The sequence below is a fragment of the Hyperolius riggenbachi genome, chromosome 3, assembly GCF_040937935.1.
Source record: "Hyperolius riggenbachi isolate aHypRig1 chromosome 3, aHypRig1.pri, whole genome shotgun sequence".
NCBI classification, from domain to species: Eukaryota; Metazoa; Chordata; class Amphibia; order Anura; family Hyperoliidae; genus Hyperolius; species Hyperolius riggenbachi.
The window spans coordinates 207738150-208026507 of record NC_090648.1 but is presented as its reverse complement, the minus strand read 5'-3'; the positions used below and the strand labels follow the sequence as shown (position 1 = coordinate 208026507).

Genomic DNA, 288358 nt, shown 5'->3' with positions numbered 1-288358 from the left:
CATGCCTGGAGATGGTTCTGGTCCCTAAAAGCCCTGATCTTGATGTTTGTCCTTGTGACCCTGACTCTGGAGTTGCCATGGGTTCCATAGGGGTTCTTGATAGTTCTCCATGTGAGCCTAAGGGGCGTTCTGACCTGTGGGGATCTCTTTGGAGCTTCCAAGTGTTCTGGGAGATCTCTGAGGAAACTTGTCCTGGTACCTTGGACTGGTTCAACAGTGGGTTTTGTGTTGGTAAGGACAGTTCCGGTGGGCATTGCAAAGGCTTTGGCGTTTTTGGACAGTCCTTGGAAGGCGGTGGGTATCGCGCAGAGAGTTTCTTGGGGTTGTTTTCTGGAAGTCGTGGTTCTGATGGGTGTCACACTGAGGCTTGTAGTGCTGACGGGCATGGTTCGGTAGGTTCTGGTTCCAATTGGTCTAGTTTTGGTGAGACTGATTCGGGAATTTGGTTTTGTCGGACGGATCCGACCTTCATGAATTTTCAGTCAGATCAGTTTGCTGGATTTCCCACTTCTGATTTTTTGGTTTGGGTGGTTCAGGAGAAATATGTCAGTTTTCATAGGCGTCCAGAGGCCGCGTTTAAGGGAGGGGGTACTGTTATGATCGCTTCTGCAGCGTTTACTGCTGACTGCAGTGGTATTGCAAACCAAGCAGTTCTAATGTCATTACATGCATTTGCTTGCATAGTTTGGTTTGCACTTAAACTAGTTGCTGATTCCATCTGCAGTCAATCTGAAGTTAATGACAGTTTAATATGCTTTTGTGTAAACAAACATTGTCTGCTGCAGTGGAGGGGCGGTCCCTTTCCTGCAGGCTGCATATCATTGTCTGCCTTTTCCTGCTATCAGCCTGTGATTAATTACCATTCACTTGTGTGGGAATCTGCAGGTCTGCTCCCATTGGATGACCTCAGTATAAAGAACTGCTTCCTGCAATGCCTCATGGGCTACCATAGTCTCAGATTCTATCTGTTACTCTGCTCGTGCCCCACCTCGTTCCTGGTCCGTGTGGACTGCGCTGACTCCTGCGAAGGGGTCAGCGAGTCCTCCTAGTTCTGCTCTTGTTCTAGAAGTTGTTACTTACTTGTCTTGTGTCATATATTGGTTCATCGCCAATATATACGCATACTTGCGCATTTTGTTATTTTCCTTGTATTCGTGTTACGTTGATACATCAGTGTCGCTGATATATACGTACACGAACTGTTTATATCCTGTGTTCCGTTAGTCAGCGTTCCAGCACGCTGAGCTAGTTATCCTGTTCCTGGTCCTGTTTGTGGATTGCGTTCATCTCTGCGAAGAGATAGCGAATCCTTCTGAGTCCTGTTCCCTGTATTACTCCAGTCTTAGTCAGAGTTCCTGCTTATGTCATATGTCGGTTCATTGCCGATATATACATATGTTAGTCAGACGTTACGAATAGTTTCATTGATAGCTGTAATTGTAATACGCTAGGAAATCATACTTATTGTATATTTATCTGTGTTACGTTCATCTATCTTGATCCTGCTATTTTCTTACTATCCTGTCCTGTCTTTGTGAGGCACGCCATCGCCGCAACGCATTGGCTGCCTCATTCCAGTCTGTCTGGTTTTGGACGCTTGCTGTCGCTAAGTAGCCGCTAGCTAGCAAGCGTTCATTCTGTCTACTTGTTCTGATCTCCTCAGTCCTGGTTTATGCGCTCAGCGCTACTTTGCGCTGAGACGTTATTACGAAAGTGTTGTTTGTGGCTGTTCGGATCTGCACCGACTCTGTGCACCACAATCTCCTATTGGAGTCAGTCCTCTCCTCCACTAAACTGGGGATATCCTGATCCCTTGTGCTGGTGTGTGTACCTCCTTCACGTCAGCTTATTTGTTGTATGCTGACTGTGGAGATTACACCTCCAAGTTTAACACTTAAGCAGATTCACTTTCCTCTCAATTTCACTATCTCTTAGTCTCAGGCCTAGTATATGGGTAATATGCAGTTTCTGTCTTCCATAACACAACTGTTTTCCCTTTACAGCAACCATTCAGGCCACTTACAAAAAATCAAAACAAAATACAAGTGAGATTATATTCATCACAGTAGGGAGGATAATTCTGAATTCTCAGCCTCCTAACACTACGCTTCAGAAGTGGGGGATTTTACCAGAGCCAAATTTACTGTAATTAAAAATGTTTAAAAATCTTTCTTGTGGCATGCTGATTTATCAACACATTGATCACATTTCATACGTGTCATCTTGAACGATTTCTTTTCCAACACTTCAGTGTCAAGAATCACTGGCTATCATCTGTCTGGCTCTCTTTCCTGGCTTTCCCACTCCTTGTCAGCTTTACAGGACTGATGGCTGGCTTATTTTATGGAGGATTGAAGAATCATCATGGCTCAGTAATTTTCTCCCAAAATGTCAGCTATCGCATCGTCTGGCCTGCTTCTTTTCAGCTGTGCCTGCTGCATCTTTCCCCTTCTCCTGTCTGCTCCAACTGCCAACTCAACCCCTCAGAAAGCTGTTATATCTTCCCTAACGGCTCCCCTGCTTGTGTGTCTGGTTGCTTAGCAACCTTCCCTCAGCCATCAGCTCTGCCTACCCACACATTACACATTACAACTAAGGGAAAAATGCCCTTACTTAACAAACCTGTGTCAGCAGCGCCTCTATTTAAAGCTGCTGACCAGGTAATAATATGAAAATAAAAATAAATAGATCCCCCCTCTTTCTACCTGCTACAATTCCCCCCTTCTTTAAATATTGTAGTCCTCTACAATTATACACTAAAATCATACATCAATACCAAAGGAATTCCTCTTGCATATACCTATCAGGTAATTTTCCTTGGTTAGTTCGAGTAGATTTTCTAATACATTCTAAATTTTCCACCCCCACCTCAGCGAGGTCTATGGAATTCTCCCCAGTCAAAGCAGCGTTTACCTCTTCTTGTTCAAAATTTGGGATTCTCCCTGGAGAATCATAATCGGCATTGGGCCAGGAGACGAAGCTACAGTCAACAGGCCCACCCTCTGGGGTGGAACACTCAGCACTCTTTTGCGTCGCAGTAGAACTTCATCACCCACTTGAATAAGAGGGCACTTATCTAACGTTTCCTTTCTGTTAGAACACCAAACTGCAATTCCGCAAACTTGGTAAAGCGATATATTATCGCTAAAAGACAACCATATCCATCTTGAAGGATGGTTTGTTTGCTAAAGCATCAGACAATTGCATCTTCAAATAAGCTTCCTGTAACTGCTCATTCATCACCTGAAGCGTTTCCAACACTGTCCTTTCTTTTTCCTCCTGTATCGTTGAGGCTGTGGATCTAAACTTTCAGATTTTTCTTTATTAAATGTCAGAGCTTTTTCACTCAATTCAGAACTACTATCCCCATTTTGAATTTGAACTGCAGTTTTCCGTGGTATTAACACCTTTTCTTCTTTACGGCTAATATCAGACTCAGGCCACTTTACTTCATAATGGATCTCACTTGGAGAAACAATGGTAGGCTCCAATTCAGGCCCTGTTTCTACTCTACTTATTTGGTCATCTGGAGAGGTCCTGACCAGGTAATTGAGATCTTCCTCCTTGATAGATTGTTCAGAGTACTCAGCATCTATGAGTTCTTTGATAAGCCGAGGGGTTTCGGATAAACCATATCTTTTTCGACTACGTCTGTGTCGTTGAGGTTTAGGCACTGGATTCCAGTAATCTTCCCAGTCCTTTCTTGAAGAAGTGTCTGTTTCTTTTCTCGGTTCACATATTTCAATTTTCTGTGTACTTAAGTCTTTTACAGTTTCCTTTGGTACATAGATAATTGGCTTATCCTGAATTTGCTTATCTTTTTTGTCTCCGGTATCTCTAGGTTCCCTCACCTTACCGGATTGAGTATCAGATGAAACTGAATCACACCTCCGTTTAAACTCTTTGTGCAGTGCGGATGGTTCAGGATACCTTGCTTCTCCCAGTTTCTGATACAACAGAGACTTCTTCTGATAGTAATCAAGATCTATCGCACAATGCCTGCGGGGTCTCAAATGCTTCACATACTTGCTGCCTTGAACTGGAGTACAATTCAAACCAGTTACATTGGCAGCCTCCATACCTTTATTTCCTTTTACAAGATCAAATTCGACCGTCTCCCCATTTCTCAAACTGCGAAACTGGTGCCTGGAGTTTTTTCTTCCCTATGGCCGTCCAGTGTACAAACACATCTCTTTCTTTGTGTCCAGGAGATATAAAACCATAGCCTTTTTTATCGTTGAACCACTTCACTACACCTATCATTTTCTTAACCACTTCACCACTGAGGGGTTTTACCCCCTGAGCACCAGAGCAATTTTCACCTTTCAGCGCTCCTTCCATTCATTCGTCTATAACTTTATTATTACTTATCGCAATGAAATGAACTATATCTTGTTTTTTTCGCCACCAATTAGGCTTTCTTTAGGTGGGACATTATGCCAAGAATTATTTTTTTCTAAATGTGTTTTAATGGGAAAATAGGAAAAATGTGGGGAAAAAAATAATTATTTTTCAGTTTTCGGCCATTATAGTTTTTAAATAATGCATGCTACTGTAATTAAAACCCATGAAACGTATTTGCCCTTTTGTCCCGGTTATAAAACCATTTAAATTATGTCCCTATCACAATGTTTGGCGCCAATATTTTATTTGGAAATAAAGGTGCATTTTTTTCAGTTTTGCGTCCATCCCTAATTACAAGCCCATAGTTTATACAGTAACAGTGTTATACCCTCTTGACATAAATATTTAAAAAGTTCAGTCCCTAAGGTAACTATTTATGTATTTTTTTTAATTGTAAATTTTTTAATTTTTTTTTAATTACAAAAAAAAAATAATTGGGGAGTGTGGGAGGTAATGAGTTAATTTTATGTGTAAAAGTCATTTATTTGTATGTGAAAAATGTGTAGGGTGTAGTTTACTATTTGGCCACAAGATGGCCACAGTAACTTTTTGTTTTAATGCGACCTCCAAGCTTCCTTCCGGAAGCTTGGAGGAAGAATAAGGAGGCTGGACACGTGAGTTTTTTCTCACAATGATCGCGCTGCCCATAGGAGAGCAGCTGATCATTGCGGGGCTTAGATCAACGAACGGGAATGGATTTTCCCGTTCATTGATCTCTGGGCGAGCGGGCGGCGGCGTGTTTACTAGCGGCGGGCGGCGTGTTTACGAGCGGGAGCGCGGGCAGCGTCGGGAACGCGGAAAGTACGTGTTTCTCCGTCCCTGGTTTTTAAAGGATGGAAAAAGGGGCGGAGAAATACGTACGCGCGGGGGTAAAGTGGTTAAATACAATTATGTTCTTTTTCTTAAAGGAGCCATTACTCCAATTTTTTCCGAAATTCCTATGGGTCTGTGTCTTTATACTTTTCATCAAGGGTGATTTACTTCTATCTGGGGTCTGTTGGATATATCCTGCAGTCTGACCCTCGGCTGCAGGATCATTCAGTTTAAATATGGTCTTCTCTCCATCCGCCTATGGTCAGTACAGTTTCTAGCCATGTGTCCTTCTCTTCTGCAATTCCAGTAGACAAATGCTGGTTCTCGTTCGTTTTCTACTCTGGAAGGAAAGTTTTTACTAGACAAGGATCATTTTTCTTCTTTCAACTTCTTTATCTCCCTTGTCAGTTGTTGGACTACCTCAGTCAAAGTCTCTATCTCACTTTTGTAGGGTTCTTTCTGTTCTTTGTTTTGAAGGTTAGGTACTTGTACATTCATCTGGAAGTGATTAACCTGCATAGCCTCCTCTTCCTGCTGGTATTTCACAGCTAAACTTTGCAATTTATGAAATCCAATTTTTCGATCTCTTTCTAATTTCACCTTAAGATGTTGTCGAGTGGTTCCACTCCTCAAACCCAACAAAAACTGATGTACCAACCAAGCCTCGGCATCTACAGTAGAAATCTCATCATCTTCCATTTCTTTCTGAGTCAGGGCATTCATTAGTTCTTTGAGGGCATTTGCAAATTGAGGAATGGTCTCCTCTTGTTTCTGAATACGGTCAATAAATCTCTTACGCAATATGTGTAGATCAGCTGGGTCTCCATATATTTCTTCCAAAATTTCAATAATTGCCTCTACTGGAGCAGGTTCAGGGAGTTCAGAGGTGACGATAGTCTTACGTGCATCTCCCTCCAAAGCTAGGATGGCTATTTCTCGTTGAATTTCCACAGGGACTTTATAAGCCTTAACAGCACTCTGGATTCGTTCAATCCAATCTCTTAGCAACATATTATAGCCATTAAATTTAGGTAAATAGGTGGCCAGGAGCCCAACAGGTGTCATCTGATAAGCAGAGGGTGTTAAGTGGGATCTTTCCCCCGCAGCGGCACTGGTTCCTGGAGTGGGGCCTTGGCCCTCTGACTGTAACTCCGCCTCCATCCTGCCGAGTACGCCAAAATTATGTAAACTGTTTCAAACCGCCAACTGCAGGAGAACTCCACAAACACCAATGCAGGTTGTAAAATTCAAAAAGTTTATTAAAAAAAATAAAAATACAGATTCTACTCCATATAACCAATGAGAATTACACACAACACAATCTAATATCACAGTCTTCTTATTATCTTCTGGTCTTCTTTCTATAGAACACTTCCGGAAGCTAGGAGGAAAACAACTGGTTAACAATAACACATAACCTTCCCACCCGGTAAGTATTTTCTCAGCGTTCCCACCCACTTTAATGAAAAATGGACCTTATTTGGATTTCCTAAACCCTGAGTACTAAAGTAATTTCAGTTTAATGCTTCACTGACAAAACCATTATATAGTACTTTAACCTTTAAGTTGGCTGATCAGCAAAATCTTTCATAACTCAATAGTAAATAGAGTACTCTTGTTTTTTTTTTTTTGTTCTCAGTCTGATCAATTATTCTGGCTATTTTTCTTGTTCAATAGTTCAGCCGTTTCTTAGGAAAAGCCAGAATAATAAATGTATAAGTTAGATGGTTAGGAGTTAATAAATTGGTTGGTTAATAAGTTAATAATAAATAATAAAATAAATAAAATTGGTTAGTGAATTACTAAATTCTTAGTAAATTAATAAGGTTACTAGAATTAAATAAGAAGAAGAAAATAACTCTGTCACTTGTTCCTATGAGCAAAACTACTCAATATGCTTGCCCAAAAAACAGCAGAAAAATAAAAGCACAACAGTTTCGTTATAAATCTCAGCTTCTGCCGCTCCTGTGTGTAATCTCTTCTGTTCTTTTGCAGGACCAGTCTATTGCCAGAAAAATAGTCTATTAACAGGTACTTCTTCTAAATCTTTCAACACTACTGGTAAATGGACATATTAATCATTTTCCTTTCTTTAACAGGAATCCAGTCGGACCACTCTTCCCATAGGTAAGTATTTCTTCCAATATAACTTCGCACTATCTTGTGCACCACACATAAAATAACCAAAACAAAATGGTTTCTTGCATTTATTACTTTGGTAAAGTCAGTAAGCTATAAGAGGTTAAGATAGACCTCTAGCGGACAGGACAGTAGCTCATTTCCTTAAAGAGAAACTCCAACCAAGAATTGAACTTTATCCCAATCAGTAGCTGATACCCCCTTTTACATGAGAAATAGAATGATTTTCACAAACAGACCATCAGGGGGCGCTGTGTGACTAATTTTGTGCTGAAACCCCTCCCACAAGAGGCTCTGAATACCGCGGTACTCTGGGCAAACTGCCACAATGTAACAATGTTCACAGACAGGAAATGGCTGTTTAAAGCTGTCTGTAACAGCCAGAGCAGCTAGAAACAGCTACATAACTTGCCCACAGTAACAATGTCACCATGTAATACATGTCAGAATGTGAATCTGGGAGAGGAAAGATTTTACAATGAGCAAACACTGACTAAATCATTTATACATAATTATTGTAAAAATGAAGCACTTTTATTATTAAATTATTTTCACTGGAGTTCCTCTTTAAGCAGATTCACTTTCCTCTCAATTTCACTATCTCTTAGTCTCAGGCCTAGTATATGGGTAATATGCAGTTTCTATCTTCCATAACACAACTGTTTTCCCTTTACAGCAACCATTCAGGCCACTTACAAAAAATCAAAACAAAATACAAGTGAGATTATATTCATCACAGTAGGGAGGATAATTCTGAATTCTCAGCCTCCTAACACTACGCTTCAGAAGTGGGGGATTTTACCAGAGCCAAATTTACTGTAATTAAAAATGTTTAAAAATCTTTCTTGTGGCATGCTGATTTATCAACACATTGATCACATTTCATACGTGTCATCTTGAACCATTTCTTTTCCAACACTTCAGTGTCAAGAATCACTGGCTATCATCTGTCTGGCTCTCTTTCCTGGCTTTCCCACTCCTTGTCAGCTTTACAGGACTGATGGCTGGCTTATCTTATGGAGGATTGAAGAATCATCATGGCTCAGTAATTTTCTCCCAAAATGTCAGCTATCGCATCGTCTGGCCTGCTGCATCTTTCCCCTTCTCCTGTCTGCTCCAACTGCCAACTCAACCCCTCAGAGAGCTGTTATATCTTCCCTAACGGCTCCCCTGCTTGTGTGTCTGGTTGCTTAGCAACCTTCCCTCAGCCATCAGCCATCAGCTCTGCCTACCCACACATTACACATTACAACTAAGGGAAAAATGCCCTTACTTAACAAACCTGTGTCAGCAGCGCCTCTATTTAAAGCTGCTGACCAGGTAATAATATGAAAATAAAAATAAATAGATCCCCCCTCTTTCTACCTGCTACAGGGGCATTGGCAGCACCACCACAGATTGTGATCGGTTTCATGCTGAAATCGATTCACAATCTGTTTGCAGTAAAGGCAGCCATACGATCCCTCTCTGATCAGATTCAAACAGAGAGGGTTCTATCTATTGGTCGATCTGATGGCAAATCGACCAGTGTATGGCTACTTTTAGGATATACTTGCCCTATAAGACTACCGCTTTTGACTCTTGGACATTTGTATACTGTACTGTATGTACTGGTGCTATACTGTATAACCAGGTACAGATACTGTTGCTGCTGTACTGTATGTGTTACCCAGTATACAGCAACCAGCCAATCACGGCAAGCGATGTACCTTAACGGCAATTGGCTGGTTGTTGAATACACAGCCTGCTTGGATTAGTTAGCTATCAGAGCGGTAACGGAAACATGCCTCTTTCACCCGTCTGGCTCGCCCTTGTATACTATTACCTTCTTTTTTGCCTCTCAGGTCTTGCACGTGCTTCACTGCAGTCCTCAGGAGTGAGATCTGAGGGGCAGAGAAGGAGGTATGGCAATAGGATACAAGGGCAGGCCAGACGGTAAAAGAGGCATGTTTTTCTGGGCAAAGCGCCGCTCTATCTCTTTTTTCCATACCCCGGGCGTCCCGGACTCCTGCAGCTTGCTCTGCTCTTCACTTACACCTTCCCAGTGAGGTGCCCCCTGTTAGGCTTGGTGGTGTATTCTCCACAGTCAGCATGCAACGCATGAGCTGGCGTGGAGGAGGTACACACACTAGCACAAGGAAACAGGCTATCCCCAGTATAGTGGAGGGGAGGACTGACTCCAAAAGGAGATTGTGGCGCACAGAGCCGGTGCAGATCCGACAGCCACAAACAATGCTTTCGCTATAACGTCTCAGCGCAAAGTAGCGCTGAGCGCATAAACCAGAACTGAGGAGATCAGGACAGGTAGACAGAATGAACGCTTGCTAGCTAGCCACTACTTAGTGACAGCAAGCGTCCACAACAAGACAGACTGGAATGAGGCAGCCAATGCGTTGCAGCGATGGCGTGCCTCACAAAGACAGGACAGGATAGTCAGGAAATAGCAGGATCAAGATAGATGAACGTAACACAGACAAATATACAATAAGTATGTTTTCCTAGCGTATTACAATTACAGCTATCAATGAAACTATTTGTAATGTCTGACTAACATATGTATATATCGGCAATGAACCGATATATAACATAAGCAGGAACGCTGACTAGGACTGGAGTAATACAGGGAACAGGACTCAGAAGGATTCGCTATCTCTTCGCAGAGATGAACGCAATCCACAAACGGTAACAGGACAGGATTCAGAAGGATTCGTTATCTCCTTGCAGAGATGAACGCAATCCACAAACAGGACCAGGAACAGGATAACTAGCTCAGCACGGGTGATCAACGTGCTAGAACTGGCTAACTGAACACAGGATATAAACAGTTCGTGTACGTATATATCAGCGTCACTGATGTATCAACGTAACACGAATACAAGGAAAATAATAAACGTGCTGGTATGCATATATATGGGCAATGAACCAATAAATGATGCAAAACCAGCAAAGTATCTTTAGAACAAGAAACACGATCGGGGGATGAAGCGACAGCAAGACAGGCTTAAACTGAAGCTATGAAAACCCGAGTCCTGCAGGAAGCAGATCTTTATACTGAGGTCATCCAATGGGAGCAGACATGCAGATTCCCACACAGGTGAATGATAATCAGTCACAAGCTGACAGCAGGGAAAGACAGACAAAGCTATGCAGCTTGCATGGAAAGATATCAGAACTGCCTGAGCTGCAGCACTACTATTTCCAGCAATACCTGCTGCAGCAGCGATCATGACACCCCCTCACCTCGTCATCAGGGCCACGTTAAAGAGGAACTGTAAACAGAAAAAAAAATCCTCTCAGCGATGTCCAGTAAAAATGCCTAGGACGAACCATTTTTACTCCTGGCAGAGTAACCGTTTTTTTTTCCTTTATTCCAGTAGTTTTAACTGTTATACAGTGAAGGTTGTAACCACCATTTTTTTACTGACTGATGTCATCTGAAGGCGCCCAATCCATGTGTGGAGAGAAGTGCAGTTAGAGAACTAGCTGAAGGAGGCTAAAAGTAGTTTATATATACAAACAAAATTGAATGGTTGTTGTAAAGCAGTTTTAGTAAAGTAATTGTAGCAGGGTAAATGAATGGAGAATAGTAATGAGCGTAATGACCTAATTACGTTTACGCGAAATGTCGCATAATTCGCGAAATTAAGATTATGGCCATAATCAAAATTTAGCAAATTTCACAAAATTACATGAAATTTCGCGTTTATGGGGAATTTTGTAATTACAATAGATTTTTCATAAGTAGGATCATTTACGTAACACAAGCAAATAAGAATTTTGTGTTTAACACGAAAATCCTTCAGTTCTCAAAATTGTGTTCCAGTCCAGAGCCTCCTGGTAAATTTAAAGCGACAGCACTTGCAGGGACCTTTGCATTATCAGATATTGCAAGGCCCAAAACCAAGTGTCATGATCACTAAATGCACCTTGACAAAGGGCTGGTGCACACCAGAGCGGTTCATGAGCGTTTTTAAAAATACTTGGGGATAGAAAACCGCTTGGGTAATGTATTTCAATGGTATGGTGCACACCAGAGCGGCTCGTTTTTTCCACAAACGCAAACTCAGGTCCTGCAGCATTTTGTAGATTTCTGAGGCGTTTCTGCCTCAATGTTAAAGTATAGGAGAGTGGAAAACCGCTCTGAAAAACGCTAGATCAGAGCGGTTTTCCAGGCGTTTTTGTTACAGAAGCTGTTTAGTAACAGCTTTACTGTAACAATATTTGTAATCTGCTACACAAAAACCCTCCAAAAAACGCTAGGCATGTTTAGAAAACCTCTAAACATGCCTAGAATCGCTCTGAAATCTGCTTCAAAAACATCTAGCGCGTTGCGGATCTGCTAGCGGTTTTTGGTGTGCATTGGGCCAAAGAGCACGTCTTAGAAGTGGCTGCAGATAGAGCCTCCTGATACATTTAAAGTGACAGCACATGTAGGGTCCTTTGCATTATCATTAATTGCAATCGATGAGTGACTTTCCTGAGTTTAGTATTACCTAAATGTGCATAATTACTATTAGGGCTGGGGCACACCGAGCGGCTTTTTGAGTGTTTGCGGATACGCTAGGGTAATGCATTTCAATGGGGGTTTGCACACCACAGCGGGAGGAGTTTTGCAGAAACTAATACTCCCGGGGTGAGGCATTTTTTGGATTGCGGAGACGTTTCTGCCTCAATGTTAAGTATAGGAAAAACGCAAACCTCTCTGAAAAATGGCAGATCAGTGCGGTTTGCCGGTCGGTTTTGTTACAGAAGCTGTTCAGTAACAGCTTTACTGTAACAATATATGAAATGTACTAATGTACTACACTGAAATCCGCAGCAGCTATCCGCAAAACGCCTCAGAAAAATAAAAAAAGTGTTTGAAAATCTGCTAACATTTTGCGGATCTGCTAGCGGGTTTTGGTGTGCACCGGGCCTGAGAAATGAAATTATGTCCATTTTGTTAATTCAAATAACTTTGTTTCTGTAGAAAACATGAAATTATGAAATTTTGCAAGAGCGACAAATGCGATGAAACCCCTGCGCTGTACCCACAATGTGTATGTACGTAATAAGTATGCGTTTACACATTACCTGTCCTGTGTCGCGGTTGCCCGTCTGTCTTCTGCTGCTCTTCTATTAGCTGCGTAAACCACGCTGGCGTGCTATGCGGCAAGCAGAAGAGTGTTGGAAAACGCACGGGCACTGCAACACAGGACAGGTAATGTATAAATGCACATTTACACATTACACACACATACATATGTACACAGTGGAGAGGCGGTGGACAAGGTGGGCTCGGCCGATTCCCAAGATTTCATGCTGAAATCGATCAGAAATCGGTCTGTGGTGTATAGGCAGCTGACAGATGTGTACCTAGCATTAAAATAGCCATATCGCTAGCAATGATGGGCAGATTCGACCAAGAGACAAAACCCTCTCTAAGCGATATGGCTACCTTAAAGAGGATCTGTAACATAAAAAGATCCCCTGGGGGGTACTCACCTCGGGTGGGGGAAGCCTCCGGATCCTAATGAGGCTTCCCACGCCGTCCTCCATCCGTCAGGGGTCTCGCTGCAGCCCTCCGTGGAGTCCGGGCAGCGGTGACGTCATTATTTACCTTCCTGGCTCCAGCGCAGGCGCTCTGACGGCTGTCGGCTCCGAACTACACGGAAATACCCGATCGCCGTCGGGTCTGCTCTACTGCGCAGGCGCAAGTTTCCGGTGCCTGCGCAGTAGAGCGGACCCGACTGAGATCGGGTATTTCCGTGTAGTTCGGAACGGAAAGCCTCCACAGCGCCCCCCGCTGGAGCCAGCAAAGGTAAATATTAAACTAACAGTCGGCACAGTCGCCGGCTGTTCGGAGGGCTGCGGAGAGACCCCCGTGGGACAGAGGACGGCGTGGGAAGCCTCATTAGGATCCGGAGGCTTCCCCCACCCGAGGTGAGTACCCCCCAGGGGATCTTTTTAATGTTACAGAGTCTCTTTAATGCTAGGTACACACGTTGCAATTTTCTGACAGATTTTTCTGTCGGATCGATTATTTCCAACATGTCCAATCTGATTTCTGATCAATTTCCCATTCACTTCTATGGAAAAGTCATCAGAAATCCGATCAGACATGTCAGAAATAATCGATGACTGTAAATCTGGCAGATAATTGCATCATGTGTACCTAGCATTAGTTGTCAGTCTTTCAAGACTGAAAAAAAAAACTTTTTTTCTGGACAGAAAATTTACAGTGCTGAGTAGACCCCCTGTAGTGTAACACCTTGTCCTACCTAGTGATAAGAGGTTAAGATTTTTATTGGTAGCCACCAATGGAAATTCAACGCATTTCACATGATTTGTCTTGTTCTCAGGTCAATACGAGACAATGTGTGAGCTATATAACTCTGTTTCAGAGTGGAGATACATAGTTCAGACACTGTCTCGTATTAAACATGTCAGAACAGGCAAAAAAATGTCCATTCTCAGCTCAAGTGGGAACAAAGCCTCAGGGCTCGTTTCCACTATCGCGAATCCGCATGCGGATTCGCACATGTGATGCAAGTGGATGGGCCTGTTTCCACTGTAGCGTTGTTGAGGTGCGTTTTTTTCAGTGGTAAAAAAACGCACAAAAGAGCCAACGAATTCGCCTGCGAGTGGAATGCATGCGAATCGCCGCTAATGTATTTTAGGCTGCATTTCCACTTGTGCGGTGCGAATCGCCGCGGAAAAATTTGCATGCGGATGCGAAATTCGCATGCGGGTCCATGTGAATTTTCATGCGAATTCGCACACGAATTCGCATGGATGATGATGCATGCGAATTTAACCATGGCAGTGCTGGTGTGCTTTTCCATTGTTTCTATGCGAATTCGCTTGAAAATTCGCATACCCAAACCTCATGCGAATTTCCTATTAAATGCATTGTATGCGATTCGCATAGCGGTATGCGGCATGCGAATTCTGATGGCTCTGCCATGCGAATTTTTTCTGCACAGAAAAACGCAAAGGAATCCTGACAAGTGGAAACAGTCCCATTCACTTGTATTGCTATGCGAATTTGCATGCGAAAAACGCATGCGAATTCGCGATAGTGGAAATGAGCCCTTATAGGAAATTCGCATGCGGCTATGGTATGCGAATTTTCATGCGAATTCGCATGCGAATTCGCATAGGTACCAATGTAACTTCAAACAGGCAGTGACATGGTTAAATTCGCATATACCCTCACCTATGCGAATTCGCATGCGAATTCGCGGCAAAAATCACCCAAAAATTTGCATCCGCATGCTATTTCATGCAATTTCAACAGCGGTGGAATCCAGGCGATTCTGCACCGCAATAGTGGAAACGAGCCCTCAAACATCCTCTCCCAATCAGCCTGATTCTCTTCAGTTTGGAGATCAATGGCTAATACTAATGGCGAGCAGGTGAGTTATTAACCCTATCACCTGCCAATGCTGACAGCACAGACACAGATGTGAATTTTATTGTTTTAATTTTTTAACTCTTGATACTCTTTAAGGCTGGATAAATACAAACTAAGACTTTATTGAAGTCTGACATTGCAAATATCTTCATTAATTTAGACAAATTTGTCATTAAACAAACTGGTTAAATAACATTCCAAAAAGTCAATACTTAAGGATAACAGGAAACTGTTTGGGGAATATGATATACAGAAGGTAGTTATAAGGAATAGATTTATACAAAAAAACGTATTGAAAGTGTAAGCCTAGGTTCACAATGGGTCTCAAATCAACAGAAGATCAGCACACTCAGAGTGATAATCTTCTGTTGATTTAAGATATATTGAATGTCACCTTGTGCTCTGGTGACTTGATCTTTGCACCTCAATTACGAAGTGGGGAATGCGGCTGGAAACTACTTCTTTACTAGGTTCACAGTGGGACGTTATTGACCTGCGTTAATAAAGTGCTATAATACAGATTACCACAATGCAATGTTAAGCATATGCGATGTTCACAGCGCAAAGTTAACGTCGCGTTGTAAATGTTGCATTATGGTAACGCACTGCTGCAGTGAGTTACCTCTAAATGCAGGCGTTCACAGATACAGGGACGCATACTTTTCACTGCCTGTATATTTCACTGTATCTACTATATGCGATGGTAATGCAGCGTTAAGGTGCGTTGCGACTTTTTTGTTGCTTTGCATTGTAATTTTGCATTGCAACTTTAATTTTGCATTGCAATACAACGTCCCACTGTACACCTAGCCTTAGAGTTGAAGAGGAGGTGAGAGTCTGTAATAGAGAAGAGCTGTTGATTCCAAAGGTAAAATAAACTGTTACTCAGCTGTTGTGTATTAATAAGCAGTACACCACAATCCTGTTTGGTCAAGAGGATTGTGGGTAAGTACTAAATAGAGCAACTGCGGTTTGTATTCAATAAAACTCCAAATCTGTAGAGTTTAGTAGCACTGACTGTGTGTGGGTAACAGGGGCTCCAGAGTAAAAAGTGAAGTCTTTAAGACATGTGAGGTATGTGTATCTTGTAAAATATTAGATACAGGGAACTAGTAATAAAATTTGAGTCCCTATACACTTATGAATAATTTGATTTTTAGGGAGATTTAATCTGCACTACGGTTGGGGTCATTTCTATAATGGAATGTGGCTGTAATAAGCATGTTGGAAGGACAAAAAGTAAACTTGCAGAACATATTAGTGTTATGAAACAAGGTGATACTCGGTATCCATTGTGCAAGCACTTTAAAGAAAGTAATAGAGGTTGGCTACACTTCAAATTTATGCCATCCAGCAGGTGGAAAAATGCTGGAGAGGTGGAGACTTCATAAAAGCAATGCCTTGCCTTTTAACATATTCATATTGGATCCGCAGTACACTTTGAACCAAGATAAAGAACTTTTCTCCTTTCTTGATCAATGGAAAGGAGATTGGATTTAGTTTAGACGGAAAGCGGTGTGGGGAGATAAATTGGAAGTGTTAGTACATCACAGTAGCCCTGATGAAGAAAGGTGGATCCCCTTGAAAGTCTTTGGAAGGTACTGGCTCGCAAAAGGTGACGTCACTACCGGACTTCCAATTTCTTGCCAGATACAGAACTTGGTGTATAGTACTATGCTCCTGACTGCGAGAGCCACTGACTGGGGCTGAGAGTCAATAGAGCTAGTTCCCAAAGAGGACTTCACTCCTCTCTTCTGGTCTGTAAGTTAATGAATGTCCATTGTGATGACTTTGCACATAAACCTGACATTGTGCTGGCGTTTTGAGCCTACAAACATTCATTCTGATGGTTTTGTGTATGAACTTGGAACTGTGCTGACCGTTCGAAGTTATGCTGGATGAAACTTTTTTAATCCTCATTTGTCCCTTTTCCAAGGGACTAGTATAGAATGGAGACTGTATTCTTTCAAATGTAATTATTTTATCCTTCAATCTTTCAAAACAACATTTAGTAGTTTGTTTCTTTAAAGCTGCATATTGTTTGGAAATGTCAACGGTAAACTGTGATGATGTATTTTTGGATCACATCTTCGGTTTCTGCTGCCCAGGTGACAATTTTACTTTAACCTCCTAAGCGGTATGCCCGACACTGTGTCGGGCATACCACTCGCTAGCCTCAGGAGTCCCCATGATGGCCAGCACCCCCCGATCCAGCCGTTTATACATTACCCAGCCTGGTTCCAGCGATCGCCGTAGCCTCCCTGCACTGCTCCGGTCATCTCTATGGGGAGGATCGTGACTGCGCATGACGTCGGAGACGTCACAACGTCATGTACGATCCTCCCCATAGAGAAGACTGGAGCTGTGCGGGGAGGCTGCGGCAATCGCTGGAACCAGGCTGGGTAATGTATAAGCGGGGATGAATCGGGGGGGGGGGGGGTGCTGGTCACCTATGCTAGCTAGCCTAGTGTTAGCTTAAGCTTTTGCAGCCATTGGATCTAATAAATTAACCATGAGGACTCAGGCTAGCAAAACCTCCTGAGCGGCGTAACGCTCAGGAGGCTAAAGGAAATAACGATAAGCTTCCAAATGATTGCCATATCCTGCTATAGCTCCTTCCTGGAGTAACCCATGTATTGTATCTGCTGAACATTCTCTTTATTAGTAAATACAGCGTATGCCCCCCAAAGCCGTATATCATTTTTTCGTGTTCAGCAATCCTTTAAAATTACATTTTTTTTGTATCAAAGTGAGTTTCCACCCTCAATTTCCTAGCCCTTCTTTTTTACAAGCAAATATACTGTATGACCTAATAGTTAGATCCTATATTATATATTATCTTTGGCATGTACCTGTAGTACTATCAGATATGGACCTTATCTTTACCAGTTCCAAGCTGTGCCTGTATATCAAGACAATAAGTACAGGAGTGAGAGAAAAAATGACATCATTAAATTATCTTCACTTTGAGTTAGTTTTTTATCAGTACCACTCAGGAATTTAGACTGATAAAAATTGTTAGGGTTATTGCACATAACCAGACAGCTATATGACAGAAAACAAAAGTAAGAAGCTTTTTTTATTTTCCTTAAACATTTCCTTTTTCAAACAGAGGTTGTATAATATATTTGTGATTAAGCACATACATACACATTTTTTCTCTGGTTATATTTCACACTAAGGGAAACAATATCTGTGCAGGCCCCAGCACCATAGTGAAAGCAGCTGTTTTTCAGCCTATTGTTTTAAGACATATTAGAATATTCACAGAAGTAAGATCACAGTTCCTTGCTTTGGTCAAAAAATATTTTATGGTTGGTGCAGACCAACTAGGCAGAGGAGTAGGTAGGAGAACCACCTGCAGGGTAGGACAGTGAAATTGGATAAAAGCATCATGATGTCACCTTCGTATGCACAGTGCATGAGTGTACGTCACTCGTCTACTCTGCCAACCACAACCTTGGATCATGGATGAGTTGGGATGGTTATTGAGATGCAAATGATTCTGAGTTGATACACAATTTTAGACTCATTTAGTTTCAAAAACGTTTTTATTAGGTAGCAACAAGATTGTGTACAAACATTAATAAAGTGCAAAAAGGTACAAAAAGGGTAATAGCAATAAATGCAGTATCCATAGTTGGAATAGACAAGCAAGGTAAGTAAGGACTGAAGTGTCATTCTAGCAAGAATAATTGTAGACAGTACAATTCCTTTGTGCTTCTTGTCAGCTTAAGACTAAATTGTAGCATAATGATGATACCTAATGACTTTAAGGATTATACTAACGTTTCATCTCCTATGGGTACGGAACCAGAAATAATAAATTAACTTTGGGCATAGTCTGCTCGTAATCATTAGTAATTAGAACGTTTGAAGGGCACTCTGGACACCTGGAGTTGAGGCTGCTTGGACCCAAGGAAGCCAAATTCTGTCAAAATGTTGGTTCCTGTCCCACAAATTGGCTTTGATTTTTTTCATTCAACATAGTGACGTGAATATGAGTGAGCACACATTTAAAAGATAGAATATACCTATTCAATGGAGCAATAGTTTAACTACAGGTGTTTTGCATGAATAAATTAGAAAACCTCAAAAAGTATATAAAACGGGGGGCGCATGCGCGCTGGGCAAGATGGCGGCTTTCTGCTGAGCTCCGAGACAGCCTCTGAGAACTTTCTCTAAACAGACGAGCTACCGGTAGAAAAAATCCCCGGAAAGTGTCAGCAGAGACCCCCGGAACACTGATGCCTCCCAAAACGAGCAAAAAAACTGGCGGAGACGCCGCATCGCCGGAGAGCATGGACAAATTTCTAACCACGCCGGCCAAGCAAGATGGCGACAAGGCCGCAAAGACCAATGCGCGTGGATCGCAACAAGAAACTTCCCAGCCGGCGGTGACTTTCCAACAGATGGAGCTTCTATTAGAACGCAATAAGCGGGAGGTGGTGGATAGCTTCCATAAGCTGCTGGACTCGGCCACGAAGGAACTAAAAGCGGATATCGCCGCTATTGGAGGGAGGACGGACGCCTTAGAGACTAAGACGGACGACATCATACGCCGCCAGAACACCCTAGAAGATGAGCACTCACAAACGCAGTCCGACATTCGCTTTTTGAGACTCGCACAAGAGGACACAGAGAACCGAGATAGGAGACAGAACGTGCGGATCAAAGGAATCCCCACCTCGGTTTCCCCAGATCAACTGCGTGAGTACCTAATGAGACTTTTTCAATATCTTATGCCCGATTGGGAGATGGCTCTCTGGCGGATGGACAGGGCACATCGAGCCCTGGGGACCCCACTACGTAACTCACAAGCCCCAAAAGATGTTATACTCCGCTTCCATTACTTTGAAACTAAAGAGGCGCTTCTTAATGTCACACGCAACATGCAAAAAGTGGAATTTGAGGGAGAGACTTTGTCACTATATAATGATCTGTCCCCAGTCACACTGGAAAAGAGGAGACAACTTAAACCAGTTACCCAAGCTCTGAGAGAAGCGGGGTTGCGGTATAAATGGGGGTTCCCCTTCAAATTAATTGCCACCAAGAACTCAAGGGTTTATACACTACAGGACCCAGATGATTCTGGAGACTTTTTGAAACGTCTGAACCTCACCCTTCCGAATTCAGGGCGGACTTCCTCCGAGAAATCCCCAATGGCGGTTAGAGACTCAGAAACAAGAAGTCAACAACGACTAACTCCTGACTGGTCAGTACAGAAACCACGCCGACAAGGATCTAAAGACTCCTCTCCCCTCCCTATGTCGCCGGCTCTTATGGCAGGAGATACGGAAAATGAGGACTAACTACGGTCATATAGGGGAGGACAGAGTAATGAAGGGAGATACTTATGCGAAACGGGACAAACTTTAAGAAGATTAGAGATATAACAGCTATTAACAAAAAGGGGAGGCCGCTGTTCCTGGTCCCCGCATGCTTCTTCCAATGCTGCCTGCTACCTCACTGTATCCCAGGAGGGTACAGGGGGAAGGAGAGGCAGAATCATGCCATGTAAATGGCAAGGTGATTTCACTAAGTACTTTATGTGTTATTCGTTTCTTTGTTTTTCTTTGGTTGTTATTTTTTTTCTTCTTTTCTTTCCAGTTTTTATATAGTTTGTTGAATCAGGCCTACATCAAAGATCTAGGTTCCTCTCAAGTGGCAAAGACTTTGCAAGATGTTCGGTGTCTGCGATATAGGGAGGGTCTCTGTTTCTCTACCCCACTCTCCCCGTCCCTGATGCGATTACATAAGAAGGATACCAACCTAGTTGGATAATAATGGTAAGAGTCCTATCATTAAATGTTAAAGGTTTAAATTCCCCCCTAAAGCGCCAACTTTTAGCTAAAGAGGTGGAGAGACAGAGACCAGATATTTTGATGATACAGGAGACCCACTTTAAAGGTACCCAGCATCCCAAGCTAATGATTAAGAACTTCCCTATAGTATATTATGCATGTGGACAGGCCAAGAGAGGAGGAGTAGCAATCCTAATGAGGCAAGATGTCCCCTTTAAGATTCATAGCTCACATAGCGACCCCCAAGGTCATTATGTTTTGCTCCAGGGACGGCTGGGTCAGGTCGATATGGTCTTGGGTAATGTGTATGTCCCTCATACTGGACAAATTCAGTTCCTGAACAGGCTACAAAAACGTTTACTATCTATGTCCTGTGATTGCTGGTTTATAGGTGGAGACTTCAATATGACTTTCTCTACAATAATGGATAGATCGTCCCCGGTGCCTGAAACATCCAAGGGTAGAGTGAATTCACTATCAAAGGCTTTTAGAAAATGGGTAAGAGAACATCACTTAGTGGATCTCTGGCGATTGACCTATCCTACCTCTAGACAATTTACATTTTACTCAAATCCACATGATAGATTTAGTAGAATCGATTATTACTTTGCATCAAAACTTCTTATCAATAAAGTCACTCGACCAGAGATCCATGAAATCACATGGTCAGACCATGCCCCAATTACAATCGAAATAGCATGTAATGTTAAGCCACGGGGACCATACCACTGGAGGTTGAACGAATCATTGCTTAAAGAGGAGGTTATATATAACGTAGTCAAAAGAGAGATTGAGGATTATTTTGAGCTGAACTTGGGCTCTGTCACTGACCCGGCCGTCCTGTGGGAAGCACACAAAACGGTTATTAGGGGGGCTTTAATTAAAGAAGCAGTACAAAAAAAAAGAAATGATGCTGCCCTTCTGCAATGGAAGCTGACAGCTCTGAGAGAGACTGAGTCTAAATACAAACTACTTCCCTCTAGGACTAATTACCGTCTATGGCAGGAAGCCAAATTTAAAGTACATGAACTGCAAGTTCGTAGAGCAGAAAGAGCTATCGCATGGACTAAACAGCTATACTATGACCGAGGAAATAAGCCTCACACCTTATTAGCGAGAAAATTGAGAGAATTCAAAAGGAAAAGGGAGATTTATGCGATAACTAATAGAAAAGGAACTACTTCAGCAGATCCTAACCATATAGCTCAGGCCTTTGAAAGATATTACACAGATTTATATAACCTGCAGCCATTAGATACACTGGAATCAACCAATCATAAGATGAAGAACTTTTTAGACAGTCTAGCGATCCCGAAGTTAACGGAAGAGCAGTTGGAAGACTTAAATGCCCCGATTCAGGAGGGTGAGATCCGAGAGGTAATTAAGGCATTACCCTCAAGAAAGGCACCAGGGCCCGATGGGTTTTCATATATATACTATAAGAAATATAGAAATTTACTGGCCCCACATATGGAAAGGATGTATAACACTTTCCTGGAAGGAGGAAGGATACCAGATACCATGAAAATATCTAATATCATAATGATACATAAAGAGGGTAAGGATCCCCAGGATGTTCGTAGCTACCGACCAATCTCCTTGATAGACTCAGATTTGAAGATTTACACCAAACTATTGGCGAATAGACTGACCCCTATATTACCTACAATTATAGATGAGGACCAGGTGGGGTTTATAACAAAAAGACAAGCAGGAGATAATACACGCCGGGCTATTGATATAGTAGATTGGGTAGAGAGAACACAGAGGCCTTCTCTGCTCCTGAGTCTGGACGCAGAGAAGGCCTTTGATAGGGTAGCCTGGCCATATCTCTTTGAGGTACTTCAAAGATTTGGTTTCTCGGATCTCATCCTCAGGGCCATTCAGGGACTGTACTGTAATCTTCAGGCTAGGGTATGTGTGCCATTGGCTGGCTCTTCCTTGTTCAGGCTATCGAACGGCACACGGCAGGGGTGCCCATTGTCGCCCCTGCTGTTTGCCATTTGTATAGAACCACTTGCTATTGCGATCAGGCAATCTGGGGATATAGCAGGGATAGACATAGGGGGAAGGGAGTATAAATTAACCCTATTTGCTGATGACGTGCTACTATCGTTGTCCTCCCCTCTTATATCACTCCCAAATGTTCTTAAATTAATAGATAAATTCGAAGGATTTTCAGGATTTAAGATTAATCCGGATAAGACGGAGGCTCTCCCTCTTGGCTTGCCACAGAGCTTATACACAACATTGCGAGATGAGTTCCCTTTTAGGTGGAAGTCAGATAGCATCAAATATCTGGGGGTTCAGATAGCAACCTCATATAGGAAGCTTTATGATCTCAATTTCGTACCCTTTTTTGAACAAGCATATAGAGATCTAGATAAATGGAACCATTACCAAATATCGTGGATAGGTAGAATCTACTCTGTCAAGATGAATCTGCTCCCTAGATTCTTATATCTATGTGAAACACTCCCAATAACGGTCCCTAGTAAGGCCTTATATAAATTCCAAAAAGCTGTGTTTCGATTTATTTGGGCTAAAGGGAGACCCAGAGTCTCTAGCAAAATCTTAACATCAGATAGATCTAGAGGGGGACTTTCGGTCCCACAGTTTAAATTATATTACCTAGCTACCCACCTGCGTCAGATTGCGGAATGGCTGGCGCCTCCCCTAAGAACTAAATGGGCAGAACTAGAAGAGGCTTCAATCTTACCATATGCTATAGGCGCTTTGCCAGGGATTCTAACAAAATTACCAAACCAGATGACACCAGTTCTCAACACAATCACCTTTACTTGGCAAATCTGGCGGAGGGCATGCAAAAAATATAATATATCAAACTTTCCATCTCAATTGATGTACCTGAAGGGAAACCCATTATTACCCCAGAACTCACTGACTAAACTTAAGAGAGGGCCCATTGAAACAATGCCATATAGGTTCAGCGATTTATATGATAATCTAGGCTCAGGGATGTTATCGTTCTCCCAGATCAAGGAAAAATTTAGAATCCCTCAGACTAAATTCTATGAATTTCTACAAATACGGTCATATGCTTATAAGGAATGGGGGTCTAGAAGATTGCTACCCCTCACACCATGTGAAAGAATATTATTGGAGACAGAACGAGAACCAGGTCTTATCTCAAAACTGTATTCCATTTTGTCTATACCAGAGGCTGCTGCTTTCCCTAAGCATAAATATATGTTATTTTGGGAATCTAAATTGGGTACATCTCAAGACATATATGCTTGGGAGGACATTTGGATGAATGCACGTAGAACGTCAATTTGCACCCAAACCAAAGAAAACATCTACAAAATTATGTTCCAGTGGTATCTGACCCCTGATCGCCTGAGTAGAATATACCCTAACACCTCTAACCTATGCTGGAGATGCAGTGAAATGGAGGGGACTATTGATCATATATTTTGGTTCTGTCCAAAGGTGCAGATTCTATGGAAAGCAGTTCAATCTCTGGTGTATAAAGTTATAAGAAAACATATCGCGTTAGATCCCTGGTTCTACCTAATAGGGAAACCTTATCCAGGCTTAAAGTCTTATACACAACGTATGCTCAATCATATTCTTACAGCAGCTCGAATGTCTATTGCAGCTTTTTGGAAAAGGAACGTATGCCCTAGAATAGAAGACATGGTAAACAAAATTAGATGGGTGAGATCAATGGAGTATTTAACATCCATGGTACATGAGACAGAAGCACACTTTAAGAAGGTATGGGATTATTGGGACATAAACTACTTGGGAGAGGAGAGAGCTTCAACTTAATGGGAGGTAGTCTGGCAGTACCACTAGAGAAGAGGGAGGCAAGAACTGGGTTATACACAGTATAAGAAGCAATTTTCATTATCGACACCTGGGCAGATACACTATTAAAGGAACCAGGTCTTTTTGCCATAAGAGAGGAATGATATATAAAGAAGAGAACCGAACCTATTTATATTGGCGCAATGTTTTACTATACGTTATGGAAAAAAGAATGCGTAGACAGTTATGTTAGTTACAGATGATTTTATTGTGTTCCTCTATAGAGCAAGCTTGTCTATGTATTTAATGGAAACAACCTCAACATTGTTTGTAACTTTCTCTTTCAGAAAATAAAAGAGTTATAAAAAAAAAAAAAGTATATAAAACGGTAATCATTTATTGAAAAACTCACATAAATTACTTAAAAAATAATTAAAAATCCCATGAGATGGCCATCCTCTCACGCTGACACATATCACACATACCAACAAACATGCTCCTGGCCAAAAAAGCTCAAAAAATGAGATGTAGTGAGATGATAGCAGGCAGTTCTCACTCTGGCCCACTCCAAGTCCATATATTGAAGGCCAAATACAATTCAATCCAGCAGCCACAGTTAGTATAGGATAGAGGGCAAAGCAGCACAAGCAGAGCTCAGGTTAGATGCAGCAGATAGCGTAAGCAACAGTTCACATCAATAGATGGATAGAAATCAGTAGTATCTCACCACTCCACCATCTTAGGAAAGGAGCTTGAGTCGTCCACTGCTGATGAAGGGGACCTCCTGGATCCGCTGGGTTGCAAACCACTCACAGAAGTGGCCGGTCCAAACAAAGATCTCCAGATCGTCTGTTCGCTATCTGGATGAAAGATGACAGCTAGTGTCAAACAGTGGTCAGACTGCTGGAGGAGGCATGGATATCCTGGAGGAGCAGGCATCGATGGGTAGCCAGATGGCAAGAAGAGAGCGTGCAAGTCCTAGACAGGAAGGCAGCGGAAGGTGCCGCGGGAGTGGACGGCGTCTCATGCAAGCACGTCCTTAAAAGTTAAAAATTTAAAAGATACAGTTTGTTTGAACCATTGTGAGGCTATGGCGCTTTGAGTCCGCAAGGAGAAAAGCGCAATATAAATGTTATTTGTCTTGTCTTGTCTTGTCTATGTAAGTTTTGGTCGCATTCATAATGAATTGGATAAGTTTGTGTTGGGAGTGGGGTAGTTTTTCAGGTTGGAGGCCTAGTAGGCACATAGCAGGGTCTACCCTTAAGTGAAGTGAAAGGACAGCGTTCATTTTGCCAACCTATTTTCTCCATAACTTAGCCACTAAGGGGCAGGACCACCAGATATCACAGAATGAACCCGAGTACAGGCAACCCCTAAAGCATAGTTCGGTTCTGTCAGGGTAGATTATGTGTAATCTTTTAGGGACCAAATATGACCTGTGCAGTGCTCTCAAGGCAACCTCCATATCTGTTACACATAAACTGCCTTTAGAGAGGGTGTCAAAGCATTGTGTCCATTGCTCATCTGTTAAGGATAAATTAATATCTCTTTCCCATTCCAGTTGAAAGTGAAACTTTTTTCTTTGAGTGCTAGTATTCAGTATGGAGTAAAGTAGGGATAAGGTTCCCTTGCGCAGTGGATCTGCTAGACATAAAAGTTGAAAGGAGGTTGCCTTGATTTTCTGACCCGGTCTGGCAATTGATGAGATGAAATGATATATCTGGTGAACCCTGAAGAGCTCAGATATGGGAATATTGTGATTTTCACAAAGAGATCGCTTAGAAGGGGTTATACCGTTCATGAAAATGCGATGGAGGCTAGTTAGATTACTCTGGGTCCACCAGTGAAAGGATTATATATCAACCCAGCCGGAAAGTCTGTGTTTCCAAGTAATTCCACCAATCGGGAGAGTTGTGATTGAAGGTTATATTTATACCGAGCTCTTTTTTCCAAACTCGTAGAGAATGATAAGTGAATGGGGATAGTAATTTAATTCCTTTATAACCCATGTAATCAGACCACAAGATCCCTCTCCAGTTCATAGGATATATTAGATTATTTTTCAAATCCACCCAGCGTGGAGTGTGGAATCATATAGCGATGGTGGTACAGCAAGTTGTGCAGCTATGTAGTATTTATGTAAATTTGAAACAGAAAGACGCCCCTCTTTTTTGTGAAGCATCATAGTGGTACTTTTGATTCTGGGCTTCTTTTGGGCCCATATGAATTTGAAGATCTGAGACTGGAGAGGGGCCAGTGAGCTCTTTGGGACAGTAACAGGAAGAGTACGGAAGTAGTACATAATCTTGGGCAGGAGGGTCATCTTAATAGCAGTGACCCTTCCTGCCCAAGAAATGATATAATGCATCCAGGAATGTAGTAGGTTTTGGTGGGATTTAATTAGAAGAGATTAGTTTCATTTATATAGCTGTGAGGGGTCATTGAGGATGTGTACCCCTAGGTATTTAATGAAATGTGGCTGAGATTTAAATTTAAATAGACTGCTTATATTGTCTTGGATGCAGGGCATGCATTTTTCAGTCCAACAGAGGCGGTGTATGCCTGTGCGATTAGCCATTCAATTGCAACATATGTTTAGGGACGTGCAGCCTTTCCCCCCACCTTTTTTTAACTTTGTAACTATGTAACTGTCAGGTTAGCTGCTCCCAGCCCCTCCTCCTGAGTTTCCTGTTTGCATAATAAGTAGTAGCAGATTTGCATATGATTTGCATCTGAATTGAATGCAAAGTGTGCAGAAAATCTATTTAGGTGCTGCACACTGAGCTGGTGGTCATTTCAGATGCAGCCTTAGTGGTATGCGCTGGCGTTCTCCTCGCTGCTTATATAACTGCCCCTGCCTCGTGAAAAGTTGCTAAACATCGCCTCAGACTTATCGTAATTTAATTTGAGGCCCGACATTGTCTCAAAATGTTTAAGGAGCTTTAATAGGTTTGGAATTGAAATAACTGAGTTGGTCAGGGTCAGGAGGACATAGTCTGCAAATAGACTTAGTTTGTATTCGGATTTTGCTATTTTGTAGCCTTGGATATCAGGTTTGAGGCGTATTGCAGCCGCTAGTGGCTCCATGACCATGGCAAAGATGATAGGTGAAAGAGGGTACCCCTGCCGGGTGCCCCTCTGAATTAATATTGGGGTGGAGGAAGTGCTTGGGAGCTTGAGACGTGCGTGAGGGAAGGAGTAAAGTTGTTTAAGTAGGTGGGCAAATGGACCAGTGATACCAGCTTTGTTTAGGACACTTGACATGAAGAACCAGGAGATGGTGTCTAAGGCCTTTTCTACGTCTAGTGCCAGGGTGACCACCTGTTGTCCAGATTGAGAAGCATGGTTTAGGACCCCAAGTGTATTACAGATATTTTCTGAAGCTTGTCTATGTGGTATGAAGCCCACATGGTCTCTATACATTAAGGCCGTTAGTAAATTATTAAGGTGGGAAGCTAGTATGCTGGTTAAAATTTTCTAGTCCTGGTTGAGGAGGTCTGTAATTTTTGGTGTTTAAGGGGTCACGTCCTTATTTGGGTACAATGGAAATGTCCAGGAATTCAGTATGATTTAGTGGTTTAGTTCTAAGTGTGTTGAAGCATTTGGTCAGGTATGGGATTAGGATAGAGGAGTATTTTTTGTAATAGATAGCGCTAAGTCCATCCAGGCCTGGCGATTTATGAAGCTTCCTCTTCGGAGAAGGCTTTGTTAAAGAGGAGCTGTCAGCCATAAGGCCCATACACACGTCGGATTTTTCTGAACGACGGGTCGTTTGAACGTCCCGTCGTTCAGTCGTTCGCACGCGGAATCAGACGTGTGTACGGACTATCGTTCGCGTGATAAGACTGGTTTCCAGCGATCCGCCCGGCGGATCGCTGGAAACCAGTCTTATCACCCGAACGATAGTCTGTACACACGTCGGATTTGACGTGCGAACGACTGAACGACGGAACGTTCAAACGACGGGTCGTTCAGAAAAATCCGACGTGTGTATGGGCCTATACTATCTCAGGAAAAAAAACAAATATATAAGTAAATAAATAGTTGTTCTACTTACATAACATATGTGTTGCACTGTCCACGTTATGATTCCTGTGAATTGTATAAAGGAAAAGTATAGAATCCTATTCTAGACAGTTTCCATATTTACTGTGGCTAATTTGAAGCCAGTCCTGATGTAATATCCACCCTTAGTCTCCTCTGCCTGATTTGCCCGCCCTTCACTATAGAAAGTGCATTGTTTCAGCCTGAGAAATTTGGGCCAATCAAAGAGGAACAGAGGTGTGGGAGGGGAAAACAGGAGGGAAAGAGGCTTCAGCCAATCAGGCTGCATTAGTTAAGTCTGAGGGGAAGTAGAGAAGCAAAAAAAGACAACCCAACATGCCCTGCAACTTCTCTTTTGTGTACCAAATTTTCTGCGTACCAAATAAGAGTCATGTAAACTGGGGAATAATAATTTATCAACAAGAAAAGTAATAGTGATTTTAACTTTTGGATTGCCTGATTAGCATCCTTATTACTTGTTTACTAGATAAAAATAAAGAATTGATTTTTAATTTGATGCCCGACAGTTACTCTTTAAGGGATTTAGAGGCGTCCGTGGTGAGTGTTGGCAGGTTTAAAGAGGCTAGAAACTCCTGTATATCTCCTTGTGGAGTTTTAATTTTGTCGCTATAGAGATTCGAGTAGTATTTATGAAATGCTTCATAGATCATGTCCGGGTTACTATTTTAGTCAAATGCGTCTGGTCTATTTTCAAGCTGGGTGTGTTATGGAGCAGGCTGGTCATCAAAAGGGTCTTTAATCAAGATAGAAGACTGACCGATAAAGATACACACTTTGCAGAGTCTTTTATAGATTATAATTTGGCAGACTTATGAGGTTTGCATTCAATGCCTGGGCCACTCATTTTGACCTGTTTTGTGTCAATTTATTAGTTATAGTCAGAATTATTTGCATCTCATTGATCATCGCTACATTTTCTTTTTTTTTTTATAGATTCTTAATTTATTATTTCAAAAGCCATGTACCAAATTACAGAGGAATTCTGCCACATATTAATCAGTAATTTTACAATGTGTTAAAAAGCAGAAACATCAAATATAATAACTTATTCGTGCTAGCTTTTCCTATTTTTCGTTAATAACACTTCTACATCCAAATACAAATATCCCTCCCCCTCCTTTCCATCCACCTCTATAATCATCATATTAAAGAGACTCCGTAACAAAAAAATTGCATCCTGTTTTTTATCATCCTACAAGTTCAAAAAGCTATTCTAATGTGTTCTGGCTTACTGCAGCACGTTCTACTATCACCATCTCTGTAATAAATCAACTTATCTCTCTTTTGTCAGACTTGTCAGGCCTGTGTCTGGAAGGCTGCCAAGTTGTTCAGTGTTGTGGTTCTGCTATGAACTCCCCCATCCAGGCCCCTCTCTGCACACTGCCTGTGTGATATTTAGATTAGTGCAGCTTCTCTCTGTTCTATTATCTTTTACAAGCTGGATAAATCCTCCTCTGAGCTGGCTGGGCTTTCACATACTGAGGAATTACATACAGGCACAGCTGTCTGCACTCTGCAGGAAGAAATAGCCTGACACTTCAGTGGAAGATAGCTGCAGGGGGAAAGAAACACACAAATGATCTCTTGAGATTCAAAAGGAAGGGTGTATACAGCCTGCTTGTGTATGGATGTATTTTCTATGTGTGGACATATTGTACATCAACCTACTTCCTGTTTTGGTGGCCATTTTGTTTGTTTATAAACAAACTTTTTAAAACTGTTTTTAACCACTTTTAATTCGGCGAGGAGCGGCGAAATTGTGACAGAGGGTAATAGGAGATGTCCCCTAATGCACTGGTATGTTTACTTTTGTGCGATTTTAACAATACAGATTCTCTTTAAGAAAGAGAGAAATACAAAGACATTTTAATTTCACATATAATTTTAAACAAACTTTTTCAAACTTCCTTTCTATACTAAGGGGCAATCCTCCTAGACTCAACAGGTGTCATACTAAACTCGAATGCCCGCTTCTCCCGACCCGGTTCCCATACCCTGCCAGTATATCTCCTCTAATTTCAGTTAAATCCACCTCCATCAAAAGAAAAAGATAAAAAAAGGGATAGCAGTAAAGAAGAAGAAGAAAAAGAAAGTGAATTTCCCATTCTCTCCCTCCCCATCTCTGCACCACAGAGGGTTTGGAGCACTCTAGGGGTACCGTCTCATATTACCACCTTGACTTCTCAACCTCAGTCCCCTCTTTACGCCCGTGACAATAGCCCATAAAGTTATTAACTTCCTCTGATTATGGCCCTATATTCCTCTGTTTCCATAAAACGTATCTATTCCTTCCATGTCAATAGGGACAAGGGTGCCCTATCGTTTATTAGGTCTGTTAACTCTTCCAGACGCTCTATATTTGCCACTTCCAACATCCATTCTTTTATGGAGGGTGGTTTTACCTTCTTCCAATATCTACCTATGAGGATCCTTGCTGCATTTATGAGATGTTTTATCAAACTTCGTCTGTGTACCTTACAACTCCAATCACTAGAGTGCAACTGGTAAAAACTTGGCTTCTCTGGTAGTGTCTATCATATTACTTCCCAAGCCAACGTGACCAAGTACTGTATATACAGTATAAAGGTCCAATCCACACTGTCAAATGCCTTCTCAGCATCTGTCGAAAGACACATGACAGGGGAACCGGACACCTTTGTATATTGCAACACAATCCGTGCTCTATTCGTACTGTCCTAAGCTTCCCGCCCAGGGACAAATCCCACCTGGTCCCAATGAACCAGTCCCGGGAGACAATCTGCCAGCTAGCACCTTTACCAATCATTTTAAATCTACGTTGAGCAATGAAATCGGCCTGTAGCTCAAACCAGGACCGGCGCTACCATAGAGGCAAAGAAGGCAGCTGCCCCAGGGCCACAGAGCTTGTAGGGGCCCCCAGTGGCTACAAGAGGAAAAAAAAATTCAAATCGGATTTATAGTTTTTGAGAAAATCGATTTTAAAGTTTCAAAGGAAAAAAATACACATTTAAAAACCTGCCGACTTTAATGGTTAATAGCAAATCCACCTTAAATGCTAGAAACCATAAATTTGCAGGATATGTTAAGAAGATCATTAGGAATAAGAGGAAAAAACAATTTTTGAAAAAGACCTTATAGTTTTTGAGAAAATCGATTTTAAAGTTTCGAAGGAAAAAAGTATACTTTTAAATGCGGTAAATGTCACTTTTAGTAGCAAACCTAACGGTAGTGTAATTTTACATGCATCAAACTTCCTAAATTTCCTGACGGGGCTTCCAGGGGTCTATACGCAGCCGCAGCGCTTTGGCCAGGGATCGCTATACAGCCGCAATATGGCTGTATGAAGATCCCTGGCATTTTTTCCTATTTTCCCAATTGTTTTTTTATGTTTAGAGTGTGGGAATTTTTTTTTTCTTAAATTATGTGGGGTCCCCCCTCCTGAAACTTTTTAACCCCTTGTCCCCCATGCAGTCTGGGATAGCCAGAATGTGGAGCTCCGACCGATTGGGACTTCACACCCTGACTATACCAGCTGCAAAAAAGGTCCCCTAATGCCGATTTTTGTTCCGGGGTATATGTTGGGGGGGGGGGCAGGTTTATGTTGCCCTGGGGCCCCATTGTTGCTTAAACCGGCCCTGGCTCAAACGCTCCGCCGGGTACTTACCTTTCTTGTATATTACTGATATATGTGACTCTGTACTAAATTTGCCACATCTACTCTCTCTCGCCATCAGTGAGTTCATTGCATCCACTACGCGGGGTGCCAGTATATTCTTAAAGTGTCTATAGTAGCTAATATCAAACTCGTCGGGCCCTGGGGATTTCCCCAAGGGAGACTGTGCAATGGCGCAGTTCACCTCTTCCAGGATAATAGGTCTTTCCACTTCCTTTTTTTTTCCTATGAGATTGCTGGCATCCCTGATACTGCTATATAATCTTCCATTTTCTTTCTCCTCCGCTATCCTTGTATTCTCTCACTATGGCCTGGGAGATTGTATAATTCCCCTTAGAATGTCTTAAATATACGGGCAATTGACTCACTCCTATGATGTGTCCGTGCATTATTATTGATACAAGGTATATAATTAGCACTTTGTTGGCCTTTGAGTGCCCTTGCTAGCATTTTCCACCCTTTCTTTCCATACTTATAGAACTGTTTTCTTACATCTCAGGGCTATATACTTCACCTTATCAAATAACACATTTTTTATTTTTTCCCTCTCTAGGGTCAACTTTTCCAGAGTTTCAATATCTAGGGTCACTTTATGTTGTTTCTCAAGCCTGGCAATATTATACAATAATTCATTCCTTACTTTTTCCCGTTCTTTTTTAATCCTGCTCCCCTATTGTATCAAGATTCCTCTGACCACACAATTATGTGACTCTCCATGGACCATCAGAATGGACCATCAGTGTGATCTCTTCCGTTTCATTTATCTCAAAATAATGTTGGTCAGGTATAGTTGCAACCTGTAATGATTGGTGTCAGCACACAGAGAGAATCTGATCATTGATGATCTGCAGAATCATCAACAATACAGATGTATACCTGATTATGGATGATCTGCAGAATCACCAATAATACAAGTATGACTAACCTCTGGACACCTAATGAAGTGTAAGTGATTGGTGCAACTGTAGGCTATCTCCCGTGGGGCGGGAGACACAGATAACTTTGGCCAGAGACCACCTGAGGAGCAGGTGGCCCTCAGCTGTGCAGGGGCTATCTCCTTAAGAGAGGGGATAGAGATAATCTTGCAGCCAGTGATTCCCTAAACCTAAACCCTAAAGCTAAACTTTTAATCACACTGTACTGCAGCCAGGGATAGAGGCCACTGGCTGCACTGCAGGAAGGACTCTCTGAGGAGCAAGAGGTCCTTGCAGCTAACTGACACTTGGTGGAATAGTGTCACGGGTAGTAAAGACAGACTGAACACTCAAGGGATGAGTGACAGCCAGAAGGGTCGGGCAGGCCAGGTCGGCAACACACAAGCAGATAAGGTACAAAGACAGGAGGCTGATTCGGTAACCGGGTACAGGCAAGGTTGGCAACTGGTAGGCAGATAGGCTGAGGTACCGAATCACAAAGCAAGAGAGAGGTCAACAGAGCAAATGGTCATAACAGATATAAAGCACAATCCTAGTCTGAGGTGTGAGGTCCGTGGTCTCGACACCCAGGAACTAGTCTAAGGAATAACACAGTATCCTATGCTTGGGTGTGAGGTCCTTGGTCTCAACACCCCGGAACTGGTCTAAGGTATAACACAGCAATGCCACAGTAATCCTAAGCTTGGGTGTGAGGCCCTTGGTCTCAACACCCTGGAACTGGTCTAAAGAATAACACAGTAAATAACAAGTGTGTAATCTGGCTAAGTGTGAATTCCCAGGTCCACCTGGTTCTAACACACTGTATGATCTGACTGAGGTCTGAGTGCTCACACGTAAGTATTTGCAACGGCAGACAACCAGCAACTGACCAGCAAGTTCTATATATACTACAGCGCTCCTCAGCGCCACCCCCCAGCCATTCAGCCAATCAGGAGTTCCGCTGGAATCAGCTGATCATCCTGATCAGCTGATACCTCTCCTGCTGGCATAAAGGTCCTGTCTTCTAGCGCGCGTAGCTCTCCATCTGTGTGCACTAGATGGCCCAGGCAAACCAGACGCATGCTGCTGTGCGGAAACCGCCGGTCTGAACGTGGAGACAGCCGCCCCGCCGCCAGACCGTGCGGCGGCATCTCCGCTATTCATTACACAACCCCTATCTTCGCCTCCACTCTCTCTGACAGGAGAATATGCAAGATCATAAAATAATCTATCCATGAATATGTCCTGTGTGGTGGGGAATAACATCTGTAATCTTTTTTTCCTTGGGTGGCATAGGCGCCAGATATCCACAAGTTGCCTTTTCGCTAGTAGACTCTTACCCTTCTTAAGAGCCCTGTACGTCAAGAATGACTTCCCAGATGAGGTATCCATTGCAGGGTCTTGCACAAAATTCCAGTTCTGTTAGTATAATGGAGCCTTCCACAAAGTCATCTAGTACTTTTAAAAAATGTTCCAGGAATGATATTTGCTTTACATTGGGTGCATAAATTGCACCAATTGTAATCTTATGTGAATTAAAGAAACCTTTCACTATGAGGTATCTCCCTTCTGAGTCTATTTTACTCTAGAAATTACTCACACTTCTTTAGATATGATAATATCTACCCCCTTTTTCTTAGCTTCAGTACCACTACTATAAAAAGCCTGTGGAAAGTACCTATTGCTTATTTTTGGATGCGCTGGTCCCTTAAAATGTGTCTCCTGTATTAAAGCTATGTGGACTTTTAATTTTTGCATTTCCCTTAGCAATGAGACCCTCTTTTGCGGGACATTCAGGCCATGGGCATTTTGGGACATGAGGTTTAAGCGGTTCAAAGATCCCATTTATTTCTCTACGTTTTCCCTTCCCCCTATGTTCCTCCCCCTCCATACTGTAGAGAGCAGAGAGCAAGAAAATTCCCCAAAAAATAAACAGAAAAACACAACAAAACAAGAAAAGAAGTGGTTGTCCTAGCAAGGTATATCCTACACTCATAGGTGAGCAGAGCTCACCTGTCCCATTTCCAAGGGACTTTGGAGAAAATCTCTGTTTCAGAGAGAAATCTATTTTATCTCTAATCATTATGACTATTGTCTTGTAGGAAGCAGCCCATCATAGTGCAAGCCACATCGCCAGCTCTCCGAGTCGGGTCCCAAGCATGCCACCCATTGAGTCCAGAGAGCCCCTTATTCCCCATCTCAATATCTCTGCTTCATCTCCCCCCCCCCCCCAGCCACCCCCAGAAAAAAAAGAGCGTAGGAAGAGGGGGGAGGGAAACCAAGCCTCTAGTCCAGTGTTTCTCAACATTTTATTGGTATGTACCCCTTTTAAAACCCTGTACTCCCCAAGTACCCCCTAGCATAGTAAACATTATCACAAGTACCCCTTGATAAATATATATTTAATTGTAGTACATAATAATTAGTCAAATTAATCAAATTACTACTTTATTTCACATCTGTTCCCCTTCTATTGATCACCCAAAGTAAATGTGCAGCTAGTCAAAATGATCAGGGGTGTCACAGCAGGTTCATTTCCCCGCTCCTTCAGGCCCATCTCCCACCAAATCACCTCTGTCAAGAGCTAAAAAAAGACCAGGGCCCATATACAACCAACCCCCTCAGTTCCCTCCTACATAAATTGTCATTCAAGCCACTAGCAAACCAAACAATACCCAGAATAGACCCAGCAGGGTTCTTTCACCAATTTTTTGCATCTTCCCAGCTGCAAAGGGCCAAGAGTCTATTTCAGACAGAAGATGAAAGGCCATCTTCCATGAAAAAAATCTAGGTGAGGAGGTGGATTGCACACGGGCCCAAGTGCGACATAGAGCTTCAAGAACATTCAGCTCTACATAAGATCATTTGCATATATATTCCTGCATCTACCGCGGCTTTCGTAAGCTGTGCGCTTAGCACATCACCCCTTATTGTCATTCCCCAATTGCAAGCTCTTTCACGGAAGGGCTACGACGTCTCCGCCCCGGCACCGGCCAGACTTTCTCAACATCGTCACCTCTGTAACAAGTCTACTGGTATGTGGTGTAGTAATGATATGATACCTTTGTCCACACCGTCACACCACCACACAGTTCCTCCACTCCATCTCCAAGACAACTTTCACCGGTGGGAGGTCGGCTCCAGACATCTATACTTATCTTTCTGATGGTGGGGAACAGGGTTCTATTAATGTATGCCACTGTCATCGTTTGTAAATGACTATATTCCCGCCCCTCAAAGTTCCCTTTATATGTCCATCTCAGTTCTCTGTCCCCCCTCCTGCCCCCTCCCCCGGTATACTCTCTCCCCACCGGGTGCACCCAAGGGCTATGGCTTCTGTTAAATATGAGCCCCAATGCCAATTAAAACCCAAAGGAGAGAAGCAATAAGCAGTCAACAAGATGCTCATATCCAATCTGGCAAGCAGACAGAAATAAGAGGGGGGGGGGGGGAGGGGGGGATGAAGAGACGGAGCAAAACAAAAAGAAAAAAAAAGAATTTCTATTAAACAGAAAGAATGTCAAAAACATACACCCCTCCATCAATACTCTTTAGAAACAATTCTCCTTTTAGACATGTAATCTTATCAAATATTGTGCAAATCTCTTCTTAGATGTTACAATCTAAAAAATATCAAAAACATACACCCCTCCATCATAACTCTTTAGAGACAATTACTTCACCTTTTAAGGTGCACAATCACTTCTGGCCCCACGCCCGACTGTTGCCCAAACCGACTGTCCGAATGACCCATCGCTCAAACTGCAAGTCACTCAGACACCATGCACACACCAACCAACGAGTCGTCCAACACGCCAATCTACCCAATCCACGCGTTGTTCAATAGACCCAACAATGCACAATAGACTGAACAGAACAACGGACCGGACCAAATAACCAATCAAACAACCAGCTGCCTGTACATCTACCAGTGCCCAACCAATAGACCCCCAAACAACAAGCCATCCATACACGCTCATGCCACCCAAACGACAGCCAGCCCACGGAACTGCCAACCGTCACCACTAGACCAACGATCGAATGCACACACGTCCACCTGCCTTCCAAACTACCGGCCCAAACGACAAGCCACTTGGAGAAATCAGACGAGTGCACGCACCTTTACACACGCAATCTTATCAAGTATTGTGCAAATAATATTCTCTTATCAAATGTTACAATCTATTCAAAATGTCAAACAACATCCATCCCTCCGTCAAAACTCTTTAGAGACAATTAATTCTACTTTTAAACATGTAATCTTATCAAGTATTGTACAAATAGTATGATTTTATCAAATGTTACAATCTATTCAAAATGTCAAACATACACCCCTCCGTCAAAACTCTTTAGAGACAATTACTTCTCCTTCTAAACATGTAATCTTATCAAGTATTGTACAAATAGTATTCTCTTATCAAATGTTACAAACCATAAACACACATTATTACAATATTTAGTGGTTCTACAAAGCTCTATACATCGCTGAAAGTCCATCTAGTGTATCCGTATAACCGTTTGCATTTGCTATAAAATTCTACATTATACAGTCCTGTGTTCTTATACAAACCCTCCCAATACCTTACAGTGTAAATATCATAGCCCATGTACTATATTGCTTTACCCTCCTCAAATATATGTCCCAATACCATAGGCCTCAACTCACATTGCTCGCGCCACCATCAACATCTTGGTAATGCACTTAAAGGGCAGATGCACATGACCATCTTGAACATGAGAGTCGCACCGTCAAATGCCAACCCCGCCCGCACACTGTCCCAACTCGGCGCTCGAGCGCATGTCGCATGCATTCCTTCCCAGAGAGCACGGCGGTACACCCACATCAGCGAACGGGGTTAGCCACGTAGCAAATGAGAACTCCCATGGCGCAAGACCACACGTGCCACTGTCCGATCACATGACCACCCGCACCTGACATTATGGGCAAGGCCCATGCCTTAGATACAAATATTTTTTTATATGCACCTCTTCCCCCCCCTCCAAATCCAACCAACATCCCATAAAACGTATAACATTTTCTTATCAAGTGTTGTAAACAATAGACACCCAAAGTTACGTTACCTGGTGCTTCTGCGATATTCAATATATCTAGAAAGATTCATCTAATACATTATCGTGCAATCTTAAATGATATAATCCTATATTATTGTACCAATCTTCTCTAAATTCCTTATCTTTGTGCAGTCATCAAAACCCATATACCCTTCTATCCCCCTACTCTCCATACGCTCATGTATATACACACACACACACACATACACACACACACACACACACCCACGTATAGTAATTTCCACTTATGTCCAATGGCATTTTAGGATTAACCATTCAAAAAAAAGGGGGGGGGGCTTCATCCAGCAGCGTATGCAAGGAAAAATACAGTCACATAGCTTTACAGGATGAGTTAAAAAAATGCCCAAAAAATTAAAAAAAAAGAAAAAAAAGGGTACAGGAGGGAGAAAAATCAGCCAGAAGAGGGACAAGAAAAAGCACAGTGGGTAAGTAAGTCATCTTAAAGTTTCCATTACTACTTACGATACCGTGGTTCAGTTTTCGTCCAGTCCGGGGCCCACTCCGGCACCTCCACTGGTGGGCTTCCTAAAAACTGAAGCTCTCGAGGGTGTCGAAGCTCAAAAAACTGCTGATCATTCTTTACGGAAAGGCTGAACAGGAATCCCCATCGGTAGCTGAAACCTTTTTCCTGGAGTATACATAGAACCGGTCTCAAGGCTCTTCCTTGGAACAGGGTGCTCGATGCGAGATCCTGATAGAGCTGTACCTCTGCGCCATCATAGGTAATTAGTTCCTGCTTTCTGGCCGCCGCCATTATCGCCTCCTTCTCCGGGCAATGGTGAATTCAACAGATCACATCTCTAGATCGTTCTGCACCTTTTGGGGCTGCTTTCAATGCTCAATGTGCTCTCTTTATCCGGATTTGATATTCTGGTGATTTATTAAGGATTTTATTATATATCTGCATTAAAGTTTGTTGCAGGTTATCCGCACTCACAGTCTCTGCTGACTGATGACGGATCGTATATTATTTTGCCTGGACCTATTTTGTAAGTCCTCTAGTTGGTATCTCAAGAATCTGTTTATCCAGTTTTGCCTCTCATTTGCTATTTTTAACACCTCCACTACCCCTTGTATTTCGGTTGAACTGTTTTCCAGAATCGTTACTTTACCCGCCATCACTTTTACTTTCATATGTAAGGATTCAATCTCTGCTTTTGTGGTTGTAAGGATCTTCTCCGTAGTTTAAGTGCAAAGTGCTCCTTCCTACAGGGAGGCAGCCATTTTTTTTGTAGTATGGGGGTAGTAGCATGGCAAACATTGGTCAGAGGGTACAACACACAGAACTTCTAGCAGAGCTGGTATCACAATGAGGTTCTAGATAAGTAAATGTGAAAATGAATAAGAGCATTGCAGGCTCACCTGCAAAGCAGCAACAGGTGTGTGACATCCGTAATCTGTGCATGCGACGGCCGCGTATTTACAGAAGGGGGGGTGGAGAGAGAGCTTGCAATGAGGTGAGAGCTTCCAAAGGTGAAGTCCGCGGGAGCATATTTTACACAGGTAAGTACTTAGGATAGTACTTAGGTAGGGGAGAGAGGTTTAACTCCAATCTACCAAAAAGAGTAAACAGAGTTCATGAGAACCATAAAGCAAAGAGATCAATTACGGTATATATTGATCAATTTAAAGTGTACAGAGTACAAGCCGCAGGGCGAATCCCAAATCATTCATAAGAATTGATTTGTTTGTATTTCGATTTCAGGAGTTTGGCAATATGGACTCGAGACAGCTGCAGTGCCGGCAGCAAAGATGGAGATGTCAGTCGGATAAGCGAAAGGTTCCAGATGCCAATCTGAGTTTGGAGAACAGCGAGATTCTGTCTCTGAAGAGACTAAAAAACGAGATTCCTGAGATCGGAAAGAGACTAAAAAAACTGACTGAGCAAAGCATAATGCAAAGTGCTAATGTTTTTCTTTCCCAAGGAGGTGCTTTTATAATGAAGAGTACCGTGCTGATGGTGATCCTAGGCTGCCATTTCGTCCTAGGAGAACGAAGAGAGGACATTCTCATGAATAATAAGGGGTTAATGAGAATACAAGGCCAAAGCATATTAATGTTTGGTGACAAAGGTACTAATCCTTTCACACCTCCCTCTGATTGGCACAGATGGACCAAGCAGGGATGGAGGAAAAGAGCACAAGTGCCAGGTGCAGACAAATTTCATGGCACAATGCGGGTGAAAGGTCTGAAAGGTCAGGTATGCTGGCAGGGTGACTGGAATGGCAGTGTAAATCTGCTATTGAATGTCACACTCCCAGAATCGATGCACCTATCCAAAGTTTTGTTAAAGGGTACATTGCAGTACAATGGGTACATGCAACAGGTGGAGTGTGTGATTCAGGGGTACCTTGTCTTGGTTATACAGAGTGAGATGGTTCCAGATTGGAGAGGAACGAGCAGGAGGCGTCAATTTTCCTACATGAGAGACGCAGGGGACAACATCACACTCTGGAACTACCAACAGAGAGTGCCTCTGAAACAACTATACACACGTAAAGGCTGGAAAGCCGAGGGTTTGTGGTTCTCGAAACAAGAAGTAAAAATCGAGATCCAGCCACAGTCTCAGGGGACCAAGAGGGTGGGGAGAGCAATCCCTAGCAAGGGAGGGTCCACACAGGTAACATCCTCACTACAGGGGTCACAACATGAGACAATACCACACAGTCCATATTCAAGCACTTATCCTCATGCTAGATGGGTAAGTGAGGGGGTACTATTAATCGAAAGGTGGCAGAGAGTACATTCTTCCCGACCTAAGGTATGCATTTTGCCTCAGGACATAAGGGGGGCCAAGGTCCAAGCAGGACAGTTGGGAACATCTTTTGTCATTGATATGCTAATCAATTTCCCAGAAGAACGAGTAGCTACCGTATTCTTCTGGGGAGGGCCACAAGGGTTAGCATGGGACGTGAGTTTAATGGATCTGGGGACTTTTTGGAGTAGAGAGGTAGAATCCTGGGATGCATCAGGTAGCATCCCGGGGACTCTCTATGACGGAAGGGTGATGGGACTAAAACGGGGGAGTTTAAAAATAGCGTCTTTACTCCGGGAGGATGAAGGACCATGGACATACGGTTATTGCATCCCACAGTCCCTAGAGTTTAAGGGTCCAAATAGATCTTGCATAATAAGAAGGGGAACTGTGACAGTAAAAGTGGGGGTTCCCACGACTCCTAAAGTTCAGGTAGTCACCCTGCCAGTGACTACCCAGGAACCCCACCTACCGTCATGTAATACACATCAAGTTGTAAAAAGTGGCCCTTTCCAGTTAAATCAACTGAGGGCGACTCCAGTTATCATGGAGGCCCAGCTTCAATTGATCACTTGGCAGATTAACTTAGAAGAGTGGGTAATATCCAATATATACCCTAACTGCAGCACTGTCACTGCCACCCTGGTACAGGCTTTTATATCATGGGCACATTCCACGGGGAATAGCGTAGCCAGAAGAAGGTCCCGAGATTTAACAGATACACTCTTGGGAGGCATGGGCACTGGAATGGGGGTAGCAAACAGTGTAGACATAGAAGGGATGACAGAGGTCATTCAACAATTAGGCACATTGGGACAACAGAATGTGGGTACCCAACACCATCTGAACTTGGTTGTGGAACAGTTAACGCACAACACCTATAGAGTTCAGGGGTACACTTAAAGGCACATTCAAATAATTCTTCAGAAGATGATTGCACATGCTAGGGGTACTGCATGGGAGACAGCATGCCTGTCAATGCAGACCGAGTTAACAGCAGATTTTAAGATAATGGCTCAAGCCTTATCAGAAGGTAAAACTCCTTTACAGCTGAGACTTGACACGGAGCGATTTGTCGATTTTCCGGGGGAAGGATCTTTTGCATGGAGGCACCGAGAGGTGTGGATAAACAAATGGATGGGGTGCGACAATTTTTTATGCACCGCTACTTCCTTAGTTCCTACCGGTGGAGAAACCCAGGTAGTTTTTCCAGTAGAATCCCTGGGTACACCTGTTTCCTCAACACATGTCTTACACCATGACCTGAGAGGTCAACGGTTTTTGGTGCTAGACGGGGAGGTGAAACAAGTAGATTTGTCATCATGCTGGCAATTCTCAGAGAGGTACCTGTGTTTGCCGGAGCAAGTCAGATTTAGTGAAGACGCCTGCTGGCTCAATAACACAGAGTGTGCAGCTGCCATCCAAAAGATCCCTCCTAATGCCAAACCAATATCTCCGGTGGCTGAAGGAAAAGTGTGTTTTTTAAACATGAGGTCTAATGACACATTCATTGTACATTTTCATAATTGTTCCGATAGGGTTGATCTTTCAAGGGGAACATATTGTGTGAGCGGAGATCCCATACGGATCAAGTCATCCAGGTTTGACTACGTTATCCCTCAAATTGTAAGGAGAACTCTAAAGTTCAAAGCTCCACAGGAAGTGCCCATCCTGAGGGATAACACGCCATGGGAAAAATGGGTACAGGTTTTGACACAAGATCACACTTTGTTAAAACGGTTAAACAAACAGAACACTAAATTAGAGGTGATATTTCATCATGATCAAGGTGATCTTAAAGAGGTTGAACACAAATATAATCAGGTGAGTTCCAGTCTGACCTGGTGGAAACGGTTTCTGGCGATATTCCAGGGACATTCGGACTGGGCCTCTGCAATTCAGAATTTTTTCCTACATCCACTGGTCGTAGTGATGGGGGTGGCAATCTTGGGAATCATTATACAGGTGAGTTTGTGTGTAAAATTACGCAAACAAATTATCATGGTCAAGAGATTGGTGCCTCATAAACAATCTCATGAACCAATATTTCCAAATTAAGGGATATACAGGGTTACGGGTATAGGTGTAGCAGTACCGGTGATGGAGCTGATTGTATAAAGGCGCTCTTTTAGAAGGCACCTGGCACTGCTCCGTTGTGTAACAAACAAACGAGTTTCACTTTTCTGTGGTTTGTGAGTGATACGCAAGTGACGCAAATGCTGACCATGTGGTATAGAGGGACTTAGAAGTAGGGCCTCCCCAGAGAGCCTGGTTACAGGAAGACCAAGAGGTCTTGCCCTCTCTCTCAGGGATAACTGCCTAGAGCAGAGAAGTTGTGTGAGCACGAACATCGAAAAGTGAAACATAAAGAAAAGAAACCAGGTACTGTGGGGTTCAGAAGCAGGGATCTGCGGATCAAGCCTTTTTAGGGGGGATTGTTATAATTTAAGTAGGCCTCAGTTATTTGGACTGAGTGAGTCAAAATGGCTTGGGGTGCAGACCTTCCCTTTAAGGGGATTTTCTCTTTAGAGAGAAAATCTACAGTTCTGTCAGCAGAACTAGAACATACCAAGAAGCTGTTCCTGAAAGAAGGCCACAGGCCTACACTGACCTCAACATGTACACCACAAGAACAGTAAACATAGGCCATGTTTTCTAAATACCAAATTCTTGTAAGTAAGGCAAAAGCATCATTAAATATTAATCGAGTAGGTGGGTATCGTGACACCACGAGGGGGCTAAGCCAATAGTCCGGTCTGGGGGATGGCGAAGATGAGGTCACATTTAACTCTTTCCTAGTCGGTATTAAAGAGCTGGACGAGCTGAAGGAGTGCATTCTGATTCCTGCTCTGCTTCCTACTTTCATGTTATCTAGATGCTGACTGGGACCTCTAAGTATTTCCATTCTATATGTAATCTGATCTAATGTATGCTGTACATAGGTAGTCTAGAGTAACGTAGTATAGAAGGAAGGTAACTGACTAACCTTCAGGAGGAAGGTTAGTCAAGAGCTGTAACGCCAATACCTTAAACATGAGGATCTGCTTTGCCAGGATATGATGAACTGTATCTGTATATTTGTGTAGTGAATAAACTCCTTAAAGAAGAAGCCTGAGAAAAGTCTATCTCCTGCTTGCTGTGTTGAGAGTCAAGTTATCTCACAGTCTGTGAGACGCAACTATAAGAAGTTGCTGGTGTCGAAACAGTTAAGGCGATTTATAACAGTTTCCATTACTACTTACGATACCGTGGTTCAGTTTTCGTCCAGTCCGGGGCCCACTCCGGCACCTCCACTGGTGGGCTTTCTAAAAACTGAAATAGTTCTGGTAGCTCTCGAGGGTGTCGAAGCTCAAAAAACTGCTGATCATTCTTTACGGAAAGGCTGAACAGGAATCCCCATCGGTAGCTGAAACCTTTTTCCTGGAGTATACGTAGAACCGGTCTCAAGGCTCTTCTTTGGAACAGGGTGCTCGATGCGAGATCCTGATAGAGCTGTACCTCTGCGCCATCATAGGTAATTAGTTCCTGCTTTCTGGCCGCCACCATTATCGACTCCTTCTCCGGGCAATGGTGAATTCGACAGATCACATCTCTAGATCGTTCTGTACCTTTTGGGGCTGCTTTCAATGCTCAATGTGCTCTCTTTATCCGGATTTGATATTCTGGTGATTTATTAAGGATTTTATTAAATATCAGCATTAAAGTTTGTTGCAGGTTATCCGCACTCACAGTCTCTGCTGACTGATGACGGATCGTATATTATTTTGCCTGGACCTATTTTGTAAGTCCTGTAGTTGGTATCTCAAGAATCAGTTTATCCAGTTTTGCCTCTCATTTGCTATTTTTAACACCTCCACTACCCCTTGTATTTTGGTTGAACTGTTTTCCAGTATCGTTACTTTACCCGCCGTCGCTTTTACTTTCATATGCAAGGATTCAATCTCTGCTTTTGTGGTGGTAAGGATCTTCTCCGTTTGATCCGCCATATCCTGTTTCGTCGGTAAGCTTTTAAGATGCTTCCAAATATCTTCCAGGCTGCCAGATTTACCCGTCTGGGATGGTGTTGACGTAGCAGCATTCCTCTCTGCCATTTTCTCTGTCTGGTTTTTAGGCGGTGTGAAGAATTCTGCAACTGGACGCTGAGGGCTCGATGGTTGTGTGTTCTCTGCTGCCTTTGCCCTTCTTCTTGTCTCGTCCTGTCATTACTACTAAGGGTCTCCGTTGCCTGTGCTAGCTTCCACCGACCACTCGTGACCTTTTTTCCAGTGAGTATCGGCTCTCAGACTCTCTGCTCCATTTCCTGCATTGGTGGAGACCCAGCTTGGGAGCCCAAGTCTCCTTTCTTGCATCTGAGTCTGATAAGGGTTTTCTTTATTTTCAAAAGCACTTACTGAATGGCAGTTTTTCAGTCCAACTGTCAGAAAAGTGTGCAGGGAATAAAGAAGCCAGACAGCATCTTTGTATAGACCCTTTCCAGGAAGTGATTCCAGGAAGGAAAATACTAAGAAACCTCCATAAGTAGATGGACTATTTGAATACCTTTCAGAACTGTCAAATGTTTACTACCTACTGTAAAAGACAGTAACATAGGATAAAAGTAATATATAGTGATTTTGTTTTTATCTTGGAGAAGTCGACTCATTTGAAGTATGTGTACACGTGTATTTATTTTTTTTTTAACATTTTTTGCAATAGTGGACTTTACCCTATTGCTGACCTCGTCACGCCGATGGGCGTGGCTGCAGCGGCAGCCCCAGGGACGCCTAACACCGATCGTCGTAAAGTCCTGGGGCTTGCTTTTGCAGGAGATTGCGCGCATGCTGCACTTGCGTCTCTGCTTGGTAGGTGGAGCTCCGCTTCGCCTTTAGTCTCCCAGCGGCGATCGCCGCTTGGAGACTGTTAGACGGCAAAATAGCTGTCTAATATGCATGTACAGCACTGCGATCTAAGGCAGCGCTGTACTGGGGACAGCAATGTGACACGGCTGTCCCCCTGGGGGACACAGAAGCAATCCACTGTGATAGGCTGAAGCCTATTACAGCCGATCACTGTGACAGGCAGAAAGGCGGAGGGAGGGAGGGGAATTAGCATATCTTAAAAAATAGGAAAATGTAATTAAGAAAATCACAAAAATATTTATAAAAAATAAACAATTAAACCTGGGGGCGATCTGGCCCCACCAACAGAGGGGGAAGGGGGGGGGGGGGTTAAAGCCTGTGGACCTAAAGAGGTTAAATTAGCTATTCTGTCTGTGCAACAGGAAATGAAAGTAGCAGTGTCCAGTTTGATTTCAGAGTCTGAGACGAGATGCAATACCTAGAAAACTCATTCAATTCATTAGATGTAAAAGTCACTGCCCCTATTCAATTTATTTTTTATTCTGGGGTTTTCTCCTAGGTGATAATTTTTCAATCTTCTCTTTAAAATAGATTCAGAACTCTGCAATTTAGAAAGTACCAACATTATGTAGAAAAGTTAGGCAGAAACCAAAGTTATTTTGAGTATGTTTTCTATGTGATGGTCGTTTAAAGGGCACTTTAACATTTTATCACTTAGGAGAAAACTAAGGAGAAAAAGTGAATTGCATATGAGCCACTAGGGGTTTTGTATATATATATATATATATATATGTATTTGATATAAACACACACACACTTTTTAACCGGTTCAGCACCACAGTCCGAAAATCTCATGCATCCGAGCAACGTTCACCTCCCATTCATTCGCCTATAACTTTATTGCTACTTATCACAATGAATTGATCTATATCTTGTTTTTTCCGCCACTAATTAGGCTTTCTTTGGGTAGTACATTTTGCTAAGAATTATTTTTTCTAAATCTATTTTAACAGGAAGATTAAGAAAGAAATGAAAAAAATTCATTATTTCTAAGTTTTTGGCCATTATAGTAATTAAAACTCATGTATTTTATTTGCCCATCTGTCCCGGTTATTACACCATTTAAACGATGTCCCTATCACAATTTATGGTGCCGATATTTCATTTAGAAATAAAGGTGCATTTTTTCAATTTGCGTCCATCACTATTTATAAGCTTATAATTTTAAATAATATAATAACATATTCTAAACATCTATAACATCATGACATGCATATTTAAAAAGTTCAGACCCTTGGGTAACTATTTATGTTGATTTTGTTTTTTTTTTAGTTGTATTTTTTTTTTTTTTATAAAAAAGTTGTATTTTTTTTTTTTTTTATAAAAAAAGTGTATGTGGGTAATTTTTGGTGTGGGAGGGAAACTGCTAATTTTAAATGTAAAATAATATTTCTTTTTATTAAAAATGTATGTGGGTGCAGTTTACTATTTGGCCACAAGATGGCCACAGTGAAAAAAGTCCTGGATGCGAATGATCTTGCATCCAGGAACCAAAATGCTGGGGAGAAGTTTCCTGGGGGCAGAAATACCGCGCTCTCTGGAGAGAAAGCGTCGGTATTTCTGCGGGGAAGTTAGATCGGTGAATGGGAATTATATTCCCATTCACTGATCGGGGGGCTAGCGGCGGGCAGCGGGAGCACGCCCGATCGCGCGCACCAGCCGGCAGCAGCAGCAGTGCCTATCTGGACGAGGAAGCTCGTCCAGATAGGCCGAACTGGTTAATTTTTTGTTCGTTTTTTTGTTTACAACTGGGGATGCTTTTGACTTAGACAATAAGGGCTCTCTGGCCTGAAAATGTTTGCTGGCAACACAAAAATTTCTCAACTTTATGAAATTAGGAAGAGGGATACGGTGTATATGTAGTCAACAGATCTCTCTCCAATCAGATTCGATTAGAGAGAGATTTGTGTCTTGGGGAGATCTGCCCATCATCACTAGATGTATGGCTACCTAAAAGTGAACCTCCGGACTAAACATCTACTCAGCAGAACTGAAAAGGCTTGCTGTTTCTTTAACAGTTTCACAGCATCAGAACTTTGTTTTTCTTACCAAAACATCATTTTAGCTGCATTTTTAGCTAAGCTCCACCCATCAAAAAAAAAGCCCAGGCTTTTTTTCCCTGATGCTGTGCAGAGCATGATGGTATTTCCTATGTTGTTGTTCACGTTGCCTAGCAACTGGGAGAGGTGCTCAGGACACAGGACAGTTGGAACTGTGTCTCATGCTCCCTGTCACCTCCTTTCAACCAAAAAGATGGCTGCCATCATGAAATCAAACATTTGCCTGTTCTTTTAAAACAGTGTGGGTAAGAGATTATATTACCCATCTATTTTAATTAACATAACTAATGTAACTTAATGACAGTATGTTTGTTTAGGCTGGAGTTCCTCTTTAAGAGGGACTGAGGGATTTGCTTTATGCTACTGGTTTTTCTAGGGTAGAGACAAAAGGTATTGTCTGCACGCCTATTCAAAGAGCGGCAGCATGCCAAGCCACTACTTAAGAAGCAGTTTGAAAGATTAATTACAGCTGTAGCATCTGAAGAGGAAATCAATGTCCTTTAAAAGCAAATTATTGCTTAAATATTTTGTCTATAAAGCTCTACTGTTATTGCTGAATTCAGAACTTATCATGCGTGGGTTACATTCACGACTGTAAAACATCAAATAAGTATTTGTCTGCATGTTCCTGTTCTCAGAGTAAAGTTAATAGTGGTTACACTATGTGATAATGTTACTGCTGTAATGTAAAACACCAGCATTATCTATTAAAGAGGAACTTTAACCTCCTTGGCGGTAATCCCCAGCTGAGCTTGGGCTATGCCGCCGCAGAGGATTGCTCAGGCCCTGGTGGGCCGATTTGCATATTTTTTTTTTCAAACACGCAGCTAGCACTTTGCTAGCTGCGTGTTTGTTCTGATCGTCGGCACTCGCTGCCGATCCGCAGCTACCCGCCGCGAAAGAGGGCCCCCCCGCACACCCCTTCCGCAGCCTGGCCAATCACAGCCAGGCTGCGCTATGGGGTGGATCGGGACTCCCCCTGACGTCACGACGTCAATGACGTCAAAGACGTCTTCACGACAGTTGCCATGACAACGGGAAAAGCCCATACAGGAAATCCCGTTCAGAACGGGATTTCCTGTTGGGATTATGCTCCGGTGGCGATCGGAGGAGCTGGGCGGACGCCAAAGGGAGGGGGGAAGCATGTAGCTAGCGCTAGGCTAGCTACATGTTAAAAAAAAATTAGGCAAAAAACCCTCATGTGGCCGTGCGCCGCAAATAATCATAATGCCAGGGAGGTTAACCAAGGATTGAACTTCATTCCAATAAGTGCCCCCTTTCCCACAAGAAATCTTTACCTTTCCTTGAATAGATCATCAAGGGGGCCTTTATGGCTAATATTGTGGTAAAACCCCTCCTACATTGTGATGTGATGACCATGGTCCTGACAGTTTTCTTTTGCAAGTTACAATATCGGAAGAAAAAAGATCAAGTATACCGGGCACCTTCCATTTTGGTTCTTTATTGCAGTGGGTGGGTATATCACAGGTTGCTTGACAACGATGTGTCCATCATTTAAATCATGAGGTGGTGGTGTGATGGAGGTGGGGGGGTGCCGGGCACCAGATGGGGCTTGCGACGGCCGTTTCGCGTCTCACCGGACGCTTGGTCACGCTGCGCTCCAATTTTTTCCAATCCAGATTGGAGCGCAGCGTGACCAAGCGTCCGGTGAGACGCGAAACGGCCGTCGCAAGCCCCATCTGGTGCCCGGCACCCCCCCACCTTCATCACACCACCACCTCATGATTTAAATGATGGACACATCGTTGTCAAGCAACCTGTGATATACCCACCCACTGCAATAAAGAACCAGAACGGAAGGTGCCCGGTATACTTGATCTTTCTTCTTCCGATATTGGCATTTACAGTCTTTCTTCATTCAAGCCGATATGCACACGTTCCAGCAGGTGGTTCCAGGAAACGACGGTGAATTGCTGAGAGTAATTTGTCCTAACACTCACACTGTTTCCACCTTTGCTAAGGGGAGTGCCACTTGAACTTTATCTATTGATTATCCCTTCTTTTGCAAGTTAGCCAATAAAATGGTATCATCCTGATTCAAAACTTCTTGCTTTTACTGGTGGCTAACACGTTACAAATCCCCTACTGCTACTACTTGTTGCATTGAGAAATGACTACTTTTTCCAGCTGCCAAGCAAGCAGAATCTTTCTCTGTGCCTAGATTTATAAGTAAGGAACATTCCATTATGTTATTTTCACAACAGTTCCTCTTTAGTACACGTCATGCAAGAGATATGGAGGCTGCCATCTTGACCTCCTTAAAAAATGCTGTTTTTCTGGCTGCATTGTTGCTCATCCAGCAAAATGCTTTCCAAACAGTTATTATCCACTTCAGGATGAAAGCAATTTCCACATATCAGCGCTGCTCCCATTCTTTCTCCAATGACTTTATTAATGTCACGATAGGTGTCGCAACACAGATGTCTGATTATGTGTGATCTGCAGTATCACCGATAATACAGACGCTATACCTGATTATGTGGTGATCTGCAGAATCACCAATAATGCAAGTATAGCTAGTAGAATAGCAAGGTGTATAGTGCTTGGTGTAACAGTAACTGGATAGTATAACAGGGGCGTTTCTAGGGTCCTTGGAGATTGGGGGCACCTGTGGGCACTAGGTGGGGAGGTATATGCGCGCGCCGCGGCAAAAAATGGGTGTGGCCATGTGGTGAGTGGCCGTGGCCATGGGTGGAGCCAAATGTACATGAACTTAGCAGCGGTGTAAGCTACAGATAACGGGCCTGCCCATCTAAATATTGGATGGAGCCCCCTGTCCTTTATTTAATTTACAATCAGTATAGGCATAGATCAAAGATGTATACGCACATACAATTTTGAGTGGTCAATCACTGACCAATTTTACCACCCCCGTGCAGTAAGTGGGCCAACAGACAATGAATTTGATGAACAGAGCTAAAATTGGCTAATCAAAATTGTATGTGTGTACCAGGCTTTACAGCTAATACTGTACATACTGAAAGTAGCAGGGATCAGCATACAATACAGCTGGTTTACAATCAGTAAAGGCACAGAGTAACACCTTACACTGTACACACTGGAGGTAGATCAGCACACAGTGCAGGCACTAGAGAACAGCGTATACTGTACATACTGTAGGCAGCAGAATTCAGCACATTGCAGCTAGCGTGCCGAAAAATATGAGGATCACGTTGTGTGGCTTATCCCCGCCGCCCGAAAAATGGGTGGGCCATGGACCAGAATGTAGGTGTGGTAACAGGTGGAGACAAATGTACATTAACCTAGCAATGGTGGGACATTAGATTAGGACAGTGATGGCGAACCTTTTGGAGGCCGAGTGCCCAAACTGCAACCCAAAAGTCACTTATCGCAATGGTCAGTATAGAGAGAAGAAAAGAAAAAAACCGCAGGGGTACCAGGAGCCCTTATGGTGTATTATCTTCAGATAAAGGAATTACATTTAAGAGTAAATATACTCACAAGTGTAGGTTGCTTTAACCACTTCCCGACCGCCGTATATACAATTGGCGGCCGGGAAGTGGACCCCGCAAGGACCGCCGTATTGACAAATGGCGGCGGTCCTTGTAGGGGCATGGGCGGAGCGATCGCGTCATCAGTGACGCGATCCTCCGCCGGGAGTCGGAAGCCCGGCATTTTGCCTCTGCTCGCCGGCCACTTAGCAGAGCCGGCGAGCAGAGGAATCCGCCAAATCAGCCAATCAGGTAGTATAAGGCACTTTGTTAGGTAAACAAAGTGCCTTATACGTGCTTCCTCCTCGCCTCGTGGTCTCATTGTTGCTGAGACCAATAGCGAGGAGGAACCACTTTGTGAGTATACACTGCACAGCGTGTTTTTGCCTAACAGCCCCCCTGATCACCCACCCCAGGCCTCATACCCCCCCTGATCACCCCAGCAGACCCCTGCCCAGCACCCTAGCACCCCTGCAAAACCCCCACCCCCCCACCTGCCACTAACTAGCGACGCTGCCCCTTAGTTTAGGTCCCTAACTGCCTCCTAGTCACCCCTGATCCCCCCCTCTACCTTTAGATCACCCCCAGACCCCATCCCAGACTACCCCCCTGTATACTGTATACATCTGTATACAGCTACCTTACCTCCTGATCCCCCTCTGATCCCCCTCTGATCACCTGTCTATCACCTGTCCATCACCCCTCAGGACCCCCACCCATCAGAGCAGACCCTAACTTCCCCGCGGGGGTAACCGATCACCTGCCCAGGCCCTCGATTGCCCTCATACCCCCCTCCTGATTACATCCCCTGCTCTTTGTTTACATCTGTCCTCCCCAGTGATCACTAACTGATCTGCGATCAGTAACCCCCTGTGTCTGCCTCTCATCAGATCAGGACTCAGTCTGCCCCGTGCGGGCTCCTGATCAACCCCCCACCCCCTCAAATCGCCCTCAGACCCCCCCCCCCCCCCCTAATTACTGTCCAAGTGCATTGTATTTGACTGTGCTGCGCTTGTATTCGATTGTGCTGCGCTTGTATTCGATTGTGCTGCGATTGTATTTGATTGTCCCGTGATCTGCTTCGATTGTCCCGTGATTGTTTGATTGCCTCTGAGACCCCACTTCCCACCACCACCCCCACCCCCCATCACCTTCCGAGTGCATCAGATTTGATTGTCCCGTGATCGGCTTCGATTGTCCCGTGATCGGCTTTGATTGTCCCGTGATCGGCTTCGATTGTCCCGTGATTGTTTGATTGCCTCTGAGACCCCACTTCCCACCAACCCCCACCCCACCACCCCCCATCACCTTCCGAGTGCATCAGATTTGATTGTGCTGCGCTTGTATTCGATTGTGCTGCGATTGTATTTGATTGTCCCGTGATCGGCTTCGATTGTCCTGTGATTGTTTGATTGCCTCTGAGACCCCACTTCCCACCACACCCAAGCCCACCCTCCCCCCCCACCACACCCAAGCCCACCCTCCCCCCACCACACCCAAGCCCACCCTCCCCCCACCACACCCAACCCTCCCCTCCCCCCCACCACACCCAGCCCTACTCTCCCCCCCACCACACCCAACCCTCCCCCACCACACCAACCCTACCCTCCCCCCCCACCACACCCAACCACCACCTTCCGAGTGCATCAGATTTGCTTGTGCTGTGATTGGAGTCGATTGTGCTGTAATTGTATTTGATTGTCCCATGATTGTTTGATTGCCTCTGAAACCCCACTTCCCACCAACACCAATACCTCTCAAATACTCCCTTTTTGCTAGGTAGGTGCTCTTTTTTTCTGGGTAGTCTTGGAGGAAAACCCCATAAATTTAGCAATCCACAATGGCAAGAAGGGGGCTTTCCGATGACGAGGTATACAGGTACATGGACCAGTCGGATGAGTTCTTTTGGGAAGAATCATCCGTCGAATCTTCCGGGTCCGAATTTGAACCTGTAGAAAGCAGTGGTTCCCTGACCGAAAGTGATGACGAGGCTATGGTCCCGGCTAGAGCCAGGCGTACCAGACCCCAAGTCGTTAGACCGCAGGTGGCGCAGGATCCGCCTCAAGGGCAGCAGGCTGGTGCTAGCGCTGTTGATAGTTTTCTTGGTGAGGCAGGCACCAGCAGCGCAGCATCTCCTGGACTTGGTACCAGTACTTCTGTAGACCCTGGCGAAGTGGTGAGCGTCAGCATGGAAGTTGAAACTGGTACGGTGGCAAGTGCAGTAGTACCCCCGTCGCAGCCACCAAGAAGAAGACGGGCCCGTAGTACCCATATACTCCCAGAGGTGCTGGCACAACCAGATTGGCAATCCCCTGATTCCGCCGCACCCGTAGTGCCCCCTTTCACTGCCCAGTCTGGAGTCCAGGTGGCGACAGCTCATCTAGGAACGGCCCTAGACTTTTTGCAGCTGTTCATCACCCAGGTTCTCTTGGACTTAATTGTGGTTGAGACCAACCGTAAAGCCACACAATTCATCACCGAGCACCCGGAGAGCATGTATGCCCAGCCTTTCGGGTGGAAACCAGTCCAAGTTTCCGACATTAAAATCTTTTTGGCCCTTATCCTGCACTTGGGACTAATGAAACAGAATGTATTGCGGGCGTATTGGTCTACGAACCCAGTACATCATGTTCCCTTGTACCCTGCTGCCATGTCCAGGACACGATTTGAGTTCATCCTGCGCTTCCTGCACTTCAACGACGACGAAACCTGTCATGAAAGGGGAGACCCTGCTTATGACCGGCTCCACAAAATTCGGCCCCTCATAGACCACCTGTCCTCAACATTTGCAGATGCTTATATCCCTGAACAGAACATCTGCGTAGACGAGTCCCTCTTACGCTTTACCGGGCGCCTTGGCATCAAACAGTACATCCCAAGCAAGCGCGCCCGGTATGGGGTGAAACTGTATAAGCTCTGTGAAAGGGCCACAGGCTATACATGTCGTTTTAGGGTCTATGAGGGAAAAGACTCAAAATTGGAGCCGGTCGGATGCCCTGACTACCTGGGGAGCAGTGGAAAGGTTGTGTGGGACTTGGTGTCACCCTTGTTCCGGAAGGGGTACCATCTTTTTGTGGACAATTATTACACAAGTGTGGCCCTCTTTCAGCACTTAAAGTTAGAAGGAATCCGATGCTGTGGCACTGCGCGGCCTAGTCGCCAGGGCTTCCCCCAACGGCTCATTACCACCAGACTTGAACGGGGGCAGAGGGCCGCCTTGCGTACTGAAGACCTGCTCGCGGTGAAATGGAGGGACAAGAGGGACGTTTACTTTCTGTCCACCATTCACACAGACACGACAGTCCAAATTCAACGGGCAACTAAGGTCATTGTAAAGCCCCTTGTCGTCCACGAATATAATGTCAACATGGGAGGGGTGGACTTCAATGACCAGAGGTTAGCGCCCTATTTAATTACCCGGAAAACAAGACGCTGGTATAAGAAAGTGTCTTTTTATCTGATTCAATTGGCAGTTTACAACAGCTTTGTTCTCTACAGTAAGGCTGGGAGAACTGGATCTTTCCTCCAATTTCAGGAACAGATCATTCTGCACATCCTGTATCCAGGAGGTGCCAGCCCCCCCCCCCCCCCCCCCCCAGATGCAACTAGCCGACTGCATGGTAGGCATTACGCCTATCAGATTCCGTGTGCCCCAGGTCAACGCATCCGAAGAAAACGTTGTCGTGTCTGCAGCAGGACTGGAAGAAGGAATGACACCAGTTTTTATTGTCCCCGCTGTCCTGACCAGCCTGGCCTATGCGTAGGGCCGTGTTTTGAGAGGTACCACGAGCAGGTACACTATTAGAACCTAGGGAACTCCAGACACAGGAGTAGGCACACACTCAGTGGTCTTTCGCACATTGTCGCAGGGAGAGGAGAGGTAAGCTTGAAAACCAAACGGGTAAGCATAAAAGTGGGAAGAAGGATCGGTTTCCATGCTTGATATTGCTGATCTGTCCTGGGTTGGCGATATAAGACGGCATGTTTGAATTTCCCTTGAGTGTGGACACCCCCGGTTTATATGTGATTTGGGCCTATGATGATGCTTTAATGCCACACAGAGTCATCTCTATTGGCAGGCATATTGCTGTATCCTACAGGCATAATGTTGTATACTAAAGTTCTGAGGCCCAGTCACATAAGTTGGTGGCTCACCCTGAGTGCAGGGTGGCACGGGGTGTCTCTCTCCTGAGGTTATCACTGCCATTGATGTGGAGGAAGATCTGCCATTGATGTGGAGCAAGGTATGTTTGCCGTTCATTTTTCCTTTCAGCCCAGAGTGCATTACCCGTATACCCAATATAAGGAGTATAGCAGAAACTCCTAATACTGGCCATACATGTAATGATTGCAGAGACCCTAAAATGCCAGGACAGACTCCACAAATGACCCCATTTTGGAAAGAGGACACCCTAAAGTATTATGTGAGGTGCACGGTGAGTTCATAAAAGATTTTAGTTTTTGTCACAAGTTAGCAGAATTTTTTTTTTTTTTTTTTTAAACAAAGTGTCATTTTCCGTTTACTTGTGACAAAAAATAAAATTTTCAATGACCTCACCATTACCCTCATGGAATACCTTGTTGTGTATTCTTTCCAAAATGGGGTCATTTGTGGGGTTTGTTAACTGTCCTGGCAAGTGGGCGGGGTGCTAAATTGTGAGCACCCCTGTAAAGCCTAAAGGTACTCATTGGACTCTGGGCCCCTTAGCGCAGTTAGGGTGCAAAAAAGTGCCACACATGTGGTACCGCCGTACTCGGGAGGAGTAGTATAATGTGTTTCGGGGTGTATTTTTACACATACCCATGCTGGGTGGGAGAAATACCTCTGTAAATGACAATCTTTTGATTTTTTTACACACAATTGTCCATTTACAGAGTTATTTCTCCCACCCAGCATGGATATGTGTAAAAATACACCCCAAAACACATTGTACTACTTCTCCCGAGTACGGCGATACCACATATGTGGCACTTTTTTGCACCCTAACTGCGCTAAAGGGCCCAAAGTCCAATGAGTACCTTTAGGATTTCACAGGTCATTTTGCGGAATTTGATTTCCAGACTCCTCCTCACGGTTTAGGGCCCCTAAAATGCCAGGGCAGTATAGGAACCCCACAAATGACCCCATTTTAGAAAGAAGACACCCCAAGGTATTCCGTTAGGAGTATGGTGAGTTCATAGAAGATTTTATTTTTTGTCACAAGTTAGTGGAAAATGACACTTTGTGAAAAAACAATAAAAATCAATTTTCCGCTAACTTTTGAAGTTCGGGACGCCGACACCGCCAGCAGAGAAGCTTTATTGCTAGGCTGCAATGCCTGAAATGCCTGTTATCTTCCTACACAAGTGAGTGCGCTGATATTGCGCAGGCCATAACTTTTAGCCCAACGGTTTTATGATATGTGTGTTCTTATATGTTTTTCATGTGGAACTTGTCATTAAATATGGATCATCCAATTGTGAACTAAACTATCGTGGAAGTGTCATTGGAGTTGGCCGCTCTATAGGCTAAGCGCTAGACCCACCTGGACTGTGAGGTGGTGTCAATCTGGTGAGCTGCTAGTGTGGAGGGGCTGTAGAGACCACGAGTGATGCACAATTGAGCACTTATGCACGTGTGGGGAACTGTACTTTGTGATTCACAGTAATGCACTATGTGCAATTGTTTTTCTGTGTTTAAATTGTAGAAAAGAAGAGGAGCGCTGTCACAGCACTATAGACTGATATTCAAGGACTTGTGATAGCGAATACTCGATTGAAGCATATGCTATTGCACCCGTTTGTACTTTGGCAGGCGCAGTTTGTGTTTATTATAGGGGTTCCTATACTGCCCTGGCATTTTAGGGGCTCTAAACCGTGAGGAGTAGTCTGGAAATCAAATTCCGCAAAATGACCTGTGAAATCCTAAAGGTACTCATTGGACTTTGGGCCCTTTAGCGCAGTTAGGGTGCAAAAAAGTGCCACACATGTGGTATTGCCGTACTCGGGAGAAGTAGTACAATGTGTTTTGGGGTGTATTTTTACACATACCCATGCTGGGTGGGAGAAATACCTCTGTAAATGACAATCTTTTGATTTTTTTACACACAATTGTCCATTTACAGAGAGATTTCTCCCACCCAGCATGGGTATGTGTAAAAATACACCCCAAAACACATTGTACTACTTCTCCCGAGTACGGCGATACCACATGTGTGGCACTTTTTTGCACCCTAACTGCGCTAAAGGGCCCAAAGTCCAATGAGTACCTTTAGGATTTCACAGGTCATTTTGCGGAATTTCGTTTCCAGACTACTCCTCACGGTTTAGGGCCCCTAAAATGCCAGGACAGTATAGGAACCCCACAAATGACCCCATTTTAGAAAGAAGACACCCCGAGGTATTCCGTTAGGAGTATGGTGAGTTCATAGAAGATTTTATTTTTTGTCACAAGTTAGTGGAAAATGACACTTTGTGAAAAAAAACAATAAAAATCAATTTTCCGCTAACTTTTGACAAAAAAAAAAATCTTCTATGAACTTACCATACTCCTAACGGAATACCTTGGGGTGTCTTCTTTCTAAAATGGGGTCATTTGTGGGGTTCCTATACTGCCCTGGCATTTTAGGGGCCCTAAACCGTGAGGAGTAGTCTGGAAACGAAATTTCTCAAAATGACCTGTGAAATCCTAAAGGTACTCATTGGACTTTGGGCCCTTTAGCGGAGTTAGGGTGCAAAAAAGTGCCACACATGTGGTATCGCCGTACTCAGGAGAAGTAGTATAATGTGTTTTGTGGTGTATTTTTACACATACCCATGCTGAGTGGGAGAAAGATCTCTGTAAATGGACAATTGTGTGTAAAAAAAATTAACAAATTGTCATTTACAGAGATATTTCTCCCACCCAGCATGGGTAGGTGTAAAAATACACCCCAAAACACATTATACTACTTCTCCTGAGTACGACAATACCACATGTGTGGCACTTTTTTGCAGCCTAACTGCGCTAAGGGGTCCAAAGTCCAATGAGCACCTTTAGGCTTTACAGGGGTGCTTGCAATTTAGCACCCCCCAAAATGTCAGGACAGTAAACACACCCCACAAATGACCCCATTTAGACCCTTCAAGGTATTCAGAGAGGGGCATGGTGAGTCCGTGGCAGATTTCATTTTTTTTTGTCGCAAGTTAGAAGAAATGGAAACTTTTTTTTTTTCTTGTCACAAAGTGTCATTTTCCGCTAACTTGTGACAAAAAATAATATCTTCTATGAACTCACTATGCCTCTCAGTGAATACTTTGGGATGTCTTCTTTCCAAAATGGGGTCATTTGGGGGGTATTTGTACTATCCTGGAATTCTAGCCCCTCATGAAACATGACAGGGGGTCAGAAAAGTCATAGATGCTTGAAAATGAGAAAATTCACTTTTTGCACCATAGTTTGTAAACGCTATAACTTTTACCCAAACCAATAAATATACACTGAATGGGTTTTTTTTTATCCAAAACATGTTTGTCCACATTTTTCGCGCTGCATGTATACAGAAATTTTACTTTATTTGAAAAATGTCAGCACAGAAAGTTAAAAAAATCATTTTTTTGCCAAAATTCATGTCTTTTTTGCTGAATATAATAAAAAGTAAAAATCGCAGGAGCAATCAAATAGCACCAAAAGAAAGCTTTATTAGTGACAAGAAAAGGAGCCAAAATTCCTTTAGGTGGTAGGTTGTATGAGCAAGCAATAAACCGTGAAAGCTGCAGTGGTCTGAATGGAAAAAAAGTGGCCGGTCCTTAAGGGGTAGAAAGCCCTAGGTCCTCAAGTGGTTAAGGCAACCACTTGTACAGGCGTGTAGGGAAGTCCCGTCCCCACTCGGTCTTTGTAACAGTCGGTCGCTGCTCCTTAGAAAAAAGGCTTCACTTCTCGATAGTCGTGAAGAACCCCATGGGTGGGGTGATACAAGATCGTTTTTCGAAGGGGGTAGGAGGCGCCCGTATAGTATATTCAGTGTTCCCTTTATACAAAGAGACTCCACTTGATGAATGGTTAAAAGGGTTTATTTTGCACGATAGACAACGCGTTTCGCGGTCCAAGCCACTTCCTCAGGTCAATTACAGGTGCTTATAAAACAAAATAAATGAAATCAATAAAAACAGTAAAAACGCTCAGAGTTATAAAACATAAATGCAGACATGTGGTAATATAGATGTTCTTAAAATAATAATAAAATAGGTTACAACAACAAACCATTAAAATCCATGGAATCCAGCACTGTGTCATAGTGGTATGTATATAAAAAAGAACAAGAACAAGCAGTGATAATAACGAGATAGAGATTAAATAATATTAGCTAAAATGCATCTGATGGTATAGTGGATAGTAGGTAGAGGGGGTATATATGTGGGAGTGGGAGAGTATAGGCTAAAAGCTATATATAGAGCAAAAAAAGGGGGGGGGGGGGGTTGGGGTATACCCATATGCCCATTAATTAATATGAGGGGATCCTTTCCCAGGGTTGCTGGGTGGATAAAAATGGGTCCGGCCCTATATTGTAATTTGAATGTCTGTAGCGTGTGTGTGGACGCCCCCGTGGTGGGTCCTGGTGAAAATAGTAGGGGAGCCAGGGGTGGTATTGGGTAAGCAGGAAGGGTCACCTAGGACCAACCCATGTACCCATGTAATTTGCCTTGCTACAGTGCGATTGTATTGTGTGTGTGGCATTCCCATATTTAGCCTAAAGCGCAAAGCTGACCCAAATACAAAAACGCCGGACTGAGGGAAAACCACTCGACAGCAGAGTGGGAATTGTTGGAGTGTCTAGCAGCAGCTAGTGGTGGCAGTGAGAAGTGTTTTGAGGGGTGACAGCCTTGTGTTAGCTTAAATAAGGCTGCTTCCCCTCGCGATCTGGTCAAAGCCCCAGTCGGGAATCATAATGTCAGGAATCGGCCCCACGGCACGCCTGTAGATACGGTTCCTGACTGGGGGTTTGACCAGATCGTGAGGGGAAGCAGCCTTATTCAAGCTAACACAAGGCTTTCACCCCTCAAAACACTTCTCACTGCCACCACTAGCTGCTGCTAGACACTCCAACAATTCCCACTCTGCTGTCGAGTGGCCTGCACTCAGTCTGGCGTTTTCGTATTTGGGTCAGCTTTGTGCTTTAGGCCAAATACGGGAATGCCACACACAATACAATCGCACAGTAGTAAGGCACAATCAGGCACTAAACTTGTAATCCAAATTACACTGCAGTCTCTCTCTAGGCTATGAGTTTTGGCTAGTACAGCAGAAGTCAAACTTATTAAATAAATATTTAATATTCCAGAAAAAAGTGGAACAGTGCAGAAAGATAAATATACAAAAGATTTACAAAAACAAAGTAAAAATTGCAAAGACACAGAACAAGACAGTTTGCTCATAAACAAAATAAAAACGGGAATAAAACGTTACCAGCATACAGATCTAAGCATTGTTTGTGAGGAGAATGCGGTTCCAACCAGTAGCTGGGGCAGTTCTAGCGTCGTTGCTATCTCCTGGGAACTACGAGTTGAGACTGTCCTGGGCCGACTTATATAGTCCGATTTGTAGCCCAGGGGTACAAGTCCAGATATAATATAATTTCCCAGATTGTGACACCACTGTTCTCTGAGCCCTCTGTAAAATCCTTGCTTGCTGTGATGCAAATTTCAGAGTTTTTCTGTTAGTCTTTGAAGTTCCCAGACTCAGTCTGGTCCTGATTTGTATATTGGGAAAAAGGGGCTGTCTATATATACACAGATTTCAAAGCCATGCAGACACAGACTATTCTTCGCCAAATGGCTGCTAATTAGCAGCTCCCTGCTTCCAGAGGAACTGAATGCAAATGTAATTTACATTGACATACAGAAACTGAAAGTAGCAGCTTCCTTCAGCCAGGTGACAATTATACCCCCAAAGCCAGACGGCTTCTGAACATACATACACATCTGAACTAGTACACAGCAGACAGAAAAATGACCAAAATGGCTTCTGTATTATCTGCAATATCACAAATGGCTGTAATGTTATGACACCTCCCCTTTTCAAAATGGCGCATGGCAGAGGATTCCCATGAATCATCTTGGCAGCGCCTAGACTGTTGGCCTGGCCTAGTGGGGTAACTCCTTAGCATTCTCAGGAGGATTCCCCACCTCGCAGTTAGCTCCAACGATTGGAAAGCTAGGCCAGGTTGCTTCAATGTGTCGTTGCCCCCGGCAACCTGACGTAACCAACCAGGGGGATGAGGGTCAGTGACGCCCGTGAATCCGCGACCATAGAGACAGTGCCGCAGCTGGTGAACGGTCTCGACAGACACTACGCGCACTTTCTCTATAGTGGCAGGAGCTCCCTCTCTGTCCCTTTGGGGGATGATTATCTGCGGGTCTTCCTCCTCCACTTCAAATGACTCAGAGGGAATAACTTCCCAGAACCCTCTCTGCCTGCCCCCCCCCCCCCCCCCCCCCCCAGCTGGTGACCTGCTGGCCAGACCCCTGAGCTATTCCAGGCTTTTATCAAATCGAACAGCACCTGAGAGCTCAGTGCTGCCTGTCACACACCCCAGGGAGGCTGCAAACTGAGAGGCTCCTGGGCCCTCAGGGCCAGGTTCTGAAGCAGACGCTGCTGACCCGGCAACATATGCCCCTTCAGTGGACAGTTCCTCTGCTGTAGACCTGCTAGCGCTGCTGGTTACCACTGCAGCAGAGGGAGTGTCTGCATCACACATATCATTGCTCATCACATTACATTCGATCTCAAAATCATCTGAAGGGGAAGGAACTGGCCTGGTGCCATCTGCCCCTTCAGTGGGCAGTTCATCTGCTGAAGACCAGCGAACACTGCTGGTTATACCTGCAGCTGATGGAGTGTCCACATGACACATAGCATTAGGTAGCACAACACATATGACATCAGCATTATATGCCTTGCCCATATTGTCATTTAGTACATCAACATCACATAAACCATCGACATTATCTGCATTACACACATTGCTATTCAGCACATCACAAGTAACATCAACAGTTCCTGCATCGATTGCATCGATAGTCCGTGCGTCATAAATAACATCATCAGTTTCTGCCTTCTCTGTATCAGCATGTCCCCTTCCAGGCCTAGGCACTGGAGACTTACTAGGGCTCGCTCCTAGCACACGGCCCTTATCCCCTGGAGACTCACCAGCACCCCCTATTTGCAAAGAGTTATCACACAGTACCTTACATGAGTCCGGGACTTCTGGTGGGAATGCAGGCTCCACTGGGGTTGGATTAGGCTCATACCGGGCTACTAACCGTCCCAGGTCAGTACCCAGCAAAACGTTGGTGGGAATTTTATCAGTTACCCCAACTTCTTTCATTCCACTGCCGGCCCCTCAATCCAGGTGGACCAATGCGGTGGGTATGGCCGGGGTGACACCCCCAACTCATTTTACAGCAATCATTTTCCCAGGTATGTACTGCTCCGGGTTCACAAGCTGGGGATGTACGAGAGTCACTTCTGCTCCAGTGTCTCTCAGCCCAGTGGCAACTGTACCCCCAACCGTGACAAGCTGCAGATTCTCTGCATAGCTAGTGGCATTCCTGGTAGCACACAACACAGCTTGGATATCACTGGGGTTTGGTGTCTCACTGGATTTTGGGGCCTCCCTCTTCCATTCTGGACAAGTCACACTGATATGACCCACCTTGTCACACACAAAGCTTTTCCGGGTGTCAGTGTTTGGTGGCTTGAATCCAGGAGACGGTGGTGCTTGCCTCCTCTGGGTGATGGGTGAAGCAGGTTTAGCGATCTGTTCTTCCCTCCAGCTGGGTGCAGTAGTCCTCCGGGACTGGGATGCTCGATTGTCTTTTTAGGAATCGGCAATTTCAGCAGCCTAATCCACAGTCTTTGGCTCTCGATCCAGCACAAAGAGCCGGACCTCAGCAGGACAGGTATGTAGGAACTGGTCCTTGATCATCAGTTCCTGCAGGGCATCAAAGGTTTTAACACAGTCCCTTCACCCACTGTTGGAATGCAGTGCGCAGGCCACAGGCAAGGTCTAAGTAGCTGTCATTAGGACCTCGCTGGACTATTCTAAAATGTTTTGATACACATCTGGCATGAGGTGATATCTTTTAGCAATAGCCTTTTTAATGGCCTCATAGTCCTCTTCATCCTGTGGAAGGCTCACAGACGCCTCCAGGGCCTTCCCTCTCAGCCCCGGTGTGAAATACCTTGCCCACTGCTCTCGGGGCACCCCATACTGACAAGTCCTTTCAAACCCCTGTAAGAAAGTGTCTATATCAGAGTCCTTGTCCATAGGGGGTAGAGATGAGCGTAATGACCTAATTACGATTTTGCGAAATTTCGCGTAATTAGTGTAATTACGATTATGGCCGTAAGTACATAATCGTAATGAAGAAGGATTTCGCGAAATTTCGCGTAAGCGTAATTTTCGCGTAATTTTCGCATTACAGTCGTATCATGCCGTAATTTCGCATTAAACGCTACCGTAATTTCGCGTTAAACCGTAACGCTCCGTATAATATAAAAAAGCCGCCGACTTTAAGGGTTAATAGCAAAGCCCCCTTAAATGCTAAGAGCCTCAAATTTGGAGAATATATTAAGGAGATCAGGAGGAATAAGAGGAAAAAATTTTTTTCAAAAAGACCTTATAGTTTTTGAGAAAATCGATGTTAAAGTTTCAAAGGAAAAATGTAAACATTTAAAAACCCGCCGACTTTAACGGTTAATAGCAAAGCCTGCTTAAAGTTTAGGAACACCAAATTCCCAGGGTATATTAAGGGGATCAGTGGGAATAAGAGGAAAAATTTTTTTTTCAAAAAGACCTTATAGTTTTTGAGAAAATCGATTTTTAAGTTTCAAGGGCGAAAATGTCTTTTAAATGCGGAAAATGTCAGTTTTTTTTGCACAGGTAACAATAGTGTATTATTTTCATAGATTCCCCCAAGTGGGAAGAGTTTTACTTACTTCGTTCTGAGTGTGGGAAATATAAAAAAAAAACGACGTGGGGTCCCCCCTCCCAGACCTCTTTAACCCCTTGTCCCCCATGCAGGCTGGGATAGCCAGAATGCGGAGCACCGGCCGCGTGGGGCTCCGCACCCTGACTATACCAGCCCGCATGGTCCATGGATTGGGGAGTCTCGGAAGGGGAGGGGCAGCCAAGCTTTCCCCTCCCCCTCCGAGCCCTTGTCCAATCCAAGGACAAGGGGCTCTTCTCCACCTCCGATGGGCGGTGGAGGTGGAGGCCGCGATTTCCTGGGTGGGGGGTTCATGGTGGAATCTGGGAGCCCCCTTTAAAAAGGGGTCCCCCAGATGCCCACCCCCCTCCCAGGAGAAATGAGTATAGAGGTACTTGTAGTACCCCTTACCCATTTCCTTTAAGAGTTAAAAGTAAATAAACACACAAACACATAGAAAAAGTATTTTAATTGAACAAAAAACATAACCACGAAAAAAGTCCTTTAATATTCTTAATTAACCATTAATACTTACCTGTCCCTTTAAATAAATGATCCCACGCAATATCCTCGGAAATGTTCTATCAGTTACAATGTAACAAAGTTATTATGTAACAACTTTGTTACATTGTAACTACGCCGCACCCGACGCCACTCGCCGCTCAGCCGCCGCATACGCGTCCGTGCAGGACGCTAAGTCCCCGCAGCTCCCGCTGTCCACCCCGCCCACATCTGTCACCCACATGTCACCCACATGTGGGTGACATGTGGGTGACATGTGGGAGAGGCGGGGAGGACAGCGGAGCCGGCGGGGACTTAGCGTCCTGCACGGACCCGACAGAGCTCTGAGCTATATAGCTCAGAGCTCTGAGAAGCATCTTTGTATTTGGGCTCCAAGGAGCCCCATTGGTCCTTAGCAGACCAATGGGGTTCCTTCAAATCAGAAGGAACCCCATTGGTCTGCTAAGGACCAATGGGGCTCCTTGGAGCCCAAATACAAAGATGCTTTTGAGAGCTCTGAGCTATATAGCTCAGAGCTCTGTCGGGTCCTGCAGCGCAGACGCGGTGGCGGCGGCGGCGGTGAGTGACGTCGGGTGCGGCGTAGTTACAATGTAACAAAGTTGTTATATTGTAATAACTTTGTTACATTGTAACTGATAGAACATTTCCGAGGATATTGCGTGGGATCATTTATTTAAAGGGACAGGTAAGTATTAATGGTTAATTAAGAAAATAAAGGACTTTTTTCGTGGTTATGTTTTTTGTTCAATTAAAATACTTTTTCTATGTGTTTGTGTGTTTATTTACTTTTAACTCTTAAAGGAAATGGGTAAGGGGTACTACAAGTACCTCTATACTCATTTCTCCTGGGAGGGGGGTGGGCATCTGGGGGACCCCTTTTTAAAGGGGGCTCCCAGATTCCACCATGAACCCCCCACCCAGGAAATCGCGGCCTCCACCTCCACCGCCCATCGGAGGTGGAGAAGAGCCCCTTGTCCTTGGATTGGACAAGGGCTCGGAGGGGGAGGGGAAAGCTTGGCTGCCCCTCCCCTTCCGAGACCCCCCAATCCATGGACCATGCGGGCTGGTATAGTCAGGGTGCGGAGCCCCACGCGGCCGGTGCTCCGCATTCTGGCTATCCCAGCCTGCATGGGGGACAAGGGGTTAAAGAGGTCTGGGAGGGGGGACCCCACGTCGTTTTTTTTTTATATTTCCCACACTCAGAACGAAGTAAGTAAAACTCTTCCCACTTGGGAGAATCTATGAAAATAATACACTATTGTTACCTGTGCAAAAAAAACTGACATTTTCCGCATTTAAAAGACATTTTTGCCCTTGAAACTTAAAAATCGATTTTCTCAAAAACTATAAGGTCTTTTTGAAAAAAAATGTTTTCCTCTTATTCCCACTGATCCCCTTAATATACCCTAGGAATTTGGTGTTCCTAAACTTTAAGCAGGCTTTGCTATTAACCGTTAAAGTCGGCGGGTTTTTAAATGTATACATTTTTACTTTCAAACTTTAACATCGATTTTCTCAAAAACTATAAGGTCTTTTTGAAAAAAAATTTTTTCCTCTTATTCCTCCTGATCTCCTTAATATATTCTCCAAATTTGAGGCTCTTAGCATTTAAGGGGGCTTTGCTATTAACCCTTAAAGTCGGCGGCTTTTTTATATTATACGGAGCGTTACGGTTTAACGCGAAATTACGGTAGCGTTTAATGCGAAATTACGGCATGAACGAAACGCGAAATTTCGCATTGAAAATTACGCTTACGGTATTTTCAATTACGATTTTAATGGCAATTTCGCTACGCTAATTTCGCATCGTAATCGCAAATTTCGCATGCGTAATTATAGTAATGCGAAATTACGAAAATTTCAGCTCAACTCTAATAGGGGGGAATTTATCCAGGGGGATTCTGTGGACTCGCTCACCCTCACGTTCTGCGGGTGCCTGCTGCTGTTGAAGTTTAGCCAGCTCCAGCTGGTGTCGACGCTCAGCACTTTCCCTCTTGTCCTGGTGTCGACGTTCAGCACTTTCCCTCTTGGCCTGGTGTTGCCATTCCTTCTCTGCCTGTCGTATTTCCCTCTCTGCTTGCCAATGTTCCAGGATCAGCTTTAGGCGCAGTTCGGGATCAGCCAAGCCTAGAAGCTGTAGGTCAGCTTCCAGAGATGTCATCTCCATGTTCGGTGGGTCATCCAGGACATCGTCTCCACTCGCATCCTGTGGCGGGAATGATTCCTCCTCTGATGTCCTATGAGCTGCATCTGCTGGCGTTGGAGCACGGGCTTGCTCTGCCTCATCATACTCCTGGGGGGCCAGCAATAGCTGCTCCTTTGTCTGGCTTCTCGCCGTCTCGATGTCTCTGTGCTCACACAGGTTGAGTAGCATATCTCTGCTTTGTCTTGCATAGCTGGTTGCTTTCTGCACCATCGTATTGCCAAACAAAACAAAAAAGAAAAAGGGGGAGGGGAAGCAAAATGCCAAGTGTGTACCTTTGTGAAAAAAAGAGTATATAGATTCTGCACTGAGTAGACTTCTGTTGGCTAGTCGCTTCTAACAGCTTCCAGCCTTTAGTACACAGAATAGAGAGCTAAACTGCGTACTAATGTACTAACGTTCCCACCATACTGCCGCCAATATTGTCAGGAACTGGCCCCATGGCACGCCTGCAGATACGGTTCCCGGCTGGGGATTTGACCAGATGGCGAGGGGAAGCAGCCTTATTCAAGCTAACACAAGGCTGTCACTCATCAAAACACTTCTCACTGCCACCACTAGCTGCTGCTAGACACTCCAACAATTCCCACTCTGCTGTTGAGTGGTTTTCCCTCAGTCCGGCATTTTCGTATTTGGGTCAGCTTTGTGCTTTAGGCCAAATACGGGAACGCCACACACACTATACAATCGCACAGTAGCAAGGCACAATCAGGCACTGAACTTGTAACGCAAATTACACTGCAGTCTCTCTCTGGGCTATGAGTTTTGACTAGTACAGCAGAAGTCAAACTTATTAAATAAATATTTAATATTCCAGAAAAAAGTGGAACAGTACAGAAAGATAAATATACAAAAGATTTACAAAAACAAAGTAAAAATTACAAAGACACACAACAAGACAGTTTGCTCATAAACAAAATAAATAAAAACTGGAATAAAATGTTACCAGCATACCGATCTGAGCATTGTTTGTGAGGAGAACGCGGTTCTGACCAGTAGCTGGGGCAGTTCTAGCGTCGTTGCTATCACCTGGAACTGACCAGATTGTGACACCACTGTTCGCTGAGCCCTCTGTAAAATCCTTGCTTGCTGTGATGCAAATTTCGGAGTTTTCCTGTTAGCCTTTGAAGTTCCCAGACTCAGTCTGGTCCTGATTTGTATATTGGGACAATGGGGCTGTCTACATATATGCAGAGTTCAAAGCCATGCAGGCACAGACTATTCTTCGCCAAATGGCTGCTAATTAGCAGCTCCCTGCTTCCGGAGGAACTGAATGCAAATGTAATTTACATTGACATACAGAAACTGAAAGTAGCAGCTTCCTTTAGCCAAAGCCAGACGGCTTCTGAACATACATACACATCTGAAGTAGTACACAACAGACAGAAAAATTACCAATATGGCTTCTGTATTATCTGCAATATCACAAATGGCTGCTATGTTATGACGCTTGGTATAGAATATTCGAACATCTTATTGCTTTTGATTCAGTTTGTTACTAAAAAGAATAAAATACATAGCCGTAACCTTAAAACACCCTAAAATCTATTCTACTACGTATCACAGTTAAAATGTTACCACATATGTCTTGTGTAGTTTTACTAATGCTTTCCCAAGTTTGATCATAATTTTGAAAAATAATTTTTATGTTGGATTGAGTTTATGCCTACCTATTTCTTATATGATGTGGGTCCAAGCTTTAAAACACACCAAAATGTATTCTACAACTATTCATGGTTAAAATGATACCACATCTGCCTCATTTAGTAACAAACTGGTGGTGCACCCTCCACAATTACACTGGATGTGTATACACGTCCAATTAGAAAGATGGCCACACAACATACAATTTTTTAAATATCTGTTCAATTTAAGAATTGCAATCAATTTTTCTGACTGATTGTAACATTACAAAAATATGACCAATGTACCACACACCTATGTTCAATTGTTTCCTCAATTATGATAAAAATGATTGGAAACTCAGAGAAAATTGCTAGGGTGTGTATATTAATAAATTAACAATCCAACACACACCATACAATCTTTATTAGAAATTGAAGAGAAATATCTGGCATTCCGGATCGATTTAAATCGAAAAAAACTGGAAATACGATCTGATTTTTCAGTCGAATGAAATAAAAGCGTTCAATTTTTTCAAGAGATACAATCGTTTTTATCGAATTACTATAAAATCGGATTATTTTATTGTATCGTGTGTGGCCACCTTTAGGTAGTTAAATGATTTGTGTTTTGTCACTGCTCTGTCACACCTTAACCACATACTTTTTTCCTGTTGAGCAACTCAGATAGTACTATTGTAAGTGTATCAATATTACAGATGGGTGACTAGTATTTTCAGGAAGTCTTGGCTAGATCTCTCACAGTAGTTGTTTTTAAAGGATTACTGAAGCGAGTGGGATATGGAGGCTGGCATATTTATGTCCTTTTAAAGAACCTCAGTTGCGACAATCTTAACATTTAAAATGTATGTAAACATATACAATGAAGAAGTACGTTTCTTCCAGAGTAAAATGAGCCATAAATCACTTTTCCCCTATGTTGCTGTCACTTACAGTAGGCAGTAGAAATCTGACAGAACCAACAGGTTTTGGACTAGCCCATCACCTCATGGGGGTTCACAAGGATTTCTTTATTGTTAAAATGCACTTAGTGAATGGCAGTTGCTCTGCCTAACTGCCAAAAAGAGTGCAAGGTGAGTAGGGAGGCTGCCAGAATCTTTGTATGAATCTTTTTCAGGTAGTGTGTTTATAAAGAGGCCATGCTGAGAATCCCCTATAGAGAGATGGACTAGCCCAAAACCTGTCGCTTCTATCAGATTTCTACTAATTACTGTAAAAACATAGGAGAGAAGTAATTTATGGTGCATTTTACTCAGGAAGAAACATGCTTCTTATTTGTATGCTTTTTAAATTTTAAGATTTTCGCGACAGTTCCTCTTTAAGCAATAACAGTTGCCTGGCTATTCTGCTGTTCCTCTGCCTCTAATACTTTTAACCATAGACCCTAGATAGACCCTGGACAGGCATATCCAGATCAGGTGGCTTTGACAAGATTAGCTGCATGCTTGTTTCTGGTGTGATCTGAACAGTGCTGCAGCCAAATAGATCAGCAGGGCTGCCAGGCAACTGGTATTCTTTAAAAGAAAATAAATATGTCAGCCTCCATATTTTTCTCACTTCAGTTGTCCTTTAAAGTGGTCTGAAAGCCAGCATTTCTACTTTGCTCTAAAAGATTCCTCACAGCTTGAAAGCTACTATCCCAGATAAAAAGTCTAGCAAAAAATCACTGAAATGGTTAAACAAAGCACTTTATCCTGCTATTCAGCTTCAAATCCGCATCCAAACTGAAGATTACAGTATTTTTTTTACTTGTTAAACTCAAATGTATCAACTCAGTATAAGGAGGCGCCAGAAGAATAAAAGGTCAGATTAAAACAATAAAATTGTAGGTAGCAATGGTGGACTTGCTCACCTCACAAAAAGCACAAGCACTAATTTGGTGTAATAAAAACCATATCATTTAATTATTACTCCTTATACAAAAAACAAATTTTGCAACGCGTTTCACGAATCCCAAGTCCGCTTCCTCAGGCAAAAAAATACACACAGCGGAGGCACAGCGGAGGCGCCACTCGTGACTGCACAGCATCACCGTTGCTCCTACCTGTGTGTATTTTTTTGCCTGAGGAAGCGGACTTGGGATCCGTGAAACGTGTTGCAAAATTTGTTTTTTGTATAAGGAGTAATAATTAAATGATATGGTTTTTATTACACCAAATTAGTGCTTGTGCTTTTTGTGAGGTGAGCAAGTCCACCATTGCTACCTACAATTTTATTGTTTTAATCTGACCTTTTATTCTTCTGGCGCCTCTTTATACTGTGTACATATTGATCCACCTGGTGGATGGGTGTTGACACCCCTCTTTTTTTCCTCTACGGAGAGCGACTTCTTTAACCTGAGCGAGGACAGGTCTAATCTCCTCGCCTGCGATTAAAGTGGTTGCCCCTATCGGCAACCCATACTTGTGAGTATAAACAATTTTTCTTACAATTGTGCCAACCAAAAAAACGATAACACACTATTGGGGGCTCTCGATCTCTCTCTCTTTTTCTTGTTTCAAATGTATCAACACTGGAATTTAAACAAACATTCTCTGAGAAACTATCTCCGCTTCAGGCACACACAGTGTTCAGAATAGCTAATTAAAAGATTTTCATATATAATAAAAAGCAGTTATAATAGAAAAAGAATAAAATGCAATGCCAGCTTTCAGGATAAGAAAAACTACACTTTGGAAACTTGTAATTTGTAAACAGACATTATGTGTGCACAAAAGCAAATATGATAACTGCATGAGTAGTAAAAAGTAGGAAAACACATTTTTATTCAGAGTTTCAGACCACTTTAAGGGATGTGGGCTTTTCATTTTGGATGGCGATTGGAAGCAGTTGAAGTTCCGCCAATTCAGCTTAGAGATCGTATTCTATTTCTTGCTTGTAATGGTTAACGTAAGCAATTAATATTTTAGTAGATTTCATCCTAACACTTATCTCCTATTGGTCTTTCTAGCTAGAGATGTGAGGTTTATGTGCAAAGCCTCATTGCTAATGAATTATGCCAAACCTGTTTGATGAATCTGTTCAGAGATTGATTGTGGAGTTCCCCTATATGCTCTTTACGTGGCACCATTTAAATGTAGAATTCTGTGAACAAGAAATTGCTTTGGCAAAAAGACTGTGAGGTAATGAATGTATTAAAGTGTTAAACTTCGGACAGGCATGGCGCATCCGGCCAATCAGAGTGAAGGGGGTGGAGCCAGGAGTATATAGTTAAGGATTGGCCCACCACTCTGTAGCCACACCCTGAGGAAAACCCGGAAGTGACGGACGAAACTAGTCGGCCTATGCTGACGCACACCGCCAACCTGAGGCCGTCCATAACCCTGCCGCCCGTTCGCGTAATTTCCGGAGCAACCCCGGCTTGGGATGACTGAGATGATGGGAGCCAGAATGCCAGCGAGATCCTCTCCGGCCGGTGCTTTTGCAATTCAGCGCTTTCCTACTAGCGATCTGACATGTGCTGCCAGACGCAAGTAATGGATGCCGGAACGTTCTGCTAATGAGCGCTTTGGTGATCACTGAAGCGGGCGCTTGATGGCTCTATATATCAGTTCTCTGGAGGACACCCAGGTGAATGGAGTGTCAACTGTTGCTTAGCACCTGCGGGAGGCCGCCCTTTGTAGAAAGCTGTCTTAATCCTTTGGAACTAACACAATTTACAAGCCACTGCCAAAGGTCCCGTGAGTATATACAAGCTTGTCTATCTATTTGCTTTAAACAATCCATGAGCTTCTCTGGAACTGCTGACATTTTGATATGCTATGCAGGAAGCTCGGGGCGGGTTTGGCTTTGATATGCTTCCTTGTTGCTCGCTGGAATAACCATGGTGGTGCCTGATTATCTTGTGGCTTTCCGAGGAGGATAAAAATACATATATCCAGGCACATCGCCTCTAGTTAGGACATTAAATAAGTTATTAAGGAAAGGGAGATGCTGAAGGGGGTGTGGCCAGAAAACAGCAAAAATCTATTAACCCTTCGCACTCTCGCATGCAAATGTTCAAACAAATGCATTCACAGATTCACTCATCCAGGCACCACTGTTATCCCTACAGCTAAGTTAAAAGCCAGGGTCTTAGTTCACAGAAGAATGCATTCTTATGCTTAGTCACCTATACTGCGCAGAAGTACCAAGGTAAACATAGGTGTCCTAACTCTGGCCCTGTAACATGCATAGTGCAGACATGCAAACATTCATTGCATCAAACCTATCTAGGGATTAGGAGCACACATCCTGACGTCCTCTCCTGGGACAGATAGTGCATCTTACCAATCGCACAAGGGAGCTAACGTAATGTGTGCTCCTAATCCCTAGATAGGTTTGATGCAATGAATGTTTGCATGTCTGCACTATGCATGTTACAGGGCCAGAGTTAGGACACCTATGTTTACCTGGGTACTTCTGCGCAGTATAGGTGACTAAGCATAAGAATGCATTCTTCTGTGAACTAAGACCCCGGCTTTTAGCTTAGCTGTAGGGATAACAGTGGTGCCTGGATGAGTGAATCTGTGAATGCATTTGTTTGAACATTTGCATGCGAGAGTGCAAAGGGTTAATAGATTTTTTTCCGAGGAGGATATGGGCTTTTCTATGGGCCCTATGCTTGCTTGTGTGTAACTGCAGGTGGTGCGTGTTTGGGTATGAGAATGTCTGGTGCAGTTTGTGTGCAACAGCACTGTTCATTTTAATAGATGTGTCCAGGCACACTTTTATGCTTTGTAGTCAGAGTAGTCAGAGTAAATTAATAAATTGTCCCCCTTTTTCACTACTGACCAGAGTCACGCATTGATTGTATTGAACAACTGTGTAGGTCAGGGTTGTAACTACCTTGTGATTAAAGGGGAATAAGGTGATTTTCCTTTTTCCCCAATCCCCCTCCCCATCTTTTTCTTTTTCTTTTAGGTGATATAGCCTGAAGACATCATCTAAAGTCATTCTTAGTGTTTCCAGAGATTAGCTTTAAAGAGTAACTGTTAGGCATTAAATGCAAAATACATTTTCTATTGCAGGGTGTTACACAGCAAAAAAAAGGGTGCTAACAAGGCAATTCAACATTTAAAATCAATCTTACTTTTTTTTCTGATAGGTTTTTCCTCCTCATGCCCCCAGGCTCTAAGAGGGTACACACGGCCGAAGAAGAGAAGTGACAGGCAGGCTGAATCAGCCTGATTGGCTGAAGCCTCTGTCACTCACCTCTCTGCGCTGTGATTGGCCGCCATGTCTCCCCTTCACTGCGGTGGATCTAGCTGTTGTTAGAGCGCAGGGAGGGGGGCCAGAGGCTATCTCCTATGTCTGTCCTCTGCCCCCCTCCTCCAGTAGCATGTCCGCTCGGTCTCTGCCTGCCTGCTGCATGTGCCGCCGCCGCATTCCCCCTCTTCCCCGCACTGATCAATGTGGAAGGATAAAGGCGTCGCACACAGACTCACCTAACAATGGTTCCAGGCGCTGCAGTTCCCCTCTATATTCTCTGCACTGCTGCCGGCGGTAGCGCAGAGAATAGATGAGAACAGCAGCGCTTGGATCCATTATTAGGTGAGTCTGTGCCTGCTCCATTTATCCTCCCCGCTGTGCTTAGAATAAGTTCGGGGAGGAGGGGGATCGTGAGTGGGGGGGAAGAATCTGCCCTATGAACCAAGATGGCCACTGCCAGAAGGGGGATAGTTCATTAAGAAGATTTAAAAAATAATGAAATCTAATAGGTGCACATACATCTGCTATGTAAGTAGAGCAAGTATTTATCTACTTACATGTGTATTGTTTTTAGGGGGGCATATTATGGCTAACAGTTGTTCTTTAACCTCTTGAGGACCTAGGGCTTTACCCCCCTTAAGGACCGGACACTTTTTTTCCATTCAGACCACTGCAGCTTTCACGGTTTATTGCTCGCTCATACAACCTACCACCTAAATGAATTTTGGCTCCTTTTCTTGTCACTAATAAAGCTTTCTTTTGGTGCTATTTGATTGCTCCTGCAATTTTTACTTTTTATTATATTCATCAAAAAAGACATGAATTTTGGCAAAAAAATGATTTTTTTAACTTTCTGTGCTGACATTTTTCAAATAAAGTAAAATTTCTGTATACATGCAGCGCGAAAAATGTGGACAAACATGTTTTTGATTAAAAAAAAACCCATTCAGCCTATATTTATTGGTTTGGGTAAAAGTTATAGCGTTTACAAACTATGGTGCAAAAAGTGAATTTTCCCATTTTCAAGCATCTATGACTTTTCTGACCCCCTGTCATGTTTCATGAGGGGCTAGAATTCCAGGATAGTATAAATACCCCCCAAATGACCCCATTTTAAAAAGAAGACATCCCAAAGTATTCACTGAGAGGCATAGTGAGTTCATAGAAGATATTATTTTTTGTCACAAGTAAGCGGAAAATGACACTTTCTGACAAAAAAGAAAAAAAAAAAGTTTCCATTTCTTCTAACTTGCACCAAAAAAAAAAAAAAAGAAATCTGCCACGGACTCACCATGCCCCTCTCTGAATACCTTGAAGTGTCTACTTTCCAAAATGGGGTCATTTGTGGGGTGTGTTTACTGTCCTCACATTTTGGGGGGTGCTAATTTGTAAGCACCCCTGTAAAGCCTAAAGGTGCTCATTGGACTTTGGGCCACTTAGCGCAGTTAGGGTGCAAAAAAGTGCCACACATGTGGTATTGCCGTACTCAGGAGAAGTAGTATAATGTGTTTTGGGGTGTATTTTTACACATACCCATGCTGGGTGGGAGAAATATCTCTGTAAATGACAATTTGTTAATTTTTTTTACACACAATTGTCCATTTACAGAGATCTTTCTCCCACTCAGCATGGGTATGTGTAAAAATACACCCCAAAACACATTATACTACTTCTCCTGAGTACGGCGATACCACATGTGTGGCACTTTTTTGCACCCTAACTGCGCTAAGGGGCCCAACGTCCAATGAGTACCTTTAGAATTTCACAGGTCATTTTCAGACATTTGTTTTCAAGACTACTCCTCACGGTTTAGGGCCCCTAAAATGCCAGGACAGTATAGGAACCCCACAAATGACCCCATTTTAGAAAGAAGACACCCCAAGGTATTCCGTTAGTAGTACGGTGAGTTCATAGAAGATTTTATTTTTTGTCACAAGTTAGCGGAAAATGACACTTTCTGAAAAAAACCAATAAAAATCAATTTCCGCTAACTTGTGACAAAAAATAAAATCTTCTATGAACTCACCGTACTACTAACAGAATACCTTGGGGTGTCTTCTTTCTAAAATGGATTCATTTGTGGGGTTCCTATACTGTCCTGGCATTTTAGGTGCCCTAAACCGTGAGGAGAAGTCTTGAAACAAAATTTCTCAAAATGACCTGTGAAATCCTGAAGGTACTCATTGGACTTTGGGCCCCTTAGCGCAGTTAGGGTGCAAAAAAGTGCCACACACATGGTATCGCCGTACTCGGGAGAAGGAGTACAATGTGTTTTGGGGTGTATTTTTACACATACCCATGCTGGGTGGGAGATATAACTCTGTAAATGGACAATTGTGTGTAAAAAAATCAAAAGATTGTCATTTACAGAGGTATTTCTCCCACCCAGCATGGGTATGTGTAAAAATACACCCCAAAACACATTATACTACTTCTCCCGAGTACGGCAATACCACATGTGTGGCACTTTTTTGCACCCTAACTGCGCTAAGGGGCCCAAAGTCCAATGAGTACCTTTAGGATTTCACAGGTCATTTTTGTTTCAAGACTACTCCTCACGGTTTAGGGCCCCTAAAATGCCAGGGCAGTATAGGAACCCCACAAATGACCCCATTTGAGAAAGAAGACACCCCAAGGTATTCCGTTAGGAGTATGGTGAGTTCATAGAAGTTTTTATTTTTTTGTCACAAGTTAGCAGAAATTGATTTTAATTGTTTTTTTTCACAAAGTGTCATTTTCCGCTAACTTGTGACAAAAAATAAAATCTTCTATGAACTCGCCATACTCTTAACGGAATACCTTTGGGTGTCTTCTCTCTAGAATGGGGTCATTTGTGGGGTTCCTATACTGCCCTGGCATTTTAGGGGCCCTAAACCGTGAGGAGAAGTCTTGAAACCAAATGTCGCAAAATGACCTGTGAAATCCTAAAGGTACTCATTGGACTTTGGGCCCCTTAGCATACTTAGGGTGTAAAAAAGTACCACACATGTGGTACCGCCGTACTCAGGAGAAGTAGTATAATGTGTTTTGGGGTGTATTTTTACACATACCCATGCTGGGTGGGAGAAATATCTCTGTAAATGACAATTGTTTGATTTTTTTTACACACAATTGTCCATTTACAGAGAGATTTCTCCCACCCAGCATGGGTATGTGTAAAAATACACCCCAAAACACATTATACTACTTCTCCTGAGTACGGCGGTACCACATGTGTGACACTTTTTTGCAGCCTAGGTGCGCTAAGGGGCCCAACGTCCTATTCACAGGTCATTTTGAGGCATTTAAGAGCAGTATAGGAACCCCACAAGTGACCCCATTTTAGAAAGAAGACACCCCAAGGTATTCCGTTTGGTGTATGGCGAGTTCATAGAAGATTTTATTTTTTGTCACAATTTAGTGAAAAATGACACTTTGTGAAAAAAAAAACAATAAAAATCAATTTCCGCTAACTTTTGACAAAAAATAAAATCTTCTATGAACTCGTCATACACCTAACAGAATACCTTGGGGTGTCTTTTTTTCTAAAATGGGGTCACTTGTGGGGTTCCTATACCGCCCTGACATTTTACGGGCCCAAAACCGTGAGTAGTCTGGAAACCAAATGTCTCAAAATGACTGTTCAGGGGTATAAGCATCTGCAAATTTTGATGACAGGTGGTCTATGAGGGGGCGAATTTTGTGGGACCGGTCATAAGCAGGGTGGCCTTTTAGATGACAGGTTGTATTGGGCCTGATCTGATGGATAAGAGTGCTAGGGGGGTGACAGGAGGTGATTGATGGGTGTCTCAGGGGGTGGTTAGAGGGGAAAATAGATGCAATCAATGCACTGGGGAGGTGATCGGAAGGGGGTCTGAGGGGGATCTGAGGGTTTGGCCGAGTGATCAGGAGCCCACACGGGGCAAATTAGGGCCTGATCTGATGGGTAGGTGTGCTAGGGGGTGACAGGAGGTGATTGATGGGTGTCTCAAGGTGTGATTAGAGGGGGGAATAGATGCAAGCAATGCACTGGCGAGGTGATCAGGACTGGGGTCTGAGGGCGTTCTGAGGGTGTGGGCGGGTGATTGAGTGCCCTAGGGGCAGATAGGGGTCTAATCTGATAGGTAGCCGTGACAGGGGGTGATTGATAGGTAATTAGTGGGTGTTTAGGGTGGAGAACAGATGTAAACACTGCACTTGGGAGGTGATCGGACGTCGGATCTGCGGGCGATCTATTGGTGTGGGTGGGTGATCAGATTGCCCGCAAGGGGCAGGTTAGGGGCTGATTGATGGGTGGCAGTGACAGGGGGTGATTGATGGGTGGCAGTGACAGGGGGTGATTGATGGGTGATTGATAGGTGATTGACAGGTAATTAGTGGGTTATTACAGGGGAGAACAGATGTAAATATTGCACTGGCGAATTGATAAGGGGGGGTCTAAGGGCAATCTGAGCGTGTAGGCGGGTGATTGGGTGCCCGCAAGAGGCAGATTAGGGTCTGATCTGATGGGTAACAGTGACAGGTGGTGATAGGGGGTGATTGATGGGTAATTAGTGGGTGTTTAGGGTAGAGAATAGATGTAAACACTGCACTTGGGAGGTGATCGGATGTCGGATCTGCGGGCGATCTATTGGTGTGGGTGGGTGATCAGATTGCCCGCAAGGGGCAGGTTAGGGGCTGATTGATGGGTGGCAGTGACAGGGGGTGATTGATGGGTGGCAGTGACAGGGGGTGATTGATGGGTGATTGACAGGTGATTGACAGGTGATCAGTGGGTTATTACAGGGAAGAACAGATGTAAGTAATGTGCTGGCGAATTGATAAGGGGGGGTCTGAGGGCAATCTGAGCGTGTGGGCGGGTGATTGGGTGTCCGCAAGGGGCAGATTCGGGTCTAATCTGATGGGTAACAGTGACAGGTGGTGATAGGCGGTGATTGATGGGTGATTGATGGGTAATTAGTGGGTGTTTAGGGTAGAAAATAGATGTAAACACTGCGCTTGGGTGGTGATCTGATGTCGGATCTGCGGGCCATTTATTGGTGTGGGTGGGTGATCAGATTGCCCGCAAGGGGCAGGTTAGGGGCTGATTGATGGGTGGCAGTGACAGGGGGTGATTGATGGGTGATTGATGGGTGATTGACGGGTGATTGACAGGTGATCAGGGGGATAGATGCATACAGTACACAGGGGGGGCTGGGGAGAATCTGAGGGGTGGGGGGGGTGATCAGGAGGGGACAGGGGGGAGGGGGGGATAAAAAAAAAATAGCGTTGACAGATAGTGACAGGGAGTGATTGATGGGTGATTAGGGGGGTGATTGGGTGCAAACAGGGGTCTGGGGGGTGGGCAGGGGGGGTCCTAATGGGTGCTGTGGGCGATCTGGGGCGGGGGGGGGGGGGAATCAGTGTGCTTGGGTGCAGACTAGGGTGGCTGCAGCCTGCCCTGGTGGTCCCTCGGACACTTGGACCACCAGGGCAGGAGACAGCCTGTATAATACACTTTGTAAACATTACAAAGTGTATTATACACTTTGTATGCGGCGATCGCGGACTTAACATCCCGCCGGCGCTTCCGTATGGCCGGCGGGATGTTGCGGCGGGTGAGCGGCGCCAGGCGGAGGCGGAGGATCGCGTCACGCATGACGCGATCGCTCCGCCCATGCCCCTACAAGGACCGCCGCCTTTGGGCATGAGCTGGTCCTTGTGGGGTCCACTTCCCGACCGCCTCTGTGCGTTAGGCGGTCAGGAAGTGGTTAAAGCAAACCTGAATTAAACTGTATTTCACTTACTGTTGCATCTGTCGACCATAGCACCTTTACTGAACTTCAGTCAGTCAGGGTTTCTAGGGCTATCATAAGAATAAACAGGTTTATTTCTGCCCTACTGTCCAGAAAACAAAATACCCTGCACAGGTTGCTGAACAGAGGAAATAGTCACACAACAAACAATGCACTTGGCTTTTGTGCCAAGCATTTACAAGAGGATCGAAATGGTCAATTTGGGTGCAGGGGGCACCAGGACAATCTAGACACCACCACAGGGGCCCATATTAATTTAGGGAAATACTGGCTGTATCCAGGAATGTGGGTGCAGGGAGAGCCCGATGAAAATAACAGATATCAGTGGTATGTAGCGGACCGCTGCAGTGGTGGGCATGTTGGGAGCATGGGTTCACCGGGTTTGTGCTACAAAGTAGCCAAACTCTAGTGTAAAATAGAGGAGGTGGAATTCCATGATAATGGCGAAGGTCATGCTGAGAGCAGTAGTTCACCAGAGCTTGGCTACACTGTAGCCAGGTGGAGGGCCAACCCAGCTCCAAAATGCCTGGAAAAATGTAGGCCAGGACTTTGCATTCTGTTAGAACAATGGAGACAAGAGATATGTTGAAAATGTTTACATTAGAAGATGACAGCAAGATAAAGGAATGTACCAATCATGTAGGTCCACAATTAAAGACAGTTATTATCTTCTTAGATCATCTTGAGATGTACAAACAAAAGATTTGTGAGATGAATTCACCCATAGCCTTTGTTTGAAAGTGTCCCTAAAGTCAGCAACTCCAGGAAGTTTGCAGCTTGAGGAAATATGCAAATATACGCTGACTTGATCCACACAAATCCAGTATGTTTTCAATTTAGCGAACTTGCATAGCAGTGGGCATTAGTGCAGTTACTCAAACTTAAACCTCATTTGTAATGCGGAGGATTTATGAATCAGCTTGTTGAGATTCTGTATTGCACTGCTGATTCAGTACTTTGCATGCAGTAGCTTCCTCCCTTTACACCCTTTTATGGAACAACCTCTCTTACTGTATATTTGTCTTTTCAGTCCAAACACAATCACAGATGTTTTCCTGGTCTATGAAGGCAAGTATATTTAGTTCCGCCACTGCATATTAAAAATATTGGTCATTTAAATTATAGATATTTTACTATAAAGCAAGGGAAGGAGCGTCACTAACTGAAGAGAGGATCGGTGTGCCAATGCGCCAAATGCCCCTCCCCCCCCATACTCTGGAATCCACAGACTAGTAATTGAGTAGAAGCAGGCACCACCAACTGAAGAAAAGCTCTTTTATTGAAACGACATAAGTACAATATATAGTCCTATATAGTACCCAATTGGCTACTTATGTAGCTGATCAGTTACTACTCCCTCACCACTTGAGTGCCTAATTACCTATACTTCACATACAAAACAGTAAAATGGTAGCAGGACCAGGAGAGATTCCACAGCTATTAGATAACCATCAAAAATAGTCATTATCCATCCAATAAGCTTGCTCTCCCAGATCCATTATGCTGGGCATACACGGGTCGATGTGCCCTTATCAATCGAGCCGCGGATGGCTCGAATGATAATTTCCGACAGGTCCGATGACCCGCCTTATCGATTCCCCGCTCGATCCCCGCGGGTGGCCAATAGTGGGGAATCGTGCGGAAGATAAGGAAGCACCCGCGGGGACGAGCGGGAATCGATCCGGACTGCAGCGGGGACGCGGCAGGAGTCGATCCGGCACCTAATCGAGGCGCCGGATCGACTCGTGTATTCCCAGCATTAGGCTGTAAAAGTGGAAACATTGGTATTTGCCAATTCTATGGACATATGATGCTGTCACTTCTGTGTCTACCGATTTTTGCACTTTTACATGGATCCGGTAAATGTTGTCATTTATGCGTCTACCCATTTTTGCACATTTACAGCCTAATGTATCCTGTAAAGCAAGCTTATTGGTGGACATTGACGTTATTTTTTGATGGTTATCTAATAGCAGAGGAATCTGTTCTGGTCCTGTCACAATTTTACTGTTTTGTATGTGAAGATTTTGAATAAAGGAAGTCTGTTTTTTTAGAAAGATTTTCCTGAAAGAAAATTGCTTGATTTGGATCTTTGTCCGACCTGGTGCTCTTGGGGACTGACCTTGCACCTCTTTCAAGTTATGGGGGAGTGCAGCCTGGAAACCACACTACACTTGATTACTACTACTTGACACTGGCATCAATAAGATGCCTGCTTAGCCACACGGCCAGATCACCTGCTTTGGTGAAAACTAATCTGTGGAGTATCTGCTCAGGTACTCATTTACCATATTTTTCGGACTTTAAGACGCTTCTGAGCATAAGACGCACCTAGGTTTAGAGGACAAAAACCAGGGGAAAAAAATATACTAAACCTGGTGCATCCATGGTGAAGGGGCATCTTATGGATTGTGCCCCCTTTGTACTTCATGCCCCCTTGTACCTCGTGTCTCCCTGTGTCCTCCTCTATGGCCCTTTGTGTCCCCCTTTGTCTTCTGTTTGTCCCCCTGTGTCGTCCTGTGCATGGGCACAGTACAGGAAGTCCCCAACATTGCGGCGGGTTAGAGGTTCGTATTGGCAGGCATTCACAAGTCAGGAACTCCTCGCATTCGGACTATAACACGCAGTGACTTTTTCCCCCAACTTTGGAGGGAGAAAAAGTGAGTCTTATAGTCTAGCTACCACTGAGAAAGTTCATCACCATTTAACACAGCTGTCATATCACACCTCATCCTTATCGCTTTTGCTGCTGCTGCTGCTACTCTCGTTGCTAGTCAAATTAAAAAAAAAATACATTTTATCTAGTGCAGGGTTGGACAAACAGGTAATAAACTGCATCTCTGTTAATATCTACATTATGATATCTACTTACAAAGTAGCCAAACTCTGGTGTAAAATAGTGGTGGTGGAATTCTGTGGATATGGTGGAGGGCATACTGAGAGCAGTAGTTCACCAGAGCTTGGCTACACTGGAGCCAGGTGGAGGATCAACCCAGCTCCAAAATGCCTGGAAAAATGCACGCCAGGACTTTTCATTCTGTTACAACAGTGGAAACAACAGATATGTTAAAAATGTTTACATTAGAAGGTGACGGCAACAATAAAGGAATGCATAAACCATGTAGGTAAAGACAGTTATTATCTTCTTAGATTATCTTGAGATGTACAAACAAAAGATTTGTGAGATGAATTCTCCCATAGCTTTTTGTTTGAAAGAGTGTTCCTGAAGTTAGTAATTCAAGGAAATTTACAGTTTGAGGAAATATGCAAATGTACGCTGAGTTGGTCCGGACTCCAGACAAATCCAGTAGGCTTTCAATAAAGTGAATTTGCATAGCAGTGGGCATTAGTGCAATTACTCAAACTTAAACCTCATTTGTAATGCGGCGGAGGATTTATGAATCAGCTTGTGGAGATGCCGTATTGCACTGCTGATTCAGTACTTTGCTTGCAGAAGCTTCCTCCCTTTACACCCTTCCATGTAACATCCTCTCTTATATTTTTTTTTTCAGTCCAAATACAATCACAAATGTTTTCCTGGTCTATCAAGGCAAGTATATTTAGTGCTGCCACTGCATATTAAATTTAAATTATAGATACTATACTATAAAGCAAGGGAAGGAGCGTCACTAACTGAAGAGAGGATCAGTGTGCCAATGCGCCAAATGTCCCCCCATACTCTGGAATCCACAGACTAGTAATTGAGTAGAAGCAGGCACCACCAACTGAATTGATATGACATAAGTGCAATGCGCAAATTGCTTAATGGCGACAGCCTGCTGTTTCTGGCCTATCTGCCTGTTTTCAAACCGTGTTTTCAAGCCGTGCAGCCAGAAATAGTGGGCTGTCGCCATTAAGCCATTTGAGCATTGTTCCACCTATGCCATTTCAATAAAGGAGCTTTTCTTTAGTTGGTTTTGCCTGCCTCCACTCAATTACAGATACTTTACTATAGTCAAACCCAGGGTCCATTCTCACTTGAACCCTCCCCCTAGTGCCTAAAATGACTTCCACACCTAATAACTAAAATGAATCCTGTACCTAGTGTCTAAAATGAACCCCCCCCACACACACACACACCTAATGCCTAAAACTCCCCCCCCCCACCCACTTAATGCGTAAAACAAATTTCCCCTTCCTAGTGTCTAAAATGAACTCCCACTAAACCTAACCTGCCCCTTCAGAACCCACTATTTGTAGTCGATTGCCTACTTTACTACAGTCCTATATAGTATCTGATTGGCTACTTATGTAGCCAATCAGTTACTACTCCCTCACCACTTGAGCCACTTGAGCGCTTGATTACCTATACTTCACATACAAAACAGTAAAATTGTGACAGGACCAGGGGAGATTCCACAGCTATTAGATAACCATCAAAAATGGTCATTGTCCATCCCGTAAGCTTGTTCTCCCGGATCCATTAGGCTGTAAATGTGGAAATTGGCATTTTTTTGGACATATGATGCTGTCACTTCTGTGTCTACCCATTTTTGCACTTTTACAGCCTAATGGATCTGGTAAGTGCTGTCACTTCTGTTTCTACCCATTTTTGCACATTTGCAGCCTAATGGATCCGGTAAAGCAAGCTTATTTATGGACATCTAATACCTGAGGAATCTCTCCTGGTCCTGTCACAATTTTACTGTTTTGTATGTGAAGAATTGAAATAAAGTAAGTCGGTTTTTTTGAGAAAGACTTTTCTGAGAGTGCTGGTACTTGCTTGAATTGGATCTTTGTTCTACCTGGTGCACTTTGGGACTAACCTTGCATCTCTTTTAAGCTGTGGGGAGTGCGGCCTAGAAACCACACTACACTTGACTACCAATACTTGACACTGAGGTCATTTAGACTCATTTAGATTCAGGGACTTCCAGCGTTAAGGTTCATATTCATGTACCAGCAATCTGTCCAACTATCTTCCAAACTTGTTAGTTGGAAGATAAGTTCGGTGTGTGACAAACAACCAGATGACCAACTGATAACAGGTTGTCTGCCAGATCCAAACAGTGGATCAACCAACTATCAGGCAGGTTGGAATGTATGTTCAAGTCTTTTGAACAACTTTGTTTTTGAATGCGGACATGTGCAGTTTGTCAATTATCTTGCACAAATAGTATTTACGTGAGTTGTTTCGATGGTTGGCGTGTGTGTATGTCACTTGTCAGATAAACAACTTGTTGTGTGGTGGGTCATGTTGTGCGTTTGGTTGTGCATTAAGTTGGACATGTGTATGAGCCTTTAGAGAACTCTGTCAATGTTAATACGTTTAGACGAATGCCTTAGCTGAGTTTCAAAATATTCGTAACTATGACTGAGAAAGTTCATCACCATTTAACACAGCTGTCATATCACACCTCATCCTTAGTGCTGCTGCTACTACTCTGACTGCTATACACATTTCAAAAAATTACATTTTATCTAGCGGAGAGGTGGACACAGGTAATAAAGTGCATCTCTGTTAATATCTACATTATGATATTTACTTATGATTTATTAGTCTTTTCCTGTACTGTCCCTCTGATTAGTCTAGACTGAAATAGAAGTAAGGAAGATCAAAATGCCCTTGCACTCAGAGTTCGCCTTCAGTGGAACACATGCCACAAGATTTTAGCTTTGGATAAAATCTGAATATTTTAGATCCTTAATGAGGCAGTACGCACTCGCCTGTGCCCCATTTATTTATTGTATTTATAAAGCGCCAACATATTACTCAGCGCTGGACATTAATTTAGGTTACAGACAATTAGGGGTGACATACAGCAAAATGACAATACATGACTACAAAGACCAGATCGTGCAGCACAGTATGAGTACAAGGTAATGCTTAGTCACTGGAGGGGAGCATGGAGATTAGGCAAGTTAGGTTCACTCAGATGCATAGCATGGGTTCACAGTAATGGAGGTGCATGATCAGGTAGGACACAAAATGAGGAGGACCCTGCCCAAAGGCTTACAATCTAGAGAGAGAGTTCAGCTGTGGGTTTAGAGCACTTGTGAGGGGTAGTAGGCCAGAGTGAAAAGGTGAGTTTTGAGGGCTTTCTTGAAGATTTTGATGGAGGGGGCTGCCCTAATGGGTAGAGGTAGGGAGTTCAATAGTGTTGGAGCAGCTCTTGAGAAGTCCTGGAGGCGTGCATGGGAATGGGTGGTTAGGCGAAGTTCATTGGAAGAACGAAGTGAGAAGCTAGGTGTGTACCTCTGAGTAAGATCGGACATGTAGGTTGGACAGGTTTTGTGGACAGATTTGTAGGTCAGACACAGTATCTTGAATCTGATTCTGGCCTGTATAGGAAGCAAGTGTAGGGATTCAAGGAGAGGATCTGCCATGGTGGAGCGATGGGAGCAGTGGATAATTCTGGCTGCCGCATTCATGATGGACTGCAGTGGGGCTGTTCAGGTCATAGGGAGACCAGACAGAATGCATTGCTGTAGCCAAGGCGGGAAATTATGAGGGCATGGATGAGGAGTTTCGTGGTGGCAGAAGTCAGGAAAGGGTGAATCTTACAGATGGTACGAAGGTGGAAGTTGCAGGACTTTGTGAGGTTTTGGATGTGGGGAGTGAAGGAGAGTGCGGAGTCCAGGGTGACACCCAGACAGCGGGCTTGAGAGGTAGGGCGAATGGTAGTGTGGTTAACAGTGACATTGAGGAGATTTATTCTTATTCCTGACACAGCACATAGGACAACAATGCAAGTGTTGCTGTTGTCACCAGAAGAGTAGTTGGTTATAAATCTCCTTGTAGGAGTTACTTTCTCTCTTTCAAGAATGAGTATTTATTTTTGTGCCTCACCTAACAATGTAACATGTAAACCAGCCCTTAGTGTTAGGAAGTAAACTTACTATGAATTATTCATTTTTCTTTATTTATTAAAGTGGTCTGAAACTCTGACATAGCGTTCAATAAAAATGTGTTTTCCTACGTTTTATTACTCATACAGTTATTATATTTGCTTTTGTGCACAAGTAATATTGTCTGTCTACAAATTTCAAGTTTCCAGAGTGTAGTTTATCTTGCCCTGAAAGCTGCCATTGCATTTTATTCCAGTTGCTTTTTATTATATATTAAAATCTTGTAGTGAGCTGTTCTGAACTGTGTGTATGCTTGAAGCACAGAGGGTGTTTTCAGTTGTTTGCACACAAATGTAACAACATTGGAATGTAAACAAAGATACTGTTATCTCCGTTATCTCCAGTGTGGATGCGGATTTCAAGCTGAATAGCCTTTCCATGGCAGGACATGGTGCTATTTAACTGTTTCAGTGATGTTCTGCTACAATTTTTTTCTGGGATAGTAGCTTTGAAGATGTAAGAAATCTTTTAGAGAAAAGTAGAAATACTGACTTTCAGACCACTTTAATATATATATATATATTAACCATCTTAAACTCACTATGACATTTTTATTATAATTTATTTGTCTATTCATCTATTCTTAATTTCATCTATTCTTTATTCAATCTATTTTATTATTGTAAAATTATTTTATTCTATAAAAATTTGGCTTTTGTAATTAAAGGTGACATGTGACATGATGAGATAGACATGTGTATGTACAGTGTACAGCTATGATTAATCATTTCAGCCTACGGGGATTGTTCACCTTATGCATCAGAGCAATTTTCATCTCCCATTCATTCGCTAATAACTTTATCACTACTTATCACAATTTATTGATCTATATCTTGTTTTTTCCGCCAATAATTAGGCTTTCTTTGGGTGGTACATTTTGCTAAGAATAATTTTTTTTATAAATGCATTTTAACAGGATTAATAAGAAAAAAAATATTTCTCAGTTTTCGGCTATTGTAGCTTTAAAATAATCCACGCTACCATAATTAAAACCTATGTATTTTATTTGCCCGTTTGTCTCGGTTATGTCACCATTTAAATTTTGTCCCTATCACAATGTATGGCGCCAATATTTTATTTGGAAATAAAAGTGCTTTTTTTCCGTTTTGCATCCATCACTATTTACAAGCTTATAATTTAAAAAATGTTCGTAGTATACCCCCTTCAAATGCATATTTAAAAAGTTCAGACCCTTAGGTAACTGTTTATGTCTTTTTTTTTTATTGTGATTTTTTTTCCATTAAACATTTTATTTGGGTAATATTTTGGTGTGGGAAATAAACAGTTAAGTTTTAATGTTATTATATGTGTAAATTGTAATGTAAAAAATATGTAGATGTAGTTTTACTATTTGGCCACAAGATGGCCACCTTGAGTTTTTATTCCTTCCTTGTGCTTCTCGCTAAGCGGAAGCACAAGGGGGATGCGGAAATTTTTACGTGCAGAAAGACTGAAGCCTCTTGTAAGAGCACTTCAGTTTTTCTGCTGGGGACACGGATCGGTGATCGGGATCCATGTTCCCATTCACTGATCCCAGGGCTACCGGGGGACACCACGGGGGCGCACCCGAGATCGCGCACGGGAGCACGCCGAAGCGTGGCACCGCAGCAGAGCAGCCGCCTGGACATGAGCTTCACGTCCGGGCGGCAGAAATGGTTTAGGAACCATGAGTTAGCTCTGATACACGTGAGCTGTTTTATGCTGTTTTTCTACATTGCTTGTGGACTTTTAATCCACGGCTGGTGTAGCAGGATTCTTCTCTTCTACGATACATATGGCTTGCTGGTGTCCTGCTCCCGACCTAGGAGTGGAGTGGTTGTAGCGACCTGCCCAATTTTATCTTTGTATGTTTAGTGCCTAGCACACCAATAACTGTGCTGTGTTCCTTTTTTTTTCTCTGCCTAAAAGAATTAAACATCAGGTATGTAAGTGGTAATTTCTGTCTGAGTCGGGACTGGGTCAGACTACAGTGTCACCCTCACTGATAAGAAATTACAACTATAAAATGCTTTCCTAGCAGAAAATGGCTTCTGAGAGCAGAAAAGAGATAACAAGGATCAATAGTTCATCGATTTAACTCTGTCATACTTCAATGAATGTGTCATTGAGCAAAAACAATAACGCAGTACAAACTTAAAAAGTAGATTTAAGTATAAAATATAACTGTGGAATATCTTAAAAAGTCATTTTTAGGAGAAGGAGGATAGATACAATTGTTTATTTCATTAGTTTATTTTCACCTCAGGTGTCCTTTAAACTAGTGATTGCCCTGTATTTGGAACATTGTGTGTGTGTGTGTGTGTGTGTGTGTGTGCCTGCGTGCGTGCGTGTGTGTGTGTGTGTGCGCATGAGATGCATCCATATCAGTGGCTCTATGCCTGGAGGACACACATCCGGAGCGTGACAACTTGATGGTGGAAAGTTTAGGAGGAGGAGGATAGATACAATTGTTTATTTCACTAGTTTATTTTCACCTCAGGTGTCCTTTAAACTAGTGATTACCCTGTATTTGTAACATTGTGTGTGTGTGTGTGTGCCTGCGTGCGTGCGTGCGTGTGTGCGTGTGTGTGTGCGCGCATGAGATGCATCCATATCAGTGGCTCTATGCCTGGAGGACACACATCCGGAACGCGACAACTTGATGGTGGAAAATGGAATGGGAGGGCCCAACATGTGCCGAAGATGAGGATGAAGCCCTTTTACTGTCCTGTTATAGTTTATTATCTTCTGCAGCGCTTTACAGAGTATATTGTCTTGTCACTTAACTGTCCCTCAGAGGGGCTCACAATTTAATCCCTACCATAGTCATATGTCTATCTATGTATCGTGTAGTGTATGCATCACTGTCTAGGGCCAATTTAGGGGAAGCCAATTAACTTATCTATATGTTTTTGTGATGTGGGAGGAAACAGGACTGCCTGGTGGAAACCCACACAGACACGGGGAGAACATACAAACTCCGTGCAGATAGTGCCCTGGCTGGGATTCAAACCAGGGACCCAGCGCTGCAAGGCGAGTGTGCTAACCACTATGCCAGTACAGTAGAAACTTATTATAGTAAACTCTGGTATAGTAAACCTCTGGATATAATAAACTCAGTACTATGGTCCCAACAAATGCTTCTGTATAAATATACAATGTATGATCAATTCTGATATAATAAACTACTTTTCCTGGGTACTTGGAGTTTCCTACAAAGGGATTCTAGTGTATTACATTCCACTAGGGCAGGGAGTCTACTGTGTGGGAGACTATACAAAAGTGCAGCAAAGCCTCTGTGATTCTGACAGCACAGGTGAGTGTAGTGTCTGTGACTGGTTTAAATTCACACAAGTCAACTGCTGATTGCTGTGGGGAAAGGGAAAGCCCTAAGGGCTTGATTCACAAAGCCGTGCTAACTGTTAGCATGCTGGTGAAAAGCCCATTATCACGCCTAAACTCAGTTACGCCATTAAACCCTATGCGACGTTTTGCGCGCACCGGAGTTTTTCCCTCAAAGCGGTGCTAACCTACTTAGTGCAATGCTTATCACACCCAAAAGTCTTTAGGCGTGCTAACTAGGTTAGGACCGCTTTGTGATTCAAGCCCTAAATGTACCATTATAATATGATTCTTGGTAAACGCCTAATGAATATGTATACGGGTATATAACACAAACAAAATATCCTGTGGACCAGTATAATAATGTTAGTGGCCAAGTGTGATAGCTTTACCCTGGACAAGGGGGGGGGGATCCAGGGCAGTGGAGTCAGTACAAAAAAATCATCCGACGCCAACTCCGACTCCTCAATTTATGAAACTATCGACTCCAACTCTGACTCCAGGTACCCAAAATAGCTCCAACTCCGACTCCTTAGTCTAATACTTACTAGAGCTGTGGATTTGGTACAAAATCATCTGACTCCGACTACAACTCTGACTCCACAGCTCTGGGGGATCACCAAATGTGGTGAACAGAATCACCAGGTGAACTCACAATAGAAGTCTGCCATATAGGTTAAGGGCTACCCCTCCTTGTTCATTCAAGCAGTCCACCTCAGAAGTCCCTCGGCATCAACAGATTGTAGAAGCCAACTAGGACCCGTGTACTGATCCACAAGGACAGTGCAGATTGGATAAAAGTTTGCAGCCAAAATCACCACTAAATTCCTAGTCACCACAAAATAACTAAATACCTAGCCCTAGCTGACTATCTTATTCTACCTTCTTCAAAATTCAGTTCCAAAGTGATGGAAATCGTGGCTGGTGCATATATTTAGAACATCATGACCACGTCACTGGTTTTCCTTCCTTCGATCACTTTTTTTTAGGTAACAACTGAAGATTATCAGTGAGATGCTAATTTTCAACTTGATGCAAATTCTGTAGCAGCTTAATTTAGCATGATCACCTCTACTACTAAGCATTGCACACTGGGAGCACCCCACATGACCTGCTAATTTGAAAGTCTTTAAGCCCTATCACTTAACCATCTCCAATTAGCCAATCTTAATCACTGAGATTCTTACGCAAGCCCCTTTTTCCTGCTTGCATCACATTTAAGAACCTGCTGTTTGCTGATACATAAAAATCCTACCCATTGACAGGTGCCGTTGCAATGAGATAATCAATGTTACCTGATTTTAATGTAGTGACTTATTACTGCGTTTAAAAGCCTTAGATAAACATGTTGGAAATTCAATTTACAAAGTCTGAATCTGAACTTTGCCTCTTTTCATAAAAGCCGTATTTTATATGCAGTGATGTACAGTATTAAACTTTAGAGAGCTTGATGTTAACACATTAAGTGCAGCTGATGTCACAGTAGAGCATTTGCATAAGAATGAGGAAATCCTAAATTTAGTATCAAACATGTGGGATTTGTTTTTCTTACAGATTGTTACTGTGACTCATTTCCTTACTGGTGAATTATGATGAGCTGTGTACAAGCTGAAGGATGGGTTCAGTGAAAGAGAAAATTATGGTAATCACTTCAAAGGAATATTGAGAAATGCATTTTGATTATATCATTTGAAAACATCTAATAACAAATGTGTTCTCCTAAAGAGAGTCTGAAGCGAGAATAAATCTCGCTTCAGACCTCATAGATAGCAGGGGCATGTGTGCCCCTGCTAAAACGCCGCTATCCCGCGGCTTAACGGGGGTCCCTTCACCCCCAAATCCCCTCGGTGCAGCGGGGGAGCGCTTCCTGGTTGGGGCAGGGCTAACCGCCGCAGCCCTGCCCCACGCGCGTCTGTCAGCACGTATCTCCGCCTCTCCCCCACCCCTCTCAGTCTTCCTTCACTGAGAGGGGCGGGGGAGAGGCGGCGATGCGCCGCTGATAGACGCGACTAGAGGCAGGGCTGCAGCCGTTAGCCCTGCCTCCACGAACGACCAAATTTGCGACCAAGTCTTGCAGGGGTGGGTTTGGGGGTGAAGTGACCCCCGTTTAGCAGCGCGATAGCGGCGGTTTAGCAGGGGCACACATGCCTCTGCTAACTATGGGCTCTGAAGCGAGATTTATTCTCGCTTCAGAGTCTCTTTAAATTGATAGGATCCTATTTCTTTTGCTTATAGTTTTAGGGGCATCATCTTCAAGACCCATAAACTACCTCTAAGTTCTGTTTTGCACTCTGCAGCATTTATCTGGGCAATCTTTGGACCATTCAAGAAGGACCAAAGAATGCCATGCATAGTGCAATTGGCAGTGAAGGATCTGCATTTCCAGGTTCTCTACCTTATGGGACGTACAGTAAACAAAGGCAGAGGGAAGTAGGTCTCAAAATTCTTGCACTCATTTCAGATTATGGAAGGGTAGGAGGAAACTCTGCCTACCAAGATCTCTGATGTATCAAAGTAAATACTTGGCATATTAGCTTAGCACCCCCCTCCACCAATACCTTTTCACCCATGCAGGCTGGTATACCCAGGAAGGCTGAGTCATCCTGCGTTGGGTGTACGTTGTACCTGGCTGCTGTGTCAACTCCTGCTTCCCAATATCCCAGGAGATCCGGATGGAACAATCTTGCTTGAAAGGGGGCAGGGGTACGGCAGTACATCGATTGCCAGTTGATGAACCTCCCAGGGCTCCACCATCTAATAGTGATCCACTGGAGTCGCTGCAGAGTGCCTGCAGTGAAGCACACTGGCCTGTCCGCCAGCCCACTACCTCCTGTGTCCTTCTGTCTTTTTCCCCGCTGCCCCTTGTTGTCCATGACCTGGTGGCATGTTATGTGACTTTGTACATGTCGCTGGGTAACAGAGAACAGACGCCCCGGCGGGGATAAAGGCGGAAGGACACAGGAGTAAGTGCATTGGCAGACAAGTGAGCAGTCTGCAGGGTCTCCAGGGAATCACTATTAGAAGGGGTGAAACCTGGGGCCCAGTCAGCTGGCCTTGCTGTGGCAGTTCCATAGATGTTTATATAGATTTTAAGCTTAAAATTTATTTGCAGTGTATGGCAGAAATAGATCCCACTCTGATCAGATCTCAATCAAAAAGTGATCTATTTTCTGGGCACATTGGATGGCTGTCTGTCAGCAGGGACGGATCAAGACCAAGTTGCGCCTGGGGCAAGCTCAGGTTTTTGCGCCTAAAGGTCAGGTTTTGGCGCCTAAACTGCCATTCATTTTGCCGCCTTTTTAAGAATTCAACAAACTGCGCCTGGGGCAAGATACCCGCTTGCCCCCCCCCCCCCCCCCCCTAGATCCGTCCCTGTCTGTCAGTGTATGGACACCTCGACCAAAGCAGGAAAAACGGGGCAGGAGCCCTTTTTGATAAATCGGTGTCACCATAGGTGCCTATTATAAAAGTTACGATTATCAACAAAGAAAGGAAATTTGGTCGCGCTGTCGCCGCTATCGGGTGCCTCTGGACACATAAATGTACTTTCTTTGCTTTTATAATGGCTGCGATATGCGGCAAACAAGATAAATTTTGGTGCCTACAGGAGCCGATTAGCAGTAATAGTTGCAAATATCAGCGCCTGATAGTATTCCGAGCACCGTGGCTTGCGGAAATTCAAATAGCGGCATTGCATAGCAGGCGACCTGGGTTTCTATCGGGTGCTGATATTTGCAATCATTACTGCTTATCAACACCTGCAGGGTTAGGGTTAAGCACTGGGAGGGGGGGGGGGTCTTAGGGTTAGGCACCACCAGGGGTGTTCTTAGGGTTAGGAATAGGTAGAGGGAGGGTTCTGTGTGAGAGTAGGGTTAGGTTTAGCCATAGTAAAATATCGGTAATTATTACTGATATTTTACAATCAGATTTAAGTAGTATAATATCGCTAATCTTAGCAATATTCTACTAGCAGCAAACCCCTGCGCCCTTTTTTCCTTGTGCCTTTTTACATGTGTGCACCTTGACATCCAGAAGGGCAGCTGCCACTACAGACATAGTTTTCTGAGTCCTCTGCTTATCAGCTGCTGACTAGGTGGGAAATGTATTCAGTTTAGTCTTGCAATGTATATTAATTTGAAACACCTACAGTGCACCTAGTAGCCACCTAGTAGCTTTAGGTTATACCCTGGACTTCTGCATTTAAAAAGAATATAATAATTGTAGAATAAGAGATCTTTTCTTACTCAAGCTGATATCTCAACAGTAATGCTGACATATTCTATTGATTTTTGAAAAATGTGAATGATAATGGTGGATCTCCCTTAACAGTTCAGTTCAGCCATGTGTGAAAAAGAGCCCATAATAAGAAAGCAGCTTGTAGTAGAAAGGCTTATCTGCTAAACTCCTCATCCATGCCCTCATAATTTCCCGCCTTGACTACTGCAATGCCCTGCTGTCTGGTCTCCCTATGACCCGAACAGCCCCACTGCAGTCCATCATGAATGCGGCAGCCAGAATTATCCACTGCTCTCATCGCTCCACCACGGCAAATCCCCTCCTAGAATCCCTCCACTGGCTTCCTATCCAGTCCAGAATCAGATTCAAGATACTGTGTCTGACCTACAAATCTGTCCACAAAACCTGTCCAACCTACATTTCCGATCTTACTCAGAGGTACACACCTAGCCGCTCACTCCGCTCTTCCAATGAACTTCGCCTAACCACCCCCCGCATCACCCATTCCCATGCACGCCTCCAGGACTTCTCAAGAGCTGCTCCAACACTATGGAATTCCCTACCTCCACCCATTAGGGCAGCCCCCTCCTTCAACATCTTCAAGTAAGCCCTCAAAACTCACCTTTTCACTCTGGCCTACTACCCCTCACAAGTGCTCTAAACCTACAGCTGAACTCTGGGCCCCTACCGTTCGTTTCCTTACCTCTCCCTCTAGATTGTAAGCCTTTGGGCAGGGTCCTCCTCCTTTTGTGTCCTACCTGATCTTGCACCTCCATTACTGTGAACCCATGCTATGCATCTGAGTGAACCTAACTTGCCTTATCTCCATGCTCCATCCAGTGACTGACTAAGCATTACCTGGTACCCATACTATGGTGTGTGATCTGGTTTTCTTGTATTCCTGTATTGTCATATTGCTGTATGTCACCCCTAAATATTGTCTGTAACCTAAATTAATGTTCAGCGCTGCGTAATATGTTGGCGCTTTATAAATACAATAAATAATAATAATAATAATAATAAACAATATCTGATGGCTTCAAATGGTCCCTGTGGGCTGAATAAGTGGTCCTGCATGAGGTTTTGAGTGTTGAATGATGTCTACTCTTTATTAATCTCTGCTAACCCTATAACCTGCAGCACTCAATACCTACAAAAATTGTTGGCAACAATGCCAAGATGAAATAACTGTAAATAAAGGCTTGGTATTCTTTGGTAATGTGCATGCGTATGAGATGCCATACTTGTGTTTCAGGACTTTTTATTTACTTCGAGTTTAATTCAAACTGCCTAGATATGTTTATTGTTGTGGATGATCATTAACTGAGTAATTACTCAGTTTGTAAGATAAACTTGATTTAATGACCTTCTGGTCTGCATCATTTTATGATATTTTGATGATAGTCCTTTATAGCAGATTTCTGTGGAACACACACACCCCGCCAGTTAAACAGTGACTAATTCACACAACGTGTCATTTTGGATACATCACACACCTTAACCTTAAAAACATATCTGATAACTGATTTATTTCACATATTTGATTATGATGTCATGTATTTTTATTTGCTGAAACGTTTAATTTATTTATTTATTTTTATTTCAAATGTTTATTGAGTTTTAAAATGTATAATATCCGAATCATCACAAAAAAGTAAAATAAACATAGTTTGCAAAGTCTCATATGGTGAAGCATCATAAATTAAGACAATGGTACATATTTGAGATGAACTGGAATGGCAGATCAATTCAGGTTATAAAATGCAAGGATCGCCCAACTAATGTATTCAAGTAAATCAAAGATACTGGAAGTTTCCAAAATGGGCACAGCCTCCATCACTTGGGATGGAAAATATTCTAATTCTCACCATGCCTACCTCACCAGTGATTCCTCAGACAGACACATGGGGAGGGGGAGGGGGTTGCATCATAGAGTTTTGAGGTATAATACACTGTGGCAGTATCCTAACAAACTACATTAGTAAGCAACTTGATGAGGCTCTGGACTACTTAGGGCTCTTTTACACTTAATGCATTGGTATGCGTTAGTACACGTTAGTATACGTTAGTGTGTGTTATTTCCATAGCAGTGCATTGTGAAAAAGCTTTCGTTAAAACACGCATAGTGGGGATTAAGCCATAGGAAAACATGAGCATTACTTTGGAAATCCGTTTTCTTTTAGTTATAACTGAGAGCAACTGATTAAGGCCCCTTTTACACTTAATCAGTTTCTCTCAGTTATAACTGAAAGAAAACTACTAACGCATACTAATGCACACTAATGCATACCCATGCCTTAGTGTAAGGACCCTTTTACACTTAATGCATTGGTATGTGTTAGTGTGAGTTAGCATGCGTAAGTACGCATTTTTTCCATAGCAGTGCATTGTAAAAAAGATTTCAATTAAACGTGTATAGTGGGAACTGTGCCATAGGAAAACATGGGAATTCCTTTGAAAATCAGTTGCCTTTCCGTTATAACTGAGAGCAACAGGTTAAGTGTAAAAGAAGCCTAAAAGGGCCCTTATGGTGGCCATACATGGTACAATAAAAACGTTTGATTATCCCATTTATTCGATTTAAATGATCAAATCGAATGAAAGTTGAAAATATATTTTTTTCGATCAAGAAATTCGAACGATTATCCCGTTTTTTCGAGAAAAAAACAGATCGGACATGCTGGAAAAATCTTTATAATTGATCTAACGGAATAATCTAACTAAATTATCTAATCGAAAAAAAATGAAAAATTGTACCATGTATGGCCACCATTAGAGAGAATGCTAAATATTATCCCACCTGACAGAATGTTGCTTACCTCAGGCAATCCCTATTAATGATATTCATTACAAGGTAATACTGTAATGATCGCTGCTGCAGCAGCTATTGCTGGAAGTAGTGCTGCAGCTCAGGTAGTTCTGATCTATTTCCATGCAAGTTGCATAGCTTTGTATGTCTTTCCCTGCTGCCAGCTTGTGACTGATTATCATTCACCTGTGTGGGAATCTGCATGTCTGCTCCCATTGGATGACCTCAGTATAAAGATCTGCTTCCTGCAGGGTTTCCTTGGGTTTTCATAGCTTCAGCTTAAGCCTGCCTTGCTGTCGCTTTAGCCCCCGATCGTGTTTCTTGTTAAAGTTACTTTGCTGGTCTTTGCATCATATATTGGTTCATTGCCAATATATATGCATACCAGCACGTTTATTATTTTCCTTGTATTTGTGTTACGTTGATATATCAGTGTTGCTGATATATACGTACACGAACTGTTTATTTCCTGTGTTCAGTTAGTCAGTTTTCCAGCACGTTTTGGTAGTTTGCGCGTACCGTGAACACCCGTGCTGAGCTAGTTATCCTGTTCCTGGTCCTGTTTGTGGATTGCGTTCATCTCTGCGAAGAGATAACGAATCCTTCTGAATCCTGTTCTGTTACCGTTTGTGGATTGCGTTCATCTCTGCGAAGAGATAGCGAATCCTTCTGAGTCCTGTTCCCTGTGTTACTCCAGTCTTAGTCAGCGTTCCTGCTTATGTCATATATCGGTTCATTGCCGATATATACATATGTTACTCAGACGTTACAAATAGTTTCATTGATAGCTGTAATTGTAATACGCTAGGAAAACATACTTATTGTATATTTATCTGTGTTACGTTCATCTATCTTAATCCTGCTATTTTCTGACTGTCCTGTCCTGTCTTTGTGAGGCACGCCATCGCCGCATCGCATTGGCTGCCTCATTCCAGTCTGTCTGGTTTTGGACGCTTGCTGTCGCTAAGTAGCCGCTAGCTAGCAAGCGTTCATTCTGTCTACCTGTCCTGATCTCCTCAGTTCCGGTGTATGCGCTCAGCGCTACCTTGCGCTGAGACGTTATACGAAAGCATTGTTTGTGGCTGTCAGATCTGCACCGGCTCTGTGCGCCACAATCTCCTATTGGAGTCAGTCCTCCCCTCCACTATACTAGGGATAGCCTGTTTCCTGGTGCTAGTGTGTGTACCTCCTCCACGTCAGCCCATGCGTTGCATGCTGACTGTGGAGAATACACCACCAAGCCTTACATTATGAAAACCCCATTACCAATCCCCATTGTGGGGGGGATTCCCAGAAAGTATGACACTGTTAATTATGGTTCCTGTTCCTTTAAGAAGAAGAACTTAGCTCTGAAACAGAAAATGAGTTTTTCTCTGAATGTGCCAGGTTCCTGGCCAATCCCGATCTCCAAGCGACTCCTGTTTCAACCTGGGCACTCCAGCTAGTTTATATTTTGTTTAAAGGGCAATTGCTTCAGTGGGCATGTGATGTTCTCAATCATTCCGATTTGAATGAGAGACCACTGGAATTTCTAGCGTTTGTGATCCATAACTGGTTGCGCATAGATCCATTGCCTTTTCCTCTAAATGAACTTCTGGCAGCAGGCCAATCAGCTGCTCCTTCAATTGCTTGCAAGAATGAGCAGCAAGCAGAAAGTGTTACTGATAATTTTCCTGCAGCTTTGAATAAATCATCAAAAACCGCAAGGTCAAAGGCAAAACGCAAACGTTCTAAAAAACGTGTCCAATCTGCAGAGTCGTTATCCTTAGCGACTGAGACCTATGATGAGATTCTGCCATTAACAGATAATGAAATGCAATTGTCTTTCAGGGGAGTTAAATGGACTTATGAAACTACTAATGAACTTTCATCACTGGCTAGGGAAAATAAAGATTTTTGTTTTAAAAGAATTATCTGAGTATGATTATGAGGAGATATTACAGAGTATTGAACAAATCAACTTATTTGTGAAGCAAGGAAAGTTTGCATACACTACAGTTAAACATTTGCTACAGGTATTAGAGATTCTTAAGAATAAGGAATCTGCCAATCACCTGCTAATTAACCCAATATATGTCCCTGCCACAATCATATCTGCAAACTGTGATCTGCCTGTTAAGTATGCTTGGAATCCTCCATTTGAGAAAGGAGAGATGGAAGCTCTGGTCAATGAATGGAAGAATGATTCAAGTTCATTTTGTCAATTTTACAGTGCAAAAGGTGAATTAGTATTGAATGCATGCATTAAGTCTGCCTATAATCTAATAAAAACTGGTGTGTGTGGGTATGACTTTGTGGCTCCATTGATCGATGTGTGGAAAATGATTTTGGATGATTTTTATGCGATTCAATCAGTTGATACCAGGGAAGACACACTGTCAATTGGAGACTGTCCCACTTCTCCAGTTACTGAGTCCCTGCCATGTCTTGTGAATATTCCTGTAACTCCACCCTGTACCATGGATAACTCAGTGTTACTTCCCAGTAAAACAGAAGCCACTGATACATTCTTAACCTTGCCCTGCGCAAATTTCTCAGCAGAGAATCCAGAGGTCCTGCTGACTTCCGAGTCCAGCCTAGCCAGTACTCATGACTCTTTGTTTAGTGAAACAGACACCAGAAAAATCTTGCCTGTCTCTGCAAACACTTCTGCAGAAATTACCTGTGTTAATAAAGTTCAACTCCTGTCTGATCCAGCAGATGCCAGTAGGTGCACTGCATCAGTTTCCGAGTCCCAGCAATCCTGTCTAGTAAACTCAGAACCCCAGCATCTGAATTTTCCAATTTTACAAATGAATGGTGATTCAGATGCGCAAACATTGTGTCTTGATCTTCCTGTTTCTACACCTCGCTCTAGTTTCGTGAATAGCTCAGAGCATCTGCTATGTGAACCTGAAATCGCAGAATTATTACCTTGTTCAGAAAATTTTCCAATAAATTTGCCCTGTACCATGAATTGTGCAGTAGATCTCTCCAATGAAAGTCAGGTCACAGAATCATTATGCTGTCCAGCAGGTGCTTCCATGGTTTTGCCCTGCAATATGGACTGTTCAGTGATCCTGTCCAGTGAAGCTGTGGTCGCAGAGTCTTATGCTTCACCCAGTACTTTGGATACTTTAAACCCTCTAGCAGAGGAGGCTGAAGCACTGCTTACCTCAGTTGGTGTTGCAGTAATATTCACTTGTCTAGCAGCTGTTTTGGAATTACAGTCTGCTCTAATAAAACTTGATGAATTTCTGCCCAGCAAAGCAGAAGCCATTGAAATATTGTCCTCGTCAGCAAGTGTGTCAGATACCTTGCCCTGTACACAGTCTGATTTAACCAATGTTGAGTCCCTCTCCAGTGTTGTAACAGCCGAGGAACTCCAGCCCTGTCCTCTGAATGTTTCAGAAGTCTTGCCCTGTAACATGGATAATTCTGATTCTCTGGTCAAAATAATAGAAATCTCAGAATTTCAGTCCGGTCTGATGAGTGTTCCTGAAACCCAGCCCTGTATCCTGAAAGATTCTGGTTCTCTGGCCGCTGTGGCAGAGGTTCCAGAGTTCCCTTCCTGTCCAGGGAATTCCTCAGTTTTGCCTAGTCCAGTGGGGGCTGCTGCAATACTGACTTGTTCTGCAGCGCCTCATGAGCCCCAATCCAGTGTATTAAATGAGTCTCTGTCCAGTCCAGAGGTAGTTGTGGAGTCCCTGTCTGGTTCAGTGCATACATCAGAAGATTTGTCCTGTCTTGTTAGTGCCCCTGAATCTGATTTGTTACTGACTTTGCTGGAATCAGCGACATCTAAGTCTGATCCAGCATTCTCGTGTAAAAGTCCAGTAGTTGCGAAGTTTAGTCATGATGATTTTTTTTTGGCCAGTCCTGGTTTTGGTCCTGTCTTGGCTGACCCTGAGGCTCACAGTTCCTTGACATGCCCAGAGGTTTCTCTTGTGCCGGTGTTCTTTGTGTGCCAGAATGCCCAAGTGTGTCTAAGGTGTTAGCGTGCTCTGATGCTTCCTTAGTGGGAACACGTTCTGATATTGCCAGTCTGCCTGCATGCCCAGAGATGGTTCTGGTCCCTGGAAGCCCTGATATTGATGTTTGTCCTTGTGGCCCTGACTCGGGAATTGCCCTAGGTTCCATAGGGGTTCTTGATAGTTCTCCATGTGAGCCTAAGGGGCATTCTGACCTATGGGGATCTCTTTGGAGCTTCAAGGTGTTCTGGGAGGTCTCTGAGAAAACTTGTCCTGGTGCCTTGGACTGGTTCAACAGTGGGTTTTGTGTTGGTAAAGACAGTACCGGTGGGCATTGCAAAGGCTTTGGCGTTTCTGAACTGTTCCTGGAAGGCGGTGGGTATCGCTCAGGGAGTTTCGGAGGGCTTTCTTCTGGAAATCATGGTTCTGATGGGTGTCACACTGGGGCTTGTAGTACTGATGGGCATGGTTCTGTAGGTTCTGGTTCTGATGGGTCCAGTCTTGTGGGGACTGATTCTGGAATTCGGTCTTGCCGGGCTGTCCCGGTCATCATGAATTATCAGTCAGACTGTTTTGTTGGAAATTTCAGTTTTGAAAAGCGTCTGGAATCCGCTTTTAAAGGCGGGGGTATTGTAATGATCGCTGCTGCAGCAGCTATTGCTGGAAGTAGTGCTGCAGCTCAGGTAGTTCTGATCTATTTCCATGCAAGTTGCATAGCTTTGTATGTCTTTCCCTGCTGCCAGCTTGTGACTGATTATCATTCACCTGTGTGGGAATCTGCATGTCTGCTCCCATTGGATGACCTCAGTATAAAGATCTGCTTCCTGCAGGGTTTCCTTGGGTTTTCATAGCTTCAGCTTAAGCCTGCCTTGCTGTCGCTTTAGCCCCCGATCGTGTTTCTTGTTAAAGTTACTTTGCTGGTCTTTGCATCATATATTGGTTCATTGCCAATATATATGCATACCAGCACGTTTATTATTTTCCTTGTATTTGTGTTACGTTGATATATCAGTGTTGCTGATATATACGTACACGAACTGTTTATTTCCTGTGTTCAGTTAGTCAGTTTTCCAGCACGTTTTGGTAGTTTGCGCGTACCGTGAACACCCGTGCTGAGCTAGTTATCCTGTTCCTGGTCCTGTTTGTGGATTGCGTTCATCTCTGCGAAGAGATAACGAATCCTTCTGAATCCTGTTCTGTTACCGTTTGTGGATTGCGTTCATCTCTGCGAAGAGATAGCGAATCCTTCTGAGTCCTGTTCCCTGTGTTACTCCAGTCTTAGTCAGCGTTCCTGCTTATGTCATATATCGGTTCATTGCCGATATATACATATGTTACTCAGACGTTACAAATAGTTTCATTGATAGCTGTAATTGTAATACGCTAGGAAAACATACTTATTGTATATTTATCTGTGTTACGTTCATCTATCTTAATCCTGCTATTTTCTGACTGTCCTGTCCTGTCTTTGTGAGGCACGCCATCGCCGCATCGCATTGGCTGCCTCATTCCAGTCTGTCTGGTTTTGGACGCTTGCTGTCGCTAAGTAGCCGCTAGCTAGCAAGCGTTCATTCTGTCTACCTGTCCTGATCTCCTCAGTTCCGGTGTATGCGCTCAGCGCTACCTTGCGCTGAGACGTTATACGAAAGCATTGTTTGTGGCTGTCAGATCTGCACCGGCTCTGTGCGCCACAATCTCCTATTGGAGTCAGTCCTCCCCTCCACTATACTAGGGATAGCCTGTTTCCTGGTGCTAGTGTGTGTACCTCCTCCACGTCAGCCCATGCGTTGCATGCTGACTGTGGAGAATACACCACCAAGCCTTACAAATACCTATCAAGTCTACTCTAAACATGAAATACCATATATTATAGACGTAATGAATCATAGATGAAAAAATATGTTACACATATTAGAATATGCAATTGTGAAGATACTCATAATACCACTCATACTATTCTACCCACCAATGTAAAAACGATTCACCCTCCATGTCCCAGCATATCTCTGTCTAATGAACCCAATGTGATATAACCAACCCAACATTTAGAAATAAAAAAAACTGTTCCACTTCTCTCCTAGCAACCCCTTTTATGCACCATGTACTTAATCCTAACATTTACCCAACCATTAGAGTTAAAACAAGGACCATAATACTACTACTCTTATGAACAAGTCCATCATGAAGATCAGGCAAAACTATTCAGCACCAAAATGAGCTGTGAATGATTTCTGTGAGATCGTAGTACTGTTGCTTTGGCAATAAGCTAAGAGTATGAAATGCATCTCTCCATATGGGGTATTTTATTGCTTGATTGTAGCATAAAAAGCTTTTAATTGATCAGGTGTGAAAATATCACCTAGGAGAAAACTTAGGAGAACAAGTGAACAAGGGCCATAGGGCTTGATTAATTAAGCTGTGCTGCTAATGCAGTCCAGCTTAATGTGCATGAGCACGTGCATTGCATGCCTTACTTAGCAGCGCTCGCTGCCATGTAAGGAGCGTGCCTTCCTTTAGTTATGCAAGCTACTTCAGTAGCAATGCGGGTCACTTTAAATGCAGGCGGACCTGTGAAGAATCACTACCGCGATACGTCACTAGCGGCCGCTACTATGTCAATTAACATGTTAATTGTCATAGTAGCGGCCGCTAGTGAAGTATTGCGGAAGCGATACTACACAGGACCGCCCACATTTAAAGTTAAGCACATTTCTATGGAAGTAGCTAGCGTAACCAAGGAAAGGCACGCTCCTAACAGCTGCTAAGTAAGGCGTGCATATCCTGCACGTTAAGCTGCAATGCGGCTTAATGAATCAAGTCCACAGTCCCTAAATACCATGTTTGTGGTAGCAAACTCCTGTCATTACCTGATGCATGGTCCCACCTAGGACCTTTAAATATCAGCTATAGGCATTTTGTGCTCGATAGTCTACTTAGTTAGGCCAGTGTTGAGCTGATGAGATAGGTAGGATGTTTTTAGAGGGATATAAAAAACTGATTTCTATTGCTGTGCAGGGCTGTACAGGAGTTACAGGGATAATATAACTTCAGTTCCATTTATCACTTGAGTTAAGAGTTGATGGCAGTCTACTGCATGCAAATGTATTATTGTATGATTCAACTGTAAAAAGGGGAGCGAGGGTTGATGGGGTGTAAATGGCATGTGGGGGACTTTAACGTTCAGGAGACCCAGTGATCCATGTTCTTCCAAGGGAATGAGTACAGGGGTACATTAGTGTCCATTGATACAAATAGTTCCAGGAAAAAACAAAAACACAACACATGCCAGAAATACATATACCATGTACCACAATGACATATACCATAAAACCCACATATAGGGGCCTATTTTTAAAGAAAATAAAAAGGCTATTTTCCATATTTTTATTTAATTATTGTATTTATAAAGTGCCAACATATTACTCAGCACTGGACATTAGTTAAGGTTACAGACAATATTTAGGGGTGACATACAACAAGCAATAAGACAATACAGGAATACAAGAAAAACCAGATCACACAGCACAGTATGAGTACAAGGTAATGCTGAGTCAGTCTAGGGCCGGATTTGTACTTTCCAGTGCCCTAGGCACACTGTCACCTACCGCCCCCAACCCCCCCCACACACACACACACACCACCACCAAAAAACATTCTGTCCAACACTCTGACTAGCGATCATTGGTTTGGATGGGCTCATTTCAGTTGTGCTGCTCTGCCTCCCATTCAGCCAAGAATCAGAGGATGCTCTGTCTGCTCAATAATTCCTGCAATTTGCGCTCCTTCCCGAATGTGCACAGCAGCCAATATTGTTCTAGACATGCATACTTGAGAAATGACGCTGATGTATGTACTTGTCAAGAATGCATAACACTATACTGGCGTTGGTTGCTGAGCACATCTGGGCAGGAGCGGAAAACTTGCACAAGTCGCAAGTGGCCAGAGCATCTTCTTTGTCCTCTGTGCGACTGGCTGCAGTCAGAGCCACAAACAGGTGACAGGGCAGCTCAATGGAGAGAAGCTCATCCAAAACAGAGAACAGGTATGTAGAAAACATCCTTTCATTACCCACTTTGGATGTTTGGTTGTAATTAGAGCGGACCTGAACTCAGAACTTCCTCTCTGCTTCAGAAGATACACAACAACTTAATAACCTTTAAAGAAAAACATTTATTTGTTACAGCTGATGCAAATCCTGCAATAAATCGGCAGTGTCTACTTCCTGCTTTCATGAAAGCAGCCATATTGTTAACATCCTGTGCTTTCAAATGAGCTTAGATGTTGTGGCAGTCAGGAGACACAGGGGAGAGCTCAAATTACAACTTCAGATTAGACACAGATGAGGGGGAATAACACAGGCTCTCTAAAAACATACTTCTATCCTGTTCAAGAGTTCAGCTCCACTTTAAAGCATCTGAATGATATTTATTTATATTTGCTGAAAAATCTACGTATCTCTATTGAATGTTGAAAATACATTTGGTGGTGGCTCTAACATATTGACAGAATACAGGAACAAAGTCTGAAGAAGGCTTTTTAGCAGAAAAAATTACTTTTTTTCTTTTAAGCCAATAAATGGTATAATTCTGGTTCAAAACTCTCTGCTTTCGCTGATAGCTAAGATGGTACAATGCTCTACTGCTACAGGAAAGGAGAAGGATGCCAAACCATACACACTAGCATAGCGGTAGTAACAGCTCAGGTGACATTGACAGTTTAGCAATGAAAGGAAAGCAAACAACATTTTTATTCCTGCAGTTCTCATAGATGGTAGGAACTGAAGGACAGAAAATGAGTCAGGCTAAGAAGAAAAAAAACCTAAAGCCATACATTTAGGTAGACTAGAGATAAGAAAGTGTAATTAACAGCTACTGGGGTCAGTCTGACAGCTGTAAAGGAGAAGGTGAAGAAACTAGCAGAGCTCACTGATGTTTGTGAATGCCTGCATTAAAACTCAGCGGAACTTAGTTCTATCTGCTTTGTAATGTACATCCCTGGTATTTCTCACATCAACTTGTATGTCCATCATACAGAGGAATGGATCAGAATGGACAGCAGATGCTGATTGTCATAACACACCAGGAATTGTGAGAGAGAGACTTGCTGAAATTGGGGAACTCTGGAATTCAGCTATAAGTGCAGAGCATGGCGCTGTCTGGCTGCTCTGCAGGACCAGAAGAGCTTTTGCCATATGACCTCTTCTCTCTCCAAGTCCTGCCGCCCTTCTGATCTTATCTGAATTTACCGCCCTAGGCCACGGCCTTTGTGGCCTTCCCAGAAATCTGTCCCCGAGTCAGTCACTGGATGGAAGCATGGAGATTAGGCAAGTCAAGTTCACTCAGATCCATAGGATTGGTGTACGGTAATGGAGGTGCATGAACAGGTAGGAGACATAAGCAGGAGGACCCTGCCGAAGGCTTACAATCTACAGTGCTGCCCATAATTATTCATACCCCTGGCAAATGTTGACTTAAAGTTACTTTTATTCTACCAGCAAGTCATTTTTTTACGGGAAATGACATAGGTGTCTACCAAATGATAATAAGACAATGTACAAGAGGCATTATTGTGGAAACAAAAATCTCAGCTTTTATTTACATTCGAGCAAAAAGTGTCTAGTCCAAAATTATTCATACCGTTCTCAAACTGTCACAGTCTATGGGAAAATCCAAAGTTCTATACCATTCCAAATAGTCCAAGCTGTTCTAAAGCATCCAAACTACCCTGATTAATTGGGAACAGCTGTTTTATTCCACTCCACAAGTGAAAAAACAGCAGCTCTCTGCAGTTGGTTTGTGGACAGTCATGGCTAAGACAAAGGAGCTCACTGAGCTCCATATTTGCAAGGAGGCGGCGTACGTTACTAGCACTCGCTATGCACTACCCGCAGCATAGCGTGCGCTCTTGTGTGCAGCCCATTACATTTAAGGCACAATGTGGAAATAGTGTGAGTAACAGGAGGTTACTTGTGCTATTTTCTTTAGTGAATCAACCCCACAGTCTTTTAAAGGGAATTTGAGGTGAGAGTAATACAGAAGCTGCCATCTTCATTGTCTACTAAACAATACCAGTTCCTGAATGTCTGTGCTCACCCTCTGCTTCTAATACTTTAGAGGAACACATAACTGGAAAAAAAAGTTGTTGTACTTACCCGGGGCTTCTTCCAGCCCCAATAGTATCTGAAGTTCCTCAGTATCCTCCAGGTCCCCTCCATTGTGCTGCTGTGACCCCAACAAAAGCCCACAACTAGGTGAGATGGATACTACGGTGCATGCGCTGTCCCTGCTGTGCACCTCCTCAATCATGCTTCTGTGGCCAGGACTGTTCTGCTCTAGCACAGTTGTAAGTTGTACCAACTGTGCATGTGCAGAATGCTCCTGGCTACAGGCGCACAATCTAGGAGTGTGGCTGGGACAGCGGATGCAGTGACAGCGGCACAGCACAGGGAACCGGGAGGACACTGAGGGACCTCAGATACTGCAGGGGCTGGAAGAAGCCCTAGGTAAGTAAAACTCAACTTCTTCCCCCGTTTAAGGTTTTATTTAAGTCACTGACCCAGAATGAGCATTGAGATCAAATGTTTTTTCTTTTATTTGACTCCATTGGATGTCTGCTTTTTGCAGGTGTTCAACTCAAAAGCAACTAAAGCCTAAAGCTCAGCACGGTTTATGAGGGCATGAAGATGGTAACCTTTGTATGCCTCTCCCTTCAGGTTCCCTGTAAAGATTTTTGAACCATTAGGTCTAGCGTCTGCTAAAGCGTGGCCATATATTTAAAAAAACAAATTCCAATTAGACATTCAATCAAACAAAATTTCTAAGCAATCATAAATTAAAGTGCATTTAAATATTTGCAATATTCCAATCAATATTAAGAGCTAAAATAGATTTAAAGACTGAGCCGCATTGTTGGTGTTTAGTCGTCTGTAAGATAATTGATCGTAATATTGATCAAACATATAGTCAAATGATAACTGAATATTGTATAGTCAGTCTATAAAAGCTTTTAACTAGTGAAATAAACATTTTCATCTTCTCCAGTGTAACAGAGTCCCTACCTGCCTATTTTTTGTTACTGGTGGTTTACACCTCAGCTGTGAGGATGGATAATGTTGTATTGTAGTGCGGTGCCCTTAGCAAATAGTACTCCTAGCACAGCAAGCTCTTTTTAGCTAATCAGAATGACCTAATTCGGGATTGGGAGTTTCTACTAAATAGTGATTCTATCTACAACTGGAAAGAGCTAATAATCGGTTTCTATTTACAAAAACTGTAAAAAGATACAATATTTTCTTTCAGCCAAAAAAAGAGAACTCACTTGGTCCTTTCTCTCACACACCCGACTCCTTGCATGTATCTTTCCTAAAGCTTAAAGGGACCCTGAGCAGTGCCATAAAAATGAAATCTGGATTTACCTGGGGCTTCCTCCAGTACAACCCCCGTAGCGCGCGAAGGTCCCCCGGCATTCTCTTTGTCCCTTCCGTGGCCCCGCTGGCGGCTCCGGTAATCTGGCAACTTCTAGCAACTTCAGGGGAAGTCGTGCATGTGCTCGCAGCCCATCATCATGGCTGTCATCGCATTCGCGGTTCAGACTTCAGCCGAAGTCGACAGATAACTGGAGCCGCCAGCGGGACCACCAAAAGAACAAAGAGAATGCCGGGGACCTTGGGGGCTACGAGGAAGGGTGGGTGTGCTGGAGGAAGCCCCAGGTAAGTCCAGATTTCATTTTTATGGCACTTCTCAGGGTCCCTGTAAGTTATTTGTATAAACTGTCTTTTGCATTTATTATTTAGCTTGCCTCTGTTTGTTTCTTAGATACAACTATGAATCAGGCTGCCCTACCATTTATATGTCATTTATTTCCACCCAAAAAATATCTTCACAGGTGTGACTAATCTGTCTATTGTTACTTGTTTCTTGACATTGTTTCTAGGTTGCAGCACCTACATTCAGAAGACCTTGATACGGTGTCCATAAAACTAAATTACAACATGCATTTTATCATCATCAGTGCCAATGGTGTGTATGTAGTTTACTCATCTAAAATAATAGATTATTTATTTTGGCATCTACCACCTGTTTTTTTCCATGGTAAAAGGCACTGCTGACTATTTCTTTTCAGTCCCCATGGTGACGCATGTAACTGGCGCAAAATTAAATAAAGAAATTTAAACATGTACACCACAAAAACAAGTCTTATTATTAAAAGATATTTTTACAATGGTGTTCTGATTTAAATGTGTATTTATGTAGAAATTCAACAGGAATTATAATCTGAGCTATATGGCTGTTTGCAAAACAGAGGTTTGCCTTCTTAACACTGAAGGTATTTGCAATTATTCAGGTTGGAGTGAGTACATGATTTATCCCATAATGCATCACTGTTGAATATGCAAATCATCCCTTTGTTGCCCTTGGAAGCTAAACACAACTCCAAAACCACTAAAAAGCAATGATGTGTCAGTTTGTTAATAGTACAGTATAATTAATAATCTGGCTCATCATTGCATTCCAGTGGTTCTGGAGGTGTGTACAGTACAATTAACAAGTTGATACATCATTGCATTCCAGGGGTTCTGGAGGTCCCGGCTTCAAAAGTTAACGTCGAGGCCAGAACTGTACCATGTAGATAGGTGCCACTTCCCTGTCACTATTCACTGAGGAATGATTTACTGTTTGTTTCTGCCCTGCTTACACACACTGCTCTCTCACAGATCATATGAACAGCTGAGAGATTTTTCAAATACAGAGAAAGGATCAAAGTGAAAGACCTTACTTTATTCATGTTCTTGGAAGTTTACACCCACCATTCAGAATGGGCTCTTCCCGGCTGTAATCTCTGTTCACTTAAGAACTGCATGAAGCAGAGAGAGACACAGGAACAGAGCTGCAGCTGATGAGTTATTTATACACTATCTTGATGATTTCTTATCTCTGCTTTTTGCTATCCTGAAGACATTGTCACAGGATTATAGCCATAAAGGACTGTCTCTGACTGTATGCTGGATGCTCTGATCACAGTCCTCCATAGTAATGCCCACAGTGAAAACTACTCTCTGTAAATGTCATATTTTCTACACATAAAACAATCAAAAGATGAAAAAAGCCTTGTATTGTTATTTGCTAGTAATTACTGGAAATATATATGGCATTTAGAATTTTAGTTAACTTTGATAGTTGTCCTTTAAAGGGGCACTTAAGTCTGCTAAAAAAGAAATTTTTTACTCACCTGGGGCTTCTATCAGCCCCCTGCAGCCATTCTGTGCCCACGCAGACTCGCTCAGATCCTTCCGTCCCCGGCGGCAGCTGCTTCCAGTTTCGCCAACGGGCCCGACAGGCATGGGAACGCGAGTGATTCTTCACGTTCCCGGCTGCAATATCAGTCAGCCAGGCCTGTCGGCGAAAGTGAAAGTAGCTGCCGGCGGGGGAAAGGGGCGAGCGAGTCTGCGTGGGCACAGGACTGCTGCAGGGGGCTGGTAGAAGCCCCAGGTGAATAAAACGAATTTCTTTCAACAGACTTAAAGTGAACCTAGCCTAGTAAAAAAAAATGGAGGCCGCAATAGCAGCATAGGGGGCGATATTTTGGCTGGGAACGCGAAGAATCACTCGCGTTCCCATGCCTGTCGGGTCCTGACGACGAAACCGGAACTGGTCGCCGCCGGGGACTGGAGCATCGCAGAGACACGGCGAGGGCACCGATCGGCTGCAGGGGGCTGAGGGAAGCCCTAGGTGAGTAAAACTCATTTTTTTTACTAGGCTTAAGTGCCTCTTTAAGGAGCACTTTAATCTGTATTTTTGCCATGCAAAAACAAGAGAAAGAGCTCCAGATACAGGAAATATATTTAATCAGTAATCATTTTTACTATGTAAATTAAGCTATATAAAATACAATGAATACGTGCATTCATCCCCTTGAAACATTTCTTCTATAATGTCAATAGATAAATCAATACAAATTATTCTCCAAATGGCCCAAAGATAAATAGATGTAAAAAATCCCCAGTAGACTGACGTAATACTAGGTGATCAATAATGAGATTGACGCAATGAATGCAAAATAGCTGCAACATGCGTCATACGATCTAAAGCATAAACAAATGGTGCATGTACCTAATGAAATATAAATATATAAGTCCTAAGATTGCATCACAAACCCAGGTATGGGACACTTCTTCCCTTAGCTGATCCTGTATTTCGTAGCTGGTAGCTTTCATGCACTTTTGTACCCATTTCTGATATGATCCACGTATGACTCACTTCAATAAATAAATATGTATATACAGTGCGATATGAAAGTTTGGGAAACCTTGTTAATCGTCATGATAGGTTGTTACGATAAAAATTGTCAGTTGAATATATATTATGGGAGACACACACAGTGATATTTGAGATGTGAAATGAAGTTTATTGGATTTACAGAAAGTGTGCAATAATTGGTTAAACAAAATTAGGCAGGTGCATAATTTTGGACACTGTTGTCATTTTATTGATTCCAAAAGCTTAAGAACTAATTATTGGAACTCAAACTGGCTTGATAATCTCAGTGATCCCTAACCTACATACACAGGTGAATCCAATTATGAAAAAGAGTATTTAAGGAGGTCAATTGTAAGTTTACCTCCTCTTTTCATTTTCTATGAAGAGTAGCAACATTGGGGGTCTTAAAACAACTCTCAAATGACCTGAAGACAAAGATTGTTCACCATTATGGTTTAGGGCAGGGGTGCCCATTAGGTAGATCGTGATCTACCGGTAGATCGCGAAGGACTTTGTGGTAGATCCCGACCCCACTACATTTTCCATTCGGTATATGCAAGTATGCTCCTAAAATTGTACATAGGTAGATCATTTTGACTTGCTAATTTTTTAAAGTAGCTCACGAGCTGAAAAAGTGTGGGCACCTCTGGTTTAGGGGAAGTGTAACGATTGTGTAATTCTCTCCGTGATCAGCGCACAAGACGTGCGCTGACACTGCGGAAATCCTCCACAAGCGTATAATTTGAGGGAACCCAGCAAAAGGTGCAATGCACCTGTAGAGGGAAATTCCTGTCGGCAGGTGGAGCTGTGGAGTGCAGAGGAACAGCTCCTCTGCCCTGCCACAAACGCCAGACAGGAATTGCACGAAGGGAAGAAACGCAGGGCAAGATAGCCCTGAAAGAGAGAGATCAAAGCGACAGAGGGTATGTGTGTCCACCAATCTAGTCGCCACCCTGGGACGATGAACACACAACCAGGAAGATAAGGTGAGAAGGCAATCGCCAGAGATGGCGGTTGCTAACAGTGACACAAGACCGAATAAGCACAGATGAGGAATGTATGTATGTCCACCAATTTAGCCGCCAACCTGCGACGGCGGACACACAACAGAGGAAACCAAGTGAGAACGCAATCGCAAGAGAAGCGATTGCGAAAGAGAATGAGCACAGGAATAGAATGTATGTATGTGCCCCAATCTAGTCACCAACCCGCGACGGTGCACACACAACAGCAGATATGAAGTAGGAACGCAATCGCGAGAGAGGCAATTGCCAGAGGTGACACAAGGCTACAGCAAGGCAGAGCACAAGGGTAGCAAAGGCACAGCAAATCATACAATGAGAAGATAAGGAAAATAACAAAATGCTAACTAAACGCGAGCACCGCACTCATTCGCAACAGCGAACGCGTTTTATGCGCGGTCTCCGCGTGTTAAGCACAACAGAGACAAGCACGCCTAACTAACCACCGACAGACAAACATGAATCAGAGGACGCGAGCGCTTGCTTAACGGTTACCTCACCGAGCCTCCAGCAAGCGTTCGTAGCAGACAAGACAAGTACACAAAAACAGGGATAAGCGCGAGATACAATCCAGTGCTCTTTCCGCCAGAGCGAGTGCGACCCAAGTAAGGCAACAGAGCTAGCAGGATCCACTGCTCTTACCGTCAGAGCAAGTGCGATCCAAGTATAGCAAGAGAGTTGCAGACCAGAAGAAACCACAGCCGCTACTGCTAGAGGCTAGTGTGATCCAAGCACGACAGACACACAGAACAGGCAATACAAATAATACAATCCTGACTGCTCTAGCAAGGATGCCTAGTGCAGTCCCAGGAATTACTCTAAGCTAATCTTCAAACAATAAGCAAGGCTGACACTCCAGGAGTGTTTCACAGGACAAACCCTTATGACCAGCGACGTACTGTGGAATCACATGGTATATATAGAGCAAGCCTACAAAGGATGTGGCTAGGCAATTTGCATTACAAACGTATGCAAATCCCTCAGCAGCAGTAAGCTGCAAAACTGACAAAAGGTCTCTTTTCCAGAGACCTGCAGAATGCAGACCTGAACAGTGGTCAAAAAGCTGCCTGCCTGCGCAGGCAGCTGAGCGGATCATTACAGGAAGGATGCAGAAAGCTGTATCAGAGATTTGAGTTAAAATTGAGTTATTTGGGCATAACAAGGAGCGTTATGCATGGAGGAAAAAGAACACAGCAATCCAAGAAAAACACCTGCTACCTACAGTAAACATTGGTGGTGGTTCCATCATGCTGTGGGGCTATGTGGCCAGTTCAGGGACTGGCAATCATGTCAAAGTTGAGGGACGCATGGATTCCACTCAGTATCAGCAGATTCTGGAGCCCAATGTCCAGGAATTAGTGACAAAGCTGAAGCTGCGCCGGGGCTGGATCTTTCAGCAAGACAACGACCCTAAACACTGCTCAAAATCCACTAAGGCATTGATGCAGAGGAACAAGTACAACGTTCTGGAATGGCCATCTCAGTCCCCAGACCTGAATATAAAATTGAAAATCTGTGGTGTGAGTTAGAGAGCTGTCCATGCTTGGAAGCCATCAAACCTGGATGAACTAGAGATGTTTTGTAAAGGGGAATGGTCCAAAATACCTTCAAGCAGAATCCAGACTCTCATTGGAACCTGCAGGAAGCATTTAGATGCTGTCATTTCTGCAAAAGGAGGCTCTACTAAATATTGATTTCATTTCTTTTTTGTGGTGCCCAAATTTATGCACCTGCCTAATTTTGTTTAAACAATTATTGCATACTTTATCTAAATCCCATAAACTTAATTTCACTTCTCAAATATCACTGTGTGTGTCTCCTATATGATATATTTAGCTGACATTTTTTATTGTAACAACCAACGATTTATACTGGAAAATCATGACGATTAACAAGGTAGCCCAAACTTTCGCATCCCACTATATATATATATATATATATATATATATATATATATATATATATATATATATACTGCATATAGCGATCAGTCTCAAGACAGAGAGACAGAGTCCAAACTCTTGCTTTGCAAACAAAATTTAGCTTTTATTTCAGCGGCGTAAGAATGTGAAATCAAAAATAAAATATGCACTTTGTAACGATAGGTGTCAGCAACCAGAGAGAATCTGATTCTTGGCGATCTGCAGTATCCGCAAGAATACAGATATACCTGATTATTGAGGATCTGCAGAATCGCCAATAATCCAAGTATAACTAACCTCTAGACACTTGAAGCATGTAAGTGTTTGGTGTAACAGTAGGAATTGGACCACCGGGGTAGCAGGTGGTCCAATAAGTAGAGAAGACTCTACTGCAGTCAAGGGCTCCAGGAGGGGGAGTCCCTGACTGGTTTTGCAGCAAGGCCCCCTCTGAGGAGCAGGGGACCCCTGCAGGAGGACTGAGCACCCAAGGGGTGGGTGACAGCCAGAAGGTCGGGCAGGCCGGTTTGGCAACACACAGACAGATAAAGTACAGAGACAGGAGACTGATTCGGTAACCAGGGACAGGCAGGGTCGGCAACAGATGTGCAAAGGTACCGAATCAGAAAGAAGAAGAGAAGTCAGGAGAACTACAATTCATAAACAGATATCCAATAATGCCTAGTCTAGAGTGTGAGGTCCGTGGTCCCACACCCAGGAACTTGTCTAAGAAATAACACAGATGATATACAGTATTCCTAGTCTGGGGTGTGAGGTCCGTGGTCTCTACATCCTGGAACTGGTCTAAGGAATAACACAGATGATACACAATATTCCTAGTCTGGGGTGTGAGGTCCGTGGTCTCTACACCCTGGAACTGGTCTAAGGAATAACACAGATGATACACAGTATTCCTAGTCTGGGGTGTGAGGTCCATGGTCTCTACACCCTGGAACTGGTCTAAAGAATAACACAGATAATAATACAGTGAACTGGCTAAGTGTGGATTCCCAGGTCCACCTGGTTCCACCACACTGAAGGATCTGACTAAGGTCTGAGTGCTAACACATAGGTATTTGCAACGCCAGACAACCAGCAACTGAACGGCAAGAGATATATATAGTAAAGCGCTCCACAGTGCTGCCCAGCTCCTATCAACCAATCACGTGCTGAGCTGGGATCAGCTGACCGCCTCGATCAGCTGACCCTTCTCCTATTGGCATAAAGAGCCTGTCTTGCGGCACGCAGCTCTCCATCTGTGTGCACTACTAGATCCAGACAAACTAGACGCATGTTGCTGCGGGGAAACCGCCGCTCTGTATGCGGACACCGACGCCTCACTGTCAGAACGCGCGGCGGCCTCTCCGCAATCCATCACACACTTTCAGCATAGAGTCACTGAGATCAAACAACGTAAATAAATTTCAAATCTGCCGAGCTGCTTACATGATCTGTTTTCTTTATAAACCTCAGAGTTGGGAGTAATCTTGTCTTTGGGGTGTACCATTACAGCCCAGAGGAACAACTTCTGTGTAGCAGCCTCTCCACTGTGCAATACACTTTGAGCTACTCACTCACTCACTCACTCACTCACTCACTCACTCACTCATTCACTCACTCACTCACTGCCAGCTTGCACTTGCTAAAAAATAAAATAACAAAACCTGGTCCATGGAATTTGGAATCCACCCCATCCTACTCCCGAGGACTGCCAGTGAAGCCAGCCCCAGTGCTTGTTTTCAAATCAGATAAAGAAACATGATTTTCTTTACCCAGATTGACATGCTGGTTTCATTTAAGAACGTGTGCTTATGAATATATATGAATATATATATATATTTATGTATATATATATATGTGTATGACATGACTAGGTGGACATGGACACAATTAAATATACAGGGTGTGTGAACAATGCATTCACAACAAAAGGATTCAGAACAATAGCGGAGGGCAGCCTTTAGTGACATCACTGCCAGTCATGTCAAAGTTAATCAGACGCACATACACAAGTACAAAGAGAGATCGAGCTATGTGTTTGATGGACTAATGAAAATGCAAAGATATCTCTCATAGTTTGTGGTCCACGATTCGATTCACTTTCAATCAACTGACTATTTCAAATTCAGCAATACTGTCCAGCGCTTACATCATTTGATGGAAGATCGAGTAATGTATGGCCACCTTTAGAAAGGGCCAAACTTTAATTTGGTTTTTATTACAATAATACAATACAATAACATTTCTATAGCGCTTTTCTCCCATAGGACTCAAAGCGCTTAGGCTCTCTCAGATTCAGTAATTGGTAGTAGGATGAAGTATTCACACAATAAAAGTTATATTTCTGCAAATGCCAAACTGAACAGGTGGGTTTTCAGCCTGGATTTAAACACGAGCAGGGATGGAGCTGTCCTGATCTGTTGAGGTAAGGAGTTCCAAAACGTAGGGGCAGCATGACAGAAGGCTCTGGGACCAAAAGATTCCAAGTGGACTCTGGGTATGACTAGATTATTAGAACCTGTGGATCTGAGAATGCGGGGATTGCTACGTAGCTGCAACATATCTTTCATGTATTCAGGGCCTAGATTATTCAGGGATTTAAATGTCAGTAGGCCGATCTTGAATAAGACCCTCCATTCTATAGGTAGCCAGTGAAGGGAGTGCAGGACTGGCGTTATGTGGCAGTGACGGGGTTGGTTGGTTAGCAGTCTGGCAGCAGTATTCTGTATCAGCTGTAAGTGGTGCAAGACCTTTTTTAGAAGGCCAGTGTAGAGAGCATTACAGTAGTCCAGTCGGGATGTGATGAACGCATGGACTAAGGTTGGCAGATCTTCTGGGGGGATGAGGTGCTTGATTTTTGCAATGTTCTTCAGGTGAAAATAGGATGATTTCACCACAGCGGAGATTTGAGTTCTGAAGTTTAACTCTCCATCAATTAGAACTCCCAGGCTATGCACATGGTCAGAGCTGCGTAGATCCGTGCCTCCTATTCCCAGTGGTGAAGACTGCAAGTTAAGTTGTTTTGTTATCATGCTCTGCCCTCCAATCAGAAGGACTTCAGTTTTGTCTGCATTTATTTTCAGCCAGTTGTCATTCATCCATTGCTGTAGTTCACGTAAGCAGGCGTTTATAGTTAGAGTTGGGTCTGTCACACCAGGCTTAAAGGAAAGATATAGTTGGGTGTCGTCTGCATAACAGTGGTATGTCAGGCCATGTTTTTGCTCTGTGGGGAGGTTTAGGCTGTGTTCCCACTTGTGTTGGACCACGTGCATCCAGCGGCAGTGGTGCTCATCCAGATCCCGGATATCCGCGTTACCCGAATATCCGAACTTTTTTTTGCTATCCGATCGGAGCGGATAGCTTGGCTCAAATCTGCATTGCACTATGCGGATATTTGGTCGCATACCCAGATATTCACGCATATCCGTCGGATATCCGAATCCGGATACTGTAACTAAGGAGATGACGTTCCTGACGTCATTGAGCCATCATCAGAGGGCTCCCAGCAGAAGCCTCCAATCACAGAAGAGAATTGGCTCCAATCACAGAAGGGAACCCTGGCCATCCCCACCTGACCTCATTGAGCCAATCAGAGGGCTCCTAGCCTAAGCCCTGGCACCCAATCACAGAAAGGAACCCTGGCCAGGCCCCCCTGTATAATAAGGAGGGCTGCCATGATAAGAAATATCTTCCTTGCTTGTGAGTGCTCACTGAGAGACATGCTCCAGTGCTGCTGGCCTATCAAGTGCTGTATACAGTGATAAACCTAAAGCTGTTCAGTGATTAACCCCTTCACTATCACTACACTATTGTTATATTGTTAATTAAGTAGCTAGCTTGATTTCATTCAGTGACAGTCAGAGTGTGTGCTGCAGGCAGCTGCTATGTGTCTGTGTGTGTGCTATGCACGTGCCACTGCCAAGTGCCATGTCCGGCATGCTCCTGGCAGACGTCACACCTGCTGCTGCAGCATTGCCCTGCTCCTGCTGCCTTTGCTGCTCCCACCGCCAGGGTGCCACAGGCCACTGCTGCTGTGCTGATACCACCTATATTTAACCAAAAACACAATTGCTGCATAATTTTTTGGAGGTGTCTGGGCTGAAAACTGTCATGTCCCAGATGTGTGGTTGGACTTTGGACACAATGTGGGCTGCACGACCGCTGTCTGGAACCTAGTCCTGATGTTAATTGACAGCCATTTTTTTTTGGGGGGGGGGGGGATTTTAAGTCCCCACATCATCAATTAGTGTTTCCCTTTAAAAAAACCATAATGCTACATACCTCATTTACCCTAAAAAAACGTTTTAAAAGCAATTTAAAGGCCACTTCCGTTTTTTCTATTCGGATATCCGAATCCAACGGGATAGCCCGGATAATGCGTTCGGATATCTGCATGAACGTGGATATCTGAATGTTCGGATTAAGATATCCGACCCGGATCGGATATCTGGGTATCTGGATCCGAATCAGATTTTGAAAATGAGTATCTGAGCAGCACTGTCGAGCGGGAGTTGACAATGTGTTGTCCACTCTGGTGGTCTGGCTGTAGACCGGGGCAGATGCATTATCCGCATAGGTCATATGAGGAATGCATCTGCCTGCCAGGGATTATGGCGGTCTGCACAGAAGATCCCATGGATCCTTTGCAGCATGACAAGTGCGAAAAGCTGAAAAGCTCATATTTATAAATGTAGTGCCTGGCATACACCATGCAATTTCCCATGAGAGAGATGGGTCAAATAGATCATTTCCGACAGGTTCGATCTAATTTTTGATAGTTTTTCTGATCGATTTTGTATAGATGTGATCAGGAAATCTATCAGAAAAACTAAAAGGAAATGATCTATTTAACCTGTCTATCTCACAAGAAAGTTTCATGGTGTGTACTATACATTGGTTGTGTGCAATTTAAGGCTAGGTGCACACGATGAGATTTTCTGGCAGATTTACTGTCGAATCGAATATTTCCAACTTGTCCGATCTGATTTCAAATCGTTTTCTGGCGATTTTCGGTTGTATGCAAAATTGATCATTTTGCACCTGTGCAGAATGCTCCAGGCCTACGTGAGCGCAATCGGGAGTGGTGCGGCTATGCACTCACGCAGGCGCAGAAGATATTTACCTGGCAAGGCCAGCATCTGCAACGGAAGGGACCCTGGAGCTACGGCAAGGGACAGATAGCCTGCCAGGGGCTGGAGGAAGCCCCAGGTAAGTAGATCTTTTACCTCAGACCTGTGTTTTGAGCTGAATGTCTTTAAATATGGAAGTAAAATACCTCTCCTTTTTATATTAATAATCCAGAGAATTGTTAGTGTTTTAGTTATCTTCTTTGGCTGCAAGTACAAATTACATAGTAATGTTTCATTAGGAATATCTTAGAAAAGCCACCCAACTTATAGAACAGAAAAGGCATGTGATGCATTCTTCTAGGCACGTAGACATCTCTAGTTTGTGATACAGAACACATGCTGATCAATAAATACTACATGGTAAATGTCACTATAGTCCAGGAAATAAGTATCTAGTGAACTCAGTCTGTTCTATGGTCTATAACTTACTCAATATTCACTGCCACATCATGAATTCATAAGAATATTGTATGTAATCTAAATGTTCTCTATCACCTTGTTATCTTTGCGATGTGTTTACCAAGATTAAGAAGCAGTAAGACGTTGATTAAGTGATTTACCTGGCACATTAAAGTGACACTGAAGCGGACAAAAAAAATGTACGTTTTATACGTGTAGTACGGATAAGGAATAGAACATTAGTAGCAAAGAAATTAGACTCATAATTTTATTTTCAGTTTTATAGCGTTTTATATTGCATCATATTGTCATATTTTCAGGTTGCTCTGTCTTATAGTTTAAAATACAGTGTGGTTTGCAGAGCTAATGACCCTTTGAACTTTTCTTCTCACTGAACCTTATCTGAAGCTGTCTGTCACTGTTTCTTCGATGTATAGTGCTCCAGAAATCAGCGACCAATTTGGTTTTGAAGCTCAGAGAAGTTCTTTCGCATAGATAACAAATGAAGTTTCTTTACTCTTCCTGTACTGGAAACAATATGAGACTTGTTTCTTTGCTATTAATGTTCTATTTCTCAGCTGTGCTACACATACAATTCATAATGTCATAAGTTTATTTTCACTTCAGATTCCTTTTAAGATTTTTTTGGAGTATGTTGAGAGCTGAAGAATCAAGAAAAACAGTTTTTTTGCATGCTGATGTAATATCAAGCAGGTATGTCGGGTCTGTCCAACTTCAGTCCTCAAGGGCCGAGGTCCTCACACATTTTTGACACAGCTCAAATGAATTGATGGGACTGAATTGGGAAAGGAGTGGTTCATCAAGTAGAACACTATTCTCAGTCAATCCTGAACACAGGCATGGCTATGGTCCTGAAGAAGTGAAGTTGGAAAATAATAATAAAAAAACACATATATAAGTAGATAAATACTAGCTCTACTTACATAACAAATGTATTGTGCTATCCACGTAATGATTCCTGTGAATTTTATAAAGGAAAAGCAGAAAATCCTATTCTAGGTAGTGGCCATCTTGGCAAGCTAATGCTGACATCATATCCTCCCTGACTCTTGTTTCCCCCCTCCCTTTTCTTGCTCATTGTGTATTCATTAGTTGCCCTCCTCCCAGAGTCTTCAGACACTCCCACTGAGGTGTATACTAACAACTGCACTGTCTTTTTTTATTTACACAGCCAATCACTGAGTCACCTCAGCCTTGCTTGTAAACACATTTAATCAGTGGGTGTTTCTGATAAGCAACTAGGCAGGGAAATAAATGGAAGAGGAGGAATATATTATAGATAAAAAGAACTCCCAGCATTCAACTCCTTGGCACTGTTTGGCACTAGGGCCAGTACTCCTAAAGTATGTGATAACTACAAACCATAACAGCAGAAAAAGTTTTGAATGCAGGATTAACATCTTTAACACTTAATACACTCAGACCAGTTGCTGTTGAAATTTGATTTTTATGGTGACAATACCGCTTTAAGTGTTTTTCTGTTTGCATGCCTAAGTAGCTTGCATTACATCTATTTGAACAAGGACAGGAGTTCATTTCTACTTACTTTAAGATTTAGTCAGGTTCCATAGGAACTGTAAAAAAACCAGCTAGCAAAAATCTGAGAGCAGGATACGTTGCTATTGATTATTGTATCATCTTTGGTCTTATTGATATGTATACAACAAATGGCAGTCTCAATAGAGTGCTTTATTTACTGTAAGAATTCAAAGTGGCATTGTAAAGGAAACATGTAATGAACTTTACTATTTGTTTTGCTCCCATTATTGGGAAAAAAATACAATAAAATGATTTGAAAATAATCCTTATTCTTTGCTTCTGTGCTGATAGCTACTCTTTCAGCAAAGTGGTGTTCAAATAACTTTTTCTCCTGACTTTTCTCCTTTTATAATAACTTTTCATCCTCGTTTTAACCACTTGCTGACCGCGTCACACCGATAGGCGTGGACGCGGCTGCAGCCCCAGGACCGCCTAACGCCGATCGGTGTAAGGTCCTTGAGGCGTGGTTTGTGGGAGATTGCGCTCGCCGATGCGCGTGCATCCCTGCTCTGATGACGGAGCTCCGCTCAGCCTTCAGTCTCCCAGTGGTGAAACTGCCGTCTTTTATTGCTGTACAGCGCTGCGATCTAAGGCAGCGCTGTACTGGGAACAGCCGTGTGACATGGCTGACCCCCTGAGAGACAGAAGAGTGATCCGCTCTCACAGGCTGAAGCCTATGAGAGCCGATCGCCGCTATTGGCTGGCTGGGGGAGGGGGGGAGTTTGAAAAAAGAATTTAAATAAATAAGGATATTTATTTATAAAATAATGCAAAAAATATTTACAAAATAAAAAATAAACACTGGGGGAGCGATCAGAACCGACCAAGAGAAAGCTCTGTTGGTGAGGAGAAAAGGGGGGGGGGGAAATCACTTGTGTGCTGGGTTGTGCGGCCCTACAGCGAGGCCTTGAAGCTGCAGTGGCCCATTTAGAGAAAAATGGCCTGGTCTTTAGGGAGGTTTAACACTGCGGTCCTCAACTGATTAAAGTTACGTTTCAGCAGTTTGCAACTGAAAAAGTACCGAAAGTAGGTGTAAGATACTGTTAAAATTATTCGAAGTGTTTTCTGACTTGCTGATGGCTTATAGAATGTGTGCAGAGCCCTCCTTTCCACCTCCTCCATATACAAGTCTCTACAACGAGAGACACCAGTGGTCCTGTGGCGTAATTCTGCCATACTTACACGTAAAATTAGTGGTATTTAGGCAAAGGTCCAGCAAGGCAAATATTTGGTGTAGATTAAGCTTTAATAACAAGCTCTAATTAAGAAGGTCCAAGTGAGTAATTATTCCTCTCCGTAACCTCAATATACCACGTTAGTGTGTAAGTATATGGAACTTTAAATACATTGTTTAGACATACATTCTCATTCTCACGTATTTCTGCTACGTTTTCTCCTAGGTGATATTGTCACAATTTATCGATAAAATGCCTTTTAAGCCACCAGCAAGCTAGTAGATACTCCGAATAATTTTGACAGAACTTTTCCACCTACTTTTGGTACTTTTTTCAATTGCAGAGTGCTGAAATGTTTAAACAGAAGATAAAAAATGATCTCCTAGGAGAAAACTTAGGAGAAAAGTGAATTGAATAAGGGTTATAAAGTTCTTTGTAGTCATAATAGAATAATGTAATCTAAAAATTACAATAATAAACATAGCTGAGGTGTTACAGTTGATAGATGCCAGTTTGTCTACTTGAAGGATGGTGATGTTTGGATCCTTCCTGAGTGACTTTCCCTCATTGTCATGTTTAATGGAGGTACTTCAGTCTTAGATAAGAGTACAGGTACTTTCAGTTTTGTTTATCTCATTCCAATATATGGTTGTTGTATGAACCTCACCTGTCATCGGGGCAGTATTGGTCGGGGCAGCTTGCGCTGCGGAGTTCAGCCGCGAGCCTCCTCTTTCGACTTCCCCGGCGGCATCCCCAGCACCCCTGTGGCGGGGAGTGAGAGTGCGCATCCCGTCCATCCCTCTAGGCGGGCCTGCGCTTCTCAGACCCGCTCTTATGCTTTGAGACTCCGACGATCATAGCGTCAGCTGATAGGTTAGATCAGCTGAGATTTAGGCAGGGATTCTGCCTTGTGATTGGTTGTTGGGTTGGGGCAGCCTCTGATTGGGGGACTGACTGTATTTGAGCAGTCCTGGATCACTTGCTCACTGCCCGTGATAGCAATCAGTTCGCTGGTGCTGGGCACTCTGTCATTCTGTGATATTATTGTATTAGACTAGTTGCTCTGACAGATATATATATGCAGTGTTTGTGATATATATCTATCTTTTAGTCTAGTGTTTGTTATATTCTTGATTTATTGTGTATGACTTTTGCTACTCCTTGACCTCGATTCCGTCTCGACCCATTGTACCTCACCCATCTGATCACTTGTGTATGACCCCAGCCTGTTAACGACCAAGCCTTTTGCCTCAGCCTATTATACCGCAGACATCTGATATTCCGTGTATGACCTCAGCCTGTTAAACGACCTAGCCTTTGTCTCAGCCTATTGTACCACAGCCATCTGATCTCACTTGTATGACCCTAGCTTATGATTTTGACTAGGCTTTGTCTGAGCCTCAGTATATACGTCTCGTACCTAGTGTGATAGTTGTTATGAAGAGCTAAGAGAGTTTGGGCCTTTACATATCACTTTATAGAAGCAAAATCACAGCCTAAAAGTACAATACTTCATGATTGAACCATAATTTGCCCATTTCTTCACAAAGTCTCCGCTATAAGGTCCGCCATCCAACTTACAGCATCTGAGCCTAATATAGCGCCGAAGACCATTAGCAGAGACAACGTAACACCTTGGTCAAACTTCAAAGAAATTGATGAAGAAGTCACATCAAGCATCCTCCTTCACGTCCGCCTAACTACCTGTGACCTGGATCCTGGCCCAACACAGTTCATGTTGAACTGCCCCGACCTGTTCGTACCGGTATTCCTCAAAATTGTTAACTGTTCCTTACAATCAGGGATACTCCCTGCTTTACTGAAGGAAGCAATCATCAGGCCTCTCCTCAAAAAACCCTCCCTGGACCCAGATGCAATGACCAGCTACAGACCTGTCTCTAACCTCCCCTTTCTGGGCAAGCTAATTGAAAAAGCTGTATACCTCCAGCTAGAAGCCAGAATCCTACAAAATAACAGTTATGACCCATTCCAGTCTGGCTTCAGGAAACACCACAGCACTAAAACTGCCCTCATCCAAATATGCAACCACCTGCTCATGGCAAGAGACAGAGGAGAGTGCTCGATCCTCATACTGCTAGACCTTTCTGCAGCCTTTGACACAGTTGACCATGACATCTTGTTAAACAGGCTACAGGAATACTGCGGCATTGATGGCATAGTACTTCAGTGGTTCCAATCCTTCTTGAGTGGCAGAACCCACAAAGTGTCTATGGGGCCCTTCCTGTCCACCCCTGTAACACTTAAGTATGGGGTGCCCCAGGGCTCAATCCTCTCTCCCCTGATTTTCACGATTTACATGCTACCGTTGGGAAAACTAATCCAAAAACATGGCCTGACATACCTCTGCTATGCAGACGACACCCAACTATATCTTTCCTTCAAGCCTGGTGTGACAGACCCAACTCTAACCATGTGCATAGCCTGGGAGTTCTAATCGATGGGGATTTAAACTTCAGAACTCAAATCTCTGCTGTGGTGAAATCATCCTATTTTCACCTGAAGAACATTGCAAAAATCAAGCACCTCATACCCCCAGAAGATCTGCCAACCTTAGTCCATGCCTTCATCACATCCCGACTGGACTACTGCAATGCTCTCTACACTGGCCTTCCAAAAAAGGTCTTGTACCGCCTACAGCTGATACAGAATACTGCTGCCAGACTGCTAACCAACCAACCCCGTCACTGCCACTTAATGCCAGTCCTGCATTCCCTTCACTGGCTACCTATAGAATGGAGGGTCCTATTCAAGATTGGCCTACTGACATTTAAATCCCTGAATAATCTAGGCCCTGGATACATGAAAGATATGTTACAGCTGCGTAGCAATCCCCGCATTCTCAGATCCACAGGTTCTAATAATCTAGTCATACCCAGAGTCCACTTGGAAACTTTTGGTCCCAGAGCCTTCTGTCATGCTGCCCCTACGTTTTGGAACTCCTTACCTCAACAGATCAGGACAGCCCCATCCCTGGACGTGTTTAAATCCAGACTGAAAACCCACCTGTTCAGTCTGGCATTTGCAGAAATATAACTTTTGTTGTGTGAATACTTCATCCTACTACCAATTACTGAATCTGAGAGAGCCTAAGCGCTTTGAGTCCTATGGGAGAAAAGCGCTATAGAAATGTTATTGTATTGTATTGTATAATTCAAATGATTGAAAGCCCAGAAATGGGTGAAGTGGATCTGCAATATACATTCATTAAGCAGTTACAATGTTATTCACCCTATGCTGCTTTGCTGTGGAGCCAAACCATAGTGTTAGTCTATATGTATGATCAGTGAGATGCTCATTTTTCTGAGCTGATGCAAATTTGTGTGCAAAATTCATTCAACCTGGGGTAGGGCCAATCAACCGCAGTAGCTGTCAATTTGGATTGACACAGTTCCAAGCTACATATAACTTGCATCTCTTTAATCATCACATCTGTTGACACCAAAGTTAAAGTGAACCTCCGGACTAAAAATCTACTCAGCAGAACTGAAAAGGCTTGGTGTTTATTTAACAGTTTCACAGCATCAGAACTTTGTTTTTCTTACCAAAGCATCATTTTTAGCTGCATTTTTAGCTAAGCTCCACCCATCAAAGAGACGTGCCCGGGCGGTTTTTCCCTGATGCTGTGCAAAGCATGATGAGATTTCCTATGTTGTTCACGTTGCCTAGCAACTGGGAGGGGTGATCAGCTCACAGGACAGTTGGAACTGTGTCTCATGCTTCCTGTCACATCCAAAAAGATGGCTGCCCTCATGAAATCAAACATTTGCCTGTTCTTTTAAAACAGGGTGGGTAAGAGATTATATTACCTATCTATTTTAATTAACATAACTAATGTAACTTAATAACAGTATGTTTGTTTAGGCTGCTGGAGTTCCTCTTTAAAGTGAATCTAAAGTAAACCTATATTGTATTGAGTAACATTTAAAATCACATTTGTCATAAAGACCCAACTAGAAAAAAAATTACTTTCCAGACAATAATATTTAATGAGGTCTGCAAAAACTGCTTTTTTGGGGGGACTTTTCCATTAATGGGGACACCCATACTAAAGTTCCCTATAGAACTTGGAATAGCATTTCCCAACTTATGATGTACCCCATACATATGTCTATGTTCATTGGCATAATAATCACCCCTGCGAGCCCTGCCATTGCAGGGAGGCCCAGAGGCTTTGGTGGCCCCTCCTCCTCCCTCTCCACAACTGCAAGTGTAGCCAATTAGCAAAAAAAAACCTCCCTGTTCGCTCACAAAACCCGTCCCTGCACCTCCTCCCTCCATGAAGAGTAGCGGGAGCATCTGTAATTTTTTTCCTGCTTCCAGACGCTGCTTCACAGCTAAACACACTCTATTGCCATTTGCTGGCTCCCGATCACGGGACCCTCATGGGGTTCAGGGACCAAGGGGAGCCCATGCTAACATTTTTCCAGGAGGGCCCTATTAAGTCTAGTTACACCTCTGCCTATGTTCATAATATCTTAGTTGGACTATTGCAGTGCCCTAAATAAAGGCCTTCCAAATAAAGATCTGCAGTTACTACAGAACACTGCTGTAAGGTAATTAACCAACCAACCCCGCTATTGCCACATAGCACAGATCCTTTGCTCACTCCACTGGCTGCCCATAAAATGTAGAAACTTCCTCAAATTGGCCTACAAAGAATCAGATCTCTAAACAATTTAGGCCCGGGATACCTGAAGGATTTGTTGCAATTGGATCACAACTGACACAACGTAAGATCAACAGTATCTAATAACTTGGTCATCCCACAGTCCACCTCCAAACCTTTTAACCAGAACCTTCTTTCATGCTGCTTCTACCCTTTGGAACACCTTTACACACCCAATCAAGGTATCTCCATCCCTAGAGGCATTTAATTCAACTGAAAGCCACCTGTTTAGTATGGTATTTATGAACAAACAACCTTTTCCTCTGTAACACATTCCTATGTATTGCTATGAAACATAGATTTACGCTTTGAGTTCTGTGGGAGAAATATGCTGTGTGGGTTTCCTCTGGGCACTCTGGTTTCCTCCGACATTCTAAAAACATACAAATAATTAATTGGTTTCACCCAAATTGGTCCTAGGCTATGATACATACACTAAACTATACCTACATAGACATATGTGAGCCCCTCTGAGAGACAGTTACGTGACAAGACACTATACTCTGTACAGAGCTGCAGAAGATGTCGGCGCTATATACATTCTAAAATAATAATAATTGTAATGCTTATTCATGCTGCATGCATAATTGACATGCTATGGATGACACTACTTTCCTACAATCCTCCTGATAGGTAAACGTTGACATTTCTACCTAGGCATTCCACTGATTGATTCTCTAGGATGACTTTTAGTTGTGAAATATACTATTTCTTTGTTAAAAAAAAAAATATTGCTAGAACTGTGCACAGTATCTCACATAAAATAATGATACCTCTCACATTTTGTAAATATTTATTATAACTTTTCTTGAGACAATACTTAAGTTATGATACTGTAATACAATGTACTTTTGTCCATGTACAGTATACATTTGCTGTCCCATCAAAATAACATAACACACAGACATTAATGTGCATGCATGCAAAACCGAGTGGTGATAATTCTGTGACAATTCTCATTTGTCCAGAGCATATCCAGAGAATATAAGGCAGTTGCAACTGGGCATGTGTTTCTGTTCTGTAAGCGATTTCATCACTCCCTCAGAGCAGCTTTAGCTCAAATAAAAGATTTATAAGTACAGGTAATTCAGTCACTTCAAACCAAATTGACAGAGGTTAACTGTTTAAGTGCCTGGTTGAAAACATGCATTGTCTTTATACAGTAACTTCTAGCCAATAAAGATAAAACATATTTTATGCTGGGCATACACGGTACGTTTTGTACCGTGTAATCGAGCCGCTGGCTCGATTCCGGAGCATCCCCGCTCGTCCCCGCGGGCGCCCGGATCGATTCCCGCTCGTCCCCGCGGGCAGGGCCGGATTTCTGGCAAAGCCACATAGGCCATGGCCTAGGGCACCAGAAATTTGGGGGCGGCTAAGTGAGGGGCAGTAAAGCTGTTCTATGCAGCCATCCCTATCTACAAGGACAGCTTTAACCTTTGAACTCTCTGTCCTGTACTTGTGTCGTCCCTGCAAGACCTGTAAGCTCTACCCTGCAGGTTTACTTTAGCCTAACTCTCATGGTGACTCAATGGGTCCATCATTAACGAGATGGCAAACATAAAAGTTCTTAAAGGAGTTCTTTCGCGAAAAAAGTAGGCAGTTAAAAAATGTGACAGATGACAGGTTTTGGGCCAGTCCATCATTTTAAGGGGGATTCTCAGGGCTTTCTCTGTTTTCAACAGCATTTCCTGAACAACAGTTGCAAAATCTAACTGACATAATAGTGTGCAAGTGATTAGGGAGGCCGGCTGGTATCTTGCTATTTTGGCAGTTAAACTGTTGTTCAGGAAATGCTGTTGAAAATCCCCCTTAAAAAGATGGACTGGCCCAAAACCTGTCATCTGTCACATTTTTTAACTGCCTACTTTTTTCACGAAAGAACCCCTTTAAGGAAAACATAATTTATAATCTATACGCGTATTACTGAAATGGTTATTGTCTGTGACTTCCAATGATGGAAAGTAAGTAAAATTCTCGGGCACACAGAGATAACAACCATACGTATAGTTGGCCTTGGGCGGTAAAAAGTACAAATCCAGCCCTGCCCGCGGGTGGCTTCTTATCTTCCGCTCGTTTATTCTTTTGTCCTGCCCGCCGGTATCGAGCGCGGAATAGATCCGGCAGGGTATCGGACACGTCGGAAATTATCAATAGAGCCATCAGCGGCTCGATTACACGGTACAAAACGTACCATGTGTGCCCAGCATAAGTGTTAATATGTATGTTGATAATAATCTATTTGTCATCTGCATACAATGCTGTCCTGTCAGGTTGCCAAGACATTTTAAAGGCAATACTCACCTTCAGTCGGGCATAAGGTATAGATTGATGACTGGATGAGTGTTATCTGTACGGTACCAATCAAAAAGGTGTTCAGTTAAAGCTACTTCAATTCATGAAAACCTTTATGAACAAAAATGCTGTATAGACTGAGATAATTCCAGCCAGCGCACTATTTGCAAGTAATTTGTATGTTCTCCCCGTGTCTGCATGGGTTTCATCTGGGTTCATTGCTTTCCTCCCACATCCCAAAAACATACAAATAAGTTAATTGGCTCCCCCCTAAATTGGCCCCAGACTATGATGGACATATAACTATGGCAGGGATTAGATTGTGAGCCCCTTTGAAAGACAGTGACTTGGCTATATACTATGTAAAGCACTGCAGAAGATGTCATCCCTATATGAATACTAAATAATAATAATTGGGTACTATTATAAATGCAGAAATGTATTATAAATAATTTCAAACACTTGTAAAAATGTTATAATTTTAACACTTTTATGATGGAACAAGTATTATGTGATATTAAGCACACAAAAGGTATGTAGTGTATTGTTTGCTTATTTACTTAAAAAGCATTTTGTACTGTCGTAGATTGGTAGATGCTGCACAGTAGCACAAAAGATCCACTGGACATGATTTGGTAAGGTAAAGTTATTACAGAGGCATTCATACCAGTGTGAGAGTGTAGCCAAACTGGCACAATACCCGATGAAGTGGGCCAGACCCACAAAATGCGCTGTTACATGCCCATATAATTATTGATGATTTCTATTTTTGCTAAAATTGCTGATTTGGAAGACACGTACCTCTACACGTGGACACGTACGCCAGCCACACTGTAATTATTAACAATTCCTCTGACGATGCATGCTGTGACTGTATAAATACGTGAATAAAACCTCAATAATTTGAGAAGCTTACCTGAAGCTGAACCTGGTATCACTGAGCTTCTTCTTTGAAAGTTACAGGGCCTCAGGCCTCCGGCCTACTAATTTGAAAACCCATAGCCACCGTGTTACTTGGGTTTTGGGTCTCATCACTAAACTCATCTCAGGCCCACCTTAACAAAAGGTAAGTGCAATACAATTTTGAATATTGTTATCTGGGTGGCTGTGGCTGTAGATCCAAGTTTCTTATATTTTGCAGTTGTCCTCTTCTTCCCCAACTACTAACCAACTTCTGAGCGCAACTTACAGATTTCGAAGAGCAGCCAGAGGTCATAAAGAATGAATGGAGATGGATTTTCTCCACAAGTGGAAAATCCAGATGTGATTAGTATTTACCCCCCCCCCCCCCCCCCCCCCACACACACACACACATTTCTCCAGGGCTTGGTATCACTGAGGAATTTAAGTAATGCTGCAAACCTTCCCACATTTTTTAAAAGATAATTTTTGTTGGGTGGCAGCATTTGCAACCCTCATTTGGGTCATAATGGACTCTAGTGTAAATGACTGCAAGGTAAACAAATTGAAATTGCAAACCTGGCCCTACAATCTGTCCTGCCACCTAATTTCAAATTGTGGTCAGGTTTGCAAAGTCCTTCAATGATCTTCTTCAGCTCTGTAGAACATTACTACTCTACATAATATGGAAAGAGAGCTGTCAGTGCTAGTTCAGTCTAGTTAAGCACTGCCCTGCTTGTCTTACTACCAGCTGTACTATTTTCCATAATGTATCAGCATCTGCACCCTCCTCATTTTCCATGTCTGTCTTTTTTATGTAGCATTTTAGTAAGGGGGCTTTTAGGACCATTGCTGCCACCTACACACTCCAATGAGTTCTGGTTCACCATGAGCTTGCTGGTTAGTCTGTACCTCTGGGTGTTTCAAGTCCTACTTCATAGAGCCACATTAATCCATGCATGCACCGATGAAGACCAACCAGTCTGAAACAGTGTGTATGCATGTTGGATTAGTGTGGCTCTGTACCATTAACAGCTGACACATCATTGCATTCCAGTGGATTTGGAGGTGTGTTTAGCTTCTAAGGACGACAATGGTTAATCTGCATATTTCAGCAGTGATGCACTGGGAGACATCTCAGAGCTAACTCCAACCTGAATTATCGCAAATACTTTCTGTTTTAAGAAAGCAAACTTTTGTTGGACTTTCAACTTTTTTTTTTTTTTGCTTCCAGCCAGTCCTACCTCTTCACAGAGAAACAGTATATGGTGCACACATAATTTAGTGCCAGCGGATATGAGCTAGGACTGGCAAAAGAAAGAGAAAACCCATAACCTGAGCTCTGATATAAAACACAGGAGACTGGGAGGGGAAGAACCGCAGATATCTTACACGATGGCCGTGCATTCTGCAAAGCTCTAGCTCTGTTTCTAATTGTTTGCTAAGGCCTATAGTTAGACTTTTATCAGAAAACCATTACACTACATTTATCAGCATTGGACTTTTTGTTTTTAACATTTTCAGATCCCTACACACCATCATTTTGTATGTTTTTTATTTATATGTTGTAAACACTCTGAGAATTGCACAAGGGGAATCATCTGCGCAAATAAGTCAGATCGGACAAGCCCTCTAAGTACAAGGTTAAAAGATAGAACTTTATTTGTCTTAGTAAAACAATGTCTTGCAAGTATGTCAGTAGTAACCATTTTGTGAACTTTAGTAAATTAGCCCTTATGTGGGTTATATAGCCTCACTTCTCCACTATAGTACAAGGGTCTGTTTTTATATAAACCAGACAGAATGACACATGTGTTTACTTGGTAAAAGTATAATTTATTTTGTATAACTGGTATACAAATATGAATAGACACCCCATCCAATTTTTGACACATCTATAGAGAAACATGGATAATTATCATCATAAGTACAGTAATTGCATAGAAACCAGTAGCTTCCATGAATCTATAGATGGGTTGTCATACACAGTAGTGTTGTAGAAGTCAACAAATGTCAATAAGCAACAAATGCAGGCAACCTGACGTGGTAACATTATACACTGTAAGGTAGATCTTAATGTCACCCTGATTATGGTAACAAAGGAACAGTCAAGTAGTAAACTAAAAATTCTCATAGTGATGAATAAAATGGGATTCGTCTCTTTTGTTAAGTTTCCGACAAGCATCTTCCACATTTTTGGTCATTCCAGGAGGTCCACAGCTAAAAACTCCTACTTTCTTTACCTGTAAGAGAAATAAATGGTTTATAGATTTCGAAAAGAGCCATAAGTGACCTTGTCAGTGACTCACTATATTTCAGTAATAAAATGGTTGATTTCCTTTCTTCTATTTTCTTTTTGTTGTGTATGCATATTTTGGGTGTTGGCAGCACATTTTGTGACTGCGCCTAACACAGATGATTAGGTGAACACATATAGATCTGTAAGTATAGCTGAATTTTTGTTAGGGCCCATTCACACTAGGGCAATTAGTGGGTGATTCCCGCTAATTACCGAAGTGCTAGTGCTTTTTAAAGTGCTAGCGCAATTGTAACCATATGGCAGTGATCTCACTGCTGTGATTGACGCCAATCGTGGGCATTTGGTGATTAACGGCAATCGCAAAACGTGTTGCCTGCAGCATTTTCTTGCGATTCTGGAGTGATCGTAATACAGTGCTTATAAAAGTGCTGATCGCGATCGTCAGGAATCACAAGAGTGTACAGTGATTTTACAGCGCTAATTGCGGTAAAATCACCCGTGCACTAAGCACTACCGTTTTGCCACTTTCAAGTGTGAATGGGCCCTTAAGGTTAGGTATTTGAAAGGAAGAGGATTAAAGTTAGATGCAAGATTAAATTTACAGCTGTCAAGGGTCAAGTTGTTAGGAAGTCTTTTTTTGCTTCTTTAATGAATTGAGATGGGGTGAGTGTTACGATTACGTTGAGGCATAATATTAGGCTAAGTTAGAGGTCGGGGCAAGGAAAATGAAATGGGGGACATTAGCTTTTAACCCCATACCTCACACTCAATTAAATGGTGTCACAATGCCTGTGCTATAAACCAATGTTAACATAGTGTTTCTACAAAGAAAACAACCATCTATGTTGGTATACTTTTGCTTTTAACCCACTTTAGATATGCTTATGCAAAAAAAAAAAAAAAAAAGGTTAACCACTTGATGACCCAGCCTTTACCCCCCCCCCCCTTAAGGACCAGCGCTGATTTCGATGATCTGTGCTGGGTGGGCTCTACAGCCCCCAGCACAGATCAAACACTAGGCAGAGTGACCAGATCACCCCCTTTTTTCCCCACTAGGGGGATGATGTGCTGGGGGGGTCTGATCGCTCCTGCCTGCGTGTGGCTGGCAGGGGGGGGGCACCTCAAAGCCCCCTCCACCGCAGGATTCCCCCTCTCCCTCTCCTCCCTCCCTTCTCCGGAGATCGGAGGCTGCACAGGAACGGATCTGTCCTGTGTAGCCTCTAACAGGCTCCTGCCTGTCATGTGACAGCGATCCCCGGCCGCTGATTGGCCGGGGATCGCTGATCTAGTACAACGCTGCTACTGTTAGCAGCGTTGTACAAATGTAAACAAAGCGGATTATTTCCGCTTGTGTTTACATTTAGCCTGCGATCGGCGGCCTGCAGGCTATTCACGGAGCCCCCCGCCGTGAATTGACAGGAAGCTCGTGCGAGCGGCTGCTTCCTGATTAATTAGCTTGCAGCCGGCGACGCAGACCTGTGTCGCTGGTCCTGCAGCTGCCACTTTGTCGACGCGCGTTATGAGTGCCTGGTCGGCAAGTGGTTAAATTGATCACTGAAATAGCCAATGTCAATATTGGCAAATTATATGAAACGATTTAAGTATGTGCACATCTAAACTGGACATGTGGGAGTAAGGTCTGTGCATGCCCAGTAGAACAAATTGCGTGTGCATGAAGGAAGACAGCAGTACACAAGTAGTTTTGTTCTCCTGGGCATGAATGGATCATTCAGAGGCTTCCAATTACTGAGGTACTGTAAGTATTTTTATCCTCACTCCCCCACTACAGGTTTGATTGAAAGCAAGCCTGAACTAACATAAAATTTCAGTGGTTCTTCGAACCTCTTGCATGTTCTACATACGGAAGTGACATCCTTTTACTAATTCACATTGCCATCTAGCCTTGTTGGTTGAAGCTGCAAAATATATTGTCTTTTGTGCCATGTGGACTGATACTTTTCTTCTAATGCTAAATAGTTCATTTCTGTCTCTAAGGTCCCTGAGATATATTCATATTTCAATTAGAAGGACACAGGAGGGAGAGGGGCAGTTGCAGGGGGTCAGCTAATGTTGCCAACTGATAGAGAATCCATAAAACAAGAAGTGAAACATTTCCGACCATTAGAACTACTAAGACTCAAAGTAAAAGTTTGTACAGAATCCTGTTTCAGTTCAGAATAAAAATAAATAAATAAACAAAAAATGTCTAGAGTTCAAATATACTTTCCGTATGCATTATTATGTGTGTATACTTTATATGGTCAGCACTATACATACCGTAGGATGCACTTCTTGTAGGGAGTTCAGAAAGCCCAAAAATGGTGGTCTTCCAAAATGTGTGACAGATCGCAGCCCAGTGAGCAAGCTCTGACTCTGAGCTTTCTGGAAATGTCTTTCACAAATATACTGGAATATACAAAAAAAACAGGTAAGATTGGTCAAATTGGAGAGCTATGCATTTAAAATTAATGCCTTATTTCTTAATGTACAGTATATATTTTCATTTCAAGGCTTGATCATGGGCTGTACTTATGAATGTTCTCCTGGGCTGGAGACCAATAGATCACATATATAATCTTTCAAGCCTGTCTGGTGTTATTAAAAACGGTCTGCTATTAGGTTGGAAGAATTGGCAACCTTTGACTAGGTCACGTTATTACATTATAGCAAGGCATTCTGAAAGGTTAGTGATTTAGCAGTTGTAGGCATGCACATACAGTGAATATTTTCCAGGACATCTTGTATCCATACATTAAAGTGGTTGCTGTGGGTTGGAACAGTTTACCCAGTAACCTTAGACAAATAGGGCAATATAACTATCTGCAGCTGTTATTTAAGGTTCTTTTATAAATAAAGCATCTTTCTTAACTTACCTGAACAATGTCTAAGCCTAACATCTATTTCACCAGTATTCATACTGATTTCCGTTGCCAAATTCATGATCCTCACTACAAAAACTCTATTGGCAGCACCTCATGAGGACAATATGTGGACTACTGCATTGGCTCTAGTTCTGGCACCAAACTGTACACCACTGCCAAACATTGTTAGCTCTGTGCATTTAGCACCCTCACCCTATTGCATTTTTATAAACAAAAGCATAAATGCCCTTTAATAATAGTGTCAGGCTCCCAGAAGTACCATAGTTGTGTACTTAAGCCTTATAACCCTGATAGGTAAACAGCACTAATCCACAAACACATTGCACTAATAATATTAATCACAGCAATATCTGCTATCTGAATGGCATGAGTCCAGCTGTCAAATTATAAAGAAAGGAGAGCTGTGTGTTTACCAGCATGGCTGTGCGGAAGTCAAACTTCTCAGTCAGCTGAGTGATATAGATATGAACAGACAGAAGGTCATTCTTGTCATTCTCTTCTACCTCTCGGATGATGTCTGTCAACCATTCAAACTGCTTCTGAGTGCGTGTCACCCATATAAAATATACCTTAATGGGATAGAAAACCAATATTAGGAACTGCTGAATTTCTTACTCATATTTTCATTAATCTTGTCACACTATTGCATGTTATTGATAAGAGCCTATGTAGTGCTCAAAAATAATTATGAAAACTAGATTAACCATTTGCGGACAATGTAACGCATTAAAACATCATGTTCGCCGCTATTAATGGCAGCAGGACGTTTTAATGAGTTACATTGTAACTCTGCCGCTGTGTGCGAGCGGGCGCACTCCCGCCGCGCGCACGTCGGGTCCCGTGGCTTGGTGATTGGACCAGAGAATCACATGGTCCCTGGGCCAATCAAGTGCCAGTAACAAGGCAGATCATTGTTACAAGCCAGTAACAATGATCTGTCTTGTTTACATCAGTAAACAAACTTGCTTTCTCCCTCCCAGCTCATCCATCACCTCAGACTGCTGTCAATCAGCATTCAGAGGTGACAGGAGCTGTGAGGGAGAAAGAGACTGTGATTGTGGTAGGATTTTGATATTTTTACATAAAATTTTAACCCCATACTTTTTTTTTATTAACCCCTTATCCTCCCCTCCTTTGCCATTTACTGCTTTTCTGTTTTATTTCAGTACTTTTTAGTACTTCTTAGTACTTTTCTGTACTTTTTCACCCCTCTTCTACCCTTACTCTGATATTTCTATCTATACTTTTCTATTCTTTCTTTTCATCTTCATAAAAAAAAAAATCTTTCTGTTATTGATCAATCGCTCGGTTGATCGATCGATCAATCTGTCTGTCTGTCTGTCCATCCCATCCATCCATCTATCCCCTTTGCTTACTATGGCGAGGAGACTGAATTCTGTTGAGGAGGCAGCCGTCTTTCTTCAGCAGAGCAGCAGCAGTGGGGACGATTTGGGGAGCGAATGGCACCCAACGAGCAGCAGCTCTGAGTCAGATTCTGACAAGTTCAGAGAGTGTTGGGCAGCCATCTAGCCGCTTCAGGAGGGATGAAGATTCCACTGTTCAGGGCCCTTCAGATGCCACCACAGGGGGCTCGGTGGGTAGCACAGCTGCAGCTAGCAGCACAGGCAGAGGGGAACCACTGTCCAGGGCCCTTCAGATGCCACCGCAGGGGGCTCAGAGAGTAGCACAGCTGCAGCTAGCAGCAGAGGCCAGAGGGGAGCCAGGCAAAGGCAGGTACGCCCACCGGTACCTGAGGACATAATTCGGGGCACCTGGTCACCTGCTAACCTTGTAGCACCCAACATCCCGCCTTTTACAGGGGCAAGCGAAATATTAGTGCCCACTGACAACTTTGGGCCTGCTGACTTCTTCCAGCTCTTTGTGGGTTAATATTTTGCTGCAGCACATTGTGGAGCAAACCAATTTGTTTGCTCAGCAGTATATTGCCCAGAAGCCCAATTGCTATTTGGCTGAGAAATGGGAGCCCATCACCATACCTGAGCTAAAGGTGTTTCTGGCCCTAACACTACACATGGGTATAGTCCAACAGCCAGAAATAAGACTGTACTGGTCTAAGGACTTTATGCACAGCACACCCCTGTTTCCAGCTTCCATGAGCAGGCAGCGCTATGAGGCTATTATGAAGTGCCTGCACTTTGCTGATAATTCGGACAATGTCCCCAAAGATGATCCTGCTCATGACAAGCTTTTTACACTGAGGCCGATCCTTACCCACCTCAGTACAAAATTTAGCGAGGTGTACACCCCAGAGAGAGATGTTGCAGTGGATGAATCCCTCCTATACTTCCATGGCAGATTAGGGATAAAGCAATATATTCCAAGTAAGGCTGCCAAGTATGGGATAAAATTGTATAAACTATGTGAGAGCAGCAGTGGCTACGCCTATTCTTTTTTTCTGTATGAGGGCAAAGATACCCATTTGCAACCAGCTGGGTGCCCACCATACATGCCAACCAGTGGGAAAATTGTGGTGGAACTAGCCAACCCACTCTTCCACCAAGGCTATCATGTGTACGTGGATAACTTCTACGTCAGCATTCCCCTTTTCAAATTTTTATATTCTGCAGAGACTGGTGCCTGTGGGACAGTGAGGCCAAACCGCAAAGGCCTCCCACCACAGGTGGTTAATAAAAAATTATCAAAAGGGGAAACACACAGTCTCAGAAGTGGTGAGCTCCTGGCTAAAAAATTCAGGGACAAGAGAGACGTCATGGTCCTGACTTCAATTCACAATGAAGAAGTAGTTCCTGTCACAACCTTCAGAGAGCGGATCGAGAAGCCAGTGGCATTGGTCGACTACACAAAAAATATGGGTGCGGTGGATCTTGCCGACCAAATGCTCTCCTACTACTTTAAAAAAAAAAAAAAAAAGGCCTGGTACAAAAAAGTTTCCTTTTACCTCCTGCAGATGGCCATGCACAACGCATTTGTGCTTTTTAAAAAGACACGCCACGGTGACAGCTACCTCCCGTTTATGCGACAAGCTTTGAGATAGCTGATCAACGAAAGCATAAACCTTATGGAGGAATTCAATCCAATGCAACTGGATGGTGCAGTTCGCCTAAGGGGAAAACATTTTCCTGCCCTGATCCCCCCGAACCCAATTAGGTAAAGCCACAGAAGCGATGCCGGGTGTGCACCAAGCACAAGAGGCGGAAAGACAGCAGATACCACTGCCCAAAGTGCCCCTCACAGCCGGGACTCTGCGTTGCCGGCTGCTTTGAGGCATACCATACCCTCAGCAGCTATTAGACTTTTTTTTTTTTGTTCATTACCCTAAATTTTCACTGGACTTTAATTTTTCCTCTCTACTTTTATTTGCCACTTACTGTCCCTCAAATGAGCTCACAATTACCACTAGTTAACATTACCACCTTTTTTTGGGGTGTGGGAGGAAACCCAGAAGCTTAGAGGAATCCCAAGATTCCTACAACCTGCAAATAGTTTTTTCCCATTTAGACTTTCTGCTGCAAGGTGAGAGTGTTAGCCACAAGACTTTACTCTGCAGACCACCCCCCCATCTTCTGACCACTGGCTTGCCTTGGCGTATGACCTCTGGATTGTCTCCATCCTGCTAGACCAGCAATGGTGAGTTCCAATGTATTTGTCATTAGTGTTATGGATAGTGATATAGGCCTAACTTAAATTATTCTATTTGCAACTGAGTAGGTCTGGGTCTCTAGTTTTCAGAATGGTAACATTTGTGTCTTTTATTGAATGGTCTTACACTCCTGGGGCTTTGAGAAGAAAGAATTACATTGTTGCATTTGGTAAAAAAAAAGGGCCTTGAAAAATACATTGGCGCTGCTCATGATTAACAGTGTATTATGTGGCCAAGTGCAAATGTTACAAAATATGTATATTTGAGTAGGTCTGGTTCTCTAGTTTTCAGAATGCTATCATTTATGACCTGTATCAAATGTTCTGAGACTCCAGGGGTTTTGCTAGGAAAGAATGACAGTATTGTTTCTGGTGCAAAAAATGGCCTTGAAAAATACATTGACGCTGCTCATGATTAACAGTCTATTATGTGGCCAAAACACTATCTGATGATGTGTATAGGGTATCATTTTAACTGTGACAAGCAAGAGAAGAGAATTTGGGGTGTTTGCGAGATTATGCATTTGTCATCTGATTTTTGTTTTTTGGCAAACTGAGCGAGAAGCAATAAAACTGTTATTTCCATATACTCTGTACCAAAATAAAAAACTTGTAAAAAACACCAAAAGTGACAGAATTGAAAACAGAATACATAAATAGTTACCTTAGGAACTCAGCTTTTAAAATATGTATGCTATGATGGTGAACTACTGTTACATTTGCAAATAAGGGCTTGAATTCATTGGTAGTATGCAATGACAAAACAAAAAACACAACATAGGAAAAATACACCTTTATTTCCAAATAATATATTGTCAGCATACTTTGTACTTGGGACATAATTTATATATTGTGATAACCAGGACAAATAGGCAGATAACATTTGTGTGTCTTATGCACATTAGCAGTGTTTATTTTAAAACTATAGGGTATGAAATTGGAGAAATAGTGTATTTTTTTCATTTTTTGCCTTGTTTTTCCCTTTAAAATACATAAAAAGAAAAGGTATTACTGAAAATAAAATATCGACTCCAAAAAGCCTATTTAGCGGCAAAAACAAAACAAGGTATTGATCAATTTGCTGTGATACGTAGTGAAAAAGTTATTGGTGAATGAAAGGGAGGAGCACTGAAAGGTGAAAATTGCTCTGGTCCGTTAGGGTAAAAACCCTTGGGGGTGAACTGGTTAAGAAAAGTAAGGCGCCTGTTAGTTATTGGTAAAAACGTAAGGGGGCTGTAAAATGATATTTGCATGGGCGCCTATGGCAGCATCCAAACATCCGTGGCACCTTTGCTATTTTCCATTTTTGCTGTGGATTTTCAGCAAGGGGGCAGCTAAGGTCAGGTGTCAGAAATGGCGTTTGCAGGGGGCATCAAGGTTAGGCATTAGAAAAGGGGGTTTGTGCAGGGGGGGTGGTTAAGGTTTGGCATCAGGATGAGAGGTTTAAACTTTAGGCATCAGGGTAGGTGTTTAGGGTTAGGCATTGAAGGGGGTAGGTTAAGCTGTAGTAAATTATCAGTAATATCCTACCTAATAAAATACAAGTGTCCATGTGCCCTGTCCCTATGTCAGTGCTTTTGTGCTACTGTGCATGTCCTGCACTGACAGACATTGGGAAAGGACGCAGGACAGCCTAGAGCCCGTTTTTTAAACGGGCTTAAAGAGAACCTGAACTGAGTAAAAATATTTAAAATAAACACATGAGGTAACTTCAAATGAACATTAAATAGTTACCTTGCCATCAGTTCCTCTCAGAAGCTCGCCATTTTTTTCTGACAATAATCCCTTCCAGTTCTGACAACATTTTGTCAGATCTGAAATATATCAGTTGCTGTCAATAAAATATCAGTTGCTGTCAGTTATAGCTGAGAAGAAAACTGATGTACCAGGTAATGTCCATATTTCCCTATGGCTCAGGTGGGCGATGTTACAGTTTAACTGTGTGCTGACCAGAAAGCTGTTATGGGTAATGGCCATTTTCAAAATGGTGGACGGAAAATTCCCTTGATCACAGTGAACAAATAGGAAGCCGGACAGGAGAAAGACACTGAGGAGTAGACTACATAGGAGGTAAGTATGACTTGTATATGCTTATTTTGACTTTTAATTTTCAGTTCAGGTTTTCTTTAAGTCACAAGTTAACAGATATTTTAGTAATGAAAATTACCACAGTAAAATAGTAGAATACCAGTAAATGTTACTGATATTGTACTAGCAGCTATTTCTCTGGGCTCAGATTAACTTGCGCCTTTATTTTACATATACACCTTTTGGTCCTTTAATGTGATGGAAGGCTTCTCTGACTTACAGGATGCTACATTTTAATATCAAATTAAATTTGTATCTTTCATCATATGTTTGGCCTCCTTTATTCAATTTGTATCTTACTAATTTTTTTTATCCCTTTTTTAAGATATGATAAGATGAATTAAAGTTGGGTTGATTAAAGGTGTTTTGTAGCCAAATAGACAAATATCTGCAGCTGTTATTTAAGGTTCTTTTATAAATATAGCATCTGTTAAAGAACAATATTTAGACATACTTTCTTGCAGTGGATTTTTGCATTGATTGAAGATTTGAAGACCAAATCCTTAAGAATTGATGCAAAAGGTGTAACACCAATTCCTCCACCAACTAAGACTGACACTTCAAACATATTCCATTCTTGATGACCTTCTCCAAATGGCCCATCCAGAAAAAGCTGATAAAAAGTAAAAAAAAAAAAAGAATTACTAAAAAAAAATACATTTACAGTGCTTTTGTATTCACAAAAAAAAAAAAAAAAAAAAGGATTAAAAACAGATAGTTTTACCGACACAATGAGCATGATTCACAAAAATATTTCACCCGTTTTCATCTGTTTTCACCTTATCTATGTTACTTTTTTAAGCTCCCAAAGAGCTAAAATATAATATAATTAACCACTTAACGACCGCCCCCAGCCGATGGGCGGCGGCAAAGTCCGGGCCTAAACGACCGCAATACGCCCATCGGCGGGGGCGGCTGCGGGAGTGGCTATGCGGCGATCGCGTCATTTGTGACGCGATCAGCTGCCGGGGACTGGCTCCGCCCACCGCTCGCTGTAACCCGCCGGCCGTTCGGAAGCGCCGGCGGGTTACTAGCTGCCCGATCGCCGCACGGAAAGTGTATAATAGGCTTTGTAATGTATACAAAGCCTATTATACTGGCTGCCTCCTGCCCTGGTGGTCCCAGTGTCCGAGGGACCACCAGGGCAGGCTGCAGCCACCCTAGTCTGCACCCAAGCACACTGATTCCCCCCCCCCCCCCCACCCCCTGATCGCCCACAGCACCCCTCAGACCCCCCCCCCCCTGCCCACCCCCCAGACCACTGTTTGCACCCAATCACCCCCCTAATCACCCATCAATCACTCCCTGTCACTATCTGTCAACGCTATTTTTTTTTTTAGTCCCTAATCTGCCCCCGACTCCCTCCTGATCACCCCCCCCCCCACCCCTCATATTCTCCCCAGACCCCCCCCCCCCCAGACCCCCCCCCCGTGTACTGTATGCATCTATCCCCCCTGATCACCTGTCAATCACCAGTCAATCACCCGTCAATCACCCGTCAATCACCCGTCAATCACCCCCTGTCACTGCCACCCATCAATCAGCCCCTAACCTGCCCCTTGCGGGCAATCTGATCACCCACCCACACCAATAGATCGCCCGCAGATCCGACATCAGATCACCTCCCAAATGCAGTGTTTACATCTCTTCTCTCCTCTAAACACCCACTAATTACCCATCAATCACCCATCAATCACCCCCTATCACCACCTGTCACTGTTACCCATCAGATTAGACCCTAACCTGCCCCTTGCGGGCACCCAATCACCCGCCCACACGCTCAGATTGCCCTCAGACCCCCCCTTATCAATTTGCCAGTGCAATATTTACATCTGTTATTCCCTGTAATAACCCACTGATCACCTGTCAATCACCCATCAATCACCCCCTGTCACTGCCACCCATCAATCACGCCCTGTCCCTGCCACCCATCAATCAGCCCCTAACCTGCCCCTTGCGGGCAATCTGATCACCCACCCACACCAATAGATCGCCCGCAGATCCGACATCAGATCACCTCCCAAATGCAGTGTTTACATCTCTTCTCTCCTCTAAACACCCACTAATTACCCATCAATCACCCATCAATCACCCCCTATCACCACCTGTCACTGTTACCCATCAGATTAGACCCTAATCTGCCCCTAGGGCACCCAATCACCCGCCCACACCTCAGAACGCCCTCAGACCCCAGCCCTGATCACCTCGCCAGTGCATTGCTTGCATCTATTTCCCCCCTCTAATCACACCTTGAGACACCCATCAATCACCTCCTGTCACCCCCTAGCACACCTACCCATCAGATCAGGCCCTAATTTGCCCCGTGTGGGCTCCTGATCACTCGGCCAAACCCTCAGATCCCCCTCAGACCCCCTTCCGATCACCTCCCCAGTGCATTGATTGCATCTATTTTCCCCTCTAACCGCCCCCTGAGACACCCATCAATCACCTCCTGTCACCCCCCTAGCACTCCTATCCATCAGAACAGGCCCAATACATCCTGTCATCTAAGAGGCCACCCTGCTTATGACCGGTTCCACAAAATTTGCCCCCTCATAGACCACCTGTCATCAAAATTTGCAGATGCTTATACCCCTGAACAGTCATTTTGAGGCATTTGTTTTCTAGACTACTCCTCGCGGTTTAGGGCCCCTAAAATGCCAGGGCAGTATAGGAACCCCACAAGTGACCCCATTTTAGAAAGAAGACACCCCAAGGTATTCTGTTAGGTGTATGATGAGTTCATAATGTAAAGCAAGCACCCACGGAATGGAATTGCGATGTGCTATGACTTGCAGCGTCCTTGCACCAATGGACACACTCCCAAACTTGTCTTCCAATCAAGTCAGCACCATCAGTAAGTATAGCTCTTTATTGGTTAAAACAGCAGCATGACAGTCATCCTGTTCAGCGACAGCCTCGCTGTTTCGGTCCTCAGACCTTTATCAAGCTGTGTAGAATCATATCACACTTGTATAATACACCACATGTTCTTATATAGTGGTCACTGAGCTCTAGCACCAATCAGGTGCAAGTGCCTTGTAGCCAATCAGCTCACAGCGGTGGTCAGGCGGACTGCATAGAAGACTGCAGTATCTAGCATGTAAATGGGAAACATCCCATAATATTGCCAACCAGCCCCTATATGTATATAAGCCACCCCCACAAAGCGGACCACAAAGGAAACCGCTCATTGTATATGTAGATATATGCGCAGTTGCGCAACACTCACCAGGAGCCGACACTCTGCGAGACGGCACTGCGTCCTCCAACCCAGCCGCTTCCTGAATGAGTCATCATGACGTCTAGCGCCATGTGACTCCATCATGTGATGCCTGTGTCACCAGGGGGCGTCCACCAGACGCACTATCACCATGGTGATCATATACAAGCGCAGCCAGCTAGTAAGCCGGCTCTGCGCTGAGTAAATAAACATACGTCAGTAACGAGTGGGCTAAGGAACTCACCACCGGCTCCCAGGTCCCACCTCCTGTTAGAGTATCAAGAAAAAGGGGGGGGGGGGAAAGGAAAACTTACAGACCACCAATGTTCGTCGCCGGCTCCCAAGGCACTACAATAAAAACATAAATACAATATTAGTTATAGATCCCACTCATTCCAATTTAAAGGCACAGTAGGTTCACCCTTATACTAAATGCATGCTAGTAGGTCATATTCTTTATTTAAGCCCCCCCTCCCCATGGTACCAAGTCTTCGAATCCAACTTGCCTCTTTCACTAGTAACATTTTATTCCTATCCCCCCTTCTAGGATGTTGGGGTGCATGATCTATAACTTGCACCCTCAGCTGTGTAACAGAATGGCCATGTTGTTTAAAATGCAAGGAAACCGCTTGATCCTCATCCCCCTTTCTAATTGCACTCTTGTGTGACGAAATTCTATCTTTCAATGGCTGCGTCGTTTTACCTACATATCCAAGTCCACATGGACATTTTAAAAGGTATACGACAAACGTCGAGTCACAATCAAAATGACCTCTCACATAGAATTTGCGTCCACTAGAGGGATGGGTAAAGCAGTTTCCTTTGTTAACTAGACTGCACATGTGACAATGGAGACAAGGGAAAGTACCACTTCTAATACATCTCTCCCTAGGTAGTTCAAAGGTACTCATAACCTTGTCCCTAATAGTTGGGGGACGTTTAAAAGACATCAGGGGTGGGTGTCTAAACTCCTCAATATGAGGGAAGGCATCTTGCAGTAGCTTCCAGTGTTTTCTAATAACTGTACTAATCTGGTTACTCCAACTATTGTACATAGTAACAAACGGGATTCTCGGACCACCCGGTCGCCCATTATTTGGGGATTTTTTCTTTGTAAGGGTTTCTGCTGGATACCCCCTTCTCTTAAATTTGTCCTGCATTTGTTGAATCCTAATTCTTTTTTTCTCTGGATCAGCTACCAATCTCTCTACCCTAGTTAGTTGCCCCCTAGGTATATTATCTTTAATGTGTCCCGGATGAAAACTGCCGTACTCTAAAATGGAATTACGGTCTGTTGGTTTGGTGTACAGGTCTGTGAGTAATCTATCACCAGACCTGTACACCACAGTATCCAGAAATGGCACCTCATCCAATGCCACATGTGCAGTCAGTCTAATTGGTGGACACTTGGCTCCTAGTTCACAAATAAAAGTGTCAAGGGTCGAACGCGGCCCCGCCCACACGCAAAAAATGTCATCTATGAATCTCCACCAACATTTAGCATGTTGGCGGAACAGGGCACTGTTATAAACGAATGCTTCCTCATACTGCCCCATAAAAAGATTTGCGTAGGACGGGGCCACGTTCGACCCCATCGCTGTTCCCCTACGTTGTACATAAAAGTGACCCTCAAACAGGAAATAGTTCTCCTGCAAGATTATCTGTAACAACGAAATCACAAATTTCCTCTGAGGAATCGATAAATCTGAATGCGTCAACAAGTACCAGTCTACCGCCTCTACACCTCCATCATGTGGGATGGAGGTGTAGAGGCTCTCGACATCCAATGTTACCAAAAGAGACTCTGACGTAACTGCTGTTAAGGTATTTAATCTCTCAATAAACATGCTTGTATCCCTCAAGTATGAATCTATGGACTGAACTATCGGTTGTAGCAATTTATCTACAAATTGGGCGAGGGGGACAAACACTGAGTCCACCCCCGATACAATCGGTCTACCGGGGGGAGCGGTGAGGCTTTTATGAATCTTCGGTAAAGTATATAATACTGGTGTCCTTGGAAAGTTCTTAATAAGGAAATGAGCACAATCCTGGTCTATAATATCTCTCTCTAATGCATCATCTACCAGTGATTTAATTTTTCTCTGTATTTTAAACAGTGGATCCACTTCCACTCTTAGATAAATTTCTTCCTGTGCTAGTTGTTGCATGGCTTCCTGTTTATAATAGGCCGTATCCAGTATCACCACCGCTCCCCCTTTGTCTGCTGGTCGAATTGTGATCTGTTTGTTTTCTTGTAATGATTTCAGAGCTGATCTTTCCCCATGGGTCAAGTTTGGAGTGACGTGGAAGTTCCTCTTGCCATATTCAGTCTCCAGTTGTTGTAACTCCATATTGACCTTGTTGATAAAGAGGTCAATAACTGGATGGCTTGGTGGATTGAAAGTGCTCTTATTCCTCAAACCCAATGGTTTAAGAGTCAGTTCCTGTTCCTCTCTCACTTCCCTTGACATCGGCCATGGAGGTATTGATGCAAAATACTGTTTTAGTTTTATATTTCTGAAAAAACGACATAGATCTAAATCAACCTTAAAAAAATCTGGTCCAGAAGTCGGACAATATCCTAGTCCATGATTCAATACTCGGGTTTCATCCTCTGTGAGTGTATATTTCGATATATTGACCACTAATTGTGTGTCTGATGTGCCCTCTGGCGTAGATTCATCTTGTTTGTAGCTGCGTTGCCGGATCTCTTTTTGCCTTTTATATTGGAACCTCTTTCCTCCTCTCCTTCTTGGTCTCCTGTTAGAGCCGGGGAGGAGTCCCTGGATGATGTTAAAAAATCAGTCGAAGATGCTTCGCCACCATGTGGTTGTCGGGGTCCCTTCCCTCGTTTAGGGAATTGATTACGTCCACGTTTCTTTAAACTGAAACCTTCTTTTTGCCACACATACACATATCCATTTGTATAGTCCGATACATCTCGGTGGTACTTTGATCGTTTATTCGCCTCCAAGTTTTTACGATAAGTCTCCATTTTTTCTTTAAGATTATCACTGTAGTCCTGTGCATTTGCTGGAGACATTAAACCTCTTAATTGCTTATCAAACATCTCTATTTTCTCCTTGATTTTAGGGATTTCTTTTTGTATGCGATCAATCATATGTAGCATTGCATCAAACGATGCTCGGTTCCATATTCTTTCCCACACACCACAGAAATCCTTCTCTCTAGCAAACATCATAGGGGCCACTTGAGACCTCATGGATCTTGGAATCTTTTTTTGTTGATGGTATTCCGCTAAAGTTGCGGCATGAAGTTCATGATTAATTAATGCTTTGCTCCATGACTCCAAGTCCCGTTTTATCAACTTTTCATCAGGTTTCTGTAAGAAGGAATTTCCTTTTGTGGCTGCGGATAGGATCCTTGCTGTGTCTTCTCCTGAAAACGAGAAGGTCTCACTTGTATTTTCTATCTCCAATTCCATGTTGCTATCTGCTCCTGGTGCATTCCAATAGTGATCTCAATGTAAAGCAAGCACCCACGGAATGGAATTGCGATGTGCTATGACTTGCAGCGTCCTTGCACCAATGGACACACTCCCAAACTTGTCTTCCAATCAAGTCAGCACCATCAGTAAGTATAGCTCTTTATTGGTTAAAACAGCAGCATGACAGTCATCCTGTTCAGCGACAGCCTCGCTGTTTCGGTCCTCAGACCTTTATCAAGCTGTGTAGAATCATATCACACTTGTATAATACACCACATGTTCTTATATAGTGGTCACTGAGCTCTAGCACCAATCAGGTGCAAGTGCCTTGTAGCCAATCAGCTCACAGCGGTGGTCAGGCGGACTGCATAGAAGACTGCAGTATCTAGCATGTAAATGGGAAACATCCCATAATATTGCCAACCAGCCCCTATATGTATATAAGCCACCCCCACAAAGCGGACCACAAAGGAAACCGCTCATTGTATATGTAGATATATGCGCAGTTGCGCAACACTCACCAGGAGCCGACACTCTGCGAGACGGCACTGCGTCCTCCAACCCAGCCGCTTCCTGAATGAGTCATCATGACGTCTAGCGCCATGTGACTCCATCATGTGATGCCTGTGTCACCAGGGGGCGTCCACCAGGGGGATCTATAACTAATAACTAATAACTAATATTGTATTTATGTTTTTATTGTAGTGCCTTGGGAGCCGGCGACGAACATTGGTGGTCTGTAAGTTTTCCTTTCCCCCCCCCCCTTTTTCTTGATACTCTAACAGGAGGTGGGACCTGGGAGCCGGTGGTGAGTTCCTTAGCCCACTCGTTACTGACGTATGTTTATTTACTCAGCGCAGAGCCGGCTTACTAGCTGGCTGCGCTTGTATATGATCACCATGGTGATAGTGCGTCTGGTGGACGCCCCCTGGTGACACAGGCATCACATGATGGAGTCACATGGCGCTAGACGTCATGATGACTCATTCAGGAAGCGGCTGGGTTGGAGGACGCAGTGCCGTCTCGCAGAGTGTCGGCTCCTGGTGAGTGTTGCGCAACTGCGCATATATCTACATATACAATGAGCGGTTTCCTTTGTGGTCCGTTTTGTGGGGGTGGCTTATATACATATAGGGGCTGGTTGGCAATATTATGGGATGTTTCCCATTTACATGCTAGATACTGCAGTCTTCTATGCAGTCCGCCTGACCACCGCTGTGAGCTGATTGGCTACAAGGCACTTGCACCTGATTGGTGCTAGAGCTCAGTGACCACTATATAAGAACATGTGGTGTATTATACAAGTGTGATATGATTCTACACAGCTTGATAAAGGTCTGAGGACCGAAACAGCGAGGCTGTCGCTGAACAGGATGACTGTCATGCTGCTGTTTTAACCAATAAAGAGCTATACTTACTGATGGTGCTGACTTGATTGGAAGACAAGTTTGGGAGTGTGTCCATTGGTGCAAGGACGCTGCAAGTCATAGCACATCGCAATTCCATTCCGTGGGTGCTTGCTTTACATTGAGATCACTATTGGAATGCACCAGGAGCAGATAGCAACATGGAATTGGAGATAGAAAATACAAGTGAGACCTTCTCGTTTTCAGGAGAAGACACAGCAAGGATCCTATCCGCAGCCACAAAAGGAAATTCCTTCTTACAGAAACCTGATGAAAAGTTGATAAAACGGGACTTGGAGTCATGGAGCAAAGCATTAATTAATCATGAACTTCATGCCGCAACTTTAGCGGAATACCATCAACAAAAAAAGATTCCAAGATCCATGAGGTCTCAAGTGGCCCCTATGATGTTTGCTAGAGAGAAGGATTTCTGTGGTGTGTGGGAAAGAATATGGAACCGAGCATCGTTTGATGCAATGCTACATATGATTGATCGCATACAAAAAGAAATCCCTAAAATCAAGGAGAAAATAGAGATGTTTGATAAGCAATTAAGAGGTTTAATGTCTCCAGCAAATGCACAGGACTACAGTGATAATCTTAAAGAAAAAATGGAGACTTATCGTAAAAACTTGGAGGCGAATAAACGATCAAAGTACCACCGAGATGTATCGGACTATACAAATGGATATGTGTATGTGTGGCAAAAAGAAGGTTTCAGTTTAAAGAAACGTGGACGTAATCAATTCCCTAAACGAGGGAAGGGACCCCGACAACCACATGGTGGCGAAGCATCTTCGACTGATTTTTTAACATCATCCAGGGACTCCTCCCCGGCTCTAACAGGAGACCAAGAAGGAGAGGAGGAAAGAGGTTCCAATATAAAAGGCAAAAAGAGATCCGGCAACGCAGCTACAAACAAGATGAATCTACGCCAGAGGGCACATCAGACACACAATTAGTGGTCAATATATCGAAATATACACTCACAGAGGATGAAACCCGAGTATTGAATCATGGACTAGGATATTGTCCGACTTCTGGACCAGATTTTTTTAAGGTTGATTTAGATCTATGTCGTTTTTTCAGAAATATAAAACTAAAACAGTATTTTGCATCAATACCTCCATGGCCGATGTCAAGGGAAGTGAGAGAGGAACAGGAACTGACTCTTAAACCATTGGGTTTGAGGAATAAGAGCACTTTCAATCCACCAAGCCATCCAGTTATTGACCTCTTTATCAACAAGGTCAATATGGAGTTACAACAACTGGAGACTGAATATGGCAAGAGGAACTTCCACGTCACTCCAAACTTGACCCATGGGGAAAGATCAGCTCTGAAATCATTACAAGAAAACAAACAGATCACAATTCGACCAGCAGACAAAGGGGGAGCGGTGGTGATACTGGATACGGCCTATTATAAACAGGAAGCCATGCAACAACTAGCACAGGAAGAAATTTATCTAAGAGTGGAAGTGGATCCACTGTTTAAAATACAGAGAAAAATTAAATCACTGGTAGATGATGCATTAGAGAGAGATATTATAGACCAGGAGGAAGCTCATTTCCTTATTAAGAACTTTCCAAGGACACCAGTATTATATACTTTACCGAAGATTCATAAAAGCCTCACCGCTCCCCCCGGTAGACCGATTGTATCGGGGGTGGACTCAGTGTTTGTCCCCCTCGCCCAATTTGTAGATAAATTGCTACAACCGATAGTTCAGTCCATAGATTCATACTTGAGGGATACAAGCATGTTTATTGAGAGATTAAATACCTTAACAGCAGTTACGTCAGAGTCTCTTTTGGTAACATTGGATGTCGAGAGCCTCTACACCTCCATCCCACATGATGGAGGTGTAGAGGCGGTAGACTGGTACTTGTTGACGCATTCAGATTTATCGATTCCTCAGAGGAAATTTGTGATTTCGTTGTTACAGATAATCTTGCAGGAGAACTATTTCCTGTTTGAGGGTCACTTTTATGTACAACGTAGGGGAACAGCGATGGGGTCAAACGTGGCCCCGTCCTACGCAAATCTTTTTATGGGGCAGTATGAGGAAGCATTCATTTATAACAGTGCCCTGTTCCGCCAACATGCTAAATGTTGGTGGAGATTCATAGATGACATTTTTTGCGTGTGGGCGGGGCCGCGTTCGACCCTTGACACTTTTATTTGTGAACTAGGAGCCAAGTGTCCACCAATTAGACTGACTGCACATGTGGCATTGGATGAGGTGCCATTTCTGGATACTGTGGTGTACAGGTCTGGTGATAGATTACTCACAGACCTGTACACCAAACCAACAGACCGTAATTCCATTTTAGAGTACGGCAGTTTTCATCCGGGACACATTAAAGATAATATACCTAGGGGGCAACTAACTAGGGTAGAGAGATTGGTAGCTGATCCAGAGAAAAAAAGAATTAGGATTCAACAAATGCAGGACAAATTTAAGAGAAGGGGGTATCCAGCAGAAACCCTTACAAAGAAAAAATCCCCAAATAATGGGCGACCGGGTGGTCCGAGAATCCCGTTTGTTACTATGTACAATAGTTGGAGTAACCAGATTAGTACAGTTATTAGAAAACACTGGAAGCTACTGCCTTCCCTCATATTGAGGAGTTTAGACACCCACCCCTGATGTCTTTTAAACGTCCCCCAACTATTAGGGACAAGGTTATGAGTACCTTTGAACTACCTAGGGAGAGATGTATTAGAAGTGGTACTTTCCCTTGTCTCCATTGTCACATGTGCAGTCTAGTTAACAAAGGAAACTGCTTTACCCATCCCTCTAGTGGACGCAAATTCTATGTGAGAGGTCATTTTGATTGTGACTCGACGTTTGTCGTATACCTTTTAAAATGTCCATGTGGACTTGGATATGTAGGTAAAACGACGCAGCCATTGAAAGATAGAATTTCGTCACACAAGAGTGCAATTAGAAAGGGGGATGAGGATCAAGCGGTTTCCTTGCATTTTAAACAACATGGCCATTCTGTTACACAGCTGAGGGTGCAAGTTATAGATCATGCACCCCAACATCCTAGAAGGGGGGATAGGAATAAAATGTTACTAGTGAAAGAGGCAAGTTGGATTCGAAGACTTGGTACCATGGGGAGGGGGGGCTTAAATAAAGAATATGACCTACTAGCATGCATTTAGTATAAGGGTGAACCTACTGTGCCTTTAAATTGGAATGAGTGGGATCTATAACTAATATTGTATTTATGTTTTTATTGTAGTGCCTTGGGAGCCGGCGACGAACATTGGTGGTCTGTAAGTTTTCCTTTCCCCCCCCCCCCTTTTTCTTGATACTCTAACAGGAGGTGGGACCTGGGAGCCGGTGGTGAGTTCCTTAGCCCACTCGTTACTGACGTATGTTTATTTACTCAGCGCAGAGCCGGCTTACTAGCTGGCTGCGCTTGTATATGATCACCATGGTGATAGTGCGTCTGGTGGACGCCCCCTGGTGACACAGGCATCACATGATGGAGTCACATGGCGCTAGACGTCATGATGACTCATTCAGGAAGCGGCTGGGTTGGAGGACGCAGTGCCGTCTCGCAGAGTGTCGGCTCCTGGTGAGTGTTGCGCAACTGCGCATATATCTACATATACAATGAGCGGTTTCCTTTGTGGTCCGCTTTGTGGGGGTGGCTTATATACATATAGGGGCTGGTTGGCAATATTATGGGATGTTTCCCATTTACATGCTAGATACTGCAGTCTTCTATGCAGTCCGCCTGACCACCGCTGTGAGCTGATTGGCTACAAGGCACTTGCACCTGATTGGTGCTAGAGCTCAGTGACCACTATATAAGAACATGTGGTGTATTATACAAGTGTGATATGATTCTACACAGCTTGATAAAGGTCTGAGGACCGAAACAGCGAGGCTGTCGCTGAACAGGATGACTGTCATGCTGCTGTTTTAACCAATAAAGAGCTATACTTACTGATGGTGCTGACTTGATTGGAAGATATGATGAGTTCATAGAAGATTTTATTTTTTGTCAAAAGTTAGCGGAAATTGGATTTTTATTGTTTTTTTCACAAAGTGTCATTTTTCACTAACTTGTGACAAAAAATAAAATCTTCTACGAACTCACCATACCCCTAACGGAATACCTTGGGGTGTCTTCTTTCTAAAATGGGGTCACTTGTGGGGTTCCTATACTGCCCTGGCATTTTAGGGGCCCTAAACCGTGAGAAGTAGTCTAGAAAACAAATGCCTCAAAATGACCTGTGAATAGGACGTTGGGCCCCTTAGCGCACCTAGGCTGCAAAAAAGTGTCACACATGTGGTATCGCCGTACTCAGAAGAAGTAGTATAATGTGTTTTGGGGTGTATTTTTATACATACCCATGCTGGGTGGGAGAAATCTCTCTGTAAATGGACAATTGTGTGTAAAAAAAATCAAATAATTGTCATTTACAGAGATATTTCTCCCACCCAGCATGGGTATGTGTAAAAATACACCCCAAAACACATTATAATACTTCTCCCAAGTACGGCAATACCACATGTGTGGCACTTTTTTGCACCCTAACTGCGCTAAGGGGCCCAAAGTCCAATGAGTACCTTTAGGATTTCACAGGTCATTTTGCGACATTTGGTTTCAAGACTACTCCTCACGGTTTAGGGCCCCTAAAATGCCAGGGCAGTATAGGAATCCCACAAATGACACCATTTTAGAAAGAAGACACCCCAAGGTATTCTGTTAGGAGTACGGTGAGTTCATAGAAGATTTTATTTTTTGTCACAAGTTAGCGGTAAATGACACTTTGTGAAAAAAAAATTAAAATCAATTTCTGCTAACTTGTGACAAAAAAAAAATCTTCTATGAACTCACCATACTCCTAACGGAATACCTTGGGGTGTCTTCTTTCTCAAATGGGGTAATTTGTGGGGTTCCTATACTGTCCTGGCATTTTAGGGGCCCTAAACCGTGAGGAGTAGTCTTGAAACCAAATTTCTCAAAATGACCTGTGAAATCCTAAAGGTACTCATTGGACTTTGGGCCCCTTAGCGCAGTTAGGGTGCAAAAAAGTGCCACACATGTGGTATCGCCGTACTCAGGAGAAGTATTATAATGTGTTTTGGGGTGTATTTTTCCACATACCCATGCTGAGTGGGAGAAATATCTCTATAAATAGACAATTGTGTGTAAAAAAAAAAAAAAAATTGTCATTTACGGAGATATTTCTCCCACCTAGCATGGGTATGTGTAAAAATACACCCCAAAACACATTATACTACTTCTCCTGAGTACGGCAATACCACATGTGTGGCACTTTTTTGAAGCCTAACTGCGCTAAGGGGCCCAAAGTCCAATGAGCATCTTTAGGCTTTACAGGGGTGCTTACAATTAGGCACCCCCCAAAATGCCAGGACAGTGAACACACCCCACAAATGACCCCATTTTGGAAAGTAGACACTTCAAGGTATTCAGAGAGGAGCATAGTGAGTCCGTGGCAGATTTCATTTTTTTTTGTCGCAAGTTAGAAGAAATGGAAACTTTTTTTTTTTTTCTTTTTTGTCAGAAAGTGTCATTTTCCGCTAACTTGTGACAAAAAATAAAATCTTCTATGAACACACCAAGCCTCTCACTGAATACTTTGGGATGTCTTCTTTCCAAAATGGGGTCATTTGGGGGGTATTTGTACTTTCCTGGAATTTTAGCCCCTCATGAAACCTGACAGGTGCGCAGAAAAGTCAGAGATGCTTGAAAATGGGAAAATTCACTTTTGGCACCATAGTTTGTAAACGCTATAACTTTTACCCAATCCAATAAATATACACTGAATGGTTTTTTTTTTATCAAAGACATGTAACAGAATAACTTTCGCGCTCAAATGTATAGGAAATTTTACTTTATTTGAAAAATGTCAGCACAGAAAGTTAAAAAAAATCATTTTTTTGCCAAAATTCATGTCTTTTTTGCTGAATATAATAAAAAGTAAAAATCACAGGAGCAATCAAATAGCACCAAAAGAAAGCTGTATTAGTGACAAGAAAAGGAGGTAAAATTCATTTAGGTGGTAGGTTGTATGAGCGAGCAATAAACCGTGAAAGCTGCAGTGGTCTGAATGGAGAAAAAGGCTCTGGTCCTTAAGGGGCGAAAAGACTGTGGTCCTGAAGTGGTTAAGGTAAGAAAAGTAATATTGAAATGAAGTTAATCAGGAACAACTTACTTTGTGTTATTATTTTTCTTGTAAATGTGCTGAAAGGCTATTTTTTATCAATTAGATGATAAATAAGTAATTTATGAGAAGTTTTGTGAATAGAGTCCATTGACTCTATATTAAGATTTTTCAATCATTTAAAAATAGACGTTAAAGGACAACTCCGAGATGAGGAGAAAACTGCAAGGGTTTTTGTGATTAATATAAAAAAATGTAGCCCTTTTTAGGAGTGGGTAAATCGTGCTAGTGTACCTGGGATGAAGGCTTATGTATCTGAAGGCTAAATTATTGTAAGGATAGGCTCCAGATTGTAATTCTTTCATGTTCTCCAGGGGGCACATGGAGTTGAGACGAGCCTTTTATCCATAACATTGGGACAATGCTTTGCAAGAGAGAAGGATTTTCCAGTTTTTCCCCATCCATTTCAAAGCTGGTGAGCTCTCTCCCCTGTATTGTTCAGGGGAGAGAGCTCACCAGCATGGAGCTTCCTAGTCACCTAATATGCACTGTGGAAAATGAATTAATGTGGCTTGGGAGGGTGGAAGGATATGCTTTTTAGTTTGTGTTTTTCATAGAAAAACCTTGTCCATGTGCAGAAGGTGTTCGGTGATTCTTGTAGTGACCAAGAGCACCTAAACGATAGGTAGAGAGACCACAAGCCCAATGGTTTAGTATCCTTAGATACAGACACCAGTTCAACTGGAAAATACTTACTCAAAATGTTTTATTAAATATTCTTCCAGTTGTTCTGTTGTCTGTATCTTCTGAAGAGGTAAGTGATTACCTCTCATTTATATGTTACGTTTAAAAACCTATATATTGTCCATGTGCATGTAAACTGCTTTAAAAAGATTGCTGGGCAGAGCTCCTGTACATTGGTTTGATAAATAATGGAAGTGGCCTGCTCACCAAGCAGTGTGATTCCTGACAATGAATATGTTGGTATGACCTGTGTCCTCATTCATTTCGTAGAAAGGATTGTGAAAAATGCAATCTAATGCACATAACCTATCACTTGTCTTATATAAATTACCAGTAGGTGAGTAGTGCCAGCTAGCCAAAGGAAATCTTTAAAATTTGTACATCTAATAACATATAAATGAAAAACATGTGTATAAGGTATATATAGCAAATCTTCTTATTGCATGTGCATACTAATGGGGGTTGATACGGTTACCCTGCCTTTACCTACTATCAGGGCAGTTTCTAGGCTAAAATGCACCCACTGCGAGAGTGTAAAAATTGCGCCCCCCCGTGCCGGAGCCAGGTATAGGTGCCTGCAGTATAGGTTAGCTAGGTCTAGTTGCACTCAGTATAGGTAGTGGGCTATAGGTCCCCCCAATATAGGTAGCCAGGCATAGGTGCCCCAGTATAATTGCCCCGAGTATAGATTAGCCAGGTAGGTGCCTCCAGTATAGGTATCCAGTATAGTTCAGGGGCGGACTGACCAGGGGGGCAATCTCCCCCCAGGCCACCTTTCATTCAGTGATTTAGGGTAGGTTTGGTGTCTGGTGTATTGGGGTTTGTTGTAAGGCAATGCTAGCTGATAAAAGTGCAATCAGAGGACAGGCAAGCTGGTAAATATACACAGCATGATGCAGAGCTTGCCTGGAGGGTCCGTGTGCAAACATCTGTCTGGTCTCTCCCCATTGTTATTATGACTGCATGTGTGGATAAGGTGTTATACAAGTTAAAGTTTTTGACAGTCCCTAGAATCCAGGAGGGCTACTTTCTGACTTGTGTGAGAGACTGGCAGGGACAGGAGTCCTATTACAGGCAAGTAGCCTCTGTGTGATGTGCAATACAGATAAGCTCTCTGCTCCATCTCAGGCTATTCTCAATTTCTCTCCACTCCTCCTCTCTCTGGGCTAGTGCACGCCAAAATCGCAATAGCAATCGCTAGCAATTTGTGAGTGTGATTTTGTGAAACGATTTTCAGAGCGTTTTTTTTAATGAATTGCTCCAAAAAATGCTACATGCAGTGTGTAGCATTTTTTGGAGCAATTCATTAAAAATAGCTCTGAAAATCGCTTCACAAAATCACACTCACAAATTGCTAGCGATTGCTATTGCTATTTTTGCGTGCACTAGCCCAGAGGAGTGGAGAGAAATTGAGAATAGCCTGAGATGGAGCAGAGAGCTTATCTGTATTGCACATCACACAGAGACTACTTGCCTATCATAGGACTCCTGTCCCTGACAGTCCCTCACACAAGTCAGAAAGCAGCCCTCCTGGAGTCTAGGGACTGTCAAAAACTTTTCAACTTGTAGAACACCTTACCCACACATGCAGTCATAATAACAATGGGGAGAGACCAGACAGATGTTTGCCCACAGACCCTTCAGGCAAGCTCTGCATCATTCATGCTGTGTATATTTGCCAGCTTGCCTGTCTTCTGATTGCACTTTTATCAGCTAGCCTCAAGTTTCACATTGCCTTACAACAAACCCAAATACACCAGACACCAGACCTGCCCTAAATCACTGAATGAAAGGTGGCCTGGGGGGAGATTGCCCCCCTTCCCCCCTGGCCAGTCAGTGTAGCTGTATACAGTGCTTCCCTGAACTAATTACTTTGCAGTCCCCTGGGGAGAGGGAGGGAGAGTTCACAGCGCCCTTTGGCTGTCTGCGCTCAGGGCTGCCGCACGGCTGCACGGCCCCTAGAAACGGGTCTGCCTACTATACAGAAACAGAACAGAATCGAAATACAGTTGTTTGTTATAAATAAATACCTTTGGGTAGTGCGCCTCTTCTGTGTTATGAGATGTGTAGACCTCTCTTAGCTGTGTGGTCCAGGGACCAACTGCTCTTATGTGTAAAGTTAATGCATCCTCATGGGGTGCAGAAGTTAATGTGAAAGGGTGGTATTCGTTCGTACCAAGTGATAAGCAGGCAATTCTAACCCACTGGCCAGATTTATAATCAAAGTCACTGGGACGCTGGAATTTCAGATATGTCACACCTGAAATGGAAAGGAAACATGAAAAGCAGAACGTAGGTTACACTGATGCATAAGGAACACATCCAAGCTGCAAAATATTTTAAGAGTATCTGTAAAAATTAAAAACTAATATACTTTTAATCATCCTTTAGCTCATAGAAAAAAAAATCTTATATGATGTGAAGACAGACAGAATGGTTGGGTGTGTCTCCTGCCATTTATATAGCTGTGCTGCTGTGGTCATCCTGTTTATATAATGAGGAAATATTTTTCATTACAGGGGCATAATTTATCACAGTAATGTGTGATTAGAAATGGTTAATGCAAACTTATATAAAACATGTGTTTAATTATCCAGTTATGTGTATGGTGCATACAAAGATCAAATTAAAGGCTTGCCTGTTGTCCATTTCCTTTTGTAGAAGATATGTTTCACATTTCTGATTAGTATACACAGACTCTCTTTGCGAGGATGGCTGTCAGTTCCCTGAAACATTTATCCTGATTCCAATTTTTATTTTCAAAGTGAGGGCCGGTTCACACTTGCTTAAAAAATGTAACTGTTCAGGACGTTTTTTAAGTTCCACTTAGCACAGGAAGCGGATCCTAATGTTAAAAATAGGATCCGCCTCCATTCCAAAAGGATCCACTTGCTGCCCCACACAAGCGGAATGCTAAGCGGAAGGCAGAGTCCAATCTTGGCAAATTTTCCTAGACCCACTGGGAAAATGTATCCATTGACAGCCTATGAGAACGGACGCTGTCCGTTCTCACTAGACTAATTGTTGTGTCCACTTCGCTCATTTCGATCGCAGCCGTGACATAAAACGTACGTGTCTCTCCGCCGATTGCTGCCGCTTGGTCCCTTCTACACAGCATGGTGGCCGGAAGAAGTATGGGGATCTCCATTGGCCTGCAAAAGACCAATGGGAATTCTCAGCAACAGGGAAACTTCTCATTGGTTTATGGTGGACCAATGAAAATTCTCCCTGTTGCTAGGGAGAATTGGCCTAATACAGACTATGGAGAGCCCCATGCTCCTGCGGGCCTCTGGGCTGAATATGGACAGACCCGAGCGGTGGTACAGGTGAGCGGCGATGCATATGGACAGATGTGATGAATGCAGGACGAGCTGAAGTGGAGCAGACTGGGAATTCGTTGCAAGTGATCCTTTAACCAGCTAGCGGATCCTCCTTGGAAAACATCTTCTCAGATTTATCAAAATAAACACTGTGATAGTGCAGGCACTTTCTGTAAGGCCCCGTTCACATCACAAACGCGGATGGCCATGCGTGTGGAACGCAACGCGTACGAACACACGCCATCCGCGTTTGTGTGCGTTGCGTGGCTGATCTCATCACTGAAAAGTGAATGGGACAGCCACGCGTTTTTACAAAAAATGCGTGCAGCATGCGTTCCCAGACCGCACAGGTCCAGAATGCATGCAGTGTGAACATCAGACATTGCACTCTATGCACTGTCTGATGTCGTGCGTGTCGGCCTCCTGCACGCGTTTCCAAAACGCGGCTGGAAACGCGTGCAGTGTGAACGGGGCCTAAACGTTTACACCATCAGTGGAAAACCTCATAAACATGCAGAGCTAGCTTGGGGGTTGGAAGATTGGGCCACCACCACTAATACAAACTCCCCCCTCCCCCTTCAATGCTTCCCTGCTCATCATATCTTGGGGTTAACAAGGAACCGTGCACTGCTGGTTTTCTCAGCCTTCTATAGAACACAAGACAACTCAACATTGTGCATTAGCAGTGCTGTGCAGTGGGCTCCTTTGGAATAACGCATGGCGTGCTGTGCTCTTAAAGACAATATACGTGTTTACAGTGGCAGTGAAGGCATACTTTAAATGTACTTCACATTGCACTCCTAGCGTGTGATGTGACTTTTCACCACCGTTGAGATCCCATCACAATGTGTATAGTGTGAAAGTAGCCGAAATGTATCATGAAGTTCAACAAAAAGTTAAGAGGTTGTCATTTGGTATTTCATGCAACTGGTATCCAGGAAACATCTTATTTCTTTTACATTCTATGGTGGTTGACTTGGAATACCTGAAGGAAGCCGTTTTGCGTCTAAGACTTCAATCTCTGTCTTCTTCCTGCTCAAACTAATCATTTTGTCAATGACAAAGATGATAGCCGGGACAATTAAGTAAATATAAAATCGTGGCTGCTGGATCAATGCAAAACTGCCATGAATGATAGTCTGGAAAATAAAAAAAGATAAGAAAGAAAGAAAGAAGAAAAATTCAATTCAGCAATTAGATTTAAAGATTCAATGTCAGTGACTGTCTGACTCTCATCAACTCTCATGTTAATCAGTAATCTCTATAAAATGCTAGAACTGCTTCTGTGGAAGTCCTTTATCTGTTCCTGATGTCAGAGATTGCATTGATAGGTGAATGTGGTGACACATCTTTATTGTTCTTTTTTTTAGGTCCCGTTTCCACTGTAGTGGGTGTGCATCTCTGAGACACAGGGCAGCACTTACTGTGATGCAAGAACGTACCCAAATCCCTCTAGCCGTGCCATGCAGAGCTATCAGGTATTGCATGTGTGACGCAATTTTTTGCTGCATGTATCGGACATCAGTCTATTGCTTTCAATAGGCTGCATTTTCCCATCAAAATTTGCATGTGGGGAAATGCAGTGAATCACCACTAGTGCAAATAAGCCCTTAGTTAATGTAAAAAAGCAACTTCTGAATTAAAAACGCTCTAACCAGACAACAGGCTTGGCCCTTTCAACATAGTTAAAGCGGTATAAACCCCTGATATAATATTCAATAAAAACATGTTTTCCTACTTTTTATATGCCATACGGTTATCACATTTGCTTTTGTGCATACGTATTATTATTCATTTAGAAATTACAAGTTTACAAAGTACACTTTTTTGCTCTGAGAGCTGACTTTGCATTTTATTCATAACTGTTTTTTTTTCATCTTGAAATATAAGTAGAAATGCTTTCTGACTGTCTGTGTTCAGGAGAGTCTGCAGTGTCAGAGAAGTGTTTGTTTACATTCCTCACTTGATACAATTAAACACAAGATAACATTATCTCCTGTTCGGATGCGACCAGCTTTCCTGGCAATGAGCTTTTCTGTCCTGTGTTTAACCCTTTGAATGTTGTTCTAGTAAAAAAATGCTGGTAGTATATACAGTAATATGCTGTAAATAATGTGAGCAAAGAAGAATTGCTGGGTTACATTCCGCTTTAAAGCCTTGTACACAAATGAAACTCAACCAAGGCGGTCATTATCTAGAACAGGCATGGGCAAACTTGGCCATCAAGCTGTTAAGGAACTACAAATCCCACAATTCTTTTGCCTTTATGAGTCATGACCGTGGCTGTCAGACTCCTCCTCCTTGTAGTTCCTCAACAGCTGGAGGGCCAAGTTTGCCCATGCCTGATCTAGAATCTAGTGCATGTACAGCGGCCCCCAATGCCCCTCAGTGCCTTGGCCAGCAATGAGTCCCGTGGTTTGATTTGTCTAAGCACTGGCCAAGTGCATTGTTCCCCCACTCACCTCACTCACTGCAACACTCTCCTCCAGTGGCAAGATAAGAAAGAAGAATAATTACAATTCAGCAATTAGATGTAAATATTTAGTGTCAGTGACTGTCTGATTGAACTCTCATGTTAATCAGTAATCTGTATAAAACGAAAAAACTGTTCTGTGGAAGTCCTTTATTTGTTCCTGATATCAGACTGCTAAATTTCGATTAGTGAATGTGGTGGCGACTCATATCTTTATTGTTATTAGTTTAGGACCAGTTTCCATTGAAGCAGGTGTGCATCTCTGGGACACAGGTTGTGAAGCAAGACTGCATGAAATCCCTCTAGTCGTGCCATGCACACATTTGTTTACAAATGAAAATCAGCCAAGGTGGTCAATATCTAAAACTTAGTGTGTACATAGGGGCTCCCAATGTTCTCCTCCTGCACCACTCTGTAGGCCCTTCCCCTCCCCCTGCATAGCAAGAAAATGTGTCGCTAGTCTGCACGCTGGCAACACATCGGTACAGTATCCGCCCTGCAATATCTCCTGAGGAATTGAGTCCCGGTCCCTTCTGATTGGCATAACTTGTATGTGTGTAAAAGGCTTACGATTGTATGGGCCTTCTGCATGGTAAATATCAGGTGTTGTGTTCTTCAGAAAGAGTCATATGCTTCCATGGGTGCTTTGGAAACATAAAAAAGAGCTCTCTGCTGGAAACACTAATCTACCAATAATGGGCATTAGGCTTTTTTAAACCAGCAAGTACTTGGTGGAAAAAATGTGCATTCTCAAAAAAGACATTAAGACATTTTTCGAAGATGTTCAGTTGTCAAAAATGTTGGACTAATGATGGGAGTGAGATCCACAGAGATATTTTTTCGTGGAATCATCCAACAGGTAATATCTATGTGCAGTGCAAAGGATGTGTAGGGTTGTGCATTTCAATTTGTTCCTTCTCACTATTCCTGACTTAGGTTATTAAAGCCTTGAAAATCAGCAAACAGAATGTAAAATGGATTGCCTGTTTTACTGGCAATTAGTGGAAAACTTGGAAAACTGGGAGGATGTGTGGCATTGGGAAGCATTTAGTCTGATACTAGCTGGGTTGTGCACTAACTATGCCCTAATGAAATGAGATGGTGATGCAGTTAGGGATGGTTATGTGCAACTATACAAATAGTTATCTAGTCAATGTAAGTAGCCTGACATGTCCAACCCAATGTACAAGTAATGAGACCCTTACCACTGTGCAAGTGAAATTAAAAAGTCTACATCACATTCCTAAAAAAAACTCTAAGATGAATAAAGTTCCTATGCTTATTGAATAGCAGTTTGTATTTATCAAAGTGAGGGACACCTAGTCATTTAGATGCCCCCATAGCATAGCCGTGTGTGTGTGTGGAGGGGGTGGGGGGGCTCTCACAGTGCTGGGGGTTCAGCAATGGAAAGGGGCACTCAGCTTTAGCATAGCTGAGTGTCGGTGGTTTCTAGGAGTTTCAGCTACAGCGAGCGCTGGACACGCTGGTTATGATGTAGATGGGGTTAGCGTTAGGTGTAGGTGGAGGGGTGTTAGGCATAGGTAGGAGAGGGATAACGTAGGAGTTTGGTTAGGGAAATTGATAGTAAGATTTCAGTAACATTACTGATATTCTACTATCAGCTTTATAAGGCACTCAAGTTACCAGATGACTTTTTCCATGGACGCATATTTATTGCTTCAGGGGACAGACTTATGAGAATCTAGAAAAGTCTAGTTATAGTATATTAACTCCTCCAATTTCCTTTATTCTTTTAAGTTGTTTCTTTTTCTTCATTCATATATATCCCTATAGAGGCTTTTGAATAAAGAGGAGACTCAACTTGGGATAGGGAAGATGGGATGTGGATTTTTTTAAATTTTGAATAAATCGAAGAAAAGGTGTGAGAAGCACGAAATGAACTTTATTTATTTTTCATTGTACAGTGTCTGTCTTTTTCTTATTTAATTTGTGTTACAAGTCCACATAGCCACATGCCTGGATACTGCTGCTGGTGACATGCACATAAGCCTCCACTCCCACATAGCCCTTTGGTGCTGAGTAGTGTTAAAGAATTCTTACTTGCTGTAAATATACTTTTTCTGATGGGGACATAGACTTTTGGACCCTCTACTAAAGCTCAAACTTGGCTTTCCAGCTGTTAGGAACTACAAGTCCCACAATGCATTTGCCTTTATCAATCATGACTGTGACTGTCAGACTCCTGCAATGCATAGTGGTGCTTGTAGTTCCTTAACAGCTGGAGAGACAAGTTTGCAGATCACTGGAATAGGTCAACAGGGTTAAGCATTGTGTTTACAAAAAACATAGTTTCAACTACTTTTTGTTCTACTCTATAGATCAGCACATATGCTCATATCACAGTTTGCAATTCTAGCATAAGGGTTTGCTATACATAATTTCTACATCATCATTTATATGGTCAATGATGACAATGGGATTTAATGGCCAATTACATTTTTTTCTATAGGTTTGCTTTACAGTAAGGCTCAATTTCCATCATATTTGAACTGTATGATTCTATCTAAGGGCCCGTTTCCACTAGCGCGAATCCGCATGCAGTCAACGCATGCGGATTCGCATAAGCAATACAAGTGGATGGGACTGTTTCCACTTGTCAGTTTTCATTTGCGTTTTTATGTGCAGGATTTTTCTGCACGGTAGACCCTGCAGAATTCGCCTGCGTGTGGAATGCAGGCGAATCGCAGGCAATGTATTTAATAGGGAAATCGCATGCGTTTTTTGCATGCGTTTTTTCCCGCGATTTCGCGTGCGATTTCGCATTGAAAGTAATGTAAATTGACACAGGCAGTGACATGGTTAAAATCGCATATACCCTGCCTATGCGAAATCGCGGCAAAAAACGCATGCGGAATCGCATCCGCATGCGATTTTGTCAGCGGTGATATGCAGCGATTCCGCACCGCACTAGTGGAAACGGGCCCTAAAGAATTACTTATCTAACAGAATAGCTATTTTACATTCTATTGTTGTCACCAAAATATTTTAGGATTAGTATCCACAATCCATAACTTACCAAAATATAAAAGATAACATACAGATGATGCATTATCCAGAACCCGCGGAAACTGACACGCCGGAAGTAATGTGTAGAAAATATGTACAAAAAAGCCATAACCAACAGAAGAAGAACTCCAGTCAAACCTGCATGTAAAAGTGTTATTATTATTATATTACATGTATGTACCAGCTCAATTATTCATCATTCATTCTAAGTCAAAAGGCTTATTTATGTGAGGTTGCATGATGTTTTAACTTTTCTACTTGACAAAATGACTGGTTATAAAGCAGCCATGTGCTGTTTGCAGGCAATCATTATAGCCATTGCCTAGGGTATATCAGCCCATGGCAATGGATGGCAAACAGTTAATTTACCAATTAGGGGTCTGCAGGCATGCTGCTATACATTACTATAATATTGCAAGCAAACATTTCTTTGTTACGGCTAAAACAAATCCTAACATAAAGCTGCACTGTTTCCACCTCCTGATTCATGGAAAATGACATATTGTTAGCAGCCTGTGCTTTCAGATGGGCTTATCTGCCATCTCTACCATAGCAGTCATGTGACACAGTGTAGATATCAAATTACAACTTGTGATAAGACACAAATGAGGGCGAATTAAACAGGCTAAACTCTCTAAATACATACAGGGTGCATTTCTCTATGTTTTCCCTCTGTCCCGTGCAAGAGTTCAGGTCCACTTTATTATGCTTAAAATGTTAAATACTTGTGTAGGAAATATCAGTTTATCCCTAGTGAATATTTCTCTAATGTGCATTTTTCCAAAAGTGATAACACCCATGAGTTTAGAGACGTGGATGTGCTTATGTCTTGCCCCCTTATATTCAGAAAAGATTGCAACATAGACCCGATGTTGCAATCTGCATTTGGACCCCATGAAACTGCTCTGCATTTGATTTTAGTGAAAGAGCTTTTATATGGATGAATGATAAAAGTATCCTATTCTGAGTGGTGTTACACAAAGATGCATCCTCTCTTTGTGTTTATTTTACAATATGCCATAACAAATGATTTTGAGAGCAAGATGCGACTTGGTGAACTCTTACCTGGCACTGTCTCAAAAAACCACCAGTAGAATTTTTCTGGAAATTCAGATCTGAGAAAATAAAGGGCATCAGCATTAATCATAATAGTACAGTCACAAATGTCTGAAATAGTTTAAATGGTTAGTTTGTGCTTTACTAACAGATGCCTATACAACTTTACTGCACTGTACCTTCTCATTTGTATAACAAAGCAAAAGAAGTGTCTGACATGACATCTGAGGATATTTGCACACTGGACCAATGACCACTATGGATTGTATTATTCTTTATATAAATAAATAAGAAATGTAATAAAAACTGGAATGGGTCCTTACAATAACAACAAACTAAAAAAGAGCTGGGAATTGCTTTTGAAGAAGTGAGCACTATCTGCTTAAAGAGAACCAGAGATGAAGCACCCTCATGTATTTTATTACATTTATCAGTGGGAACATGACAGTAAACACCTACCCTGCTTTTAGTTTCATTGTTATCTGCTTAATTAGTCTATTAGCAACTGTGATAAGAATCCACTGACAATTCAGTCGAGGTTTGACCTGGAATCATTATAGCTGAGTCACTCTTCTGTGAAGTCCTTTCAAGCCCAAGCCTTCCCCCTCCTGGCTTAGATCTTCTGCTTTGCATACTGAGAGCTGTGATGACATGGGAGGGGGCTGCTCCTGAGAGAGAAGCTCTGTGGCTGTAATATGATCCCTGTGTGCTCTGTGTGCACTAGATTCTCATAGGAATGAAACTGCAGTTATTATCAGTGACACTTCCTACAGGCAGATCATACCAAAATGAAAGCACATAGATGAAAGGCTGCATTTAGCCTAGATAGCAGCCTAGTCTCATATAGCCTAGACAGCACATCCAGAACACCTCATAACCTGGAAGCAGAAGTGATATGAGCCGGCGGCCATATTTGATTTTTCCTCGAGCAATAATGGATAAAAAACACTAAAAAAGGCACACCAGAGCGGCAAAATTATCAGGTAGAGCATTTATTCTTTACAAGCTATCGACTGATATGTTTATTTTGTGTGAAACGTTCATCTCTGGTTCCCTTTAATAGTTCATGAAATGCGTTGAGGTCTTATCAATCTCTGTCAAAAACCAAAAGCTTGTTAAGGTATGTTAATACTACTGTATATGGTTACCTACTTCCTAGATGAGATGATCCTCCTTAGTTGTATAGGTGGACATAAATGTTAAGAGGGAGACATTCCATAATTATGGCATTCAACTAAAGTATTGAACTGTGTTACTTATACATCGTTATATTAGTAGATTAATATCGTATAATATATTGGGCCTGATGCAATTCACTTTTTCATATTTTCACATCTTATCAATAAAATGCCTTTTAAGCTACCAGTAAGCAAGAAAATAATTTTGACGGTAATTTTTTTTAACACCAATTCAGAGGTTGGCGCCCACAATGCCACCTACCCTCCCTCCTTAACTAAATAAAATGCAGTGTTCCCCTTTAGAACCCAAATATATGCACAATGTCCACTTCACAGTTGTACAACTGGCTGCAATATAAACCAATTCCAATTCCAAGAACGACAGTCTGTGTATGCTAGGGGGTCCTATTACAGTCTGTATTCAATCATAGATCACACTTCTTAAATTGCTAGCAGATTCATATATCCAAAAGACAAGGCCCGTCACCACACCTCTATGAGATACACTCACCAGATGCTTAGACCTGCTGATAGGTCAGATGGCGCTTTGGGGCAGTCACAGGGTCGTCCCTCACCCCTCTGGCAAAATCCGACAGCCTTCCGGAAATCCAATATATTCTATATCCTCCTTAATGAACCTCAATAAAAATACTCCACACAGCGTAATACTGTCACTTTAATTTAAAACTTTAAAATCAGTTGCACTTAGAATTTCCACAATGTCATCTCACACAGAGTTATTTATCCTGTGGGCTCTCCCCCGCTAAGGTGGCCGGCTGGCTTGGGTCTCCCTTCGCCTCTGGTGGACTTCTGACCGCCGCGCGCTCAGTCAGTTTTGCCCTCCTATGGCGTCCTGGATCCCGCCGTAGCCGCGTGTGTCCTGCTCAGGCCGCGTGTGTCCTGTAATAGGACCCCCTAGCATACACAGACTGTCGTTCTTGGAATTGGAATCGGTTTATAATGCAGCTGGTTGTACAACTGTGAAGTGGACATTGTGCATATATTTGGGTTCTAAAGGGGAACACTGCATTTTATTTAGTTAAGGAGGGAGGGTAGGTGGCATTGTGGGCGCCAACCTCTGAATTGGTGTTATTTACTATTGCAAACAGAGGGGCGAGCCAGTGCGGGTTGATTTATTGTGTTCCTAGTCAGCGCGAAGTGTGTAATCTTTTGGTAATTTTTTTTACCTACTTTTTGTACTTTAAATTGCAAAGTGCTGAAAAGTCATTTAAATGGATGATGAAAAATTATCTCTTAGGAGAAAACTTAGGAAAAAAAGTGAATAGCATCAGGCCCACTGTGAGAAATAGACTAACTGTACCTGTGGTATTCCTTGTAACTGTATATATACACATTTTAATAATAGTGCATTGTCTTTTGTAACAAATAAAGTGTTTATTTTTTTAATTTACTGTATGATCTGGCCGGAGAGATTTTTTTTCATTTTGTAGGGTATTAATTAATATACAGTTTTTCCCTATTAAAGTCCCATGAACTGTCAAAACGTATTCGAATCGAGACTACCCTTTCTTAAGGGATGTGGGGATAGTAACATACACTAGTGTGATTACATTATTATGATAAATAGGGATGTTATTCCATGGTTCTAGATAAGCACAGTTAATTATATTAGATCAGATCTGAGGATATTTTACTAAAATTATTAGTTAATTGTTAATAGTGCTATCTCTTATGTATACTTATTGCAGTATATTAGTTAAATAAACAATTAGTTAAATAAAAATGTAGAAGAAAAAATGAATGTTGCCTCTAAAATAATGAGCATTTGACTGTAAATTGTAATATTTGTTATACCTGAGTATGACAAAAGATAATATTTAGATTTTTGTCCTTTCCCAAATCACTGTCAGCATTGCATACCGAAAGTTGTGTATTATACATTCATGAACTTCCCTTTACTGTATAGTCATTTTAATCGTTCTAATAACAGGACTTCTCCAGGAGAGCAAATAAAACATTTCTAAGCTAAAAGTACAAAGTACAATATCAGACACAGTATCTGTGTCAATTTTAATGGATTATCATAAGAAACTCTTAACTCTGCACTACATTATCTGAAAACTGTGTTGTACATGATTATCAAGAATTGATCCTTACTGCAATAAAAATGGCATGACGTCAAACAGTTCAAGCAGAAATTTTCCGACAACAATTCCTGAAATGAATGCATTGCCCACATTCACCAGTTATTAGTTGCATTTGTACTATAAGCCGTAATGATGTTTAAAACACCAGGAATAATTATCTGAAAGGCCATCTAGTTACTGGTGGCATTTCTTGCATGGTGTGAGCTATCAATACCATAAAGGAAAGAAATCTTTCTTTGGATTGTTCGCATAAACCCATAATCTCAATCCATGCCTATATTCTTCTGTATCCAGTCACCTAAGAGCACTGACTCCTTGCACACTGCGTTTGTTGCTTTGCAGAATAAATCTGCATGTCCGCTCACTATCAACACAATTCTATGGGGCTGTTCACATTTCTGTGCGGTAATGGATTGTGTTATTGTAACTCACAGTCTAAATCTGGTCTCCATTGCAGTTCACACACATTATAACGCATGCATTATGCAATGCACACAGTGTGCAATGGCCCTGTGAATGGTCCCTTCCCTGGATTAATTCACAGAAGAAAGACTGTCTAAGGGCTCTTTCACATTAGGGCAGACTTTGTGCGTTAACGCAAACGGTAGCCGTTTGCGTTAACCAAGGTAAGATGAAAGTCCATAGACTTTCATTTTACCTTTCACACTCGACGCTGCGTTTCGATGCGTTGCGGTTCCGACGCACCCGGGCGCAGTTTTTCCTCCAACGCACCCGCGAGCCGGCGTTTCCCGTCAGGTTTAATTACCAGCTACCGCCGCTGATTGCGTCGCACCGCAGATACCCTACGACACGCCGCAGGCAGACAACGCGTGCAGGAGAATGGCTCCTGTTCGCGTTGTCTGATGTGAAAGAGCCCTAAATGTTCAATTCTTCTCAATGCCATAAACATTCTCAAAAACAGAGTAGATTGTCAGTAGGCCATGTAGCTAGTTTATGCTTACAATGGCACCAAAGAGTTGGTCAAGTTTGCATAGAGAATGTCATTGCAATTACTAATTAATTTAAAAGCCTTACATTTGCATGTTCCACTAGTACTGTATGTAACCAATAGTTCACTTTACTTGTTGCACATACCCATCATCTGTAAAGACTGGAGAGAAAAGGCAGCTCAGGATACTAATCGGTGTAATCGTGAAGATGTAGACATTAATTACATGCCCAAGAGTATGGAAAACTGAAAAAAAAATTGTTGGTCATTGATAATCTGTGTTTTTATGTTTGAATTGTATCTCAAACTGTAACACAATATAAAATAATACATTACAGAAGACTGTTTATATAATGTGGAATTTTGATAATGTAACAATCACTATTGATTCATAATACACTCCGATAAGATCATGAAAAAGAGAAAGCACAGGGACAATGGGAGCCTAATCTGGTGTAGTATGTTAGAATACTATGGGGGTAGTGCACAAATAATAAGTGAGGTACTCACAAGTCAGGGTTGCTAACCCAGCAACCACCATATGCGCATGTGGAGAAGTACAGCCCCCACTCGGCCTTTCGAGAATGGACTGGTCGCAGCTCCCAAAAATGAAGTTGATATGAAATCACAAACCCAACCCCAGTCCTGGGTTGGAAAAAAACTGGAAAAGCAGAGATAGGAGGTGCACAAGCAATGATCCAATAATAGAATCATCTCTATGGGATAAAAGAGTGGGTATCAGCCTACCTTCATGAAGACTTAATAGTCTTCATGGAGGTAGGCTGATACCCACTCTTTCATCACTTAGAGTTGATTATATTATTGGATTATTACTTGTGCACCTCCTATCTCTGCTTGTCCAATAATACAATACCAGTCCTCAGACTCTCCATATTTACCCCAAACAAATTTCCATAAAACTTTTCTAAATTTCTCAGTTTATTCCTATTGGTTTAGTGAGATTTCCCTGAAATCCTTATAAAAAAAACTTCCTTTAACAGCAAACACTAAATTTGCTATAGACACCTGTTTTAAAAGTTTTTTGAGCCCAGATTTGATTTTCCAAATTTCTCAGCAAGTTCAATAAATAACCATACACATTTATCCAAAACATTTGTTTAAACTTTTTGCAAAATTCAACAACCACTGTAACACGGTATAAAGAGTTACTGGCCTATGTAAGTGGATAAAATATAAATGTCTTCGCCAAAATGTGTCTATATAATATGTTTTCATAGTTCCCCTAATATTTTATGAGTAAAAACTATGTACTTACGAGATAGGAAAAGTGCATTCATTGCAATCCAACGGTGGAAATCTACTGCGGCATCAAAGGGGATGTACCGGTTCAAGAATGTCTCTCTCAGGAAGGTTATTAAGTTCCGACACATGGTTAGAAGAATGTAAGCGTACATGAATGAGACACTGGCTGCGGATCCACGAGACACAATAAGACCAACATATGTAACTTGAGAAATTCCAGTTAATGGTGAAGCAAAACCATAGTCTGTGGAGAGCATAAATAGTAAGTCACATAGATGTTAAAAAAAAGTGTGTGAAATAATAACAAAGCACTTATTCAACTTTGAGGAGACATTAGTTTATGAGTAAATGTCAAATACAGTCTAAGTGTGCAGAATTTCTTTTTAGGATCCCATAAGAAATATGCTTCCATAGTGGAAAACAGTGGTACTTGTCTCAAACACCTTTTGCACTTTTGCTGTTATCAGCACTTTGGCAAAGCCAAAGAGTAGGCTGTCTGTGAGTACAGATTAAGGCTTTCCACATTTCAGTGTGACAGAATGGCCACTTTAGGAGGATTACGGTACAGTAATAGTCCACGTTTCAATGCCTGATCACCAGGGAACAAAAATAGCTTTTCCCACTTTTATGAATGTAGCATTAGAAAAAAAAAAGTAGCAATCAGCCTTATAAAAATGAAGAACAAAAAAAAAATGGAAATGTTTTTTTTCAAAATGCCACCATTTTTTATGAATAGGCCCCATCAAATGGCTACAATTCTAAAGTAATAAAAAAGTAGATGTATGATTTGGGCATAGTCTTGATAGTCTCCTTGTGCTATATGTGCGGTAATTGATATTTTCAAACTTGTCAATACAATGCATTTTAAACCCCCAGCAAGCAAGAAAACACTCAAAATAATTTTGATAGCTCCTTTTTCACCTACTTTTTGGTACTTTTTCATTTGCAAAATGCTGAGAAGTTATTTTAAATTGAAGATGAAAAATTATCTCCTAGGAGAAAAATGTAATTGCATATGGGCCAGAGTCTGTAGTATTAGTTTGTGGATCTTCAGCTTTTACAGCCTTAAGCCACATCTACACGCGTAGATGCGGCCGCGATGTTCCTTATCAATCGAGCCGCACAGGACGGATCTTGCTTCCGCCGATTCCCTGCTCGCTCCCCAGGAGGGGACAATGGCAGGGAATCGAGCGTAAGATAAGCTGCGCCGGCGGGGACGAGTGGGGAATCGAATGCAGCGCCCGCACGGGGACGCGGAAGAGGCGATCCGGCGGCTAATCGAGCCGTCGTATCGCAGCCTCATCTACCCGTGTAGATGAGGCTTGATAGTTATGTTGAGCTTTGATCCTTTATGTTGAGCCTGATTGGGATAAATTAAGATGCCTCAACTGATCTCTTTTTATACATGCAGAATATTCTTCTATATGTGTTTTGTGGCGTTAAACCTTTTAAAGCTGCAACTTTCCACTGCTGGCTTGAGTGAAAGATCAATCATTAGGAGTTCTGCTAGAAAAGCTAATTAATTAAAGGACATCTGAAGTGAGAGGTATATGGAGGCTGCCATATTTATTTCCTTTTAAACAATACCAGTTGCCTGGCATCCTGCTGATCCTCTGCCTCTAATACTTTTAACCATAGACCCTGAACAAGCATGCAGCAGATCAGGTGTTTCTGATATTATTGTCAGATCTGGCAAGATTAGCTGCATGCTTGTTTCAGGTGTGATTCAAACACTACTGCAGCCAAATAGATCAACAGGGCTGCCAGGCAACTGGTATTGTTTAAAAGGAAATAAATATGGCAGCCTCAATACACCGCTTGCTTTAGTTGTCCTTTAAAGTTATTTTTATACTTTCAGGTCACACTAAAAAAATTTTTTGGTTTGGTTTTGGATAAACAAGATAAGTCTTAAAACATTTGTTGATATTTATGTATGTGTGTATTTTCACAGGAGGTGCACAGATAATAGCAATGAAAGCTTCACATATCTGCCTGCATCTTCCTATGCTGCTAAAAAAATACTTTTTATGCTCTCTGTCTACACATTAGAAAGATTTTGCTGCACTTTCAGATCTCAGTAACAAGTGAAATGACGTCTGCCCCCCTCCCCTCCAACAAAATACAACTGCATAGATTGTAACCCACCTGCACCCTGGCTAAATGTGAAATACCCAATCTGTAGAATTTTATAATCTGACAAATCCTTTTTATAACAGTATTTTGTCATTCCTAAACTTTTGTTATTTTTTTGACAAATAATAAATTATACATAGAATATGGCTTCATACTTACAGTATGCCCGTTCAGTAAACACACCAGCTGATATCCCATAGAATATTGTAATGCATACAATGTGGCGTCTATAGTTCTCAACTAAGCGCTTAAACTGCTGGATTTTTTGTTGAAATTTGCTTGATTCATATTTTTGTCTTGTTGCGGTGGTGTACACATTTGGGTTATTCACATTATAATTAATGTTACTAAGAGACATTAAACAAAGAAAAGGAAAAAGAAGAATTTAAAATAACTTTAGATTTCATTTTGAAAGGTTACAAAACTCCATATGTACTATTTAGTACTTACCTTCTGCCTGCTCTTCTCCGAAGTTCCTGTCCATCTGCCTCCACTGAATAGATATTGCTTCCATTATTTCTATGCAGAACAGATAGTCAGTATTAAATCCTTAAACAATATAAGCCATTAAAGGGACACTAATGCGAAAAAAAACTTACAATATAATGAATTGTATATGTAGTACAGATAAGGATAGGAAGATTAGTGGAGAATAATAGTCTCATATTTTTATTTTTCAGTTATGGATCTTTTTTGTAACATTGCATTATTCTCTAATATTTGCAGTTTACAAACTACACTCTGTATTTTGAACTATGAAACAGAGCAGATTGTATGACCCTTTGAACTTCTCTGCAGTAAAATCTTCTCTGAAGTTTTTCTTTCACTGTTTCTTTGAAGTATAAGTGCTTCAGAAAATGTACTGTAGCCTGGAGAAGCTGTTTTTGCATAGATAACAACTGAAGTTTTGTAACTCTTCCTGGACTGGAAACAATGTGAGACTCGTATATTTGCTATTAATGTTCTATTTCTGTACTACACATCCAATTCATTATATCATAAGTTTATTTTCACTTCTGATTTCCTTTAACACTAAACAAAATGTTGTTTAGTGTTGCACCTGTTTGCAGCCTTTTATTGCACTTGCTTACGTCTGATGTATATTTTACTGTTATAACATACTGCTACAGCTTGATGTTTTCTTTTTTCTGTACTACTCTTGATCTAATTTCTCTTTGAAAATAAAAAAAAACTTTAAAAAAACATGTGGAAAACTAAGGAATTTTGACTTGTCAATATATATTTTGATCACATTCAAGACATAGGACTATTGATTTTAATTTGATCAGTTTCCAGGTGGCACAAAGCATTTTTAAAAGAGCTGCACAGATACCATCAGGTTTGACCACATCTTTCATTTGCTCCCACATACATAGCAACTCGTGAAACTTTTTATTTATTTACCTTTTTTCATCTTCACTTTTTCTGTTTATAAATGACACTTCGTAGTGAAGGTTCCCCTTTTTGCTGGTTGGAGCTAGTGAACATTTAAAATAAAAACATATTTACCGTCAGCAAATTGTCAGTTAAACACTTTGGGCCATATGCAATTAACTTTTTCTCCTGAGTTTTCTCCTACCGTAGGAGATAATTTTTCGTCTTTTATTAGGAATAACTTTTCAGCACTTTACAATTGAAAAAGTACCCAAAAGTAGGTGAATAAGTACTATCGAAACTATTTTCAGTATCTTCTTGCTTGCTGGTGATTTAAAATGCATTTTTATTGACAAGTTTATAAATATAACTTATGAGAAAACTCGGGAGAAAAAGTTAATTGCATATGGGCCATTGACCCATATGCAATTCACTTTTCCTCCAAGGTTCTTTCCTAGGTGATATTCACACAACTTGTCAATAAAATACCTTTTAACCACTTAATGACATGCTGACTTATAAAAACGTCCTGCTAGAGCCTCTTAATGGCTCCAGGACGTTTTTATAAGTCAGACAGTGCACGCGGGTGCATGTGCATTCCCGTGCACGTGAAAATAGTGGGGAAAAAAACCACCAAAGGAAACATACACCTTAATTTTCAAATTATATATTGTCACCATACTTTGTACTAGGGACATAATTAAAATCTTGTGATAACCAGCACAAATAGTCAGTTAAAATGTTAAAATGTGTGGGTTTTATGTACAGTAGCAGTGTTTGTATTAAAACCATAGGGGATGAAATTGGAGAAATAGTGTATTTTTTTCATTTTTTCCTTGTATTTCCCTTTAAAATGCATAGAAAATAAAGTAATTACTGAAAACAAATATCAACCCCAACAAGCCCAATTGGTGGTGAAAAAAACAAGATATAGATCATTTCATTGTGATTAGTAGTGATTAAGCTATTGGCAAATGAAAGGGATAAGCATTGAAAGGTGAAAATCGCTCCTGTCCATTAGGGTAATATGCGCCTTGGGGTGAAGTGGTTAAACCACCAGGAAGCTAGAGAATTCTAACAATAATGTTACACCTACTTTTTGGTACTCTTTTAATTGCAAAGTGCTGAAAAGTTAATTAAATGGAGATGGAAAATTATATCCTATGAGAAAACTCATGTGAAAAACACATTTACATGTATTGAATGAAACATTTTCCCATACTTCTATTGCAGAAAGTGACAAGTTCAACACTGATCTCAGGAAAATGTAGGGATTATTTTAATTAGTGGCTATATTCAGTTGCAGTGATTGCTTCGAAGCTATGTTGGAAATAGATAAAGGTGTTCATCAATGATACAATCTTAATTATATGGAAGTGAAATGATGTAATTGGAACGATACTATAATGCTGATAAAATATTATTCTATTTTAAAGCATATAAATAACACGTTGATTACAAAACCAGTCACCCAAACGTGCATTCAAGTCACCAGCAGATGGTGAGGTCACAGACACAGTCCACTGTCTGTAAGACTTCCATAGCCACAGAGCCTTTGATCAACACTTCTTTACCTTGTGGGTAGAGTGTCATGGAATTTAATACATTCGAATGTTGCTTGAAGACAGCATAGAATTCCTCCCATGTGATCTCTTGTCTAGAGGGAAGTCCAGCCTCACTGAACATGCTCTCAATCACTTGTTCTGTCTGATCTTTTGAGAGGAAGCTTGATACTTGACTGAAAGACCTACAATGCATAGCAACTCTCATAAACTTTGTTAAATCTATCCATAGAAAAACAATGAATGACAATTGGATCAATTCACAGAAGTGTGAGGAATTAGAAGTTATTTTTGCCCTAATTCACATTTATTTTGAATGCAAAAAAAAAAGAAGAAGAAGAAGAAAGAAACAGCTCAATATCCCTGATTTATGCACACCAATCCAACTTATGGCCATTTGTTCTTATGTATACACCCCATGGCAGATGGAAAAAAATCATGAAAAGTGTTTTTAAAGTGCGATCATACTACCAAAGCTAATAATTTCAGAAACTACTCTTAGGTACATAAAAGAACATTTGAAAGCATTTTCAAGTATTACCTGTGTGTAGAAATTTTCACTGCAGAGAGCAGTACAGGTTTGCTTATCTCTGGCTCATCTACAAATTAAATAATTACCGACAAAATTGGAGGGAGCAAGGGAAGAGGGAGCAGAATCAAGACACATGCAGAGAGTGTTGCTTGACCCGCAATGATGACAGTTGACGATTAGCCAGAGATAAGCAAGCTTGTTCTGCTCTCTGCAGTGAAAGTAAACATTGTTACATACTGAGAATGCTCAGGTATGCTTTCAAATATTATTTTATGTACCTAACAGTAGTTACTGAAATTTTAGTTTTTGGAGTATAATCCCACTTTAAATGTGAAGTAATTTCAAAATGGTGCAGAAGTTTCTATTTAGAAATGTCTCATTTTCTTTGTGGACTGTGCCCAATATATAGATTACATCCAGTATTCTGAACTGAAAACAGTAAAATAACTGTTCATATCAAAGAGAAAATGACTAGCAATTCTTCAGACAATCCCTATATCAGTTCTGGTGGCATTATATCCCCAATATTATAATTGCCAGTCATGTTAATGATCTCTACTAAATAATTACGATACCTATTCAAAATCACCACATGTGTTGCCTGTGAAACTATTATAAAGGTAACCACTCAGGAAGTAATGATTGCTAAGCAATATTCCAATGTTACATAAAAAAAACAAAAAAAAAACAAAACTTAAATTATCTAGTTAAGGACCACACTAATTGAAATCTACGCCCTGTTTTGATGGCTATCTGGCTGGCAGGTCGTAGATTTCAGTACACCAATGCCACGTGTTATCGCCATTTTCGTAGATGCCGGCGATCTTGCCGCTGTCTCCCTGCCGCAGCTCACTCGCTCTGCTGTCACTATAACGCCAGAGCCCTGTGAGCGAGTCAGGAGCTGATTTCATTGCTAAGCAGCTCCCATTGGCTTACATTGATAGGCAGGTTCAGGAGCCAATGAAAGCGGCTCCTGACTGGCTCACAGGAAATCTGCTGTCATAGAGATGGCAGAGTGGGTGGCTGAGGTTCCCGGTGTGTGGCGTGGATGGTGATTGCAGCGGATATGTGCAGCGATTCATCGGTATTCATTAGTATTCCGCTGTTTCTAGTACCAGCGGTCTATGGTTCTTAAAAGGGCAGACACCCCTGGTACTTAGGTGGTTATTAATGGCTTGTTTTAAGACTCAAAAGGGAAAAATCATTATCAGCTGTGTTTGTTGATACTTTATGTTTTGAAATGCAAGTATATTAACCACTTTAGGATCCTTGGTACGCATATCCACGCCCCTTTAAACTTCGGATCAGGGGCGTAGATATGCGTACTGCTGCCTTACCGTCGCATTCATGATCCCCGCGCTTTTTTTCGCCGATCCACAGTCGCAGCCCCCTCCATCTGTGATCAGGATGTGAGAACCTTTTGATTCTCAATCCCGATCACCGTTCTCGTGTCTTCGCAGAGCTTGTTAACGTCGCATAAGCTCTGAGACCCGACACTTCCGTGTTCGGCTGTGTTCTATTAATAGAAACACGGTCATCTTGTGGCCAAAAAGTAAAATACACCTATTTATGCCACTATACTGTTTTCCATAGCAAGTTTATTATTATTTGTATTTTATTTTATTACTTTTAACCCCTTCCATCCCTGCCCTACAGTTACAGAAATAAAACACTTTTAAAAAAAAAAAAATTACATCATTTAATTTTTTTTACATAAATAGTTACCTTAGGGACTTTTGTAATACGGATGTCATGAGTATATTTTTTCAAAAAAAGTTCTTGTAATAAGTGAAAAAGTATTAAAAATCCCTAAATGGAAAAATGCTCCTTCATTTCCAGTTAAAATATTATCACCATACATTGTACTAGGGACACAATTTAAACGTTGTAAAAAAACGGTCAAATGTGAAAATAAGATGTGTGGGTTTTATGTACCAAAGCACATTTTATTTTAAAACTATAATGGCTGAAAACTGAGAAATAATATTTTTTTTTCTTTTTTCCTTATTATTCCCTTTACAATGCATATAAAATAAAATAATTCAGAGCAAAAACTACCACCCAAAGAAAGCATAATTTGTGGCGAAAAAAACAATATACCGTATTTTTCGGACCATAAGACGCACTTTTTCTGGGGGGAAAAAGTGCATGCGTCTTATGGTCCTAATAGTACATTTTTGCTAGTGCCAGGAGTGTCCCGTCCGACCTGCACACACATCAGCAGCCCCCGGCCAAGCCTCCTGTTTCCCGGCAAGTGTAGAAATATAAACAAACCTTTTCCCATATAGCCGCTACCTTCCCCTCCCACCGCCTATGTCCCGGCAAGTGTACAATTAAAAACAAACATTTCCCCCCGTGGTCTCAGCGGCTCCTTCTCCTCTAAGGTACCTCTGTCCCTACGGACAATTGCAGAGTGAAGCGCTACAGCGGAAGCCATACCTGTTCTACCCGGCGCGATCCACCTCCTATGGTCCTTCTCATGCCGAAAGCCTCGGGCGATCCTCCTCTTGCGGTCCTTTTCATCCCGACAGCCTCGCTGGCGCCTTCTCACTGCGTGACCCCTGGTTACGTCACGTGACCTCTGCGTCAGGTCACGCAGTGAGAGGGCGCCAGCGAGGCTGTCGGGATGAGAAGGACCGCAAGAGGAGGATCGCCCAAGGCTTTCGGCATGAGAAGGACCATAGGAGGTGGATCGCGCCGGGTAGAACAGGTATGGCTTCCGCTGTAGCGCTTCACTCTGCAATTGTCCGTAGGGACAGAGGTACCTTAGAGGAGAAGGAGCCGCTGCTTAATAACCCTTTGCTTATGCTACACTTGCCGGGAAAAAGGAGGCTTAGCAGCGCGGGGTGGGACTTGGGGGGAGGTAGCGACCACGTTGGAAAATGTTTGTTTTTAATTGTACACTTGCCGGGGATATAGGTGGGGCGGCGGGGGGGAGGTAGCGAACCATGTAAGAAAAGGTTTGTTTATATTTCTACACTTGCCGGGAAACAGGGGGGGGGGGCAGGAAGCGGTCATGTGGGAAACATTTTCAGAAGGCTTAGTGGGGGGGATGGGATGCCTCTGAAAATGGTTTTTGTCAGCAGGTGCTGAGAGAGGCAGGAGGGGGTGGGGGATATATCAGGGAGTAGTTTTTTTTCCATTATTTCTAAAGTTGCTAGGGGATACAGGAAGGTGAGAGGGACCATCACAGAAAGACTTTTCTTTGCAGTTGTGTGGTATACAGGAGCCTGGGGAGGTGGTGCAGCAGGGGTGTGTATTTTTTTTCTAACCCAGGGAGCAGGGGTCATTATAGCGGGGAGGCAGTGGGGGTTATTGTAGCTGGAGGGCATCAGGGGTTACATTAGCTGGACAGCAAAGCTTGGGTAGCTTGGGGGGAATGCTCCACAAGACTCTCCTGCACCATGGACACACCAGGTTTAGTATATATTTTTTTCTCCGTTTTTTGCCCTCTAAACCTAGGTGCGTCTTATGGTCCGGATGGTCTTATGGTGCGAAAAATACGGTATAGATCATTTCAGTGTGATAAGTAACAATAAAGTTATCGCTGAATGAATGGGAGGAGCGCTGAAATGTGAAAGTTGTTTTGGTTTTTAAGGGTAAAAACTTGTGATCCTGAAGTGGTTAATCACAATATGTATTATATAAGCTGCTGCACAAGCTGGAATGTGTGCTGATCTCTGCTTGAATGATCTGTTTTGAAATCGTCTTTTTCTGCTTCTATGGTTGGGATTTGACTCTCAGCACTTGGTATCTTAATTCTATTTAAGTGCTGATAACCACTGCAAACACATAGTATAGGAGTATGGGCTGTTTATTCATTCGTGTAATGTAAACAATACATTGCAAACATTTTGTAATGTACACACTGCCAGTGCAACCGCATTGTTTATAGACTGAAGTATCAATTTATCCCTGATAAAGGCAAACAATGGCCTTTGCTCTCTAAAATAAATGTAGCATGTAGCAATGTACATACAATAGATTCAATTCTGCTTAGAATCTAGGGAGTGTACAGTGTACAGCTGCTTAACGTCTCCCAAAGATCCGGCATGCCAGATCTTTAATGAACTTGACATGCGACCAGCACCCGATTGCATTATTCTCCCTGCTCTTTCTGCCTCATAAAGCCACTCCATCGTGCACTGCACATCGATCCTTTGTGCCCCCTACATAGCAACAGACATATCCCTAGTCTGAAGCCTATTGATGCATCTTTAAAGCATTAGGCCCTGACCTGTCACCCGAGGGATCAATCCCGATCCCTGTCAGGTAACAGCAATCTACAGTGTGTTTGTAGTTAAAATATATATAACCTGGTGCATTTTTCATATATCCTCATTCTGATCAATAAAAGTCTGGATTTTAGATATTTACATCTCATGTACCATGATTTAATGAGGGGGGGGGGAGAAGGCTGTTATACTGTCATAATTACTGTGCAGTGTGTTAGTAAAGCACATTTACTGTGGCCAGTAGGGATCACAAATCGATGCATTAGCATGGTGCACAACAGAGTGAGAAGGGTAAGATGTAAGTAGGGATGGTCAGTGAGATGCTAATTGTTCCAAGTTGATGCAGGATTATGCAAATGTTGTACGCAAATGTATGCATCTTAAAAAAAAGACCAAGATTGTAAGCCTTTGGCAGGGTCCCCCCCCCCCATTCCCTTAGTGTGTACTTCTTAATCTTGCAACCCCAGCTATGACACCCTTCTCATGGACTAACTCAGTCTTGATTTGCCGGGTCTGTGTAAAATCACATGATCGTGCTTCTTACACCCTTTCCCCCTTTGACATGTATAAACTTGTGCTATGTCGTATAGCCGTTTGTGACCGCTCTGTCTGTCACTCCTTGCTTACATTGTACGCATCCCTATTTGTTGTCCAGCGCTGCTTAATATGTTGGTGCTTTATAAATACAGTAATAATAAATTAATAATAATAAAGTCCTAACTGGCCACCTTAGTGAAGAACCATCTAGAGTGTGTACATGGCTTAAGCAAAAACAATTTTAGAGCACGAGCATCAACATTATTATTAAACAAAATTATTTTCTGTGTAGACCCTGTCTGGCCATCAGTTTACCTAATTTTTGAATAATGCAGTATTGTTAAAAAATGCTGCTTGTTGTCAGATACATACATACCTAATCATGCTAACAAACTCATCCTTTGTAAGACGTCCATTTCCATTAATGTCATGCATTGAAAACATGAACTCCAATTTCTCTTCTAGAGTTCCTAAATTCAGAATACAGAAATATAATATTATTATATGCATAATAGTATTTGGGATAGTATTGTACAGAATAACGATAGGTAGATAGAGGCACCCAAAATGAATCAAATTAAAAAGGAGAGGTGTAGTTGGCTTTCCTCTCCCGTGTTTTTCAAAGCAGCAAAAAAAAAAAAAAAAAAAAAAAAAAAAAAAAAAAAAGCTCCAATAAGTCTCAATTGAGATTCAAGAGTTTATTGCACATAGTAGGGTCTTGAGTCTGACTCTCTCTGGCAAAAAGGCACTTTTTGTGGTTACTATTGACCTGATAAAGCAGGAAATGCCTGTGAAATGTGTTGTCTGACCCTATGTTTGCTGCAGATCCAAGTAGTCCAGTGATTAACCCATGCAGTGAACTGGAAATTATTGTATTTACCCCTTATCTGCTCCTCCAAATGCTATCCACCCTTCTGTGATGCAAAAACATATTTTACTGCCAATCACTAACTTTGATTTTGTTTTTTTTTACAAATACTATACATAAACCTCCCACCAACACTTTTACTGTGAAATGGAAATTAAATGGAATGCAGTAACAGAATCCATAATATGTGAGGGTACAGACTTCTGGTTTACAAAGGTTGGGATGGAGTCTGTAGTGGGGGGGGGGGGGGGTGGTTGGTCATCTGGCTATTTTAACATTTTCAGTAATGTAGGGTGAATTACAATTTACTTTTTAACAGGAGATCTAATACATCTCATAAAATGTAGTGCATAAGGGCTAATTCACAGTGATCAGTTACATTGCAGAATAATTCTGCATGTCAACTCACTGCCCATACAATTATATGAGCCTGTTCACAGTATTTCGTTGTATCGGATTTTGTTATTCTAACTCGCTGCATGCAGGCTTTTGTATTAAGTCTATGTCCGGACTCCTTTGCAGTTCACACTCATTATAACACATGCGTTATGCAATTGACCACTGTGAACACAGTGAAAAGTAATAGTTTTCGCAAGATCATTATAGCTAATATTTTCTATTTTTCTATATACATATAGAAAGTGAATAAAATGAATTGTGAAAACTAAATATAATAGTATATATAGAAAACAAATATACCTTTCAATAAGGTAACCAATATGTAACAGAACTCCTTAAATGACAGGTAACCATTGCCATCTTTGTCAGCCACGTTAAACATGGAATCCACAAAATGGGCGTTAGGATCAAGTCCTAGAGATTCTGCAAACTCTTCCCTTGATAATTCGCACTGTAGTGCCTCTCGAATCTCCGGCTTGTGTATTGCTCCTGCGTCAGCCTTGTTGATGTCCAAAACCTATGTAATTACAGCACCACTATCATTTCCTGGACTGTATGTCAGTGCAAATGTGTTGGCATGGAAATATGCTATACAAATCTAAGTAAACAAACCTGTTTGTAAATGTGTTTACTATAAATATATACTCACATGGGAAAGTGAGTGTCTGAGGAATGTCTCCAGTACTTCTTGCCTTTGCTTTTTGGATACTGATCCCCTTAAAAGCTCCTTTTCTGACATTGGAGTGAACAGTGAGGAAATTCCACCTTCATTAAAGAATCCTTTAAGTTTGTGGATGAAGGAATCTTGGTCTTCTCTATTGTTAAAAAACAGCACCTAGTTCAGGGATTGACAAGCTGTTACATACATTGTAAAAACAAAGCAGAAAACAATACAGAGCTGTTATATCAAAACGGAGGCAAAAAAGGGAGAAAAACGTAAGCAATTTCCAATAGCAGCCAATCAGATTCCTTTCATTCTACAGAATAAACCTGATTGGTTGCCTGTAGAGGTTTTTTTTTTGTTTTTTTTGCAGTGTTCTCTGCATGGGTCTTGGTAAATTCTAATCTATTATGTTTGTGATACATGTTGTTTTAGTTGTTCACATAGATTTGTAACAGCCTTAATTATTTTCACTGTTAGGACTCTTTTAGACTATAATATATGTTCGTTTTCTCTGTGCATCTGCTTCTAAGCATTAATGAAATTATATTTTGTAATTGTATGTCTATTTATTACATATTTTGAGTTAGTTTTGATAAGGAAAAAAAATCTCATCTAGCTGAAAATATAAAAGTGGACAGTTGCCAAATGAAGAGCAACATATTACAATGAGAAATGTGACTAAACAGAGTGCAGAGTTGTGTGCCAGCAAAGACAGCTGTGTGAGAACGGCAAATAAGTGGTGCTATAGATGCAGGTAACAAAATATGATGCTATTGCAGATAGAACAAAGTTGCTGGTTTTGCACCCAATACTTATCACAATACTTACAGTCAGTATTGGATAAAAGTGATGGTCATGTCTAGGAGAACTCATGGAAAAGCATGTGATTTGTTTGATCAGCTGATAGATTTGCAAAGATATCTGTAACAACTTGTGAATCGGCGGCTGCTGACACGCAGGGGGTGTCTGCAGCCGCCTCCCTCCCTGGCTCTCAAGTGTTCTCCGTTCCGTCGGCGTCTAGTACGCCGGGAACGGTCTTGTCTGCGGCTCACAGGGGGTCTGCCTCGCGCGGGCGCGCCCGGAGACAGGACCTTTATGCTATCAGAAGGCACGTCAGCTGACCTGCCGGTCGGCTGAAGTCAGGGATGACTCTCGCCGCTCGGATTGGCGGAAATCCGAGGTGGGAGTGGCTGAGAGTCTCCCTCTTTCTCATAAGCCTTCGTTTGCCATTCAGTCGGCATCTGCTGTTGTGAATACTTACGTGTTAGCGCTCAGACCTTAGACTAGATCCAGGTGTTGAAACCAAGAACTTCACACCAAGACTAGGATTATTGTATATTATTGATTACCTGTGTTTGACTCTGGCTATATTCTGACTCTGCTTTAGCTTACTGATTCTGTACTTCTGCTTATCTGCCTAAAGTTACTGAACCCCTTGCCTGATTACTAATTACTCTTCTGCCTTCCGATTTCTGTACTGATACTGTCTCTCTGTTGCCGAACTTAGCCTGTCTGACTATTCTACTCACCAGTGGGCCCTCGCCACTGGTGAGGTGTGCTATTTAACCACCAGCCTTCTGGTGTGGTATCATTACTCCTCCTTTAGTGACTAATAGTCCCTTGCCAGCTACTCTGGTAAGGTTTAGTGAAACTACACAGTCACGACTTTTGCTATTACCTTTTCAGCTCCTCTGGAAAGGTCTGTTCTCCTTAGATTGTCACTTAACTGATAGTGCCTTACAAGCTCCTCTGGTAATTCTTCGCCAAACTATCCAGTTATCTTTATTGCTAGTGTTCTCCAGCTCTTCTGGAGAGGTTTCTCCTTATTCCTTGTTGTTGTACTGTTTCTGTGGGTGCCTTCCCAGCCCCTCTGGAAAGGTCTATCCAAACTATACAGTCCCCAGTACTGATAGTACCTTACCAGCTCCTCTGGTAAGGTTCAGCTAAACTATTGAGTTACGGTTGCACCAAGCACTACACCCTTAGCATCCTTGTAGCTATGCCTGTATTATTGATGATTCTGCAGATCACCACATAATCAGGTATAGTGTCTGCATTATTGGTGATTCTGCAGATCACCATATAATCAGACATCTGAGTTGCTACACCCAACCGTTACAATATCATTGGCTATGAACACATGCTGCTCTAGCACATGATCATGACTAGCAAACCAGAAACTTACATATTTATCACCAGATCACATGTTTCTCCATGAGTTCTTTTAGCCATAACTATCACTATTGGGTTATTGGATTGCACACCTAATAACTAAGTTATCAGCAGGTGTCTCTGTAGTTTATACCAGATAACTAAGTTATCAGCAGGAGCCTAAGTGACTGATGCTGAAGCCAAAGTGGATGATGGCAGATTATTGTCAGTTAGGCATCTAAACTAGTCAGTGCTAAGAAAAATAGTAGGGGGTGTTAGCATTCATTATTAGGTTTAGGCCCCACAAATGATGGGTTATTGTAAGAGGAGAGGTTAAGATTATGTGTCAAGTAGGGTTCACATGAGGGGGGAGGATAGGGTAAGGCATTAGAAACAGCTACATGTTGCAGGACTGGCTGATATCGTCAATGAGGTTTTCTGTTCCTTTATGCCCACAGTATATTAAAGGAACGCTATCAAACCATGTGTTCTAAAATGACAATGTACAAATAATGTCTAAGTATCTGAGTAGACATTTTCCTATTTTTCATGTTAAGTATCAGAGGCAAAAGCTGTAATTCATTGTGTGAAGGATTTAGCTCTGTTGGAACAAATCATTCTCATAAGGGGTGTCTGCTTCAATGCACAGACAGTGTTGTCTTTTTGCATATCAGATTACAGAGTATTTTTCCCTGAAAGCAAAAAAAAAAAAGTATGAAAAGCTGTGGTGTCACAATTACAAATGTTTATAACAAGTTACATTTCCCCTGCTCTCTTCAGACACTTCAGTCAGAAACACAAGACACAGGCAGCTGCAGCTGGTGAGAGCTTTCTCTCACACACTGAGTTAACAGGTGCGCTGTGAGGGAATCCCCTCCTCTCATGGTTCACTCTGCCATCTGATTTGAGCAGACTTGCCATCAGATAAGAGTGAAAGGAATTTGATACAGTAAACAAAAGAGATAAGCATGTGAAATGTACACATCATTATTTACCAGCACTTCAGGAAATCTCTCAATCCCAGATTAAAAAAAACACGTGAATAGATAGTATTCCTTTAATAATATTGATGAGCTACTCAAACTGATTAAGTGAAAAATGCAACATATCATTTTAGAAATGGGTGTCATGTATAGGACATCTAAATCCTTACCAGATCATATTCTTTGGGGATCTTGATTCTAGCCACTCTGCTTCCAGCATTGTTAGAATGGGTAACTTCCACAGTTCTCTGACCCTTCAGGTTTATTGTTCTGGTCTTAGATATATTAGCACTCAGTACTTTAATAATGTGAGTTGGTTGCAGCTGAATAAAAACAGGATTCAATGCCTCTTCTTCGCCACACCATTCAGAGGCTGAAATAGGAATGGGGATACGTTAGTTATGGATTTCTTAAAATAATATTGCTTCTTAAAAGGAAATATAAACTTCAAGCCGCAGTGTTAGTAATCCCATGGGAATACTTGTGCTGCAGTGCTTTGCTGATCACCAGCAATGAAAGTACCCAAGTGAGCCAGATTTATCAAAGCATTACTGACAGTTTTTTTCTTATTCAGTTCTAGCCAGCAGGGGTGGAAGCTCTGTATGATAATAAGAAAATATTTAAATCCTACTTAATAGTGGCAGTTTATCGTGAATTTCTAGAACTGCACTATAATTAAGAAAAGTGCAAGTCCATCCCTAAACTGCTGCAGATTAAGAAGTGCTTAATAGCACCTCTACAGAGTTTGACATGATTTGTGAAGAGCTCCTCCCCCTGATGAATTCTGTGAAGCTGTTCTGTGCTTAACTCTTCCAGTGCTGGACAGTAATACAATACAGCATATGTATTGGTTACAGCAATTGGTTACAGTATTGGCAACAGAATTTCCCTCACACACTGCACTGTCTGAGAATCCTTACTAACTAACTTCTCCTGTATAAAGAACAGATTAAGAAGGAAACTGCACTACTTGGTGATTTCTTAATATGGCAAAGACAGTTCTGCACAGTTTATTGATAAATGTCCCCAACAGAGTTTTTAGTCAGGTCCTTTTAGCTTAGTAGGTTCTTCTAGCTAGACCTTGCAATGGCTGGCACAGCAGAATAGGCAGGGAATATAAAAAAAATACGAAAGACGTTATTATTTTTTCTGTAAAGTTAGAATACCTGGAAATCCTTTGGGATTAACGTCTTTGCTCACTCCTTGGGTGTCATTCAACTTCTGCATCTGCATGAAAGATCTCTTTCGGGATTTTGCAACTGCCCATGCAAGAAGTAGGCTCACTATGGAGATATTAAGGATGTAGTCTTAAAGATGTCTGCTGCAATAACAACTTCAACAGGATAAAATGAAAACTTAGCTAAATGCAACATTCATCTTGCTGAATACATTGGAAAGGCTATGCTAAATTGTCATTGTAATGAAAGGTGTTTCAGTGGTTAATAGACATAGCATGTCATGGAATGTCAGCGAATAATTCCATACCGATAGGGAAGCAACAGAGAAGAAGAAGTGTAAAAGCAAATCCAACAGCACATCCTTCAAAGTAGTCTGTGAATGTCAGAGGCACACACTTTTCCAGATCTTCAGGTTTCAGCTGTGCGGGCTGTGGGCATGGGTTACCTAAAAAAAGAAACAAAACGTAGTATGAAAGTCCAATCATCCTCCGCTCTTACCACATTTATGTAGAATAAGGGCTACCTGAACAATATATCAAAATTACATTTAACCTATTGGACTTAAGGCTTGTACACATGCCCAACTGATGTCGCCCATTGGGGGATCAGCAGCTGATCTCTTTGGGCCTGTTTCCACTACACGCAGATTGGATGCAGAATAGATGCAGAAAAACTGACTCCAATTAATTCCTAGTGGAAACAGGCCCATAGGCATTAATTGGAGTCAGTTTTTCAGCATCCACTCTGCATCCAATCTGCGTGTAGTGGAAACACGCCCTTTGGGTGACTTTGATGGGACAGGCTGCACAAACGCATGTCAGCTGTGTAGCTGACAATGTGCTGTGTTGCTATGCGGGGGACAGAGGGATGATGGAGGGATGACTACCGGTGCATGCGTTATATCATGTGGTGGTTGGGGGAGCTGCATTAACAGTGGGAGCAATGGGTTGAAGTAGATCCATCTGGCGGATCACTCGGGGGTTTTCTGTACACATGCTTGATTGATGGCTGAGGTGGTCATTATTGTCTGCCTCAGCCGACTTAAATCAGGCATGTGTACAAAGCTTTATAGTACATAGATGGTGGCAAGACTGTACAAAGATTGTACAATCAGGTTGCATAAAGTATGGGCATACCCTTTGCAATCTTAATGTCAGATCAGTCTCCAATCTTACCACATATATGTTTTATAAGGACAAACCTGATAAATATATCTAAATTACGATCTATGTACTGGTCCTCATACAGATGTAGGTAAGATTGTACTGTCAAATTGAATAATGTTTGGCAAGTAAAAACCATTTGCACAACTGCATTGTGGAGGGGAATGGAGCCAAATTACAGGCATGGTTTCCTAGACTTGTGACGCCCCTCGTTGGCAGAGCTTGTCTCACCCTGATTACCTTATGTTAAATAAAGGAAACCTAGAGTGAGTGGAATATGGAAGGTGTTATTGCCTTGCCTGTCTTAAATCTGTTTTTCTTCTATCTATACATTCTGAATCACTGTCCCCGAATGAGTAAACAGACAGGGTATTCTGGCTCATTCTTGTTGCAGTTGTGTGATTTGGACAACACTAGAGCCAAAAGTTATCTTTTGGAAGGTGACATTTTTAAAGTATTTTTATTTCTCTCATCTCAGGTGCCCTTTAAAAGTACAGAATCAAGGGCCCTTTTCAGTAGACACATCCAGCAGCAGAGACCTCCACTGCTATAGGCTGCAATTTTCTCAGGTTCCCAGTTCTGAGTCTTTCCATTTGGGCTCAGTCCCTTGCAGCCTGAAAAGCTTTGTTATGCTTATGCTACTGGGTCGATTGAACAAAATCAGTGGACTGATAATAATTCAGAAGGTTTTGAATGCTCAATTCCCCTCATACTTTACATATATACAGTGTCTGGGAACAAGTTTAGGACTGTTCCCTTCCAGATGTATGCAGTGGCTTTCTTCTGGAGTACTATCTGGAGTACTAGGCCTAGTTCACAGTGCTCAATTGTGTTTCAGAATCATTTTATTCTAATTGTTCTAACTAGCTGCATGCAGGCTTTGTATTAAAGTCTATGTCCAGTCTCCATTGCTTTTCACACTCATTATAATGTGTGCGTTATGCAACTGACTACTGTAAACTTAGCCTTAGTAGATAATATGGAACAGATACAGGGAGTGGAGAGCCCTGACATAATAAAGAGTTTTCAGTAAGTAAAAACATGTACTTGTCCTAGCCAACACAGCTCATCAAGGGACTAAGGTGTTAGGGTTAGTTCATAGTGCTCAGTTGCATTGTAGCAATGATTCTGCATTGTAGCAACTCTGTGCCCATTTAATTTTATTGGCCTGTTCACGGTAATACGTTGTAACGGTTCTCTTTATTCTAACTTGCTGCATGCAGGCTTTGTATTAAAGTCTAAGTCCAGCCTCCATTGCAGTTTACATTCATAGGCCCATATTCAATTAACTTTTTCCCTTGAGATTTCTCCTAGGAGATATGTTCACACCTTGTAAATAAAATGCTTTTTAAATCACCAGCAAGCCAAAAAATGCTCAAAATAATTTTGATATTACTTTTTCAGCTACTTTTTGGTACTGTTTGAATTGCAAAATGCTAAAAAAGTTATTTTAAAAAGAAGTTGAAAAATTGTCTCTTAGGAGAAAACTCAGGTGAAAAAGTGAATTGCATATGGGCCATATTGCACTATAACGCATGGGTTATGCAACCGACCACTGCGAACCTAGCCCCAAAGGTTTTAAACAGAGGTATAGGTAGCCAGGCATAGGTGCTCTCAGTACAGGAAGCCAGGTGTAAGTACTCCCAGTATAGATAGCCTGGTATAGGTGCCCCCAGTATAGGTAGCTAGGTATAGGTGTCCCCAGTATAGGTAGCCAGGTATAGGTTCCGCAGTATAGGTAGCCAGGGATAGGTTCCCCAGTATAGGTAGCCTGGTATAGGTACCCCCAGTATAGGTAGCCTGGTATAGGTACCCCCAGTATAGGTAGCTAGGTATAGGTGTCCCCAGTATAGGTAGCCTGGTATAGGTACCCCCAGTATAGGTAGCCTGGTATAGGTGCCCCCAGTATAGGTAGCTAGGTATAGGTGTCCCCAGTATAGGTAGCCAGGTATAGGTTCCGCAGTATAGGTAGCCAGGGATAGGTTCCCCAGTATAGGTAGCCTGGTATAGGTACCCCCAGTATAGGTAGCTAGGTATAGGTGCCCCCAGTATAGGTAGCCAGGTATAGGTTCCCCAGTATAGGTAGCCTGGTATAGGTACCCCCAGTATAGGTAGCCAGGTATAGGTTCCCCAGTATAGGTAGCCTGGTATAGGTACCCTCAGTATAGGTAGCCAGCTGGCAGACAGATGAGTGGGCAGGCAGCGGCATCACTTGTGTTGCCAGAAGTGTCGGGCACGTTACCACCCCCAGGGGGCACCTGCTTTCTGAAAGATGCGCATCAGTCTGTGTTATGGCAGATCTGCCCCTGGAGCAACAAGCAACTAAAGTGCAAACAAAAGAGCAAGAAATATAATGCTACTAGTTAAAACAGTGTAGCATTCTGAGAACTTTATTATCATCAGTTTTATATAGCTATATGATCAATTATGTAGTTTTATATTTTGATTGTTCAGTGCCTTAAATCCAGGAGTGGAAGCAACTCACCTGTTTCCCAAAGAAAGACATTTTTTTGAAGTCCAGCATCTGTTGCATTAGTGACAGCCACAAGCACATCATGGAAAGTGGTCACCATTATCATATTTACTTCTTCCTGTGTAAACAAACTAAACACAAAATAGATTTGCATACAATCTCTAGAGGGTATGGAGAAATGTACTCATCTCCTTTACATACAATCCCACCAAGGTCCACAGCTAGATAAAGTTGGATGTTTACATTAGAAAATGCAGACTTTAGCAGCCAACCAAGGAAAGGAAAAGTCAGAGGCGGATTCAATAGGGATACCTTGCAAATCATCTGAATCACTATCATTGCAGATTGAGGGACACCAGAGACACCAGTAGAATTGCTTGTCTCCCATTGCAATAATGTTATTAGAATTGTAACAGAAAGTACACGCTGCATACATAGCAGCTGCTAGTTCAGGTTTCACAATGTTGTATCCCAAGAAACTGATTCTGCATCACAAAATGACATCCCATTAGTTTATAAGATTTTATGAAGCAAGTTTTTGAGCCTGTTTCCACTACACACAGATTGGATGAAGAATGGATGCAGAAAAACTGACTCCAATGAATGTCAATGGGAAAATCTGCATCAGAAAAATCAGTTTAGTGGAAACAGGCCCATAGGCATTCATTGGAGTCAATTTTTCTGCATCCATTCTAATAGCTCCCAACTGTCCCTCTTTTGGAGGGACAGTTCCTCTTTGGGAGCCCTGTCCCTCTTTGTATGAAAATATATATATTTTTCTACTTAAAAATGTGTATACGGATGGCCCTGATTATGAGAACTCACGGAGAAGCATGTGATCAGTTTGATCAGCTGATAGATTTGTAAGGTCCTGATTTGCTGTGATGACTTCCTGGTTTAACACATGATCAGAACCAGCAAATCAGAACCTTACAAATCTATCAGCTGATCAAGCTGATCACATGCTTCTCCATGAGTTCTCCTAAGCAGGGCCATCCTTAGTGTTTGATTGACTCTAAACTTTATTCCCAATCCTTTAAATTGATATATTACTAATTTTAAAATGTTAATGTAACGATTGTGGAATTATCGCCGTGATCAGCGCACCAGGCGTGCGCTGACACGGCGGAAAACATCCACAAGCGTATGAAAGGAGAGAACCCAGCTTTGGTGCAAAGCACCAGTAGAGGGGAAATTCCCACCGGCAGGTGGAGCTGTGGAGTGCAGAGGAGCAAAGCCTCTGTACTGCCACAGATGCAAGATGGGAATTGTCCGATTTGCAACCGAGCAGGGCAAGATAGCCCCTAAAGAGAGAGAGCACAGCGACAGGGTGTATGTGTGTCCACCAATCTAGTCGCCAACCCGCGACGATGAACACACAACTGGGAAGATCAGGTGGGAAAGCAATCGCCAGAGATGGCGATTGCTAATAGCGACACCAGACTGAATAAGCACAGAAAAGGGATGTATGTATGTCCACCAATCTTGTCGCCAACCTGCGACGGTGAACACACAACAGAGGAACCCAAGTGAGAACGCAATCGCAAGAGAAGCGATTGCAAATGAGAATGAGCACAGGGACAGAATGTATGTGTGTGCACCAATCTAGTCGCCAACCCGCGACGGTGCACACACAACAGCAGAAACAGAGTAGGAACGCAATCACGAGAGAGGCGATTGCCAGAGGTGACACAAGACTAAGCAGAGAAAAACCCAGGAGCAGAGCAAAGGCACAGCAAATCATACAATGAGAATGATAAGGAAAATAACAAACACTAACTAAACGCGAACACCGCACTAATTCGTAACAGCGAACGTGTTTACAGCGCGGTCTCCGCACGTTAAGCGCAACAGAGACAACCACCCTAACTAACCACCGACACACAAACACAAAACAGAGAACGCGAGCGCTTGCTTAGCGGTTACCTCACCGAGCCTACAGCAAGCGTTCGTATCAGACAAGACAGACAGATGGACGGAAAACAGGAATATGAGAGCTACGATCTAACGCTCTTCCGCCAGAGCGAGTGCGATCCGGGTTCAGGGACAGGATAGGAAAGATTCACTGCTCTTTCCGCCAGAGCGAGTGCAATCCGGGTAGGGAAACAGGGTTAGCAGGATCCACTGCTCTTTCCGCCAGAGCGAGTGCGATCCAAGTACAGCAAGATGAGGTAGCCAGTAGCAACCGCTGCTCCAGCTTACCCTCCAAGAATACAGATCAGAAGGATCCACAGCCGCTACCGCTAGAGGCAAATGCGATCCAAGCAGATGAACATAAGGAGCTACCAGTAGCAACCGCTGCTCTGGTTAGCACCCCCAGACAGACAAAACAGGCAATACAAACAATACAACCTGACTGAACTAGAGGGGTGTCTACTACAGCCCCCAGAAATACTCTAAGTAACTTTAACAATCCAACAGGATAGGCTGACACTCCAGGAGTGTATTAACAAACCATTATGACCAGCAAAGTATTCTGGGAGCAGAAGGCTTTTATACTGCCAGCCCTCAAAGGAGACAGCTGGGCAATTTGCATGTATGCAAATCCCTCAGCAAAGCAACTCTGAAAGTTGCAAGATGAAGCCAGGTCTCTTTTCCAGAGACCTGCATCCCTCAGACATAAGGAATGGTCAAACAGCTGTCTACCTGTGCAGCCAGCTGAGCGGATCATTACAGTTAATATGAAGGAAAATGAACCAGGATAGAAAGGACCAGTGTGTTTTGAATTATAAAACAACATATTTTTCTTATGAAGTCTTTATGGTGTCCATAACTAGGGGTGAGTCGGGGTGTGATTAGGGGTGTAGCAGGGGCGTGGCTTAAGTGTCCCTCTTTCTCATCTCAAAAAGTTGGGAGGTATGCATTCTGCATCCAATCTGTGTGTAGTGGAAACAGGCCCTTTACCCTGCAGTCAGGATTTCCTCCCAGCCTTATTTTCAATAGAGACATTGCTTGAGTACTAAGCTTTCTAGCAACCTATCAGAGTGGAAGCAGGTGGAGCAGAAGAATCTGCACTCTGTCTATAAAGAAAACATGGAAATACTTGCTGTGGTTGGCACACGGGTGAGACCTGCTGAAACCAGTAAATGCCAGCCCAGCATGTAATTTTCAATGCTGTGTGTCTGTGTAGGTGAATAAAGCCATGGTGTTCTGTATAAATAGGGCTATGCACTAGAGTTTCAGCAGAAACATTTATCAGGCCTTGATTGTATTTGCCTCTGTACTTCGCTATGGCTTGTTGTATTTGATTCTTCAACAGTGCGTATTTGGGTACCATTAAATGGTATATTGTTTGCCTTTTGTCATTGCAGTCTCTGATAACCCTATGCTGCAGCTGCATCATACTTCTGCTTCCATGTATCTCTGCTGTTTTTGCTCCGCACTATGGGTGTGGCTGCCTTTTAAAGAGAAACCGTAACCAAAAATTGAACTTCATCCCAATCAGTAGCTGATACCCCCTTTCCCATAATCTTTTCCTTTTCATAAACGGATCGTCAGGGGGCTCTGTATGGCTGATATTATAGTGAAACCCCTCCCACAGTTTAATGTCAGGACCATGGTTCTGACATCACACTGTGGGAGCCTTGTTGCATTGTGGGAAATAACAGCTGTTAACAGCTGTTTCCAACTGCCAAAATAGCAAGCAGCATCTCCTTCCACTGATATCACCTGCCAGCAGTAAAAATGTCACCATGTGATAAATGTCAGAATGTAAATCAGGAAGAGGAATGATTTTACAATGGACAAACACTGACTGATGATGAAATCATTTATACTATTATTGTAAAAATGAAGCACTTTTTTATTACATTATTTTCACTGGAGTTCCTCTTTAAGTCAGTTGGCATTGTATAAATTAATAGTATTAATGCTGTGCATGATATTACAGGTGCATTGAGTGCTTAGACTGTATTTCTGGATTTACTCATATTTCATTGCTGTCAAATCTATAAATATTTGCACTGCCATAGTTCTCAAATATTTACATTTTTGGCATGCTCTCCGTTTTCTTTATGCTATCTTTTAAATGACTAATGGACTGATTATTAATGAGGGGCATGATGTGCCAATTTATTGTATTAGTTTACTACTTTTATCGCTTCGTTTACATTTCTCAATACATTATTTTCTATTTTGCATAAAGTGTGTATTCTTTTTTGTTATACGGACACATAGGTGTGTTCTGAGAGTTAATTCACGACAAAATAAGAACCCTTGTACACGAGTTTTGCATGAATTTCTAGAAATGTTGTACAGTTAAAACAGTGCAAAACTGTCATAGTAATAAGAAGTGGTTGATTCCACTTCTAAAACCAGTTAAAAACTGTCACGCTGAGGTATTATACTGTCAGCTTGTACTGTATGTGTTGTTTTATTCTCTACATCATTGAATTAAAGTTCTCTTTCATGCCTATCAGTCACATCTCCTCTTTGTAAAGCCCAACCAGCAGCTATACTGTGAAATAGGAGAGCTACAGCATGTTCTTTTATAAAAACAGAAGTGTCCGGATTGACTGACATCATTCAGACCGATCCTATCCTAAAAAATGCTCTTTGGGTCCCCCTTCTCTCTTTTAACCTTTTGCGGACCGATGCAAGTAAATCCTACGCCGCACTTGTGGCTGCTCTAGGCTGATGCGGTGTAGAATTTACGCCACCCGCCATTTTCGCTCCCGACACGATCGTGTGCACCCGAGAGGGGAGATTAAGATGTCATATGACAGCTGGCATCTCCCCTCACTGACCAGGAGCCATCGCGTATGGCTCCTGGTCACGTGATCACTGCGATCGCTGGCAAAACTGATGCGGCTGTAAGGGGGGGGGGGAGAAGAGGATCCACTCACCTTCCTGCCCTTCCCCCGGCGATCGGCGCTCCCCTCCGCTCCGGCCGGCATCCCCGCTTGGTCTGATGTAAGTGACGTCATCAAGCCGTGACCCGGAACGTAGCGTCAGTACGAGCGGGGATGACGGCCTGAGCGGAGGGGTCCACAGTGGCTCATCGCTGGAGCCTTGGAGGTGAGTAAATGCTGCTGGCTACAGGGGGGGGACATCTGGCTACAGGGAGGACACCATGCTTAGCTACCAAAAGTGGGGAGCTGGCTGCCTGACCTCCCCCCCCCCTTTAAAATGCCCCCTCCCCCATATGCAATATTGCATGGTCCTTAAGGGGGGTTAGGCAGCCGGTCCCCAAATGGTTAAACTTACCACAATACATCATACCTCACTCAGAGGATTATTTTACAACCCGCTCAGATGTGACTCCATGGGAAGGCACCTTTCCAGCGCCGGTACCAAGTGCAGGAAAGCACCCGGCCCAGTGCAGGAGAGCAGCTGACCAGCAGTTAATTCACTGTCTGTTAGCTGACCATCTGAAAGAGGTCTTAGAGGTCTGAGACAGTTCTACATGATTTCTAGAAACCTCCTAAAATTTTCTCTCAGATGCTATTGATAAATCTGCCCCAGTGATCCAGAGGACCTATGGATGTGACAGTTGTAACAGAACTTATATTCGGTTTCTAATGCTATAATGACAGTGAAGGAATACGCATGACTCCCAGGTCTGTTACTGGTTACTCTATAGATATCATTTGTCAACAAAAAGAGAAAAAGAGAAGGAAAAAGAGAAAAGGATATCCTTTATGAATGGGCTGAGGTCTCTGCAATGTACAATACTGCTTTCCAGAACATGTTTAGTAATTTGCTGGCACGATTATAATTGTTAATATGTCTCCTAGAACACTGCTTCAGATAAGTTCCACAACTTGTATTTGGGTTTGTAATCATAACACACACGCACACCACAAACACACACACACACACACACACATATATAGATACACACACACGCCACACACACACACACACACACACACACACACACACACACACACACACACACACACACACACACACACACACACACGCACACGCGCACACACACACACGTGCACGCACACACACACACCACACACACAACACACCACACATACATACACACACACACACACGCCACACACGCACACGCGCACACACACACGTGCACACACACGCACACACCACACACACAACACACCACACATACACACACACAACACACACACACACACGCCACACGCGCACACACACGCACACACACACACCACACACACAACACACCACACATACACACACACAACACACACACACACGCCACACACGCGCACACACACACGTGCACACACACGCACACACACACACACACACAACACACACACACGCCACACACGCGCACACACACACGTGCACACACACGCACACACACACACACACACACCACACACACAACACACCACACATACACACACACAACACACACACACACACACACACGCCACACACGCGCACACACACACGTGCACACACACACACGCACACACACACACCACACACACAACACACACACACACCACACACACAACACACACACAACACACACACACACACCTTCAAGGTGACCAAGCTGTCTATGTGAATTGCTGTCACTTGTCACTGTTACACTGTCTGAACAAAGACACTATTTCTTCAACAAAGCTTTTATTTTTGGACTGGATCCTTTCAGAATTAATCAGTAACATTCTTCATAAAGATACTTTAAAATGTAATTTAGTCTAAAAGCAATTACTTACCCATTTTTTGTATTTTCAAACCAAAATCTGTCCCCATCTCTCAGACGGTAAAATTGGTTCAGGATGATTTCTGCGGTTATGTCAGTAATATTGTCCAGCATTGTCCCAGGTATTAGCTCTAGCTTATCGATGTTATTGCCATATAGATCTGAAAGCTTTTCATGTTATAAAAGTTAACGCTCAGTATTCTAATTATGTTATTTGATTATAGATTGTCATGTTCATTGCCAGCTTTCATTCTATCATTCAGCATAGACAATTTGTCAACCTTATCAAAACTTTGCTATTTTATCTATGTAATTCCCATATAGTAATTTTCCATCTAGAGTTCACAGGTGGTTAATTGATGCACATGTCGTGTTTTTTATTACTCGCATCTCTATAATGGTCCTTAAATGCAATTAATGGGGAAAATGGCGGGATTGAATGTTATTCATATAGCTTGATGGTATGCAACACATTTTTGTATTTCCTTCCCTAATTCCATAACTGTACCCCTGAGGAAGTAAATATTCCTCACAAAACACATGAGCCCATAAGCAATGAGCTTTTTCTCCTGAGTTCTCTTCTCCTAGGTGATATTTTCAAATTTGTCAATAAAATGAATTTTAAATCACCAGCAAGCAAGACAATACTTTAAATATATTTGATAGTCCTTTACCACCTACTTGTTGGTACATTTTCAATTGCTAAGTGCTGAAAAGTTATTCTAAATAGAAAATGAAAAATTATCTCATAGGAGAAAACTCAAGAGAAAAGTTAATTGCATATGGGCTATGTAATCCTATTCAATTAGGTTTTTTCTCCTAAATCTCATCCTAGGTGACAACGTATAAAAGGCCTTTAAATGCCTTTAAGCCACCAGCCAACAAGAATACTTAAATTGATCTTTATAGTTTTTTTTATCTTCTTTGTGGTACCTTTTCAAATTCAAAATGCAATTAAAGAGAAGATGAAAAATGATGTCTTAGGAGAAAACTTAAAGAGGAACTTCAGCCCAAACAAACATACTGTCATTAAGTTACATTAGTTATGTTAATTAAAATAGATAGGTAATATAATCTCTTACCCACTCTGTTTTAAAAGAACAGGCAAAGGTTTGTGGTCACTATTTGTATTATAAAAGCACAGTGAAATTAATAGGAAGAATAGTTGAATAGTGTTCTGAAAAATGATAGCAGACTGTAGGGTGTTTTTTTCTGCATGTGAAAAGACATATTTGTTCTGAACCAGCCCATTTATTAACATAAGCATTCAGGTCTAATGTGTACTTATGTGCACAAAAATTCTAAATAAATAAATAAAATATATCTGCTGGAAACAAGGTCTTAGAATTACAATTCTGTGAATGTAATTTAGTCAAGGAACGCTTGAGCAAAATAGCACAGCTTATAGCTAGAATTTGTATACAAACCTTTTTTCTGATTTCGGCATTGCTGATACTGTCCCAGGTCAGGGGAGGGAGCCCCTGGTATTCTCTGAATTTGTTATAGCTAGGTTGCCCCATGTCTCTGCCACGCTGTATGTTGGCAGCCAACAAATCCATCCGGGAGTATTGTATCTGACCATACCAGTAATCTGAAATTGTATATATGCAGAAACATATGTTAATATTACCTAAAGCAGATCCACATTAAAACAGTAGAGGAATGGTCTTGTTACCGAATACCTTATTCCTGCTAACTATCTTATAAATGGCTGGCATGATGTACCATGCAGCCCAGGTTTGAGAAGATGCTTAACTAGGAGAACAACAATATTTGTTTACAGAATTATATTGTTTGTTTTGGGGTAGACCACTAACATTCCACTGATGAGCCACATCAATGATGTTACCAATACCCAACTACAAAGGTTAACTTAAAGAGACTCTGTGTCAAACAAAGTTCCCCTGGGGGGTACTCACCTTGGGAGGGGGAAGCCTCAGGGTCCCAATGAGGCTTCTCCCTCCTCTGTAGCTGCAGGCAGTCCAGTGCTTGCTCCCCTGAAGCTTCCCGGAATCCTCCCTCGACAAGCCTGACAAGCGCTGATAATAAGTGCTGATTTATTTACCTCTCCTGGCTCCAGCGGAGGGCACTGTTGCAGCTCTCTGCACGGAGATAGGCGAAAATAGCCAATCTCCGTCGGTTCTGCTCTACTGCGCAGGCGCAGGAGACTTGCGCAGTAGAGCGGCCTGACGGAGATCGGCTATTTCCCCCTATCTCCATGCGGAGAGCCGATACTGCGCCTGCGCTGGAGCCGGGGAGGTAATGATTTACATCGCCGCCGTTCCGGAGGATTTTCGCCACCGCCGTGCGACCGAGGAGGATGGGGGAAGCCTCAATAGGATCCGGAGGCTTCCCCCACCCGAGGTAAGTACCCCCAGGGGAGGTTTTCTTCGTTACAGGTTTTCTTTAAATAAAACTTGACAAATTCAAATGGGATCCAGATTTTTTTTGCTATGGATACTGTCTTATACTTTTATTTAAACAACAGAGTACACTATTCCTATTCTCACTCTCCTGGAAAGGTGTGCTATGGGCTTAACATTGTACACACCCTAGTATCCAAACACGATTGCCTTTCACGTATCATACGATGGTTATATGAAAGAGGAATAGATTAAAAACAAGACTGCAATCTAAGCCCTCTAAACTTTTATAATTGCTGGGTAACCCTGACTTCCCAGGGGGCCACAACCCACTGGCATTCCAATGGTGGAACCTGACCAAAATTACCATGCAGCGGAATTTGCTTGTAGATAGTTGTGTTAGCACCCCTGTGCAGTTTGAAACCGCTTACTCACCCCCGCTAGTAGAATATTTTTCGGGTACACCAAATTTTTCATTATACACAATCACAAACCAACCCAAGCTCAAACAGGAAATTTCCTTGGTAGCCTTTGAGGCTACTTGACCCTGTGATCCCTTACAAAAAAGAATACTGCCCCTTCTTTATTTTTTACTGAACTCTAAGTTGTCATATTCCAAGCTTAATGTGAAAGGGACTGCCATTCTACTTGGGATGAGCACAATGGCAGCAATTCTTTGATACCCTATATATGGGCAGTCTTCAAGCCACTAATATGGACGTTGCCCTGCAATTACTCCATAGGAGCTGTTTGACCCCAGAGTGTCTACATCAGATATCTGGGGAGTGGTCTGCTCTTTGTTTCCATGGATTCCAATGTACCGTTACACTGTACCATATTTGGTGGTCCTGCCCTAGGGTCGCCCAGCACTGGTCTAAAACCTATTAATCAATGCGTCCTTTCAATCCATATTAGAATAGAAGCGCCAGTGCTATTATTAGGTCTTAAAGAGAAACTCCAACCTAGAATTGAACTTTATCCCAATCAGTAGCTGATACCCCCTTTTACATGAGAAATATAATGATTTTCACAAACAGACCATCAGGGGGCGCTGTATGACTGATTTTGTGCTGAAACCCCTCCCACAAGAAGCTCTGAGTACCGTGGTACTCTGGGCAAACTGCCACAATGTAACAATGTTCACAGACAGGAATTAGTTGTTTACAGCTGTCTCTAACAGCCAAAACAGCTAGGAGCAGCTACATAACCTGCCCACAGTAACAATGTCACCATGTAATACATGTCAGAATGTGAATCTGGGGGAGGAAAGATTTTACAATGAGCAAACACTGACTAAATCATTTATACATAATTATGGTAAAAAATGAAGCACTTTTTTTACTACATTATTTTCACTGGAGTTCCTCTTTAACCATTTCCGCCGCCCGGACGTGAAGCTCACGTCCGGGCGGCAGCTCTGCAGCGCTCCCGCGCTTGGGCGCGCTCCCGCCCGCGATCGCGGGCGCGCCCCCGCGTCCCCGCTGTGTCCCCCGGTAGCCCAGGGATCAGTGAAAGGGAACATGGTTCCCGATCACCGATCCTTTTCCCCCGCAGAAAAACCGAAGCGCTCACCTGTGAGGCTCCGGCTCTTCTGCCCGGCCAGATTTCCGCATCCCCCTTGTACTTCCGCTTAGAGAGAAGTACAAGGAGGGAAACTAAAAACGAAGGTGGCCATCTTGTGGCCAAATAGTAAAACTACATCTAAACATTTTTTACATTACAAAATACACATTTTACAACATTAAAAATTAACTGTTTTTGTCCCACACCAAAATATTACCCAAATAAAATTTTTAATGGTAAAAAAAAAAAAATTACAATTAAAAAAAAAAAAAAAAAAGACATAAATAGTTACCTAAGGGTCTGAACTTTTAAAAAATGCATTTGAAAGGGGTATACTACAAACATTTTTAAAATTATAAGCTTGTAAATAGTGATGGACGCAAAACGGAAACAATGCACCTTTATTTCCAAATAAAATATTGGCGCCAAACATTGTGATATGGACAAAATTTAAATGGTATAATAACCGAGACATACGGGCAAATAAAATACATAGGTTTTAATTATGGTAGCGTGGATTATTTTAAAGCTATAATGGCCGAAAACTGAGAAATAATGATTTTTTTTCAATTTTTTTCTTATTAATCCTGTTAAAATGCATTTACGGTAAAGTGGCTCTTAGCAAAAGGTACCACCCACAGAAAGCTTAATTAGTGGCGGAAAAAACAAGATGTAGATCAATACATTGTGATAAGTAGTGATAAAGTTATTAGCGAATGAATGGGAGGTGAAAATTGCTCCGATGCATAAGGTGAAAAATCCCCGCGGGCTGAAATGGTTAAGCCTGATGATTTACCCCACGCCAAGCAAAAACTCATACAATTCATTGCTAATGCCACAAAAACATACGTTGCTTCTCAGAGGTTTCAACCGACCCTCTAATTTTCCCGAGTATTGAATATGTTTCATGAAACCATGCTTTATGATAGAATAAAGGCTAAAATCACAGATTTCCCCCATTTTGACAAGACCTGGCAGCCGTGGATTCAGAGTAAGGCCTGTATGGGTGTGAGACTTAAACTATCTCAATTTTAATAATGTACTTATTACAGTTGTGGATTGTCTCAACAAGGGTAAGCTATTGTGTTTTGCACATACCTTAAGCCTATTTATAGTAATGTTAATTTATAGGTCAAGAAATGCTGTTTTTTTTTTACACATTTGTGTGTTGTTTTATTATTACTGTACTTATGTACTCTATAAGCACATGGTTTCTGTGTTAAACCATTATGGCGTACTATGTTCTTGCTTTGATCTTCTCTCAATAAAAGCTTTTGAAACAGAAACAACAAAGTAAGAAAAACGTACCTTGCAGGTCTGGAACAAAAATGTGGTCTTCTTTCTCAGCTATTTGGGAACACATGCCCATTAGCAAGTTATCAAAGTTGTTGGCATTCTTCAGGTTTGGATTCTAAAATTATTAAACAAATTTGACAAATTTGAAATGAAAGAAACTGTTTTAAATGTTCAATAGAATAATAAATAACCTGTAACGATGATCATATCTATATATAAATGTAATTAATAAAGCTGTTATGCATGCTATTGATGGCTGAATTGCTAAGATTATGTACTGATATATTTGTTGCATTAGTCACATTTACATTGGGGACTGATTTATATAACGTGGTATATGGATAAGTATATACCATAACTATGGTATAAGTATAGTCTACCATAACTATAACATATCTATATTTATGACTCTAGCAAAGAAATGAACAGCGCTACTTAAAAACAGATGAGTGCCTACCTGCAAAAAAGTGCAAGCCCCACTTATGGGATAAAATACACACTGAGCATACACATGACCTGTCTAACACTTGGAGGATGTTGGTTTCCTGTAACAGCTTGCATGCAACTTGTTAAGTACTCGTCCCTCCCACTGTCGAAGAAGTCTTTCCTCCATGGGAGGGGACCTAACACTAACTAAATCCTACCTATGCATATGCATAGCCTGGGCGCGCTACCAAGTAAAATTGAAAATTGCGCAAAAAAGTGGGATCAGCGCATCACCAGGCCGCCTCCGAATGGCCTCTGCTCAGAGATGCGCTGAGCCCCCCCAGAAACTACAAACGCACCTTGAACCCATGTACTATGTACTAATTTAATTTATTTTTGGTCAGCTGCTCCCACTTAACAGCTTTGCTTTTGGTGTATATGCAGAGCCTCTGTTTGGGTTCAAGGTGCGTTTGTAGTTTCTGGGGGGGCTCAGCGCATCTCTGAGCAGAGGCCATTCGGAGGCGGCCTGGTGATGCGCTGATCCCACTTTTTTGCGCAATTTTCAATTTTACTTGGTAGCGCGCCCAGGCTATGCATATGCATAGGTAGGATTTAGTTAGTGTTAGGTCCCCTCCCATGGAGGAAAGACTTCTTCGACAGTGGGAGGGACAAGTACTTAACAAGTTGCATGCAAGCTGTTACAGGAAACCAACATCCTCCAAGTGGTAGACAGGTCATGTGTATGCTCAGTGTGTATTTTATCCCATAAGTGGGGCTTGCACTTTTTTGCAGGTAGGCACTCATCTGTTTTTAAGTAGCGCTGTTCATTTCTTTGCTATGTACTAATTTAATTTATTTTTGGTCAGCTGCTCCCACTTAACAGCTTTGCTTTTGGTGTATATGCAGAGCCTCTGTTTGGGTTCAAGGTGCGTTTGTAGTTTCTGGGGGGGCTCAGCGCATCTCTGAGCAGAGGCCATTCGGAGGCGGCCTGGTGATGCGCTGATCCCACTTTTTTGCGCGTATATTTATGACTCTATTCGCTAATCATTTAAACCATTTTTCTTTATAATTTAGAAAATGTTTAAAAAAAATAATACAACAAAGATAAACATCATCGATAAGTTACTGTAGCACAAAAACAGACCTAAAATTATTTGAAACTAGAGATGATCGTTTTTTTCTAGGAGGATTTCCTCTGCAAGAAAAATTCCTGGAGAAGCATATGGACAAATTATCAGCTGGCCACTTTGTTATTGATCTGATTGGTTAGTCATAATAAGCCTATACAGGAAGCAGGAGACACTTCAACACGACTGCAAGCCATTCCAGGGTTTATAAATAGTTCACCACATAAATTGACTATTTTCATCTCCATTAGTTGTGAGTACGAGAAATTCTATCAAGGAGAATTGTTTATCTCTGTTTTGAACTTCGTAAATTAATAAATTAATAAGAAGAGAAGAAAAGTAATGTTAAGCACCTTTCTAGTCCAGTAGCTGTTACACAAACGAAGTCCTGGATAAGTCCTACGATCTATGCCTGTTACATTCAGAAAATTGCAATTATTGTTCCTAAAAAAAGGAAAGAAAAGAGTTACAGTTACAGTCCTATTCAATAAACCTTAACTAAGGTTTAAAGTGGTCTTGACAGGTTTCATCTACTTTGTTACATCTAGTAAATACAAACCAGGGTTACCCTGCACATGAGTCATGACTGAATGCTTGTACTGACAAACCTGTAACTCCACTATAATCATTCTAGTAAACTTGTACAGAAGGTAGAGGTGTTGAGAGAAGAAGATAAAAAGCATACCTGAAGTGAGAAAGGTTGCCATATTTTCTTTTTCTTTTAAACTTTCCTGTTCAGCTGATCCTCTGCCGCTAATATTTTAAGCTATAGTACCTAAACAAGCATGCAGATCAGATGCTCTGACTGAATTCTAGCTGGATTAGCCACATGCTTGATTCAGACACCACTGATGCATAGAAAATCAGCAGGGAAGTCAGGCAACTGGTATTGTTTAAAAGGAAATAAATATGGCAGCCCTTATTTCAGATGTCCTTTAAAGGGAACCTGAGATAAAAAGAAAAAAAAACATACATACCGGGGGGTTCATCCAGCCCCCTTCGGCCTGATCGCTCCCTCTGCGTCATCCTCCACCTCATGGATTCTCCATAAGGATTCTTGGTATCTTCGGCCAGTCGGGGCTTACAGCGCATGCACAGCCTGGCTGGGCGTGTTCCTGCCCCAGCGCGCTCCTGTTGCCGGGAGCTCTCTGCACCTGCTCAGGAACAGAACACTCCTGGCCGCAGGAGTTAGATGGGGGAGCGTGCGTGGCTGCACTACACATTACACCGATTGGCTGAACATACTGGGAGCCCTTACGGAAGATCTAGGATGCAGAAGACAGCGCAGAGGGAGCGATCAGGCCAAAAGGTTTGTATGATCTCTTTTTATCTCAGGTACACTTTAAAGTTATCTCAGTGTTTTACTACTTCTTTTCCCAAGTGTTTAAAGAAGCCTAAACTTGGGATACCCAGTTTACAAATGATAATATCTAGCTCCAGAGCAGCATTCTGCCTTGTCCTCCCCACCTCCCTCAAGTAAATGCTCTGAGGCTGTTTGTCCAACACAGAGACTTGCACTAGAAGGGAGGAGCCTTAGAACTGTGACTAAAGGTAACACAGCCAAGATCTAGATTTTGTGTGGGTATCACTCAGGTGTTCTCCAATTGCTTGGGAAGTAATGTAACAATGGCTCTCGAAAGCTCTCGAAAGCTTCTGAGTTCCAGTTTTGTTTTGTTTTTTGTTACTCAAACTGAGTATTCAAGTAGAAATTTCCATACCATTGTAAAGCCGCATCTACACGCGTAGATGCGGCCGCGATGTTCCTTATCAATCGAGCCACTGATGCGGCTCGATTGATAAGATCAGACAGGATGGATCTTGCTTCCGCCAATTCCCTGCTCGCTCCCCGCGAGGGTACAATGGCAGGGAATCGAGCGGAAGATAAGCGGACGCCGGCGTGGACGAGCGGGGAATTGAATCCGGCGCACGCGCGGCGAGCGGGGATGCGGCGGGCACGTGCGGGGACGCGGAAGAGGCAATCCGGCGGCTAATCGAGCCGCCGGATCGCCGCCGCATCTACACGTTGTTTGATAGAGTTAATGATGTACATTATTTAAGCAAATATAAAATATAAGATATTTAAGGTTAATTACATATATCTAATTCAGCATATGCTATTTTTTAACTTTTGATTCTGGTTGTTCACTTTTCACATGAATTAAATTTAATAGATATTCATACTCTACTGCGGTTGCCTGCTGTATACGTGCACTTCGGCGTGTTAACAGTTCCGCCTGCTGGAACACTTATTACATTAATGGTTACTGATCCAGCAAATAGCAATGATAATTCATTGAAAATGAAAGTTAAAACAAAACACTCATTTCCTGTATACTGTTCTAAGTACACAGGATAAAATGTAGGAACATCTAGGGGATAAATAGTAAATTGAAAATAAAAATACATTTAAATATATAAAGAAATACATTTCCTATAAATATTAACCTCAGTGACAGCAGTTATGTTAGGGACTGAGCTTTTTAAATAAGTATGTCATGAGGGTATATTACTGTTATTTTTGCACACAAAAAAAAAAAGGGGGCTTGTAATTATAAAGTAACACAAAGTGGAAAAATACACCTTTATTTCCAAATAAAATATTGTCACCACACATTGTTCTTGGAACACAATGTCAATGTTGTGATAACCAGGACAAATAGAGAAATACATGTGTGGGTTTTATCTACAGTAGCATTGTTAATTTTAAAATTATTGAGGTTGAAAATAGAGAGATAGTGTATTTGTGTACATTGTTTCTTATTTTTCCCTGCATACAATATAAAGTAGTTACTATAAAAATGATCACCTACAAAAAGCCCAATTTGTTGCAAAAAAAACCCAATGTATCATTTAGGTGTAATAAGTACTGATAAAGTTATTGGTGAATGAATATGAGGAGGGTTGAAATGTGAAAAGTGCTTTCGTCCATAAGTGGAACACAAGTGGTTAATTCTAAACGCTACTGACAAATCTGTCTTGCTGAGCGGAACCCCCCCCCCCCAGAAATAATGACCCTTTTAACTTTTCTGCACTACAACCTTATCACAAGTCTTTTCTTATCACTTGGATAACTCTCTTTTGACTTCTCTATATCTTACAGGAAATTAGCTGAAATCAGTAAGCTGTTTGACAAGCTCATTTGCATAGATAACTGTAGTTGCTGTACTGGAAAATAAAAGGAGACTTTAGACAATTTCTTTGTAGGGCTAGAAGTATATGACTATATTTATCTTATCATGTCATATGTCACTTTAAAGCTACACACACATGTCCAACTAAACTGCCTCATTATCATCTGACTTTAGTATGTTGGACGATAATCAGGCGTATTTAAGCATGCAAACGACTTCACAAGCAACTGATAACAGGCTTTGCGCCCGATCCAACTGTCAGATCTATGTTGACCTACGGTCATCAGATATTGTGCAGTTGATCCATGTGTACAAGTCGTTTCAACGACTTGCACTAGTTTTGAATGCGTAGTCGGTTGTGCGCATTATGTAAATGAGTTGGTCATTTGTCTGTCTGTTGTCCGTCTAGACGTGTGGACATAAAGGTGGAGTTCATCAGGTCATGCGGTCCGTCAGGTCTTGTGTGTGGACGTGTGCTTGTTGTGCACTCGTTGGGCGTGTGTATGAGCCTTAAAGAGAACCAGAGATGAAGCACCCTCTTGTATTTTACCTTATAAATCAGTGGGAACATGACAGTAAACACCTAATCTGCTCTTTGTTTCATTGTTCTCTGTTTAATCTGACTGTTATCACCTCTGATAAGAATCCCCGACTGAGCACTCAGTCTAGCTTTGCTACGGAAAGATTATAGCTGAGTCTGTCTTCTCTGGTGTCTTTTCAAGCCCAAGCCTGCCCCCTTGTGGCTCTGCTATAATGACTCAGCTATAATTATTCCCTGCAAAGCCAGACTGAGTGCTCAGACCGGGATTCTTATCACAGCTGCTAACAGACAAGAGAAAAGTTCATGCACGCAATGTTGAGGTAGGTGTGTGCTTAGTCACTGTGTATAGAATAGCTCAAGGTTTATGACCAAATGCAGCACCACACCTGTATATCTCAATTCAAATAAAGTTTATTTATATATCTTCAGAAAGCACCATCAATAAAAACATCTAAAAGCACAATGGACACCTCATGTCATATATAACAATTCATAATCATATATAATAACTCAATTTGAGCATGATTAATTAAATAAGTAAGAGAATCACCTGGATTGCTCAATGTGAGAGCTATCGCAGGGATAGAACCCGGGTTCTGGAAGTAAGGTCTCAATTAAAGTGCATGTGTGATAGGAAAATACAAGAAATATCAAAAAACATTTCATAACAACAACAGTGATCAGTGTAATAAAGTGCCAACGTGCTTAAATTAATCAGCCCCCCAAAAAACAAGGGTATAAGAAGAACTGAGTGATTGATGCTGAGACCAACGCAGCAATAATGAGTGGCAGATGGAGAAGGCTTACGTGACCCAGGATAGGAGTGAAGCAACGAGGTGTCCAATGAAGTGGAGAGGCCCCCGGTAGACTGCTCTACCGGTGTCGCGGCAGTCACGCCGCTTTGTCAAGACTCACTTTTAGCAGTGAGGATGAAACAGAGAGCATGGTAGATGTTTTCTCTAATGTTCTTACTGATATATATGGTAAAATACACAAGGGTGCTTCGTCTCTGGTTCCCTTTAAGTATGCTTTAAAGATCCGGCTTGTACAGACACTGAACTTTACACATACTGCATACTGCATTCTCAACCAAGATGGAAATCAGACTCACGAACAGGCGAAAGACATAAAAATTAATGCATATAAATACCAAACATACAATACCTCATATAGACTCCTGAAGGTGTCATGGAATATATTATCTGTGTTGCTAACGCAATGAATTCTGCAGAAATGCTTGGATCCATGTGCTGATTATAGCCTCAAAAATGAAACAAATAGCAAGTTAGAAAATGAAAGACTAATGATTATTTTAAGGATATTAAACAATATATTTAAAATCGTAATTTAGAATTTTATATGAAGTTGAAAGGGTTTAGGTATGTAAACTGCCAGTCTGTAGTCAGTTTTAGTTTTACGCAATACTAGAGCTTTTACATACAGTATATACCTATATCACTGTAGTAACCAGCATAAAATACATTGTACATTTGAGTATCCATGTATGTGGCTTCTAGACAGCTAATCACAACACTTGACACCTGTAAGATGAAAAATTCAGGCAGCCAAAACTATTTATAGAATCTTATTGAGGTTTAGTACTTGTTTGCGTTTCCATATCTTATTTAATATCATAACCACTGGAAATACATCATATTTATATACTACACAAGTTATGTAAAGACATGTGAAATATGTTTACTAGTCAAATAAGGAAGAACCTGCACTCAGTCTATGTTGAGAAAACAGTAATAAAATATACCACTTAAAACTAGTGTCATGCACAATATCAAATGCTGACACTCAGAGTGACCCTGGTGCACTCTTATAAAATATATACTGAGCATATCGTGATAAACTACATGTTCAGAAATCACCTTTAGTGACAACTGCATAATAAGATGTTTTTGTATTCTATATTCAGGAGCAGTTATTCAGTTGCTAAAAGTGTCAGGAGGAATCTTACCACTGTCAGGAGGGACGTCCTCCCTTACATTTCAAACCTCTTGATTACTGTAATAATTTAATGTAATTGAAGGTTTCACTGAGCAGAAAGAATCCTCAGGGGTTTAACTTACTCTGCTCTCAGATAGTGTTGCTTAAAGAATACCCGAAGTGACATGTGAAATGATGAGATAGACATGTGTATGTACAGTGCCTAGCACACAAATGAATATGCTGTGTTCCTTTTTTTTTCTCTGTCTGGAAGAGTTAAATATCAGGTATGTAAGTGGCTAACTCAGTCCTGACTCAGACAGGAAATGACTACATTGTGACCCTCACTGATGAGAAATTCCAACTATAAAACATTTTCCTAGCAGAAAATGGCTTCTAAGAGCAAGAAAGAGATAAAAAGGGAAATTTCTTATCATTGAGGGTCACGCTGTAGTCACTTCCTGTCTGAGTCAGGACTGAGTCAGCCACTTACATACCTGATATTTAACTCTTTCAGGCAGAGAACGAAAAAAAAGGACCACAGCATAATTATTTGTGTGCTAGGCACTGTACATACACATGTCTATCTTATCATGTCACATGTCACTTCGGGTATCCTTTAACCACTTGAGGACCACAGTCTTTCTACCCCTTAAGGACCAGAGCCTTTTTCTCCATTCAGACCACTGCAGCTTTCACGGTTTATTGCTCGGTCATACAACCTGCCACCTAAATGAATTTTAGCTCCTTTTCTTGTCACTAATACAGCTTTCTTTTGGTGCTATTTGATTGCTGCTGCGAGTTTTAGTTTTATTATATTCATCAAAAAAGACATGCATTTTGTCAAAAAAAATGATTTTTTTTTTACATTCTGTGCTGACATTTTTCAAATAAAGTAAAATTTCCTTATACATTTTTGTCCAAATTTATTGTGCTACATGTCTTTGATAAAAAAAATTAATTCAGTGTATATTTATTGGTTTGGGTAAAAGTTATAGCGTTTACAAACTATGGTGCCAAAAGTGAATTTTCCCATTTTGAAGCATTTCTGACTTTTCTGACCACCTGTCATGTTTGATGTGGTGCAAAAATTCCAGGATAGTATAAATACCCCCCAAATTACCCCATTTTGGAAAGAAGACATCCCAAAGTATTCACTGAGAGGCATGGTGAGTTCATAGAAGATTTTATTTTTTGTCACAAGTTAGCGGAAAATGACACTTTGTGACAAAAAAAACAAAAAAAGTTTCCATTTCTTCTAACTTGCGACAAAAAAAAATGAAATCTGCCACACACTCACTATGCTCCTCTCTGAATACCTTGAAGTGTCTACTTTCCAAAATGGGGTCATTTGTGGGGTGTCTTTACTGTCCTGGCATTTTGGGGGGTGCTAAATTGTAAGCACCCCTGTAAAGCCTAAAGGTGCTCATTGGACTTTGGGCCCCTTAGCACAGTTAGGCTGCAAAAAAGTGCCACTCATGTGGTATCGCCGTACTCAGGAGAAGTAGTATAATGTGTTTTGGGGTGTATTTTTACACATACCCATGCTGGGTGGGAGAAATATCTCTGTAAATGACAATTTTTTTGATTTTTTTTTACACACAATTGTCCATTTACAGAGACATTTCTCCCACTCAGCATGGGTATGTGTAAAATTACACCCCAAAACACATTAAACTACTTCTCCTGAGTACGGCGATACCACATGTGTGGCACTTTTTTGCAGCCTAACTGCGCTAAGGGGCCCAAAGTCCAATGAGTACCTTTAGCATTTCACAGGTCATTTTGCGACATTTGGTTTCAAGACTACTCCTCACGGTTTTACGGCCCCTAAAATGCCAGGGCAGTATAGGAACCCCACAAATGACCCCATTTTAGAAAGAAGACACTCCAAGGTATTACGTTAGGAGTATGGTGAGTTCATAGAAGATTTTATTTTTTGTCTCAAGTAAGCGGAAATTGATTTTAATAGTTTTTTTTCACAAAGTGTCATTTTCCGCTAACTTGTGACAAAAAATAAAAACTTCTATAAACTCACCATACTCCTAACAGAATACCTTTGGGAGTCTTCTTTCTAAAATGGGGTCATTTGTGGGGTTCCTATACTGCCCTGGCATTTTAGGGGCCCTAAACCGTGAGGAGTAGTCTTGAAACCAAATGTCTCAAAATGACCTGTGAAATCCTAAAGGTACTCATTGGACTTTGGGCCCCTTAGCGCACTTAGGGTGCAAAAAAGTGCCACACATGTGGTACCGCTGTTCTCAGGAGAAGTAGTATAATGTGTTTTGGGGTGTATTTTTACATATACCCATGCTGGGTGGAAGAAATATCTCTGTAAATAGACAATTTTTTGATTTTTTTTTACACACAATTGTCCATTTACAGAGAGATTTCTCCCACCCAGCATGGGTATGTGTGAAAATACACCCCAAAACACATTATACTACTTCTTCTGAGTACGACGATACCACATGTGTGACACTTTTTTGCAACCTAGGTGCGCTAAGGGGCCTAACGTCCTATTCACAGGTGATTTTGAGGCATTTGGATTCTAGACTACTCCTCACGGTTTAGGGCCCCTAAAATGCCAGGGCAGTATAGGAACCCCACAAGTGACCCCATTTTAGAAAGAAGACACCCCAAGGTATGCTGTTAGGAGTATGGTGAGTTCATAGAAGATTCTATTTTTTGTCACAAGTTAGTGAAAAATGACACTTTGTGAAAAAACAATAAAAATAAATTTCCGCTAACTTTTGACAAAAAATAAAATCTTCTATGAACTCGTCATACACCTAACAGAATACCTTGGGGTGTCTTTTTTCTAAAAAGGGGTCACTTGTGGGGTTCCTATACTGCCCTGGCATTTTACGGGCCCAAAACCGTGAGTAGTCTGGAAACCAAATGTCTCAAAATGACTGTTCAGGGGTATAAGCATCTGCAAATTTTGATGACAGGTGGTCTATGAGGGGGCGAATTTTGTGGAACCGGTCATAAGCAAGATGGCCTTTTAGATGACAGGTTGTATTGGGCCTGATCTGATGGATAGGAGTGCTAGGGGGGTGACAGGAGGTGATTGATGGGTGTCTCAGAGGGTGGTTAGAGGGGAAAATAGATGCAATCAATGCACTGGGGAGGTGATCGGAAGGGGGTCTGAGGGGGATCTGAGGGTTTGGCCGAGTGATCAGGAGCCCACATGGGGCAAATTAGGGCCTGATCTGATGGGTAGGTGTGCTAGGGGGTGACAGGTGGTGACAGGAGGTGATTGATGGGTGTCTCAAGGTTTGATTAGTGAGGGGAATAGATGCAAGCAATGCACTGGCGAGGTGATCAGGGCTGAGGTCTGAGGGCATTCTGAGGGTGTGGGCGAGTGATTGGGTGCCCTAGGGGCAGATAGGGGTCTAATCTGATGGGTAGCAGTGACAAGTGGTGACAGGGGGTGATTGATGTGTAATTAGTGGGTATTTAGAGGAGAGAACAGATGTAAACAATGCACTTGGGAGGTGATCTGATGGCGGGTCTGCAGGCGATCTGATGGTGTGGGTGGGTGATCAGATTGCCTGCAAGGGGCAGGTTAGGGGCTGATTGATGGGTGGCAGTGACAGGGGGTGATTGATGGGTGGCAGTGACAGGGGTTGATTGATGGGTGATTGACAGGTGATTGACAGGTGATCAGTGGGTTATTACAGGGAAGAACAGATGTAAATAATGCACTGGCAAATTGGTCTGAGGGCAATCTGAGCGTGTGGGCGGTAGCTTGGGTGCCCGCAAGGGGCAGATTAGGGTCTACTCTGATGGGTAACAGTGACAGGTGGTGATAGGGGGTGATTGATGTGTGATTGATGGGTAATTAGTGGGTGTTTAGAGGAGAGAACAGATATAAACAATGCACTTGGAAGGTGATCTGACGGCAGGTTTGCGGGCGATCTGATGGTGTGGGTGGGTGATCAGATTGCCCGCAAGGGGCAGGTTAGGGGCTGATTGATGGGTGGCAGTGACAGGGGGTGATTGATGGGTGATTGACAGGTGATTGACAGGTGATCAGGGGGGATAGATGTATACAGTACACAGGGGGTCTGGGTAGAATCTGAGTGGTGGGGGGGGGTGATCAGGAGTCCCCAGGGTGCAGTTAGGGACCTAATAAAAAAAATAGCGTTAACAGATAGTGACAGGGAGTGATTGATGGGTGACTAGGGGAGTGATTGGGTGTAAACAGTGGTCTGGGAGGTGGGCAGGGGGGGGGGGGTCTGAGGGGTGCTGTGGGGGATCAGGGGGCAGAGGGGGGGATCAGTGTGCTTGGGTGCAGACTAGGGTGGCTGCAGCCTGCCCTGGTGGTCCCTCGGACACTGGGACCACCAGGGCAGGAGGCAGCCTGTATAATACACTTTGTATACATTACAAAGTGTATTATACACTTTGTAGCGGCGATCGTGGGGTTAACAACCCGCCGGCGCTTCCGAACGGCCGGCGGGTTGTCGTCGTGGGTGGGCGGAGCCAGTTGCCGGGGGAAGCGCGTGTCATCAATGACGCGATCGCTCTCCCGGCATGCCGAAAGGACGCAACGCCCTTGGGCATATTGCGGTCCTTTCGGCGTCCACTTTGCCGCCGCCCATCGGCTGTGGGCGGTCGGCAAGTGGTTAAGTATGTCTAAGCTTGGTCTGAGAGTAAACAGGTTAAAATGTTCTAGCTGTTGAAAATCTTGAATATGAACACTATTGAATATTTTGGTGAAAAGTTCTGATGATCTGTCTTGGTGTCTGGAGAGCTGCTACACCAGCCAAGATGCACCAGAAGGCATGGTAAGATCCCCCCCCCCAAAAAAAAAAATCTGAGGATCAATGTATTTGAAAAACAGATGAAATTTGTGCACAGCTGTGGGGAAAGGGCCATATTATATGACTTTTAGGTCACTATGGGCAAAATGAAAATTGAATTTACTTTGTGGGGTCTTTTAGAGTGGAAAACCTGAACTCTTGCACAGGACAGAAGGAAAACATAGATAAATGCTCCCTGTATGTATTTAGAGAATTTAGCCTGTTTAATTCCCCCTCATTTGTGTATAATCACAAGCTGTAATTTGATCCTCCCCTGTGTCACATAACTGCCACGGCAGAGATGGCAGATGAGCTCATTTGAAAGAACTGGGTGTTAACAATATGTCTGCATCCATGAATCAGGAAGTAGACACACTGCAGATTTATTTTAGGATTTGCATCAGCTGTAACAAAGAAATGTTTTTGTTTAAAGTTTATTATGCTGTTGTGTATCTTTTATAGCAGAGAGGACATTCTGAGTTCAGGTCCACTTTAATGATCTATATGCAGTTATTATGGGTCATTTAATTTTTGTTTTTCTTTTCTTTCTTTTTTTTTTCTTTTACATGTATTGGTTTATTCACATGATTAGCAGAACTCTAACAAAATGTTAAACTTAAAAAAGAAAAAGAAAAAAAAAGCATTAGCCCTTGGATACATGCAGGTATAGGTTTTCAATTATTATGTGATGCCATGTCGGGACAGCAGTAACAACAAGCCTGAATAGTCCAGCAGAAGAAGGAGTTTTCCTGGAAATTTAACCAAGCATCTGAACAAACACAGAAGGCCCTTGGAGTGGCCTTTAAAGAGCAACCGTCGGGCATAAAATAAAAAATCGATTCTTTATTTTTATATGGTAAACAAGTAATAAGGATGCTAAAAATCACTCTTATTTTTATTTTCCATAAAACATAATTCTCCAGTTTCCCCGGCTCTTATTTAGTACATCTTCCGCACAAAGAAAATTAAAGGGCATGCTGTTTTTTTTTTCTTCTTTACTTTCCCCACAGACTTAACTAATGCAGCCTGATTGGCTGAAGCCTCTTATCCTCCTGTTTTCCCCTCCCCTCTGTTCCTCTCTGACTGGCCAATATTTCTCAATGCACTTCCTACTGCAGACCTGGGTGGGAGTGTCTGAAGAGTGGGAGGGGGGCTGGCAATGAAACACAGACAGAGTAAAGGAGGAAATTATGTCAGGATTGGCTTCAAGATAGACACAGACAAAATGGAAAATCCTGAGAAGGATTTTCTCTTTTTGTACTATAGAAAAATCACTAAAATCAAAATGTTTACAGTGCAATACATATATTATGTAAGTAGAGCAAGTTTTTATCTACTTATGTATGTGTATTTTTTTCTGAGATAGTATGGCTGACAGCTCCACTTTAAAACAAAATAGCCAGACCTTAAAAACAAAATGCATGCTTAACTACTGTCTTTTCAAGGCAGTGATCTCTGTGTTGTAATACAGTTGTGTGTTTGTCAGGTCAACTATATTCAACATTGATTACCTTTAACAGGAAGGTACAGTATGTAGTAGGCACATTAAAAGAAAAAGAGGATGGATAAGGCACCAGGCCCAGAAGACATCCACTCCAGGGTATTATAGGAATTTAATTTAGTTATTGGCCATTTTCTCTTATTTACCTATCTAGTCAAAGAAAAACAAAGTAATGCTGCAATCTTCTCAAAAGATTTTAAGTGATGCAGAATATGTAACACTCCATTGGGTATTACAATGGCCAAACACCATATAAACTGTATGTAACTGGAATAATTAGATTTGGAAAAGGACTTGGGAAGGACTTGATAACAGTATTTAATGGTAAGCAGCAGCAGTTAAAACAAAAAACATTCTGGAATGCATAACATTAGAAATGCGAGCACAAGACATTACTATACTGTTTGTTTGTATAAATCACTTGTGCAAAGCAGGTCATTAGAGCACTGCCATTGCTTGGGTAAAATTGTCTCTACAAAGTTTGCTAAATTAACTGCAGCTATAGCAGAGCTTAGTGGGTAATTTTGGTGCCCAACCCGACACCCAGTAAATTGTGGCTATAAGCAGCACACTGATTAGCAGAGGGTGGGCTTGATTCACAAAGCGGTGCTAACCTACTTAGCACGTCTAAAGTCTTTAGGCGCGCTAACCAGGGTGCTAAGTAGGTTAGCACTGGTTTTCTCAATTGAGAAATCCAGTGCTAACCTGCTTAGCACCCTGGTTAGCGCGCCTAAAGACTTTAGACGTGCTAAGTAGGTTAGCACCGGTTTGTGAATCAAGCCCGGTGTGTTTAGCGGCAATGATATTGGCTGATATTGCAGTGGGGGGTTGGTTAGGGTTAGACATGGATAAAGGGAGGGTTCTAGTGGGAATAGAGTTAGGTTAAGTGATAACAAAATGTCACGTCAGTAAAAACTACAGATATTTCACTATCGTATTACTCAGTGCCCAGCAGTAAAATATGGGTAATTTTACCTATACTAGCAGTTTTCCCTGACACCCAAATTGCCACGGTGCCCTTTTTGATGCATGCCACTTGAGGCTACATCTGGAGTATAAGATACAGTTTTAAGCACTGTGCTATAAGAAAAATAAGAAATTAACATGAATAAATGGGATGGAAACCACAAAATGGCAGTTATTTTATACTCCTGTGTTGACTCATATACTAGGTAATCAAGGCATCCAGTAAGACATTTGTCGCCACAAACATGATTTCCTGAATCACCTGTTGGCATTTATCGACTCTCTGGGTGCTGTGGTGACCAGGGCATTATGGGATACTCACCAAATTTTCCAAACTTTGCTGTTTGGTTCTTATTTTCCCAAACACAAATGAGTAGTATTTAGGGTAAATTTCAATTTAACCAGAATCCAAACAGCAACCCTACTCCCAGATTCACTTACATTTGTACTGATCTCTGGAACTGTTGAAATATTAAGCTCACACTGTCTCTCATCATGTTGTTTAGCATATGCACATATGCACAGCTTATATTGCCCATGTTCACCTTAACCACCTTCCGGACCTTAGTAATTCAAATCTTCCTATCTTTTGCACTGCTCTCCCGTCACTGCCGCCCACTCGCTCTGTCATCGGTATGACAGCAAACCTCCATAAGCCAGTCAGGAGCCACTATCCAGGTGTTTGGAAATTTTAATGATTAAGGGCTCTGCCTCTGACACAGGAGACCTTGGTTGAAATATCGGCTCTGCCTGTTCAGTAAGCCAGCACCTATTTAATAGAGACCTTTTGCAAGTCACAAAAGTCACTGCATAATATAGACATATGGCAATGGTAGGGATTAGATTGTGAGCTCCTTTGAGGGACAGCTAGTGACAAGACCATATATATGTACACTGTACAGCGCTGCGTAATATGTCGGCGCTATATAAATACTAAATAATAATAATAATAAAGTCTCCCTAACACTTCTACCGCCTATAGAGCATGTCCTAGTGGCTGCAGCTCTGGTGCTTTGAGTCCACCAGGAGAAAAATGCAATATAAATGTTCTGTATTTGATTTCAGAAGAATTCCATTGATCACAGTGGACAAACGACACAGGAGAGGAGACAGAGATTGATGAATAGACTACATGGGAGGTAAGTATGACCTGTGTATGTTTATTTTGACTTTTAATTGTTAGTTCAGGTTTGTTTTAAATCCCTCCAGGACCGAAAGGCTCAAGCCACTTAAAGAGAACCCGAGGTGTGTTTGAAGAATGTGATCTGCATACAGAGGCTGGATCTGCCTATACAGCCCAGCCTCTGTTGGTATTCCAAACCCCCCTAATGTCCCCCTGCACTCTGCAATCAGACATAGATCACAGTGGCGCTGTGCTGGCTGTGTTTACATCTGTAGTGTCAGTCTCGGCTGCTCCCCCGCCTCCTGCAGAGCTCCGGTCCCTGCCCCCCTCCCTTCCCTCTAATCAACGGGGAGGGAAGGGAGGCAGGCGGGGACCGGAGTTCTGCAGGAGGTGGGGAGAGCAGCAGACTGACACTATAGAGAAAAACACAGTCCGCTGCGACACGCTGTGTGTCGACAGCGAGGCTGTGATTTATGAGGGATTGCAGAGTGCAGGGGGACCTTGGTGAGGTTTGGGATACCAACAGAGGCTGGGCTGTATAGGCAGATCCAGCCTCTGTATGCAGATCACATTCTTCAAACCCACCTCGGGTTCTCTTTAAGGACCAGATCCTGTTCCCTTATTTTTATTCTATGATGATCCCTGTGATTTCCTAACAGGGTTCACAGGGTCAGCATCCTAAAAAATTGGCTCCTGACGGGTGCAACAAATTCAACTGCCATTAAACAGCTGAGTTTAGCGGCAACAGAAATGTAATCACACTGGGAGAAATCTATGTCTTGGCTGAGATAAGAAGCAGCAAACTGGTAATCGATTTCAATGGTCTACATCCACAGTGAGTTCATAAACATGAATGAAGAACATATTTCTTTATCACTTTGTGTAGTATGTTAGACAGTGAGACATGACATGAAATGTTGTTACCTGCATATTTTTGCACACTTCTTGATACAAATGTAGGCAGCCAGTCATAAAAAACAATTTTCTAAAAAAAAGAAAAAGAAATACATAAATAAGTATACAAATTGAAAGAATCTTGAAAATGATTATTCTCCTTCACACCCCACCTGCTGCTCCATCAGGCACCTGACTTGACAGGCAGCCTTTTGGGATAATCAAAGTACAGGGATCACATCCTAGAAAACCACTGGACCCGACAGGGCCGTTATTTCAAAGGAGCACATGTAAGTTACCAGCGCACGCTACAGAGCACTTCCATGTGTATTGTGCGCACTGAGATTTTAGCTTACATTGCAAAGCAGTGCAGTTTAGTGAATCAACCCCCATGTGCCATCCTTCCTCCTCCTTCCATAGCTCTCCATAGCCTCTGGACTTGAGACACGTGTGTACAGAAGTTGGTCACAAACTGTCGCCCAAGAAACGAACCCCAATCCCAGTGGGCAACAGCAATTGTTAAGTGTGTGTACATAGCTTTGGTAAAGCAGGCTGATCAGGAGGCAAACTTATTGTAAACAATAGGTGCGGCAACCTTGTATCTTGAATCAGGACTAAAATTAATAAACTGCATTATTAATCAAAGCCTCAATTTAACGTAGTGTAATCACACACTTAAGAGTACGTACACTAATACCTTAAGCCTAATTTACGACAAATAATGTTCTTAAAGAGACTCTAACAAAATGTTGAGCCTTATTTCTTCTATCCTATAAGTTCCTATACCTGTTCTAATGTGCTCTGTCTAACTGCAGCCTTTTCTAGTTGCACAGTGGCTGTATTATCTCTGTTATATGATCTAATCTTCTCTCCTCTGTCGGGCTGAGGCAGTCAGGCAGGAATGTGCTGTGCTGCTTGTGATTGGATAGAAGCTATACACACCCTCTCCAGGCCATGTGCACACTCTGTATGACTCACACACTGAGCTACTCTCAGCCTATCACTTGCTATGTCTTTTGTTTGTAAACACTGCATAAAAATGGCAATTACAAGCCAGGATTGCAGCAGGGAGTGGCAGAAACAGCACAGAGGGGCCCAGGAGAACATAATGAATAGAATGGTATGCTTTTTATTGTAAGAATTTTAGAGTACAGATTCTCTTTAAAAAAAAAACACCTTAATGACAACCTCTCAGTTGGTGCCTGTTCATGTCCTGTGACTCCCTAGCTCCTTGCTTACGATCAGCAGCACATTGCAATGAGCTTATACTACAATCACATTGAAACAGTTTAAAAAAAGTCATGCAGGGAGGCATACAGTACCATTAAAGTATGCCTCACCGCCAATGTGAACAGTATCCTGTAATGCAAGTCAGGGCCAGTTCTAGACTTTTTGCTGCCTGAGGCACACTTGTGAGGATGCGCCTTCCCCCTCCCCCTTCCCCCCGGTTTGAAATGATCGCACAGCACCCAACAATTTACTATGCTTCATTTGAAGTTCTCAGTCAGCAAGGGAGCATATGCAACAACTTGAGACATGACATACTGCAGCTCAACACAATAATACACTCACTGGCAGGCTGCGAGTCTATGGGCCAGGGCACAAAAAGCGCCAGTGCTCTTTGACGTGAATTTTCAAGGCGATTCTAGGCATGTGCCTAGCGATTTTCTATTTGTACCTAGCGATTTTTGGAACGTTTCTGTGCCCCATTTTTTTATACACTGTAAATCTGCTATTGTACTGGTTTTGTCACAAAAACGCTTGGGAAAAGCGCTCAATCACTTTTCAGGACGGTTTTCAACTTTCCTATACTTTACATTGAGGCTGAATCGCCTCAGAAATCATCAGAAATGCTGTAGGACCCACGTTTAAGTTTGGGAAAAAAATCACATTGCTCTGGTGTGATCCATCCCATTCTAATACATTAGCCAAACGCTTTTTGAAGTGCTAGCTTTTTTTTAAAGCACTCAGAAGTGCTCTTGGTGTGCACCAGCCCTATGACAAACTAACTACTCACCCTCAGCCAGCCAGCCGTCCTCCAGTGCTCCTCAGTCAGGACAGCAGTGCCACCTCCTCCCTTGAGGGCATATTCACAGTGGGACGTTGCATTGTAATGCTACGTTAAAGTCGCAACGCAGCATTACAAGGCAATGCAAAAAAAAAAAAGTGGTAATGCACATTAATGCTGTGTTACCGTGGCATACAGTAGATACAGTGGAGCATACAGGCAATGAAAAGTATGCCTCTCTGTATATGTTTAACATCTGTGTTTAGAGATAACGCACTGCAAGCAGTGAGTTACCATAACGCAACATTTGCAACGCAACGTTAACGTTGTACTGTGAATGTCACATAGGCTTAACATTACAGTGCGTTAACGTGCGTTACAATGACTTTATAACGCAGGACAATTACGTCCTACTGTGAATGCGACCTCAACTGTGCACGTTAAATGAAACACTGCTTCTCTGCTGCCTCCCCCCTTCTTACTTACTGTCAGACTCCTCACACAGCACAACAATATGCTTTTCCCCAATGATGACCACTTCACCTAGCTTTTTTCTCCTCCATCCTACTCTGTCTGCCTGCTGTAAGTGTAAACACAGTACAAACATGCTGCCCCGTAATCTCTGCACCTAATGCAAGTGTTTCACCTTGTTTCATGAGAGAACCGACTCTGTTGCAAGTGCAACCACTTTGTGATCCTGATGGAAACTGTCACATTGCACTGCACCACATTTAATCTGATATTATCAATACATTTGCATTGCAATGCACTGATTTTGTCTATTGCGGTGCAATGGGCAAAGTGTGAAAGTGCTCTCAGTCTCTGTTAGGTTGTATACGTGAACATTTTTGTCAATTTAGTTTAATTAAAGTATTAGGATGTATTTGTAGCCTCCTTTTACCGTGGCCTTATAGATTGATGTGCTTACTAAACTTTGAGTAAATCATAATATTGTCACCATTTACACTAGGAAATACATTCATTCATAATGCACTTTTTATTCTGAGTATGTTTATGTGACAACTCTGCCTTGTAAAATTTTTGAGTGTAAGGCAAGGTTTGCAGTAGGGTGTTGCGCTGCATCAGACAATATAATTGCATTGTTAATTTGATGCAATTATAGTGTAATGGTACATTCACATCACCACGTTAGCAGTGCAGTATGCAGGAACTCAATTGCATAACTGATATAACTGTCAACGTGCATGTTATGTGGTACAACACTGCATAACAGGCATGTTAACAGTTGCAGTGAAGCATACTTTCTCTGCACTGTATGTTTCATTCTATGCATCATTTTTTGCAGGATTTATAACACAAACCCCCCTTTCCCTCTTCCCTGTGAACATAGCCTTACTTTAGGATTTGTGGCACATATTTGTGTATGTTAAAAGGCATTTTTTCTCATATCTGCCATTTTTGCTTAATTTACTGCTCAATAACCACACTATGTTAAAAAATCTATTGCATTTCCAGAGTGGATGAGTTTATTACCTGATAAACACCAATGACCCATTTTCGGGCATGTTGAAACAGGACTTAATCCGACCAGTCTGTGTGGTTTTTTGCCAACATTTCTGCAATGTAGTTGTGGTACCGAAACCAAACAATGCCTTGTGCTTGGCGAAATGGACTTTCATTGGCTAAAGTATAACCCAAACCTATGGTCCAGAAATAAAGTCATGTTAAAGTTCCGTTCTGTTAATAGGATATAAATGTTTTCTTGCATATACGGATAGAATAAAGCAAACTTGCAATCTCTCTGACTAACAGGAGTAGTGAATGTGATAAATAGGGGTTAGGTGCTTTATAATGGTAGCTATGGTCTGTGATATACTGGTTACAGCTGAGCTTATTAGACCTTCCCTTTATACGACTACAGTACTGTGTACAGTATATGATGGTATTGTATGTAGACCTGCAAAATTAAATATGTTTCTTTGGTTCTTGGCTTCTTTGATTCTTTGCAACCATATACGGCTATCCGCTGGCAACAGTGGTGAGTGGCAGAGGCGTAGCTAAGCTTTTCAGCGCCCAGGGACAAATAAAGTTTTTGCTTTGCCTGGAGACACCTGTGGTACTCGTGTAGCCTATTCCCGGTGGGTACATTTTGTTGCCAAAACTATTAGAAAAAAGTGTACGCGGAACTAACTCAATACTTAACCTGTGGGGCTAAATGACATATGTGGAGCACTGACTGGATCCTGGGCAGAAAAACCCAAAAACAATAGTGTACTGAAAATAGGTACTTTATTGATGATGAGGAGAGGAGGGCTGGAAGGAGGCGGGAGTAGATGGGGAGTGGGCAGAGAGCAGGATAGAGCAGGGGATAAGATCTGCCCCTTCCTTATTCTTTCAAAGGTGCTGCAGGGAACGGGAGGCATTGGGGGATGGTGCGGTCCAAAGCAACGCCCACCAGATGCTGCGTCCGCCTCTGGTGAATGGGATACACAAGGCCCTGTCCTCTGTGACCCTGTTGCTTTACAGCATGTTTCTGCATGTCACCAACAAATTCTCTATAGAAGATTTTAATGTGATATTCAGGTAAGTAGAATATTAACCTGTTCTGCTCTACCTATAACACTGCAAACAGTACAATTACAGCTCAGTGAAAAAACTTTACAGGCTTGATGTAATAAAGCTTTCACTGATGAAAAATATGACACTGCTGTTTCGTCATGTAACAGTCTAAGGGCCTTGCATTAGAAAATAGTGTAGGGTAAAATGAAGATAGATAGGCACCAGTTGCTGGCTGTTCAGTAGACTCAGAGTGTTTGCCACCTTTCCAGAGTTGTGCTAACAAAAACGTCAAACTTGTCAGGAGAAAGACGGAGCACCAGCTCTGCTTGCTAGTGTTTATTGCACTCACAATGGCAATACAGGCATACCAGTAGGATAGGTGAGGATACCAGCCTAACAGCCGTTTCTCGACAACTGCCGCTTTCTCAAAGGCAACAGAGGTATCAACGGTTATAGGATAAAGCAGTCTATATATGGTGCTATACATATAATAGCACCACTTACCACACCCCATTGTCCGTGCATCACTAAACGGTATCGCACCGCCAATTACAGCAGCCATGCACGCTTCCAGGTATCTACCTGCCCACTTCCGGGGACTGCGTGACTTAAGTGACCAATCGGCGCTCAGGACTAAGGACCTATCCGAGATTCAGGATAGGGAGCCAATCCGGCGCAACGCTGGGTAGTTGTCAAGCGGAGCGTCTATAGCAACTCCAATGTAGATGCGTGTTGCGCCGGATTGGCTCCCTGTTCTGAGTCTTGGATAGGCCCGTAGTCCTGAGCATCGATTGGTCACGTAAGTCACGCGGTCCATGGAAGTGGGCGGGTCGATACCCGTAAGCATACGCGGCTGCCGTAATTGGCGGCGCGATACCATTTAGGGATGCATGGACAATGGGGTGTGGTAAGTGGTGCTATTATATGTATATATATTGGACTGCTTTATCCTATAACTGTTGATACCTCTGTTGCCTTTGAGAAAGCGGCAGTTGCCGCAAAACGGCAGTTAGGCCGGTATCCTCACCTATCCTACTGGTATGCCTGTATTGCCATTGTGATTGCAATAATTCTATTCTCCTCTTTGCGTGATTGCAATAAACCCTAGCAAGCAGAGCTGGTGCTCCGTCTTTCTTCTTCCTCCTGACATCAGAAAATAGATTTCAGAGTAGGGATGAGCTTCAGAATTCTGAATTTTGTATTTCTGATCAGAAATCGGCTTTCCGTGACAAAAATTGGCATTCGGAAATCGGAATTCCAGCCAGTCACAAGACTCGGATGTATAAGCCCAACCAGAGAATGTGGAAGTGCACCACAGTTGCCAATTGGAAATGCAGAATACACATAATTGCGTACATCCACAAAAAAATGTGTTACAATTAACACATTTTTTTGACAAAAATAACAACAACAAAAAAATTCTCCAGAAACCAGAAAGTCGAAAATTTAACATTCAGATTTCTGCAGAATTCCGGGGAAATTGGAAAGATGCTTTTAGGAATCAGATCAGCCCTATTTCGGAGTTAGGACTCATTTCCATTATGGAAACTCGATTGCAGGGACAGCAGACAGTGCATAGACTGCACCGTCTGTTGTTTTCATTTATGGGCGGCGATTCACCACTGAAGGACCCCACGCATGGTTTGCTGCATTTCAGGGTGATTCAACCAGTGATCACATTCAGTATAATGAATGGGATCACAAGCTCCTCTCCCCAGTGTATGAGCTTGCGCGGCTCTGCGTTATTAGTGGGAACGAGCCCTAACATAAACCCGAGGAACACATGCAATGGTGGAGCTAGAAGTGGACTTTGAAAATAACTGAAAACCAGAAAATTAAGATTATATTTGTTTATATACAATTTTAATCCTCTAATTTTTAAACAGTATAACTCAAATGCTTTATAACTACTTACTGTATATCCCTTCATCTCCTCCTTGCCCAGTCGAAGGGTCCGGCACTCTAAACACTGGAAGCCTTTTTTTTGCATAGGGTGGAAGGAACTTATCTGGCCCTGAAGTCAACTTTCCACCAGAGAAGCTTCTCAGAGCATCACTCCATGAATGGGAAGGACCATATATGGAGCTTCCATCAATCCAAGCTGTTACAAGATTTACCTGGAAAATCATGAATCATCATCTTTCAGTAATGAAATATGATTTACTAAAATGACGGCATTATGACATTTTTGTAAAGCCAGACATGGAACGTTGAAGTTTTAAAGTGAGACCAAAGTGGGCTGATCTGGAGGGCTGGGCGTACCAGGTCGCTGCCATCCACGCCGCTCTCCGCCCGTCCATTGGCCTACATCACTACACTTTAACTTTCGTGACCTCTGGAGTCACAAAGCTCGAAGGAGACCGAGCTGCTCTCTCAGTGTGCAGGGGGGTTGGGGAAGTGGCAGGGAAGACAGCCAGGGAGAGACAACTGCCCAATGGTAGCTGGGGAAGGCCTACAGGAACTTTATGGGCATTTTGAGCAGGGAATCCCTCTCCTCCTTTCCCCTTGAGATAAGCTACAATCATTGTTGTCAATTTCTGGGGGTTATAGCGTGGGGGGGGGGGGAAGAGAGCTGCATGGGGGTGGACACAGATTCATGACATGAGGCAGGGAACATGCCTCTGTTTCCCATCTGTCCCCCCACCCTCGCCGGCCGCACTGCCTCAGGTTCTCTTTAATCCGAAAATTAGTAATCTGGGTAACAAGAAATAAGGCAAACCAATTTAAACCTGGAGAGATTCTTAAAGAAAACCTGTACTGAAAATAAAAGTCAAAATAGGCATACACAAGTCATACTTACCTTCCATGTAGTCTACTCCTCAGTGTCTTTCTCCTGTCCTGCGTCCTATTTGTTCACTATGATCAAGGGAATTTTCCGTCCTCCATTTTGAAAATAGCCATTACCCATAACAGCTTTCTGGTCAGCACACAGTTAAACTGTAACATCGCCCACTTGAGCCATAGGGAAACATGGACATTACCTGGTACATCCGTTTTCCTCTCAGCTATAACTGACAGCAACTGATATTTTACTGACAGCAACTGATATATTTCAGATCTGACAAAATATTGTCAGAACTGGATGGGATTATTGTCAGAAGAAAATGGTGAGCTTCTGAGAGGAACTGATGGCAAGGTAACTCTGTAATTTTCATTTGAAGTTACCTCATGTGTTTATTTTAAATATTTTTACTCAGTACAGGTTCTCTTTAAACTTGTGTGGATTACTGCAGATTATATTATAATTAGAATAAAGTTATAGTCACAGTGCCCAGAAACTCATGCTAAGAGCAGGTAGCCTCTTTGCACTCTCTCCTCTCCTACTTCCCTCTTCACTACATGTCATATGGTATCAGCAGTGGCACATTCTAGGGGTGGTTTCTACTGTAAACCATACTCTAGCCATAGCTTTGTAGTGACTGATTGCCTTTATTATTATTACAGATAATATTATTATTGTAAAGTACACTTTTTCCCTCCTAAAACAAAGGTATTTGCAAACCTAGTGGTTCAGTTTGCCATGATTTAACTGGGTACAGTGAATAATTCCTATTTACAGTGCCCTACCCATAGAGCCATCTCAATGCATGCAGTTCACTGTCAGGGGGGGGGGGGGAGGGGGGCAAAATTGGATTGGCATGGCTATGTAAATGAATAGGCTTTAGTTATGCTGTATAATCTTGATGTGTGAGTGGCTTTTTGGGGGCATAATGGAACACTCACTGAGCATCATGGGAGTTCCTTTTTACTTATGTAAAGCTGAATAGTTGCAATTACATTCTGTTTTAAAAAGGGACATTTGTATTTATTGTTATTAAGTACTATCAAATTCTAAGGTACATTACGTGAAGGATTGCGGAGAAGCCGCCGCTTGTGCTAACAGTGAGATGGCGGTTTCCGCGCACAGAGCGGCGGTTTCCTCACAGCAACATGCGTCTGGGTTGTCTGGACCTAGTAGTGCACACAGATGGAGAGCTACGCATGCGCGCGCCGCAAGACAGGCTCTTTATGCCAATAGGAGAAGGGTCAGCTGACCCCAGCTCAGCAGATGATTGGTTGATGGGAGCTGGGCGGCGCTGAGGAGCGCTTCACTATATACTGTATATCTCTTGCTGTTCAGTTGCTGGTTGTCTGGCGTTGCGAATACCTATGTGTTAGCACTCAGACCTTAGTCAGATCCTTCAGTGTGGTGGAACCAGGAGGACCTGGGAATCCACACTTAGCCAGTTTACTGTGTATCACCTGTGTTATTCATTTGACCAGTTCCAGGGTGTAGAGACCAAGGACCTCACACCCCAGACTAGGAATACTGTGTATCATCTGTGTTATTCATTAGACCAGTTAGATAGGTGCCTGCAGTATAGATTAGGTAGGTGCCCCGCAGTATAGATTAGATAGGTGCCTGCAGTATAGATTAGATAGGTGCCAGCCTGCAGCATAGGTTAGATAGGTGCCTGCAGTATAGATTAGATAGGTGCCAGCCTGCAGTATAGATTAGATAGGTAGGTGCCCCGCAGTATAGATTATATAGGTAGGTGCCCTGCAGTATAGATTATATAGGTAGAAGCCCTGCAGTATAGATTAGATAGGTAAGTGCCCCGCAGTACAGGTTAGATAAGGTGGCTGCAGTGCTTGGGAAAGCGGGCATAGTTGTTAAAACTCACGTGTCTTCACCGATGCTCACAGCTACCATCTAGTTCCTCTCCCAGCATCTGTGTAGTGTGTATTGGTAACAGTGCCCCCCTGTGGTGACATGCGGTCACGTCATCCCAGGGGGCCCTGTTTCCAATGCACAGATGCTGGGAGAGGAAATAGATGGTGGCTGTGAGCATCGGTGAAGACACGTGAGTTTTCACAACTATGCCCGCTCTCTCCAGCACTGCAGAGGGTGCGGGGCGTCCTGAGATGCGGGGCCTGGGGCGATTGCCCCACTTGCCACCCCCAAAGGCTGGCTCTGTTTCATATGATTCAAAAATAGAAGCTAGCTTATTGTTTGTTGTGTATTAAAGACTATGTATAGCACAGCTAAGGCAGAGGTTTTGCAGCACAGAGTTCAAAGGCATATATCTTGAACTTAGAATTTTCTTTATATGAACAGCTTCCTGGTCTTTACTATCTTATCATAAAATTATAACACACACCTTGACTGAGTGATGCTGGAATCCTTTACATGAAAACACATTATAAAACCATGTCCATAAAATAATACAAGTATGCCGGCCATACAAAAGCAGCTTGTTTTATTCTGTGCTGGTTTATCACACAATATATTTCCCCATGCCAGAAGTTTACCACTGGAGATTTTTCACATAAAAAGTACCATGTACTATAAAACATCGAAAAAATGAGGAAAAATAATTTTAAAGATTTGATGCATGGCTGATAAAGGAACACGATACTAAATACTGTATTTACTTGGTGGTGTCTGGTTCACCCAAGGTGCAAATTATATACCCTGCAACCTTAACAAACTTCTTTAGACAATGTTCCCACATTGGCACGCATACATACAGTATATGATGGGACCGTCCTATTGTTTGTAAGTGATACTTAAGTGAAAACAAAGTGAAGAGATAAACAATTGTATCCATCCTCCTAAAATGACCTTTAGACAGTTTTATGTTATGTTTAAAAACTTAAAGGGGCACTATGGCAAAAAATTGTAAAACTTAAAATATGTGCAAACATAGACAAATAAGAAGCACATTTTTTCCAGAATAAAATGAGCCATACATTACTTTTCTCTTATGTTGCTCTCACTTACCGTAGGTAGTAGAAATCTGACAGAAGTGACAGGTTTTGGACTAGTCCATCTCTTCATAGGGGATTCTCAGCAAGGCTTTTATTCTCTATAAAGATATTCCCTAAAAAGCATTTAAACAATGATGCTGGCCAGCTTCCCTGCTCGCTACACAGTTTTTTGACAGTTGGAAAGAGCAACTGCCATTCACTAAGTGCTTTCGAAAAATAAATAAATCCCTGAGAATCCCCCATGAAAAGATGGACGAGTCCAAAACCTGTCACTTCTGTCAGATTTCTACTACTTACTGTAAGTGACAGCAACATAGGAGAAAGGTAATTTATGGCTCATTTTGCTCTGGAAAAAACGTACTTCTTATTTGTTTATGTTTGCACATATTTAAAATTTTACAATTTTTTTTACCATAGTGCCCCTTTAAAAAACAGATTTATTGTTTTGCCTCTGCTAAATGTAATGTATGAACTATTGACCCTGTTTCTATCTATCCTCTCCTGGCAGAGAACTGGGCTTCCTAGAGAAAAGTATTTTATGGCTGTAATTCCTTATCAGAAATCTGACTGGAGAAAAACTGTCAGTTCCATAGTAGAATGTTAACTCTTTCAGACAGAAAGAAAAAAAGCATCGCAGCATATTTGTTTGTGTGCTAAGCACTGTACATATACAGGCCCGGCCCTAGACTTTTTGCCGCCTGAGGCAAACTTTAAAGAAATTGCCGCCCCCAACCGCCCCCCCCCCCAGCCGTGGGTGTAAGTAGCCGCCGAGCTAGAGGGGATAGCGGGCAGGAAGGGGGTATTGGGCCTAGCGGCAGGGAGGGGGGTCGGACCCCCCTCCCTCGCCTGGGTCCCCCGTCCTCCGCTCCCCTCCAGCTTTAAAAAGTTAAGTTGCTGCAGTTATTGTAAGAGGCACGGGCGAGGATCACTCACCTTTTCCGCGTTCCAACGTGCGCTCCACTGACGTCACTTCCTGTAGCCACTTACAATACAGTGGGCGGCGTAGCAGGAAGTGACGTCAGTGGAGCACACGCTGGAACGTGGAGGAGGTGAGTGATCCCCGCCCGTGCCTCTTACAATAGCGGCGGCAACTTAACTTTTTAAAGCTGGAGGGGAGCGGAGGACAGGGACCCAGGTGAGGGAGGGGGGGATCCGACCCACCTCCACGGCGCTAGGCCCAATACCCCCTTCCTGCCCGCTATCCCCTCTAGCTCGGCGGCTACTTACACCCACAGCTGGGGGGGGGGCGGTTGGGGGCGGCGATTTCTTTGAAGTTTGCCTCAGGCGGCAAAAAGTCTAGGGCCGGGCCTGTATATGTACAGTGCTTAGCACACAAACAAATATGCTGCAATGCTTTTTTTCTTTCTCTGCCTGAAAGAGTTAATATTCTACTATGTAACTGACAGTTTTTCTCCAGTCGGATTTCTGATAAGGAATTACTATCCCCTCCAGCTCAGGCGGCCCCCCACACCCATGGACGGACGGGTGCCGCCCCCCCCAGGAGTGCTGCCTGAGTCAAAAGTTTCACTCCGCCTCATGGGCGGGCCGGCCCTGTACATATACATGTCTATCTCATCATGTCACATGTCACTTAAGGTTTCCTTTTAAGTTAATACAGGTAAGATATCAGGGAATAAATACAGTTCAACACTGAACTAACTTTGGCCAACACTCTGTTACTTTTTCCTATACAGTGGCTTGCAAAAGTATTCGGCCCCCTTGAAGTTTTCCACATTTTGTCACATTACTGCTACAAACATGAATCAATGTTATTGGAATTCCACATGAAAGACCAATACAAAGTGGTGTACACGAGAGAAGTGGAATTAAAATCATACATCATTCCAAACATTTTTTTTTACAAATAAATAACTGCAAAGTGGGGTGTGCATAATTATTCAGCCCCCTTAATCAATACTTTGTAGAACCACCTTTTGCTGCAATTACAGCTGCCAGTCTTTTAGGATATGTCTCTACCAGCTTTGCACATCTAGAAACTGAAATCCTTGCCCATTCTTCTTTGCAAAACAGCTCCAGCTCAGTCAGATTAGATGGACAGTGTTTATGAACAGCAGTTTTCAGATCTTGCCACAGATTCTCGATTGGATTTAGATCTGGACTTTGGATGGGCCATTCTAACACATGGATATGTTTTGTTTTAAACCATTCCATTGTTGCCCTGGCTTTATGTTTAGGGTCGTTGTCCTGCTGGAAGGTGAACCTCCACCCCAGTCTCAAGTCTTTTGCAGACTCCAAGAGGTTTTCTTCCAAGATTGCCCTGTATTTGGCTCCGTCCATCTTCCCATCAACTCTGACCAGCTTCCCTGTCCCTGCTGAAGAGAAGCACCCCCAGAGCATGATGCTGCCACCACCATATTTGACAGTGGGGATGGTGTGTTTTCAGTGATGTGCAGTGTTAGTTTTCCGCCACACATAGCATTTTGCATTTTGGCCAACAAGTTCCATTTTGGTCTCATCTGACTAGAGCGCTTTCTTCCACATGTTTGCTGTCCCCCCCACATGGCTTGTGGCAAACTGCAAACGGGACTTCTTATGCTTTTCTGTTAACAATGCCTTTCTTCTTGCCACTCTTCCATAAAGGCCAACTTTGTGCAGTGCACGACTTATAGTTGTCCTATGGACAGATTCCCCCACCTGAGCTGTAGATCTCTGCAGCTCGTCCAGAGTCACCATGGGCCTCTTGACTGCATTTCTGATCAGCGCTCTCCTTGTTCGGCCTGTGAGTTTAGGTGGATGGCCTTGTCTTGGTAGGTTTACATTTGTGCCATACTCCTTCCATTTCTGAATGATCACTTGAACAGTGCTCCGTGGGATGTTCAAGGCTTTGGTAATCTTTTTGTAGCCTAAGCCTGCTTTAATTTTCTCAATAACTTTATCCCTGACCTGTCTGTGGTGTTCTTTGGACTTCATTGTGTTGTTGCTCCCAATATTCTCTTAGACAACCTCTGAGGACGTCAAAGAGCAGCTGTATTTGTACTGACTTTAGATTACACACAGGTGCACTCTATTTAGTCATTAGCACTCATCCGGCAATGTCTAGGGGCAACTGACTGCACTCAGACCAAAGGGGGCTGAATAATTATGCACACCCCACTTTGCAGTTATTTATTTGTAAAAAATGTTTGGAATGATGTATGATTTTCATTCCACTTCTCACGTGTACACCACTTTGTATTGGTCTTTCATGTGAAATTCCAATAAAATTGATTCATGTTTGTGGCAGTAATGTGACAAAATGTAGAAAACTTCAAGGGGGCCGAATACTTTTGCAACCTCATATACTTCTGTATATGAGATTATCAAAAAGTATAACGTTAGGAACCAGGGGTGTAACTAGACTTAATAGGGCCTCCCTGCAAAAATGATAGCATGGGGCCCCCTTTATCCCCGAACCACACGGGATTGAGAGCCAGTGAATGGCAGCACAGAGTGTTCTGCTGTGAAGCAGGAAAAAATTACACAGGCTACTGCACACGGTTTTTGTGAGTAAATGGGGACGTTTCTATTCTAATTAGCTGCATTTGCAGTTGGGGAGAGGGAGGTGGAGGGACCAAAGCCTCTGGGCCCCCCTTCGATGGCAGGGGTTGCAGGGGTGATTGCTACGCCCATGTTAGGAACTGCACAATATGCAAGCCCCCTAATGGTGTATTGCAACCAACCTACTGTAATCAATCCTCAGGCGCCACCAACACCAACGACTTGAAGTGGGGAGAAAACACATCCAAGGTCCAGAAGAGGACTCAGCAAAGGTTGTTCTTCCATAGGCAAGTGATGAAGTTCGGGATGCCACAGGAACTGATGGGCAGCTTCTACACTGCCATCATTGAGTCTATCCTCTGCTTCTCCGTTGTCATCTGGTATGCAGGCACTACCACAAGTGACAAGCTCCAACTCCAGAGAGTAATCAACGCTGCGGAAAGGATCATTGGGTCACCCTTACTGCCACTGGACCTCCTACACACCTTCAGACTGAGGTCTAGAGCCATCTGGATACTAAAAGACCCCAACCACCCCAGCAGTCACTACTTCAACCATCTCCCATCGGGCCACCGCTATATATATCCAACCCCACTAAAATCTCCAGACACAAGAACACTTTCTTCCCCTAAGTTGTCTTCCTACTGAACTCGGGCAACCACCCTGTAAAATCCCCTTGCACTGCTGTGTTAGTTATGTTTGTATTTTTTAAAATTTACTGATTATGTTTAAATGCATGTTAACTGCACTACAGTACTCCATGCCGTGTATGCCACAAAAAAATTCCGGGTATGACATCCATCGTACTTGGTGAATAAAGCTGATTCTGATCTGACATTGTTCACTTGGCTGTCATAAGTTGCACTGAAAAAGCACACACTGTGATACTAGCAAGTGAGGGCACAAGGCCCTATAAACCTTTTGTCTCACCTGGTTGTCAAGGCCGGAGAAAACTGTATAGGTTTCCAAGCTGTCATGCCTATTTCCCTCTAATGCTGGGGGCCTGGCTTGCACAGGTATTCTCCTGGTCTTGGATGTTGATCCAGTCAGGATTCCACCATGGTTGTTTGAAACACGATGCATCGGGTGTGTAAATGTTTTCTGCGCTTGTTCGGTATGAGCCTGAATCCCTGACTGTAATAATAGTAGGAGGTAGAAAACAGCTAGCAAAGCAAAGTGGTGTTACCAGCAATGATATGTAGATTTCTGCATGATAAAACAGGGGTGCTCCCCTGTGAAACACATCACAATAAAGTTTTAAACACTGCCTCTGCATATCATTGTGGTAAAACCTGCCTTGCTTTGCTAGCTGTTCTCTACCTTCTACTACACTCACAGCCTTCTACTACACTCAATCCAAGTCCTCGGCATAAGAGGGACATAAGCATGACAGCTTGCAAATCTATACACCTTTCTCCAACCTCCACAACCAGGTGAGACCTTTACTATAGAGCCTTGTGCTTCACTTACTAGTATCACAGTGTGTGCTGTTTCTCCCTTCAAGGACTTTTCTTTGGGTTCCAGCACCTAACTACCGCTTAAAGTTGTGTGATCTTGTTGATCTGACTTTTATAAGTTGTTCTGTATATGTTTGAAAAAATTAAGACAGTTAATTTATCTTTTTTTCAGTAATATTTGAACTTAATCACCTGTTCTCTTGGGCTGTTAGGACTTTTTCCTGTTTCTTGAGACCATTTGACCCTTTGCAATGGCAGAACCACATTTTTTTTGTTGTCAAGATGAAACACAGGATCTCCAGATGGAATGACTATGTTCACAAATTCAGCTGGACAGGCAGGCATTTCAGTGGACAACATTTCAGAGATAACCTGATAACCTGATAGAGAAAACGAGAACTTGGTATTTATGCATTTTTATTATTTCCAGCACATTGGTAGAGGCCAGGGAACAGGGGCCATTGTACAATGCTTAAGTTTACTTTGTATGTAGCTGTGGTCAGTGTACCCTGAGGGGTAACTAGAGTGAACCACGTGCATGATACCTTTAAAAGGTAATTACAGTTAGGCATAACTTGCAATCCTTCTTTTTCTTTACTATATATTTATCCGTCCTGCCTTTGTCCCAAAGTAATGTCATCTGTGTAAAAGTAACTATTTCCATTAGATTTCATTGGGATATGGAGGGGAACAAAGCACTATTTTTTTTGTGTCAAGCGCGGCGGATCTCTAAGTGAGCTTGTGTGACCCTTGTTCACATGCCTAATTTTCGGTTAAGATAGCCGTTGAGTGAGTATGTATGAGGCTTGTGTGTATAACACGATCCTGAGGTCAGTCCATCTTGTACAACAATATAGCTCTGAGGTCATTCAGTCCATGTAACATTTTTAGTGGGGTAATGCTGCGTAATCTGCTTTTTTAGGGGTGAAACTGCCTAATGGGGGAGGAGGAAATCTTAGGTAAAACTGTTTAACTGTGTGTACTTTTTGGGAAAACACCGCCCAAGGACAAACTTCTTGATTATGTGTACAATGGGGGGGGGGGGGGGGAATACTGCCTACTTATGTGTACTTGCAGGGAAACACTTTCTAATTTTGCAACTGCAAAAGGGGAAACCTGAGGGATTGTCAGCCATCTGCCTAGTGTGTGTTTTTTAGTGGAGTAATACTGCCTTATGTGTTTTTTTAGGGGTAAAATACTGTGTCTGTGTGTGGTGGTGGTGGTGGTGGTGGGGGGGGGGGAATAACACTGCCCAATTGTGTAATTGTGTGTACTTTTGGGGAAAACCCAGCGTAATTGGAGAAGGGGGAGGGAACTGCATGATTACATATATTTTTTGGGGGAAATACTGCCTGTATTTATTTATGCAGGGACACACTGCCTAATTTTACAACTTCAAAATACCCTGCAGGACCCCAAGAAGCACTATCAGTTGGGGGAACCTGGGGGGCTGTCAGCCATCACTGTAACTATCAGGAGAGGTGACAACTTGCACTATTGGAGGAAGGGGGGAAAGGAACAAAGGGGCCATTTAATGCAGCTATTTTTTTTTGGGGGGGGGGGGGGGTGGTGGTATTTGATCCCAAATACCTAAGATGAGGGAAGCCTCTGGATCCTGTAGAGGCTTCCCACGCCATCCGATGGACTTCCATCCCTCCTTGTGGAATCCCCGAAAGAAATCCAACCAGAGCTTGTTGAATTGAAGATCTATGCTGAGCTCCTATTCATGCATGAGTGTGGCTGTACTGTGCTTGTGTAATTGCAACCTTGCCTGCTCAGTAAGCCAGACTCGTGCACAAGCGGCTATCTGCTACTGTGCAGATGTGGCTGTGCTTGCATGGTTGCTGCATGAAGAGATGAGGTGAAAAAGACATGAAAAGCCTCTTCAGGATCCAGAGGCTTCCCTCTTCGTAGGTAAGCATGGGGTTAGCCTCGAGTTCACTTTAAATACACACTGTCAGTTTACATTTTACAACTTTAATCAATTAAAACTTTGACTGAAGATCTCAATACAACCTCACATACTGCCACTATTGATGTAAATAGCAAATTTGGAGATCATGACAACATGCGTGGGAGCTTTGCAATCAACCCAGAATGCTGGCACCATAGAACTTTAGTGCCATGAACTAACATTTTACTCCATTTTTCGGCTTTCCGGACTCAGCAAAATCCAGCTAGGAGACCAGAATAACTTAATTTTGCCACGCATTCCCAATCTAAACCTAGAGTTTAATTCTTCTAGCACGTTTTAAAATGTATTGGTGGCAGAGTCTACTGAAATTTCTTTGAATATATATTGACTTTTAAGTTATACACACTGATTTGTTAAGTACCAGGCTCCCTTTCTTGGTTGTATTACTATAAACCAGGGCTGCCCAATAGGTTGATCGCGATCTACCGGCAGATCGCGACCGGCTGCAGAGTAGATTGTCTTGTTCCATTCTGAAGCCATGCAGCTGCCACTGTCAGATTTTGCTGCCATCGCAGCATCAGTGAGGAGAGGGGAGGCGTGGCTGAAATTGAAAGAGGAGCAAATGAGGAGACAGCATCTCCTCCCCTCCAGTCTGCGAGACAGTGTCTCCTCCCCTCTAGGCTGCCTGTGATGAGACGTGTATAGAGTCTCCTCCCCACCAGGCTGCTGTGAGGCTGTGAGATTTGCAGAGTGTCTTCCCCCTTCCAGTTGTCTCCTACCCTCAGGCAGAGAAAAGTACACAGCGTGGCCAAATAGCTTCAAAAACCTTCTGAAGCTGACTGCTGTGTTTGAAGGTGGTAAAAGGATTGTGTGCTAGGATGGGGAGGGGGGATTATGCAGTTATTTGCGAACTATGCTGGGATATTGTGTGTGTGGGGTGGGGGGAGTCGAGACACTGTGTGTGTTTATGGGGGGCAGGGGGGGGGTTGTGTTGGTGGTAGATCTCCTGAGCTCGGCAATTTTTAAAGTAGCTCGCAAACTGAAAAAGTGTGGGCACCCCTGCTATAAACTCTTTTGTAGTAGCAGTAGAGTATTATACTGTGTTAGCCATCAGTAAAAGCAGGAAGTTTTGAATCAGGATGATACCATTTATTGGCTAACTTTAAACTTTTGTTCTTTTAAAGTCAGTCAACAAAGGGTATCTTACTGATTTAAAACTTCCTCCTATAAACTCCTTATCATCCCTGTGCAGATGTTATTAGCACTTCATCAATGATTAATTAAGAGGACTGGCTAATAATAAGTAATTTAACCATTTGATGACTGAGGGTTTTCCCCCCTTGTGGACCAGAGCAATTTTCACCTATCAGCGCTCCTCCCTTTCTTTCGCCAATAATGTAATTACTACGAATCACAGCGTAATGATCTATATCAGGGATGGTCGCAGTCAGCCAACTTTGCTACACTGGAACTACGCGTAGTTTTACGCAATTACGCTTCGCCAAACTACGGCTTCGAAACCAAATATTCGCTTCGTATGCATTTCGTAGACTACGCATTAAAATACGCAATTACGCGTAGTGCGAAGCGTAGTGTATGCAGATGCTTATGCCCGTATGCAGAAAATTTTACGCATTAAATCCTCTGTAAATGCTTATACAGGTAACTCTTCTATGCGTACATTCCCCTTTCCAATGCGTAAATTTGTAAGCATACAATCGCACGTGGAAAAATAGACGCGAATAACGCATTCGTAGTTCACTATGCAATACACATGTTATCTACGCATAGTGGGCGTAAGCTATGCGTAGCGGTACTTCGCTATGCGTAAATTCGTAAGCGTAGTTTTGAAACTTCACCTATGAACTACAATGCGTAGATGCGAACTACGATGCGTAAATTCGCACTGGCGTAGTTTCTGCTCATCCCTGATCTATATCTTGTTTTCCTCACCATCAATTAGGCTTTCTTTGGGAGGTACAGTATGCCAAGAATTATTTTATCCTAAATGCATTTTAACATGAATAATAAGAACATTTTTTTAAAAATGCATTATTTTTCAGGTTTTGGCCATTATAGTGTCAAATAGAGATGGGCCGAACGGTTCGCCGCCGAACGGTTCCCGGCGAACTTCGGTGGTTCGCGTTCGCCTCCCGCAGGCGAACGTTTCCGGAAGTTCGGTTCGCCCCACAATGCACTATGAGGGTCAACTTTGACCCTCTACATCACAGTCAGCAAGCCCAGTGTAGCCAATTAGGCTACACTAGCCCCTGGAGCCCCACCCCCCTTATATAAGGCAGGCAGCGGCGGCCATTACGGCCACTCGTGTGCCTGCATTAGAGAGAGTAGGGCGAGCTGCTGTCTGTCTCTCATAGGGAAAGATTAGTTAGGCTTAGCTTTTCCTGGCTGCATACCTGTTCAGTGATCCTGCCACTGCATACCTGTTCTGTGAACCCACCCACCACTGCATACCTGTTCAGTGATCCTGCCACTGCATTCCTGTTCTGTGAACCCACCCACCACTGCATACCTGTTCAGTGATCCTGCCACTGCATACCTGTTCTGTGAACCCACCACTGCATACCTGTTCTGTGATCCTGCCACTGCATACCTGTTCTGTGAACCCACCCACCACTGCATACCTGTTCAGTGATCCTGCCACTGCATACCTGTTCTGTGAACCCACCACTGCATACCTGTTCTGTGAACACACCCACCACTGCATACCTGTTCAGTGATCCTGCCACTGCATACCTGTTCTGTGAACCCACCACTGCATACCTGTTCTGTGAACCCACCACTGCATACCTGTTCTGTGAACCCACCACTGCATACCTGTTCTGTTCAGTGGACCCGCCACTGCATACCTGTTCTGTTCAGTGAACAGTTTGGTGTGTCAGTGTGAAGCAGTACCTTAATTACACTACCTGATTGATGTATACACATGCAAGATGTTTTAAAGCACTTTAGGCCTGTCATTTAGCATTCAATATGATTTCTGTCCTTAAAACGCTGCTTTGCGTCAAATCCAGATTTTTCCTGGGGACTTTTGGCGTATATCCCACTCCGTCATGCCCCCCTCCAGGTGTTAGACCCCTTGAAACATCTTTTCCATCACTTTTGTGGCCAGCATAATAATTTTTTTTTTCAAAGTTCGCATCCCCATTGAAGTCTATTGCGGTTCGCGAACTTTAACGCGAACCGAACCTTCCGCGGAAGTTCGCGAACCCGGTTCGCGAACCTAAAATCGGAGGTTCGGCCCAACTCTAGTGTCAAAATAAAACGTTCTACTGTGGATAAAAGCCACACATTTTATTTGCGCATTTGTCCTGGTTATTGCAAGAATTAAAAAATGTCCCTAGTACAATGTATGGTGCCAATATTTTATTTGGAAATAAAGGTGCATTTTTTCAGTTTTGCATTTATCACTAATTACAAGCCCATAAATTAAAAATTAATAGTAATATACCTTCTTGACATAAACTTTAAAAAAGTTCAGTCCCTAAGGTAACTACTTATATATTTTTTTTTATGTATATTCCCCCCACCCCCTTTATATATATTCAAAAAAAGTTTGGGTACTATGTGAGGGTGTGGGAGGGAAATAGTTAATTATAAAAGTCAGTGTGGGGATTTTTATTAAATAAAAATGGATCACGCGAGCACGTGAATCGGAAGTAATGCGTAGCAGTGTAGCAGTGTAACAACAGGAAGATACAATGAATGCCGGCTTCACGTGGACGCTAGTGATGGGCGAACACCTGGATGTTCGGGTTCGGGAAAGTTCGCCGAACATGGCCGAGATGTTCGGCATGTTCGGGCCGAACCCCGAACTTCCCGAACATCCCTATTTTGGGGGCCCTATGGGGTCGCAGGCATAAGGGGGGAGCATGCCCCGATCGCGGGGGGGGGTCGGAAATTCCCCCCACCCCCTCCGCTAGCGCTCCCCCCTCTGCCCGCTTCCCCATTCAAAAGTTTCAAGAAGTACCTGTATAGCGGATGGCCTGGCAGTGGCACTGTGGAGTGAGGAGGAGGAGGAGTCCGGAGAGTGACGAGTTGAGGGAGGCCGGGCAGCGGGCGTGAGGTCAGAGAAAGGGCGGAACTCGCCCTTTCTCTGACCTCACGCCCGCTGCCCGGCCTCCCTCAACTCGTCACTCTCCGGACTCCTCCTCCTCCTCACTCCACAGTGCCACTGCCAGGCCATCCGCTATACAGGTACTTCTTGAAACTTTTGAATGGGGAAGCGGGCAGAGGGGGGAGCGCTAGCGGAGGGGGTGGGGGGAATTTCCGACCCCCCCCGCGATCGGGGCATGCTCCCCCCTTATGCCTGCGACCCCATAGGGGGGCCGTATTGCGGCCTGTTCGGCCGAACAGGGCCCTGTTCGCCCGAACAGGGGCCCTGTTCGGGGGCATACAGAAGTTCGGGGCGAACCCGAACTTAAAAGGCCGAACACCATGAGGTGTTCGGCCGAACTCGAACATCACCCGAACAGGGTGATGTTCTGCAGAACCCGAACAGTGGCGAACACTGTTCGCCCAACACTAGTGGACGCCGGTATTCACTGAATCGGGGTTTTAGCGGTCCCATTCATTAACTTCCCCTCTAAGCGGCGGTAACGTCGGCTGCACACAGCTGCAGACTTGTATTCACGCCCCTGGTGCATCCTGTGAATTTTGCAGGCCCGTGACTATACTGCACAGTGTGCATCAAGTAATTAAAGCAATCCTGAGCCGAAGCTTGGGTTCATAATAAAATACTAAGTTGAAGATAGGGAAGCCTCAGGATCCTATTGAGGATTCCCTCGGTGGTCCAATTTCGCCCCGTTGCTGAGCACAATCCCTCTCCACTTCAGGTCTGTGCAGCTGCTCTTTGTGCAGTGCGGCCGTGCATGTGCAGTAGCACGAATCCAGCTGCTTCGCCTTACTGCGCTTGCGCAGGCAGGCTCTTGCGACTACTGCATGGCCACGCTGCAGGAAGAGGAGCTACACAGCCTCATATAATTAGCAACAAAGCCTTGTCTCTAATCTTCCAGAGGGCTGCGCTCAGCAATGAGGACATCAGAGCAGGGAGGGAAGCCTCAATATAATTCAGAGGCTTCCCTCTCTTTAGTTAAGTATCTCATTTTGTACACGAGTTTCGGCTCAGGTACACTTTACGTAATGCAAATGGTACGGGTCACATGATGGTAATTTAGAACAGAACTAAAACCTGTAATGCAACACATTGCACTACCAATCACATTATTTTCTTTTCTTTTTTTTAACACAATAAATATAAGTATGCTAGCAATTTATATGTTTTAGATCGTTTGCACAACAAGTAGATTTCTTATTGTCTCACCAAAAAATACTGCCATCGCGGTTAAGTTTCGGGGATTTGGAGAACTTGACTGTCCATTTGTGAGAGCATTGCTGATTTCTCGAGGATTTGGAAGATCTGTTGCCACTTGATATACTCCATCAGAATAGCTTGCAGGAATGAGGCGCAGTAGTTTGGAACCTGGTAATGCATAAGATTTTAAATAGGCACTTATTATATGAAAGAGGCTTAGTTAAAAAAAAAGTATGTGATATATATTTTTTTCCAATTTAAGTGTTTTCAGGTAGCTTAATATTAACTTATTAAGTCAAGTAAGGCAAAGGAAGCAAACAAAACCAATTATGTACATAGTGATCCTCACACAGACAGTTATTTAAAGCTTGGTGCTAAGCATTTGTAAACACTGCACAGGTTTATCAAATAAGTATTTATTTAGATCTTTACAACATACTGAATGTACGTATATGCTAACCTCCTTGGCGGTAATGACAAGCTCAGCTCGTCCATTACCGCCGGAGCGCACCGCTCAGGCCCCGCTGGGCCGATTTTGACAATTTTATTTTAAAATCACGTATCAAGCACCTTGTTTGCTGCATGTTTACATCGATCGTCGCCGCCGATGCGCCACTACCCGCCGTGTTATAGGCCCCCTCCCCGAGACCCCATGCGCAGCCTGGCCAATCAGTGCCACGCAGCGCTGAGGGGTGGATCGGGATTCCCGATGACATCGATGACGTCATCACGATCATCGCTATGGCGATGGGGGAAGCCCTAAAGGAAATCCCGTTCAGAACGAGATTTCCTTATGGGAAGACGTGGCGGCGGCGATCGGGAGGGTGGGACGCCGCAGGGAGGGGGGAATCATGTAGCTAGCACTAGGCTAGCTACATGATATAAAAAAAAAACACAAAAAATAGTGCTGCGCCGCATTCAGGCCCAAGGGCCCCATGGCCTCAGCGCGTAATATGACCCTGGACTCTCATCTGGTCAACTCCTGGTCACGGTTCCCCCCCCCTCCGGAATGGGGCGACGTGGAGGAGACCAGCAAATCACTTTTCCCAAATTTATGTACGCATCAAGCACGCATCCCAGCAATGTTATTTAATACACCATGCGGATTTTTAGCCGCATGATAGAGGATCCCCGCCCCTTCACATTCGTCCTCTTCCTTGTACACACTCCAGCCAATGAGACAGCGCCGGAGGCGCGGCCTGAAGGTCCTATGAAGGGAGCCGCATGGCGCTGTCTATCTAAAGACATTGCACGTGAGCAAGCGCCGGTTCTGCCGTGAAACGGCTGTAATGCCGTCCTGTTCACCCCTGGTCACCCTTCCCAGCTTACCAGACACCCTCCACCACCCAGGTTTGATGCATCTTTACTATTTGTCAAACTGTTGCATTCGTGGCTGTATGCTGTTTACTGAATAAAAGGTCTTAAAGAGACAGGTGCACAGTCATCTCTTTATGTGCTTTATGTCCTTTGGTTGTGCTCTGCACTACTGTACTTGTTGCACGTCTCATGCTATGACCTTTACAGCTTATGGAGGAGTGTGTGGATTAAGTGAAGCATTGTTATTACGTGTACAAGCTCCTGCAGAGAGGCCAACCCTCAAGATAACCAGCCGGGTGCCGGGTGCAATGTCTTACTGCAGTGTACCAACAGATCATACTGGGCCTGCGCAGTACACTCCTGGTGACATCAGCGGGAGCGAGGACACGGCAACGCAGGCGCAGTGGTTTTCAGCCTTTAAAGTCTAAAATTCCAGAGGTGAACCAGAGGCATGGCCTGGAGCATTGGGGAGTGGCTGCGCGGGCACAGGATGTCTGTGGGGGACCATTAGAAGCCCCGGGTAACTTCAACTCATTTTCCTCTGACCCCCCTACAGTGTCCCTTTAAATCTAGTTTTTAAGTTTTTACTGTTTCATTGTCTCTGCTCAATGACACCTTCATTGAAGTATGCCAGAGCTCAAATCTATGAATTATTGATCCTTTTTATATCTTCCCTGCTCTCTGAAGCCATTTACTGACAGGAAAGTGTTTTATGGCTGTAATTACTTATCAGTGAGAGTTATGCTATAGTCTGACCCAGTCCTGACCCGGACAGAAACTGTCACTTGCATACCTGATGTTTAACTTTTTCAGGCAGAGAAAGAATAAAAGGAACACAGCCTAGTTATTTGTGTGCTTGGCACTGTACATACACATGTCTATCTCATCATGTCACTCACCACCTCCTTTAAACTACTGATAAAATAAGAGTCTATAACATTCACTAATACCTACACAAGCACTTGTACATGTTAACTAAGCTAAACTCAGGAAACAACTAAATCCCTGTCATTAAACTGCATAGCACACTACACTAACACTGGCAGCAACTTGTACTAATATAAATCAATCACTAAGCTAAAACTCAAATTAGCTAGCAGAACACAGCAATCAAATATATAATACCGTGGAGAAGGGAGGCAGGGTGGAGCCAGCACTGCGATTCAAGTCGTGTTTATTGAATAAATTCAATAAACACGACTTGAATCGCAGTGCTGGCTCCACCCTGCCTCCCTTCTCCACACACATTTGTTGTCTTTCATCCAGCCCGTGCACGCCTTTCATAGAGACACGCACTTCAACAGCATACAGCTTATCAAGGTTGAGCCCCATCTCCTGCCGCAATCGTGAGAGTGCTGGATTCCTTCCTCCCTTGCTACTTATAAATATATAATACCAAACAGACAGCAATCGAAATACTAGTTAAGTCTCTATTTCACAGTGAAATCACTTGCACAACAACAGCACTGGTGCAATCTCTAAGAACAGTCACTCAGCAAGTTTAAAAATGTAAAATGGTCACCACCTTATATTGGGCAAGGGTGGGCACAAAATCCATCATTCTGATTGGTTACTAGGACCTCTGTTGAAGGCTCTGTGATTGTCCCACAAGAGAATTTCCTTAACCAGCTGAGCGGTCTGGACGAGCTCAGCTCGTCCAACACCGCCAGCGGCTGCCGCTCAGGCCCTGCTGGGCCGATTTTAATGAAATAAAAAGCAGCACACGCAGCCGGCACTTTGCCAGCCGCGTGTGCTGCCTGATCGCCGCCGCTCTGCGGCGATTCGCCGCGAGCAGCGGCGAAAGAGGGTCCCCCCAGCCGCCTGAGCCCAGCGTAGCCGGAACAAAAAGTTCCGGCCAGCGCTAAGGGCTGGATCGGAGGCGGCTGACGTCACGACGTCGGCTGACGTCGATGACGTCACTCTGCTCGTCGCTATGGCGACGATATAAGCAAAACAAGGAAGGCCGCTCATTGCGGCCTTCCTTGTTTATTCTGGGCGCCGGAGGCGATCGGAAGATCGCCTCCGGAGCGCCCTCTAGTGGGCTTTCATGCAGCCAACTTTCAGTTGGCTGCATGAAATAGTTTTTTTTTTATTTAAAAAAAACCCTCCCGCAGCCACCCTGGCGATTTAATCAGAACGCCAGGGTGGTTAATTACTCGCAAGTACTCGAAATTACAACTCTTAATCGAAACTTTGAGTGCTTTCCGAGTAAATTTCAACTGCACTCATAATCCCCATTCGTGATCGTGGCCAATTGCAATTCACCCATTTCAATTCAAAAATAAGGCAAATCAGATAATTTATGAATAATTAGATGAAAAGGAAGAACTATGCCTCTCCCCATCAACTCAATTTTTCATGACGTCCCCATCTTTCATGAATGATACATTGCCTTGAAATAAAGAATGCAGCCACTCATAACCACCTAAGTCTATCTGGACAGATATATCCGTCCAGATAGACTGCCCTGCTGCGCGCACCCATCGCCTTCCGTTAGTCCCGAGATCAATGAATGGGAACAACGTTCCCATTCATTGATCTAAGTCCCTGGCAGAAAAACTGACGGCCTCTTATCATCGACCGAGGTATTTCTGCACAAAAAAAGTTTCCCGTCCTCCTAATGCTTCCTGGAAGCAAGAGCGTTCGCTTCCAGGACTTTTTGACTGTGGCCAAATTCTAAAACTACAGCCACATGCATTTTTGATTAAATAAACACATAATATTACATTTAAAATTAACTGTTTACCTCCCACACCAAAAATTACCCAAATAATATTTTTAATAAAAAAAAAAATTATTAAAAAGCAAACAAAAAAAACCCAGCATAAATATCTACCTAAGGGTCTGAACTTTTTGAATATGCATGTCAAGAGAATATATTACTATACTTTTTTAAATTATAAGCTTGTAAATAGTGATGGACGCAAATTGAAAAAATGCACCTTTATTTCCAAATAACATATTGGCGCCATAAATTGTGATAGGGACATAATTTAAACGGTGTAGTAACCAGGACAAATGGGCAAATAAAATACATGGGTTTTAATTATGGTAGCATGTATTAATTTCAAACTATAATGGCCAAAAACTGAGAAATAATGAATGTTTACCATTTCCTTCTTAATCTTCCTGTTAAAATGTATTTAGAATAAAATAATTCTTAGCAACATGTATCACCCAAAGAAAGCCTAAATGGTGGCGGAAAAAACAAGATAGAGATCATTTCAGTGTGATAAGTAGTAGTGTTGCTCGGATAGTGCTTTTTAAAATCCGAATTGATCCGGATCCAGATACCTAGATATCCGGATCCGGCTCGGATATCCGAATCCAGCCTTTTAGATATCCGCGTGAACACGGATATCCGGTTGCATTATCCGCGGATATCCGGGCTATTCGGATATCTGGATAGAAAAACCGGAAGTGCCCTTTAAATAGCTTTAAAAGGTGTTTTTAGAGTAAATGAGGCATGTATCATCAATATTTTGCAAAGGGGAACACTAATTGATGATGTGGGGACTTAAAAAAAATGGCTGTCAATTAACATCAGGCCTAGGTTCCAGTCAGTGGTCGTGCAGCCCACATTGTGTCCAAAGTCCAACCGCACAACTGGGACATGACAGTTTTCAGCCAAGACACCTCCAAAAAATTATGCAGCAATTGTGTTTTGGATTAAATATAGGTGGTATCAGTGGCCTGTGGCACCCTGGCCTGGCGGTGGGAGCTGCACAGGCAGCAGGAGCAGGGCAATGCAGCAGCAGCAGGTGTAACGTATGCCAGGAGCCTGCCGGACGTGGCACGTGGCACGTGCCACGTGGTACTTGTCACGTGTCACTTGCCAAGTGTCACGTGGCACTTGTCACGTGGCACTTGTCATGTGGCATTTGGCACGTGTCACATGGCACTTGTCACTTGGCACGTGTCACTTGTCACTTGGCACGTGTCACGTGGCACTTTCCAAGTGGCACATGTCACGTGCCATGTGACACGTGCCAAGTGCCACGTGCCAAGTGCCAAGTGACATGTGCCAAGGGACACGTGCCATGTGCCAAGTGACACGTGCCACGTGCGAAGAGACACGTGCCAAGTGCCAGTCAGACAGCAGAGGAGAAGACACTAGTGCACACTAACACATTAATGAATTAACAATAGTGTAGTGATAGTGAAGGGGTTAATCACTGAGCTTATCACTGTGTAAAGCCCTTGCCCCAGCAACAGCACTGCAGCTGTGCAGCACACACTCTAACTGTCACACTATGAGACATCAATCAAGCTAATGAACGATTTAACTATAGTGTAGTGATAGTGAAAGGGGTTAATCACTGAGCTTATCACTGTGTAAAGCCCTTGCCCCAGCAACAGCACTGCAGCTGTGCAGCACACACTCTAACTGTCACACTATGAGATAATCAATCAAGCTAAATAACGATTACTATAGAGTAGTGAGGGGGTTAATCAATGAACAGCTTTAGGTTTATAACTGTATACAGGCAGCCCTCGCTAGGCCACCAGCACTGCAGCATGTCTCTCAGGAAGCATTCAGCAAGCCAGAACGATCTGTCTCATCATGGCAGCCCTCCTTATTATACAGTGGGGCTGGCAAGTGTTCCTCTCTGTGATTGGTTGCTAGGGCTTCTGCTGGGAGCCCTCTGATTGGCTCCAGGACGTCATCACCTTAGTTACAGTATTTCGGATTCGGATATCCACGGATATCCGCGGATATCCGGGTCATGCATCAAACTATCCGCAGATAGCTATGCGGATTTCTATAGCTATCCAGGATCCGGAATCTGATCCGGATAGCGTAAAAATGGTCGGATATCCGGGTTAACCCGGATATCCGGATTCCGGATAGCATCACTAATAAGTAGTGATAAAGTTATTGGCGAATGAATGGAAGGTGAAACTTGCTCAGATGCATAAGGTGAATCAACGCTGTAGGCTGAAAGGGATACTGTAGGGTATCGGGGGAAAATGAGTTGAACTTACCCGGGGCTTCTAATGGTCCCCCACAGACATCATGTGCCCACGCAGCCACTCCCCAATGCTCCGGCCCCGCCTCCCATTCACTTCTGGAATTTCAGACTTTAAAGTCTGAAAACCACTGCGCCTGCGTTGCCGTGTCCTCGATCCCGCTGATGTCACCAGGAGCGTACTACGCAGGCCTAGTATGGTCTGTCTCTGCGCAGTACGCTCCTGGTGACATTAGCAGGAACAAGGACACAGCAATGCAGGCATAGTGGTTTTCAGACTTTAAAGTCTGAAATTCTAGAAGTGAACCGGAGGCGGGGCCGGAGCATCGGTGAGTGGCTGCGTGGGCACAGGATGTCTGCGGGGGACCGTTAGAAGCCCCAGGTAAGTTCAACTCATTTTCCCCCGACCCCCCTACAGTATCCCTTTAAAGGAAAACCTAAACCAAATGTATAAAACGAGTTTCACTTACCTGGGGCTTCTACTAGCCCCCTGCAGCCGCCCTGTGTCTGCGCCTTTAATCAATGATCCTCCAGTCCCCCGCCGAGGCTTAGTTTCATTCTTCAGCGACTGGCCAGTTGATGGCCAGTGCATCCCGGGACCATCCTGCACAGGTGCAATAGGAAATTTTGTACTGCGCAGCATGCTCCCGGCAATATGAGTGTGATCGTGGATGTGCGCAGCCAGGGCCACGCAGGTGCACTGGCCATCGACTGGCTAGTCACTGAAAAACAAACAAAGCCTCCGCAGGGACATTTTATAGATGGCGCGGGCACAGGGCGACTGGTATGGGGCTAGTTTATTTATTTAAACCTTAATGAACCCTTTTAAGGACCAGAGCCTTTTTTCAGGCTGGGAGTTGTGATCACTGTCATTACCTCACATGATGATCTGGTAAGTAGCCAATGACACTGGCTCCTTACTCATAGGAGGAAGCTTGGCTGTCACATGGCAGCCAAGTCTGTGGCTGCAGCGAGAAACAATCAGCCCAGGACCATGGGAACTAGTGACGTAGAATCTACGCCACATTAGAGATGGACAGCCACATGCAGGGCCGGCCCGCCCATGAGGCGGGGTGAGGCGGGTTCCTCAGGCGGCAGGAAGTGGAGGGGCGGCACCAGATGACGTGGCTGTGATAGCGGGGGGGGGGGGGGAGCCAGAGCCACGGTGAGGGCAGCCCGACCTCTCCCTCCCTCTCCCCGGGCCGCTCTCCATGCTCCCCCCTCGGACTGTAGGCAGCAGAGTTAGTGCGCAGGGAAGCGCTGCTGTACACAGCTGTTACTCACCTCCCTGGATCCGTTCGCCGCTCCCGCCCTGCTGGTCTCCTCTCTGCCTAACCGGCTGATACACACGCGGCTGCTTCCTGTGTAAACAGGAAGCAGCGTGTGTATCAGCAGCGGCTACATTGCAGAGAGGAGACCAGCAGGGCGGGAGCGGCGATCGGATCCAGGGAGGTGAGTAACAGCTGTGTACAGCAGCGCTTCCCTGCGCGCTAACTCTGCTGCCTACAGTCCGAGGGGGGAGCATGGAGAGCGGCCCGTGGAGAGGGAGGGAGAGGTCGGGCTGCCCTCACCGCGGCTCCCCCCTCCGCCATTATGAGGGGGCACCTACCTACTTAACCTGGGCAAGCTACCTATCTATCCTATACTGGGGGGCACCTACCTAATCTAACCTATACTGGGGGAAGCTACCTAACTATCCTATACTGGGGGGCACCTACCTAATCTAACCTGCACTGGGGGGCAGCTACCTATCTATCCTATACTGGGGGGCACCTACCTAATCTAACCTGTACTGGGGGCAGCTACCTATCTATCCTCTACTGGGGGGCACCTACCTAATCTAACCTATACTGGGGGCCAGCTACCTATCTATCCTATACTGGGGGGCAGCTACCTATCTAACCTATACTGGGGGGCAGCTACCTATCTAACCTATACTGGGGGGCAGCTACCTATCTAACCTATACTGGGGGGCAGCTACCTATCTAACCTATACTGGGGGGCAGCTACCTATCTATCCTATACTGGGGGGCAGCTACCTATTTAACCTATACTGGGGGGCAGCTACCTATCTAACCTACACTGGGGGGCAGCTACCTATCTAACCTATCCTGGGGGGCAGCTACCTATCTATCCTATACTGGGGGGCACCTACCTAATCTAACCTGTACTGGGGACAGCTACCTATCTATCCTATTCTGGGGGGCACCTACCTAATCTAACCTGTACTGGGGGGCAGCTACCTATCTATCCTATACTGGGGGGCACCTACCTAATCTAACCTGTACTGGGGGGCAGCTACCTATCTAACCTATACTGGGGGGCAGCTACCTATCTAACCTATACTGGGGGCAGCTACCTATCTATCCTATACTGGGGGGCACCTACCTAATCTAACCTGTACTGGGGGCAGCTACCTATCTATTCTATACTGGGGGGCACCTACCTAATCTAACCTGTACTGGGGGCAGCTACCTATCTAACCTATACTGGGGAGCAGCTACCTATCTAACCTATACTGGGGGGCAGCTACCTATCTAACCTATACTGGGGGGCAGCTACCTATCTATCCTATACTGGGGGGCACCTACCTAATCTAACCTGTACTGGGGGGCAGCTACCTATCTAACCTATACTGGGGGGCAGCTACCTATCTAACCTATACTGGGGGCAGCTACCTATCTATCCTATACTGGGGGGCACCTACCTAATCTAACCTGTACTGGGGGCAGCTACCTATCTATTCTATACTGGGGGGCACCTACCTAATCTAACCTGTACTGGGGGCAGCTACCTATCTAACCTATACTGGGGAGCAGCTACCTATCTAACCTATACTGGGGGGCAGCTACCTATCTAACCTATACTGGGGGCAGCTACCTATCTAACCTATGCTGGGGGGCAGCTACCTGTCTAACCTATGCTGGGGGCAGCTACCTATCTAATCTATACTGGGGGCACCTACCTAATCTAACCTGTACTGGGGGCACCTACCTAATCTAACCTATACTGAAGGGCAGCTACCTAATCTAACCTATACTGGGGGGAAGCTACCTATCTAACCTATACTGGGGGCACTTATCTAACCTGTATTGGGGGCACCTACCTACCTAGCTAGCCTATACAGGTGGCAACTATACTGGCTACCTATACTGGGGGCACCTACCTAACTAACCTATACTGGGGGTACCTACCTATCTAACCTATGCTGGGGGCAACTATACTGGCTACCTATATTGGAGGCACCTACCTAGCTAACCTGTACTGGGGGCACCTACATATCTAACTTATATAGGGGCGGGGGGGGGTGCCTGCCTATCTAACATATACTGGGGGCAACTATACTGGCTTCCTATACTGGAGGCAACTACCTGGCTAACCTATACTGGGGGCAACTTTACTGGCTCACCCATGCCTGGCCACCTATACTCGGGGGGGACCTATAGCTGGCTACCTATACCGGGGGGGAGGGGCGCAATTTTTACACCCTCGCCCTGGGTGCATTTTAGCCTAGAAACTGCACTGTTGCCGCCGGCCTCCGAGTCCGACGACTCCGAGCTCTGCAGCCTCTCCTGTCTCCTCCAAGGCTGCACGCTGGTGACACTGCCTAGTGCCTAAGCCTGCTGATTTGATGGCGGCGGCTGCCGCCCGCTCTGCTGCCCTGGCTGCGGCTGATTGTCATGGTCAGTCACTGAGCAGCGAGCGCCGCCGACGTGACCGTGACGATGATGATGATGAGGCTGGCTGGCTGCCGCCGGCCGCCGCTCACTAGCCCAGCGCGAGATCCCTCAGATCCGAGATGGAGCATGCCCGCCGCAGACCGCAGCCGTCTGTCCCCTGCCAGTGCAGGATGCATGCTGGATGCGGATGCCCGCCCTTCGCCGCCGCCAGACCCGGAGGGAGACCCAATCCCTGGTGAGTCAGTCACTCACTTTGCTGCGTCACTCAGGCTTTCCTTCACGGACACGGTCGGTTGTGTGGGGGATGTAATGTTATGTAGAAATATTGGGGGGGGGGGGGGGGGCGCCTTTACGATCTTTGCCTCAGGCAGCAGAAAGTCCAGGACCGACCCTGGCCACGTGTGGCGTAGATCCTTACTTTTGTGGTCCCGAGCAGATCAAATTAATGAGAGAACCCATCACATGACATCTAAGTCACAGGTCATGAGTAGAGATGGTCAATGATATGCAAATAATTAATTACTACAAAATTTGTACGCAAACTTATACAATTTGAAAATGGATCAGTTGAATAGCACTTTAGCAGGATTCGATTGGTCCATTTTCAAGCTGCGACATTATGAGGTCCTGTTTAAAAAAAAGTGATTCACTGTGCAACTATTGAAGCTAAATTATGATGTTAGAATCTCAAGTACATTACCTTTGGAGCCCATGCTGTGATATGCCAGATTATTGTACCAGCCATCATAACGCTGCACCTCCCATTTAATCGCCTCTTGGGCACCTGTGAAGGGAAAGAACATTGAGACTTATGTTAATTCATTTCTATTCATCAGCTTTGAAATCCATAGCTATTATTGTGCAGCCTAACCATGTCCCGGAATTAGAAATGTTCGCAGCAAATTAATAACTTACCTGAATTTCTCCTGTTGTTGGAACACTTCATTTAAATTTATATTTAGTTGGCTAGTATTGAGCAAAATATGAAATACAGCGAAAGATGTAAAGCTTAGAGTTTTGATATGTTAACTTTGAAATTACTTTGAGAACCATTCCTGTTGAATTCTTTAAGAATATTAGGGATCAAAATTATGGACAGGTAGTTCAGGGTGACCTCGTGGTTCAGGTCTCCTACCTCCCATCTATGCACAGCAGAGTTATTTTGTATAGCTTTCCATAAATGGTCCACTACTAAGATATACACTATAATGAAACAGACAGTGGGCATCCATTTCAAGGGCTTACATGCTGCATGCTAATGTGGGCGTGGTGTAAACTGAAAGAAATCGATTAAGGGCGCATAATATAGCGGAAGTAGAAAATCAGCAAATTTACCCATATTCTTCTACTTAATTGATATTGTAAAATATTGCTAATATTTGCCAGTATTTCACTATGACCTAACCTCTCCTTACTCTAACCTCCCTGTCAGGCAACTAATAATTCCCAGGTGGGCAACTAATAGCACAGCCCCCCTCCCCCCACCCACTGATGCTTTGCCTTAAACCCTCGTGACAAAAATGGTCACCTGCTAAATAATGCTAATAACATTGGTAGCCTCAGTACACATTTTTGTTGCACTTTTTCTAGCTCAGTTCTTTTCCCTCCATCCAATTACAAAGGGCAGCTCCATCACTGATTAGAAACTATACAGGAAATGTTCAATGGTGAAATTCAATAACTTACTGGGGAAAAGCTAACCGGCAAATTTACATGTAAATGTATGACAGGTTGCACAGTGCACACAAGGATTATTTGCACTTGTTGCACGTGTTTTTATGTTTTTTTGTATAGTTGGTCTTTAAACATATTTTTCTGCAGTTTATTAAACAGGAAATGAAATTCATTCAGAATTGGAAATTCCCTTCCAAGACAAAGATCAATAAACTGACACTCTATACAAAGACCAAAACATTTATGATTCTTATTTATATATGACTATATATTGTCTGTAATTGCAGTACGTGTCACTGACAGCAGATGTTTATCTAAGGAGAAAGCTTACTGAGAAACACAAGCAATCGGATAGGTACAATAAAACATTTATCTTGGGAGAAAGCAATGTTAAATGACTGGATGTAGTTAAAGAGAACCCGAGGCGGGGTTCTTACAACTCTTACAACTCAATCTGCACACAGAGGCTGGGACTGCCTATAGAGCCCAGCCTTTGTTGCTATTTAGCTTCCTCCAAAGCACCCCCTGCGTGTCGCAGCGCGCTGTGTTTACCTCACTAATGTCAGTCTCCGCTCTCCCCCGCCTCCTGAATCGCTCCGGTCCCCGTCCACGTCCCTTCCCTCCCCGCTGATTGGCAGCGCGGCTGTGATTAATGGGGTCTCACAGCACGCAGGGGGGGCTTTGAGGGAAGCTAAATAGCAACAGAGGCTTGGCTTTATAGGCAGACCCAGTCTCTGTATGGGGATTGCGTTGTAAGAACCCCGCCTCGGGTTCTCTTTAATCTCAGGAGATGGCATAGATAAACACATTTGGCACTGAATTATTTTTTTTATCATATAGATATTCGCAGCTATGATGTTCAAGCAAAACATCACTTGCTCATTTACAGGGGCATAACAACAGCCCTCTGGCCTCCAAGAAAAACATGTCATGTGGCTTCCTGCACCCTTCCCCCCACCCTCTGTGTGTAGCGGCCATTAGCTCCCTGGCGGCATGATTATTTCTGGATTTTAGGGTCTAGAAGCAGGATAAAAATCATTCTGCTAGATAGACCTGCAGCAGCCTGAGCACAGACTCACCTCCCTGGGATTCAGTGCTGCAATTCTCCCTCCATCCTCTGGGTGGCGCTCTACCCCTATAGTGAGATCACTCTCTGTCATGTTACAAACTGCAATTTCACCTGAGGAATTGGGAACCTCAGAGGACTGGAAGAAAAATGGCTGCCAACATCTGTATCCCACAAGACGAGATCCGACCCAGTGTGGATGAGGTCATTATTACAGCCCTTCCTGTGATACTTCTCAAGGTTGGTAGGAGGAGGAGCAGGCGCCCATAGCCACTGGGAACCCCCACGGTCAAAGTGCTTTAATCCATCAGCGAACGCCAAATACAGGATAATAGGTGAAAGTCCGAGATGCCCAGGTGGGTGAGTTGCTAGGGGTGATGATACCAAACAACTGGCAGCATTTCAGATTTTCACCTATTTTCCTGTACTTGGCAGCACGGTGGCATAGTGGTTAGTGCTCTTGCCTTGCAGATCTGGGTCCCCGGTTCAAATCCCAGCCAGGTCAACAACATCTGCAAGGTGTTTGTATGTTCTCCCTGTGTATGTGTGGGTTTCTTCCGGGCACTCTGGTTTCCTCCCACATCCCAAAAACATACATATACCGTATATACTCGCAAGCAAGCCGAATTTTTGACCCCCAAAAAGTGGCCCAAAAGTGGGGGTCTGGGCTTGCTTGCGAGTCACGAAGGAGAGCGGGCAGCTAAGAGATCGGGTGCGGAGGGCGCAGAGTATAGCTGCAGCCGCTGGATGTCCGCGGCGAGAACAGAGCGGATGGATGGCCACACAGAATAGAAGCACAGCAGGAGCGCTCTTCCGTGTTCATAATCTCGCGCTTCCTGCTGTGTCTGCACCTTGTACACCCATTGGCTATTACCAGCTATTACCAGCCAATGGGTGTACAAGGTGCAGACACAGCAGGAAGCGCGAGATTATGAACACGGAAGAGCGCTCCTGCTGTGTTTCTATTCTGTGTGGCCATCCATACGCTCTGTTCTCGCCGCGGACATCCAGCGGCTGGCCGGCTGCAGCTATACTCTAAAAGGCTTCTGTGTGGCCATCCATCCGCTCTGCTCTCGCGGCTGCAGCTATAATCTCCGCCCTCCGAACCCGATCTCTCAGCTGCCCGCTCTCCTTCGGCCCGATCACTGCCGTATCACCGCTGCACTCTGAGCTGCTCTCCTCAGCAGGTTAGTCCGCACTGCACACCCCTCACTGATTCTGGGTGGCCATGCATTGCTCCTGCTCTGCTCCCCCAGGGCTTCGGCTTGCATGAGGGTCATTAATTTTTTCATGTTTTGTTAGGTAAAAGTTGGGGGATCGGCTTACATGCGGGTCGGCTTGCTTGCGAGTATATACGGTAAGTTAATTGGATTTTCTCTAAAATTGACCCTAGACTATGATGCATACACTACACTAGACATATGACTATGGTAGGGATTAGATTGTGAGCCCCTCTAAGGGACAGTTAAGTGACAAGACAATAGACTCTGTACAACACTGCGGAAGATGACAGCGCTATATAAATGCTAAATAATATCTGACATTCTTTGATAGATTAGAGCGCTTTAATCACAGGTTGGTACAGTCTTTTATTCCAATAAACAGGAGGGAGGTTTTCCACCTATCTAAAAAAGCAATCATCAGACCACTACACAAGAAAGCATACTTACATCCAGATGCTCTAAACACCTACAGACCTGTCTTTAACCTCCCCTTCCTAGGGAAATGTATTTAAAACAAGGCAGCCTATCTCAAGAATCAACATCCTTCACCCACTTCAATCTGGCATCAGAAAACATCACAGCTGTGAACCTCACCCAGATCTGCAACAATCTGCTCATGGCAAGAGACAAAGGCCAATGTTCCATCCGGATTTTCCTTGACCTCTCAGTGGCTTCTAACACAGTTGATCATGAAATCTTGCTTAACAGGTTGCAAGAGTACTGTAGCATACATGGCTTAGTTCTCCAGTGGTTCAACTACTTCCTGGCTGGCAGGCCCTTCCTCTCCAACCCTGTACCACTACAACATGGTGTACCCCAGGGCTATCCCCATTGCTGTATACATGCTGCCACTTGGAAAAATCGTACAAAAAATATGGCCTGTCATTATTACTATGCCGAGGACAACCAGCTATTTATCATTTAAAGGAAGGGGAGAACAAAGAGCGCTCTCTGGTGCATTAACTTTTTAATGAGTTTCCTTTAGAAAGATGAAAAAACACGTACAATGTTCAAAATGAAAAGTGTATTCATCACATGTCTGATGTACCTCACCACGCCCTCAAGGTGTTATCACCGGTCAGCGCGGCTCCACACTGTGGCCAATAGCGGGGGGAACCGATATAATTCCAGCGCCAGCGAGTGGAGGAACGTAGGGAGATTTCTGCAGCTGCCTTGCGCCTATTGCGTCATGACACGTTTCGGCATTCCATGCCTTCATCAGATGACGCAATGGCGCAAGGGACGCGTATTTTAATGCGTCTAGTATCCAAGCAATGGCCGCCCTTATTGGACGGGGGCTCCGCTGGATGGATTTCATTAAAAAAAGGGGGATGATGCGCGCGCACACTCAGCGCGTGTAGAAGGGGGCGGGTTCTTATTTGTACCGTAGCAACCTTAATAAATAACTTTAGGTCTACGGGCAGCTTAAGGTGACAATAGAACATCGCACAGGTTATAAACGTGGGTTGAACACCACTTATTACAGGAGTGGGGCTGCCGCATAGAGGTATGAATATCACCTATGGACGCCATTCACTTTTCCCCACACCATTGCCCGCAGCTGTGGTATATAACATTAATACAGAACAATAGTTCATGAATACAGCAAAATATAAAAACACAAAAGAATATATATATATGTATATAAATATCATATGTGAAAAACTTAAAAAAGTTTTTTCTTCTTTTCCTTTTAAAAAAGCATATAGTTATATAATAAAAAATATAAAAAATATATAATACATATATGTATGGAAAATATATACATAAAAAATACACACAAAAAATATATAAAAATATATATATATATATCCATACACACATGTAATATATCTATGTGGAATCCATACAAACCTATACACACATATATGAAAATTCAATTATCAGGGTGATTATCTACAAATCTGCACCCTTAAACCTGCAATCGGTAGGGGGGGAGGGGGGTTAGGGGGGGGGGGGACTGGATCAGATATAGGTGGCAACTTCCAACCCCTCATTGAGTCCTATAGGGGTCAGGGAATTTAATTTGAAAATCCAAAAGGATTCACGTTCGCAAAGTCTCTTAAATCTCAGCCCCTTATTGAGATTTTTGGAGATCACCTCTATTCCCATTATTCTCAGGCTATCTACTTGCCCTCCGTGGACCTCCTGGAAATGTCTAGGAACTGTGTGCTTGGTACAACCATCCTCTATTTTCCTCCTATGCTCACCCAACCTTTGCCTCAGAGGCCTTGTGGTTCTGCCCACATACACTTTATTCTGACATCCACAGGTGATTAAATAGACTACAAAGGCTGAACCACAATTTATGAAATCTTTAACCTTCACCGTTTCCCCATTACCATCTACAGTCTCTGAAACTCGATGTTGGATGTATCTACAGCACCCACAACGTTTTTATTACATCTGAAATTGCCTACTATCTGTGGGAAAAAAGTAGGTCCTTCATGTGGCTGGCAGCTGATATTACTAGGTGCAACTTTGCTCTTGGTGGATCTAGATTTCTTAAAGATCACTTCTGGATTAGCAGGCAACTCTTCTTTCAACCACGGGTCCTGCAACACAATGGGCCAGTTTTTCTTCACAATATTTTTAATTTTCATAGCACTTCTATTAAACGTAGTGACAAATGAAGGACCTCTTGTATTTTTTCCACTCCCTGTATGCTTGTTAGATAACATTGATTTATTCTTCCTTTTATTCTCCAAGTTATCTTCACCTCTGAACTCATCTATAACCCCAGAAATAAACTCCCCTGCGTATCCTTTCTCTAAAAACTTATTCGCAAGGATCCTACTTTGTTCATCATAATCTTTATTCAAAGAGCAGTTTCTTCTCAATCGACAAAACTGGCTGTTTGGTATATTATAGGCGTACGTTAAAAAGGGGCGATGGGAAAAAAGGGCGCCGGGTTTTTAACGATAAACATGGATTACGTTTAAAAATGTATTTCGTTTAAAAGTAATGTTTTTAAACGTTATAAATCATTAAATAATGTGTATTAAATCGGCAATTGTAAAAACGTTAATCTTTCGTTTAAATAATGAACCGCATAATAACGTTTAAAAAAAAATTACTAAGTAACCCTCCCTGTACCTACCCCTAACCCCTAGACCCCCCTGTTGATGCCTAAACCTAAGACCCCCCCTGTTGGTGCCTAAACCTAAGACCCCCCTGTTGGTGCCTAAACCTAAGACCCCCCTGTTAGTGCCTAAACCTAAGACCCCCCTGTTGGTGCCTAAACCTAAGACCCCCCTGTTGGTGCCTAAACCTAAGACCCCCTGTTAGTGCCTAAACCTAAGACCCCCCTGTTAGTGCCTAAACCTAAGACCCCCCTGTTGGTGCCTAAACCTAAGACCCCCCTGTTGGTGCCTAAACCTAAGACCCCCCCTGTAATTTTTTTCGTTTAAAAATAATGTAAAAAAAAAAAAAAGTAATGTTTTTCGTTTAAAAATAATGTTTGGGAAAAATATTGTACTGGTTTTCGTTTAAAAATAATATTTAAACATGTATAAATCATTAAATAATGTGTAATCATGAGAAACAGTAATAAAACATTAAGTCTCCGGGCGCCGCTTTTAAAACGTTAGTTTTCTCCGGCGCCCTTTTTTCCTACCGGGCGCCCATTAAACGATATTTATTATAGAAGTGAATGGCGGCGCCCGATTTGTCCACTAGCCTCAGGCGCCCGAATTTACTGTTTCCATATTATAGATCCACCTCAGATGATGACAACTTGTCACATGCAAATAAGAATTCCCAGCTGTGGGTTTAAAATGTGGCTTGGATTGTATGCATTTGTTTGGGAGGTCAGCCATCAACGTGAGATCTAAAAACACAATACTCTCCCTATCTATTATATACGTAAAAGCCAAATTGAAAACATTAGTAACATTAGTATTACAATATTCCACAAAGCTTTTAAACTCTTCTTCCTTACCATACCAAATGATCAATATGTCGTCAATGAACCTAGTATAAAATACCACGTGTTTTTTGAAAGGATTTTCAAATAAATGTTTTCTCCCAAAATGCCATATATAAATTGGCAAAACTGGGGGCAAATCCCGCCCTAATGGACGAACCACAAGTTTGTACGTAGATGGAATTCATGAAGGAGAAAAAGTTATGGGCCAGGGCAAACCTGAGTAGATCGATAACGAAATTGATTTGATCTGACATGAGGTCTTGAAAGGCCCCCAGGAAATACCCTGCCGCCTCCAGGCCTTTCTCATGTGGAATACATGTATATAATGAGGCCCCCTGCCCCTCCCCCTTCTCTCCTCCAGTGCCCACTGTAGGAATGTGCCATCATGATAGCCAAAGTGATTGAAACTCCCTAAAACTAATGAGAATATATTTATTTGTAGTTTTTGTTGTCAACATATTGAGCTCCATAAATCAATTTACCATGTAGTCCGTGCCTTTACCGATTGCAGGTTTGAGGGTGCAGATTTGTAGATAATCACCCTGATAATTGAATTTTCATATATGTGTGTATAGGTTTGTATGGAATGGATTCCACATAGATATATTACATGTGTGTATGGATATATATATATATATATTTTATATATTTTTTATGTGTATTTTTTATGTATATATTTTCCATACATATATGTATTATATATTTTTTATATTTTGTATTATATATTTATATGCTTTTTCAAAACTGGAACTACTTTGCTGTCAAGCTAACAAGAACCTCCTTTTTGTCATCATTTAGTTTTAGCCAGTTATGATTCATCCACTCCTGAAGCTCAGCTAAGCATGCGTTTATTTGTGGAGTAGGGTCTGTGACGTCAGGTTTGAATGACAAATATAGCTGGGTGTCCACGGCATAGCAATGATATGTCAGGCCATGTTTTTGTACGATTTTTTCAAGACTGCCACTTTCTTACATTTCATTACATAAGGATTAATTATATAATTTTGCAGCTATGAGAAGACTGACTAAAGAGGTAGCAGAACCACAAGTTATTCACTATTGTAATCCTTGAAGTGAAATAAAACAGCCCAATATATACCGTTTAGACTGTAGTTATATCAACTTGATGTGAGAAAGCGTGGAAGAGCCGCCGCCATAAGCCAGCGGCAGGCGGCTCTTTCCGCGCATAGTGACGCTGCACACGGAGAGGCAGCCGCCTCCTCTCAGTATGAGGTGGCTGTCTCCGTGCAGGGCTCAGCGGAGCGCGAAGAAACCGCCGCGTTGGACGCGGCGGTTAGCGCGCATACCCCCGCTGCGGAGGCACCACAGAGCGGGGCTGGTGTGGCTGGGACACGTAGTCCCTCTGGATTTAGAGTGACGCGCGCGCGCGCACTCAGGCAGGCTTTATGTGGCAGCCAGAGGTAGTCAGCTGACCAGGCTGGTCAGCTGACTCTGGTTCCACTCCTCATTGGTCCAGCACTTAGGGAGGTGCTGGAGAGGTGCCTGTGTATATATACTGCAGGCTGTTTAGTTGCTGATTGTCTGGCGTTGCGATCACATATGTGGGAGCACCCAGATCCGTAGTCAGATCCGCAAGTGTGCCGGGACCAGCTGGAGCTGTAATCCTACACTTAGCTAGTTTCTGTTGATAGTTTAAAGTACTAGTTTGATTGTGATTATCTGTTATGACTATTTGCCTGCCTGACTATCCTCCTGAACTCTGATCCAGTACCTCGATATTTCAGATACTCTGTTGCCGAACCCCGGCTCGTCCTTAGACTCTGTTTTTGCCACCTGATCTTGTACTTCGATATTTCTGATACCCTGTTGCCGAACCCTGCTTGTGCCTTAGACTCCGCCTCTGCCTACTGTATCTGTACTTTCTCTGTCCGGGTGTTACGACCTAGCTTGCCCGACCTCGAGAACCGACCTTATTGTTAGAGGCGGTTCCCCGTCCTGTTAGTGACACTTCCTCCAGAGTGTCTCTTTCAGACAAACCTTCCTACTTTTTCAGCCTGACTCCTCCCGTCTTGGAGAGTCCAGGCCTGCGGAAGGAATACGTGCAGTACTCCTGACTGCGCTGAGGCTTTGTCCTCAAATTGTCACTGTTACACATAAACACTGCACTCTACTCAGGTGTCCAGAGGTTAGCTGGTATATCGGATTATCGGTGATACTGCAGATCACTTATAATCTGGTATACATCTGTATTCCCAGTGATACTGCAGATCACCGGTAATCAGATCCTCTCTGTGCTTCACCGATCGTTACACTTGACCTTTACAATATTTATATATACAGTACATATGCACCCCCATATCCCCATATCTTACATCTAGTGACTGGCCAAGTAACACGCAGGGTGGGCGGGAATTGTTGCACACAACCAAGTAGTGGTGCAGCAGAACCAGGAAGAAGCAGGAAACACTGTTAGTGACAGTAGCAAATGGCACATTATGGTGGTGGCTTTTTTTTCCTACTTTATTTTTACTTTTATTTTTTTCAATCAGTTCAATTTTGCTTTAGAGGACGTAAACCCTAATAATAATAATAATAATAATGATAAATCAATACACAATATTGCAAAATGGATTTTTTTTTTGTCAAATGTAAATGATGATTTCAGTGCTGATTAGTAACAAACATGCCATCTATGGTAGGCTGCTACATTCCTTGTAGGGCTGTCACTCAAGCTTGGTTTACAAAAATCATTTATTGTAACATTTTGGATCTTTTTCACTAGGGCATTTTTTTTAGAGATCTTCAATAAACTCCAGAGGGAATATCAAGTGTGATCCAGCAAACTTACATTGTCTTAGTTGACAGTTGCCTGCTATTTAGTGGTTAAGATTTCTCACTTTTATCTGGGTCTCAGGTTATGATCAGGATTGCTGAGAGTTATGGCAGTCAGTAGTTGTGTGATTGTAGCTATATTTCAAGGCAGCCTGGTCGTATTAAAGGAATATGCTTATTGTGGCGGCATGCCTAAAACTGCATTTACAGTGGGTTGCAAAAGTATTCGGCCCCCTTGAAGTTTTCCACATTTTGTCACATTACTGCCACAACCATGAATCAATTTTATTGGAATTCCACATGAAAGACCAACACAAAGTGGTGTACACATGAGAAGTGGAACAAAAATCATACATGATTCCAAACATTTTTTACAAATAAATAACTGCAAAGTGGTGTGTGTATAATTATTAAACTGTGAGTTTAGGTGGATGGCCTTGTCTTGGTAGCTTTACAATTGTGCCATACTCCTTCCATTTCTGAATGATCGCTTGAACAGTGCTCCTTAGGATGTTCAAGGCTTTGGAAATCTTTTTGTAGCCTAAGCCTGCTTTAAATTTCTCAATAACTTTATCCCTGACCTGTCTTGTGTGTTCTTTGGACTTCACGGTGTTGTTGCTCCCAATATTCTCTTAGATAACCTCTGAGGCCCTCACAGAGCAGCTGTATTTGTACTGACATTAGATTATACACAGGTGCACTCTATTTAGTCCTTAGCACTCATCAGGCAATGTCTATAGGCAACTGACTGCACTCAGATCAAAGGGGTCAAATAATTATGCACCCACCACTTTGCAGTTATTTATTTGTAAAAAAAATGGTTGGAATAATGTATGATTTTCGATCCACTTCTCACATGTACACCACTTTGTATTGGTCTTTCACGTGGAATTCCCATAAAATTGATGCATGTTTGTGGCAGTAATGTGACAAAATGTGGAAAACTTCAAGGTGGGGCGAATACTTTTGCAACCCACTGTAGGTATCTGCTAATTCATTAGCTTTTCAGGTAGCACAATATTCGGAGTATACACTAAACTGTGTTAAGCAGAATACTGTGCATATCTTACTGCATAATGTGTAGAGCATAATGCAGTATGTTACATGCAATGCATTTCACTCTAGATCATGCATAAAACTTTATGTACGTAATTCTGCTTAACCTCCCTGGTGGTAACCCAGAGTCAGACTCGGGGTGGAAAAAAGAAGCCAGGATCGTTCATCCCGAGCCTGACTCTAGGGTAGCTGCTGGGAGGTCTATGCAGAGACTGAAGCACAGTGGGAGTTTCAACTCGTCTCCACCAAGATCCAGACGCCGGCAGCCATTCTCCTTACGGTCCTTGGAGGCCATGGATCCCTTGAATGAGATCGCTGTTTGTTGTCATGACAACGGGCAGCGATCTCACTATAGGGTTACAGCACCACCCAGAGGACAGAGGAAGAATTGCATCGCTGGATCCCAGGGAGGTAATTGCAGGGGCTGCCACAGACCCTAAAATCTAAAAATAATCATACCACAAGGGAGGTTAACGTAGCCTATTGCATGTACCCCTATGTGTCACAGTGACCCTGGTAAGGTTTGCAATCACATACTAATCACAATCACATAATAGACAATAAAAAATTGAAGTACAGGGTTGCCTAACCAATTATGAATCCTTATGGGAGATCTCTAGAAATGCCTCGATAATTCAGAACCATTAAGTATTTTTTTTTTAATCAAAGATCCTTTGTACAATATTTTACCTGAACATCCCCACAGATGAATCATGAAAAGCCATAGCGCATAAATGGAGATCCGGGGCATGACTGTTATCACCTTAACAACAATAAAAAAAAATATTGAAAAAATTCACATATAAAATCACTCCCGGATATAACCCATAAAACAACATGCAAAAGCTTGACACAAATTATGCACAAAGGTTAAAATGCTATTGTTGTATATCAGTAGAGCACAATTTGCTTTTCCTGCCTGTCTAAATCAACTGTCTTTCCTTGAGAGGTGACTGCACAGACTATGCAAACAGTTCTCAGTGGCATGACCTCCCTGTGTGTAAATATTGCAGAAATAAGGAAACAGAAGAATCCCTGGATCAATCAGGCCATGTCAGTATGTATTATAAACACAATCTGAATGCTGAGATTTCTGCACAAGGAAGTCACATAATGTGAACAAATTGTGAAATGATATCGTCACAGTGTGGGCTGGTCACACTCTGTTTGAGACCTAGCTGACTTTGACGTCCAACTTTTATTTGCTGTTTAACTATTGGTTGGAATCAAAGTTAATAACCCAGTCAATGCAACTCTAGAAGTACTGTTTACATAGCCCAGTTAACAGCAGCCAATGCTTGCCACATATAGGTGGACAGATGCATCAACTGAGAGAGACATTTGTACACCCCAGAGGACAAAATCAGCTGATGGCTGGACGAGAGGAAGTGTTGCAATGTTCAAAATTTCTGTGTCTCAAAACAGTGAGGACACTCCCATGCTTGCGTTTGAGAACCTAGGGGCACACGTCACAGGATGAGACCTTAGTTCTGGACTTGTTGTCTGGATGGAACATCATGGAGTGACAGCATGCCTTTCTTCCCTGATAAAGGGTGACTCATTATATTGCAGGGTTAGGGTGCAGCCATACTGCAGGGGACAATACCAGCTTCATTTACCATGCTACTCGTAAAGGAAGTGATGATCATTTCCCTGTGATATGGGGAAAATGTTCACTTGATTTTTTAATTATCTTTTTTCCTTTCCAAAAGACAAGTAAATGCCCTTCTGCATGCTGTTCGCTCCTCATGGTGTAACATAGTCAAACAGCAATACAAATTCTCCACCATTTACCCTTTCAAATGTTGACCTGATAGCAGCTGCAGGAAACCACTGGAAACAGTGATGGTGTTGGGGTAATGGAGAAAAATAGATTGTGTATTTGGTATTGTGAATTTCTGATCTTCCAAAGGGTAACATTTCCCTGGGTACATAACCACAGGTTATGTCCTGTCTCCGAGCAACAGCTATGACTGAAGAGACAGCATAATTTCCACTGTTCAGACTGCAAGGGGGTCAGCACAGTCGGAGTCTGTCTGAGAGAAACTGCAACCTACAGCACAGACAGTCAGTAGTCACCAGTGTCTGGGATCCATACCAAGTATTCATTTGGTATTAGCTAGTGTAGAAGTAGCTTCCAGCATTTGATTTAAGAAGGGGGAAAGTGCACTCCTTTAAAGACTCAATATGCTGGCCTTTAAGCAAGTTTAGGGGGCACCTGTACATATGCTAGATTCTAAAATAAAGCGTTGTACACACATACAACAGAATGAAGGTTATTTGATGTCACTACAAAGTTTTGATGCTGCAAAATGGCAAATATGAAGCAAACTATATGGCAATTTCAAGGCAATACTTGAGAGTTACTGCTCTTTGGGTAAGCCTGAATTGGTGAAAAGTGACACCTTTCCAGGTTTGAAAATAAGGCCCAAAGCATATAAAATGTCTCATGGCAATGCACCGCCATAGGCATTATGGTAAAGCTGGCCACACACCTTACGATTTTTTAAATATCTGTTCAATTTAAGAATTGCAATAAATTTTTCTGACTGATTGTAACATTTCAAAAATATGACCAATGTACCACACACATATGTTCAGTTTTTCCTCAATTATGATAAAAATGATTGGAAACTCTGACAAAATTGCTAGGGTGTGTATATTAATACATTTACAATCTAACACACAGCATACAATCTTAAGAAAGATTGAAGAAAAATATCTGGAATTCCGGATCGATAAAAATCGAAGAAAACGGGAAATCCGATCGGATTTTTCAGTCGAATGAAAAAAGGCTTTCGATTTTTTCGGGAGATCCGATCGTTTTTTATCAAATTGCCGTAAATTCGGGTAATTTTGTTGTGTCGTGTGTGTGGCCACTTTAACAGTGGTTTCACATTGCTTATACAGTGATATAAAGTCTGACTTATGCAAAGTAAACACAAACAGTTCAGAGCTCACAGACATTTACAATATCGGGATCTGTAGTTGCTGGCATCATTAGTTTGCTGCTGTGTATACAAAATGCCATAAATTGCATTCAGGCAGTATAGTCAAAGTTCCCTTGAAAGCCCATTGTTCATTAATGTAACTATAGAAATATTTCCAAACGCAGGATACCAGTGGACCTTACCTTGATGGCTGATCACAGTCATATGAGTCAATAATATGAAACCTCCAACACTGGCAAGAGCTAAAAAAAATTAAGAAGCAACACCAGCTAAGTAGATGGCAAAATTTCACTTTAAAAGTAAAGTTTTGTAAAATGTTAATTCCCTTTGTATCAAATTTGTCTTTAAATGTATTTTATTTAGTCTGCACTGACTTTGAATCCTTAATTGGGGGTTAAAGCGGACCCAAACCAAACATGTTTTTTAATTGAAAATATTTAGTTGCACCACTCTGACACATACAAAGATAAATAAACACTCCTTCAAGCCTATTAGCTTTTTTAGTGCATGCTTTTCACCCTTCTCTTTTCATAGCTAGGGTTAAACAGTGGCAGCCATTAGCAATTCCTCCTTTGCCGGACACCTCTTACTCCACCAGTTTGCCGGATTCTGTCCCGGCAATATGAAAGGAAGGGAGGGGTTCCACCAATAAATGTAAAATATTTTATATTTGTCATCATGCAGCTGAAAAAAAGGCTGCTATTTATTATTATAATTTAGAAAATAGACTTTATTTCTGAACTCTTGTATTTTTAATCTATATATTTTTCTGCTATAAGCCCCCACTCCTTCCAAAAACATGTAAATGCAGACATAACAATTATATCTCCCTCTGCACTTTCTAATTTTCATTCTCAGCTCAGTTTTGAGAGGGGGTGATCAGTTGGCAACTGCTGGCACTGCTTACCTTTGAAATGACCAATAGCCTTGGGTTTGGTCATGGTTTTCAAGCATATGTGGTCAGTAATTCCCCCCTGATAAAAGATGTCTAGGGTCACTCATGGTTACCATAGCCATTAGATTACCCCCTAACATGGAACACGGGGCAGCAAGGTGGCACAGTGTGTAGAACTCTCTATCTACAGAGTTTGTATGTTCTTCCCTTGTCTGTGTGGGTTTCCACCGGGCACTCTGGTTTCCTCTCACATCCCAAAAACATACAGATACGTTGATTGGCTTCCCCCTTAAATTGGCCCTAGATTACGATACATACATAAATACACTACACAATACATACATAGACATACTACTATGGTAGGGATTAGATTGTGAGCCCCTCTGAGGGACAGTTAAGTGACAAGATAATATATACTCTGTACGCGCTGCGGAAGATGTAGGTGCTACACAAAATACAAAATAATAATAATAATAATAACATAGAATAGAATGGTTGGATTAGGTGATTATAAACTGAAGTATAAGGAGGCCTTCAAACCACTGTGTATACTCTAGGTGGTCAGCAGAATTAACAAAACCACCACCATCAAAGAGAACACTTCATTTGACTGGGTTCACACTGTTACATAATGGGTGTGTTATAATGTGTGTGTATTATAATGCACATCGCACACCTTATAACACACACATTATTTCAAAGCCTGGTCAATGTCCAAGCAATGTGCACATGCATTATCCAAAACACTCTGCTTACAGCAAGTTAGAATAACATGGGCCATTACAAAGCAAAACTGTGAACATGCATATACAACTGTATGGGCAGTGAGTTTTCACACGGTATTATTATGCAATGCATTGTACATAGTGTAAACACACCTATTCCGTTTGTAAAATTTGCAGTCCATTCCTTATCACCTTCCATCATGTTCAATTTAAATAAGCAGAAAATGTGCTATTTAAATGAGCAGAAAATGTTTATTCAACTAAACAACTTTCCTTTTGGTCATCAAGAGTGACCAATTGGGGTGATCATGTGAGTCACATGGTGTGCGATGACCCTATTTGTTGCCAAAGCTGCATATTGCAGAGTGGCTTTGAAGATGGCTGCATGCACCTGAGTGCACAGGCACACTAAGGGCCTGTTTCCACTACACGCAGATTCTGCATGCAGAAAACTGGCTCCAATAAATGCCTATGGGAAATCTGCATCAGAAAAATTGCATTCAGTGGAAACAGGCACATAGACATTCATTGGAGTCAGTTTTCTGCATGCAGAATCTGCGTGTAGTGGAAACAGGCCCTAAAGAGAATCAGTGATTTTTTTTGCTTCAGCAACAGACAAGATTTCTACAGGGTGTGGCTGTAAATTGAATTCAGCAATCCGCATCAGTGACTTGGCTTAGTAAGCTACTACTTTAAATGATGTGATGATGTTTCCAACTATAGCTTAATATACAGTATGTAGCTGAAATGCATTTTTCAAATCACTTAGGCTTTTGCTTTTTTATTTGTTCACCTGTTTGATAAGATTAAGGCTTGGTTAAAAAAAAAGGACTTTTCACTCTTTCTTGGCTGTTTATGTGCTTCAGAAAACAGAATTGTATTAAATCCAGTGGGTCGGATAGCTCAAAGAAGCTCTTTTGCATAGATAACAACTCAAGTTATTTAACTTTTATTATAATGGAAAACGATATGAGACTCTTTTCTTTGCTACTCATGTTCTACTTGTTAGTTGTACTACACATACAATTCATTAGGCTTGATTCACAAAGCGGTGCTAACAGTTAGCACGCTGGTGAAAAGCCCCTTATCACGCCTAAACTCAGTTTAGGCGTGATAAGTTTAGGCATGATAAGTTTAGGCATGATAAGTTTAGGCGTGATAAGTTTAGGCGTGTGAGTTTAAGCACCAACTGGGTTAGCACCGCAGTGCACAGCTGATCAAAAGTTTTGCGCTAGCAAAGTCTGGTGCACTTCGAATAGAGTTCAATGGCGCTGCTTTGCGGGTGATCTAAACTTATCTAAACTTATCACGCCTAAACTTATCACGCCTAAACTGGCTTTTCACCAGCGTGGTGCAGTGGTTATCACACCTAAAGTCTTTTACTGGGTTAGCACCGCTTTGTAAATCAAGCCCATTATCTCATAAGTTTATTTTCGCTTCAGGTTTGCTCTAAATCAGGCTTTCTCAACCAGGGTTCCCTGGAACCCCAGGGTTCCTTGAGGACTCTGTCTGCAGGGGTTCCTTGGCATTTTACCCCATGGTGGGGGAAGTATAATAGAGCACACTATAATAGGTGGTACTGTAACAAGAAGCACTAAATTGGGGGGACAGGAGACAGTATAATGAGTGGCAGTGTAATAGGAGATCGTGAAATTAGCAGCCTAACCTATTTAAAGACCATGCCTCCTGAAAAATAAATGCAGGGGTTCCTCGAGACCAAAAAATTGTTTGCAGGGGTTCCTTGAGATCCAAAAGTTATTTACAGGGTTCCTCCAAGGTAAAAAGGTTGAGAAAGGCTGCTCTAAATAATGTATTATCATCCTGAGCTGAGTTTCTGTATTACTTACACTGGTTTTCCAAAGGTTATTATTATCATTATTAATATGCATTATGCTTTTGTCTTTTTTTGTTCATAATATTCTCTTAAGCAGTTTATCTTTAAACAGAACAGTGCATGATTTGTACAATAACATTGCTTCAAACACAATTGTATTGCTATAAGAATGCTATAACACATCAGTTACTAGGTTTTTGCATGCATGAAAAGCTACTCACCTCCTCATGTACACTTCAGGCTCAAGCTTTCTGTTCTGTGTCACTGACTAGACTGATGTGATGTTGCATGTGACATTCTCAAGGAAGTGCTGCAGCCGGTAAGTACAGTAGCACTTGGGCTGGGCTTCCAGCTCATTTGAATACTTGTATGGCTAAAGCTTCATACAGTAAATATGATGTATTGTTTGTGTCATTTAATATGTAACTTTCCCCTTGTTACTTGTTGCTTCTAAAAGAGTATAAAAGCGTGAAGCCACTTGAAATTCCACTCCAGCTCTTGGGAACTTACAAGCCCTAACAGTTTCAGCAACACAGTGTGTATTATATACAGGTCAGTGTGCTTATGTCTCACAAATTTTGTTGTATTTTAGCATGGCTGCTTTTGTAAAATAATATGTGCTTATTATTTTTTTTTCAATTATATTTCTATACTGAATATATATACATATATATATATATATATATATATATATATATATATATATATATATATATATATATATATATATATATATATATATATGTTCCGACAAGCATATGCGCTACCTTAAGCCACTTCCCTTTGTCCTAAGACCAAATTGCACTCCTACTAGGTATCCTAAAACACACTGCCTGCTGTATATATTTTATCGTATACTACCCCTCCTCTTGTTTCCCCATTCCCTTTAGATTGTAAGCTTGCAAGGTCAGGGCTCTCTCCCCCTTTTGTGTCTTGGAAATCATTATACATTTTATTCATCATGTTACTTTTATCACTGTCATTACCACTTCTGTATTTTGTATTATGTATGCTGTATCATTTTTTGTATTTTGTCACTAATTATGTATCTTTTATATTAGTGCACACCATTGTCTGTATTATGTACCCCATGTTTGTTTCTTACTTTGTACAGCACCACGGAATATGTTGGCGCTTTATAAATTAATAATAATAATAATAAATCAGGATGATACCATTTATTGGCTAACTAAAAATGAATAAGAATAAACAAGCTTTCGGCCTTGCAGCCTTCGTCGGGCTTCAATCCTGTCCGACGAAGGCTGCAAGGCCGAAAGCTTGTTTATTCTTATTCATTTTTAGTTAGCCAATAAATGGTATCATCCTGATTTAAAACTCCTTGCTTTTACTGATGGCTAACCTGGTACAATGCCCTATTTCTACTACTATATACTGTACATTTAGACTCACATCTTCACCTTGCCTCACGACTAGTAAATTATTCAGCTTAGAAGATTCTAACATGTTTCTTAAAGGAAAGCAAATATTCTATATTTATTTCCTTTTAAGCAATACCAGTTGCCTGGCTATCCTGCTGATCTCTTTGACTGCAAAAGTGTTTGAATCACAGACCTGAAACAAGCATGCATCTAATCCAATCAGACGTCAGTCAGAGCACCTGATCTGCATGCTTGTTTAGGGTCTATGGCTATGAGTATTAAATTCAGAGAATCAACAGGACAGCCAGGCAATATGCATTGTTTAAAAGGAAATAAATATGGCCTCTATATCCCTCTTGCTTTAAGTTCCGTTTAACTGTGTGCAACAAAAAGGCAGCAGCCATAGTAATGTAGTAAAAAAATATGAGCAATATGAGAACATCATTGGGAATAGGGAAATTTACCTTAATGGTCTGTATGTTCTTGAACAGTTTTCTGCCCCATATTTGATGTAGATGTGTCTCAGGTAAAATGGTTCTGCTGTGCAGCAGTTTGTGCAGTTAGAAGTTGAAATAGTCTGGAGTTCAGAATTACAGAAATAGAAGAAAGAATCGGTTTTCATTGCCACATGTTATCTCCCTTTATAATCCTTGTTTAACCCTTCCTTTCTCCGGAACCACACTCTGCCATGTTACCGTTTAAAGAGGAACTGTAGTGAAAATAACATAATGCATACAATTGCTTATTTTTTACAATATTCATTTTATAGATTATTTAAAGTAGTTGGTGTTTTGCCCATTGTAATATCTTACCTCTCCCTGATTTACATTCTGAAATTCATCACTGGTGGTGACATCTAGTTCTGCCAGGTAATCTGTGCGGAATGTTTGTGACTGGAAGTTCTATGCACAGAAGGAGATATTGCTTGCTTGGCAAATGAAAAAAGCAGGTATTTCCCACAATGCAACAAGGTTCACAGACAGAAAACAGTCAAGACCAAGGTCATGACATCACACTGTGGGAGGGTTTTTACCACAATATCAGCCATACAGGCCCCCTGATGATCTATTCAAGAAAAGGTAAAGATTTCTCATGGGAAAAGGGGTATCAGGTACTGATTGGAATGAAGTTCAATCCTTGGTTTAAGTTCCTCAATAAATGTACTTTCTAGTACTAGAGAGTGCAGTACACACTATCATGTAGCCTGGGTAAACTAGACTTACATTCTTGACCACTGCTCATATTCTCATCCCTTTGCACAATAGTGGTAAGCTCAGATTTCCCATAGCAGTATTTTTGCAGCGAATTTTGGAAGTGACCAGGCCATTTTTTACAATTCTGGCCACTGCAGCTTTAGCAGTGTGCTGCATAGCCATACAACTTAGCACACAAATGAATCTTGCCACCAACAGAGCTTTCTGTGGGTGGCATCTGATTGCTGCTGCGATCTGCATTTTTGTTGTTTTTTTTTTTAAATAAAAAAGCCTATTTTCTTTTCATTTTTTCCCTCCCCCCAACAGCCAATCCCCACGATTGCCTCTCACAGGCATCAAGATCATAGGCATCAGCCTATGGGAGATGTTTGTGAGCCTCTCCTGGGTACAGCTCAGTGACAGAGCTGTCCCTCGTACATCGCTGCACTAGATCTCAGCACTGTACAAGCACTTTCATGTTTTTCTCAGCCTGTTTATAGTGCGGATCCCTGCTAATCTCCATCCCCAGGACTTGACACCGATCGGTGTTAAGCGGTCCTGGGGAAACCACCCTACCGACACCTATCGGCGTTAAACAGTCAGGAAGGAGTTGAGATAGTTGAACACAGAACCATCTTTCAGAAGCTTTTATAAGTGAGCTATCAGCACATTATTTGCTCACTGAGTGGAACAATTGACAGATTTTAATAGGTGTGTATTTGAGAATTCTTAATGACCTCAGCCATGTAATTATACTGAATAAAAAATGATGCGCCATTCATGATAAGAGTAACAGATAGATACAGAAGGTACAAATCAAGGTCAGCTTCCTCAGGGTGTCATTTCTTGGCATTGTGTGTTGAGTTTTTTGTTACAGTGTATTTATTATCCTACGGGTGATTTACATCAGTTCATCTCCACTGAAATACTAGTGAGTTAATGTCATCATTACTGTATTATATTAAAATCATCATTGAAGCAGTATCTTCTAAATATAGGTAAAAATACAATTAGATTTAATACTAGTAATCTTAGCCCATTTAAAAACGGGCTCTATTCATCGCCGCCACATGCGAGCGTGCATGTGTGCGCACTCGCCGTGCATGCACCCGTCTGCTTCGCACGCTCGTGCACACCCGCCCACCCGGCCGGCCCCCTGGAACGTCCCGCTCCTGTTCCAGGCTGTCCATGCTGCGCACATGCGCCGTAGAATAAAAACACACGGACATTGATGACGCAGAGACACCTGCGGTTTTACTATATAGGATTACGTGCTGTTTTTGTATGTAGAGCTGTAAATTGAACTTGTTGGATATAATGTTTGATAGAAAGCAATGTGTCTTTACGTTTATGAAGCAAAAGCCCTAAACATACAGTTAAAGGACAACTGAAGCAAGAGTAATATGGAGGCTGCCATATTCATTTCCTTTTAATAAAACAATACCAGTTGCCTGGCTATCATGCTGATACTAAGCCTCTAATACTTTCAGCCATAGACCCTGAACAAGAATGCAGATCGGGGCTTCTGACATTATTGTCAGATCTGACAAGATTAGCTGCATGCTTGTGTCTGGTGGGATTCAGATGCTACTGCACCCAAATAGACCAGCAGGGCTGCCAGGGAACTGGAAATAAATATGGCAGCCTCCATAACCCTCTCTTTATGGTTGTCATTTAAGAGTGCAGTGTATGGAATATAACTTAGATGCCAACATTGATGTTCCAAGGGGCCTTCCTTTGATAAACAGGCACTAGCGCATATCACAATCATAGATGTCCATAGATGTCCATGATGCAGTCTTGATACTCTTGACTTGACTTCATGCCTGCTGCATATAAACTACTGTATATGTGTTGTGGACCTGAACTCAGGACAGAAGGAAAACAGAGAAATGCACCATATATGTATTTAGAGAGTTTAACCTGTCTAATCCCCCCTCATCTGTGACTAAACACCACTGTAAATTGAGCTCTTCAGCTGTATCAAGTCCCCTGCCACAGCAGAGCTGCTAAATTGTAAACGCAGGATGTTAACCCTATGTCTACTTCCATGAAAGTAGTCAGTAGACACACTGTAGATTTATTGCAGGATTTGTATCAGCTGTAACAAGCAAATGTTTTTCTTTAAAGGTTATTATGCTGTTGCGTACCTTTATAGAGCAGAGAAAAAGTTCTGAAAATGTTAAAGATGAGGATATGATGGCCACTAGGCTGTTGTCCACTTCCAAAAATCCAGCAGCAATATTGGAACTCACTAACAACAGGAGCTATGCTAGGAAAGCCTGTGAAGCAATTATAAAATACCATAAACATCAGACACCATATAATTATATGGCTTAAGGGTTTAATGACATTGCACAGGAATGTTTTGCTTAATCCATACCGGAGTAATACACTGAATACTGGAAAGAACTTTTCTTTATTTCCAGATAAACTTTTAAGAATGACTTTCTATGATGGCGTGCATCCCTTCTACCCACAAGCGAGAAGGAAGTGGGCGTTCAGTGTGGACAACATCATAGTTATCATTGTCTTCCTGGTGTTTTTATGTGCCTTTATTCTGATCATCCCTGGCATAAGAGGAAGAGCGGTGAGTTATTTATGACTTATGTACTATTGTTATGTACTATTGTCATGTCTAAGTAGATCAGTCCACCATCTCTGCTTTAAGATTATCTTTCATCTTTAGGTTCAAAGCTATGATTCAGTCAATGTGAATGTGTGGGAGGGCCCACAGAGCCCAGGACTTGGGCAGCAGAAAGGTTGGGACAGTTTTGCTCACCTTACTGCGGAGCAGCTGTAATGCTGGGCATACACGGTTCGATTTTGCCACTCTATTCTCCCGCTCGATCGATTCCCCGCTCAATTCTGCTAGCGATTCTCTTATCTTCTGCTCGTTTTTCTTATCTTTTTCCATTGTCCTCCATGCAGAATCGAGCAGCAAAATGATCGGGCGGGAGATCGGACGTGTCGGAAATGATCTATCGAGCCATCTAAATGGCTCAGTATCGAGCCGTGTATTTCCACCATTACATACTGTAATTTCACTTACCTGACGGTGCGCCATCCTCCTCTTTGACTGATCCATGCCTGCTCTATCTGCTCCTCCCCTTAGGCATCATGGTTGCAAAGAGGGGCGGAGAGTAGAGCAGATGTAGTTCACTTGAATAGGAAGAGAGTGCAGGAACACACAAGCATGGGCGTCCACTCATAGGGGCAAAATGGGGCAGCCCCCCCGGCCATCAGCTGCCCCCCACTCCTGGCCCTCCTCGCTGCCTATCATGTAACAGGCAGCGTGCCAGCAGCCAGCGTCAGACTTCCAATCAGCCAGCGACGGACGGACGGAAGGCACTGATCTGAGGTCTTCATCACGGTGAGTGGGGTGGGGTTCCCTGTCACTACCTAAAACTGGGGGGACACCTGTCACTAAACATGGGGGGTCCCTGTCACTATAGCATTAATACATCTTATATGTAATCATTTTGAATTATAAATGTTTGTTGTTATTGCTGGCCTGGGGCAAAGGATAATTGTATTGTTACGGGGGAAATATACTGGGTACACTAGTGAGGCAGCACGCTGGCTGAGGATGTTAGCAGGGAGCTCACTGGCTGGGGACACTGTGGAAAAGCTTTACAACTCGGAACACTAACAGGAAAACTCTATTACTGCGGACACTAACAGCTGAGTGCTATATCTGCATCTATATGCATCTATATAATATTTAACATGGGAATACATTGAGAAAGACTAGATGGGGACAAGCAAGGCATGTCTGTCTATCTTACTCTCTGTTATGTCATTGCAGTTTTTTGTGTACAAAATATGTGTATTATTATACCAATGCTACCATATATTTTAGGCATCATGCAATTCATATATGATGAAGCTCAAATTTTCTTTTGTTCGCAGAGAATTTCCTGGGCATTCAGGGTTATCATAAGTTTGTTCATTGGAGCTGTTACAGTAGGTAAGCAAATTGACTTTTAGACATTCAATGTATGCAATCACTAAAATAATGGTTAGTGCGTACAACATTTGGACAATACATTAGATTAGTCTTGCCTAGTACACACCATACAATTTTTCTGTTAGATTTTCTGTAATTAGATTATTTTCTGTAAAGTACTGGTAGAGGCTGGTCATTATCTCTGGTGCATTTTCTTCTGGTTATCTCCTGCTGAGTAGAACAAGGCCTAATTGTTAGGCAAATAGATGGTTAGATAATTTCTAACATGTTGAAAATTATCTATCTGGCAGGTAAATCTAAAGCCGCATCTACACGCGTAGATGCGGCCGCGATGTTCCTTATCAATCGAGCCGCTGATGCGGCTCGATTGATAAGATCCGACAGGTCGGATCTCTCCACCGCCGATTCCCTGCTCGCTCCCCGCGAGGGGACAATGGCAGGGAATCGAGCATAAGATAAGCGGCGGGGACGAGCGGGGAATCGAATCCGGCGCGTGCACGGCGAGTGGGGACGCGGCGGGTACGCGGAAGAGGCGATCCGGCGGCTAATCGAGCCGCCGGATCGCCGCCTCATCTACACGTGTAGATGAGACTTAAAAGAAAATCTAACAAAAAAATTGTACGATGTGTACCTAGCATAAGTTTCATGCTTGGGATCAAACAGTGTTAATCGATTATTTTTTCTTTTTTATGACTAGTATACATCTAAATATGATTTAAATAATTGACACATCATTCTTTTAATTTATTTTTTACTTAAAAAATATATATATTACTAAAAGCAGCACAGACAGATATTGGAAAGGGAGGGTTTACAGCACTAACTTGCCAAATCAGACCATTGTGAGGAATGTTGAATTGTGGGGAAGAACACATAAACCAAACTTACATGCTAATTTGCTCCATCCAGGACCAGGCAGGAGTTGGGAGTGGCCACTAGTTTTCAGTAGAGCATCTACCAGGTTATGACTCCTGGAGTTACCCCATTGCAAGCAGGGACAACAGGTGGGCGAGCCCTGCAGCTTAGAGATAGAACAGGGTGGAATTCAAAGCACAAGGTCAGAATTCAAGTCTGACAGAGCAAGGTTGAGGTCACGAGCTGAGGTCAGGACTGATGACCTACAGGGTAAAGTCAGGGTGACAGGTTATGGCTAGGACTGCCTAATGACAGAGCAGGGTCAGAGGGCCATTCAGGAGTTTTGTAGAGCAAACAGTACAAAGTTCTGTTTAAGCAGCACTTACATTTCCGTAGCCTGGCATGAGTCATGTGGTTATGCCACCATTTCTCCCCTGCTCTTCCCCGCCTGGGTCATAAGTCCAGTGACCAGAGTCATACACATGCATTGGGGGCATACCTAGTTATGACGGCTGGGCTGGTGTGGATGGGGTACTCCAAGGATAAGATTACAATGGAGACATCTGAAATGCCAGACCAGAGCAAAGTGCACACAGCTGGATATGACTTGAGCTGCTGATATTATCAAATGTGACACATTTTACCATTGAAAAAGCACCCAACCGCTGGTGAAAAAATATTATCAAGATTATTTTGAGTCTTTTCTTGCTTGCTGGTAGTTTAAAAAGTATTTTGTTGAGAAGTTGTGTGAATATCACCCAGGAGAAAACTCAGGAGTAAAGGTGGATTACTTATGGGCCCATGTCTTTAGATCATGAACACGGAGATCTAAAACTCATGGGAAATCCATAAAAAATAAATTTATAGATAATCATCTTCTAATATCCAATGTATGAGCATCCAAATCCTGCTCTGCATTGCTTGATAAATAACCAGTAGCATAAAAAGGCTTATTGCTTTCCTCAAATTGCATTACAGTTATATTGTTGTTTGGGTTTAGAGAAGTCTGAGAAGCCCTGAATACATTTCATGTTTCCCTTTTTTCTGTATTGCTGAGAGTGTAGTAAAGAAAGGGCTATTCAAGAGAATGTATTGATTTACGCATTTACATGCATTTGCACACATTCAAACACTTTATGGCAGTTTTACAATGTACACTGACTACTTTCTCTTTCGTTTTTTACTACAGTTGTTAATTTTACATCAGACTGGGAAGTTGGATCGGTCAATGCTACAACGAATTACAAGTCATTCAGTACTGCTATGATTAATGCAGAAATCGGTGTACATATTGGCCTAAACGGAGTGAATATCACTTATACAGGTAGACTAACCCAGCATAAAATCTCACTAAAATTATAAATGCGAAAGTTTGGATGTTTGTTACTCAATCACACAACAATGGCTGAACGGATTTGAATGAAATTTGGCTCACACATAGTACATTACCTGGAATACCATATAGGATACTTTTTATCCCCATAACCAAAAAGAGACAAATACAAATGTCACTGGGAAAATGTAAACTGCAGCCATTCTTACACTGTTAATGGCAGGGTTTATCAAACTTTGCACAGTTGGTCACTGGGTGACTGGGATTAATATTCAGAAAAGTGGGTGGAGCCTACAAAAGCCAATCAAAATTCACCTATTGATTTTCAAGGGGAATATTTAATTGCTGCCATTCTTGCACTGTTAATGGCACAACACTCAAACCTGGTACATGGTTATTGGGTGACGGGGGTTCAAATTCAGAAAAGGGCATGGAGCCACAGCCAATCAGATTTGCTTAATTTCAATGCAAATTATTGATGCCAAAGACTGCAAAGCTCACAAACTAGGTAATTAAGTAATTGTGTGTTAGAAAAGTGAACGGAGCCAACACCGGCCAAATACATACCCTGGCAGTGCCGGGCCATCAGCAAGTGTACAAATACAAGTTTTGGATATCTCTCTGCAATATTTTAGACCATCACTGAATTTAACCTATCAATATAGGCCTACAACAGCACTCCTCCACATAGCTTATTTTCAAGTGAGGATTGAAGATAAAAAAAACCAGCCAGATCATAACCAGTGATTTAAGACTTTACTGAACTTAAGTGCTGCAGTGCTGGCCACAGAGAGTTAATATTTCACCACCAGAAAGAGAAGAAGGTAAAGGTCTGTTGGCCTGTACTCACAGAGAGACTGCCTGGTGCTTTCTGCTAGCTCCTCAGTGGCTACCTTATGTAGGTGATGATGGGGTAAGGGGAGGAAATAGAGCATGGTCTGTCCAATAAAACTACACAGTCGCCTCTTTTGGAAACAGAACTATAGGACTCAGCCGACTTGGTACTTTTAACATATTTATTCTAAACAGTATAAACATACATTTTTTAAATGTTATGTATAACTAATTAATGCAAAATTAGTATAATGAAAAATTGGATGCTGAACAATGGCTTTTCTGTTATGTTTTTGAACGTTGAACAGAGGCACCAGCAGGATAAAAATTCATAAAAACTTTAAAAATGCTTGGAGGAAGTGGTGGGCTTGCCTCCCAAAAGCAGACCAGACGTCCTGTTTTTTTGTATATAAATTAACACATTTATTATACGGTACCCAGACAGAAATGCAACGCATTTCGCAGGTCAAGCCCGCTTCATCAGGCAAAAATTGGGGACAACAGAAGGTCTGTAGTAGCAGGATTAGTGTCTCAGGATTAGTGCCTCAATACTGAGGCACTAATCCTGCTACTACAGACCTTCTGTTGTCCCCAATTTTTGCCTGATGAACTGGGCTTGACCTGCGAAACGCGTTGCATTTCTGTCTGTATAATAAATGTGTTAATTTTTATACAAAAAAACAGGACGTCTGGTCTGCTTTTGGGAGGCAAGCCCACCACTTCCTCCAAGCATTTTTAAAGTTTTTATGAATTTTTATCCTGCTGGCGCCTCTGTTCAACGTTCAAATACACTGCGTCCACTCCCGGTGGAGGGGAGTACTACCCCCTTTGTTTCATTACTACAGAGAGCGACTTCTTAGCCCTGAGTGAGGACAGGCCTAATCTCCTCACCTGCCTTAACAGTGGTTGCCTGAATGGTAACCCATGTTTGTGAGTATAACTTTTCTCACTTAACCATTTGCTCAAATCATCCTAACATACTGCACCATATTGGGCTCTCGTTTTTTTTCTTCTTTATTTTCTGTTATGTTAACTACGATAAGTTAATTGTGCCTGGCAGAACCCACCCATTTTCTTTTCCATTTGTGTGACGCTGCACTCTTTGGCTCCACAATCTCAAGAGAATGCACTAAAATTCTTCTGTTGTTATTATCACTTCGTGTCATGTGACTGCTTGATAATCATGCATATTACGCACATTTTGTGAAGGATAAATGAAAACATGTACAGGTAAAGATTTTTAGGTTCATAGACGTAATTTCTGCAACCCTGTGTACTGGCCCTATTTGATAGTAGTTTAAATGCCTAGGAATTTTTCTTAGATGTGCTTTTTGAAAAATGCCAAGGAGGATTTGTTAACAAGTAGGGATGATCAATGAGATGCAAATATTTCCGAATTCTTGCAGGATTATGAAAAATTCATATGCAAATTTACACAGCTTGCAAATGGACCAATCAATTTAAACCTTAGTGGGATTTGATTGGTCCATTTTCAAGCTGCATAAATTTGCATACAAATTTGCATAATACTTTGTGAACTTGGAAATATTTGCATCTCATTGATCATCCGTATTAATTAGTTACAGATTTATTTTTTTTATTATTTCTAAAATGGCCTATTCTGCTTTATTTGCCAAAAGGAACTCCGGTACAACAAATAAATGAAACCATTGATTACAATGAACAGTTTCTCTGGATATTCGGATCAGATTATAATACGTATTACAAGGATGCACTTATGAGGGGACTCCCTAACCCTATTCTCTACCTGGCAGAGAAATTTAATCATTATGACCCCTGTGGCTTACATGACCAGTACAGAATATCAGGTCATTACGCCTCAGTATGTATGTGGTAAGTAATCTTATGTATTCATGTATAATATACAGTATATCTAGTTTATGCAACTGTAACCATGGACATTTCACCTTTTTACATGTTTTCAGACATGCTGCCAGCATGATGTCCATTTCTACACCCTGAATACTGAGACCAGCTCCATAGTAGTTGGAATGATATTGGGAGCGTTTGTAGACAAGTAAATCATGTCTGCCCATTTGATACCAAAGCAAAATCAGAATGAGAAACGGGGGGGGGGGGGGGGGGAAGGGAGAGCAGGCATGTAGGGTGAGCTGTCCTGACACTCACCGCTCCCCCTGTTCTCTATTTTGCCCCTCCACTGCGCCTGCGCTGGCCCGGCTGCACATGTACAGTACGCGACCCTGTCCAGGAGCATCATGGTGACATCAAGCGCATGCGCAGAGTGCTCCCGGCAACGGACACTCACTGTAGGATGCAGTGGAGGGACAGAATGGAGAATGGGGGGAGCAGTGAGCATCAGGACAGCTCGCCACACATGCATGTTTCTCATATTAATTTGGCTCTGGTATCCTTTAAGTTGGTCATACATACAGTAGGTTGATAACTGTCCAGTTGTGCAAGAGATCTATTGCTTCTCCTCTGGGAATTGATTGGGTGCAGAAATCTAATCAAGAACCAATTCTGCTCAGTGCAGTTCTGTGATTTCCCTCAGCCATCTTGCCCTTGCTCGCTCAGCAAAGAGTTTCTGCTAATAACCTTCCCAATCAATAATCTGTTTGAAATGAATCGGAAGTTTCTTGACTGATTATGCAGGGGTCAGTAGCTCCATGACACATTCTATCGAAATCATCAAATCTTTCAACAAACAAACAAACACAGAACATTTATATTGCGCTTTTCTCCTGGCGGACTCAAAGCGCCAGAGCTGCAGCCACTAGGACGCGCTCTATAGGCAGTAGCAGTGTTAGGGAGTCTTGCCCAAGGTCTCCTACTGAATAGGTGCTGGCTTACTGAACAGGCAGAGCCGGGATTCAAACCCAGGTCTCCTGTGTCAGAGGCAGAGCCCTTAACCATTACACTATTCAGAAGAATTAACCCATGTATTTTGTTGCCTGGATCCTGCTATTCCTCTGCCTCTAATACATTTGGCCACAGACCCTGAATATGCATATGCAGATCGGATGTTTCTGACAAAAATCTGGCAAGATTAGCTGCATGCTTGTTTCAGGTGTGTGATTCAGACACCACTGCAGCCAAAGAGCCCATTGTTTAAAAGGAAATAAATATGGTAGCCTCCATATCCCTCTCACTTTACGTTCCCTTCTCTAGGAGAAAACTTTGGCAAAATAGCGAATGGGATCAGGCCCTTTTTTTTCCCTGGTCCTTTTATTTAATCATCCCTATAAGGGCCAGTTCTCTCATAAAGCAAGGGGAAACATTTGCATCCTGCGCAGAGATTTCAGGGGCAGCATTTTTGTACTGTGTGTACCTCCCTGAGGAGGAATGCAGTGGCTGAGGGTGAGCAGTTTGTTTGTCACAGACACACAGCCAGCCAGTGTGCTATTGTGTTGAGCTTCAGCATGTCATGTGAGAACATTAAATAAAGCAGAGTAAATTGTCGGGTGCTGTATGTTCATTCCAATGTCGGGGGAGGGGAGGGGGGCGGGTGCATCCTCACAAGTTTGCCTCAGACAGCAAAAAGTCTACAAACAGCCCTGATCCCTATTTTTAGAAAGTAGTTCAGGTAACAAATGATAACAAGTCTCACTAACTGATACACAGGGTTGTTTTGAACAGTCAGGTTCTCTGGCAGAAGTGACTCACATTGCGGGAAATAATTTCTGCTTCTATGCGCAAAAGTGTCATTTGCAATGTTAAGTAACTGTAACTGGGGAGGGTTGATATAAGGAGAATAAAAGAAGCAAATGAAGCATATGTACTAACAGCATTGAAATCATGGGCGTAAGTACAGGGGAGGAGCACCTGCGACCGCAGCGGAGCCCAGAGCTATAGGGGGCTCCAACTACTACGTCACTCCCATAATTTAGGAAAAATGTGAACTTAATACTGCTGTGGAGGTCAGCGGTGAAACAAAACTCTTTCGGCTTTTAGATCCAACTTGTGAAAACATTCTGCTGCTTAACAGAGATCATTTATGCCCAACATGAACAATGAAGAATTATTTGGACTGAGAGGGATATTGAGGCTGCCATATTTACCTGTTAAACAATACCAGTTGCCTGCCAGTCCTGCTGATCTGTTTGGCTGCAATTTACTTTTTCTTCTAAGTTTTCTCGTAGGAGATAATTTTTCATCTTCTGTTTAAAGAGAACCCGAGGTGTGATTTAGGAATGTTAGTAGAGCACAGAGGCTGGTTGTGCATACGATCACCAGCCTCTGTTACTGTACAGTGCTCCCCCAAGCCCCCCCTGCGCTCTGCTGTCCACCGTAATAAAAACCGCCGTGCTAGCGACATGCAGGTTGTCGCTAGCACTCTGTTTACCTATGTGCTGCCATCCGATATAGAGGAGGCGGGGGAGCGGCGGTGACAGGCAGCACATAGGTAAACGGCGTGCTAGCGACAACCTGCATGGCGCTAGCACGGCGGTTTATATTACGGTGGACAGCAGAGCGTGGGGGGCGCCTGGGGGAACGCTATACAGTAACAGAGGCTGGTGATCGTATGCACAACCAGCCTCTGTGCTCTACGAACATTCCTAAATCACACCTCGGGTTCTCTTTAAATAACTTTTCATCACTCTTCAATTAAGTAGGTGAACAAGTACTGTCAAAATTATTCTGAGTATTTTCTTGCTTGCAGGTAGCTTAAAAGGTATTTCATTGATAAGGTGTGAACATACCACCTAGGAGAAAATTAAGAAGAAAAAGTGAATTGAATAAGGGGCCTGATATTTGAAGTATCAGTAAAATGCTAATAATAATATATGCTTTGTAGTGCTGTTTGCTGTGGCTAATTTTGGAATAATATTGGAGTAGAAGCAAAACTGTTAATTGAAGTATCTCACTAATATAATAAATGTGAATGTTTGGATGTTTGTTACTCAATCACGCAACAATGGCTGAACGGATTTGAATGAATTTTGGCACACACATAGTACATTACCTGGAATAACATATAGGATACTTTTTATCCCCATAACCAAAAATTGAGCAGAGACAAATACAAATGTCACTGGGAAAATGTAAATTGCAGCCTTTCTTACACTGTTTATGGTGGGGTTCTCAAACTTTGCACAGTTGGTCACTGGGCGACTGGGATTAATATTCAGAAAAGTGGGTGGAGCCTACAAAAGCCAATCAAAATTCACCTATTGATTTTCAAGGGCAATATTTAATTGCTGCCAGCATTCTTGCACTGTTAATGGCACAAGTCTCAAACCTGGTACAGTTGGTCATTGGGTGACTGGGGTTCAAATTTAGAAAAAGAGGTTGAGCCACAGCCAATCAGATTTGTTTCATTTCAATGCAAATTATTGATCCCAAAGATCGCAAAGCTCACAAACTAGGTCATTGAGTAATTGAGTAATTGTGTGTTAGGGTTACAAAAAGTGGGTGATGCCAACACCAGCCCTATACAATGCCTGGCCATCAGCTAGTATTAATTAAAGTAACATACACTCGACATTATTGATTGGAGCTTAATTTACGTGATTTTAAGCATACTTGGTTACAAATATGCTAACCTGTAGGCAATGCATTCTGTTTTGCAGGGTGGCATTCTGCTCCTGGATTATTTGCAACATCCTTTTCTCCTTGACAGTATTTATATATGGAGCTTATATGATACTAGTGACAGCTGCCTTCATTCTCTTATCACTGATTTCCTTTTCAACTGTGAGAAATGCTGGATTCTGCAATATACGGCTGGGCTCTGAGCCTTTGAATATATACTATGGAGGGTCTTTTTGGTTAAGTTTGGCAACAGGTGAGTTACATCTACACATAAACAGTTATTTTTTTGTAAGAGTTACTCCTATTTATTATGGTGTTGTGTTAAGTAAATTATTTTCCTTCATTAACCTCTACCAGAATAGGAAGGCACACACAGGATCACAACAAGAAGCACCTATCATGGGGCTCCCTAGCCACAAACACCTCCCCTCTTCTTGTGGCTGTGCACATAAATCATCTTAATCCCCTAAATCCCCCTTCCTTTCACGAGGGCAGTGAAATTGGTCCTCCTCCATCATCCCACCACTTGGCATAGTAAAGGCAGGGAGCAGTATAATATTTCCCAGCTTCCACTGTGTTGTCAAACAGCAGCGGTGACAAGAGAAAAAGAGCACACCCAGTGGTGTCAGTGGGGTTAGGTGGCTGGCCAGCTGAAGAGTAACTTCACTTGAATTGGTGGCTGGTAAGCCTATACGGGGTTCCAAGAAGTATAGCTTTGTCTCTCTCGCCGTGGACCAGGCATGGGGCTCTTTAAGGCCACTACTGTACTCCACTGAGGGTCCTTGTAAAGCTAGGGCCTGCTCTAACTGGTCGCACGTAGGAGTCCTGCACTCTGCTGTTGCACTTTGGTCCAGTGAGAAGCAGGTGGTGTTAGTGGCTGGACGGTGTGCTGAGCTGTTTTTCCCCCGGACTGAGGCGCAACTGCAGAGTGCAGGAGCTGCATGTGGCCAGTTAGAGCAGGCACCAGCTCTGCGAGGACCCTCAGCTGAGTACAGCAGGAGCCTTAAAGAGAAACTCTGACCAAGAATTGAACTTTATCCCAATCAGTAGCTGATACTCCCTTTTACATGAGAAATCTATTCCTTTTCACAAACAGACCATTAGGGGGCGCTGTATGACCCCTGATGGTCTGTATGAGTTTCCTGTCTGTGAACCTTGTTGCATTGTGGGAAATAACTGTTTACATCTGTTTCCAAATGCCAAAAAAGCATGCAGCAGCTCCATCACCTGCCAACAGTAAAAATGTAATCATGTAATAAATGTCAGAATGTAAATCAGGGATTTAAAAGGTTTTACAATGGGCAAACACTGACTAAATCATTTATACATAATTATTGTAAAAATTAAGCACTTTTTTATTACATTATTTTTACTGGAGTTCTTCTTTAAAGAGCTGCATGCCTGGTTCCCGATGAGAGGGACAAAGCTATACTGCTGGGAACCCTGTGCGGGCTTACCAGCCACCAATTCAGGTGAGGTTACTCCTCAGATGACTGGCCACCTTACACCACTGACACCACCGAGTGTGCTCTTTTTCTCTTGTCACTCCTACTGCCAGATCATCTCACCACCAGAGTGGACCACAGAGCGGCACCAACCACACCCCCTACCCATATACAATCAACATTGATTGCTCCTTTTGCAAACCTGAAAAAGTTAAACATCCTTCTACCCCACTGTGTTGAGTCTCTTCTGCAGCGGGAGCTGGTAAATATGACACTGCTAGCCACACTTAGCTGATAATTCTCTAGTCTATTTAGTGACTGGTCACTCCCTGTAATTGTTCAGGTAGTAGCAAACCCTGTACCACAATGTCCACTTGATATTGATTGGATTTCAGTAGAAATGTATTTTTTTATTGCATTGATGTTCCTGTGGTCCTTTTCGGGTTGCAGTGCAGTTTCATTCTACCATTTTATTTTGTTACCGTAGGTCTTCTTTGCCTTCTCATTGGAATAACAATAATTATATTAAACTGGAAGGTTCCAGGAAAACTGAAATCCTTTTTCAACACTATTGAAGAAGATGAAGATGAGCCATCAGTACAATTATATGAAGCACATGGTTACACGAATGAGGGATGTGATGCAGTGTAAAGACTTTGTTTACTGGGGTAAAGGGTTGTTTATATGTATATAAATAGTGATAAATATGTTTTGCTTATTGTATTAAAATATTATTTTATTCAATTCCTGTGGATGTTATTCTTACCGTGCTTAAAACATAAAGATACAAAATTCGACTTTCCAGACCCTTAAACTTTTCTATTTTTTTATTTAACCCTGAGCAGCAGAGCAGGATCATCCACCAGGCAACCTAGGCAGCTGCCTGGGGCCTAGTGGGTGTCAAGGGGCCCACCAGCCACCTTTTTCTGACCTCCCTCCACTTAAGCTTACCAAAAAAATCACAAGGGGTTTCCAAATCTTCTATTTTCCCTAGGACCCATTACATTTTAATCCATCTCTGCTGAGCAGGAGTGTGGCGTTTTATTCCTGGGGCCAGCAACTGCCAAGAACCTAGTTATGTGCTTGCTCCTGAGAGGTCTACTAGAGGTCACAATTTAGGGTATGAGTGACAGCCATCTAATTCAGGCAACCTTTTGCCTACCCACTACACTGTGACTTTTGACATCTATACAAAGTAAGATTGAAAGTATACTCCAAACAATAATTAGAACATTTGTATAGCGCTTTTCTCCTGTTGGACTCAAAGCACTCAAGAGCTGCAGCCACCGGGACGCGCTCAAGAGGCCACCCTACAGTGTTAGCGAGTCTTGCCTTGAACTCCTTACTGAATAGGTACTGTCCCTAGCCAGGATTCACACCCTGGTCTCCCATGTCAAAGGCAGAGCCCTTAACCAGTACACTATCCAG

At 42.8% G+C, this 288358-nt stretch overlaps 1 protein-coding gene and 1 pseudogene across 1 annotated transcript; one reads left to right on the top strand and one right to left on the bottom strand.

Moving 5' to 3' along the window:
- Nucleotides 1-132148: 132148 nt before the first annotated feature.
- Nucleotides 132149-270718, bottom strand: LOC137562262 (dual oxidase 1-like; annotated as a pseudogene).
- A 146-nt stretch (nucleotides 270719-270864) lies between these two features.
- On the top strand, nucleotides 270865-287674 carry DUOXA2 (dual oxidase maturation factor 2). Its single transcript, XM_068275600.1, has 7 exons — nucleotides 270865-270959; nucleotides 275409-275569; nucleotides 276892-276949; nucleotides 278994-279128; nucleotides 281612-281825; nucleotides 285524-285738; nucleotides 287418-287674. The coding sequence occupies exons 2-7, from the start codon at nucleotides 275423-275425 to the stop codon at nucleotides 287579-287581; spliced, it is 933 nt and encodes a 310-aa protein (XP_068131701.1). The 5' UTR covers nucleotides 270865-270959; nucleotides 275409-275422; the 3' UTR covers nucleotides 287582-287674.
- Nucleotides 287675-288358: the final 684 nt, after the last annotated feature.

What these genes read in the sequence shown, in the direction of transcription:
- DUOXA2 (XM_068275600.1), top strand. Translation starts at nt 275,423, where the DNA reads ATGACTTTCTATGATGGCGTGCATCCCTTCTACCCACAAGCGAGAAGG. An exon ending in CATTGGAGCTGTTACAGTAG is followed by an intron (nt 276,950 to 278,993) that starts GTAAGCAAATTG and finishes TTTTTACTACAG; the next exon opens with TTGTTAATTTTACATCAGAC. An exon ending in TTGGTTAAGTTTGGCAACAG is followed by an intron (nt 285,739 to 287,417) that starts GTGAGTTACATC and finishes TTGTTACCGTAG; the next exon opens with GTCTTCTTTGCCTTCTCATT.